The following is a 288,358-nucleotide window of genomic DNA, read 5'->3' on the forward strand; positions in this document are numbered from 1 at the left end:
ATGAATTCATTGCAGTGACCTGGACGCATCGCCCAGTATAAAACGTTCTTCCACGTCTCAGTATTTCTGCAGCTGTTCCCGCTCCAATCTCCCTATGAAAAAAAAACAAAACAAAACAATGAGCGAATCCGCTTCTTACCAAACTCTTCTAAAAGGGAACTGTTGGGTATTGATGGTGGAGTCCTCACATGAGATGTGTGCCATGCCTTTATGAATAAAGTAGCTCCTTTCCCTCATCTCTCTCTAGGGAATTCACATTTATGGAACATACAAGTCTAGTTTCCGGAAGAAAATGCCAAAGTTGCAATTCGGAGTTGAGAGTTAATGAAGTTGAATATTTTAAGAAATCATTTTAGGAAGAATTGTGAGTTAGATACTCTACAGGACTCTGAGACAGTGAGCAAAGCCATTTATTTCTAGTGCGACAATGAAGAGCAAAGGTTGCAGTTTATTAAAAAAAAAAAAAAAAGAAAGAAACACCCCGAATTGGAAAATTCACATCCGAAGAGAGGCCAGGGGGACCGACACTCATTTCATTTACAAAACCCAGACTGGCTGTGTCTGCGGGTCGAATTCCCTGGGCTCTAGTCCGGCTCTGTGCTTTGGGACGGGTAGACCTAGGCGCCGCGGGTGTGTGTCTGGAGGTGGGGGTGCAGGTCTTGGCGGGGGTGTATTCTGACACCTCTGAATTCACCCCAGGGCCCCACCGGACCAGAACTCGGCCCCCGGAGAGCAGTTTCTAAGAAAAATTTCCGAACTTCTGATCGGAAGGAGAGACTTGGTACCCACGATGACTGGACCGGACCAGACTGGGCAACGGGCCTTAGAACCAATTAGGAGGAAATTGAACATATCACACTGAGGTGCAGATGTGAAACAGGAACAGGAAAAAAACCGCGGGGGCTTATTGGGTAAGGTGAACAAAGGACAGGACAGGGTAAAAGATGGAATGCCGCCACCGCCACCCTAGTTTTGAGTACATAGACTATCGTGAGGCGTTTTAATAGTGTTCATTTGGGAGTTTTCTCGACCCGGGGGAGGGGTGGAACGAAGCTCGCCAGCCGGAGCCCTAGGAGCGCGGGCTGGGCACCCGCGCCGGGTCGCGCTTCCCCGGGCCGCAGCTGCGACAGTCGGGCCCCGCGCGGCTCTGGGCGGGTGTTGCGCGGCACGTTGGAAAGGGAGGTTTGTTTGCGGGTAGCTGGAGGCGACAGAGATGGGAGCGACCCTCCAGGCTCAGCAGCCGCTGCTCATTCCAGCCCCAACCAATGCCTGTTTTTTTTTTTTTTTTTTTTTTTTTGGCGCTGGTGGCCGACTCTGTGCCCACTCCTCCACAAAACCTATACAAACGTAATTAAACCCAACCTCGGTTGGCCGAAACGCCGCCCTGCTGGGCCCAAAGCCGTCCCCCTCTTTCTGGAGCTGGCCCAGGAACTTCACCTTAGCCAAAAAGGAACTTCGAGGCCCGCGCCAAGCCACCCATGGAGCCCCTAGCCGCGTGGCTGCAGGGAGGGCGCCCTTAGCGCAGCAGGCCAGAGCAGCGCGGCCCCCACATTGCAAAAGTTCGGGGCCACGGCTCTCCCAAATGGTCTCCCAGCGGGGCACCGCGGCCCCTGAACTTGTCTCTGGGGGTTGGGGGGGGAAGGGCGCCCTCGGAGCGCTGCGGTCTGTTTTGGGGCGGGCAGCAGGGAACTGGGAGAAAGGAGCAATTCATTCGCTTCCTGAGGGGCATAATTTGGGCGGCAGCTGTTGCCGGCAAGAAAAGCCGGCGCCCCCGACCTCGGCTTTGCCCTTTAACCCCAGCCAACCTGAGCCTAGGGGGCAGACTGTGCGGGCCAGGCCCAGGCCCACAGCTGACCGGCGGCCCCTCAGGGTGCGCTGCGCACCTTTGCTGGGCAGGGTCTAGGTGCTGCCGATCAAAGGCCCCTTGGAAAAAAAAATCAAGCTTATCCCTACGTCATGAAAGGGCTCACGCTCAGCCAAGGAACCGAGGCCTTGCCCTTGCTGGGCGCAAACCCTAGTTGAGTAAGGAGTAGGGGGTAGTTACTTGAGCTTCAGAGAGATTTATAAAGAGAAAGGGCCAGGGTAGAAGGCTCCGGGTGGTTAGTTTTTGCAGAGACCGAACTCATCCGTAAAACCTGCATGTAAAAGAGTTGCCAAGTTGAGTCAGGGTAGTAAATTTCATCCCTACAATTTTCTCTCCCTCTTCTTTCTTTGGACACTACTGTCTTATTTGGCTTTTACACAACCCACCCGTTCCACTTTCTGATCGCCCTGCACAGCGTACCCCGCCTCTTCTGGTCCAACAGGCAGGACCAAGCCAGAGCTCTGGGGTCCGGGTACCCCAGTTAACACAATCCAGAGGCGAGGTTCCCCAAATCCTTCCCCAGTCAACCACCCAGCCCCCTCGACCCCGGGTCCGTGCAGAGGAGGTCCGCGCACCCGATCCCCAGCCCCATCGGCTTTCAAGCGTATCTCCGCAGTGTAGACCAGCGCTTCCAGAGCGCGATCATGCAGTTTGGGGTCGCGGTTTGCTCCCGGGACCGGGGGTGGGTGGGTGGAGGCGTGGACGGGTCCCTTTCTCAAGAAAGCCGCGTTTTCTAGAAAGTACAAGCTTCCAGTCGGCCCAGGCAGACGCGTTGCAAGGCGCTGTGTCCTCTAGCGGCAAACTCTCGCAGTTCGTGTACGAGCGCTCACCTACACCTAAGGGGTCTGCTCCGGAGTCAAGTGACGCTCGAATCTGAGTCCTACGTGGGGGGGGGGGGGGGGGGGGAAGACTCTCCCGAATGTGATCCAGGCTTTCGCAAATGCCCTCTCCGTAATGAGGCCGGGGGACTGGGGCGCAGTCGTTCGCACTGCGAACAGCTGATTGTCTCCTCCACGGCAGATGGCCTTTGAGCACAGATTTGCATTCATTGTCTCCAAATCTGTTTTCGCGCTGGTGTTCTACATTTCAGCGGCAGATCTATGCACAGATCAGAATACAAAAGGAGAAGCAAGAAAATAACACCCAGCCAGGAGGATTTTTTAATAGGCACCGCGCGCTGCCCGGCGTAGTGAAAAAGCCGTCTAGGGTTTCAGCTGTTTGGCGGAGCTGCTGCCGCCGCCTCCCGGCCACCAGCCCGCGGCCACCGCGCGCCCTGGGCGAAGTTTCCGCGATTCCCGCTGTCCCCGCCTCTCCCCCGCCCGCCCCGAGGCCCGGGGGACCGAGAGCGGAGAGGAGGGGGCGCTCGCGGGCCTGCGCCCAGCCCGCCACGATCTGCCAGCGACCTCTCACGTGCACGGGTGCGGGCGTCTTCCCAGCCTCCGTGACCGTTTTCGCGGCGCTGTATGTATCTGAACAACACCTGAGCCTCGCCCGTCCACACCTCGCCCCCGCCTCCGTCCCTATAGCCTTCTCTCCCCACCACTTGCCAACCGCACGCCAAGTCTGGGTGTCACCGCGGGACTCCGGGAGACTTGGGAGAGCCGTTCGGGGAGCTGCGTGCTCTGGGGAACGTTTGCAAAGGACATAAGCGCACGTGGCCACACTCTCCGCGTCTTCCCCAACATACGCACAGACCAAACCCCGGGAACGCATGTGCCCCACGGCAGGCTGCAAAAAACCTACATCGAGAGGCAGGATCCACGGAGGCTCCCCGCTCCCGCAGCCAGGCCGAGCCGGCGCGTCCCTAGCCCGCGGGGTCCAGCTGCCCCCAAGTCAGTGCGTTGTTTGGGGGGGCCGCCCCCCATCCCGCGCACGCACTCGGGGTCCGGGCAAGGACGCGGCGCCCGCAGCTTTCTGTCCCCTTTCACCTCCCGGACTCCCGGCAACGCAGAGCGTGGCGCGCGCCGCCGGAGGACGTCGGCCCGGCTCGCCCGCCGCCGGCCAATCCCGAGCGTCCATGCAAATGAGGCTCCTTATCGGGCCTCGGCTCCGCCTCCGGCGGCCGGGGCCGTAGTAACCCATTCATGGGGCCCGCGCGCGGCTGCAGCCCGGCTCCGCGGCACTCGAAGCCACCGCCTCCTCTCGGCTCCGGGTCTTCCCCTTCCTTCTACAACTGATCCTGTTGGGGATTTTTTTTTTTTTCTAAATTGGAGCGGTGGGGAGGAGCAGGGAGGGGGGCACCAGGAGGAAGGGGAGAGATTAGGCAGCCATCAATCTCCTCCAGTTTCTCCCAGAACAGGTGATGCTGCTAAATTGTGATCACTCGCAGGAGGCAGCGCTGCGGCTGGGAGGATGCGAGCGACCTAGGGCGCGGGGCTGAGACGGCAGAGCTGAACTTGCGCAGGCTTCAACCTGAACTTCGACTACAGCAGCCCGCACCTAGATAGGGAAGCAAAGGACGGGTTATCATTATTTTTTTTTTTTCCGAGAGAGACTAAAACTTCGGCACTTGGTCGCTTTTCTTGGATTGCTTTGGAGACGATTTGCTGGCAGCGTTGGGAACAGGCAGGACTGTGCTGTAACTCTCATTTTTAAAGCGACAGTAGAGGATCACACACTTTTTAAATGTTTGGGATTCAAGATACTTTAGGAAGAGGACCAGCTCTGAAAGAGAAGTCGCTGGGCGCCGAGATGGATTCGGTCAGGTCCTGGGTCCGGAATGTCGGGGTGGTGGACGCCAACGTCGCCGCGCAGAGGTAACGGGATGGCCGCACGGTCATTATGCTCGCCAAGTCGCTGGCTTTACTGTGTCTGTCGCCCTGTGTCCTCCTCCCCGGTTCCCCATCCCTCTCTCCCTTTCTCTTGCTCTCTGCCCCCATCTGTCGCGCGGGCTCGGCGCGCTGGGGCTCGCCCTCGGGCAAGCGGGTCGCTGCGGGCAGGGAACCCTCACCCGGCAGCCGGCACTAGAGTTTCTCAACTGCCTGGGTCGTTTGAGTTCCTCCCCTACAGTCCACTCTCTGGGAGGAAAAATAACAAGTAGCATCCACCGTCTGGCAGCTCTGCCCGAGTCCTTGGAGCCGCCCTGGCCCGGAGCGGAGCGCGAGGAGCGGAGTGCGAGGAGCGGAGCTGGCCGCGGCAGGAGAGCGGCTTCCAGGCCACTCCCGGGCTTCGCCGGTCCGCCTGTGAGCGCCTCTCCGCCGGCATCGTACCGGGCGAGTCCTGGAGCCCCGGAGTCCCACGGCCAGATGGTGGCGGCGGCGAGAGGAGCGGGAGAGGCCGGGGCGGCTGCCGGGGAAGGCGCGGCGGCCCGCAGCTCCGGGAGGGTGGACAGGCTGGAGGGTCCCGGCTCAGAGATAAAACTGGGGGCCAGACGCTCGGAGCTGGGGAGATGGGAGCGAGAAGAGATGAAAGAGAAGAGCAAAGACGCAGGAGGAGCAGTAGAAGGAGTTGCGGAAGAAGAAAGGCGAGGGAAGGAGACCAGCCGCCAGGCAGGCACAGGAATCACCAGCCTCTAGTTTTGCGGTCCCTGAAGTTGACTTTGTTTCTAAGCGTCCGCGTGCTGAGACAGTAAATACCAGGTCCAGAATGCCAGCCTACGAGGACACTCCGGTCCCACTCCCTCATCACCACTGCTGGGCTGGGATTTGTGGCCTCCACGTCCTTGACTGTGAGAGGCAGCCCTCTTACCTCCAAAGAACCCACGAACTCTCGCCTCCGCGTCCGCCTTCCTGGCCATCGTCCTTTAAATCCCAGCACCACACGGAAATTACCCCCTTTTCAGAAAGGCCAGGTGTCCCGGGTAGAGCGAACCGGCTGCCACCCTTGGAGGCGAGGAAGCAGAAGTCGCATCGCTCCAGGACTTGGGCCGGCGGCCGTTCCCTCCCGCTTGCCTGGGTCAGGGATGCGCTGGTATCCGTCGGTCAGATCGCGCATCGCGGCGGTGGCTTCCCAAAGCGCTGGCTTCCCGAAGCGTCTGGGGACCCGCGGGGCTTGCAAGCCGAGGGAAATAAGGCTGCGCCGCCGAGCCGATTCCGCGGCGTATTTCCTTAACCAGGCTCCTTAAGGACACCTATCCCACCTTCCTCCCTTACCGGGATCAAAAAGTTTGTTAAAGCTGGAACAGGCAGTCGGAACGAAGGGATTCTAGCCATATGTTACATCCTTCAAAAGAGTGAAAGTGTTCGAGCACCAGGGTACAGGTTGGGAAACCCCAGCGCCTGGGGCAACTCCCGCCTTCTGTGCGCTCGCCTGCGCCCGCAGACTTCGGTTAAATGTGATCTGGTGGCCAGTTTGGCCCGGGCGAAGACAGGTCGGCAGAGAAGTGTGTGCACACACTCAAAACGCTCGAGGGCGCCTCCCGGGTCCCCCAACTTGGGTTTCATGGCCAGCGATTTTGGCTGGCGCTGCCGGCAAACACAGCTTGATTGGGGATTGCCTTGGCCCCAGGCAAGGGTGTTTTCTGCTTAACATTTTGGCTTCTCTACGCCCAGCAGCTCTAGGGGCGAGGGTCCCTGGTATCGGTCGTTCTTGGCAGTGGCCCGTGACTCTTTGGTGCTGGTTGTGGGGATTCCACCCTGCCTCTGTCCTGGGCGCAACTTTTCGGAAGAGCGAGGGAAGCAGTGGGGTGAGGCCTGTAGAACCGAGACTTGGGCACCGGGTTATCCGTCTGTCCTCCTCCCCCGCCCCTCGCAGGGTTCTTGCCCATTGCCTTTCCGAGTTGGCCTGGGGGGCATTGTGGGCAGCGGCACCGGGACAGGTAACTCAAATGAAGACGGAGGAAAAGGTCACGTCTTCAAAAGCAAATCAGGCACTTATTTCTCTAGCCCTGGGTCCTAGCTCTGCATTGACCCAGCCACGGTGCCACTTAAGGGAGAAGACAAGGGCACCCCACGGAATAGGACACAGGCCACCGCCTGGGGGACCCTCCAGGCCTTGGTTTGCAGCCGGGGTCCTTCAGTTTCCTCTAAAGGCCGCAAGGTGAGCTGCTCTTGGTGGGATGCCAGGAGCCTGGACCACTGGGTGCTGGTAGCGGCCCCAGGTGTGAGCTCTGCCACCAGACCCCCGTGGCCACTGCGACTCCTTTAAGTAGTCCCAGCTTCTTAATCCAAATTGAAAAAAGGCCGGAAGGGCTCAGGACTCTGGACCCGGGACCTGGACTTTTGCCCTTTTGCAGTGTTGCATGGGTCCATAGTAACATTGTCTTTCTCTCCTTCCCCGTGTCCGGTGTCCCCTGTGTCTCTTCCTGCGCAGCGGGGTTGCCCTGTCTCGGGCCCACTTTGAGAAGCAGCCTCCCTCCAACTTGAGGAAATCCAACTTCTTTCACTTTGTCCTGGCGCTCTACGACAGGCAGGGGCAGCCGGTGGAGATCGAGCGCACGGCCTTCGTGGACTTTGTGGAGAACGACAAAGTAAGCGGAACATCTCCCCGCCCTCTCCGCGGCCTAATAACTCCCTCCTTGCAAAGCACTAAAGATTCCATCTGTCACTCGTGACACTTTTCCACTTGCATCATCAGGGATGATAAATCGAGGCTTCTCAACCCCAGCCTCTAAATCAGTCGATTCCCGAGCCTCCTTCCACCCCTGCTCCTGCACTGGGTGCAGCAGGAACGCTCTGGCTCTGCGCATGAGCCTCAGGGTCTTTAGCAACACCTGGTTATGGACTGACCGCGGACCAAATGCCCTTCCGACTAGATTGCAGTTATAAAGTACACCCAAAGCCGCTGATGCCCTTCTCGGGTTATTTTAATTATTTTGCACCTGCTAGCGCCAGCAGAGTGAGTCAAATCGGTACTAGATGGAAACCCACAGTCCAGCCTCGGCCGGCCTTCAGGCCCTGCCTTCTCTCCTCCTCTCATTCTGCAAGGCAGTGCGCCTCCCCCAAACTGAAGCCCGGATCTGGTGCTGGATTTGATCTCAAATGAAGGACAGTCCACCTAAACAGATATGTGACCGAAGGAAAATCCCTTGCCCTCCCTGGGTCTCAGTCTGCGCAGCTGTACGATGTGCACTTTAGAGCAGGCGCTTCCCAAAGTCCCTCTTGAACCCGGAACTCAGTCCCTGAGTTCATAGCCCCTGCCGGCTCAGTCCTCTTGGGATAGGTCAGAATGCTGCCTTTCCAAGTGCCAGGGGCTTCCTAAGGACAGACAGAGCCGGATGGGTTGGGTGGTGCCTGTGTAAAGGCAGCTTTGGCACCTTGTCCAGTTGCCTTGGCTCAGGGGTCCCACTTCTGAGGACATTTTAAAGGAAGAGGGACAGAGGGCTGGAGAGGGTCGAGTAGCAGGGAGCCTTGGCAAGTTTCCGAGGACAGCCACCTGTGGGCAGACGCTCCTGCCCTTTGACCTGAGGCTGGTCGGGGTTGTACAAAGCTGCTGTTTGATGGGGAGGACTGCGGCGGGAGGTGGTGTGAGGGCGCCTCTTTCGTCTTTCCCTCATTTTGGAAGTCTGGGAAGCAAGGGAATTCAATGCAGCTGCCTGTCGTTTCAGGAACAAGGCAACGAGAAGACCAACAATGGAACGCACTACAAGTTGCAGCTCCTCTACAGCAACGGTGAGCGCGCGGCGGGCAGGCGCGGGCAGCGGGCTTCTGCGCCGCGGAGGCGCACGTGTTTCCGCAGCTGACCTGGATTCAGGGCGCAACCTGCGGGAGGCTTGGTTGCAGCTGGGGGTGGGAGGGCTCTGCCTCTAAGAGGGCTCAGCCTGGAGCCCGCGGCGGTGGAGACGGGTTCGGGGTGCCGCGAAGGGGCTTCGCGGGACTTGACTCATGCGGGTTCCTCTCCTCCCGCAGGCGTCCGCACGGAGCAGGACCTCTACGTCCGGCTCATCGACTCCGTCACCAAGCAGGTGAGCCAGGAGGCCACTTGGTTCCTCCCCACCTGTCTCTGATCCTCTACCCGCCCCTTGTCTCTAACCGTTCCTCTCCACCACTTTCTGGGTAGACTCCACACCCGCCTCCGTGTCACCCCGCACCTTGTCCACTCAGGGAAAATTTTTTTCACTCTCACGAATTGACCTGTTTCTACCTGGCTTGGGAAGACACTGGGGGCGGGGGGAGGTGAAAGACAGGATGAGGCGAGGAAACAGTTATTGGGACATGCAGTCTCCCCAAACTTTCCTTTTTGCTAAGAACATGCCCTCACCGGGGCGAACGTCTCTATTAATTTCAGCTGAGTCAACCGGGCAAGCGCTGCGGGGAAGTGCTCGGGCGGTAGCGGGTAGCGAGAGGGGAAACGATTTTGTGTTTTCTCTAAACTCCCCTCTCTCTTTGTCCGTCCACCACCCTCCATATCTTCCCTTCCTGCCTCCACCCCCTTCGCAGCCCATAGCTTACGAGGGACAGAATAAGAATCCGGAAATGTGCCGAGTGCTCCTGACGCACGAAGTCATGTGCAGGTAATAGCGCCTTCTCGGGGCTTGGCTGGAAGGCCGGGCAGGTGAGCCGGCCTGCGGCTCCGGCCTCGGACTGACTTTCAGGGGTGAGGGTGCAGCGAGGTGGCCGGCCCGGGGCAGGACCACCATTAGCCTCCTTCAAGACAAGTTTCTTAGGGCATATCCGTTAGGACTCGGAAAGGAAACCTAGAACGACTCAGTATTCCACCTTTAAGGTGTCGAAGGAATTTCCTAGGCCACCTGCAAAGTCTCCATTGTCCCTGACACTGCCCTTGGTCTGTGGCAGAGGCTGGGATGGGGTTGGGATCCAGGACCTTCCTTGAACCCATTGGCGACTGCTTGGTTCCTGCCAGGCCTGCTTGGGGGTAGACTTCCAGGCAGGCCACTTGTGGAGTTACAGAGTCAAAGCCCTCACAGTCTGGGCCAGGGACCACCAGAGGGTTTAGCTGCCCATTGTTTTGGGTGGGGGGAATCTTCCCCACTCTAGGCATCTGCCTGTGACGGGGGTGGTTTCTTCCTCCCGGAGGTTGCTTCTCCTGTGACTTGACATGTCAGGGGAGTTTCTTTGGTCAGGAGGAACTACCAGGTAGAAAGAGGGGTCCAGTTGCCCACCAGTGTGTGGGAGGGGTGGCAGAAGGGGGAGGGTCCCATCTGGCAGATACGTCGGAGCAACAGCTGGATTCTGACGGTCCGGTGAAAGGTGCAGTCGACTCCCATTTCTCCACCTTTCCCCACCTTTTTCCCGGTTTCCTTTCAAAGTCCTGTGCGTTACCCCTTTTCTTCTTCCTGACTGGAAGAAAGTGAAGTCAGAAGAAATTTATCCACACTTATTTTTTTTGTGTGTATTGTTCTATGAGTAGATTTTTTTTCACACTTTAAACAAATGTTTATTGAGTGCCTGGTATGTGCCGGGTATTGGACTGAGTGTTGAGGATCCCACGGCGAGAGGGAAAGGCCACAAAAAGGAAACTCTGGGAAGAGTGTGGTTATTTTACTGTAAAAATCTGAATGTCTGTTCAATACATGCTTTTCTTTCTCTCAAATCTCTGATCAGAGGGACAGCCTCAGTTCTTCCTTGCCCTGCTATTGCTTTCCTGAATGTCTTCCCACTCCAGACTTGCTAGTTTTGGGTAATTGCAGCCCATCTGATTTAGTGGGGACTGTTTTATGGGCAGCTCCCTGAAGCCCTGTCTCTTTCCCCAACCTGGTCAGGAAGAAACCATAACAATCAGACATGTTTGTTTTGGTTTTGACCAAGTATTAGGAAAACAAACTTTCCAAATGCAAAGTTCAACTCTGCCAGTGGCTTCAGCTTCCTTGCCTGAGTAGCTGGGCAAGCATTGGGTGAAGGAGTAAGGAGATGGATACTTCCTTATGCCAGGGACCCTGGATAGGTTTGTTCAGAAAGAAACTACAATTCCAAGATGTACTTGCATGTAACACCTGGACTAAATAGAATGCTTTGATTCTGTTGGTTAATGGAAGGCAGGTTTTTAAAAATTCCTCTCTATACTTTTAAATGGCTTTGTCTGGAGAGATTACCTTCTGAAAAGAAAAGAAAACAAAACCAAAAAATTGCCCATTGTCTAATGAATTACTCCTATCACTTTAAATAATACTTGCACGCCCCATCCAGCTGTAGTTAAGTCTGACATTTTTATTTTTAAGCCCAATCAAATCCTCCTCATTTTATGCTGTTTAAGTAGCAGCATCAATTTTTAAAGCCTCTAGTTTAGTCTGCATTAGTAACACAATATAAAAATTTAATGTACTGTAACTTCTCTGCGTTGGAGACGTGGGAAGATGTTCTGCTATTTTCTTCCCAAACTAGAATTTTAAAACAAATATTAATTATGGGTAAATAAATGATCCATTGGATGGGTACTGTCTGCAGTGTGTGTGCGCGTTTGTGTGTGTGTCTGTGTAGCTGAGATGGGTGAAGGCAAATATTGGATGCATCTGAAAGGGAAGTTCTCATTCAATCTGTCAGAGCTGGTTAATTCTCCAAGAAGGAGCGGGGGGAGTTCCTTCTCTCACATTTTAAGAGCGAGTTGTAGCAGGCAATGATTTTTGGAGTGAATCTGATGCCCTGTTTCTCAAGAGTTACTGCACGTACTTAGTTTCATTTGCATGGTGTTATTTGGCATACCTGGGCACCTCCCCGAATGGTTTTATGTTCTGTAATCTTTAGTAAAAGGCTCCTAAATTGGTGTTTAGCTTTGAGGGGGGAACAAAACAAAGGGACAAAATAAATCTCTTTAGGAATAACTTTCTCTCCCTTCCTCAATTGTCTCTGTTCCTCTCTTCCCCGCTTTGGTTCATTTTGCCAATTATTAGCAAGGAGAAATCTAGTTGTTATGTCGCTGCCAGCCACCCCTGAGCCCTCAATGCTCAGAGGGTTAAAAGATATTATAATTTGAACAGAAGTCGTCTCAAGGCCTACAGCTGGCTAATAACAGAGTTGTATTGAGCGCGAGCAAACCCCACAGCTGTGACTTTTCGCCACAAGGCGCAGCCTAGACAGGGCACTAATCAGATGGACCAGCCGGGCAGTGGGGCCAGTGTCTTTATCGGCCAGATGGTGTGAATTTAGACACTTTTGTTATGCAATCGCAGGGAGGAGTTGGGGAGAAGAAAACAAAACAAAAGCCACCATGCTGTGCGCTTATTTGAGTTTGAAATTAGAGACAGATTTTTGAAAGTTGAGGGTTGAATTTTAAAAAACGATTTTGGAGGGGAAAGGGACATCTAAGCTTGTCGCAAGCCAGAGTTTGGCTGACTGGTCATCCTCTGTCTAAGGCTGGGGCTTTTTCCTCCTTCCCAAGCCAGCTTTCATCCCCCTTCTTCTTTTTTTTTTTTTTCCTTTCTGAAAAATGCAGGTACAATTCGGGATTGTGATAAAATTTCTCATATTCCCTCTCTTCCCACCCTCAACTTGTTTTATTCTTTTTCTCTCTCTCTTCAAAGACACCAGGCAGAGGTAGAACGAAAGAGGCCTGTGAACACATTGAGAGTGTTTTAAATAAAAGGTTCTCCAAATAAGTACTAGAATAAAATAAACCAAACCAAGCCAGACACAAACAGAGAACCAGCTTTCATTTTCATTCATTTAGGTGGGGGGCAGGGGGGGACACCTCTGAGCCTCTCTGGGATTGTTAGGAATACAATCTTAGCCTATTGCCAAGTTCAGTTTTTTCTTTCTTTCTTTCTTTTCCTATTTTACAGTCATTTTTGATTTAAAAAAATCACTTATCAGGAACTTCAGAATTAGAGACTGGCTTGTTAGAAAAGAATCCTGAGAGCCTTTTAACTAAAGTAGCTGAACCTGAAGTTGGTCACTCCGGCTTTGTCTATACAGCAAAGGGAAGGGAGAATTGAGTTTGGCATCTGGGTAATTCAGGGACTCAATTCCTTGGCGTCAACTATCACAGTGTTTGGAGAGTGTAGGTTCCTGAACATCATAGGTTCCCCCTTTGCCTTGGCTCGTGCTAATACTGCTGGCATGAGGACTGAATGTCATTTAAGAAACAAAGAATAACTAGGACATATTAATGAGATCTTTTCTTTCTTTTTTTTTTTTTTTTTTAAAGAATTTGCTTTGGCTAACTTAGAACCCAGAAGTTTTAAAAAGGGCTCAAATGGGGCGAATACAACCAAGTTTTATTATGTTTATACCTTTACTGTTGTAGTTCCACAGCCAAGTGAGTGTCTTCTATATATTTTCTGTGCTGAATATTAACGTTAGAGATTATATTTAAATATGTTACTGTTGGAAAATGGGGAACCGGATCCTAAAGTTCCTTTGCATTTTTCTTTGAATATGATTACCTCCCGAGCTGATTCCCCACATTGTGTCACACTGGCACCAGGCTTACGTTTTTATCTGGTTTTCTTTTCCTCCGGAGGAAATCCCCACGGAAAGCAGCTGAATTCAGCTGAGCAATTTTGCAAACTTGCTCTGCCTCCTCAGAATCCTTCCCACCCAAACTAAACAGCTCGGCACATGCTGACAGTGTGCGCTCTTGTAATTAAATTGTACCTGGCACCGCACACATATTTGGGGTTAGGTTGACATGCTGCGATGTCAAAGGAGAACCTGGCTTGAAGGTCTTGGGGTAACAAGCATGTATGGGCCTTTTGAAATCATGTTGCTAGGAAGAGCGGTTTGCCCGAGCTGCAAAGGTATTAGGTTGACATAAGCGATATTTCAGAAAGAGGAGAGGTGGGAGACAGAAATGGGTGGGGGCAGGGATTTGGGAAGACAGACAAGAGCTTTGGAAGGTGGGAGAGCAGCTGGCCTGCATTTTTATTGGTGTTAATCTTGGGATGGATTGAAATTTTAAAAGTTAAGACCTAATATAATTTCAAAGGCCAAATATTATTTCAGAAAGTCCCAGCGGCAAACTCTGGTATTTAAGAAAGTTGAGACCATTTTTCTTTTCCTTCCTACTAATTTGATTAAATTTCTTAAACCTCGTTGTGCCCATTTGGTGAAATGCTTTAGTGTCTCTCAAGTATATTTCACTTTCCGAGGATGGCGGAACTGTTGACTGACTAATCCACACATCCCTGCATGAAAGAGATGGGTCTTAAATGTTTTAAAATGTCTGTTTGTTTATGTTTAATTCTGGGGAGGATCGGAGAAGGGGCAAATGGACTGCAGAGAGCCACAGAGCAAACCTGGGACTGGGCTGGTCTAGGCCTACGGGTTGCTGCTGCCCCACGGCTTCTACGTTTCCTTACGTTATTGTCACTTTCAAAGGGTGCTCATGGGACCCCATAGCCACATGCATTTAAACCTAGAAGGGACTCTAGAGATAATTAACCCAACAATTTTATTTCATATGTAAAGAAGAAAAAGTCCAGAGGGGTTAAAGAGATTGGACTAAATTCGTGCAGCTGGTTGGTGACTGCTTAGACACCGGAACCCCGATTCTCAGTTCAGGAAACTTTCTGTGGCTTCACATCAGACTTAAGCTACAGAGAAACTGTCATGGGGAGGGCAGTGCTCACATATAGTTTGGTGATTATTAACATTTATTAGGCATGTTCTCCAACCAGAGTGGATGAGAATGATTTTCTTGGAAGCCACCTCAAGGCTACATCTGTAACCAACTGCAGTTATTAGTGGTCCATGTGCCTGGAATGAGCTGAGGGGTATTCACAAGTCTGTGACACCCAACAGGCAGCACATGGGCAGCCTGGTGGGGTTGAGGTGGCGATTCCCCAGTGCTTTCCTGCCACCAAGCTTGTCGTGCCCTTCTCACATTTGTCTAGGTATTTTCAACCGATACCTTTGGGTTGGAGTGTTTTGCTCTCTGCTCACCTTTCGAGTACTTCCTATATGTTGTAATTACACCAAAGGGTCTGCTTGACCTCCTCCCCTCAGCTAATCCCACCAGCGTTTATTGAGGGGCTGTCCACCACCCAGTGCTTTGTGAGAGGGGAAGTCTTGGGAAGTAGAGTTTTCAGGACTGGGACTTACAGATGGTGAGGGTACCACTTCAGTTCCAGACTTGGTGAAAATTGTTGGAGATACCATCCTGCAGCTCCCTGCCTCATTTTCTTCCTGCTTTAAAACATACACCATAATTCTGGTCTTCCCCCTTTACCTTTGGAAAAATGATAGATATGAGTGAATGAATAAATATTTATAAAGTACACTAAGTTCTCTGCAGAAAGCTGTTATTTAAATAAAGTTTGTAAAAATCCAGGTAGCTACTTGTGGTCTATTTGACACATTCTCCTTTCTCCTCTTTTTTCAAATCTTTATTGAGATACAAAGACCTAAAATAGACATTCACAAAATCATTGAACACCAAGCTGCAAGTGACCCTATGGATCTTAAAATCCAGTCGTCCGTGATTCAGATCACAAATACGGCTTTTGGGAAAGTTATGATTTGCTGAGAACCAGCCAGCTTCTAAGTCACAGAGTGAGAAGTGGAATGAGTGCGTTTTGGCTTCTGGTTCAGTGTTTTTTATTTGATTTGATTTTTTTTTTTAAATAAAACATGATCACAAATTCTGCCCTCAAGCAGTTTATAGTTGGGAAGCTACTGTGAACAGATTCATTTCTGTGAACATTGTTACATTGTGTGCTTAACGTATTTTCTTGATTTAACAAATTTCTTTTACTTTTTTGGCTCCTTCCCGATCTACAGTCGATGTTGTGAAAAGAAAAGCTGTGGAAACCGAAATGAGACTCCTTCAGACCCTGTCATCATCGACAGGTAGGGGAACAAAGTGATTTTTTTTTTTTTTTTTTTTTTGGTTTCTTTATTTCATGAAGCTCAACGCTGAGTACTGATCTGATCACTTGGGGCTTTGCCGTAAGGTTGGTTTCATGTTATCTCCAGACAGTAGGCCGGTCCCACTGGGGCTACCTCGTGCTGGTTGGTGTTTCATGGAAGAAGTCAGAATCTTCCTTTGGAACATGCGTCTCTAAATCTACCGCAGATTCTGTTCCAGGTGCACTAACTTCAGCCTAATAAGGGGCGTCGTATGTGGTAAAGAATGGTCAGTGATACCATCTCTGTCCTCTGGCAGGGTGTGGTTTCAATCAGTTTCTAGAAGAGACGGTACCCCCCGAGTTAAGTGGCGTCCTCTCTGCCATTCTCAGTGACTGCTGCTGGGTTTGAAGACTGTCAGTTTAGATTATGGTTAAGGATTGTGACAACCTCTCTCTTGTATGGAGGGAGATTTCTTTATACCATAGAGGGTTGCGTTCTGGGTTCTCTGTTATATTCGGAATGGGAAAGATTCTTTGGGACAAGATGCTAATTCACTGAAATGTGATTTAGCCATCCTCAGCTGTCTGGCTTTGTGATTGGAAACAGAACTTACAAACCAACGAAGAAATACCAAATTAACTTCCAGCAATCATGTAATTTTTAAGAAACCCCGTATTCCCACCCCTAATTTTTTCTCTTTCGTTAAAAAACGGAATAATTCCCTGTTGCTTCTTTCTTTGGGTTTTCGTATTTCTAGCCAGGTCCTGAAATGGATTGGAGAGACCGCAGTCTCCAAAGTTGTTATTCCAATATTCCAACGAATTCTCAGTTGGGAGAATGGAACCTCTGGCATTCTTCCCAGAAAGCCAGCTTGGTTTCTTCGTGGAAAGTATAGCATAGCCTTAGGAATTGAGGAGGCTGGAATTCTGATCTTGTCCTAGCTTCTGACCTTGGACAAAGCACTCAGCATCTCTGATCTTCAGTAGTATAATAATGGGTTGGGAGGTGTGCTGCCTGCTGCCGTAGATTTCAGGAGGCTACTGAAATATCAATGGCAGCTTTGCAGTGTTCTCTGAGATGCTTGGACGAGGGTGATACGCAGATATAAAATGCTTGTTGGATGTGTATGGTGTCTTTGCCGTTTTAGGAGGTTCTGGTGAGCTGCATTTTAGGGAGCTATTTGGGGTTCCTCTGATTTTTTTTTTTTTTGGCAGTGCAGAGAACTTAAATATATCGAGTTGCAAGGACTCTAGGGTCTGTCATCTTTCTCATCTTATAGATGAAAACACTGAACCCAGAGTAGTGGCATGAGTTGCCTATGGTTGCAAGCTGGGTGGGGCAGAGCCGGCACTAGCTGTCTTCACTTCTCACCTGTGCTGCTCTCCACGGCTACAACCTCATTCTCAACACTCTCCCTGTCTTAACTGATGACTTGAATCTACTCATTTTCCTACTTCCCAGGTCCTCTGGGAAGCCTAGACTCAGGTTCTGTCCTTTCTGACGTGTAGACTGAGCTCACCAAATCTTCATCTAGTCTTTTTCCCTAACTTTAGCTCCTCTTTCTAGAAGATCCTCTAACCTCATGACTGTTGCATCTTTCCTTGTAATAAACACCCCATCAACCAGCTTTAGAAATGTTTGCAAAGCTGTGAACGCTCACCTGCACTTTGCGTCTCATGAGCACACATCTTCATGACTGACTGCACTTGGCAGCCGTCTTTACTTTAAAGAACTACATGTAACCTGCATCCTCAGGTAAAGCCGCATATGCTCATGTTTTCTTCCTACGTAACACATATGTTACATGTACAAAGAAAGCAGTCTCTTTGCATCTACAGAGAGAAAAGATTTTCATGTTAGGTGCCCTCATAGTTGGTGCTAGAATGCTTTAAATTCTTCTGAGATGGTGGAAATTGTGTCTTGGCTGCATAATACGGAGTTTTCTGTGACTGTGGCATTTATTTTTACTATCCTATGCACAGTAAAACAGCCCAGTGTTGTCTCTGCATCACTTGAAATATGCGTTACTTCCGAAATGTTGCACGTCTACTCATGGCAACATACATGCCAAAGGGTACCGTAAATTGACCAGTATCAAGTTTTAAGAGAACCCATTTTATGATAAACAGATGCATTTGTTTGGCTTTCTTATGGGTAGGGCTTTTATTTGAAGGGAATTGTTACCCCACTGAAACCTTGTCTTATTGCTCCCGAATGAATGTCTTTTGGGGCTTCCCTCAGCGTTCTTGCTTTCGGTTCTGGCAGTGAAAGGGCGCGAGTCAGCCTCCGTTTGTTGGAGGTGGGAAGGGTGTTTTGTGCCTTGCAAGGGGGTTTGGTTGAGCTGTGCCTCTGGTCTCTGGGTTCAATGTCTGCCAACCTGGAGGTGTCAACTTCGCTCCCACGCACCAAATGAGTGCAAAGTAGTCTATTTTGGATTTCCTCTGGGTAAATATAGAACTCTGTTCTTTGCCCTTGTTCCTACAATGCCAACTAATTATCTCTTTCCCCTTCTCACCTAACCTCACCAGATGCAGTTAATTTACACTGCCTTTCTTTGAGTTTTCTCACACGACAGGCACGCTCCACCCTGGCTCCAGAGAAGCCTGTTTATTCCCTTGGAATTGTGCGTGTTTGGGGGAGGGGGAGGCGGAGGCACAAGGTTGGGTCCTGAACTTTTTGCCACCATGGACCTCTTTTATATTTTTTTTCTTGGTGAACCCGCAGTTTTGTAAGATTCTGCCTTCCAAACTGCAATGAACAGGCAATAATAATGCCGCTGTGCTTCACTTTTATTAATCAGAGATGGGAAGGGAAAAAAAATCTCATCTGTGATGTGACCTTAATGTCATCAGTGGCCAAGTAGAGTTTTGGATTGGGATGAGACAACTGGCATTGCCACACTGACCTGAGAGGCTTCCAGCTTGACCCAAAACAACGTGACTTTTCAGTGCATCCATGTGACCACGTCCCAGCAGATAGTCAGTCTCCAATGGGCTACTTGAAATACGAAAAATAGCTTGTACTACCTTGTGTCTCTTTCATTGAAAACCATTGGAGTTTATAATAGGGGATCTCCCATTAGGGGGTTGGTTCTTCATTTCCTAAGCCAAAGCCCCAGACTTCGAGTTTTTTTTCTTTCCCTGCTAAATGACTCCCTGCCTTAATCTCTCTAGAAACAGAAATTTAGTTTTTATTTTCAGTTGTTTTTTTCCAGCATGCTTCTGTGAATTCTCGGGCAGCCCCGCCCCTCTCCAAAAAGCCAGGCCACCACATAGCCCCACAGCACTGGCTGCTGCCTCCAGGGCTGTAGAAGAGAGCCTGACTTCCGTGCACAAGTGTGAGCGGCGGGGAGTTGCGTGTATTAATTTTAGTGCAAAAATCCAAAGTCCCTATCCAGACAAAGCAAAAACAGAACAGTACAAAACAAAAGTAAGGATGAAACATAGTTCTTATTGTGGTCTTCGGCCCAGATCTTGTCTCGAGAGACCTGTGTGGTAAATAAAAATAAACAGGCTCACACTGACTTGCATTGGTGGTTTCATAGGGAAGCGCTAATTCAACCTTGTTTGTATGGGCTGTGCTCTCTTCAAACTCTCCTCTCTATCTGGAAGCTTCTTCCGAACATCCGTTGATCTCTGGGGCTCGGGATAACTTGGTGATTCACGAGAAGAGGATTTTAGGGACAGTCCTACTGACGTGGGAGAAGGAAGAAGTGTCCTTATTGTTCCTTGCAGTCCCCATAAAAAGTCAGGTGGGTAGGGAGGGCACAGTTTCCTTTTGAATCTTTGTAGGCTGCCCCTGTCCATGTGCATACCAGTATGGTATTCTCTATTAAAACAAAAAAAAAAAAGAAAACAACCTAAAACCAGGTCCAACCTATTTCTCAAACGTGAATATCCCAGTCTTTTGTCTTGGGACATTGGTCTCAAATATTTCTGAGCTCTGTCCCCAGGAGGACCATTTGAAACATGTTTTTGTTTATTTTCTTTTTTAAGAAGCCAAACAAAACAAGAGAATGACCATCATTTGAAAGGTTTACTCAAAAATATTTGGAATTTAGTTGTCCATGGGGGGATTTCCTGCCATTATTTTCTCTTTAAAAGATTTTTAATCATGGTAAAATACACATAACGTGAAATTTACCATCGTAACCATTTTTAAGTGACATTAAAAACATTCACATTGTCGTACAACCATCACCACCATTCATCCGTAGAACTCTGTTTCATCTTGCGAAACTGAACCTCTGCGCTCATTAAACAACTCCCTGGAACCCCGACGCCCAGCGCCTGGGAAGCACCACTCTATTTTCTGTCTCTATGCATTTGACTATTCTAGATGCCTCATAGAAGTGGAATCGTACAGTATTTGTCTTTTTGTGATTGACTTTTTTTACTGAGCATAATATCCTCAAGGAGTCTCCATATCGTAGCGTGTGTCAGAATTCCCTTCCTTTTAAAGGCTGAATAATATTTCATTGTATGTATAGACCACATTCTGTTTATGCATTTGGCAAAGGACGCTGGATTACTTTGACCTTTAGGCTATTGGAAATAATATTGCTATGAACACGGGAATATACAAATATCTATTCAAGTCCCTGCTTTGAGTTCTTTTGAGTATAAATCCGGAAGTGGAATTGCTGGATCATATGGTAATTCTGTTCTCAATTTTTTTTAGGAACTGCCATATTATGTTCCACAGCCGCTATATCATTTTATGTTCCTACCAATAGTGCACAAGCAAGGGTTCCAATTTCTCTGCATCCTTGCTAACACTTGCTATTTTCCATGTTTTGTTTTGTTTTGCTAGAGGTCATCCTAATGGGTGTGACTTTTTTTTTTTAATGACGTTTTCTCCTACTGCCATGTAGGTAGCATTGTCACCTGCTACTCTCACCTCAGGTCTGGGCTTCTTGTTGGCCCTTCCCCTGCCATCTGACACAGCCTCTTCCTACCCATCTCTGCCTCATAGACCACCTTGTTCTACTGAAGCACATGTGTGGACCTTCTTTCCTCTATGCCAAGCTCGTTACTTCTCTCTCTTGAGTGTTATCACTTATCTCTGATGAGGTGCTCCTTGTGGGATGGGAACTTTTAGAGACTCTCTGGGCAGAAGTGAAGCCCTTACCAGCCTGCCACATGTGCTGGAGAATATTGCATCAATCCTAAACACTTGGGATGCTTCCTTTTGGTTAATTTATCAAACCAGTTCATAGTCATCTATTCTTGATTTGTGGTGTAGATTCTGCTTATAATCCCACTCTCCCTTTCAGCACAGTATTAGTGTTTGAGCAGCAGCTGGAGTTGAGCTCTAGGTGGGATTTATGTCCACCAGGCCCAGCATGTCCTGCAGTCCCGGACCACCTACGCTGGCTTCAGGTGCAACCATTTCCTCCCTTTTCCCGGAAATAGTCAAGCCAGATACATCGGCAGTGACATCTCCTGAGTGAAGAATTCTGGCTCTGGGATAAGACCAATAATAAACGTTTACCTAGCATTTAATTGGCACTTACTGTGTGCTGGGCATTGTGCTAATAAATTTGTGCTAATTACATAATCTTAGTTAATCTTCAATAGTTGACAAAAATCTCAATTTTACAAAAGGAAACATCAGTTTTAAGGGGTTAGTTAACTCAGCCAAGGTCACATAGCCAGTGTCAGTGGTGAAATAGGAATTTAGTTAATGACTAGAAGTTACAGAGGGAGAGATTTTGGTATAGTAGAAGGAAAAACTTTCTAGAATTTAGAGCTGTTGAAGATGGAAAGGCTCCTGATAGGAACATTAGAGAGGGAATCTGTCCTCTGGGAAGTGGTGGGCGTTGCTGGCCCCTGAGTGTCACTTAACGCTGAGATTGTATGAGTCACATTCAACATGTGCTGGGTTTGACGGAGGGGGAGTGTGACATAGCAGAAAGGATTCTGGGTTAGGATCACCTAACCCAGGTGATCCTAGGAGACCTGCTCTGGCCCCAGGTTATCCACTATCTCTGTCTAATATTACAGAGACCATGAGCCTCCTCTCTGAGCCTCAGTTTCCCTGTCTGTAATATGAAGTGCATTGGGTTCATGGGTAACCTTTACATTACCTTCCAGCACTGAATTTCCCTGATTTTATCTGAGGACCCGGTTGCTAATTCATCATCCTTGCTCATCAATAATTTACAGGAGCTATTAATATATATGTCTCCTCTGCCCAGACCCTCCCTCTCCAGTGTGGGGGAAACTAGTGTTGTGAAGGGGGTACAAAAGCTTGGCTCCAGGCTGGATTTTTTTTTTTTTTTTTTTTTTAGTGAAAATTCTATTCTCTCAGGGAGGGTTTAGATTTTATCACTCAAAAACACAGATTATCTATCCAACATGAATGCATCATTCTTTCATGTTCTCCTTCCTTTGTTTCCTAGAGAAATCTTTGTTAGTTTCCTTGGCCATTTCAGGGAGACAGGTAGGAGAAGGGACTCTGCTACTTGCTAGTCTAGAAAACAATGTCCCTATGGATTGAAGCTCTTCACTAGACGACGGCCGGAGCCAAGTGGTAAAAAAGAAACAGAATTTTGTCCAAGAAAATGACTGTCCTCCTCATGAGTAAAGAGAGGGTGCTGCACAGTTGTGAAGTTCACTTCTGTGGTTGTGAAGTTCACTCTTGTAGTTCCTTTTTAAGAATTACACTTCTTCTGCTTGGCCCACCAGCCTCCCTAGACTGCAGAGTTTTGGGATTTGACACAATTTCATTCTATTATTTGTTCACTTACTAATTCCTTGTGTTGTTGGGTTATTAAGCAAATATTTGTGCATGGCAGTGAGAGATTAGTAGGGAATATGACAGGCATAGTTCCTCTTCCCATAGCATATAATCACACAAATGAATATATATTTATAAACTGTGCAAAGCGCTCTGAAGTCTAAGTAAGTGGGTGGTAGATGGGTTCCAACTTTCTAGTTCCATCCTTTCTTTGTGAACCGCCTACACCGTCACACAGAACCTTGAATATTTTCCCTTTTCTCCCGTTGTACACATTTCCACCTGGAATACCCACCCCGAGCTCTATGCCAATATAAATACCACCCCTTTTTCAAGACCTAATTCAGATTCTACCTCATCAACGGTATCAGTTTTTGTTACCAAAGTCTTTTCACTTGACATTTAGACATTTATCACATATGCTTACTGTTGTTCAGATGTATGGATATCATTATCTTTTTGGCCATTTGTGCTTGCCTTCCATTTCTGACTGTGTTATAATTCTTAGATATCGGACCACATGTCATTGGTGTCTTGACTCCAACATTTATTAGCTAAGTGATGGTGTTATAATCCTACGTCTCGAGTTGAGTTGTATTAAATACATCAATGCATGTCAGGCACCCACATAGTGTGTGACACAACAAATGCTTTAAAAAAAGTCAGAGCAGTTATTATCCTGTGTCTATGCAGTGGCTTGGATACTGTAGACACTCAGTATATATTAGTTGATACATTAATCTCTGGCTGCCAAGCATCGAAGAGTTTGGGTGACTAAGTCCTTTGTCAGTTCCTATGGGATCTTTGCTGTAATTGCTTGTATTTGACAGTTGCTTAGTGATCTTACCTCCAGTGGCAGATAGACAGAAAACGGTGCCAAGAACAGACATCTAGGGTTGTAAGGCAGAATGAATCCTTACTTACTCAGTAAATATTTATTGAGGGTCTATTATGTCATGGGCCTTGAAAGGTGATCTGAGGGATAATAAGATTGAGTTGGCACAAAGCTTTCCCATTGAGAGCTTGTAGTTTATGTGGAAAAACAGAGGATGTGTAGCTACAACTCTGATGCTATGTAGAATGCAAAAAGTACCATAACAGAGATAAAAGGATAAAACTCTGGAAGATCTTAAAGGTAGTGCTGACTTCCATCTTGGCAGGAGCAGGTGAAGGGACAGTTGTAACTTGAACATGTGCACTCCAGGCAGAACAGCATTCCAGGAGGAAAGTGTAGGGAAAGGTCCGTGGAAAGAAAATAATATCCTGAATCTTCTCATAGTTTCAGAGATACGTGGATATGTGTGCAGGAAAGTGGTAAGAGAAGTTGGAAAGATTATTTGGGTCCAGATTTTGGAGGGCTTTATATGCCCACGCAAGAGTATTTTGACATTACCTTGTTGGTGATGGAAGACATAGAAGGATTTTGAGAATGACAGTTTCATGCTGAGGTTGATATTTTGGAGAGAGAACTTTGAGGATGGATTGGAAAATGGAGAATGGAAATAGGAGAACCTATTAGAAAGTCAGTTTTGTCCTGTTGTATTCTCTCCTTTCAATCACTGGTGGTGAAGGGTCCATTTTCTCACCTCTTCGCACCCCACTGTCCTTCCCCCATTGCACCCTCCACTCCAGAGCTTTTGCCAACATTGCCACTTCTCCCCATGAGTACGTGTCCCCTTTGTTCACTGGGAAGCTCAGACTCTTTGCAAAGAACTGCTGTTATACCATCTGGCAATCTGTGAATTTTTCAGTAGCCTGGATGTTTGTGAGAGAGCAGAAACTCCAAAGTCAGAATCTAAACCCTTTATAAGTAATTCTTTAGAAAAGAGAGAGAAAGACCAAAACCAGTTCACCATGACAAGTGTTCTCTCATTCAAAGTGCTTGCCTAAGACCTCTGGATCAATTCCCAGTGAAAATCAGGGGACCGATGGGACGTATGTGGTTATTCAGAACAGATTATGGTATGTTCCAACTTCCAGCTTCTTCCTTGTAAAATTGTGTAACGTGATTACAGAGCAGATTTGCTAGGAAGTGGATGAGGCAGGAGGAGTGGAAGAGCAGTACTGTAGTATCGTACTATGCTGGAAAGAAGAAATAAGTGTCTGTTTTTGGAAAAGATATCTCTTTTCAAACTTGTGTAACTGACTTTTGGGAGGAACAAAGGTACTGGAGCTGGGACTACATATTTACCCGAAGAGGACCTTCTAGAACTTCCAGCTATTTTCTTTCTTTTTCTTTATTTGTGTGAGCAGGGCTGGATTAGTTCTTTGGCTCTATTTTTGACCCAGCCAAGAGACCAACAGGCCAGATGGTTGGGGAATGAGACATATATCCCAAGGAGATGAGAGGGAAGTTATCTGCAGATGATTTGCAGATTTAGGATTCCACCCACTAGGACTTGACTAGATTATTCTTTTGTTAATTAGGATCTTGTAAGAATTACTATTTGTTGCTTTCTTCTTCACATTGACCTGGAGTTGCAGCTGGAGGGGACATTTGATCAGAAAGGAAAGTGGTTGAGTGACAAGAGGCTCAGAGCATTTCAGCCAGCCTAGACCCAAGTCTTCAATGAGTCAGCATTTCATCAGTCTGGACTGGGTCACTGATGAAGTGATTGTCCTTCCGGAGGTTTTGTTCTGAACTCAAAATGTCCACTGAAGGCAAACTTTCATGGCCCCTTCAAGACCACCAAGGAGCCAAAGATGGGGATAAATGCTGTGATTGTTCCCATTCAACAAGAGCTTTTGAGAAGGAAATAAGGGGGAGAAATTCCTAATCCCATGGATAGGACAGCAGGAATGCTGGAATTTGCAGGGATGGGACCATTGGAGTCGGGCTATCACTTTGGCGCTAACATCTCCATTTTTCTAAGGCCCATAGGAGCTAGGACTTCTAAAAAAGAGATCTCTCAAGAGGGCAGCAAGATTAGGGTCAGGGCCGTTGCACCTCTGAATGTTGTAACTACCTGTATCCCCTCCAATAAAGGCCTGAGGTGGATCACTATGGAGACAAGAGGTGAGCTGTTTTTGTGTGCTTTATGCACAATTGCACAAGACATTTTCCTGGTTAATCCACATCCCATATTTCTGAGGAGAAAACCCAGTTGAAGAACAGCTATTTCTGGAGCTATATAGCAGGTCGAAGACTCAACTGGGGTTAGGGACAAGGTCTCCAGCTCCCCGGACACAAAACTGAGGTGCTCTTGGCAAGCAGAGGGACAGGGGAAACAGTGGGATTCACAGAGAACAGGTGGTTACTGAATTACAAAGCTGCTAACTGGACTGAAGGCTTGGAAGGTTTACTGAAGGTTTGGAGGGTTCATCACCTTCCAAGCACATGCCACGGCTCAGACTGATGGCATTTTACTTCACTATGATCAGTGATTTTGTGTGTAGCCAGTTGCTTCTGTGCAAAAAGGCATTTTCTTACTTCAGGAGTAAGGTACTCACAGGAAATAGATTTATGACCTTCAGGCTGGGGACTCGGAGTGGCTATTATTCTTGTAGTATGATAATGGCAATAGTAAAACTCTGGCATTACAACTGGTTTGACTGCTCCTCTGCCATTCATTCATTCACCCAATTCATTCATTTCTTTTCTCTCATTGAATCTAGAGTCACCACATCTAGCAAATAAAAATGGAGGATGCCCAGTTAAATTTAAATATCAGATAAACAGTAATGATTCCTTTTTTAGTAGTGTGTGTTACAGTTGAATTTGAATTTCAGATAAAACAACGAATCATTTTTTAGCAGAAGTCTGTCCCATGTAATATTTGGGATATATAATCCTTGTACTGAAAAATGATTCATTGTTAATTTGAAATTTAAAACTAACTGAGCATCCTGTACTTTATTTGCAACCCTCCCTGAATCCCAGTTTCGTATTTGAAGAATAGGAAAATAATGGCGTCTTCTCAGTGCCTGGAGGCGGAGGAGAGATGGTGTGTGGCCATGAGTGGCCCCAGAGCCAACCACAGCTCCTTTTTTTGTGGTTTTCCTCTCTTTGTGTGGGATTCATCATTTTTGCCTTCTGATCTATACAGAAGTTGATTCACACCTAGGAGATTCATTTACAAGGCAGAGAGGTGAGCAGAAAACCTTATTGGGATCCATCACCATTTTTACTGTTCTTTGTCAGTTTCTCCTCCCAGACCACCCCCACCTTGTGTTCTGTCTCCTCCCTCCTTTTTCGTCACCTCCTGGTGCCTTGGTTTCATGCTCTGTCTAGACCCTGCTTTATGGACTTGTCACCTTCCCTGGATTGCTTTTGCTTAGGGTCCACTGTCCGTCCCCTGCGCACTTTCATTCTGACTTCCCTAAAAGCCTTTGTTCAGCCCTCCCTAAGTCTCCTTCTTCAGCGCTTTAAACATGTGGGATTGTTTAGGCTTGAGTGATAAATTGCACAGAGTTAAAGGTAAAGGAGAAGCTCCGCTCTCCCTGCTTGGTCGTGGCTGACGTTTGAACGAGAGCCAGGCTTGACTTTCGATTTAACGCTAACCGTTCACTTGACACTTGCCCAAGTAAATGTAGAGTGGCTGATGCATTTTATCATCCAGATGGTGAGTCACGGGATGGAGAGTCACCACCCTTTAGACGTGTGTCTGGATAACTTAGTGAACTTAAGGGAAAAAAAAAAATCTAACTTTGAAAATTTGATGTCATGTAGAGTCAACCTATGGGGAAAAGGGATGGCAGATTTTAAAATTCCTCTGCTTCCCTTTAATCCACCACCCTTGTCTGAATCCCCCCTTTTCCTTTGTTTTCGGTTCCTGTTTCTTACTTCCTGCCCTTTGCCCTCTGTTTTGGGGTCTCTCACTTTCTCTCCATTGTGCTGCATGTCTAGTGGGGCGTCTGACCTTAATTCAGAAACATTTCCATTAGCAACTCCTACCCTAATGCCTTTCTCCTAAGTCCCCCCTTTCTTCTTTTCCCTCCCCGATGAGGAATGAAATGCTGGTTTCACTGTAGGCATCCCGTTTATAACTCGGGGTTGGCGGTTTTCACTTCAAGTCGTGTCCATTGAGCTTGTAAATTGTATTGGATCAGCGAGCCCATAATGAGACCTTCAAGCCCAAACAGTGGAAGTCTGCTGGGATTTTATTGTTCATAAAGCTTCTTCCCTGGGGAGGGATCGAGTCATTAGGTGTGCACTGTGTTTAATATTTGGTCATGACAAGAAGCAATAATTTTCTATTTTTATGGTGGCTTCTGAGTTTTTAAAGCAATTGTCTAACTCCCATCATTGAGGATGGAAGCAAGTTAACGAGACAGTGAGAAAAGCCTGAGTGAGTATAGTGTTGGTTGGGGTCCATCTTGCCATCTTTGTCCATCCTGTGCCTGACCTGTAGTCCCCCTGAGGGCTGGCACTGCCTGCATGTGGGTGTACCTTATCCTTTGAGCTCCCCCAAACTTTTCCTGTCAGGTAGAAACATTCCTTCTCCACAGCAGAGATAGAGCTGTGGACAAATAATGACCTCTCCCATAAGATCCCTCCCGTTCTTTCAAACATTCCCTTCCTTAGATGAGAGGGGTGCTTGATGTCTTTCGAAATTGGCACCACCTTGAACGTGGCTGCCACCTCATTTCTTAATCCCTGATAAAGCAGGTGTTTCTGAGTGTGGTTCCCAATCTGAAGATTTCCAACTTAATCCAGCTTAAAGGTAGCTGCTTCAAGTTACAGTTAAGTTCTCCCTGCCTCATGGGTGGGAGATGACTGTGGCCTAGAAACTTGTGAAGCACAGAGCAGGTGCTATAACAAATTTAAGTACCTGGATACCATGGGAGACAGAGCTAGAAGTGAGTTTGCATGATCTCCCTGTGATGCCAGAACAAGAGGTGGGAATTTTGGAGGGCAGGGCTAGGCTGCTTTGTCCCCACATGGCAGAGGGCCATAACTAGCAGGTTACCCCATAGCTCATGGAGTCAGTGGTCCATTGACTTCTGGATAGTAGTCTATCCTGACCACAGGTGGGTAGTGTCGTGGAACTGGGAACCCAGGATGGAATTCTAAGGACGAGAATGAGCAGAAGCAGCCCAGTTGCTTTGCTTGACATCTGTTCTGTCTGAAGTATATCTTGGTCTCTTCAGCTTATTTTCCCTAGCAGGAAACTAAAAGGGAGACTTTAGAGACATGCTTCTTTGGGACATCACAACCTACCATTTTTTTCCCTGAGTGTTACAGGCCTAGTGGGAACCAGCTGAGCAGAACTCCCATGCTGGACCTGACTCGCAGAGCTATGGCCCTAACTCTCAGCTGTCCATCAAATGCCATGACCCCGAGACATACTTCCTAAAAGCTTCCTAGCATTTGATGCCTAAACTTGTTGCACATTAGAGAGTTCCGGGGAAAGTTAGGAAACTGTGGCCTGCAGGCAGAAAGCCCGACCCAAGGAAGTAAATAACTAAAAGGATCTCTTGTGCCAAACTGAAAATCATGCATACCTATCCTCTGAAATATTATGTTGCTTGCGAAGTGAGAGGGTGCCTAATACATTCCCAGTGGTGTGGGGTTCTTAACATTTTTTTTTTTTTTTTTTGCCATGGACTCCACTGATGGTTTAGTGAATGCTACTAACCCATAATACGGTTGTGACTTGTCTAAATTTAAAATGGAAGGAAACGGTACATTTTGGTTAGGGTCAGTGAGAATAAGATGTAATATTTACTCCCCCAAGTTCATGGGCTTCAGTCTGCAAACACACAGGAAGTGCTACCAGGGACATGCCATGCTCTTTTTCTCCTCTTATTCCATCGCTGCCCCTTTGTTCTCTCACCCTTTGCTTTCTCCCTGCTCCCTTCTACTATCTTCCTTTTCTTTCTCTTTCCCTCTCTCTCCTCCCTCTGGCTGCGTGTCTTCTCCTCCCTAAGTTACCGAGGGCTTCTACGGGAGCCAACTGACAGTGTGTTTGTCCGTAACTTAGCCTTGGCTGTTCTGTGGCTCTCAATGGCCCATTTGTTTGCTTCTGTGAAGAAGAAGAAAAAAAAAAAACTTTTCCAACCTACGAGTTCATTCCGTCGTCTCCCTTGGGATCCTTGTTTGAATCTTTGCTGTAAGATTTTTTTTCCCCCTTCTGTGAAGTACCAAAGAAATAATTGCCTTATCGTTAACAAACAGAACCTGGCTCTTATCACCCCATACCCCAGAGCCTTGGTGCGAAAGTTGGGCCGTGCCAAGTGCATGCATTAACCTGATAGGCAAAACCCCTTTTCAGAGCCAGTCCTTGGAGGACGCTCATTGAGGGCGTTTTTGTCGAGAAGTGGCACAGGGAAACCACTTCTTACAGCACTGGGTGCCAAAAGAGATTGGCTGGCGTTTACACCCCTGTAACAACAAAAAAGAGTGTATTTTCCTGGGAGGAACATTTTCAGATTGTTCTAATTGTCACTGGCAAGGAGCAGTACTTGGAACTTGAGTCCTGCAGTGGCCTTGCTGGAGTTTTAAAGCATCCCTTGGCACAGCAGGTTTTTTGGTTCTGTGGGTGAGCTGTGGGCTATAAAAGCAATGGGATCATGAAAGGGACCAGGCCTGGCTGCCCACGTGGCCCTGTGAAAGGATGTGACCTGGAACCCAGACGGAGCTGTCGGTGTGAATCCTGAGTTTGTTTTTGGAGCTACCGATGCATCCCGGGAGAGCTCATTTGCATCTAGGAACAGCCTCCTGACTCTGACCTGTTCGTGCTCTAGTGCATCAAAAACAGGATCTTCCCCTGGCTGGATAGATCGATCATAGTGTCTTCTCCTCACTTACATCGATGGTATCATTTTCAGAGAAGCCGAGTGTGAGGCTGGCCTCTTTCTGTTCCAGTCTAGTCTCAGAGCCACACAACTTCTGGTGTCTTTTAGCTGTTGAGACAAGGTGGGCACACCAGGGACCCGGGGAATCTTCGTATTGGGGTCAACTTGAATTGCCATCCTTTTAAAAAATGTTTTCCCTGTTGGGTCTTTTTCATTAAAATAAAATAAATAAATGCAAGAATTGTGCAGCCACACACACAAATGATATACGACGTTGCATTGGCTTCAGATTCTGACAGCTAGTCTCGAAAGATCCTTGGGGAAGCTTGTGCTTGGGGGTGGGAGAAATCTTTTCCTTAAGCATTTCCCAGCATTCCTTCCAGACATCTGGTTCTCTCATTTTCTTTCTGACTTCTGTGCCTTTTTTTTTTTTTTTTTTTTTTTGGAAAAAAAAAAAAAGGCACACACACACACACAACTCCATGACTGTCATTATTTTTTATTATTTTTAACCATTTAACTAAATGTGCTGAATGGTGATCCCACATGACATCTTGTCTAAAACTCGTTTGACCTTCAGAAGTGATGACCTTAACCAATTTTTACTGGCATGTGTCTTGACTTTATTACTCAGGAGACAGTTTATTTTTGTTCCTTAAAGAGAAAGTGAGCAAGAGAGAGAGTGACTTTTCTTAAGATCAAAGAAAAGGAAAGAGTGAGGAAGTTCTACCCACCCATCTCTATACTAGTGCAAAATTTTTCTCTTTCCCATCCTGTTTTATTAGTATTCTCAGTGTCCTTATAAAAGCATAAATAAACAAGGTGGAATCTCACCCATGCCTCCTGTAGCCACATTTCCCTCTTAAAGCATTTGGGCCCTCCTCTGTTTATACTTTGAAACTGGATTGCTGAGTTGGAGCATTGTCTAATGTAACCATTGTATTATTTTCTTTGGCCTTGTATGAGTAGAGGCCAAAGGGGTTAAATACAAAAAAAAAAAAAAAGAATGAATGAATGCAAATGAGGTTGATCAGCTCTATGCTCTAACTTTAGTAGGCATGGTCCAAGTTAGAAGAACTAACTTTGCTGCTATCTGTTCCCTGCTACTCCCAGTCTATGTCACTAAAACCAAATATAAGCAGGCAGAATGGTATGCAATCGGTAGACACGAGATTAAGAGGCCCTGACATGGAATAAACATCGTAAAGGAGTTGCTGTTTTCCACTGGGATGGGGTGGAGTGAGAAAAACCAGCAGAAAGAGCAAGACTGTGCTACCTTCCTCTCCCCGCACCAAAGAGCCGGTTTGGGTTTCTGGCAGCATAAATCTCAAAGACCTGCAAACTAATGGGAGAAAAGAATGTTTAAGCTGCAGCATTCTACCTGGAAATGAAATAATTCCCTGCTGGGTTATTTGAGGTAAGGTATAGGGAAAACCTTCAGGGCCTCGACTAGAGCATTCCTTCTGGGGTGGGGGCTTCTTTGGATGGCAGAGGTGTGCAGGGCATCATGATGTCAAGAAGGGGCCACAGTAAGTCAGAGCTAAGGAGCTGCCTCTACTTAAAGCTGCTGCCCCCAGGGTCTCTTCTCTCTTGAGAACGTAGGCTCCGTTGGTCTAGACTTTGCCACATGTCAGGAAATTTGATGATGGTTGGCCGAAGGCTTGACCAAGTCACCAGAAGTTTGTGAAGAAGCATCCTTCATTAATAGACCAGGCTAAGGAGGAAATCTCATATATATGTTTGTGTGTGTGTGTGTGTGTGTGTGTGTGAATATACACATATACATATATATGTGTAGTTTAAAGTTTGGGTTGCTAGAGCGTCCATAGATACCATTTGCAATAAGAATGACTGACTTATAGCAATTGGAGCTTCAGATTTATTCTCCATGTCACCCCACCTCAACGGCCTTGCTCTCAGGCTACCACAAGTTGTTGAAGGCACACAATGCTATCAATTCAGTTAATTAATCAACTACTTGGCTGGCCCAGAGATGTGTAGTGAGCACCTAGCAGCATTCACACTGTGGGAGTACTTTGGTGGAGGGGGGCAGGGATATGGTTAAAGGTGAGAGGGTGCAACCTTGGGGCCAGGGAAAGGTGAGCATTTATGCATTCTTGATTCCACCCAGGGTCATGTGTGTACTGAAGAACTCTTGAGACACATCATAGGTTTCTGGGGCTCACACTTCGTTCTGGAAGTCATGTTGATATTGTGGCTGGGTTGTTTTTTCTTCCGTGGTCGCCATTATTTTCTTGGCCTACCCATCACAAAACAGAGGTCACAGCATCACGACCTTTCCCTGGTGGAATGGACTGCCAAAGAAGTCACATGGCCAAGTTTGTATCGGGGTCCACATTTGTTCCCTCTACTCCTTTAATCAGAATGCTCATTTAATTCTATTCCAGCACCTGTTCAGCAATTAACACCCTACGATTTGCATCTTACCCTGACATTTGCTATCTTTCCAATTAGTTTTTATATCAGTATAATTAGGTAGGGTTATTACAGTGCATCAAGCAGGGTCATGGTTATTCCCAAGCCTTTAAGCGCTTTCCCAGATTTGTTTAGGGAAGCCACTAAGGGCAAATGGTTGATTAGGATCACTGTTTTTCTTCTTCATTCAGATCAGGAGAAAACTGTTTCCCCATGTGGCTCATGAAAGATCAGGGAAATATGTCAACCTATAAGAATTAGTATTATGTAGTTCATGACTTTTGGGCAAATTTACAGAGGATTATAAATAAGGTACATAAGGTGGATGTACTGCAGGCATTTTCTACGCAGGGGCCAAGGCAAGGTCCTCTTGTCACTTGGGTTGGGTTATCAGTGGCAAGGACAAAGGGAAAATAGTAAAGGAAATTGAAACCTTCAAAGTCAACTTTTCTCTGTGTGTGTGTGTGTGTGTGTGAGAGAGAGAGAGACAGAGAGAGACGTTTTCTCCCTAATTGCACAAGGAGATTAAAAAAAACAAATTTAAAATTTACCCAAGTATTTATATTTAAGCTTCAGTTTGATTTTGTAATTTTAACTCACTTTGGGAGTATCTAAAGAAACAAAACCCCCAAATCTTTACACCCCCCCCAAAAAAGTAAAACCAGAGGGCAGAAATTTGCTGGATCCACTGGTATATCTGTTTACCATAGCTGGATACTTGGAACAATGCCTAGATCTATAATATGGGCTGGAGGAATTTTTACCTGTTATTAAATGGAATTTTTGGGATAGGAGCTAATCTTTGAGCAGTTAAGATTTAAAGTATATGCCATTCAATAACATTATCCTATTATATGCTATAACGTGTATATGGTACTTCTCTGTATATGCGTATATCAAACTCATAGAGTTTTCTCATAAATGTATAGGTATAGGTCACACATAAATGTATAGGTCAAATTCCATTTCCCATAATACCAAAGTCCTGGAATTGCGAGAGTTGATAATTGCTGGAAACAAGCAAGGGCTTTGCAATGTTTTGGAAGAGTTTAGATTTTGGTGGGTCCGGTATTGTCTGGTATCTGACTTCCCGGGCTTGAAGGAGAGAGACTGCCGGATTGGCGGGGTGACAGAATACTGCATCTGATACAGTTGTTGGAGAAACAGTGCCATGATTGATGGGGGATGTAATAATGCCAGGTTCCTCGGGGAGAGAATTTTACACTGTCTGATTTCATATCGACAAGGTTTTCTTTTACCTGTGATACAAGATTGCACGGAGTCATCTTGTTGTGGCGTGCCTTGATTTTTTTAATAGCGAGTGGGAATGTGATTTGAGGGTAGCGTGGATCGGAAAGCCAGGGAATCAGAATTGTTATAACCGGAGCACGTCGATTGGCCATTTGGGGGTGTCTGAAATGAAAAATCCCAAGGACTGACGTGGGATACTCTGACTGTCTCTGTCTTAAGAAGGAAGGGCAAGGGAGTGCAGGACGGAGGGGAAGACAGACAGACAGAGCCGCGGACATCATAGAAGCTGCCTCCACACCGTCGCGGTGTTCCTGCTGCAGCGTGCTTGACGTAGAGCAGACACTCAGCAGGTACTACTTCAAGGAGTGATGGGACCCTGGTAAGGGTGCAGGACAAGTCATTCTCATCAGTTAATCCACATCTATGAACTGGGACTGTATGTTTCAGTGTGACATTTTGGGTCCAATGTCCTTTGAGTCTTTGCTTAAATGTCACCTCAACGATGCACCCGTGCCCAATCCAGTCCTTCCTAACCCCCTTCTGGACTTAATTTTCCTCATAACACTTTTCGCCAGCTCAGATGCTATATATTTTACTCATCTATTTGTTGATTGGTCTGTCTATACCCACTAAGCTATAGAGATTGTTGTCTGTCTGTTCATTGGTTTATCCTCAACATCTAGAATAATGCCCAACACATAGTAGGTATCGAAGAATATTTGTTTCGTGAATGAATCGCAGAAGGTCTGTACCATGCAAGACTTTGTCTAATGCCTCACAAGAAAGGTCAGCGGCGTGGGGAAGTTGGGAGTGTACACAGCACATGCTGGGAGCCAGGAGACGGGGACAGCATTTTCTCCCATCTGTGTGCCTTGCTAGGACCACCTGTTTGAAATCTGGCAAACACCACAAATATGGAAAATGTCTCAGAGGCAGTGCATACATAAAATGGTGACTATGTCCATTAGTGGAAAAGTTAAGAACCTTTTCCCATCTCGGCTCACACTTCATCTTTTTCTTAATAGATTTCCTCTTGGAATGCAAACACACTTAGTATAAACGAAAGGGCCTGTTTTATACAGGAGATACCCACTCTGGGGAGAGAGTGAGAATAAGAATGACGGTGAGAGAAACAAGCTTTGAATGCATCGGGAATCACTTAGGTGATTTTTAACATGGGTCCAAGGCAAATTTCTCCAGCTATTTCAAGTTAGTTATTTTTCATTGCATTTTTTCTTGTGTAGTATTTCTACTAACTCCTATTTTCATGTAAATTAAAAATACACTTACTCTAATGTTCCCTATACCAGGGAGTATGATATGAACCTCAATGTGCTTATTTCTCTCTACCAAGCAAAGGCAACCTTCCACGTCTTACCTGTGGCTTCCTCCCCACCGACCCACCTTTAGATTTCAAGACAAAAATAAAATCTATTCAAAATCTGTGACACAAGAACTCTAGGGAAATGAGATGCTTGCAAAGAAGTGGGAGAAGTAGAAAAATAAACAGGGCATGCATTTTTCTCTCCTGCCTTGGAATAAGAGCCGACGGATTGGCTTCCTAAGGTGATGAAGTTTCTTTCCCCGCCTCGGTTTCCGAGCCTTGGGTTATTTAAAGGCTCCCTTTGTGAAGTTGCCACAGCGAGGTGGGACGAGGTTCGCCCAGTGGAGAGGGCGCTCCACGAGGGGACGCGTGCCTGGGCGTCTGTTTATGATCGATGTGACGTACGACGCTTCTGGCTGTGCACAGGTCCCAGAAATACGATAATGCGCTGCTTTAAAAAAAAAAAAGTCCAAATACATTTTTTTTCCCCTTAAGACTACTGACAGATTGGAGAATTGCACCAGGGAGGATGACACTGAGTGCTAGCAATGAATGTGGACTGGAGGCGGCAAAGATATGTCCAGTTCTTGCTCAAGGTCCTTTTTAGTCCATGGCACCATCCCATAATGTGTCAGCTTATCAAAGACCTACTGGGAATCCGATGGGCATTTTAGTTGCAGTATCTCTGCCTTCATCATGGCTGCGTGGCTGTGCTTCCAGCACGGGGCTGAGGGAGTGTCTTACTGGACATTAGCATTAATGTTTATCATTGGCAAACTGTGAGAATGGAGGCAGGGAGAGATGTTTATGGGGGACCCAATAGGGGAGGACAGCATCTGAAGCCATTTGAAATGCAATTTAAAACAAAGGGACCAGAGGGACGTCCCCAACACAGAAAACATGAAAATGGTTCTCGTCCTCGTCTTCCTCCTCCTCTTCCTTGGACTTCTTTTCCTCCTCCTTTGACTAGAACAAGTTGGTTGTTTCATAAACAGAACCTAAAAATAAGAAACCACAGCCTGTGTGAGTGAGAGTGAGATTAGCAGCATAATCAATATAAATAATATTACCGACTGTTTGCAATGTCCTGGGGAACATCCCCAAGTTACCGGGATGCAATTTCAATCACTTTGATAAATACAGTTTGCCTCTGCCCATCAAGAGCTAAGCCGATCAACTGTTGAGCACTTGCTCAGAGTCCGTAGTAGCAGAGTTAATAACTTTCACTGCAAATATGAAGGTTAGGTTACCTTGGAGATATATATGTACACGTGTGTGTGTGTACCCGGCACACATCTATATATTTACACACACACATATATAAAACACAGTTTATGTGCTTATTTTCTGTAGATACCAATATGTTTATGGGCTTTTTTAGCGTGGGCAGGTAGATACCTACACATCAATGCCTGCTTCTGCCCATGCCTGTTAGGTCTCCATTCATGGAACCTTCGGGAAGGAAGGAGAGAAAGAGCCCCTCTCTGGGTCTGATGGATCCGCAGGCATCAGGGAATGTTCTCTTCAGCGCTGTGCCCTCAGATGGAGGGAAGGCATTCCAAGATGTCATAAATAAATAAATAACATTTGCCGTTGTTTATAAATCAATTAATTTGTAAGTTGAAAGGTCATGCAAAATATTTAGAGCTCTCCGAGGCAGCTCTCAAGCTGCAGCGCGGCGGCCGGGCGGCAGCTGTCAGGATTGTCCTCCCACTCGGTGCTCAGTTGCGCGTCGCTGGGTATTTTCTGCCGGGGAACGGGTGACCGCTTGATTAGTCGCTACTGGGTTTTGTTCAAGGGAGAGCTCTGCATGGTTGCATTTTAACACCTTCTCCACTAAGCAGGAGGCCAGCACAGGGTGCTAAATTCCTGTCTGTGGCTGTCTGTGAAATAAATCTGTGTGTTGTGCCGTTCCAAGCTGTCAGCAGTGGTTCGCCCTGATGGGCCCCTGAAAGGAGTTTCCTTTCGGTCTGTGGAACAGTGAGCAGCCGCTAGGGAGCTGTCTTTAGCTCAGATTTCAGAGTTAGCTCATTAGACCAATAACAGCAGACACTCTCTTAAACATATTCACAAAGTTATATTATGAGAAGGGGGAAAAAAAAATGCCATGGCCAGACAATGCTAATATTGGGTTTCCCCTTCCCTTCTGTACCAGCCTAGATAGGAGACAGAGGGCCTCCATGACCGCGGGCTCTTTTTCCTTTTGGGTCCCCCTTCACTCTCCTTTCTGATGTGTGGCCTATCTCTGTGACAAGTTTATTTATAAAAGCAAAGTTTCTTCCCTTCCTGGCTAGGCAGTATCTCTCATCCATTTTCTCCGTTCTTTCTTAGTAGGAGTTTCAGCCAACGGTATCTGAAGTGGAGGGCGTCCAGCGAAATGATTATTTCATGTTCTGGCTTCTCTCCTTGTTCTTTAAATGCATGTTTTTCCTCTTGGCTTATGATGTCGGCAATCTCTTCAGATATTTATGCGAGATTCATGAAACGAAGCCAGTCACTAAATTTCTGACTGGGGTGTTTCCCTGCAAAACAATTTCATCTTCTACTCTCTATTTAACTTGTTCAACTCTTCTACTTTAAACATTCCAGAATTTTCTCTACCTCTCTGCCTGGCTGTTACTTGCACACAATGGCTAGTCGGCTATGCTAGATACCATGGGGATGCGGTTTGCCAAGACTCTCGGATACTTTTAATTTGAGGGCAGTATTTGTTAGAGATTCACAGCCGGAAGAAGAAAACTAGCCAATACCCAAGTTGCCAATGTTTTACAGCGTTTGCATTTCATTAAATGATATCTACCTTTTAGATGATTATTTCTATGTTAAACACTTTAAAATAATTTAAAAAATCTAATTCTTTTTGGCGGATGGATACTAAGGATGTGCCTGCTTTATAATTCTTGCGGTTATTTGTCATTATGATGTGTGATTTGATTTGTGTCTGGTAATGCTAGCTTTACGGTAACGCATAGATCTGCCTTCAGAATTCCCCGGTGCTCACTTGTATAGAACATTCTGAATACGTTCATACTTGGCTTTAGCACAAAAATGATTCTCTTCTTTCTGGAAAAGAAAAAAAAAAAGAATCTTGGGCAAAGTGTGTTCAGCCATTGTGAAGTAACTCAAGGAAAGGCAAAGAAAAGGCTGAATAACTTTTTTCCTTTTTTTTTTTTAATGACAAATTCAAACACCCACTCCATGTTTTTTTTTTTTTTTTCTTCCCGTTTTACTCATGGATAACTTAAAAATGGCTCAACTTGAAATTTTCCATGTGTCCAGGAAAGCTCCTGGGATTTCTGAGGATATGTAGGCAGGAAACACTTCAGAATATATAAGCAATCAAAAATTTGTTTTCGGTTTGTGAGCATGCTGTACAAAAAATACCACAAACTTCTTGGCTTAACTATTTTTTGCCTCTAATTATATACATGCATACCATGTGTTGTCATTGCATTTATTTTTGTTTTTTTGAGAGGTCAATAAACAGGGCTGGAGTAATTTTGTTATTGTAGGGATAGACAGTTAACTATATATTTCTATATAGAGTAACTTTTTTTCCCCGCTTTTCTGTTTAGTTTCTAAGGAAACAAATGCCTGGGATATGAAAAGCAAAGATGATAAAAATGCTGCTAATTTAATATGGGTATTAACATTTCAAGCAAAAAGAAAGAAAGAAAATGTGAAGCCTTAATTTCTTGTGACAGCACCTGCCCACTTTTCAATAGAGAATTTTTCTCTGTTAATGAGTTATCTCAGTGACTACTTTGGCCATGAACTTAGGTAGGTGGATGGACTGAATACTGTCTGAGTTCTCGGATACCACCTGGTCTGTCTCTCTGTGGCACCAACAGGCTGACTTTTTGCTCTTAAACAGTAGCTTAAGCATTAATTTAGTGGGCGTGGAACATGACCTTACCAGGTCTTCTTTCAGCTGAGGTTTCTCATAGTGATCAAGGCAGAACGTGTTTTGCAGGATTAATGGTCAAATGCAGAATAGGACCAGAGTGAAGGGAACCGCACTAAAAGGAGGAGAAAACGTGTGAATGCAGACATTATGCACATTGTGATTTTCTGTAGATTTCCTGAGGACTGGCCTTGTGCTTACACAGAGGAGAGGCTGTGTGCTGTAACTACTGCTTGGGAAAAACAGCCCCACACCCGTGTATCACTTCAGTCCATCTTGGACGCAATTGGTGAAAACTAATATTGACCTCGAAGATCTCCCAGGCCCTGCTGGTCATGATGATTGCATCGGAATTGGGGACAGAGTCTCCCAAGTGGATTCAAATATTAGCCTCTGCGAACAGCCCAAATGTAGGACAATTTGAAACTATTTCACTTGGAAACTATGCAGTGATGTCGTCTTTTTCCGGGAAAAGCGCTGAGATATCTGGTAAAATTATGTTTTAGGGAAACCTGCGGTGCTGTGCTTTTCGAGTGGTGTCAGGCTGGGTTTATGAGTGTCACTGGCAGCTGCTTTCTCCAAGGGGCGTGTGTGCAGAAGTCGCCAGCGTGTGGGAAAGGGGTGGTTCTGGAGCGGTCAGAATCGGAGTCTGACCCAGGAATGATCCGGGGTGATCCCGACACTGCAGCCAGGCTCCCCCTCCATGGTTTGGAGGCCGAGTGTGAGCTCGGGACCTCCGTGCAGGGAGGTCCACTGTTACTGTCTTTTAGACTTTTTCAGATTCTCAGTGTAACCCATCCGTAGCAGCCTGGACTCGTGCTTTTGTTTTCTAAATGGGGCTGTTTTGGTTTTCATCCATTTCTTTACATATCTGTATTTTTTTTGTTTTAGTTTTTACAAACGGAGCGTGGGTTAGATGATTTTTCAAAAACCAGCGGACATGAAATAGAAGGGAACAAACAGTCAATGACAGCACTGGCAGGAAAACACGATGACACAAATTGTGTCTCTGGTTTCCCAGCGGGCGCGGGTACCGGAGTGATTCACGTTTCATGAATGGAGGATGTCGGAGGACACGGGCCTCACACAAGGCTGGGGAGTGAGTCAGTGTAGACAGCAGGACACACCGCCTGGCGTCCCGTCTACTCACCAAAAGGCGAGTCTCTCCCCCTGTTGACCCATCGTTTAGAACAGCAGGATGGAAATGATCAGATTGCAAAAATGGGGCTCAAAAGAGCAAGGAGAAACAACAGTTCTCTTTAAGTTATACTCCCTTTCTCATTGAGACGACTTCCATGTTAACTCAGTATCTTTGCTGCCATGGCTGTCTGGGGCAGCCGGCTCCCTCAGTAGCAGAGAGAGCAACTTATTAATCCCATCTGGTGAGAAGACGACGTTCTCATCTCACATAAAGGTGAAGATGTAAATATGGTTTTCTGACAGTAAGCTACATCGGACCGCAAAGTACGTGCCTGGTGGTTCTGCTATATTCATATCGCCGGGTCCCACGACCTCTAAAGGGAAAAGAAATGACTGCGGTTCTGGGGAAACAGAACGCAGAAGTTAAAATTCTATTTCCAGTCTCCTAGAACCAGAGGAAAGAGGCCTTGGCATTATGCCCTGTCCCACTAAAGCCAACATCAGCCTTGTTAGTGGCTTCTGATTTTTGCTTTGAAAGTGTCCCTGCTGAGCGCTGGCGAGGAGATGGTGTCACGGAAACGTGATTAACTGGACGATGTAGTTTTCTCATCGGCGAGAATAAGGAAGGCTGTTTATTTAAACATAGCTCATAGGGAATATAATGCAACCAAAAAAAATAACCAACCAAAACTCTATATTTGTGAAGATGTTCATTGCATTGTTTATTATCTAGAATAGCAAAGACCTGAGCAACCTAATGGTTTCATAAGAGGCAAATGATTAAGCAAATGATGGAATAGCAATTTGATGCACTGTTATACAGCCACTGAGAAGAATTGTGGAGGCTGTCTAGCAAGGTGGAAAAATGTCTGGTAAAAAAAATAGAATGTGCATTGTAGATATATATATATCTATATGCATATATATATGAAATAGATTACTACTCTACAAAATATGTCTGAATATGGGCATACAGGAAGCAGAGAAGATAAAATAGTCAGTGGTTAGGGTGGTGTGATTAAAGGTCTGGATCTATTTTTTATTTTCAACTTTTTTCCCTCATGCCTAACATAATTACAAGCAATGTTTCAGAGAGCTATCACCTGAATCATCTTTTTGATGACCTGCCCTAGAGTATGTTTTAACTTCTTATTCCCACTCTGGATTTGTTTCCGTCCAAGGATTTTTTTGTCCTTTGTGAAAATGAGTCTTTATTCTGCAGAAAGGGAATTTTTTTCTTGTGTTGGGGAGGAATCAGACAGCATGCCAATGGAGACAGCTACAGGGAGGCCCCGACCATTTTAAAATGGCAAATGAAGTTGTGACTACGTTGAGAAAAGGCTCGTGCTTTGAAGTCACTGCTTTAGAGCATGAGTCTTTCCTAGTGTCATTTAAAACTCTTTCTATTAAATACGCACACAGTACTCTCCGTGTCATGATGAAGTTGTTGCTATGGACATCAGGATAGAAAATACCTCTTAGAAAAAAATTACCCAGATGTTCTCTAACATCCAAGTGACTTCTTAGCAGTGTTCCACAGGCTTTTTCCATGACCTGGTAGAAAGCACAATAGACAAAAAAAAAAAAAAAAAAAAAGAAAGAAAAGAAAACCTTGCACTTTAATTTGATTTTTGCCATAAACTTGTGTTCGTGGGCAGGTGGTTCTTCCTCTTTGTACCTCAATTATCTTCTTGTCTCTTGTCTACCTCAAAGGAATACCCACAGTCTCCTGGGACTGTTGTGTGTGGATCTCATTGTTTTAAATAAACGAAGAAATTAAAGATAATTCTGTTTTATTCTTTGCGAATGGGCTGCATATTATAGGGTGAGCTATGGCACCCATTTCTCAGGCCTGGTTATGAAATTATCATTTGGAATGTTGAGGACCTTGGAAAGTGGCTTTTAGGAGGCTGTTGTGCTTTGAAAAAATATATGATTAATTTTGGTGGAATAGTTTTTTAAAGGCAGCATTATAGAAGGGGCCACTTTGATGTGATTCAATTAGATTTTTACAAATTTTCAAAATGTTTTTAGAGAGAGTCTCACTCTGTTGCCCAGGCTGGAGAGCAGTGGTGAGATCATAGCTTACTGTAACCTCAAAGTCCTGAGTTCAGGTGACCCCCCCACCCTGACTGCTGCCGCAGTCTTCTGAGTAGTTAAGACTATCGGCATGCACCACCAAGCCTGGCTAATATTTTTAAAGTTTTTTTTTTTTTTAGAGATGGGGTCTTGCTGTGTTGCCCAGGCTGGTCTCAAAATTCTGGCCTCAGGCAGTCCTCCTTCCTCAGCCTCCCAAAGTGCTGGGATTACAGGTGTGAAACACCATACCCAGCCCCACTTTGATTTTAGCTATATGTCAGTAGTTGAAGTAAATTGTACTTGGAGTACAATTTGGAAGTTGGGCATCAACATAAATCATATAAAATTCTACGCTGTTCATTTTTTCTTGCAATAATTTTACCAAAGGCAGCCAGTTTAAAGGCCGATCTTTCATTGGGGTCACAATTGTGTTCCTGGAAGATACAGTGCATAAAGGATTTATAAGTATTGGAACCAATAGTAATAATAAACTCTACATGTAGATTTTTATTTTGAGTAGTTTTAATTTTTTTTTTTTTAAAAGAAAATACATGTCACTATGGTCTTTGAGGCCTTTGGACATGGGGCTCATACTAATTCAACGAATAAACGGCACCTAGAAGTGAAAGTCCTCCACGCAGTGGAAGGAAAACGCCTCTCCTAATGAGACAGAAAACAAAGATGAGGGAGTGTCAGAGACAAAGAGCTTCGGTACAACTGCCCCTGGTCCCCTGAGAGCCCAAACTGGCTGGCAAGAGAGAGCACTTTGGTTAATCCCTAATTGTTCTCTTGGTGCTTCGCCAGAGCGATGATTTTTTAGGAGAAGGCTGTATAATGGTCCTGATCGGAGGACGTGTGAATTTGGTGGCGGGAGGGTCACTAACATTTGCCCTCTTGGTCGCAGCACATGGGCCCAGCACCTCTGCCTGGGGTCACAGGCCCCGTGTTCTGAGACCTCTTCATGTCCACCTCGTGGGCTCCTCAGAGTTGCCCTGAACACCTTCCAGGGTTGCCTCTTACGGGGCTTCAGGTTCCAACCTGGCCTTGCCCTGTGGCCAGGGAGAGGGTCCCCTACCCCACAGGGGGTCCCATAGACACCGCCGTGCAGGCAGGCTCCATCCTCCTGAAGCCAGGTCTGATTTCAGAAGTTCCAGTGCAGGAGACTGATTTACCTGCCGCTTTGGCCACACAGAAATAATTGTAAATGACCTTCATCTCCCTCATGTGGGGAGATGGTTGGGAGTAGCAGGAAAAGAGGAAGCTATCAGAGAAATCCTGAAAATTCCTACTCACAGAAAACAATTTTGCAGCAGTGATTGGATAGGGATGGGGAAGAAGCAGCAGCAGCTGGTGGGGACATTCAGCTCTTTTCTAGAAGGGCCTAGAAGTTTCTGGCCACTTTTTAGCAGGTTTGCCCAGAGGCTCAGCGCCCAGTACATACTTAGGTATTCATTGCACAGGTCACGCAAACCCTGCAGCTCCAATTTTACCCAAAGTTCCAAAAGACTCTGAGAGTGGGAGCGTAGTTGCCTAGGGTGGCTGCTCAGAATAGTCTCTTGGAGGACAGACGGGGACCACATGCCTTCCCCGGACTCCTTGTCTGCAAAATGAAGCTGAAAACGGCGATGAGACCTTCCCCCAGGTGAGAGCTGTCTGGGAACGGTCCGGGGGCCACCTGCTCACCCTGACCAGGGCTACCTCGTTGGCTCCCAGACTGAATCTGTACCCACCAGCAGCCACACTCTGACTTTAGAAGATGCTCCACACCCAGGGGGAGCTACGCAGCCGGCCCATTATTACCCTCATTATTTATTTCTCGCCCAGCACTCCAAAGCCTGCAAGGAAAAGAAGTCTAATTCCCTCCGCATTTCCATCCTGCAATATTTACTCCAAGCCGGAGCCTCTGCCTGTTAATGTTCTCTCCGAGGAGCTCCACTCGCTTTGAGGCGGGCGCCGTGGGGAAATAGAACACAAAGGCAAAAAGGAGGCCGAGAAGTGCTCAGCCCCCAGCCCCGGTGACGGTGACGAGCCGGGCCTGGCGTAATTTACACACCTTACCTAACGCGCCCCACATGTCTGGGCTACAAAAGGCATTCGGTGGACCCGGTGCTGGCGGCCTCGCAGCCTGCCTGCTGGGAACGTGTCAGCGATACTCTTAACGATGACAAAGTAGTTCATCAATAATTTTTTTTCCCCCTCACACCCTTTTCCAAGAATCTAGCAGCAAAATAAAATCCATCTCCCATCAAGCCCACCCTCTGCCTGGACCTGCCCACGCCCAGCAGGCTTCTCCCGGAGCCCTGGGCAAGGAGGCCACAGGCACGGGCCACACATGGCCACCTTCCTGGGCTTCCTTTCAGGCAGAGTGGCCCTGGGTCCCCAGTTTCCTTTTTCTGAACTCATCATTCGCTTTGTGCTAAAGTCGAGTGATGCCGAGGTCTTTCTGGCTGTTGTGCTTCGGAAAGGGGAGCTCTCTTGTCTGTCACCGTAATCTTAGTTCAGTGCATTTCGGTTCCCTTTCACCCACCTTCCTTCCTGTCTCTGGGGCCCCTTGGTGAACACCCCATCGTTGGGATCTGGAGGCTGCTTGGGGAAGGGAAAATAGGTGGAAAGTTCTTTTTAAAAATGTAAGCAAACTTATTTTCCTTCCGCCTTCTCATGCTTCCTCCTTTGTCTCTCAATATATGTAAGTTTTTTTGAAAGGGAGGAGCCAATCTTGTTAGACACTGACCCACGCCTGCCTTCCCATCCCTTTGGTCCTGGATGGGCAGCTTGGCAGGACTTGGCAGGATTTGGCCCTCAGAGGATCCAGAGAGCCATGGCCAAGCCCGGTGTCCGGCACTTAGTATGCGCTTAGGACTCATTGCGGGATGTTTTAGCACATCCTTTTAGGTACCCCGAATGCCATGTGGTTGGTTCGAGTGCTAGGAACCATGTACTAAAGACAGCATTCTATCTGAAGTTGATGTTAGTGGTTAGGACCCCCTTAGTGAGATAGGTTCAACTTTTACCCCAACCTCCACTCCCTTATTTGAATTCGTTGCTCACTTCCCGCGGCACGACCATCGGATTTTTCTTTATTTATTGGATTAGCTCCTCGGCTGGCATTTTTACGGTTATGTTATGCCTGTTGATTGTTGTTGGCTAAAGAACAAACGCCTGGCTGATGTCCACAGGGAAGAACAATTTGCAAATGTATTTTATCCTTTTGTTGATATTTCAGTTCCAAAGGCTCAAGGTTAGTTTGCTTAACTAATGCGTTATCCCTTGATCCCAGGTGTTTCCCTATGACAGTGCTGTCTGGGCTTCACTCCCTGGTGTGACATTCGAGACTGCTAGGATGTACACATCCTTATGAAACACTAACAATTCCATTTATTAGGGGTTACAGAACCAAGGTACAGCCAGTTGATTAAAGGAACAAATGAATAGTGAGTTTATTTATGTGTCAACAGAGGCTAGTTATTGAGTTTGTATTATTATTCTTATACAATGTGGCCTCCACGCTGGTGAACGTTGCTGCTGGTGGTGGCTTCCACGCTGTAAGTGCTGAGACGCTAGTGACCATTCTTTCCCCAAGACTTACTACTAGACCTGAAATGTGTTTGTGCTTCATAAATGCCACTGGATGATGCCGATGATGATGGTGTAGCTAGCACTGGGGTTGCTTTGCCAAAAAATGTGATGCCCGGTGACAAACCAGACACACCACCCCTTGTCGCTTCCCTTTGTCAACACAAAGCCGAACAGAAGGCTGGGCTGTCTCAAGTCCCTTGTGGTAGTAGGATTTGGGAGTAAGGTCTCAAAATGCCAGACTCTGATCTGACGATAACTTAGGAGATTCGAGGACTCCAGAAATATCCTGGGACACTAAAATTGTGATACCTGCAATTTTCATGGCCTGCTTATGTGAGTTTCTGGCTGTTCCATTTTCTACCAGGGGTAGGCAGGCCCGTTGTTTGTGAGTTGCTGGTGCTACTGAAGTCAGTTCTGAGGTCACATTAACTGGGGTGCGTCCATTTCAGAGATTTTGTTTAGATGTCATGGTGGGAATGGGGAAGGGCCTTGAGCCACACAGCTGGGAGTAGAGAGCTTTAGTGAGAGGTGGGCAGCAAAGAAAAAGATAAGGAAACAGAGAATTGCTGAAACGTGATGGGAGAGAAACCAGGCAGAGAACTGGGTGGGCAGACTGAACAGGACAGGAGAGGAAAGGAGAAGAGAAACTCCCGCCGAAGAACATTTGTGGATGTGGGGGAAAGTTTGGGAAGATGAGATGGAAAGACAAAAAAAAAAAACCAAAACCAAAACAAAAAAACCCACCATGATCCAAAGTAAGAATGTAAAGGAAATCAAAATACAGGTAGAAAAATGAAGAAGGAAATTGAAAACCCACATACAGAGATACCAAGATTGCAAAGGGAAGAAAAGAAAAGGGATGGAAAATGAGTATAGGAAAAAAAAAAAAAGTTGGAATTTCTCTTTGGAGGAGATAAATAGGACATTTGTCAGATGAGAATTTTCACGAGACATGCTACATTTGTTAGCTGACTCCAGACGGAGAGGGCTGGGAAATCCGAATATATCTTTATCTGATGAGTTTCGGAAAAAATATTATTTATTTATATTTTTATTGGCACCCATATCCACGGATTGCAGACCAAATCATCGTAGAAAGGTGTCTTCAGGAAAAGAAAATAGACAGAAATGATTGTGGCCATAGATTGTTTTTCATTTTCCATTTCAGGGACAATTTAATAACAATTTGGCTTTGATGCTTTTATTTATTTTGCTTCCTCTTCTGAAGGGCCTATTGGAGGCCTGTTTTGTTTGCCTGTTAGCATTGTTTGTTTATAACTAAGAGGGAACCTAATCTTTTCCTTGAGTAACGTCAACCTAATTTTCTCTAGGATACTGAGTTTTTCTCTCTTTCTTTTCCAGCTCTTCTACAAGGAGTTGGCTGCATGTCAATCTTTTCCTTTTCTTGAAAAGTTTTTTCTTCCCCTACTAGTTCCTCACTGGTGCTGATCGAGAGGGACCCACTATTTGTTTGTTCAAAGAGCGATGATGGTGACGGGTGTGTTTCCTGTACTGCGAAATCTGAACTCATCTGCGCTCTTGTAACGAGATATCAATCTTTTGTGTAATGCCAGGTACTGCGCTTAATTGCCCTCTTGTAATGTGTTATCCCTGAGATGATAATTTGAGTTATTTCTTTGTTAACCTTTACACAGCCAATAACAAATTAAACATCATTATCTGAGTTTAAAATAGGCTGTAAATCTCTAAGCCCTGGTAATACTCAGACACTTACAACCAGGGAGTCATAAAATGACATTAAATGACACTGTGAAACACAACCCCGAAAGTACTACAAATAAATGGGGAGAAAGTAGAACATCACCAACAGAAGTTTAGGTGGAATAATCCATCTGGATTACGATGCAGAGATTATTCAAATTGCAGCCATTTCACACTAACGGAACCTCCTAAAATGCACTTTCTTAATCTTTCTTCCTCCTGCCTGCGTCTCCTTTAAGACTTGACATTCCTTCTTCATGTATGGCTGGAAGTTGTGCAAGGAAACCTGGGTTTGCTTCTGCTGTGAAGCTGGCTTCCCTCCTCTCTTTATACTGATGTCCTTGTCTGTTTTCTTTCACCTGTTTGGTCAGTTCTCTTTTTCCTCCCACTGCCTAACATTGTAAGTCCTATCTCCCTCCAGACATTGTGAGCCATGCACGAATGGAATTATATCTCTACTTAATTATCTTGCACAGTAGATGTGCCAGGACCCAGCCATGGTGATGGCGGTGCGGAGGGCTCCGGAAGAAGCAGAAATACATACGCACAGGGAATTGCTTTTGGAACCAGTGTTGCTGTTCTTTTTCTCAGGTTTGTTAGAAAACTGGCTCTATACGGGGGTCACAGCATATTCTAACTGAGCCTTCTGTATCCACTGATGGCCACAGAGAAAAACTGCCTTCTCCAAGGTAGTATTGAAACTATAGTTAGTGGTGGAACAGGACTAGAACTCAGGCTTCCAGCCCCCAGTTGGAATGTTCTTTCGGTCATACATCACGTCAGATGGAGATGGTTGGAATTGGTCTGTTTGATTAAAAGAATTTTTTTAAAGATGGTATAAACTGTGGTATTAATAATAATCTGAGAGAATGCAGCTCTGGGATCTACTGATCTCAGCGGAATGAAACCATAGCATGAAATAGAGTGGGTTTTAGCATGGGATGGGCAGGAGGAAGTGGGTTGCATTGGACAACCCGTAAGTTCCATTCCAGCGATGCAGTCTCCAGGATTGGAGCCTGCCCTTGCTCATAGACCATCTAATAAAACATTTTTGGTTTTATAACAATTACTGACACTTCCCGAAAAAGTTTTGTTCTAAAACTCAGTGTTTTCCTAAAAATAGTGGATTTAATCAACATTTTCATATGCATTAGCACACAGTTATACATAGTATTCTCCCACAATTTTTTACATCTCCATTTTAGCTGTGGTTAAATTCCTAATGTTCCTCATTCCCAATGACATAGGTGCACTTGTGTTCTCTTCCTCTCATGCTCTTACCCTCTCTTCCTCTTATTATCCTTGGCAGAAATTTTTCTGGTTTATATTTAAATTATTTATTTAATTCTATTTGTCAATTTTGCTTAATTATGGTCTGCTTTCATCTTTGTTAATGCCATCTTCCTGTTTTCTGTGTGTCTATTTCACTTTCAATTTTCTTGGATTGCATTTTTAGTTTATTTTTTAGTCTTTTTTTTTTTTTTTTCCTTTATCAAAGAAAGCATTTTGGGCTATGCATTTTCCTCTGTATACCATTTTGGCCTTGAATTTTATGAGTTTTAATGTTTTCCTTTTTAATTGTCATTTATGTATAAGGACTCAAATTATAGTTTTGATTTCTAAGTGATTGATTTGTTAATCTAATTTGATAAAATTACAGAGATGATCTTAAATTATTGAATTGTGGTTAGAACAATGTGATTTGGACAATTTCTGCCTTTTGGGATTCTGAAAAAATATAATTTTGTTAATGTTATTTGTATCTTCTCCAGCCATATTTATTTTGAGTCTGTTTTATCTGCCAAAGAGCAAGAAGAGTATGTTAAAATTTCTAGCTATAATTATTTTTCTGCCAATTTATCCTTGCAATGCTAATACTTTTAAAATTTATATATTTTACATATTTTGATTACTATGTATTATTATCAATATGTCAGCTTTTTCTTTTTGTGAAATTAACCTTTTTATCCAGTTCAGTGCTTTTTGCCTTTAACTTGCTCTACTATTAGTTTTGTGATCTCTGCTTAATTTTGGTTTACATTTTCCTCATAATTCTTTGCACGTCTTTTTACTTCTAATCTTTGATTTGAGTGGTTTCTTAAAAACACTTCATTGAGGTATAGTTTACATGATAACATAAAATCCATCTATTTTTAGTGTGCAATTCACTAATTTTTAATAAATCATGGAGTTATGGGACATTTGAGGTATTCTTCTTTTAAACAGCATACAGTTGGATATATTTTGGATCTCGTGAATATTTCAATCCCTTTCTAATAGGAGAGTTTACTTACATTTATTGTTGTAGCTGATACTTTTGGTCATGCATCTATCATCTTGTTCCATTTTTATTGTTTATTTCCTTTATCTGCTTTCTTTTTGTATACAGACCTTGTTTTCTTTACTCTAAATCCTCTCAATTTTTTTGGAATATATATATATCTTTTTAAAATTTTACTATTGGCTAAAATTTTTTCAGAAATATTTTTTAGCCTATATTTCTGTTATTGTCATTTATCAATGAAATGTCATCTTTCTATTTGACACAAATAATTTTGCACAATTTTGCCTTCATATCATCCCTTTTCTTTTTTCTTCTGATGCCATTTCTTATTCTTTTTAAATAATACGTTTGGCTTTTATATACAGATTAATGTAATTGTATCAATTTCTCCTCCTATATCTTCCCTTTGAATAAATATTTTTAATATTTATGTTTAAGTTTTATAGCCATATTTATATTGATTATTAGGCCTACCTCTATTTTAATTGGTTTTGTTGTCCCTCACTAGTCTCTTCATATTAAGATATCTGCATTTTGGGGTTTTTATTTTTGTTTCCTTTTTCTGGAGTTAGATTGCATCTTCAATAATCTTGTCAAGAAGGGTACATAGGTGCTGTATTTCCTGACAGTGAATATCTAAGTGTCTTTTTCTAAGGTCTTCACTTATAAAATATTAGCTATGAAATTCTTGGGTCATACCCTTTTATAGTTAAAAAATATTTAGACTTTGCCCAGTGTAGTCTAGCCTTTAATGTGGAGATGGGAAAGTCTGGTAATACCTTGATTTTTATTGATTATTCCTGGTACATAATAAACTTTTAAAATCTGCATATATTTCTTCAACTCAGAAAAATATTTCTCTATGGCATTTTTTGTGCTCCATTGCATTTGTTGGTCCCTCCTCTCTGTGCTCTACGAGAGCATCTTAACCTTGTGCTCCACACAGTCATGGTAGTTTTTTGCCTGGCTGCTGTGTGGCAAATGGATCGGAAGGTAGCTTGAGACAGGATGTAACAGAAATGCAACCAGGAGCGCACCTTAAGGTGGCTCTTCCAGAGGTGTAGAAAGTAAATTAGCATGGCTCAGACCAGGGGGGTGGCGATATAGATGGAAAGAAGTGGATGAACTTGAGATACATTTTAGAAGTAATTTTTAGTGTTGCTGTGAGCATCCTTCTTTTTTGTTGTCTCTCTGGGTCTCGTAGTAAGAAGGTAGGAGAGACTGCAGAGGGGCTGTTATCTGGAGGTCATTTTGAACCAGACTTCTGCTAACAGATGTGGCAAATTTGTAGGGAAGAGAAGTCCTAATAGCTAGGCATTTGCAAAGTGCTTAAAAAGTTATATAGTGATGCCTCCTTGGAGCCTCTTACCCTGGAGTGGTTGACAGTGCACGTAGAGATAAGAAAAGTAAGGTGTGCTGGGTGGTTCAGTGGCTTGCTTGAAGTCACCTGTTAGTTAATAGCAGAATCATGACCTCATCTTCTGCGTTTTAGTGCAGTGGGCTTTGTACTTAGCCAGTATGTTCAGAGCCTTCAGTATCTATAGAGACCCTGGAATTGTCACTGGGCTGGGTTGGGGGGCAGAGAGAGGTGCTAGGTCAATTCAGCACACAGGGCCCGTCCCTGTGTCCCCCCACATTGACCAGTACAGCTCCCCTTTTGCCTATTATTTTCTTGTCTTTTATAAATATAAAATTTTTATTTAAAAAAATTCTGCTGCCAAACAGTAATATCTGAAAACCATTACAGGATACATGTTGCCTCTAGCCTTTGGGCTTGATGGGGCTGTGGCTTTAATACAAAAGACACTCGACTCCACTCCACTCTCTTCATCTGGATTCCGACCAAGTGCAGCACCGAATGGAGGTGGCCTGACAGCCACCAGTGGGTTGTGCGAGTCATAGTTGAGCTCCGCTGAGCTGGGATTTGGAAAGGACTGTCCACTCCCGTGCTGCGTCTGTGGTCAGCCTGCAGCTGCCTCTCACTTCGCTCCCCTCCACTTGCTCCTTTCTTGTGATGCACGTTGCCCTTTTCCTTCTTATTCATTCTTTCTTTTCCTTATATTTTACCCCTGTGATTTCTGTTCATATTTTCCGGCATCCTTCAACTTGATTTCCTTCCATTTTTCTTTTTCTAGACGTCTGCCCATGATCTTCCCTCCCTGTCCTTCTCTTTTCTTTTCTTTTCTTTTTTCTTTATTTACCTTCATATGCTATCTTCTCTCCCTATTCTTATATTTCTCAGTATTTTATCGTGAAAATATTGAAATACACGTGTTGAACGAATTCTATGGTGATGCCTGTACACCTACCATCCAGATTCTGTTAATAGCATCTTACTAAACTTGCTTTATCACATGTCTGTTTGTCTATTTATTCGTCAGTGGTATGGTGTTGGTTTGATGCTCTCAGAGCAAGTTTTAGATACCAGTCATCAGTGCATTCCCCAGCTACTTCAATATGCATATCATTAACTAGAATTCAATATTTGTTTGTAATCCCTGTTTCTCTTTTAGTTAAAATTTACTGCGCAACAATCTTCAGTATATGATCAGATGAGTTTTGACAAATGAATACTCTTGGGTAACCTACAGCCCCGTCAAGATAGAGTGTTCAAGTCACCTCAGAAAGTTCCTTGTTGTTCCTTCCTGTCCCTTCTTAACCAATCCCTGCCCCCACTCACCGTTCCAGAGACAACCACTGTTCTGATATTTTACCACTACAGATTACTTTTGCCTATTCTTGAAATTCATAAACATGGAACCAAACAGTATGATACTTTCTTCTAGAAGACTTCTTGCACTCAGCAAAATGGTTTCAAGATTCACCAAGTTGAGGCCACACTTGTAATCCCAGCACTTGAGGAGGCTGAGGTGGGAGGATCCCTTGAGGCCAGGGGTTCGAGACCAGCCTGAGCAAGGGTGAGACTCAGTCTCTACAAAAAATTAGCCGAGTGTAGTGGCACAGGTCTGTAGTCCCAGCTATTTGGGAGGCTGAGGCAGGAGGATCCTTCAAGCCCTGGACTTTGAGCTTGCAGTGAGCTATGATGACACCACTGCACTCCAGCCTGGGTAACAGAGCAAGTCTCTGTTTCAAAAAAACAAAACAAAACAACCCCCCAAACCAAAACAAAGATTCACCAAGTTGATGCTCCTATCACTGGTTGTTCATTTTTCACTGCTGAGGAGTATTCCATCAAATGACTCTGCCATAGTGTTTCTTAGCTATGCTCCCTTTGCTGGTCGGTCTTCGTCATCATGAGCGAAGCTATGAACTCTCTCCAAAAACTTGCCCTATTTTTGCCTGTCCTCTATTTTCTGTGCCCGTTTACAGCCCCTGCCCCTTTTTGTTCCCAGAGCACACTCAGGATTCATGAGTAAAATGGACATGATAATTGCTCTGTCACAGGGTTGTGGTGGGAAGAAAGCCAGATTGTATATATAAGGTTCCCAGATCAGTCCCTGGCACACAGTAGGCACTCAATAAGTGGTAGTTCTGATTATGCAGAATAGGCTTGTCTTTGCAGGGCTTTTCAGGATTGGATTTCTGCATTCTTTCCTAGCTCTGTGGCCTTTGCCAAATTATTTCAAACCTATATGCCCTCATTCATTCCTCCACAAGCTCTCCCTTTCCTGGTGAGTTTTATAAAGATAAAAATATAAACCTTCCTAATATTATTGGAAGAGAATGATGAAGAAAAATGACGGCAGAGCGTTTGCAAAAGAAATTGCATCTACTTGTTTTTTTCACACTGCTCGAGTTTTGCAAGAAATTGCTTCGAGATCCTTGGATGAGAAAACTGTATTCAAAAGCCAAGAGCTACAGTTTCAGGGATATCCTTTTCCCCAGACCCATTAGCTGCCATTCAGCTAGGACTTAGCAGTTTCCACTGGAGCAGAAAGAAGTTTATTTTACCATTTTAATTTGGTGCTGCTTTATTTATCCTGTTTGTGCTAACCCAAATTTGGCACCTACTCTGTGCTCCAAGTGCTAATTTAAGTGACATATTTCCGTTCTGCCTGGGAAGAATACTCAGAAGAGCTGAAAGACGTGTGTTTATAATTATAAGGTACCGAGTTGGCTCAGACAACATCTCGTAGCATATGGGAACTATGTGGGCTAGTTAGCAAAAGTTTATGCTGAAGCCTGATGCTGTTTGGCTGAGTTTTGTAAACTCAGAGTTGATAAGCTGTGTCTAATAAGACATGGGCTGAGTCAATTTAATATTTCCAGGCTCGTCTGTTGTTGTGGTGAGGACGGCCCCTTCCCCTTTCCTTGGCCTGAAAACTCGGAGGATTTGCGTCCCGCTGGGGAGGTGGGAGATTTTGTCGGGATAAGAGGGGGACAGGCTATTTTCTTACAACACAGTCTTAGAATCTGGACACGAGTGCTTGGCCCCAAGCTGACGAAATCTGGCTTTTTATTTTTCATTCCAGATTGACATTTGGGAGGGTTCTTGGATTACATTCAACATTGTGCATTTTAAGCTTTCTGTTTGAAACCACATTATAGATGGTCTTATAAAGTTCCTACTTCTAGACCTCTTCTATTATTATTTAATAAATGCATAAATAAATAGGGTGTTTTAAACTCAGAGGAAAGATGTGCTGTCACAGAAATGGGTCTATGGATTGTGTACACACCCACGTATTATATACATGCACATGTATTTGGACACTTATGTCATGACTGGTTGTGCAAAACTGTGCTTTCAGTAAGATGTTATTGTACACCTACCATGCACAAGCAAATCAGATTTTGCTTCCTTTTCGATCTGCAACCTTTGGGCTGGGAAGAGGAGATGACAGGAGAGAGCCACCAGGGGCTGAATCCCAGGCTAATCCTCATGCAGCTTTAGGCTCTAGAAGTTGACCCCGGGGCCAAGTGAGCTGGCAGAGAGGAAAACCATTAACCCTCCGAGGAAGGCTTCCTGGCAAGTCTGCCCTGCTGCTGCTGCTGCTGCTACGGGGCCACCCACGGCCCTTTTATCCAGAAAGCCAAGTACACTTAGCTCGAGGAAAGGGAGCCACTGGTGCCCTTCTTCCTGTTATTTACCTGCAACAATGCCTTTCCATTGCAGGCATACTGGAAAGAGACTGGGTCAGAAACTTAAACTCCTTGTAGATGTGGGAGAGTGGTCTGCAAGCCATTTGGGTTGTCACATATCTGAATCCTTTTCACTCATTCCCCATGTGCCCCAGGCACGCGGGGGCCAGTATGATGTCTGTAGTCTCTGAAACCCCAGGTTTAGGTGGATGTTTGTTTAAAGAATCGGAGCTTCCTGTGCCAAATAACATGCTTTGTAAATCATGTCTTTTTTTCATCTTCAGAGTGGATTAGATGAGGTCTTGCTCTTTTACAAGTTGGCTACGACATAGATCTTTATAACCCAGATTTGGATGTGTTGCGAGCCAAAACCTTGCCCTGGATGTCACATGGGAGACGGTGAAAGCTGCTCTAATGTGGCATTGGCCCACACCACGAGTCTGTTATCTGTCAACACCCAGCAGAGGGGGGCCCTTCCTTCTGCCCCAGTCCCCATTCCTAATGAGTCACATTCCGCTAATCCTTGTCTGTTTGTACAGCATCTTCACATGTGGCATTTCCTTTATGCCTTAGAATAACCCTCTGGAGGGTCCATGTTACCCCCATTTTATGGAATACTGAGGCTCAAAGAGGCTAAGGCATTTGTGTGAGGTCTCACATTTTGTCTGCCAGTGACAGAGCCTGGGTTGTCTGACTCTAAATCCAATGCTTGTCCCTCTACATCATAGCTGTCTGTCATAATTGACTATCACACAGTTCATTTAATATAACTGGACGATACGATGCTGCTAGTTTAGTTTTCATGTGTTAGTCTTGTTTTGCAGAACCAACGTAGTTTCTTGGAAGGAGCTGTGGATTTGGAGTTCAAGTTCTTGCTCTTCCACTCTTTAGTTATGTGATTTTGGGAAAATCAGTTTTGAGCCTCAGTTTCCCCACCTGTAAAATGGGGATGGTAGTAGATGTCTTGTGAATGCTGGGGAATGATGTTCGAGAGAGCATTTGGTAAAAGAGAAAATAGCGTGCAACATGTAAAAGGTTACTGTTACAATTCTCTCTCCAGCCAGATTGGACATTCCTGGCTGGATTAGGTCACGCTACTTTATTTCTATTACTTAGCATATTGCCAGCTCTATAGAGTTTCTTCAGTAAATGTGAGCAGATGATTTACTGATTGATTGAAAGCTGAGATCATGCCTCCTGGTTACTTTGTTTCTTTTCCCCAGCGTGTACTGTCTCTATATGGTGACACCCCAGAGATAAATTTTGGCAGATTACAAAATGTTTCTTATCGTGTACACCAACATTCATATTTGTTCACATGGACTAATAAAACTCATCAGAATGTGTGCATGTGTGATCATGGAGAATATTTGTCTGGGGGGAATTTACCATTAGTGGGGTCTCACCAATGGCTGCGGCAAGGCTGGAGCCTTGGGAAGATCAAAGCTTGTCTGCTTGTCTCTGGTGGTTGTGTCTCTGTGAGCGGCTCTTTGATGAGCCCAGGGCTTTCAGAACTGTGTCAAGAGCCCTGGGGTGGGTGTACATGTCCCCTCTTCCCTATTTTCCCACCTATCCACGCTTCCTAGCCTGCTATGCAGTGAGAGGCCAAATGGGTCTAGGGACAAGAAGTCTGAGGCTGGGAGGGGCGGGCAATCCCGAGGGATTAGGTCCTTTGCAGAGCGCTTGGACATCACTAAGCTGTCCTTGGAATGTACCTGTGTTATGAAAGAATGCAGTGAATTATGAGATTCCTTATAGAATGAGAGGAAAAACCTAGCAAGTTGGTAGATGTCCTCAAGAGAGTATTATTGTTATTACTGAATATTACTGTAGCCTATACCTGTGTGGTTGTGTGTCTGTAGAAATGCAGTTACTACTTGGAGCCCAATGAGTGCTTGAAACCCAAGAGCAACAGCTTCTAGGGAGCATCAGGAAAGGTTTCCGGAGTGGCGCTGGAATGAGGGTGGGATTTTCGACAAGTTTGCATTAGGGAGGAGCAGTGTGATATGAAAGCGCTGAACTTGGAAGTCAGGAGACCTGGGTTTTGGCTTGATTGTGTTATTCTGGATAAAATTTAACCTTTGTGTGCCTCGGTTTCCTCAGCTGAAGAACCAAGGCAATAATCCTCATGCATAATAGTTGCAAGGCACAGATGCGACATCACGCATGAAAGTTCTTAGAACTTGAGCAAATGAAAGGTGAGATGATGGTGGTGTTTTGAAGGTGTGAATAGCTTGGAGACCCAGCTGTAGAGCGTGATTAAGAGGAGGGCTCTTGAGACTGCCTGGGATCAATCCCAGCTCTACTACTTGCCAACTGTGTGACCTCAGGCAAGCAATTGAACCTCTGTGTGCCTCAGTTTTCTTGTCTGTAAAATGGGGGGAAATAATAGTATCAAATAGTGTTTGAGCACACAGTTAAGGTCTCAATTCATGTTTTATTTCATTTAACATAAAACATTTGTATATATTTGATGTTCATATACATATCATATTATACGTATCATATATAAATTAGATTATTATCCAATAAATATGAATCTTCAGTAAAGCAGATTCATTGCTCTCTCTTTCCCTGCCCTCACCTTTGACTCTTTAGTCTTACCCTCTTCTTCAACTTAATGGGAAAGATACTAATTATCGTGGATTTTTGTTTTTTTTAAAATTCCAGGATAAAATCTAGAGAAGTCATTCTGAGTTGAGCCTAGCAGAGCCTGAAGGGTCCCAGAGAAGAGCCACAGAGGGATGGGGTGAGAGTGCGAGGGCCCGGGCTCCCCTCTTTGGCTTTGGCAGAGCCTTTCTCTGCATTAGGCTTCTTTGTGTGATTTTCTTCAGAAAAAAGAGTTCACCTCCTTGAAGGAGTTTGACGCCTGCTGGCTTAGAGTCAACACAGATTTCAGCTCCAGTCTCAGGAACCTTCTCCAGCCATGTCTGTTACAATTGGCAGAGTATCGTTGGTGATATTGATCAACCACAGTCATTAACGTGCCATCCCAAAACCAAAACAGTTTTTTTTTTTTTAAAAAAAAATTATTTTTGTTGGTGTGCCACACTGAGAAAGATTTTTTAAAAAATAAGGATTGTCATAAAAATGAACTCTCAGATGACCAGAAAACAGCCCATTGAGTTTGACTGAGATTTTCATACAGTCAAGCCTCAAGGAAGGGGTATATACTGGAACGCTGGTAAGTTGGATGCTGTGGTGGACGTGACAGAAACAGTGTCTCTGTCCTTGTCTTCTGGAGTTTATAATCTAGCAAGGGTGACAATTTGGGGGTCCTTAACAGCAACTCAAAAGTTTGTGGTTTCATATTCAACAATGCTTCTGTAAATACTACTGCCTAGAGGAGAGAGGAGGCAGAGTAGAGTGCATTTATGATAGAGGCAGCTTCTTGCAGGAGCTGGGAGTTGAAAGATGGGTAGAATTTAAGTGGGTGGAGTGCATTCCAGTGGGGGCTACAGCATGGACAAAGGTGAGGGAGGGGGGCCCAGCCTGACAAGTGAGAGCCTCTGTGAAGATGCTGGATCGATGCATAGACAACTGTCATGATGAACCAAAGCTTCATGAGGGCAAGAAGCATGGTTAGTGCCCGGCATACAATAGTTTCTCAACAAATACGTGTTATAGAAATGAATTTATAACTTAGCGCTTTGTAACACATAACCATTAAGCTCATGAAACTCTTCTAACACACCACCTACTTTTTTAAATAGCAAGATTCCCCATTACTTCCCGCCAACCTCAATTTCTCCTCCTGGCTGGACCACAAGTAGCCTTGCAGTGAATGTCAGGGATTTGAGGATGACCTTTGCTACATATCTGGTAAGGAAGAAACGGCAACTCAGAGAAGTTAAGTGACTTACCCAGGGTCACACAGCTAGTTAGTGGTCAGAAGTCTGGCATCTCAGGTGTGTGCCTGGTGATCTCATTAGGGCCAAGTTGACTCTGGAAACCCCTCCAGGTCTGCAGACCATTTCTCCTGCCTTGCTCTCTGGGGACCTCCCATCCGGGTTTACTGGTGGTGAAACTTTATGTGTGTATCATGTGTGAAGAAATCCACTGTGGCACTGTATATTTTATATGTAGCCACTGGGTATTTCAGAGAAGGCAGCAGCTAAATTCTCAGCCCATTCAAAAGGCACTTCTAGCTCCGTGGAGCCCTGGAGGACTTGGAGAACTCGTTGGAGGCTTGGGTTATGCTAGTTAATTCCCAGCTTGCTAGCATCCCTCCTGGGTGCAGCCCATGCTTCGCTCAGCTCTGTTTTTTCACTTTTCCAATATAAGACAATTCCCCCTGCCTTGCTTGAGAGCAGAGTTTACTGTCCCTAAGATCTTCTGGAGGCAGAAGAAAGATACATTTTCCTTTGCTTATTGTAGAGCCATGAATTTTTTTTTTTTCTTTTTGGCAGAAGATGAGTTTTTTTGAGAAGTTTCTCAGTTTCAGGTGGTGGGTGGATAAAAATCCCCGAGAACACCCAGGAAGGGTAGCTGCAGATCTGAGCTGTGCAAATCTCATTCTGTAAAAATCTAAAGGCCTCCATGGGAAAGAAGAACCTTGGGCTGTTCCCAAAATGTAGACATCAAGGGACACTGGACAGATTCCATCCCCTGGAAACTGAGGGTTTCTGGGGTGCAATCAGGCTAATGTGTCTCATGGATCTTTCCCGGGCTCTGTGCTTCGCTGCTTGCAAATGTTGGCAAACCTGGATTTTGGGGTCTGTTTACATATGCTTTTAATTATACGGTTAAGACAACTGTGTGTTCATCTGACACTCATATTGTCAGCCAATATTGTCGCAGTGACACAGCCATTCGCAGTGCTCTGAAATGCTTGAGTTTTTATAGTCTGTAAATTTGGGAGACCCGGTTCCTCCTCGATTTCACATTCCAGAAATAATTTATTTGGCTTCTAGTTTATAGCCACGTACGTCTGTAAACATGCACAAGTACACACCTTCTTTTCATTTATGCTTTATTCTCCTTGACCCTGGCACCCGCCACCACGCGCCACTAGAGGAGAGAGCCCCGCACACGGCACCGTGGCCAGTGTTCAGGGGGATGCATCTCTCCACCCACCATGAAGGAAAATGCTTAGATTTAATTTTTTTTGGAAGCAATCATTGCACGGTTATCTTTCGGTATCTTTTAAACAACACCCCAGTGACACAGAAGGATAAAACTTCACAAAGCGAAGTTTTTGATTTTTAAATGGACACTGATACCAAGGCGGGGGGGAGTCCTTTGTTTTGTGTCCAGCACTCGGGCTCAGCTGATCCATATGCACCAGTGGGCACACCCAGCGGGTTTTCATAATTCATAAGCCGAGAGGCCCCTGACGAGCACGGGCTGCAGCACGCGGCTAGAGCGTGCCGAGGAAGCTGGGCTGGCCGGGGTGAACTCGGGAGATCGGAACTCGGATGTCCAGGCTTTTTCTTGCATTCCAGCTTCCTGGGCAATATTGGGACCCCCAAGCCCAGTCCCCAGATTGGGTCCCAGTGGATGTTTAGGGAAGAAGACGAGAGATTGAAAGGCATCTTCTCAATGGAGGCCGCGATGAGGTTTACACTCGGGGAACTTTTATTTAAAAGTTTTTTTTTTTTTTTTTTTTTTTTTAAGTTATAAAATGAAATAGTAAAACAAAAATGTCTGGAACACAGAAGGGGAAAAAAAATCACTGTAACTCTTAGCACTTCAGCATAATTATTTTCACTTTCGTGTGGCCCCTTCTGTTTTTTTATGGGTGTATTTTTACACGTGTTAAAGTACACACAGTTTTGTATGCTGTTGTTTTAACTTTCGTGTTGAATGATGCATATTTTCCAGGCTTTTATACAGTTTTCATCCTCTTTTAATGGGTAAATACTATTCATTCCATTGAGTGCATAGATGTGACATAACTGATGTTAACATTTCTACGTTATTTTTGAGATGTGGAAGTTCTCTCACTTTTGACTTCTAAAAATGCGGTGATGAATTTACGCACGTGGAGAAGATGAACATGTGGTTCCTGGTTCTGCTGTGCACAGGCCAGGTGACTTGTTAAGAATCAAGACTATTATACATCTTTTAGTTCACCTACAACTATAAGCCTTATAAATAGAAACATAGAAATATAACATAATAAAGACAATATATTGATATATAATTGCACATTTATATACAATGTGTTAGATATATGTTATAACATGATATAAATCAACCTTAACTATAAAAAAAAGATTAAGGCTGGGTGTGGCGGCTCACATCTGTAATCCCAGCACTCTGGAAGGCCAAGGCAGGAGGATCGCTTGAGCCCAGAAGTTTGAGACCAGCCTGAGCAACGTAGTGAGACCCTGTCTCTATAAAGAATTAAAAAAAAAAAAAGTTAGCCAGATGTGGTGGTGCATGCTTGTAGTCCCAGCTACTTGGGAGGCTGAGGCAGGAGAATTGCTTGAGCCCAGGAGTGTACAGGGTTACAGTGAGCTGTGGTTGCACCACTGCACTCCAGCCTGGGCGACAGAGTAAGACCCTGTCTCAAAAAAAAAAGAAAAAGAAAAAAAAGAAAAGAAAAAAAGGAATAGAATACTTTCCACTCTGGAGGTGGAGCGGGGAGAGGAGGTGCTGGTAAAATCAGACTGCACTAGTGTGTTACCACTCCTAGAAGGTTAGGGGCCGTGGAATAGTCTTAATAGTCCTGGAGGATGGTATAAATGCAGATCAATGCAATCTGCACACAATCCCCCCATTTCCTTGTAGATAGTAGTTTCATTCAGGGTCCTCACCCATGGAGCTTTGCATTAAAACTCTTCCCCTGGGAATGATGGGAGTTTCATCTTTCACTTGCCAGGCCTGCTTTTTGGTGGAGGGTCAAAAGTGCTGGGGACTGGGCAAGGAGCAAGGAGGAGGAGGAGGGTGCAGGGTGAGGAAGTGGGGCCGCTGCTCCCCGGCTGGGGCTGTGCCTTGGGCCCCAGCTGACACGAGAGTGCTCCGACTCCGTCCCACCCAGCCGGCGTGCTGGGAGCTGGGAGAATGAGCAGTTCAGTGTGGGTGTTCTAGGCCGTTTCTCACCACTTACCACTTAGCAAATGTCTGAAGGAGTAGCTCACAGAATTGGCTCAGAAAGTTAGAGTATGGGAAAGTTGAGCTCAGTAAGTTAGAGTATGGGAAAGTTGAAGAACTTCAACTGTTTTTGAAGCGTAAATGGGAACTTAAGCCCAGGTGTCTGAGTGCAGAGAGCTAAAAAATGCCCATCCCAATCCAAACTCTAATTGGGTCAACTTTATATATAATATGAGGGGCTGGAACCACAGCAAACCTCCCCCTGGGACAAATGCAGCCAACTACCCTTTTTAAAGCTTAGTCCATGAGCTGTATTAGACTCTACCTGAAAGTGTTCTGGTTCATAGAAAATTTTATTCTATTTTATTAACCAATTGTGAGACTTAATTTGCATTTTGCTTGGAGATTATTTTGAACATTTAAATCCAGATCCTTCGATTTCAGGAAAAGAGAACTGGGCATGTATTCTATGTCCTGTTTGTTGGCTGAATATTTGCACACGTGTATAAACTGGGAAAATGCAGGTGCGTGTTGTCTGGCTGCATTGGTTCATGCTTTCCACCCTCACGTTCATTGCTCTGTACGTGTCATTTTGGAACCTGGACTCTCCATTTTGCTTTGCAGCAATCAACACGGATCACAGAGCATCAGCCCCGCACCCTTGACGCAGTGCTTGGGGAGGGCAGGTGGGATGGGGGCGGGAATCTGGCCGAGGTATAGGTCAGTCCTGCCCGTTGGAAGTTAGAAGTAGGGAGGTGAAAAATGGCACATAGGACGGGTGAGATGCAAGACTGCGAAGCAGCAAGACCACGTTGTGCTGCTGTGCACAAGGAAGTGGCAGCTGGAGGTGGGAGGGTCCTCGGGGGTGGCGAGGAAGGCAGCTTTTGGGGTGCATTTTAACAAGAGGGGAGGGCTCTGCGTGGGCCAGGCTTGGAGGTGGAGCAAACAAGACATGTTCTTCGAGTTTCAGGCAGAAGCTGAGCCGTTCCTGGAGCTGGGGACCAAAAATACATGGTCGTTGAAGTTCTCCACTCAGGGACTTTCTACACTGAGCTGGTCCCATCTCCCCAAGGACAGGCCACAGTTCCTCCAGGGGTCGGGGGTCGGCCCCCACCAAAGTGCTGTGGTCACAGTTTTCCTGTGGCCCCCAACTACACCCCTCCCCCACTACGTTCCTCCAAGGCATTTGGCATCTTTTTTTAGTGGTGGCCTCCCAGTGTCATTAAGCAAGTCAAAGGTCATCGGTCTAGAAATTGACACACTTGACCCATTTCCTTTCTGCGCTGGACCTTGAGTCTGGAGCCGGCTCCCCCAGGGACCACGTGGAGGGCTTGAAACAGTCTCCAGCCCTTTCTTCCCTTGAGGTGTATAATTCGATATTTATTGCCTCTCTGCCCAACAAGGTCTATGGTGCCACTGGGATCCATTCGGTAAAGAATGCTGATCCCTTTATGAATTTTTGATGGCGGAGGAGGAGCGTTTGAGGCCACTGGGGGACCTTGTGAAATGGAAATGTTTTTTCTTTTTGATCTTTCTCCCTTCTTTCCTTCTTTCTTTCTTTCCTTCTGACACGCGTACCATGGTTGCCATGTCTAGACTTGGCTGAATGTCAGCGTGGAGTATCTTTACGAGAAAACAGAGTCACAGCCCTTTAAAGAAACAGCCCCGACACCCCCTCCCGTATCTAACTGTGTTTATAAAAACAGTGGAAACTTTATTCAGGAAAAGAGACGTTCAGGCCAAAACACAAACATTAAAAATAAAACAAAGCAACAAACAAGATTCTCTCTGGGGCGGGAGAGGATAAGTGGCCCCCCCTGCCCCCACCGCCGCTGTTCCGTTTTTTGGTGGTCTGAGGGGGTAGGACTCCAGGGACCGAGAGAGTCGAGATCTGTATTTCATTGCTAAGAATTTGACAGCTACAGCGCAAAGCAATACAGTCCTGCTTTTTATTAGCCTGTGTGAGTCCAGCACAGAACGGAGTGTTTTTTTTTTTTCTTTTCATTTTTCAGAGGTAGAAGTTTGTGCCAAACTATGAGATGATTTAACCACAATTTCCTTCCTGAATTTTTTTTTTTTTTTTTTCCAAAGCGAGAGGGGAGGGGATGATCGGGTGGGTGTTATTGTTTAATAAGATTTAAACAGGGTCTCTATTTTGTGGCCGGAACAGCCTTTCATGCCCTTTATCTGTACTGGGACTTCAGCTGGGTTTTTATTTTGGTGACATATGGCCCATCGTATAATAAAAAGAGACGAACCATTCAGATTTAATTTGAGCGGCTAAGGACGTCAGAAGGGCTGCAAGGGGAGGCTGTACCTGAGCCTTCATTTGTTTAAAAAAAAAAAAAAAAAATTGCGCAGAGAAGTTGAGAAGGTGACTTTTGGAATTAGTTTGGTTTGGAGGCATTAAGTCCCAGATCGAGAGAGAAGGTCAATTTGTAAGTTTGGGAGAAGTGCCAGCCTCGCTCGCTCTTTTATTGGAGAATTGCCTGTGGGGCCTTTCAGAGTAGCTGCCCTTCAGGGGTCCTGCCTTCCACCTGCTTCCCCCTTGAACAGGGAAATGGGCTTTTAAAAATATTACGCAGCACGCCACAGCCGTCTCCTGATCCAAATGCCGTGTGGCATGACACAATGTGACTCGAGGGCCGGGGGCAGGGCGCGGGCCTGCAGCTGGCACACAGCGCCTGTCCGGGGCAGGGACTGTTTCTAAGCCCAGCATGCACTTCCCTCGGAGGACAGGGCCCACCTGGCCTCCACACACCCCTGGCAGCTTGCCCGAATCATTTTATTTCACCCCCAAACACTGCCATGGAGCAAATGCTTTTTGCATCTGCAGGACATACAGCAACTTGCCGGTAAGGGTTTCGTGGGCTCCGGGAGGGTGACAATGACAGAACCTGCAGAGGGATTCGCGCAGCCACACGGGAATCTCACCATCGTTTTCTACGTGCAACCTTCGTGTGCACGTGTGTCCGTGTACAGGAGGTGGGTACTGGTCTTTGGAGAACCTTCCATGTCACAAGTTAAAGATGCTGCAAGGTTTGAGCAGCCTGTGTTGTAGCCTGAAGCCACTGCAGGCTGTAGAGTGAAATCCCCCAACGTCAGGCCCGTTATTTGCCCCCAGTGTCTAACATGCATCCTCAGTGTCGTCTTTTACAAGCTTTTGTTACCACGTGAGTTGTGTCCACTGTGCACCGAATCACCCTTTTGTGTTGCTTCTAATTAACTGTAAGGACAGCGTTTGGTACCAATTGGTGTGCTGGAGGAGGGCACTTTGGTTATGTGTCCTTGGGCAAAGCTTGTGCCATGGGGGAGTGGGGAGAAGTCACATCTCCTAGGAGTGCTCTGGTTCTGAACCTGCAGCGAGAGGCCAAAGGGCACCTTCCCTCTTTCACTCACGTGCGGCTCACTTTTCTCTGGCTGGCACCCTGTTTTCCTTGGCTGTAAGAGGCAGCTCAGTTTGGACCATGGCTATGATGCCTCTCATCACCACCACCATGGAAGGATCAAGATGACCATCCAAGCCACTCTCCAAGCCAGCTGCCAATAGCATTTCTGATTTATTCGCAGCAACTTGGAGATCCGCTGCTAACAGCCACCTTGATGGCGAACAGCACTATAATTGCTTGGGGAAAAAGGCAGGCGTTTAGCAGTCATAAAAGAAAATCTGCCCACCACCAAACCAAATGCTGCTGCTCTCCTTCCATGCAGCAGGGGTGGGGGGCTACATCCCCCGTGCCCCCCACTTGAGTCCCCCAAGGTGGGCTTGGGGCTTCCCTGACTTTTTAATCCTCTCCATTTTGAATCTGGGGTCTGAGTGATTCTTTTTTTGTTCCTCTTGGGGGAGACTGGGCATGCAGGGAGGGGGCTGCAGTATTCGATGCATGTTTTCTGGGGCTTCCAGTGTGACGAGGGTTCAGTGACAGGAGCCTCTGACGGGCTGTGGGGCTGCCCAGCAGCCTGTGACCACAGTCGATCAGCTGGGGGTTCATGGTGCTGGCTCCCTCTTCAAAGTGACAACATGGTAGGGCAAAAAAAAAAAAAAAAAAATTATAATAAAAAGCCCAAATCAAACCAAAAAACCTGGCTAGAGGGGAAACTAATAAAGTAATAGTGATCCTTAATCTGTCCGCATTCTGTGGGCGTCACAGAGGTAGCATTCTCCCCGCAGGTACTCCGTCATCTGTAGTCTCTGTAGTCCCCAACTCACCTTATATTTCTGTAGCCAGAAAAATGTGTCTTTGACACACGTCATGGAAGAAACTGTCAGCCAATAGCATGTGTACTTCTGCACTCTGAGCAAGGAAGTCAAAGCTGACGGGGAATGATCCGTGCTCCTGCCAGAGGTCAGAGAGCGCCGGCGCTGCTTTGCCCGGGAACAAAGGACAACTGGCTTGGTTGAATGAGGTGCTTTCTCCACACCCCCCACCTCCTTTCCGTTTCTTTCTCTTCCTCCCTCGCCCCGCTACTTGCTTTCTTCTGTTGTGGTCTGAACGTGGGCTGGAGGAAAGAGAAAGCATTGAAGGGCTGTGGGCCTGGCAAAGCAGTCATCGTTCATCGTGCATTTATTGAGCACCCCTGTGCACATGGGGTGCTGTGTAGACGGTGTACCAAGTCACACGTCCTACCCCTTTAACTTGGGGGGTAGGGGGAGAAGGCTTGTGTTAGATGGAGGAGTTGGGTTCAGCCGGGCTGGGGTGTCTACAGCTCCGTGCAGGATTAGACGAGACAGGCTGTGGGGGAATCTTCAGCATTGTACCTGATCCACGTGTGTGTATTGGAGGGATGGCTCTGAGCCCCGGCCTCACCCTTTGCCTCACCCCTCTGGCTGCCTGTCCCTCGCAGGCCTGACAGTCAGAGCTCTGTGCCAGGGAAGGAGGGCAGACTCCGGGTTTGGAAATGCCTCTTTGCTGCGTTCCCTAATCAGATCTCAGTCAGATAACAGCTCGGACCTGGGAACATGAGATTTTAATGTGAAATGAATAAGTACCCTGAGACTGAAGCTTGTCACTGCGGAGCATCTGGAATCACTTACAGCTGGGTAAATTTGCTGGGAGCTGCAACTCAAGTGAACACGGAGTTTAAAAGGAGGTGCACAGCGCGTTCCTTTTAATGTCTAAACAATCTGATGTTGACAAGCCTTTCACATTAACCCCAAAGTGGCAAAGTTTAAACCCTTTATTATCCGATTCGGTTTGGCAAATCATTTAGGGGCTTAAGAGTCCATATTTACAGGGAAAAGGCCAATTTTTTTTCTTTCTTTCTTTCTAACCCCTCTACCCCCAAACACAAGCGCCACTAATGTATGCACATTTATGTTTACTTAAAGGTTTAAAAGACCTTCAGCGTTAAGTGAGACTCAGGCTAGAGAAAATAAGTTGGTTTTTTTTTTTTTTTTTTTTCAGGAAGCCCCTAATCTCTTTAGGATACAAAAGGCATGAACATTCCAAACCCTGGAAACTATATCAGATTAACAAATAATTAGAGAAGAAATACAGGATATCATTTTCAGATACTGTCAGTCTGCAGTCGAAATATATTGTATCTTGGCAGCTCACCCCAACCCTGCGTCGTTTTCCTAAGGTTTTGCCCAGAATGTTATGAGTGATTCTAAAGATGGTGAGTGGTAGCTGGAGTTCTATAGAGGGCCACAAAATACTATGGAAGTTAGAAAGCTTAACAGTCAAGCAGTGCTTAATAACCATCTATTCGACCTGTTGCCAAATTGGCAGAATTTTAAGGATCTCCATTATTGCCTGTGGAAGAACATGGAAAAAAGCTGCAAGTGGTTTTGAGACCTAGATTCAATAATAATTGAATAATTTTAACCACATCCTTTAAAAGCAATGAAGACATTTTAATTCATCTTCATAAAAAGCATGATGCAAGAGTTGAATTTTTAATTTTCATTGGAGGAGGGTTTTCATGCAATTGAATTTATTATTATTTTAAAGAAGACCAAAAACTAAGAACATGGTAACTCTGACTCGTTCTAGAGGAGGGATCTCTCTGGACATTTTCAGCATTGGTTTGAATCCCATCGAAGACCCTCATAAAGATTAACATTGAAGAATGGTTTTGACCACAGCTGTTCATCCTTTAGATGCCATTTTTAACTTTGCTTTGGCAGCTGTGCAGATTCAATTCTGAAATCACCAGTTACCAGCTTTGCTTCAATAGAATTTTTAGATTCTGTGATGATTTTCTGGCTATTAACCCTCCCCAGTAATTGTGTGCACTATGCCAATTTTTGCAACTCAGGATATCGTAGAGTTACTGTAGAAATGAAAATAAAACTTTTTTTTTTTTTAATGTTGCTTGGAAACAAATACTCATTTAACATCCTACAGTTTTGGGTTAGGCAAGAAAAAGATGAAAGCATCTTAGAATCTTGTTTATATAAAAATATTTCCTATGGCATGGTTTTCAAAACTGAAAATAAAGAGGAGATTCCATATATTTTAAATATTTCATTTAATAAAGCCGAAGCATATGATCAGCATATTAATAACCTGCAAAGCATATTATTCAATTTATAAATGCTTGGATGTCTGTTGAACCCTGTCACACTATCTCACCGGGAAAAATCTGCCTTTGAACTTTATCATAAAGAGGTGGTAAGAAAGGTATCTGATATTGCTTTCGATGTTTGCCTACGTTAGGTTAGGTGCCTGTGGAGAGTTTTCCTGAGACTGCTGACTCTGTCCGTCTAAACTTCACCAAGAATGCAACCTCCAAGGCCCTTTGAGTTTTGCATGATGTAAACTGCTGTAAAATTTGAAACATGTATCATTTCTTTCATTTTCCCCTGTAGTCCCTGCCCACAGGGCTGAGCAGAGGATGTGATATTCAGCGCAGTGGTTCCTGTGTTAACAGAAGCTTCTGAGACCTGGATGTAAAGCTTCATTTTATGTTTTCTAACTTGGGTGTATGGTGTTTTAGGAATGGGATTTAGGACCGAGGCTGGAATGGCTTTAACTCCATGGTCTCTCTGATTGATCCTTTTGCCTTGTATTTCTGGTAGAAAACAACAATGACAAAGGTAACGCTTATCTGAGAAATTGGTGTCAGCTTAGTAACAAGAGGGGCGGAGCAGCCGGTAGCCGGATTGTTCTGGATGAACTATCGGGGATCTGTTGGGAATACTGGTGCTTTGACCCTGATGGCCTGCAAAGTGCTGAGTGTGGAAAATGGGAAGTCTCCCCGGACCTCAAAATGCACAAGATGTCAGAAAAATGCAGTTCTTGGAAAACTGTCTCTTTTTGGCTAGGGTGAGAATGGAGAGTGTGCGTGTGTGAGGCTGGGGGTGGGGGAAGGTTGGCAGGAGGGGAGCAGAGGTGGTATTTTACAGTCCAAGTCCTAGTTTCTTTCCCATTCATACCTTTGTATATTGTCAAAAGTATTTTTTTAAAGTATTAATTGAGATATGTATTTTCCATCACTTAGTTGAATAGCAATATTCTACTTCAGTTGTTTGAAGTAGACAACATTAAAAGTACAAGCTAAGATTTTGCCAAGTTTCTGGCTCCAGGCAGTCACTAATATCCCAATCAGAGATGTTCTCAAACAGGTTATAAGTAAGGGTGGAGGTTTTCATTTTGCTAACTGGGGTATTTCTCTCGCCATAGCCTCGGCTTACAGTCAGCAGAAGGGGATGCATAGCGCTTTGATGGTCTATTGACTCCTACTTTCTGGTGACAGTCAGGCCTGCAGAATGAAGTCACTGGTTGCTCCAATCATCAGTGGGGTGATAGGAAGTCAGTGGGAGGTGCTGGCAAGAGCACTGGGTGAGGAGTCCTGGATCCTGGCCTTGGCATTGCCCGCTCCATCTGTGACCCGCATCACTGCACCGGGGAGCTCACCCGTAAAATCAGAACATGACAACATGCTCTCACCCGCCTCTCCCCACTTAAAAATCCTTATCCTTGGTGAGAATTGTAAAATCTCTTGAGTAATTTCAATTGGGAACTCCCGTAGACAGAGATGTGCTCAGACTTCACAGTCTCTGGAAACGAGCAGAGAGCCTGTAGGTTTTTCTAATCGAAGTGAGAAACTTAGACGAGCTTCAAGGGGGTAAAACTGTCTAACTAAGCAGAAAGATTTGAGGATGGAAATGTGATCTGAGAGTTGGTTGTTGTTTGTACATCAGCTTTCATTGGAATGTAGCTTGCGTTTTTAAAAAGTTAAATGTGTTTCATCAGTGATTTTGTGTACCTTCGGAAATACCATCTCCTCCTCAGTAAAATTTCAAAGGAAAGTCAAAATACTGCTTAGCTGCGCACGCGAACCCATCCAGCATGGTAGGAAACAAAAGTTTTACCTGTAAACATGATCCAGATTAGAACAGGGTCCGAGAAACGGAAATGGCATAAATAATAATCTGTTTAGGGCATTGAAGCCAGGCTGGGGGGAAGAAAGGGGCTTATGTATACAAGGATGGAATCAGCATTTAAAAAAAAAAATCCCTAAATACATATCTTAATGTTTACCTTTTATTTATTTACTTTTAAAGTCTGTCCAAGTTCACGTTTACCTGAGAGACCAGTTGGCACCGAAGGACGGGCTGGGTCTCCCAGGTAAATAGCAAACGCTTTGCAGTTCTGCACCCTGCAAGCTGCGGGCCTGGCTGGTAAATGCCGAGCTTTGAAAACTTGATGAAAAAGCAGCACAAAAACGTGCCGTCCAGGTGGAGCCCAGGGCAGGGCCCGGTGGAGGAGAGAAAAGCAAAGACTTCTACCCTTGGAGTGGGGGTGCAATTGGGGGAGGGGGAGGGGGAGGAACGTATTTTGAAAGGTAAGGCAAGTTCAAACGTGATTTATGAAAAAGGTGATTTCAAAAACGGCGCCCATATCGTATTCTGTTGCATTTTGTTACCTGTTTGTTTTTAATGTGAAATATCCTCTCCCATGTTTTACAACCCAGCTACTGTCGCCTGTGATGGTGCACATCGTGGTCCCCTCGGCCCCCCTCGGCCGGGCGGGGGTCCCCAACGCCACCATCTCGCGGTGTGACCCTGAGCAAATCGCTTTTCCTCTCTGGCCTCCTCCTTGTCAGTCTGTAAAGTGAGGGGAGGGAGTTTGACAGTCCCTTAAGTCCTTTTTGGCTCTGGCGGTCTGTGAATAATCCAGGGATCTTGAGTCAGGCTTAAAAGCCGTTTCGTGCCCATCAAAAGGGATCCTGCGCTGCCCGCCCGGATTCTAGACTTTAGTTCCACTTGTGACGGGGGTGGGTCCCCTGACCCTCCCAAACCAACCCCCCTCTCCCTCCAAAAAGTCCACCAAATCCCCCCCTAGAGGAATGTCCTGTTTGTTAGGGGAAGTCAGAGGTGGCTCTTCTCATGTCAGACCCAAGGAGAGGGACTGTGTCTCCCCTAATCTCGGGTCTTGGGTGGACCAAGGTTGTACCTTTTGGTTCCCTGAGGTCCCACAAACGGAGAGAACCGTGAGATCCATGAGCGTGTCATCAGGGGGAGCCTGTCTAAGTCCCTCTCAGGGTCAGCGTGCTCCTCTCTCTACTATTTTTGCAGCCCAGGTCTCCCCTTTGCATTCTGGGGAGAGCCTCGGGTCCCCGCTCTCTGCCCGGGGTCCTTGGCCCTTGTCAGCTGGAGCCAGCCCCGCCACCCCCTTGCAGAGCACTAACCTTTTGATTTAATTTTATTTGCCACAGCAGGACTATCACCGAAAGGGGAACAATACGCCGTGGCCATCTGGCCTGGGCTGCCCGAGGCGCGCGGCCTCTGCACAGCCCGGGGCTCCTGGAGGGGCCGCCGAGAGCCGCGGAGCCCCGTTCCCACCCGCCTCCCTAGACGGGTGCCCTGTTTTTGTTTTTTTGCAAATCAACCTTTTAAAATCCAGATGCAGACTACAGCCAGTGACTCAGAAAACCATAAATAATACAGCAGGCTTTGCTCGAGAAAACACACACACAAAGGTGTATCTATTATTATACTTAGCCGGTAACAAGCCAAAGATAAAGTTTTTTTTTTTTCCTTCCTCGTGACCCTTAAGCAAGTGTGACAGGCATTAACCTATCGATATTAGTGAGTGATTTAAAATACCAACCAACATTTGCCTGCAATAATTTCTGTTGTAAACGACTCCTTGTGGGCCCTCCTACCAATAATTCAGCACTCATAAATCAGGATCCAGGGCGCAGCGCTGTGCTCTTGCTCTTGGCAATTCTTGAGGTCTTTTCTTGCGGTGGGTGGGGGGGAGGGTGGGATCTGGAATCTATTCACACTGTTGTATTTCCCTCTTGCTCCCGCTGCCATCTTTGTAGAGGGCATTCACGGAGAACACACGCCTGCAAAACGGGGCTGAACTCCCATGACCGTGATGCCTCTAACGCTGTATCCTGGTGACAGGAGGCATTGGCTCTCTTTTTCATCACTCTTTCTGGACGCACCACCAGGGAGTTAAGCTGGCTTTTGGTGGAGGGAATTCCTTCTTGTTCCTTCCACGTTAGCCTTAGCCAGGTGCATTGGAAGTTCCGCACCAAGATGGGGAACTTTTGTCGAGGTGACACCGATAAAATCACAGGTTGCAAATCCACGAAGAGACGGGGAGAGCCACTGTGGCACTTAGCCACCCAGCACCAGGGCAGCAGGCACAGGGAAGTAATGGGGTCCCTAGAAAGTTCTGGATGATGCATAACGCAAGGACCCATCCAGCCAGAACCACCAAGCCTCATTTCCGCAGCCTTCGTCCTTCTGACCCACATTTGGGCCTGCAAGAGGCAGCCTGGGACAGTCATGCAACCAAATAAAATACTCGTTTCAAGAAAGGTAATTTCTTTAGAGTTCAAAGATTTATTAGGGGAGCCCGAAGCGTGGGGAGGGTTTGTCAGGGAGAGCTGAGACCCATCTGGTTTGTTGTGGGTCGTTTTTTTTATTAGAAGAGAAAAAAAAAAATCACTCTGTGGGTTCATATGTCTAAGGAGAGCTCAATTAAAGTTATTTGCTGGAGCTTAAAATACGCCCGCACCTGCTTCAGCGCCGGGCTCCGGGGCCGATGCTCGCTCCCAGAAGGCAGAGCAGATGAAGGCTCCTGTCGAGGCGAATAGAAGAGCAGGGGACAGACTTTCACTTATGTTTGGTACCACCCTAGGATGGGGGAGGTCACCAGCCAACCCAGAGGCAGCTTCCTGCTGAATCTGGGAACTGGAGCCAGTGGTCCGCCGTGCCTAGCTGCAGCCCTCCACAATGGCCTTGCTGGGTTGGGAGGGCTCTTTTCTTTCTAAGCAGACCAGAAAGGATGATTAATAATAATGCCTGATACTCGCTTACTCGCTATGCATCAAGCAGTGTACCAAGCCTACTATACGCATCATCCCATTGACTTTTTACTGCAACCCTGAGGAATAGGTAATGTTGTCATCCATGTTTTTTAGATGAGGAAACTGGTGCCAGGAGAGATTCAGTTCTTTGCCCCTGGTTACTTAGAGACCTAGATCAAACCGACTCCCCACCCTGAGCTTTTAACCATCTTGCCTCAAGGGAGACTCATGGGTGAGAAAGAAACTCCAAATAACACAACAGCAACAGCAACGTGCTGTGCCCCGAGATAGGCCCTGGGTAGGCAAACACGCTCATCCGGCATGTTCTTTGCCTGTTACAGTCTCAGGTTAGAAACCGTCCTCCCAGCATGGGTGCTCCATGTATGTTGATGCTGCATTTCCTGCCAGCCGGGAAAAAGGCCAGGCCTGGTGAACTTGGAGGGCCCAGCAGGCCTGCCCCCCATTCTCAGAAACACGGGAGACCACCAGAGACAACAGTCACCATCGTCATTTGTTTTCTAAAACAGGTGATTGATTTCAGAGCCTCCCTCTCTAGCTCTAGAAGCTCGATGAATTCTTTTATTTCTGATTCCTAGGCTACGCAGCAGAAACGGAGCCGGTTCTAGACACTGAGGAGGCAATTTACAGATGGGACAGAGAGACATTTGCCAACTTTCATTGATGGAGTCTGTTGTTACCCAGACTCAAATCTGCATCTTTTTAGACAATTCTTTATTCTCCAAGGTTGGGCTTTAGGATGTCTTAAGGAGTCTCCCATCCAGGGAGAATCCAGAAACCAATGATCATTGCTCTCCATTTGAAGGGGACTTTTTGATAGTGTGATTCACTGAGATTCTTTTTTTTTTTTTTTAATTTTTTTGCCTTTTTTTTTTTTTTTTTACCATTTTAAGTTTTTTAAAAAATTATTTGTGATAAAATACACATGCTTTAAAATTTACCGTCCTAATCACTTTTAATGGTAGGGTTCAGTCGTGTCCGATACATTTCCATTGTTGGGCACCCATGACCACCATCCACCTTCAGAACTTTTTCATCTTGTCCAACTGAATCTCGGTGCCCATTAGACAGCAGCTCCCATTCTCCTTCCTCCCAGTCCCTGGTAACCACCATTCTACTTTCTGTCTCTATGAATCTGACTCTTCTAGGGACCTCACATAAATGGAATCATACAGCATTTGTTTTTTTACGACCGGCTTATTTTGCTTAGCAAAAGGTCCTCAAGGTTCATCCATGTTGTAGTATGTGTCAGAAATTCCTTCCTTTTTAAAGCCGAATATAATTCTGCTGTATGGTTACACCATATTTTCTCTATCCTGTCATCCATCGGTGCATACTTGGGTTGCTTCTGTCTCTTGGCAATTGTGAATAGTGTCGCTTTGAACATGGGTACATAAATGTCACATCAAGATCCTGCTTTCAGCTCTTTTGGAGAGATCCCCAGAAATGAAATTGTTGGGTCGTTATGAAATTCTGAAGTAGCTGTTCAGTGTCCTGTCCTTCATTAAATGGCCCCAACAGTATACAGAAAAAATTCTGGATATAACCTATAGTTTGGGGACATTTTAAAAGTCTTCATGCTGATGTCTGCAGTCAGGCTGCATACTGTAGTCACGTAACACTGTGAGTTCCTACTGTGTGTATATATACCGTGTGTGCCAGGCACTGTGTTAAGTGTTTTACCTTAAATGGCCGCCTCGTTGAATCTTCTCAATGACACTCCTATGTGGCAACTTCTATGATTGCTCCTATTTTCCATATGCAGGAACTGAGGCTTAAAGAGGTTAAGAAACTTGCCCAGATTTTCAGTGGAGGAACATAGACTCAAACCCAGGCATCCTTCTGACTCCAGAGCTACAGTCTGAACAGTTACTCTTGGCTGCATCTCCGGGAGACTGGGTAGAGAACCTAGTTCTGAAATGCACCCTCCTCCCACCCCCAGCACACATAGACTTAGGATTATTTGACTTTACAACAGTGCAACATTGATACTCATTCAGTAGAAACTGTACTTCAGGTACCCACATGACCATTCTGTTTTTTCACTTTTGGTGACACTATTGAATAAATTACTTGAGATCTTCAACACTCTAGTCTAAAATAGGCTTTGTGTTCAATGATTTTGCCCAACTGTAGGCCTGAGTAAGCGTTCTGAGCATGTTTAAGGTAGGCTAGGCTAAGTGATGATGTTCATTTGGTAGGTTAGGTGTAGTAAATGCATTTTTGACTTACGATACTTACAGCTTTTGATGGATTTATCAGGATGGAGCCCCGTCGTATGTTGAGGAACATCCATACACGCATTGCAAATCTCTATCCAAGATAGAGCTTCATTTTTCTGTGTATCTTGATGTCTAAAGCTTAACTGCAGATTTCCAAGCTCTTGCCTCTAGCCCCTATTCTTAGCAATGATTCAGTGAACATATGTCATTTTTTCCTTTCCAGCCTCCACCGGTGTCGTGTGCACCACTCATTGGAGGTTTGATTTCCCAAATACGCAGGCCCATCTGGATTTTCTTGCATCATCACTGATGATGAATTTGCTGGCTTCCTTCTCATTTATTGTAGCTTTATCCACGGCAACTTGATCGCTTCCATGATTACTTCTATTTGCTGTTGACACTGGCTCTGGAATTATGTATGTTAAGGGATGGTGTCTGGGCAGGCCATCTAGTGACAGTCTGCAGAGAAAGACCTCTGGCCAGTCATGTGACAGGAAGGGCACTGGGGCTTGTGATTGTAGCTTCATTGTCTCAGCCTGGAGAATTCTTCCTTGCCCTCTTGTGCACTCTCGCATGCTGGCTTTCAGGGTTTGGAGAAGAAGGTCTATGGGTCACCTTGTTTTATTGACATTCTTATCACCCAGAAGTCAAGATTGAAGGAACAGGAGAAGATAGAACAGGCTGAGGCTTCTTTCAGGAGCTCAGGGAGGACACAGGCCAAGGCAGCTTCTCACTAGGATTTTGAGGAAGAACTAGGTTTGCTCATAAAGACAGTTCAGAAACCCCCACCTCATGCTGCATGGAACGGAATAAAGCCCCCTTAGAGTTAACAGCAAACCTCTTGGGTTGCAATTACCTTCTAGCAATTACGGTTCCCTTTCTTTCTGCCTAGGTAGATGTGGTGCTATTGTATGCAAAGGTGCGGTCAAGGGGCAGCGTCCAGGAAGTGATTTCCTCTGGGTCCCAAGGGCTCCTAGGGACAGCTTTTGGGATGGGGTGGGCAGGATGAGGAAGGAAAGCAGTGTCCCATTCCACAGAGCTGTACCCTTCCCTTCTCCACCTTCTTGGGATCAGGAGCAGGGTTGAGTGACTTATATCAAATATATCTGTTCTTAAGTTGCCAATTTTCCAATCAAAATCTACAGAAGCATAGGTAGCTCCCTCCCTGACTTGGAAAAGTGCTGCTATGTCTGTCCCTAAGACCTCAGGCCTTGAGCACAAGCCCTCTTCCCCTTGGAGAAGGAGCCAGCCTGGCCAGGAGTGGGGTAGAATGTGTACCAAAGGCTGGACGTTACCTGTCTTTATTCTTCCACCTTGCACTGTTGCAACCTCCTCCCCAAATGATCAGTTAGGGAGGTGACATGCCTCCTCCACATTTGCTCATTCCCAAGTGAGAGGCTTCGTGTCCACACAGTATGGTGGCCAACTCAGTGGGCATGACGGAGGGCAGGAAGCACTTTGCTAATGCCCTGTCCTTGGTCAGGTACACACCACTGGGGTTCTCTGTGCTTCACTGGATGTGATGTTTGCTGTTTAGGAAATGCCTTCTGCATCCTCCACCCTGGAGGGACTGAGACAACTGGCTGACGTCGTGACTCTAGGGTCCTACCATGAGTTTGTGTATGAGGTGGGTCCCCTGTTGACATGTCCTCTGGTGGCATTGTCCAACACCAGGAGTTGTCTGTCCTTGTGTCTCTAGTTGGAATGGTAGGAATCAAACTGCCAACAGTCAGTTTGGGTTGGGACTGTCTCCGCTGTACTGACATACATCCCTGCTAAAAGTTGACAGATAGGATTCCCCCTGAGTGCCTGCTTAGGTTTGTTGCATTCATTTTTCACTCCATATATTATTTTTGGCAACCGAGAAAATAAAAGAGAACTCTCGATCTCCAAAGTCGTTAGCATTTCCATCCACATTGGAGCTACTCTCAGCGTTGCGCTTGTTGGTGAGCTAGATGAGATCAAAAGCCTGCACAATCTGCATATAAGCAAAGCCATCGAAGTCGAGACCTGTCAGTGAGCGCCTTTAACATTGCTTAACAATACGTTACACAGAATCTTTATAGACTGAATAAGTGCTCCAAGTTCCAACAAAGTAAACCAAAGTAAACATTGCTCTTATGGGAAATAAAGTTCCATGTGGTTAGGAGGAGGGCTGTGATTAATTCAGTGTCAATGAAAAGACCATGAAAATACAGTAAGGTTATTGACTCTGTCTGAGAAACAATTTAATATCTGCTATGTATTAAATGTGTGTGTGCGTGTGTGTATGATTTAATACCAGATGATGGGTGGTGGGAGAGGAACTGGTGTTTCTCATCTTTAATTACAAATTAATGTGCTGATGCTCTAGATATCATAGCTCTATCAATTATTGATACTGACCTCACTGCAGAAATCAGTAAGGAAAACAGTGATAAAAGGGAGCATTGCGAGGATGAGGACCAAGTTTCTGTGACGGTACCTCTGCGTGTACATGCGCTTGCGTGTGTTTGCGTGTGTACGTCTGTATAAACAACTTAGTTTACCTTTTACAACAGTTGTCTACTGAGCTGGAGATTTCTCAGAGCTCCCTTGGACTGCAGCCTTGTCCAAAGTGCATGCCTTCATAATGTACATTTTACCGTTAAATGATTTTTAATATTCTACATATGGTTTCATGGTTTTAAGGCTCCTCTCTGGGAACGAGCAGGGCTGTGGTATTATGATGAATAGTGGATTGCTTCCAGGACACCCACTTACTTCCCTACATATCAAACATGTGGCGCTCCCATTAAACATGGGACTGTCTCTAGAGATTACAGTTGTCCTATCTAATCCAGTCCTGTTTTGTTCCCTCGACCGGGATTGAGAAGGATACATTGTTCTCATACATTCTTCTTTTAATTAAATGCAGTAGATATGTCACGTCTATGAAATATTCCAGGTCTGTTTTCACATCTGTGGCCATTTTCTCCTCCTCTGTTTCCATTTGGCTTTTTTGGAAAGAAAACCAACCTTAAATGTATACTTGGATTAATTGATTGGTTGTGTGCAATTTGCCGGGACAGTTTAGATAGGATCGTAATTTTTTGTTTCTAATTGTAACAAAACGTTTCTGTCAGTGCTCTTTGCAGACACCCACCAAAACCCTCGTTGTCCTGTCCAGTGATTGTTCGAGTATAATGTTCTCATTCAAGTTGGTTCATCCAAATTCACTTCTTCCTCCACTTATGCTGGGGCACGCAAGAGCACTTTTAGGTGTGGGGTGTATGCCTGTGTGTGTTTTAGGGTTTAATTGCTGGGATGATTTGCTAATTGATCCTATTGATACAAAGTACTGCCAGGAACCTTCTATGCAGACAGCGCTTCATCAGCAGCAAGGAAACCTGATATCTCGTAAAATTCTCCATTCAATTATAATTTTAAAATACTGAAGTAAACTCCTAGCAATTCACAAGAGGCCAAACCAGAGCCCCATTAGAAGGGTACTACAAGTAAACATTATTAATTATAAAAAATTGCCTAAATTAGATTTTTTTCCACACCTGCTTCTTGCTTAATTAGCTAGCAATCCACATATTCCATTCAGTTGAACTCTTACTATTTATTCAAGCATACTTGACATTAACATACTGTTTGATGTTTGATATCCTCAGTTTTAATTTAACCACATGACAACAAATGGTGTTTATGAAATACCAGTGAGCTGGAAAAATATCCTGTGTTGGAGTTGCACATGGGAGTGAATAGAGGATTTTTCTCTAGGAAGAGCTTGAAGGCAAAGAGAAAATGAGACCCGGATTTTATTTAATTTTCCGATGTTTTCATTTCTGGTCTCAATCATACCCCCTAAGAGGGCTTTGGAAGGTCCTGTAAGGACAGAACTGAGGCTTTGATGCCAAATATCCTTGATAGCATTGATGATGGAAAAGGTACTGTCCACACGTTGGCACCTGGGAAAGATTTTACAGAACTGCCCTCCTATTAAAGACACCATGGCTCTTTAGGGATTAAAGAAGAGGGCAGGTATATGAAAATCTTTATAGGTAAATCAGGCTCTCTAGTGTCAGGGAGGAGAAAAATGTGACACATTGGCCAAAGGCTAGAAGTTTCAGCAAGTCATTTTCCCTATGTCCTGGCTAAGCCAAGGTGACCCTGTGACTCCTGGGGTGGACCTGGAACTAGGCATGTCCTGTCTGTGCTGCTTTCACACCTGAGAATCCTGAAGTCGTGCCCTTAAAAGGGATATAAAAAACAGGAATGGGCTACACAAGTTCAAAATAAACCTGCCAACAAAGGCCTTGGACTTGTTATTCTGAGACTCCCACGTCTAATTGGATTTATTCCTTAAACTTTTCCCCTGCCCCTGCAAAAGAGCTGTGCGAGGGAGTCTCGGATGTGATTCTTGTCAGCCACTTTGTAATGCAAGTACCTTGCAATCTAGTGATGAAACTCAACTCGGAAAATTCCCTGGGCCAGGAGACAAAAGAGAAAATTGTCTCCATAATGTATTGATTCTGACTAATGACATAACTTGTTGTAGGGGATTTGGATTGATAGCCACTGGCTTGTCTCCAGTAAGACACCACGTTACATCTGACTCTGATCAAACTGTCTGTAAATCATTTTCAACTTGGGTCCTGTAGATTTCGTGTTCACACCACAGCTATGGCTTGGGTTTGACATCATTATTCTTTGCTGGGCTGTCTTTGTTTAAGAGCCACTTAAAATTTTTGGCTGCTGGTGAATAGAGGAGCTTGTTAGCTGAGGAAAACATGTTGATGTCACACGTTTGCAGGATTTTTTTTTTTTTTCCTTAAATTTTGGTTAGGCTGCATGGATCCAAGAAATTGCATGGTATTATCCGTAATAGATGGATGGCCTTAGGTTCAGAGGCTAGATTCAGGTATGTCTGGTAATAGTGGGAAGTTGGAAGCTGTCTCTTGGGACTCAGCGTATTTACATCAGGGCTAATGCTTCTTGCTTCTGGAGGGGCTTGTTATCCTGGGACTAACTTGTTATCCAAGACAGCCCTGTTGCAACTGGAGTCCACAGAAAGCCAGGTGTATCAGGGAGCTACCACCACCAACACCCTGTGCTCACACTGCCCACCATCCTCAAGGAAATGGGTCCTGGGTGGGATTTGGAGTCCACATCTGGACCTTCTCCTTGTTTCTTTGTTTTCCTCTTCATGTAGGAACACACTAACTCAAAATATGTGTTTGCATGGAGAAGAAAACAAATAGGGTTTGTATTTGGCATTCAGAATGCATGCTCCACCCCCTTTCCATTCTTATCTGTGTTAAATTTTGCCACTCTGATGAATTTATATTACGCATGCCCAGGTCAGTTGGGCAGTGGGTTGGAAGGATGTTCTACAATTATGGAAAACATGGTTTGGCTTATAAAGTTTCTAGGAACAGTTTGGGGAGGCTATCATCTCCAGAAAGATAATTTTAAAAATGAGCTTTCAACTTGATAAGAATAGAGGCAAATGTACGTTCCATCGGAGGGAGAAGACACGCTTCTATTTGGTTCATCTTCCACCCGTTTTCAGCAGTGCACTCCCCTGGTACGTGAGCCCCTTCTGAAAAGTCTCATTATTCTTTTCTGTTAAAAAAAAATTTTGGAGCAGTTTAGGAAAACCAGCACAATGAGGATTTGTATCCATGCTGCTGATTGTTTGAAATGTCCCATAAATAATAAATTATAAAATTCATTTTACTTACACCCGAGAAATTGAATTCCTATCTTTTAAGTTTACATTTCAAACTTTCTGTTATAGAAAATTTCAACACACATAAAAATAGAGAGAATAATACAAAGGATCCTCCTGTAGTGTATCACCCAAGCCTGTTTCACACACACCCCAACTTTCTTTTTGGGTTTTAATTCTAACTTTCTGCTAGTTTTCCTTTTCGTATGTACAATGCAATATAGTGTGTGTGTATATATATATATATATATATGTATATATATATCTTTCCACCATGTTCCATACAAACAATGAAATCAGAGCCTTGGGGTTCTGTTTTTATATTGGTCAATATAGGTATTTATAAATACATACTTAGCACTTTTATATATAGGTGGATAAATATATCTATATATTATGTATATGCATTTATATCAGTAGCATCCTCACCCATAGTTTTAAGAGTCTCATACAGGGGAACTGGAAGAGATATGGGAAGATAACTTTTAAGTGGACTTAATTACATTCTTACTTTCTAAAGAATCTACCAGTGGTTCCTCGCTACTAGTAAGAATTCAGATCAACCCAACAACCCCATCTCTCAGGAGACCTTTTGATGGTGCTGTGGAGAAGAAACAGTGTCAAAGAGTAAAGGCTCTTGAATATGCAAAATATTTTCAGTGGACCATTTCTTCTTTCATTAATTGATCTAGTTCGAGAAGCATTCGCAGGTGTCCCCCAGCAAAGCAGAAAGTATACGGTCAATTGAACCTTCTCAGTGGGGCTCGTATTGACTGTCGGTGTGACAAACATCACCCCCACGATTTTGATCCCTCATCCATGTATTTTACTGGGGAGACCCGATAAATATTAATTCTGGCTCTTAGTTCATTTGCACGTGAAGGTTGTTCTCAAAGGCAGATCCAGCAATGGGTGGTTTTAAAAGCTTGCTTTTAGGGGCTTTATGCTGAGCTCTGGGACGAAAGCCACCACCGGCCATGAGGGCAGAATTGGTTGTTCATTTGGGAATCTCACTTCTTTAGAATAAACTGCTCATCTGATGCTAGAGGTTCCTTCACTGAGAAGTTCAAATGAGGCCATGGTGTTGAGTCTTTGTACACCTTTGAGCAAGGGCTCAGTCTACCTGTCCTGACTCGGAGACCCCGGGGCTGGAGGAACAAAGTGAGGTACATGCTCATTTTCTGTGTGTAGCCAGTGAAGTTCTTCCTGTTCCTCTCCTCCTCTTGAAGATCATGGCTTTCGGGTGATAGGTGGGTTCAGTGATATTAAGTGCCATAAGCCACACACAGAAAGACAAATCTCACGTGTTCTCACTCATATGTGGGAGCTAAATGTTAAAAACAATTGATCTCACGGAGACAGAGAGTACAATGACCATTACCAGAAGCTGGGAAGGGTAGCAGGGAAGGGGGGATAAGGTGGGGATGGTTAACAGGTATAAAAATACAGGTAGGTAGATAGAATGAGTAATATTTGACAGCACAACAAAGTGACTATAATCAGCAATAAGTTAGGGTATACTTTAAAATAACACAGTAGAATTGGAATGTTCCTAATGCAAAGAAATGATACATGCCTGCGTGACGGATATCCCAATTACTCTGATTTGATTAATTCACATTGGATGCCTGTATCAAAACATCACATGTACCCTATAGAGATATACATCTACTCTGTACCCATAATATTAAAAAAAATAATACATAAATTTTTAAAAGTAGGTGGGTTCAAGGGTAGCCCTACCAGAAGCCAGGAAAGGTGTGTGGGCTGGGATTTGGATTATTTGTGTTTATTCTGCATTAGGCTTGGCCTTGGGTGTGTCCCTGAGCTGCTGGTTTCTGATCTGTAGAATGGGGCGATATTACCTCATTCTTGTTCCTGTTCTTGAGACGAACTGACCACACACACCTGTACTCACACATACATGCACACATACATGCACACATAAACTTTTTAAAAACCTGACCAATGCTTTCAGGTCTTTGGTGTTGTACAAGTGCGAATCATGCTACTAGAGAGACTGCTGGCTCACTTTGGGTCAAGAGGATAACCCAGCTCTGCTCTACTAGAAGAATGACTTTGCTCTTCCAATGTGAATAAAATAAATCAATGAAAAGTAATGTCTTTGAGGTGCACTGCACATCTGTACCACAAAACCGTGTAAGATGGCGCCTTTCCTCTGTTCGCCTGAGACGTAACATGCTTGCTCTGCAAGCTGGGGAGAGGGGGAATGTGTTTGGGAACATTTCAGACCTTCTGGGATCGAAAGTTCCTCCTGGACACAAAAGCTTTTGGATGCAGCTTCAGCGAAGGAGCCCAGCATAGGAGAACCCCTGGGTCAGGAGGCCAAAGGCCCGACGGGCAAAGAAATCTCGGTGTGATGGGATTTCAGGGAGGCCGCTCTACATTTTAGGGTCTGCAGCAGAGATAAATGGGATGACAGACAATCAGAAATGTCAGTGATATTAAAACATTTGGGATGGTGAACAGTTTTCTGGCCGCTTGATGACATTTGCTCCCAGGGCATCCCTGCCTGTGACTGTTGGCCCTGCTGTTTGGAGCATGGTTAGCTCTGTTTCAGATGGGACTACAAAGATTGAATTCGAAGTGATGAAACCCAGAGGGAAAGGACGGGGAAACAGAACTCAGGAACAGACATGTCAGGACCTGGGGCAGAGATGTTCGCAGTTCTGGCAAGATGACTCTAGTGTGAAGGACAGAGCTGGCCGCTGAGCTATGGATTTAGCAAAAAGACAATAAAACCCAACAACAGACTAGAACCAAACCCGCTGTGGGAAGACAAACGGTGGTTACCTTTTCATACTGCAGTTCATTTGCTTATAAAAGGATGTCTTCAACACGAGTTATTTCCCTGAAAGCCAGAAAACCAATCCTAGGTTGCTCCGGCTTTGCAGAGCAATCCAACACGTCGAAGACATCCTTGAGCCCAAGAAACACCGAGTGGCCATTCCTCCACCTCTGCAAAACGTTCAGCCTCAGCTTGTCCCCCCGCCACCCCTCGTGCTTTGTCATTGTCCTTTTCCTGGGTCCAACTTGATAAGGCTCAAAGACCCAGTCCTGACAGCAGTTTCGCATACGCCGAGGCCGATCGCGCTACTTAGAGTAGGGTAAACAAAGCTTCCAGACTCGATTTTATTTTCCCTGTCAAAAAGAAATGGAAAGAGAGGCTACTTCAGATTCTACTGAAGTAATAATAAAACTAGACCTACTGGGTCACCATATGTGGGGGAAAGTTCTCTTGGGCCTTAGTGTACACTCAGGGAGAGAAACAAAGAAAGGGAAAGCCACAGTTCTACTGGCAACTGTTGTTAGGTAGTATAAACAATGGCCAGTCACTGGCACAAAGCGAAGGCTCATATTCCAATAGCACTCGATGGGGAGCCTTCCTTAAAAAATTAGAAGAAGCTGGGCTGGAGTTGGTCCATGCTGGGAAGGGCAGAAGCAGCAAAAACAAGAGTAAATGAATGGAAATTAAGCAGCAGGAAATGGGGATTTGGCACAAAGTTGGAATTTGAAACTGCAGAGAGGTGTCAGTGATAAGGTTGTATAGAGTTTCTGGCCAAAAAAAGAGCGAGAGAAGGAATGCAGATGTGTTCATTGAATAAAGTGCAGATGGAGAAGGGAGGAGGAAGAAAAAGAAATGCCGGGGAAATCGTAACGGGTTGGAGGTGCATTGATGTTTAGCAAAGCTTTAAAAATTATTCTCTCTGCGTGTCTGGATGAAATTACAGGTTGGTTCAGATTGTTCCAATCTACTGGGGAGATTAAGGCAGCGTTTATTTACTTTTCCCTTTTCCTGCTCTGGGCAGACAGGGCTGTCAGTGGTGAGAGGCTCTAGGGTGCTGGGTGGGCTGGGTTTGGGGTCCGGTCAGGAACTGCATCCATCACTTCCTCTGTAGTTGGAAATAACTGGAACGTCTCTGCAGAGCCGGAATCGTCGTGTGGGTTTGTTACCTGTCCGGGGAGTCCGTGAGAAAGGCGTGTAGCGAGGAGATCTGTCCCTCTGTACAAACCCACTCTCTCCGTGGGCTGTGGAAGGCAGGTTCTGTCCACTTCTCTCACTCCCCTCCGGGTTATACTCCTCTCTGGCTGAAGGCTGTCTGTACATTACAGGATAAGCTTAGAGTTTAAACATCATCTTATTTGGCTTAACTAACAGGCAGGCTGAAGGTGGCCTCTGCAGTCATACCTTGGTCCCCTCTATTTCTTGTCCAGCCTTGGGTGTAGTTAAATAATTCAAGGGGACCAGGTGCAGTGGCTCATGCCTGTAATCCTAGCAGTTTTGGAGGCCAAGGTGGGAGGATCGCTTGAGGCCTGGAGTTCAAGATCAGCCTGGGCAACATAGTGAGACCCCATCTCTACAAAAAAATAAAAAATTTATCTATGGACCTGTAGTCCCAGCTACTCAGGAGGCTGAGGTGGGAGGATCGCTTGAGCCCAGGAGTTCAAACAGTGAAAGTGGTGCCTTTTGATATGTGCACATCTGACCCCTCTGTCCCATGTTTTGGAGCAATGTAAGGCACAGCAATAAATGTGGCCCTGGCGAATATTTCCAATCTATCAATATGGATATTGGTGAATGCACAGCGGTGGATAATATGTCAGTCTGGTTTCCTCCACTTGGTGAGCAGCGTTTCCTTGGGGATAAGCGCAAATGTCATGTTTTCTGTATCAGTGCTGCTGACATAATAGTCTGGATGCCATTCCGTTCCGATTGTATGTCACCTCGGGAGAGAATACTGTTTAAACGTTAGCATTGAAAATTGAAAATTAGGCGAGGATAGGAGGGCGGGTGAGCATTGCAATGTCCCTGTCACAGTGGCACCTCCTGCCTGGGAGGGCCCATCCCAGGATGGCCCCCACCCCACGTGTGTGCTGACTACTCACCCTGCCCATTTGGTACCATGCTTATCTGGGGGGAAAAGAGGTATATTGACACCTCAGTTCTTTACCTGTGCTCACCAAACACAGAAGGTGGCACTTACAGGGAGCCAGAATGAGAGCCGTAACAGGCGCCAACCTAGGCAACTGTGGTTGGGTAGAAGTGCCCTTGAACATGGCTTGTGATGGAGTTATTGAGAAAACAAGCAGGAGACTCTCCCAAGCTCGCCCCTATCTCCTTCCTTCATATCCTTTCTTTCTTCTCCTTTTAACACATCAACTGCCATGTGAGTTGCATTTAACTCCGGCTGGTTTTGATCCTGAGGCCTGGTGAAACAAAACCCTGCAGTTGCTTCCTGAAAATCTTACTTGTTGATGTTCCTATTGTTACAATTAATATTGACAATTTAATTCTAAAAACGTGGATCGTGTTGCATATAACGCACACATAGAAAACAATAAAAAAATAAATAAATTAGAAAGGATCATTTTGTTTTAATAAAACGCCATGGCCCCAAAGGAAAAAAAAATTTTTTTTTTTTCTAGTGTGCCAGTCAATGTGTAAAAAACATCAGTAGGCTACATAAAAATGTAGAAAAGGTCTTAAAATAACAACATTTATAACTATTTTTGTAAAAATCTGTTTTCATTTTTATATGTTCCTGGACATGAGAATATATATTTGTGACATATAAGTAAATATTTATTAAATTTCTCTCAGGTCATTTGTTTTTTAGGCCCTGAATTCACCTTCCCCCAAAGTGCTTAGAGGCTCACAAAATACCTAATGCCACCCACAAAATATCTCTGGGACTTCTCTCTCCCCTATTCCCAAGGCCCCACCCCCATTGAGGCACCTGTCTGTCACGGATGTGAATGTAACGGCCTCCCAGCTAACCAGGCCCTTCTGCGCCCCAGAATTAACTTCCTAAAGCACAGACTTGACCTTCTGCCTAACGCCTGCCCGGGCAAGCAGCCCCAGTGCCCGTGGAGTGAAGGCGGCCCTGGTGGGTCCCTGTCTCTGGGCCAGGCCAGGCTCAGGTGCTCGCTGTGACCTGCCCTGGCTTCTCCCATCCATGACAGCCACGCTTCTCTCGCTCTTCCCGGGGTGTGCTCTGTGCCTCTTCCCCGAGCCTTTTCTGATCCTCCCAGTGCTGGCAGCTCCTGGGGCGGGTGCTGTGTTTACAGCTGCTGCCTCCCACACTGCCTCTTCTGTGTCCTCACAGCTCGGACCCTGGGTCCCCAGCCAGCCGCAGTCACCATGGTGAACAAATTAGGCACAGCTCCTACCTTGGCGGAAGGAGAAGATGGCCGTCGTGTAATTAAAAGTGCAATGAATATTAGCATCCTCCAGGTCTGCGGGGTGCTATGGCAGCAGATACCCAGGGGACCTGAGCCGATGCAGGGACCAGCAGGGCTTTCTGTGCAAAGGGAGGGACATGGAGAGGGGCCCGAGGGCTCCCTGAGGAAGGGAGGGGCTGGCGTGATGCCAGAGGTGAGTGGGGGCACTTTGCCGGAGAGGAGCCTTGAACGGTGAGTACAATCTACAGGTGGGAAATAACATGACATTCTACCCTGGTTGATTCCCTCACTGAAGGCCATCAAACAAAATATGTGGATTTTTCTCTGGTGTCTCAGTGCATGAGGCATTTGTGAGAACCGAGACCCATTGTGCTTGCCCTGTGGGGATCGTCTCCCTGGACCGGTGCTATCTCTGCGTGTCTCTGCACCTGGCAGAGACGCATCTGGCCAAGCAGGAACAGGACTCACCTGTCTCCCTTTTCTGGCCTGTGTTCCAAGAAGGGGCCGCCGAGTGGCAAGGTGCCCAGTGGCGGTCCAGACCAGGTGGTGTGTTTAGCAGCAGGAAACCGCCTACGGCAGCCCTCTGGGGCTCTGTGGATGCCAGCATGGAGGCTCTGGGAAAGCAGTTTTGGTCCCCAAGTAGCCCGATATCACTCTTCCTCCGCCTGAACTATTTTGAGACTCTCCTGCCATTCTTCTCTCTCCCACACATACCCTTAATATGACTAGAATATAGCTAGTTCGAGCTAACATATGTTCTTATAATTATGTTGCTAGCATGATAGATTATTTATTCTACTCATTTTTTTTTTCAAGTCCAAGTTCTGTGTACCAAGACTAAGGAGCTTGTTTAAATAAAGAGATACTAACACACCTTGACAGCAGCCTATAAAAAAAAAAAAGGAAAAGCCCCAACCTTTAAGAGGTTTCAAATCTGCTCCCATCTGTTTAATATGCAACCTAATGTGCTGCTGGGAGGCTCATTTTCCTAGCAGCTGAGGGAGAATCAGAGGCTCTGTCTGCTGAGCTGTTGGTCCCTGACTGTGACGAGAGGGGCCTTTGAGCTTCCAGCCCTGCAGGATGTCCCCCTGCTCAGGGACTGCCATTCACCTGGAGGGCTGCTCCATGAGTGGGCTTCAGAGCCAGTGGCACTGGAACCAGAAGGGACATCCACTGCCCTTGGGACCTGCCTTCTCCTACCACTGATGGGGGATCTGAAGTCCCCAGCACGATGTCTTGCTGTTGGTGATATAGAGACTTGGCAAAGGATCAAGACCCCAGCTCAGTTGCCCCGACTTTGACTTCAGTGTCTTTTTCCCCTGTATGGTGTAGAACTGGAAAGCCAGTGGAAACGAGTTCCACCAGCCAGTCTGGAAGGCAGGCAGAGGCCAGGACTTGGCCACCCCAGTCTGCTTCCAATGACTTGTCCAGGGAAGGGCAGATTCCCTCTCTGCTCTCCTGACTAAATCTTAGAAATCCAATTAAATCCAACAAATACATTATTACCTTAAGGAAAACCATGTTTTCGTTTATTCCTCCAGTCATTCATTCAACCCCCATTTACTGACTGTCTAGGATGTGCCAGCCATTGAGGACACGGTGACCAGTCTCATCCAGTTGGAGTTTCTGTCCTCCAGGGTTTTCCAGGAGAGTGGATGGACAGCTAAGTAGACAAGTCATCATAGTCTAGACATTACGGTCAGCAAATACCACAGTGGTGTGTGCAGTCCAGTCCCATGGAGGCTCAGAGCAGGGGCCCCTACTCCAGGCGGTATCAGGGCCGTGGGTCTCAGAGAAGGTGCTTTTCTTTTAGAGATCAGGTTCTTGACCTCTACCTGCGCTAGGTGGTCTCTGTGAAGTTTGTATTCCTCTTCTAACACCCTGAATAAGGTGTGAGGTTGTTCTGTAGAGGATGCAAGGAGGTATAAGACAGATCCCAGCCTTTCTGGAGCTTAGAGCCTAATTGGGAAAAGAATCTCGTATTTACAGAGTAAGTAGGGAAAAAGTCCAAAGCATTCTGTAAGTTCAGAGCTATGTTATTTGATACAATAGATACTAAGGAAATCCAGAAAGGGGAAAAAGTAGAATGAGCTGGAGAAGGCAGACAGAGCTGTGTGGGAGAGAAGAACATTCATTTGGGTTTTAAATAAAATATAGGATTTGCGTAGAAATGAGCAGTCCCCAACCTTTTTGGCACCAGGGACCATTTTCATGGAAGACAATTTTTCCGCGGACCAGGGAGTCGGGGGATGGTTTTGGGATGATTCAGGTGCATTACACTTATGGTGCACTTTATTTCTATTATTATTACATTATAATATATAATGAAATAATTAGATAACTCACCATAGGTTGGGGACCCCTGGCACAGATGGAGGGCAGTTGGGGGAGGATATCTAGGTATGGGGGCTGGGGGGAGATTAGTAAAGCCTGCGAGGCAGGGTGGGGATGAGCCACAGGCTGAAATGATTTGTTGTCATCGTTCTTAAGCTGATGACTGCCCAGCACTTTGTAAAATCCCCACGTACATGGGGTGAGCCCGTGTCCCCACATTCCCTGGGCAGTCCTGGCCTAATTATTAAGAGTCCTCTTTGAACACTCTTCAACGTGTTCATATTTTAAAAAAATGATTAAAGAAAGGTATCATTTCCGATGAAGCCTAAATGTTACCCTTGACCTTGCCTGTTTCTCTTTGGGTGTGTGCTCGAGGCCATTGTTTCTCCTTTCTGTGCCTTTGCTTATGCATCTATAAAACGGGGGAAACCTGTGGTGCTTTCATTTCTTCCTGGGAACACATGGAGCCAAAAGACGTCTTCAACCTCATTCTTTTCCTCGGTAGAACATAGCAATACGCCCTTAGCTACAGAGAAGTAAAAACTCACTCGTCTCTGCTGTGTGTGTGTCCTCTCTTCTCCCAAGTGAATTTCCAGTTCTCAGAGATCCATCTTTGCCTGAAAGGGTTGGAGAACTGAGTTGGATGATTGGGAAAGAATTTAAAAATTCTTTGGACAGAGGCATCATAGAAATACCAGGTGGCCATTGGGAAGTGAGGGGGCGGATTCCACCCCATGGTGGCGCCATTTATCATGTTCAGCTGGGTGGGCTAACTAGGATTTTGGAGTGGAGAATAAAGGATTGTAGGTTGTGGGGCTTGATCCTGCTCTTCCAGCTGGTAATCTCAGTGCGAACAGGCTGGACTGCAGCTCACGTAACTCCTTCTCAGACTCTCTCCCAGCCAGCAGGGAAGATTCTAGTCGCTGGCCCTGTCGCTCTAACACCTATTTATGAGCACTAAATTTGCAAAAATAATAAATGAAAATGAGGTTGTGTGTCATTTCAGCAGTGTTCTATATATAATGAAAGAAGATGTTGATATCAAATTACTGGCTCATTTAATTGCTTGGAAAAATTAATTTCTAAAAATGCCAAATCATTTCCAAATCAGAAAAACGAGGGAAGTAGCATCTATTTTTGATTTTCATTTGGGGAGAAAGCTATACAGAGAACTTATTTATTTATTTTTTTCCTCTAAATTCTATAAACACTACTTTGTCCTGGGGCTGGAGTATCAGCTCAAGGAAAAGAAGGACATCTAGGAGGAGGAGGAAGCAGAGGAGGACCCTGTATTTTTCATTTTATTTTGAATTGTACTTATTTTTCTTTTAATGAATTTGTGTTAAACTTCTGGAGGGTTGGCCTCATTTGTTAACAGCTTTACAGGCCTGTGAATTATACATTTCTGGTATAAATTGGAGCACTAAGGTATTAAAAGATTGCCTAAAGCTTGCCCAAACCCCAAGATTGTAGTTCTGTGGCTGAGGCGGAATAATTAGGGTGCAGTCTTTGACTCTGAGTCTGTGGTTTAACAGACTTTAACCCACTCTACCCCCCACCATTCACCTGGCCCCAGTCATCTTACTCTTCTGCATCAATACCCAGATGCAGCAATGGTTACTTTTGTCCCTCTCTTTCATCCAACTAGATGTGATGTTCAAGGCAGTGGTCAGCAGTGGCTTGGCTACTTGCCTTAGGAGCCAGGAACTTTCTGGAGCACGGAAGCATTTATCGCAAGGACCCGTGTGTTGCATCCTTTATGCAAAGACTCCACTTGTGCTTTCCAGCCTTTTACTGGAAATGGAAAAGGAGGCCAAATTTATTGAACACTTCTAGTCTTTTTAACGTAAGTGTGACTGTCTCATATGGGGCGGGCATGGGTGAGGGCAGCCATCTTGTTTTGGCAAAACACGGAATTCGAGAGGCCATTGCTGAGCTTAAGGGAAGAGGGGGCTTTGCAAAAGTGGTGGAGCCTGGCGAGTGTTCCCGTACTTACCAGTTAGCGAGGAAAAGGGAAAACAGCCAGCTCAGCGGGGTGGCATCTGAAATGAGCCACCCCTTAGCAAAGGTGGTCTTCAGATGACGTTCATTAATGCATTTCTAGACCAGCAAGCTTGGCTGTGTTGTCTTCTTCAGGTAAAATCCCAGATCTGCTTGGCCTTGTGCTTACTGGTAGAGTTTTCATTTCTAGAAATAATGATTTAGCCCTTATCTGATTTAAAACATTTCACCCAAAATGTCGTCCTGTGTGGTATTGATGGGTGTCCCCGGGCCAGCTCCAGGCAAAACCGTGAAGGAGGCCAAGTTTATTTTCGACTTCCCTGACTGCCTCCCCAAGTGGTCACTTTCCATCCTTTCCCCCACTCCCATGATCCTCCACTTCCAATACTGTCCTTCTAATGCCCTTGATTTTTTTTTTCCCCGATAATGAAGGAATGATCTGGAAACCTCATTCATACTAAGGTACTAGCAGCTTCTTATATTCCCCTTTTTAGGGTTCTTGTGTTTTGTAAGGACCTCATGAAGAGGACCACCTTTAACCCCACAGAAGGGATCTCTGACAGGTGACTTTTGGACACTGGTGGGAAGGATATTTTGTCAGGGCATACCTCTTGCAACTTTTTTATTTAGCCCAATTAGTGGTTAATCTCTTAGTGGTTTGGTTTTATCCAAACCAGAAGAGGACCCCTGCTGAATATAAAAAATGTTAAAAATGATCAGACTTCCAACACGCTTTATGGGGGTACTTTTAATAACTGTTCATCGAGACATGGAGGAGGCTGCATATAGTAATAGTAACAAAACAAGCTGGAGTCAGAGCGCGTGGCTTGAATTACAGCACCACCTCTGTCTAGCTGTGTGATCTCAGGCAAGTTACTTGACCTCTCTGCACCTCAGTTTTCTCATCTGTAAAATAGGAATGATAATGGTCATGTACCTCATGGGGTGGTTGTGAGGATTAAAGAAGTTAATGTATAGATGGTGCTTGGCAGGTGCTTGGCACATGGTAAGCATATTCAGTAATGGCATCAGCGATGATGGTGATGAGATGATGATGGTGATGGAGGTGACGACTGGAAACATTTGAAAAGTCAGTTTATTTGTGCAAGTCCTAGTACTTTTTCAGCCCACGATTTTTGGTGTGTACTTGGATGACTCGCAGTAACCCCCAGCCGCCCAGGGGACTGCAGCCACAGCTGGAGTTTGGATTGAAGCCACGCCCTTGCTGGCCTCATCTTGCAGAGATAAGGAAAAACTGAGGCAGTCAACGCCAATTTAGGATTAGGCTTTGGTGCTCCCAGAGTTCCCAAACCCGGGAGTTCTGTGAGATATATTCATCTTTCAGTTAAGGCTCAGTTTATTTCCCTTGTGTTTGGAGGCTCTAGGAGGGAACCACTATTTCCTTTGCTTTATGAGTCGCGGCGCTGCTCTGTCATTTTGGGAAGGGCCCGAGGCCCTCCACGGTGTTATCGCTGTGCAATTACCTTGAGTGCAGGCACACAGCAAAGAGCATTTCCTTTTAATGTAGTTATAAATGTCGCGTCAGTTGGAGATTTAGGAATGCGATTAGGAATTCCATTTCCTAGTCAAACGGGGTATAATTAGAGTGGGACTCTGGGCCCGTCCCTCACAAGGCATTGTACCTGGGGAAGGTGAAGGAAAGAGCTGCTGTGCTTCCCCCGGATCAGAAGGCTATCTGGAAAGGGAGTGTCACCTTCCACACTGTGCTCTGCAAGTCACTGAACTGCTCCCCAAAGTAACAATGCCTGCTCTCCAGAGAAATAACAAGTCAGAGTTTTCATCATCCACAGAACTCTTGCTCTGGGGCAGGGGTATGTGGCAGGAGAGATGCTGCCAGTTGTTGTCATTTTTGGTTTCTTCAAGATAGTCCAAGGAGAAGGCATGGCATTTAGAACACTTGTTTCCTCAGGGTTAGCCTCTGATGAGATCCTGTGTCCGACGTAGAGGAGGCCTGTGGAATGACTCAATGGATGAATGAATGCTTGGCCAACTAAAGCCCTTTGGAAGAACTTTCTGGCATCACACGTGCCCTTCAGAAACATTTATAACCCAGCTTCCATGAAAGAGAGAGTTGTATGTCATAGTCTGTGCTCTCCAGCTGGGGAGAAAGATGCAGAAACCGAAAATGACAAAAGGGCATGTCGGTGTTTACCAGGGGTCTGCACCAGATTTAGAGGAAGGGTGTCAAGCTCTGCCTGGGAAAAAAGTAGAATCTTGGATAATTTCCCAGAGTGGGCGATGCCCAGACTGGCTGAAGAATGAAGAGGTGTTACCCGGGCAGGGAAGGAGGGAACAGCATCCCAGGGGAAGGAACACACTCCCCGTTTGCAGGTGTGAAAACGGAGAGCGTGTGGCATTGCAGAACTTCCAGTAGGGCTCACCGGGGGTGTGCAAAGCCCCGAGGCTGGGGAGGGACGGAGAAGCCAGATATCAAAGGGGGTCTTAGGCCAAGAAGGGTGTCTGCACTCGGTCTGAATGCAGCGGTGTCGGGGTGGGTAGCCAAGGACTGAGAGTCTTAAGTGGGGATATAACCTGATTGAACTTGGCTTTGACTAAGGCTAGAGCAGAGCATGGATTGGGTGTTGGGGAGTGAGCCTGGAGGCAGGGCAGACAGCTAGGGACATTCAGGCAAGGAGACATGTGTGAGGACTAAAGTGAATGAAATTGTATTGTATTAGAGATTTTTATTAAATAAACAGATTCTAGCAGCTTCTGTGTCACCAAAAAAGTAACTGTGAGATGGTAGACATATTCAGCTGTGTACCACCATCTCTGTGCATCCCATAACATCATGTTGTAAACCTCAAATAGACATAATAACAGTTATTTAAAAAAAACCAAAACGGATGATGGGGGCCCTAATGAAGGCAGTAGCGGTGGGTACAGAGCATAGGGGGCGAGTTGGAAAGAGGTTTTGCAGTGGAACCACCAGGATTTGATTCTCTGGGGAAGGGAGGCAGAGGGAGGAGCTGGGGCTGCCTTGTAGGTTTCTCCCTTGTTGATGGTGGTCGTAGAGGGTGGTGTCGCTCAGTGGCGGATAGCTCAGGAACAGGAGGTAGTTCGGTGAGTGGAGATGGGGTGGGTGGAGGGCAGAGAAGGGTGAAAATGATGCCATCTCTGTGGAGTCCAGGGGAATGAATCTTTTCCATTAGTGGCGGTTGCCCCTCCGTCACCATGTACCAGATGACTGTTGGGAAAACTGGAAAGTCTTTGGTACTTTTCCATTTTCTCTGCATTGCTTCTCTCCTTGCAAGCATATTTAGATAAGGGGTAAGATGCCACGCTGGGCATTGGAGGTACAGTCATGAATAAAGTGCTGGTCATATGACAGAGGCCCTGGGTGTTTGCACACGGGTCTCTTCCATCTGCATCCTCCTCGCCTGCTCCGTCTTGTGCTCACAGTCGCTGCGTCCTGCTCCCAAAGGGGTTTTCTTCTTGGTTATTGCCTCATTCCACATAGAGGGCTGGATGTGGAAGGTTTAGGAGATTTGGCTGTTGTAAGGGAGCTTAGAACTTTAGCAGGAGATTCTGGGAGTTGAAGAACTTTTTATCAGAAATGACTCATTCTGACGGTGGCATTTCTCCATCATGCCAGACAGTGGCAGAGATGGTTTTGGTCTATGAGGATGTCCTAGTGTTCCGACAGGCAGCTCTTGGAGCCACCCTGGATGGTCCTTCAGTTGCCAGCCCTTGCTCATTCTGAGACCACACTTCAGCATCCTTTATTAATATAAAAGGCTCTCCTACCTTTGGAATGAAAGATTCTTTCAGTAGGTTTAGGAGTTCTGAATACTTATATAGCACCAGGAATATGAATTCCATCTCCCCCAATCACCTTAGCCACCCTCCAGCAGCGTTAAAAATTTAACAGAGCTGGACTCAGAACCACCTTCTCTCTAACTCTGCATTTTTTTCTATATTCCAAGTTACAGACCCAATATTCAGGGGCCTTCAACGGATTGTATTATCAGGAACAAACTCCATGGGCTCCTCAAAACCAAACATAGCTCAAGCTGAAGGAGAAATAAGGAAGAGGAAGAAAGAAATAGTTGATTCTGTGTGAGTGATGCCACTCCTCCCATGCGTTGTTATTTGGGACAAGAGACCCTCAGTATTGGGTAAACCTGGGCAGACTCTTTTTGCTTCTGTAATCAGGTGATACAAGAAGCTTCATTCAAGCCACGAGCCAGAGAAGAAAATACAGGAAAAATACCAAAGAGGGTGGCATCTTTGCCTGGGTTCCCTTAGCCCAGCTGCCCGTAAAGTCAGCACCACACAGAGTTGTAGAGGGGAAGAAATGTTAGAAATTTCCTGCTCTGAACTACAGTACTATTAATACTAGAACGGGGGATATGTAGCCTAGTACAGAATGGGGGAGATATTCTAGTACTATAGAATGGGGGAGATATAGCCTACTAGAAACACACAAAATAAGACATAGGCATTGGGTTCAGCTTTGGGGCCACAGCAGAAGAATATGGACAAATTGGAAGAGCAGGTGGAGTCATGCAGACCATGAAACCAGGTGGCAGGAGAAACTTGGAGCGTAGGGTGGAGGGGGTGGGGCAGCGTCGCAGTCGTCCCATGCTTTAAGAATTATCACGGGAATAAGGGCACGTATCAAACGCTTTGGCCTTACAGTCTAGTCCATTGCTTTGTTTTACTTTTGAGAACTCTGAAGCCCAAAGGGTAAAACAACTTGTTCAAGAGCACGTCTGAATACTGGTGTCCTGTCCTACCAGAGGCCCAGTATCAGAACACTGCTGACTCCTTAGCTGGATGTACCACTGCATGTAATAATTGGTCACCATATATTTTTGTGGAGGCCAATCACGTACAGTCCTGTGCTAGATGCTAAGGGGGATTCCAACTGTATACTCTCACCTGTGACTGCAAAAAACTGGTCTTATCGGGAGTGTGTGGACTGAGGCACGTGAGGATTGAGCTAGCTACGCTGGGCGATGCAATGGAGGTCTAAGGAGAGAGATCATGGAAGTCTAAAGAGAAGCAGGTATAGATGCTCTTTGGAGCCTGGAGATGAGGAGGACTGCTTCAACGGGATGCTAGGTTCCAAAGCTGTTTACAAACTTCAGGTCATAACTTTATTTCCAGCTCTGTGTTGTCTGCACCTTTTCCTTCCATGAGCTCTTAGCTCCCTCGGGAGCTGGACCTCCGCCGCGTATTCCCTCCTGTCTCCATACAGCACCTGGTAGGAGCCGAGCAAATAACAAGTGCTTAGCATAAGTCAAAGAACATTATAGGGAGATGAATTTTTTTAATGGAGATTTCCTCTTCTTGAAGCTCACCTGTTTGGATAGTCTTTCCCAAAGGGGGAACAAGAGCCCACTTCAGGGCATGGCTGGTGGCGGTGAGGCTGGCGCCCACTGGGACCCTGTTCTCTCTTGGGTGGTTTTCCTCCTGGCTGGAAGCAGGTACAGACATTCATGAGGACTGAAGATAGCAGGGCGATTTTAGGGATTATCTGGTATCTTTTTCTGCTCTATTGACTACCAGCAAGGAAAGGGAAAGAGGAGAAGAATGTTCCAGATCAAAATTAAGCCCCCTTTTATAATGTTTTGGCGTTTCAGCTGGGAATTATACTAGGAAGGACTGTATTTTGGGGGGTGGTCCAGTTCCCCAGCTAAACCCCACAGCTACTGTTTTAAAGGATGGGGAGCTGTCACCTAAGCCATGGAGAAAGTCCCTGGAACTAAAGCAGTCACTGTGTAGCTTTTGGAAGGCCAACTGCATACAGGATTCTGAGCCAGCAGGATGGCAGGGAGGGCAGGACACAGATCCGGGGGTCAGGACCCCTCATTTTTAAATGAGATGTTTCAACCAGACAGCCTCTGAAGTTTCTACCTGAGCAATTTCATTCCACAGAAGAAACAAATATTTAACTGTTCGCTCAATGCTGATCCTACAGAGCCGAAGAGAAAAGATCCCCCATGAAGATCCTCGGGAAGATGAGCTCTAGCTTTTGTGTAGGTTTCGTTGAGAAAAATCCTGAGCTCAAGGAAGTTTCCACTTCACTGAAGTTGACCATGCGCAACATACCCATCAACGAAATGTCTTCCCGTTCTTTCCATGCAAAAATCTGCACAGCGACCTGTGAACAATAGGAGAGCATAGAAAATAGTCATTATGTTCTGGGTGCCGAAGAGGGGGCAGGGCTCCCCCGGCTGGGCTGGGGGGGAGCCGGCAGGGATGGGCAGGGATGGGGATGTTCCAAGTTTCGCAGCCGCTCTGCGCCAGGGCCGCCCTAAACGCCTCACTTAATTATCAGGGAAAGGAGATATGTGTCAAATCTCCAATTTAGGCTTAAGTATAGCTAGGAAAGCCTTTCCGTTTTCACTTCAAGAGCGACTTTGCCATATATGTATCTCTGAAGCTGCCTGAGGAGGGGGCTGGGGTTAGACGCTGCCCTGGGTGACCTTAGACAGAAGTTAATCCCCACGGGGCTGCTCGGAAAGGGGGGATGAGCCGCACAGGGACGTTGGGTCGGTTTACTAATGACTGTAAAAGGCTGCAAAAACCCCAAGTACTGGAGGAATGCTGCTCTCGGCAAGGGGAGAAGGAAAACAGTGTAGTTTCAGGGCGCTGCAGCCGGAGGACTCTCTCTTTGCTGGAGTTTCTCTCTACCCTGAACCAATCGCGGCTGGACCAGCCTTCAGACTATTTAAGGACCCAGGAACTTCCTAGAAAGGGGGGAAGAATTTGGGATAGGGGTTTGAAGGAGCTTTGAGGATACAAGAAAGCAAGCCAAGGGAAGAGATGGTAAAGTTAGAGCTGTTGCCCAAATCCAAGGGTGTTGGAGAAGAGCTGTCTCAATTACTTCATGTAGTGGTAAATGTATTAATCAACAAACATTTACGAAGTCTAATATATATTCTATATGTTCCATATTATACATCATATATGATATATACATTACACATATACTCTCAGGTCAGGCATTAGGACACAGTAAATGCCGCAGAAAAATCCTTGACCATTTCCCAAGACTGAAGTGTGTATGTGACCCGACAGGAAACACAAGCCACTTGTAGCATCACATTGCCTAGTGTCTAGCTGTACACCTGGGTGCGTGTCCAGAGTGCTGGCATCCACAAATGTGCACTGCGCCAGTACCTGGTGGTTGCCCCGGGCCTGAACATAATTTTCTTTTATTATGGTATTGTTTTTCCAATCTGAAATGCTTTTTGGTACCAGTTTTCAAAACTGCAAATTGTGAATGTCTTCAAAAAGCATGCTACAAACTAACAAAATGTAAATACACATCTTAATAAGGTTAAACAAATCAAATGTTCAACAACATAACAGGGTTTGGGTCCGGTCCTTTCTGTGGGTTCATCTGCCCCACTGATTGAGGGCCGGCAGTGGCCAGACGTTATACTGAAAGTAATTGAATTGTACGTTCATCAAGAATTAGCTTACACTCTAACCAGGCCCCCTTCCTCTGAGACACACACCAAATGCACCTGGGAAAAAGTTACATAAGAATCCAGCGATGGACACTCTAGGTACCCTGACTTGGTCACTGTGCATTATATGCATGTAACAGAATTTCACATGTACCCCCCTAAATTTGTACAAATTAAAAAAATTATTTTAAAGAATCCAGGTTGCTGGAGGTGGATTTTAAATGTCTGGTTTTCAAACTGGAAGGCATGCTCGGAGACCCATTCTGTGTTCCGGGGTGGGGCTTGTCCCCTGCACGTGCTTCCAGGGCACTCTGGGCTCACCTCTGTCTGGGGACTCAGTACGTCACCTCACAGTTTCCTCTCCAATGTCCCCCTCCTCCACCAGACAGTGAGCTCCTTGAGGACAGGAACATGCCTTTCTATTTCCAGCCTCTCGCACTGTGCTTGCAAGTAATAGATGTTCCAGTAAACATTTGTGGACTGAACGAGTGATCCATAATGTAGCCTCAGTGTGGACTAAAATGGACTGGAATCCCGGGCCCTCTTAGGAATGGAAACGGTTCACTTTGGACATCTACATTACACTCTAACAAATTTCTCGGGGTGTTATAAATAACAGTTTGGGAGAGTGGGAAGGTTTTGTAAGGCAAGGGAGGAAGAGGACAGCCCCAGCAGGGTGTGTGGACGTGGGTCAGGTCCTCTGACAGCAGCCGGTGGCCCAGGACTGTTGTTGGGTCCTTCTGATCAGTCTGTGGGTCTCTCATGCTCCTCCATGGCTTAGGGCACAGACTAGGGGTCACACAACTAGCGGGGGGGGGGGAGTCATGGTTTCCATTGCCCCTTCTTTTCTAGGCTTCTTTGCTGCTTCTGTCATGCTATTGTCTCTTTCCCCAAAAAAACAGATGGGAAGGGTGAGCAGAAAGGACGAGAGCAACAATGGCTTCGGGGACACGGTGGTCGTCCAGTTCAGGAGCATTGGAGGTGCGGGGGATGGGAGGCCCCAGGGACTGCTGCTGCCATCACTTGCCTCCCACCCTTCCTACCCGTGGGGTTTGGTGTCATACTCCATCAGCTACCCCCGGAACTAATGCACGAAAACATGTTTTAGACATAGAGTGCCACACCAATAAAAAGGGTCCTTATTATTGTTATTAGATCTTGCCAGAGTCAAATATTTCCTCTAGGATGAAGTTGTTTGGCACATGGGAAAAATAATCCCTGCTGTCGTCAGCCTTGCAAATAGCTAGAAAACCTTTACTGGTCTGCCGTGTCCTGGGGGGAGAGGGAGGCACTGGTGGTCGGGGGTCTCTCTCTCTCTCCATGTACATATTCCACATGCCTTCCCTCAAGAGGCACATGGAAAATGCAATGAATAAAATCATTCTTGCACTCACCTGGTTTAAATCATTACTTGCCTGGTCAAGTGGGCGGGTTGCTTATTTTAAGGTCTTTGAGGAATCGGGCAGGAATCAAAGTTTTCATTTCGGATGGCCCGCTGAAACGGCGGCTTCTGCAAGCATCGGTTGCCTTTTTTTTTTTTTTTTTTTTTGGTAAAATGAAAGGATAGAAGGAAATGATCACAGAGGTTCCTTTCCATCTCTGGTAATTAATGAGCCTCTGTGGCTATTCATATTAATACTACATATCTCTGGGATGCAAATAACAAAACTAAGGGAGAAACGTTCAGAGATTTCTGGAAAGAAAAGTGTCAAAGAAAGAAGGAGCAGTCGCTGCGTGGAACCTGCCCTGAATTCCAGCCCTGACTCTTCTACTTGCTAACTGGGGGAGATTTGGGCGAGTCACATAACCTGCCTGTCCTCGGCTTCCGCGTCAGTAAAAAGTGCAACTAGTAAATTCCCACCTCAGAAAGTTGCCATGAGGTTCAAAAGAGGTATATGAAAAACTCTTTTGTAAAATACTCTCCAGACATAAGTCATTGCTAACCTTGGCTCTACCGCAAGCTTCAGTAGACCGTATGGGCTGCCCAGATAGTTGTTTTCCTGAGGTCTCTTCTGGTTCTAATAGTCTATTCTTTCATGATGATACCAAGTATTTTTGTGAAACATCCTATTGGCTAGCTATGTATCTTGTAATTACCAAATACATATATTATTAGAAGGGGCTCAGATGTCGTCTAGTCCAACCTGCTAAGTCACATAGAAATTCTCTTTATGACAACCTTGACAACGGGTTAGTTATCATGATAGGGAAATCATGCCTAACAAAGCAGCCCATTTTGATTTTGAGGAGTGTTACACTTTTACAAGTTTTCTCTCAAACTGAGAAGGATCTTTTGCCTGGTAAATACTGCCTACTGGTCGCTGTTTCTGTCCTCCAGAACCCAAAATAACTGAAAGCTATTTGTATGAGTTCTGCCTCGTACTCACTCCTTTCTTGTCTGGGTTAATAATCCTCTCCCTGCTTCACAGATAGGGAGAAAGAACAAAAGTGAAGCAACTGGTTCCTGGTCACACAGGGGACACACCGGAGTGTGATGGGAACTTCTAGACCTCCAGGTTCTAGGGCTGCAGGTCAACCCTCCCGAGCCTCACAGCAATGGGCTTTCAGCTCATGTAGGGAAGCCCCTGTTTCATTTTACTAACAGACCACAATCCAGTGCTTTGTTTTGATTCCTTTGTTTAGCCAAATGTTTTCATGACATTATTTGTAAAAGGTATTTCTGGCTCATGCAGACTAACTCTTTAACACGCATGTGCACGTGCGCACACATGAAACACACATGGGGACCCAACACATAGACAAAGTGATGTATCAGGAAACTCTGGGGAAAAGCTGTCATATGTTAATGTTTTTATGTTAAAACATGAAATAATGTCAGGAAAACACATAATACACAGATGTAGAAAAAATTATCTCTGAGTTTTAAATATCTCTGAGCTCTCAACTCAAATGAACCCAGTGATGTAAAAGAAAGGAACTAGGGGAAAAAAAAAGATCACAGAATGGAAAAGTTGGCAGAATTTGAGCTTTGTTTTGTTCGAATATGGAATATTATCCTTGGTCACTGATTTTTTTATTTTTAGATTTTTGTCTTAACCATGAGGTCATCACAACAGAAAAAATGTGCAGTAGTTATGTGTGTGCAGAACAGCCGGGAAAGGGAGGGACTGAAGTGTGGGGGCCTTGTCCCACTTCCTGACATTGTGTGGAGGGGTTCCCAGGTCTCTGAGAAGCTCAGCTGTCGACAATCCTTGACTTATTGGTGTGGATTGTCAACTTTTCACGTAGATTTCGTAGCATCCCAAAGGGAGAGGTGTGCACATCACTTAGGGCTCTCCGTCCTCCTCCTGATACCAGCCATTTATATAAGTAAGGAAATCGAGGCTCAGAAAGTTATAGTGAACTGTATGCTAACATTTGGCTAACTGAGTAGAGCCCAGACTAGAGTCTGGTCTTGGAAGTCTTCCCACTGGTCTTCCCACTGCATCCCTGAACACAGAAAGATGACTTCATTCTTACTGTGCAGAAGATGGACACCCTGAAAGCAATGGTCCCCTCCATCCTTCTGAAAAAGCATGAAGAGTTTTACCTTCTGTTCAGCCACAGAGAACATCTTACCATCACCCCCTCTAAAGATCCCATCCCCACGTCAGGATTGTCGCTTGTATTTGCATTTAATATCTTACACGGTCAAGGTATCTGTCTTCGATATTTGCTGTACATGAAGGAAGAATTTTAACAGCTGCCCAACTAGAGCACACAAAAATAAAAAAATAAGAAAGAAAGAAAAAAAAAAACAGGCTTTTTTTTTTTCAAAGTAAGGGAGGAAAAATAACATTAACACAAAGGAACACTCTTACTAAGAGTAGGTGGAGAAAGGCATCTGAAAAATAATACCTCAAGATGCATTGAAACATTTTAGGGAATTAGGGAATTCTGATCTCTTGAAAAAAAAGAAAATTAATATTAAAGACAAGCTGTGAGTTTCCATCTGGCCTTGCCGCTTTCGACTAACGCTTCCATGACGGAATTCATCTGTCCATCAACTGTCAAAAATTCTCCTGTCAGTAAATCCCATGACACCCCAGTGAGCCCACCCCGCTCAAAATATTCCATGCCACAAACTATTCCGAATTCTGAATCCTTTTTTTTTTTTTTCAGATCTCTGTACTATAAGACATAAAAGTTGTTGCTTTTTTCCTTCCTTTTTTCTTTTCCTTCCCCCCACATCTCTCTCGCCCACATCCTCTAGTATTGGGGGGGGCGGTGTTAAGGGAACTTTGGTGGAAAATTTGGGGAACCCTCAGTTCTCTAGAAATTGTGTTGCCACCAAGATCCTTCTAAGCTTTTCACGAGAGTCTGACAACAGACAGCCCACATCTGTTTTAAAACACTGAGTGCTTGCGAAGTGTGAACTCCCCACTGTTTAATGTAACTACATGACTATTTAATGTACACAGTGGTGGAGCCGCTCAGAATGCCAAACTGTTGTGACATGCCTGAAGGACATATATAAACATAATATAGTGTGTTTTATTGTGACAAAGAACATCTATGCCACAAATAGGAAGATCTGTTTGCTTCCCGGTGTAGTCAAATGAGGAAGGAAAAACGTGTGCTATGGCCTTCACCCGTGTTAACGGTGAAATTGATATGGGATGGATGAATCAATAAATCCAGAATGGGAATTTAAAAATGCCCTATTGTAAGAATGTCAAATCCAGAGTTTTGAAACGAGTTATTCTTTAAATTAATCTGACTATAGAAAGCAGAGGGAATAGGGTAGAAGACAGAAATAGACCAGAGGGGGACTGCTGAGGGTTTGGGTCTCTTTAGAGACTTTGTTCACTTCTACGGGTGTTGGGGAAAATTTGGGGATGGTAGAAACTTGGATGAGATTCTGGTGCTGCTTTTAGTAGACGGGGGGGTCTTAATTGCTGTACATCGTCACCAGTGGAAAAACATCTATAGTTGCTGCTCATTTTAATAAACTAAGAGGGAAGACATGGCTTTGCAAATATATTTCATTTTTAATATTTCTCCCAAAGGTAAGTTCTTATACCACCTGCCATCTCATTAATCAATTGATCAGAATCTGTTATCTTACATCTCATTGCTACAATTCTCATTAACCTTTGCTAGTTTAATACTTACCAAAAAATCAGCTCCAATTGTAACTGCCTTTCCTCTAATCCAAGCATTTCAATAAAAGCCTTTCTTTTTATCAGTCTTTAATTAGGACTTAAGTGCAAAAGAACTATACTGTGTGGTATCTGCTGTCCTTTAGGGGATTTGGAAATTCTAGAATAAGATCTTTAGGCATGGAACACATGAAGATTATACTCTTAGTAAGCCTCCAGAGTGTAGATGAGGCTATTCTTGTATATACGTTTAGGAAACTATTAACTTTTTTTTTTTTTTTTAATTCCAAGTTGCTGTTTCAGAACATAACTATTTCCACAGAAAACAAAACAAAACATCCCATGACAACAACAACAACAAAAACCCTCTTGTAAGTGATACTAAGAACAGAGATCTAGTTTAAAAATAAATTCTAAACTGCTATTGTTGTTGGTATTTAAGTTGTACTGTTTTGGTCCAGGCCAAGATCAGTTTCATCCATTATTTTATAGATTGAAAATACGAAGTGAAGGCCCTGTCATTAAGAACACTTACTCCTGCCTCCGACTATTGCAGTTTGGGGTTCTCACGATTTGTGTAACACCGTCTCCTTTGGTTCACATAATTCTCCGGAATAACTTAGCAGTCGCTGAAGGAACAAATCAGAGAAGGGCTTTGAAAAAAAAAAAAAAAGTGGTGCCCACTTTCCTGTTTGCCTTAGAACTGCAGAAACCATCCAGGGTGCTGAGAACTTTTTTTTTTTTTTTTTAATACATATTTTTAAAGGACAGTTTAAGGAAAGCCCACAGAAGATCCAAGGACAGAGAAATTCAGCAACACAGCAGTGAGGAACAAAACGACTTTTTCAGGGCAGTTTGGAAATGGAGAGTTTTGGTATAAGATCTTTTCGAATCACGTTGTTGCTTTAAAAATGTGGTGAATGAGCCGTTTTTTTGCTTCCGCCTGATTTCCTAGCATGTTCTTCCCTACTCATCTGCTGCCTTTCATCACGCTGAACGTTGCCATTACCGAGTAACACTTCACATTAGCTCCTAATGCGCAGAAGTTTCTGGTTACACGGCTGCAGTTGCTGTCTAACGTTACCACCCTTCCCCAGCCGACCCGACTTGAACGGGGCTTTTATTTTAATTTCCTTTCTCCCCGGCTGGTTGCAACTTTGGAGGGGCCCTGAGCCTCGCCACACAAACAGGGTTAGTGCCTCTTTAAGGAATATTTAAATTGCATTTCCTACTGTCAGTTAAGTCTCATCAATCATGTTTTTAATTAAAAAGAAGGACATCTACATCCCACTTTCGACTCCAAGCACATAATGAAACCGTAGACTGGGGCAGGGCTGGAGAGTTTCAGCTCTGCTCCATGCATTCAGCGGAGATGCGGGGAGGTCAGGAACACTGGTGCATACGCAAGTGGCAAACAAATAACACTCCTGATAGGGCCTGGTGACATGTGTCAACCCTTGTCATCGAGAAACAAGAAAGGCAATGTGCCCAGACAAAGGGTAGGGTGGAATCTCTACACACTGGCAGAACCTGACCCACGCGCAAGGGCTTTGTGTAGCAGATGCCGTCTCTCATTGTTCTGGGCCTCCCTCCCCAGTACCCCTGACAACAGCCACTGCCGCTGGCATTCCACCCTGACATCTGTTCAGCTTTATTGATGCAGCCCTGGAGGAATTCCCAGTGTAAACAGGGAATTCTCTAAGGGAACCCCACGTTGTAAAGGGATGAGCTGCATAATGCAAAGATTTAACCACTATTTAAAGGTGTGACACTTGATTGAAAGTGACTTGCTTTTCTCCCCTTTTCCAATCCCACCTCCCTCTCCACCCTTAACTGTATTTGGCACCAACTGGCTGCAACCACACCCCACCTCCCCGCTTCCTCGTCGCTTTGTTTTCCTGATGCATAAGTGTTAGCAAGAATGAAGGATGGGGGCCTGGGTACCACCGTCCAAAAAAAAGCCACTTAAAAAAAAAAATGCTGGGTTACAGTCAATTGAGTCTAGTTGTCGCGTTGGGATCCTGCCTGCTGCCCACCCACACTCCTGGCGAGAAACAGCTTGAAAGTCGCTTGGTCCTGTGGCTGAAACTAATGGGGTGGGCTTTGTGCTCTTTGCTAGAAGCAACTGTGGCAGTTTACAGTCCCTGAGCAAAGCCTGGTCGTACTAGTTCTGGCAGCGCAGGAACTTAGGGGATTTGCCTTTGGAATTTTATGTTTTTGGCAATGGCGCCATAGGATATTAATAAGGATTTTTTAAAAGCAGACCTGATGGGACACGTAATGCATCCGTCACTGCCCCGGCAAGAGTACGTGCGCTCCAAGGCAGCTCTGAAATGTTGCAGCCTCACTCAACTTACTGGCTGACACTCAAGTACAGGGAGTGTCGTGCGAGCTCCGGCCACTCACATTCTGTTGCTTCGGTTAAACATGCAGAGATTCACAAACAGGGCCTTGTGCAGCATGACTGCACCTAGTTAGGAGTGAACTTGACATTGTAACACATGGGCAGAGTCTATCTTGTGAGGCCGTGGGCTGGATTTGGAGTTGTGTGGCTCCAGCCCTGTTCCCTTCCGATTGACTGGGGGAGAGATAAAATGTGAAAATAGCAATGACGCCCTCTTGCACCATTTCAAAATAAATAAGGTCCCGTGTTACCATAATAAAGGCAAAAGAAAATGGCAAAATTACTGGAGGATGAAGTCCAAAGTCATAAAAGGAAATCTGCCTTTCTAAGGGCCCGAAGTATTGCTGCCCTGAGTTTTCAGAGAGTAGATACTAAAAACAAGCTTGGGGTGCAAATGCATGCACACACACTTTGTGTGTGTGTGTGTGTGTCTGCAAGTTCTCCATGATCAGCAGGTCAGTTCTTCACCTGGAGTTTTACGATTTGCTTTCAGCCACCCATTCTCCTTCCCTGGAAGGTGCAGGTCCCTTGTGTGAGCCGGTGGAGGAGCTTTAAGTCCAGAAGACACCTTGCCATTCGGGACTGCTGTTGTCCCTTCCCATTGCCACAGATTGAATTCTTTACTTAAAACAACAGAAACCCTCTAGAGATTTTTTTTTTTCTAAAAATAATTTATATACTTTCTTATGACCAAAACAATGCAAACCCATTTTTAAAAAATTTAGAAAATGTGGACAAACAAAATAAAATAAAATGAAAATGACCCATTAACCCACTGCTCAGAAATAACCATGAACCCTGTAGGTTTGCTGTCTTCTAGGCTTGTCATTTTTCTCTCTCTTTCTCTGCCTGTATTTAAACAAAAGAGTGATTATCCTCTGTTTACTGTTTTGTGTTCTGTTTTAACTTACTAGACTATCTTTTGGTATCATTAGGATATGATTCTGCAACGTAATTTATGTAGTATTCCTTTGTATGTCAATTACCCACTTGAGGACAAATGTGGTTTCCACTGTTTTACTATAAACAATGCTGCAAGGAACATCTTTTGTAGATAGAGCTTTGGGCACATCCATGGCTCTTTCTTTGGGACAATCTTTAAAATAGAACCACTGGGCCAATGGCTTTTGATCCATCTTACCATACAACCAGAAAGACTGTACCAGTTTATAGTCCCACCAACAGTGGATCACAGTACCTTGAAATGGAAGTCTTTTGGTATATTCCTCTGTGTCCACATAGCGTGGAATATATGTGGTGATGTTACAGTCCCTTTTCCATAGGTTCACGGCAGCATTTATAATCAATATGTCCATTCCCAGGGCCTTCCCATTTGCATTTCTTTGCCTGCAATGATTGAAACACAGTAAGTACCAACAGCCAAGTGCTGATAGAAGGCTCAGAGTCCGGCAACATACCATTTTCCTTCCTGCCCACTTAAAAAATAAATTAACTTTGACATTTTTAGTAGTCACAGATTAAAAGCAAACTGGAAATAGAATTCAGGCCCAGTTCTAAAAAGAGCACACTAGCACTCCAGCGTGCCTACCAAGACCTGTTGGAGGGTGGAGAAAACAAAACAGCTCCTAGCTTTTCAAGTGCATGCACTTCCATCAGAACGTGCCTGTTGTTGCCCCTTTAAGCACAGTTTGCCTTCACTGAGTTTGAATATACCTTTTGGGATTCAAAATAATTTTGCAACAGTGGATACAGACCTTCTTTATGTGTTATTGGTCTGGGAACAGCAACAGATTAAAAAAAATATTACCAGGTCAAATAACAGCTGTTATTATTAAGTTCAGCTTTTATTATCAATTTGCCAGTAGATTCCGGCAGTAAAAAAAAAAAGTCTGCATCTGAGCTTTTTACTAATCAGTACTCTCATTTTGCTAATATTCTAACGACTGTCAATTTACTTCAGTGCTGCCATTTGCAGAATTTTCCAATTAGCAGCAAACCTGTTCCACCTTCTCCTGTAATTACGGGGGACTCAGTTCAGATCAGCTGTGGCCAGACAGCATATGATGTAGTTGCCAAAATCTGTGCAATGTTGTTTTTAACCTTTGCATGTGCTGGCACGGTTTTAACATCTCTGTTTGTAGGCAGGAGGCTTCCACAGTAGTGGCATGTGTCAAAATATCAAAATTATTTTTAATAAACACACCACGAGGATGAAAACACAGATATGAGCATATTTGGTTTTTGGATCCATTTAACGTCTGCTCCAGATTTAGTGGTGTCCCCCACTCTGCCTCCTCCTCTTTTTTTTTTTTTTTTTTTAAAGAAAAGTCTTTTAAAAAGGAAAAATTGAGAGTTGCTGAATTGCATCAAGTTCTACCTTTGCTAGTAAAAAAAAAATTATTAAAGAATCCTAAAATTTGGAATGGAGAGGTCCTCAGACCATGTAGGATAATGTCCTCGTTTTTGTAAAAGCCCAGCATGGAGGAGGGACTTACCTAAGGTGACACAGCTAGTTATGTGCAGAGCTGGGACTAGAACCCGTCTTCCGCCTCCAATCGAAGGTTTGTTCCACTACAGCACACATTTTCCCCCTTCTCTTGGTGGCTTCTAAACATGGCAGAAGACAGCACAGGGAAGTCTCGCCCGATCACTCATTTCAGAGAATGCCTTGCTAGCAAGATCAAAGCCAATCAAACTGTCCGAAAGCTGCCTAAACAGCTGATGTTGCAGTAATAACAATACCGCAGCAATAACTATTATTGCTACATGAAAAAAATATATTTAATAATAAGCTCATTGATTTTTAACAGCATCTCTGTGTTGCCTAATTGATGGGAAGTTGTATGTTTGTGTAGCCGGTGGGCGTTATGAATTAAATATGGCCGTCTTTCCTTGAGGGATGCATGTCAATGCAAGAAAGACGGAAGATCTACATTTCCCCCAAGCAAAATAGTCCCCTTGTACCAGAAGCAGGGAAGACTGAAATGCGAACAAAAATAAAAACCATCCATCACTGTTTATTAAGTGCTGCTACTTGAAGGTAAAAGGGGATATTGAACTGTTTTTAAATTGGAAGGAATGTAGCTGGACAAAATATTGATGGTAATATTAGCTGGGTGACAAATTTTATTCTTTTGTCCACATTCATCAAAGGAGCAATTTGGAGTGAATTATTCTCTCTATGCCCATAAACCAATTTTTCTTCCCTTTTTACTTTTTAAGCACACATATTTATTAAGGAACGTGGGGTAGGAGGGATGCTACCTTCTGGTTCAAGCTGTCCAAACCTTGCTGCTATGAGTCAAAGGTTCCACAATTTCTTTAGACCAGGCCATGCATTGATCTCCAAGGTGCTTATATAAAATTTAATATGGCCTTAAAAATTGAGGCAGATGGAGTCTGTTCCCACAATTTAAAAGAGAAGGGGTGGGTCAGATTTGATTTCATTTTTAGCTGTGGTTTTCAAGTGGAAGTTCTGAAGCATTTATTTATTTTTCCAAATTTATAGTGTGCCCCTTCAGTCCAGTGTTCACTGGCTGCTATTCAATGAAAACATCCAAGTTTCTATGGCAAAATGGGCTGAAGCAGGGAAATGAAAATTGAAAATGTCGGCTGACAATGGGGAGAATTTCAATAAAAATGTAGTTTGAAGTTTCATTTGCTTCAACTCTATTCGACTTCAAGTCATTTTTGTTTTAATGAGGCTATGTAAGCTCTGAGAGGTTTCATGAAAATCTTAGCCAGGCGGACCATTGTGCCCAGCAAGAGCGGAACTCCTGCTAGATTTAAGACTCAATGCAATCCCTGGTGTTTTTAGGAAGGCCTACTGTGTGCACAGAGCTGGTCTGGGGGTTGGTTTCCTTGACTTGTTCACTTAGATTTTTGGAATGAAGGTTCGTCCGTCCTCAAATGTGCACTTAGCCAAACTGCCAGTCTCATTTCTTCGGATGGGTCTCATCTTCTCAACCAAAGTCAAGTTCATTGAGCAATGGAGAGAGGTTGGTTTGTAATTAAATTTATAAACTTTAAAATTCCTCGGACTAGGTTGCTGTAAAAGCCAAGTGGATTTTCTTGGATGTCACTTGGCTTACATAGCTATCTCTTTCTCAACTGAATGAAGTAACTTTTAAGGAAGCTGGCTGGAGTTAATTAATCAGTCAATCAGTCAACAAGATTTTAATGAGTTCCTGCGAGGCACTGAGTGACGGTAACATTTATGTAGCCCTTTATAGTTGCCAACACACTTTCCCCTGTATTGTCTTACTTAGTTCTTATAGGTTATATTATTAGGCTCAGAGAGGTTCAGTGACTCACCTAAAGTCACGCAGTTACGCAGTAATGGGTGCTAGTTCAGATCTTCCAGAACTGTTTTTCCTACACGCTTGAGATAATGCAAGTCACTGAAAGATTAAGTACCAAATAAGTAGCACAGTCAAGAAGCGTGCCTGATCCTGGATGGCCCTTGGGGATGTCATCTGAATAAAACCAAATGCCCATGTGTCCGTCCCTCAGCATAATATCACACCCAGACCTTTCAGCAGCCAAAAGTAATTGAAAGTAATTCTAGTTTGTCCCTGTATTTTGCAAAGAACATTAAAGTAATTGAACAGAATCCACTTAATAAGATACCGCCTTGTGGTTTTGTTCCCCAACCATCTCCCACTTATGCCACCCTAAAGTCTAGATTCGTACTCCTCATTCTTCAGCATTCTCACCAAATTCTTCCCCTTTACTTTTTTTTCCTTTCTTTTCTTTCCTCCCCCCCACCCCCATGAGTAAACCTTAGACCTTTCTACCGTGATTCCAACATTTTCTTATTGATATCTGGATCTGAGTAAGGCTTGGGAGCTTAGTGGGGGACGAGTGTGTGTAGATTTCTAAGGAGGATGAGTGTGGGCTGAAGGGTCAAGGCTTATAAAGGAGATGACATTTGTGTGTGCTGTAAAAGAGGAATAGAACTTACAAGATTGCAAAAGCAGAAAAGAAAATATCTAATAGGAAGAAGTGAAGACACACAGTGAATAAGTATTAAAATACAGACGCTCCTTACCTTAAAAACAGAATCAGCCCACAATAGAAAGCCTTACTGACTGTTTGCTCTCAATAAGCATTGTATTAAGTGTTCAAAGTCACCATAGACTCTGATAAAATGCTTTGGGAAGAAGAAAATTACCCTGATTACTTTGTCTAAGAGAAGCTGGGTTAGTGCAGTGACGGAACAAACAAACTCTGGGGCCGGGATGCCCGGCTCATGTCCTGTCTCTGCCATCCCATGGCTGTGTGACCTTGTGCAAGTTCCTTAACCTCTTTTTGCCTCAGTTTCCCCATCTGTAAAATAGGGGTATTAATGCTACATATCTCAAGATTATTGTAAGCATTTTGAAGAGTTAACTAATATGAGAAGATCACTTGGTAAGCATTACTAGTGTTATTTTTCATCAAACTCTCTCTGCACAGTTTGTTTGGAACTGATAATAGTACTATAATTCCAGCAAGTCCTATTTATTGAGGGTTGATCTAGAGGCACCTCACTAAGTCGGCGCTTACTACACAAGATTCTATTAATGTTTAATTCTCCCAAGCACGCTACACAGTAGGGACCTCCCATGTAGCAGGTGCATCTTGGAAAGTAGGGAATGTTTCCTGGTCTGTTTGTAGTTTGGCCAAGCCTGGTCCGCTTCCTGGTGGAAAGGGATGTCCTCTAGTTCCCTTCCACCCTCCATCTCCCCGGCAGAATGTGCCATATGGGAGCAAATGAAAGACGTGCATGGGTTCTCCTGCTCTTTTTTGTAGCTAACTCAAAGACTGAAGATCGTGGAGACCTGGTTTCTAAGAGGTTCCTCTCTTCCTACAGCGTGGGAAATTCAGCGTGTACATCTTAGATGCCCAAGAGCCCAAAGAAAGCGGAGCCAATGTTTCAGGAATCCCCACTAACTATGCTTTTTATTATTATTTTTTTTCCTGACTGAATCCAACCTAAAGAAAAACATTTGCCCGTACCAGAGTCTAACCTATTTCTTTTCCCTGTTAATTAGGGGAAACCCGTTTCTGACAGCTTCTGAAAGTTTGGCTGCCATTGTGTGGAGGCCGGGAGGGGAGACGAGTCTTGCTCCTCGTGCGACAGGCCTGGCTCTTGGCATTTCTATTTTCATCGAGTGGAGTAAATACATTCTGGGTTTTTCCTGAGGCCATGTAGGCCAGGTTGTATTCGCGACAAGGTTTTCTTATTAGAGTTATGTAACCCCTCTAGAAAAGTAGGGGATTTCTCAGAGAAGGAAAAAAATGCAAAACTTGACACACTTTAATTATAGTTGGGCTATAATAAGAACAAAATCATGTTAACTCACTCTGCTTAGAACTTAAGTTCCAAGTGAGTACATTTCGGTCTCATATGTAAAAATAAGTGTCGTAAGGCGGTAGTGGCACAAATCACAGGGATATTGCCCATCCTCTCCCTGCACCCATGAGGTTAAATGTGTACCAGGAACTCAGGAGTTGTCCACTTGGCGGAAAGGGGCCCACTATTTGGTATGTTGGGTTCCTTTGTGTTCTCAAGTTTCTGAGATCTTCTGCTTAGAACTTCAGGGTAGTTTGGTGACTTTAGATTGCTTCAAAGGTGATGAATAGAACTTTCTCATGTACTTCTCAAGTCTTGCTGAGAAGTAATTAACTACTGTTTGGGTTGAATGGTGGCAAAAGCTTTGAGAAAAATAGCCTGGAGCAGTGGAGGGAACTTGAGCCTCTGTAAGTTGGACGTCAGTTTTTATGCCCAGACTTTGACAAAGTGGAACATGTGGAGGAATCAGCGAGTGTCATGGAGATGGGACCAGTGCAGACTTTCCCACTAAGTGAAAACTCTCAGTGTGGCGCGCTGGGGGCCAGAGAAGGTGATGCATAGAGGAAAAGATATGCCCGCTTTGCCACAGTCTGGCTCATACGAGTCTTCTCCACCTTTCTAGGCTGTTTCCTAGGAGACTTGGTCACCATCCATTCAAGCAATAGTTTATTACTTCTTAGTAGACTCTGGAAGAATATAGGAAAGACTGGTGTTACAACAAAGGTGGGAGTAAGAAGCAGCTCTTCTTAGGCCAGACATGATGTTCCCTAAATATCTTTTTTTTTTGCAATAGCACTTGTAGCAGGAGAGGTAGCCTGCCTTGGATTCAGGGCCAGAGAATACACAGAAACCCTTGGCTTCTCCATCAGACCACCAGACAGAGAGGACATGAGGACCCTCTCACGCATTGCACTGTGGCCCATTAGGACCTGGGGACATGGAGCCCTCACCTGGAGCTCCCACCTCACGGTAGAAGAGCTGAAGTTCTCTCAAGCCCTCTGAGCTGACGACATATTTGAGCCAAGACTCTTTAGAGCACCTGTTGGGTTGGGGGGTGGAAGGATAGTTTGCAGTGATGTAAACTGGGAAAGTGGGAGAGCCATTGTAATTACCATCACAAACACACAGCAAGGGTGGGTGGAGCCTGGAAAGAAACAGACAAGGGGGCACCTTCCTAAAAATTGGCTGATACCTGTGCATATCAGTTGCACTTTAGGAGCACTTGTAATCAGAGTCTGTGAATTTCTACACCCAAGTATAGGGATAGTCACATTTGACTTTTAAAATACATTGTCCACATGGGCTATAAGGGTTTTGCAAAAAACAAAAACAAAAAACCTTCCTTTCTATCATGGAAATGAAAAGCTCACTGCTTTCTCCTTGCCCCAGATGGGCTATGAAGGGATTTGGGGGCCCCGCAGCCCGTCGTGACTCACAGGCAGCTGCTCTGACCCGAGGCTTACACAGACCTCCAAAGAAGACGGTCCAGAGGCTCGGCTGCCCAGTGATGAGGCCCTGAAGAGCCATTCCGTGTTTCTGGCAGTTGACAGGCACACATGCACAGACACACATGCACGCACACACTTCACAGAGGCAGCTGATGAAGTGTATTCACGAGGACTGGCGGCGGTGAGGTAATGGTGGGCTGGGGGTGGGGGATTAGACTTGGGAATTAGAGAATCGAAGGCTGATAAATGATAACTTCCTCAGGGCCCCTCTGCAAGGTTCCATGCGCTCTGCCAGCACTTTGCTGCACGTCCACATGAGACGCTGTTCCTAGTGGAACCCAAGACTCCGACAGTTCTCCAGTCTTCACCCTCACAAGCCTCCCTGAGGATACCCCTCCTCAGCTCATTGTGGGCACCCCTGGTTTTCTGAAATTCACAGGACTAGGTAGGGATAAGATTTGTCATAGGTATAACTTTGCAAAATTGCAAGAGTTATGAGGGAGAAGATTGGTCAGAATTTCCAAAAAAAGGGAAACATTCTCAGGACCCAAGGTGAAAATACCACCAAGCTTCTGAGTTGCAAGGCCCCATTCGGTCCTGTAACTGTGACAGTAGGAACATGACCAGAGACACAGAGCTGTTGGAGAGTTGTGAGAGCAAGACTGGCTTTTGAAACCGCTGTTGAGATTGTCCCTCCAAGGCCAAAGCAGGTGTTTCCAAAGCATCCTAAAAACATGTCTGGGAAAAGCCTCCGCCCTGTATTGAAGAGCAAGTCCCTTATTTTCTGTGTGTCTGGTGTGCTTCCAGGCACCAGTGGGTACCATTGTAGCTAACAGGGACACTGTAAGTGTCACCTTGCTGCTCCTATATTCAGCACGTATGTTAAAGGCACAGAATAGCTGGATTTACGATGTCTTATACCAAATCATATATAGCAAGCGTCAAAATTCAGACTTAGATATCTGATCATCAAACCACAGAACTTTGAGATTAGTCATGCTAATGAAAGCCATTTGGCCCTGTTTTCTTTGCGAACAAAGCTATCTGTGTTGGTTCATTTAATCTAGCATATACCTGGCAATTATTGATATTAAATTGATTTAGTGTTTCAAAAGATGTTTCAGACACCAAACACAAAACTCTCCGTTCATTTTACAGCTGACCACGGAACATGAATTCCTTCCTGCTGTAACCAGGTTTGCATTTAACCCCTAAAGTGTAAGCATTGATCCCTCCTTCACTGGGTGACTTAATTTCTATCCATCGAGCCCTCCCCCGGTGTAATTTATTCTCTAGAAATAAACGGAACCCTTTGGGTGGAGGCTCACCTGCCTGAGCTCCAGAGAGGATCACTTTTACCAAGTAGAAAGACGATTTGCTAAGTATGTCCTGGTTATTTATGAGAGGCTGATACTGTGGTAGGAACATTAACGATATCTGCTATTTCACAAGAAAGTTCTAAAAGGTGTTTTCAGTAGTATCCCAAAGCACCTAAGTAATTCTCCCAGCATCTCTCAGAGGTATTGCCCAATTTTACAGGGAAGACATGTGCGTGAGGGGGGGACAGTAGGCACGTGAGAGGTGAAAATACTGTCAGTCATATAAGCAGTAATTGAACATGCTCTCCTTACTCTTAAATTTTATCCTCTAGGTCACACTGCCTCCTACATTACATTATCGGTATTAACATAAGCATGGGAGATTAATTTTATAGATCCACATGCAAAGTAGATGGCATTTATCTTCACTTTTCAATGAGTCATCTCATTAGGAGAAACATAAACATTCTGCCTAGGTTAAAAGAGAGTTAACCAAATGAATCCACTTACTGCTTTATCACTTTTTAAAGAAAAATTATCAAAGTTAAATTGTTGTTCTAGTCTAGGCAACTATTGATATTTAGCCTCAAGTTAGGATATATTCCTAATAAGATCCTAAACTTCAAGGTGACGACAAATTGTGAAAAAATGTGAACCAGACTTCACTGGGCCTTTTGGCTGAATGATATCAAACCTGAATTAAAAATGCTCTCCCCCTGCCCTTGGCTAACAAAGCAAGGGGCTAGGAACACCTTTTGATGAGTTTAGGACCCATATCATAAAAAAACAAACTTGAAGCAGGCATGTTACTGGGAATTATGTAATCTCCTTTGTGTGTGTATGTGTGTATCATAAAAATATGTATCATGAAAAAATATATATATATAAAGCTTTAGCCATAGAACAGCTGCCTAGCTGTTTGTTTAGCATGATTTTGTTGTGATCACTTGGCAAGCTGAGGAATGGTAAAAAAAAAAAAAAAGGGGGGGGGTGTTGCTGATGTTTCAGGTTATGTCATATTTCAAGGCAGAACTCTACCGGGGCAGTGGTGGAATTATAGCTTCAATTTGAGTCGAGTGGGCAGCCAATATGTTCAGGCTCGCTCATGACACAAGATGACTTCCCTGTCACAGTGTTGGGCCCCAGGCATTTCTGGGCCATTTCTGGGCATGGTGATCTTGCTGATGGGCTTGCCAGGGAGAGCCTGATGTCACGTCCCTGGTGTCCGAGTCAGCAGAGAGCGCCGGGCCTCGGAGAGTGGCCTTTCTCCCAGCACGGCCTGCGGCTCCTCAGCGCGCCTTCCCAAGGGAGCTGCGGCCGTTCTTTCCCAGGCTGCGGGCCTGTCCTGCTGCTCGCTGGAGTCCTGGCCACTCCCTGAGAAAGCAGAGCGGTCTCGTGGCCTCTGAGTGAAGGGCCGAGATGTTTTACTTCCAGGTCAGCTGCTGATTCCCCAAGGGAAGCGATTTTTTTCCCTCTAATGGTCGTATTCCATTATCCACCGCATGGGGAGAAACCACGAGTCCAGCTCTAAACTCCAGGATCAGAAAGAATCACGTCAGTAAAACCAACTCTCTCACTTTTGCAGATTATTGGATACTGAACATGTCAATTAGGCTTTTCCCCAGAACTGATGTTAAGACTTAAGTCATTTAATTCTCTGCCTGATTCGAAAAAGAACTTGAGATGGTTTACTGGGCTTATCAGCACTTTTTTCAAAGATAGTTTGGAGAGTGCGAAAGCCAATGGCACTAAAAGTCTCAACCGAATTTTGGGGACTAGATGCAACTTTTATTTTTTTTTATGAGATATATATATATATCATAATATATGTGTGTATGTGTCTGTGTGTATGGGTATGGGTATGGACATGTGACTCAATAATGATATCTGTTCTGGCAAAAGAAATGGGTAGCCGAACTATTTTAAAGTTTAGAATCTTTGTAGGTATTGAATAGACCACCACATTCTTATTCTCAGAAAAGATTTCCTTTATCTGAGTCATCCTAATTACATGGTCTCAAATGGAACATGCTATGTAGAAACATACTCCACTGCACCGGGCTTGAAGACTAGATCTCATTTAATGAAGGGTAGGAATAAGTACCTAAAATGAACTCGAATCTTTAGAAATGGTCTGGACTTATAAGACGTTGTGTAACACAAAATCAGGTTAAAAAAAAGAAAAAAGAAAAAAAAAAATACTCCACTCCATCTGTTTGGAAGTTACTGGGAGAGCTGACGTGTGGGTTGGGCTCAGTCAAGGGTTTCTAAAACTTTACCATGAACTCAGGTTCTTGTTTGAGGCAAGCCGGGCTGATTTATGGCAGTCAGATGCATCCGCCCCACTCACACTTAGCCTGTCTTTGAACCTGAAGTGCGAAATCTCTATAACTCACACGGGGTGAGAGATGTTTGTGCCTAACCTCCATTTTTGAAATAAGACAGCTCAGTTTCACCTCGTTCTAATAACGCAGCATGTTGCCAAGCAATGATGTGGTGTCGCATGGAAAGAAAGATTAGACAGTGCAGGGTGGCCCGGGAGTTGCTTCTGTTCTCGGTGGGAGAGGGCTCAGCTCTGGACTGGGCCCTGGTTCTCCCAGGAGACTTTTCAGCTGAACCATAGTTTTTTTTTTTGTTGTTGTTGTTGTTGTTTTTTTTTTTTTTAAAGACTGGATATTTACCCATAAGCAAAGTGAAAATCAACTAGGTAGTGGCCTTTGCCAGATGAGCAGAGTTAAATACAGTGGTGTTACAGATAGTAAATAAATGTAGAACAGATAAAACTCTCTTATGGCATTTCAAAGAAAGCCTCCATTTTTGGTACTAAGATTTGGAAATCTCCAAAAAGTTGGTAATTCCCACAGAGTGGATAGAGGTTTTAGAATCAATAACGTTTGAATGAGGAAAAAAAAAAAAACAGTTGAAAATAAAGGACTGATTCCTGGAAACTTGTAAGGATATATGGCAAGTTGAGATTAGCCTAATGTAATCATCATCTGCTAAACTGGCAATACTCTGGAATATTATCAACCTTATCTGAACGCTGTTTGTAGCAAATTCTTGACCTGATTTTTGTCCCAGTTTCTCTTTTATGTCATCTAGGTTTAGTTCTTCTTTAAGAAAAAAAAAGTTAAAAAGAATTCTAATGAAAGCCGGCTGACTCTGCTAAGAGTAATATAAGGAAATCTGTTTTGCTAAGGGAGTGACAGAATATGGAAATACCTGGTTTTATATTTTTATGTGGGTTTGGCAAATGCAGTCTGAAAGTGGCTAACATGATACCTGACCTGGTGTTAATAGCCGATGATAATTCCATATGTACCACCTGCTACCTGTTAGGTTACACATCTTTTCTTTTTCCCTTTTTTGGCACAAAGGTTACATTAACTGCGAGTAAGGATCTTCCTGGCTGGAGTGGAGGCAAGCTGTCGTGTTTTTCAGATGAAATAGAGCTTTGTTGCAGTTACCGTCTTGGTTTCTCTTCTTCGGTTGCCTCTTCCTCCCAGCTTACCGCCTCCCACCAACTTTTAGGGAGCACTTAAAAAAGCACAACAGCACATCATTCAGAATCTGGGGACCGGGGAGGGAAGAGAGAAGAAAGGAGAGAAAGAAGGAGGGGGGAAGAATGAATCACAAGGATAAACTCGAAGTGGTATTTGCGGAGGAACATCCTCCTGCGAAAAAATGAAATTAGAGAAATTTCCTGGAATCTATCAGGGGAAAAGCCCTTTAGCCAAAGATGTGGCTTTGGTAACTGACTGTTTTACACCTTAGTGTTTAAACACCAGGTTTCTCTTTTGCCTTAATAACTGGTCAGGAATTACTCAAAAGCCGATTCCACGGGGGTCACAATTGCTTTCTCTTGACGCTCTACATATAGTACTAGTACATATTTTGAAATTGGCTGGGCAAAGCTGAAAAAATATCCGAAAACCCCCACAAAACAAAAACAAAGCCCCAAGCCCAACCCAAAGCAAGACCTCTTGCTGACTAGTAGCTGGGACTTGCTTGAAAGCCTGGTGTGGCTCCTTCCGACTCTAAGCTGTGCTCCAGTGAATGAGGGGGGTGCCCAGGCCAGCACTGTACGGGGCCAGGGGGGTGAGGGGGGACCCTCCATGTCCCCCTCTGAGTTTAACCATTAAGCACTTTTTTACTTGGGAAAAACAGACTCGCACGCATTTCGAGCTACAGAGAAACTGGGTTTCCTATTATGACCGTTCAAAATGGGATATGAGGAGTCCGAAAGGAAAGCACAGTACACTCAAATGATTTTTCTTGAAAGTCGGAAACATTATTAAAGATATCCATGGCTATTCGTGTACTTTTTTGAGAGAAAATACTTTGAGCCACTTAGCAGTAGTATTATCCCAGCTGTTGTTATGTTCCTTCTGAGGAACCTCCTAAAAGCACAGAAAGCTGCTTTTCTTGTAGGCTTAAAAAAAAAAAAAAAAAAAAAAAACAACAAAACTTCCTGAACCATTTAATCTCTTCAGAGGGGGACTGAAACAAGGGGATGGTTCGGCTTAGAAAAAAACGGTCCAAATGTGTCATGTTTCCAAACTATCCAAGTAATAACATTGCTTAGCTCAGAAAAAAATTGTTCCAGCCTATTCAAACTATTTTTCGCACTTGAGTTAGTTGTCACGATAGCCCCATGGGGTGGTTGTCCCAGGTTCTCCTTCTAGATGAGGAGAAAGGGAGGGAGGCAGCTGAAGTCAATGTCGTTCAGGGAAAAAGCAGAGACTGCAGCTGCTCCCGGCGTTGGCCAGGGGCCTCCGAGGTACCGGTGTACTTTGCAACTTTCTCCTCGACTCCCAAGCTAGCTTATCCCTTAGCTTTGTTTTAAAGAAAATGTTGGCTGCCTAGTAGTAAGAAGGTGTATTTGGTACGGTAACGAACCTGGGAAAACCGTTTCCCACTCTTCAGAAGTTTCTGTTTATACACGCACCGCAAAACACAGAATTGCGGTGTAGAGCAAGTGAGGCACATTGCAAGTGGCTTCATCCTTTTGGCCTAACCATCTTCGGCCACTGATAGTATAGTGATGTAGCTCTCTATTTTCTCTAAAATTACATTTCTCCTCTCTTTGAAGGTTGACTAACTTCCCCTTGCCGGAACGTGCATGTCCCACTTTGTCTTTCTAGCATCTTCTTCAACTTGCGTGATTCTTTGTTAAGCTTCCCTTGGCCTTCCCGATTCCCACCCTGCTCTGAATCGAATTTTCCAACAAGTCCTCTAAGCCAGACCTTGAGCTCTCCTGATCCTGCTTTATTTTTGGGGGTCAGAATTAAGCGTCATGCTTGGTGAAATGTAGAACTGCAGTTTCACATTTTGCAGTGCACAGATGCATGCTTCTCTTTGAGACTCTACTCTCCAGCATTAAAGAGGGACCCTTCATTGTAATCATTACCGAATGGATACAGTCCTAATGGAACTTAATTGTTTCCACTAGATGGATCTCGGGTGTTTTTGGCAGCCAAAATGAAAATGATTCCAAATACCATCAAAGGGGCTTATAAGCACCCAGCATGCACAGAGTGTTTTGATATACAGTGGAGTGTTAATATCATTATCTCTCCTAATACAACATACGGTTACTTTAATCCTTTCCCGCCTCTGTGATCTTGGAAGATCCGACGGATAGAAGGGAAAGAATGAAACGCTATATACAAGGAGACAAAGGGAGAATTAGTCCCCATCCCCTGGATGCGATTTTTTTGATTGTTTTTGAATGTTGGCTTCAAATATATACCTTTATCAATACTGACTTCTGTATCTTCCACGCTAGTTTGAGTTTGTATGCGACATCAAACATACCTTTTCACACATGTTCTTCCAGATTTTTTTTTAACACTTACTTAGCAGTTTATAGAAGGAAGTGAATGATCTCCTCAAGCTGCTTACAAATTAAAAAAAAATCTGTGCTTATTAATTATGCAGGATTAGTCTAATTATAATTCAGCAAATTAATTAGCGACAGAAGGTGTTCTGAAACATTGGAGTACATTTGCATGTTAAATGGAGAGGCTAGTCTGTAATATATGTAAATTTATGCATGGCTTCATAGTTTAATTTAAAAATTTGCAGCTGCATATGGTATGGGAGCAGGTGAAAAGTCAGTTTTAGTTTAATGATGCTAACAAACATTGGATGGTGTCCTGTCTTAGCAAGAGAATGCACTCATATCTGCTAATCTATGAATCTGTCATAAGAATATAACGTTACATAGATGCTCAAGCTCAAGGTCATTAGCGAGTGAACCCATAGGTACAATAGGTATAAAGCTGCAAACTGCAGAGAGAAAGCAATGCCAGGAAGATTCCAAACTCTGAACTTTGTCTCCCACTTTCTCCAGTGTTGCATATTTGGTCATCAGGCCTTCGTTTAGGGAAAGTAACATTCCAGCCTGTGTCTATAGGGGTTATCTTTTTGTCTCACTGGTATCTGTTCTGGCAGGTGTAAAATAGTTGTCCAACCTTGATTCTCATTCCAAATATCCACATTTGCACTCCATTTCAATTTCCTGGAGTCGTGGGAAAGTTATTACCGAGTTATGAATTAATGGTAGGGTAGAGAGTTTTACACATTGGCCTCAACCATCTGGCAAAACAGTAAAACCAGCGGACCAGGCAGCAGCAAAGGGCTCTGGGTGTAATTGGTGTTCACTGCTCAGCCTAGCATAGATGAGCTTTGCCGGGAGGGCAGGGAACAGAGGGGGAGGGGAGGGGTGGGGAGGGATGGGGAAGGGGTGCCGAGGAAATTGCACGGTGAGGACCCAGGAAGCTAATGGCTGCCTAACAACTTCATTTCTCTCCTTCATCCGAGGAGTCGTGGTACCAGAAAGGAAAATAGATTTGTGTTCCGATTCTGAAGTCTAACTGAAAGATTTTTTCTGAAGGAAGTCTGTAAACGGGATTCAGTTTGGCTCAATTCTTTTTGCTTTTCTGGATGAGACGAAGGGATGGGACAGAGAAGGGGGTATGGGTTAAAAAAAAAAAAAAAAGGAAGGATGGAACCATGCACATTGCAGAGAGCCCTCTGAAGACATTTTATGAGAACAATTAGAATTACAAACATGCTTTTAGTGTAGGTTTCATTCCAATTCAAGCCCAAAGAGTTCAATTATTATTTTCATTAATGGTGTCAGATTTTTATCTGAGTGCAAAAACAAGGACTTTTCCTTAGAGATTTTTTTCTCCCTGTGAGACTCACGGTGCCAAGCAATGGAATTCAGGAAAATGAAAATGTGTCTGAATATAGAAAGGGGGAAAAAAAAATCCCAACATAGAACCCCAGGTCCTCAGAAACCGTCGTGTGTTACTGGTCAGAAATAAGTGGAGAATCAAAGGGGCCGCTGTTTTTGCACCTCAGCGTCTGTTTACGCTCAATTGCTTGCCAGTTGGGCTACGAGAGACATTCGCTTCGGAAGAAATCATGAAATGGCTCTGGAATGAGGTCTGTTGGTACGGAGTCAGGTTTACACAGTGTGGGAAGTAGCTCCCTCCTGGCGCCTAAATGAATACAGCCCATCCACTCGGGAGGCAGCGTGCTCGGTAACGGTAACGAAGAATCTATTGCCAAACCGAAATGCCACTTCCAGGAGCTTGTCATGGGAGTGAGCATCGAATGGAAAACGATTCCACGGAGCCTGTCGCCAGTTAGGAACCGGCATATCGTGCACGCAGGTCTGAATGCCTCTGCCCAGAGTTTGCTGAAAACAGGGATGAGGACTTTAACCCACCGCTTGTTGCTGCTGTCGGTGTGCTTTCGCTGCTGTCTGTCGGAATGAATAAATTACACGTGTTTTTTTTTTCTTTTAATATCACTTCCTAAAAATTAAGAGCAATTCTTCCAGTGGAGTACATTTTATTACTGGAGAGAGAAGCAGGCCAGAGAGGATGAGGTGTGAATTTGTGGCAACTCCCTCTAGAATAATTTTGTTTGGAAAAGGGGCTGTTTTAAGGGAGAGAAAGGCACAGTGTGAAGGAAGGGGTCCAAAGTATGCTCGGCAAAAAGTCAAGAGGCTAACTTACTTTGTCCCAGGCACTTACCCAAACACTCTGTGTGGATAGCTGGTCCTCACTACTGGCCTTGGAAGGTGCTTAACTTTTACTGAAGGTCCCTGATTTTTTACAATAAATTTTAAGCAACCACCATCATCAGCAGCATCATGGCAGAAGCCTTAAAATCATGTGGAAATGGCGTGGTAGGGACATCTTGATTAGCTGCCACATATAGAAGTGACATTATCTGCTGCCAAAGGAATTAGCTTGCTGGTTTATTTAAAAATCTCCATCATAGGAGACCCTGCTCTGTCCCCTGGGTAATGTTTTCAAAATTTAGCTTTGGTGACTTGATGCTCAAAAAATGTTTTCCAAGATTTAATTCAACTTCTTCTGTTACATGTTTGATTTCTAGCTTCCCCCCCCCCCCACCCCATAATCATGATGGACAAATGACCCCAAATCTTCCTCATCCACTCGAGCAATCTTTTACATTTTTCTGCAGAGGGCTGAAGCCATCTGGGCTACACCATTTTTGGACCATTTGGGTTCTTGAGGAGTTTTGTTTTTTCAATATCTGATAGACTTGCTTATTATCTTCCTCTGCACATTCCTAAATAGTCACAGAATTTCTAGAGAGTGCAGTCCCTGCTAGGAGTGGTAGACATTTTTGTTTGTTTGCTTGTTTTGTTTTGCAACACAAAGAACCACTCCACTCATATTCCAGGGTAAGAGGAAGGAAAGGACAGGATCTCCCACGTAGATCAAGGTACCTGTCCCCTGCAACAGGGGGGTGGAGTGGGGGGCGCTGCTTGGCAATGTGTTCCTCCTCCTCCTCCTGTAGAAGAAGCTTGGCCAAGCTCCCACCAGAGCAACATTTTGCTAAGTGCCAGACAAACTGGGTTCCACTCTTAGCTCTTCTACTCGATAGCTGTTTTACTTTGGGTGAGTAATCTAACCTTTCTGAGTCTTGTTTATTCCCTCTGCAAAATGGGGATGTTAATATTCCTACTCCCAAAGTTGGGAGGATTAAATGAAATCATGCCTGGCAAATACTATGAGCTCAATGAATAATAGGCTATAGTTAAATATTATTATTATTTCATCAGAATGACTCTTTTAACCAAGAGGAGTTTGGGAGGTTGAGTGTAGTCGAAAGAAAGAAAATGTATTGCTTAAATATTTTCTGTAAACTTACTTTTTTTTTTTTTTAGGTCTAAAATGGCCTTTCATTGAAATATTCCAGGTGAATAAGCTTTAATGGTAATAAGTCCCTTCCTTAGGAATGTCTGTGGAGCTTAAATATTCCCTACCTACTCTGTTCATGTGTTTATTTACAGTTTAAAGTGTTGTTTAAATAAATAAACTAGATAGAACATCAGCTTACAAAAATAAGTATTTGATTTAAGCCCAAAGAAGCCAGTTAGTGAAAACTTTTAAATCATCTACCTTTTCCATAGGATCTTCTTGAGGCTTTGTGTCAGCCAACCACCATCGTGCCAAGCAGATCTCAGACACCAAGCGCCATTGCCAAGTTAGGCAGTGCATGGTGAGAGCCCATTGGGAACTTGACCTCCCAGAATCTCCTCATTCTTATGGAGTCTTGTCAGAGTCTTCATAAGACCCTTAAAGCTTCAGAACCCTTTCTAGCCTGGGCTGACACCTCAACGATCAATTGATTTCCCCAGGACACTTCATCTCCCGGCCAAGGCTGGGGCCCACCACAAGCCTTCACCTCACTTGGCACTGCCTGGGTTTGCCTTCTGTTGGCAGCTCTCGAAGGAGGAAGGTGTGTTCTCAAAGAGGATATTTATGGTCAAGGCCTAGATTAAAGTTGGAACACTATTGTTGTGTTTTTCACTGGACTCAAGTGGAAACCAATCATTTAGGGGGGTTCCCACCTTATAAAGCAGGGTGAGCTCCTGAGAGGGCCATTCTCAGGGTGAGCGAATGGACTCTTGCCTCATGCTTGTGACCATCCAGCTGGTTGGGGAGATGGGTTGCCTGATCCGCCGAAGGGTGTCAAATTGTTGAGAAGATCCTGGGAGAAGAAAGGCAACTGCTTACTCCTTTCAAATGTGATGCTGTGACCCAGCCTGTCCCTACAGTGGGTAGTTCTCAGAGAATAGTGTAAGGGTGTTTTAAGGGAAAGGGGCTATCTCCTTTTTAGAAGCATGTACAAACAGTGAAAGTCAATTGTATTTTAATTATTGGGCTTAAAAACAAAATAGGAGGTTTAACAGCTGATCTAGATAAAAGGTGTCTCCATCAAAATCAATGAACACAGACCTTTAAGCACCCATGTGGTCTGTGAGGCTGTAGCAACTGTAGATTTAGCTCAGCCTTTGGTGACCCAGCCTGCTAGTGTGACCATCATGGCAGAGAAAGAAAACCGGATATAGGGTCCCTGATCTTGGTCCTTGGAGAGTGTGGGGTGTTCTCTTCTCTGTGGTGTGTGAAATGTGGCCATGTCATAGCAGAAGCTCTTTCCAGGGTAGGTAGAATTTGATTTTTTTTTTTTAAGGGAATAAGGAGGCAAGTTTCAAAGTGAAAGGTATTTTACGTATTATTTTGCACAGAGTAAGGCTGTGTATAATGGTATTTGGTACTAGTGCTAAGCTCACATTTCTTCGATATGTATCCATGTCTAAGTCCTGTTCTTAAAAGAAGCTTTGGTACCTTCCACAGTGCGTGCCTAAAGATTTTGTTGGTATTACAATTTTTAAGAAGGGACTAGATCTTGGATTTCAAATTAGAGGCAAATTGAATGGCTTCATCCATAAATCTGGAGAAATATTGTGCTGGGTTTCGTGATAGAACATTGGTTGTAGTTCCAGGATCTGGCAACAATAGTAACGAGTTGCTCTTTCCCGTGATTTAACTTAACTCTGAACCTGATCTGTGCCTCTTGTTTAAAACTCAGCTCCTACTTGGGACAGGCACGGGACGTGTCTAAGCCACCTAGGAACTTTTACTGTATTCTTGAACAATATAGAATATTCTGGTCTTCCAGAGATTGGGAGGGGCATTTCTTGGGTGGTAGGTGATCCTTGGGATCTTACTCGTATGAGATTCAGGGGTCTTCAGGCTCATCTCAGAATCTGGAGAAGCATATTTTAATGGTTTTGCTGGGTGTTGCATGAAGTCAAGGACTTTGCCACTGTGCCTGAACCTTCTTGGCACATAGAACACACTCAGTATGTGTTGATCCAATGAGTATGAATTCAGCAGGAGTTTTTAGTATTAAGCATTTAGTTCTACGTGACTGTCTTTGACCTGACGTTTTCCTCTTGGGAAACTACAGTCTCTTCAAGAAGCCAGAGTCCTTCACTTTTTGTGTGTTGTATGCCTTTTTTAGCCCATTGTGAAGTTTGATTGATTTTTTTTTTTAAAGCAGCTTTATTGAGCTATAACTTACATACCCTAAGGTTCGCCCATTCAAAGCATCCAATGTAGTGGTTTTCAGTGTATTCACAGAGCTGTGCAGCCATCGTCACAGTGTCATTGGTGCAGGAAATGTAGAACACCAGATGGAGCTTGTTTCCAGAAAGATCCAGTCTCCAGAACTTGTGTTCACCACTTACAAGCTATGTGATCTTTGGCAAATTTCTTAAATTCTTGGGGCCTTCATTTTTTCCCAGCCGTAGGCTGATTCGTCACTCATAGGGTGGTCGTGAGAATTAAATGTGACGCAGCATTGACACTCAGCAGCCATCTCTCCCTCCCCTCCGTGTCCCTGTACCCTTCAGGTGCTGGACAACACAGGATGGTGAGCAGGGATGGAGATGGCTCTGACCTGGGCTATTCCTGAAGGACCTTCCTTGTCCCAGCACCAGAGAGCAGGATCCTAATGGAACGGGCATCTTGCCCAACAGCCTGCCCGTCAGCCTTGGGGTACTGCCAGCTCTGGGCAAGGTGTCACCCCAGATGCCCTATGTCCCCCCTTACTTATTTTTCTTTCCCAGCCTCATCTTGACCTATGTCTCAGAACTCCACCCCCTTCCCCTGCCACACCTGCTTGTACTTCAACAAGTCATAGTCTCATGTTTTCAGTGGTTTCTTCCCCTTTGTAGCCCTTCCTGGAAGGTTCTCAACTCTGCACATTTTTCTTTGCAATCATAGAATATTAATGTTGGAAGGAACCCTAGAGATCCACTTAAACCCTTCTTTTAACAGTTGAAGACACTGAGGCCCAGCGATGTATGGCAACTTGGCTGTGTCGTTAGTTGCCAGCAGATTAGCCACTGGCAACATTGAGTATGTATCCGTGGAGTAAAGGAATGCCTTTTGGCACGTGGGACTGCCTCGGTGACCTGGGGACCAGATTGGAATCTGAGGGTGGGAGTTCACATGTGACCTCACCTCTCCATCCTTCTTCATCCATAAAACAAAGATAAACCTACCGTTGTTAACGTTCACTCTTAAGAAATGGGATTGGAAGCCTCGCGAAGTACAGCACGCTCAGGGGTTGTGATATTTATGTAGTCAGCGTGGTTTGGGGAAGGTGGGAATAACTTCTGTCCTGATGAGAAGCTGCACATTTGGTCTGAATCTTGCAATGCATTTTGGTTTCCCGTTTCTGAGTGGAGAGAGCTGACATTTTCCAGGCAGCTCCGGCTTTGAGGGATCCGGACCCAGGGGATTGTGAGAGTATTTGTTCCCTGTGGCTGATGGACGGTATGGTTAGCAAAGGGTTTGCACCAAGACCCTGAACACGGGGGTTGGAGAGGGTAGAGGGGAGGGCAACAGAATACATCAGTAAAAGGAAGAGAAAAAATTGGGGATGTCAGTAAGCCCCAGAATTTCTTTTAATTAATATATATAATTAAAAAAATATATATATACACACACACACACACACACATATATAAGAAAATCCAGGTCATAATTATCTCTGGTGCTAGCCACTTAGAAGTACCATTGCCTTCTTTTAGAAGATATTCTATAATGTAAGAGAACTTTCTTCCTCTTTCTCTCTCTCTTCCCCCACGACCCCTCCATCCCCACGTCCCCTTTGTGGATCGAATGCTAAGTCCTGGGTGTGCAGGGGGGCTGTGTAGGCTACAAACTCAGCCCCCAGACCAGCAAAGAGTCAACACTGGGTGTTTTCCATCCAAATCGCTGTTTAAGGGTCCTAATTTAAAATGAATAAAGCTTTTCAGCACGCTCCATGTTTCCCTAAATCAATTTGATTTTATGTAAGCATTTATCTCTCTTGCACTTTTCCACCTACCACACCATCCCTGTAATAATGCCTGCGCGGACATTGATGTTTTCGCCAGATACATTTTGCGGAGGGGGGGGGTGGGGGCAGGTGGGAGTCTAACACACACAGGACGCATTATAAGGAGTCCAGTTGTGGCAAAACTTTCTAAAAATCAAGAAGTGAATGAGAACGAGCGCTCAGTTTGGCTTTAGTAGGGGAGGGATGTGGGTTGCTGCTCTGGGCGGTGGAGGGCAAATTGCGCGTGTGGGGTGGGGGCGGCTATTGTTTGGAAAGAGACTCCAGCGAGGAAAGGCAAGTTTGCAGTGGTTCCCGAGAGCATCTGCATGCATTGTAAGCAACTGCAGCTGACTCTGATGTGAATGTACAAATGGAGGAATGTTTCCCCTTGAAGCAATAAAATGTTTGAATTCTGATCAATCTTTACTTAAATAAAAGCACCACTTCTTTCTAACTTGCTCCGATTACCGTGGGCAGACATGTCACCACACTTCAGAAAGCGGCGGCAGGTTGTGAATTTGAACACCATGGTGGCTGGGAAGCAATGCAGAACATGCTCTCTGCCTTGTCCTTCTGCAGGTACCTCCGAGGAAGACCCCGACACCTTTGGGCACACGGTGCAAAGCCTAACCCCCCACCCATCCTGTAAAAGATTGAAAGGGAGAAATGAAAAGCAGATGTTATCAAATCAGGAAAAAATATTTAGCTGTTACTTCCAAACTCACTCTCAACCTTATTCCTAGATTGGGTCAGGAGCATGTTGCCAAATATTTTTAGCAAACAGACAGTAAAAGAGCTTCAAATACAGAAAATATTCTGAAGAGTCAAGTCCCCTTCTGCCCTCCCTTGCCATTTACTATTTATCTTCTCATCAGGTTTTTTTTTTAAAGTGATAAATGCAATTAATTGGAGTGCTCTCTCAGTCTTTTGTGTGATTGTTAAAAATAAAAAATAAGCAGAAGGTTATCATGAGAGCGTTTCACCAACCCTTGCGTTAAAATAGAATTTTTGGAAGCATTGTTGATTTCTACTTATTTTTGTTGGTAAATCCTGGGGAAAATGTATATCTTTTCCTTTAAAGTTCTAATTCAAGGCATGGATGTGAGAGTTCTGAAGGGACTTTGGGACTGCGGTAAAATTTCGTTGTCATAGTAACAGAAAGGGAAATAGGCCTAGCTCACCTGGGACTTTAGCACTGCAAAAGCTGGAATTTTTTTTTTTTTTTTTTTTTTTTTTTTAAGGAAGAGGACTCTGCAAGTGAAATAAATGAAAAACTTACTGTATTTTGAAACAGAATTTCAAACATTAACTAGGTGAATTGCTGGAAAGGCCATTCCTGCCATTTTTCTTGGTTGATGTAGTCATCTGATTAAAGATGCCCAACTTAAAAATCACACAGACAGGTCATGTAGGAGAATACTCGTTTTAAAAAGTATGTGTTACAAATGATAACCTCAGATCATGATCCTGTGCCTCTGTATTTTTCTGGATAATCTATAGGTGATCTGAAAAGACATTCACACTTGTTATTAATCGTAAAACTCCCGGCATATATCTGCGTAGGGGGACTTTGTGTTTGGATGGTAACATACCATTTTCTGATTTTGTAAACATCGGTTGAAAATGTCAGGCCTCCTACGTGGGTGAGTATGAAGGTGCGTGTGGGCAGCCAGGAGCCCATGTGAAGAGCCCCAGGATTCCGAGCCAAATCCTGCCATTTTTAACCCTGGAGCAAGACGTTCTGTACAGCAGGGGTCACTGCTGCGTTTGAAGCCATTTTGCAGACGGAGTGCTCTAGAAACTCTGGGGGGCGGTGTACAAACCAGAGCCCAGCTTGCGAACCGCTTAACAATCCCCCACAGGGATGGGGCAGGGGGTGCTGGGCTTGGCAATTGAAAACATCCAAATTTGCAAATTGCTCAGGGTCAGCAATGTTCCTTCCCAGGCAGGGCAGGTTGAAATTCCCCAGATCTGAAATACAATCGCTTCCAAATCAAATCTAATAGAATGCAGCTATATTCTCCCTTAAAATATGTTTACTGAAAAAAATGTAACACATTGCTTTCTCTTCGCAGATTCTTTTTAAAATTTTTCCTCAAGTGCAATCAGAATTGTTTGAAAACAGCAGGAAACCCAAGAGACATGAGACGGTTTCAGGTAAGGGGCCCTTGCAGATCTCTCCTGTTAAATAAGTCATCCTGTTTTCGCTCTCTTTCTCGCTCTTTTCCCTTTATATATATTTTTTTTCTTAAAAGCCTTTATTCACCGATACTGCTAACAATATGAAAGATGACTATAAATGATAACCCTTATGCACTGGTATTGAGGGTTTCTTCATTTTGTAGTGTTAAGGCTTTCTGCCTCCAATGCCAGAGCCCACGGGGAGAGGCACCAAGCCACGCTGGAGATTTCATTTTAAGCCCTCAGGCTGCCCGTTGCACACACAGCTGCCCACAGCAGGAACCGTGTTCTTGATATTCAGCCACCTTGGGATTTTTCAAAGCAGCTTCTCTGTGTTTTCTGCAAGCAACAGCCTCTGTCTTCCCTTTTTCACCGATTAACTATTCAGTGGTCTCTCTCCGAGCCTTCGGGAAGGCAGCAGCCCAAGCATCCGTGGTCACTTTAAGATCGCAGCATGACAACAAGACCCACGGGACTGTGACCCAGCTGCCTGGCAGTTAAATCTGCCCCCGGTTTCATCACCCTTGCTGAGGATAGACTGAGGATACGAGCTAATAAAAGCAGACCGAGGCAAGAGTCTCGGGCCGGAGAGGAGAGCAAGAACAGCCCCTCTCAGCCCCCTTCCTTGAGCTTTGAAGGGCCCACATTTAATTCACCAAATGGCTTTTCTGCCATTCACGCCCGGCTAAATACGGGACACCCCCTTCTCCATAGAAAAATGAAGAACATGTTAAACAATAGTATTCAAGCTTGAGATTTGAAAAAAATCCCCGCAGCAACTTGTGAGATGGGGATCGGTGGCCTTGTGTTTCGGGTGAGGGAAGTGGGGTTCTGGAAGTTTAAGTAGCTTGCCCCTAATCGCAGTACGAGGGGGCTGCAGCTGGGAGCTGGGAGGACTCATGTGATCAAACTCTTCCCACCACAACATGGGCGTTCTGTGCAGCGCATTGCAGCAGCTTCTAGGTTTATGCTTTGCTGTTGCCTTCTTGAAATTCGTAATAATTTCAGAACAAGGAGCGGTATATTTCCTTTTGCACTGGACTTCACAAATTATGTAGCTCATCCTGTCTGTCCCTTAGAGAGTGTCTGTGGTTTGGCCGCAGACAGATGTTGAGGAGCACAGTCACTCAGGAATTCAGAGGGAGATGGGCACATGCAAGGCCAGTGAAGGTTACTTTGAAAAAAAAATTCTGTTTTTTTTTTTTTAAATCACATTATCAATTATGCTATGATCAGGACTTTTTTCTTTTCTTTTCTTTTTTTTCTTTTCTTTTTTTTTTTTTTTTACAATATTTAACACTATTACCAGCCTCCCTTTAAAAAGTTGAAGCCCTCCTCTCTTTCATGTAGATTCTTTCCCCACTGTATGGTAGAAAGGCAAATAAAATCAGCCTTATTGGGGGTCAAACAGGAAGGTCACGCACAGTGTAAGTTCACTCTATTCAGTAGTCCGAATAGAAATGTAAATAATTTCAGTCTAAAGAAAAGTGAAATTCAAAAGAATTCCAAAGTAACTCCAAGACCAAAGCTTAACTTCATTTCCAGAGGAAACAGAGGCAGGGCAGAGAAGTTGGAAGGTTGGGTTCTCATCCCACCCTGTTCTCTGCCACCACATCCAAAGAGTTTTAAGTTTGAGAATACTCGCCTAAATGTGAAGTGGCTTCTAATAGAATGCCTTGTCATTTTATTTCTCCCAACTTTTAGAAATACCTTCATAAAGTTAGTGCATGCTAATATTTTCTGCACTTCTTCAGTTATTTGCTACGATTTTTATTGTGCCTGAGTATTTAACTGGTTAGAATAAATATTGTTGATCTCAAAGAGATACGGAATTCTCATTCTATTTCATTCTAATTCAAGTGAAAGTATTTGACTTTTGCAAAGACAAGGGAAAATATATTTTTTAAAAAGTTTGTGGATTCTATGGTTGTCTTATTTCTTGGGTAGACCTAAAGTCAACTGGCAATTTTTTTTTTTGCATTTTTTATTGAGATAAAATTCATATAACATAGAATTTATCGTGTTAACCATTGTAAAGTGTACAATTCAGTGGCTTTTAGTATATTCACAGTGTTGTGCAATCACAACCCCTATCTAATTCCAGAACATTTCCATCACCCCAAGAAGAAATCCTATACCTCCCAATTCCTATTTCTCCCCAGCTGTTGGTAACCACTAATCTACTTGGGTTTATCTACTCTGGAAATTCCGTATAAATGGAATCATACAATATGTGGCCTTTTGTGTCTGGTTTCTTTCACTTAGCATAATGTTTTCAAGGTTCATCTATGTTGTAGCATATATGAAGACTTCATTCCTTTTCATGGCTGCATAGTATTCCATTGTATGGATATATGATATTTTGTTTATTCATTGTTCAGTTAATGAACACTGGAGTTATTTCTACATTTTGGCTATTATAAATAATACTAATGGTAATATTCATGTACAAGGTTTTTTTGTGAACTTATGTTTTTAATTCTCTTGGGTAATATACCTAAGAGTGGAATTTCTGGGTCATATGGTAACTCTTTCTTTAACTTTTTGAGGACCTGCCAAACTGTTTTCCACAGTGGCTGCACCATTTTACATTCCCACCAGCAATGTATGAAAGTTTCAATTTCTCTAATTCCTTGCCAGCACTTGTTTTTTTCCCCATAAAAAAAAAAAATTCTAGCCATCCTCTGCGTGTGAAGAGGTATTTCATTGTGGTTTTGATCTGTTAATCCCCAGGGACTAACAATGTTGAACATCTTTTCATGAACCTACTGCTCATTTGTATATCTTTGGAGAAATGGCTGTTCAAGGCCTTTGCTTATTTTTTAGTTGAATGATTTGTCTTTTTATTGTTGAGTTATAAGAGTACTTTATATATTCAGGTATAAACACCTTATCAGATACGTGATTGGAAAATATTTTCTCCCATTCCATGGGTTATATTTTTACTTTCTTTCTTTTATTTTAAATCTGTTTAGGTCTGGTTACAAGTCTTTTCACTTTTTTGATAGTGTCCTTTGGCGTGCAAAAGAATGGGCAATTTTTAAACTGTACGTAGACTTTGTTAAGAATATAACCTTCAATGAAAACCCTCTCACATGGAGAAGGCTACTGTGAAGATGGGGTTGGCTGTGTGCTCTAATGGTCAAATAAGAAACTTAGATCAGGTTCCAAATACGAAACAAAACCAGAGCTCTAGTACATCATTGCAGTGGGGAGAGCCATCTGAAGGGATGATGACTTTTAGGAACTCAGGAATATATATCTCATTCAGAATGACAAAGGTAATCATTTTAAACCATAGAGATAATTTCTTCACTTCTCTACTTTTATTATATGATGAAACATAAACTTACTATGAAGGATTCCTTTGTGAGAGTTTACTCTGAATGGAATAGAAATATGAAACGTTCCTAACCAAATTGTGAACTTGACCAAACTCTTTGATCTTTCCTCCTTCCCCATCCCTGAAACACTGGTAGAATCTGGACTATTTTTCCAAAAATGATCTAATGAGAACAAAATTGTGATATCAAACTTGTTTTCAAGCCTGAACCAACCCTCTCTTTAATTCAGTTCCAGTCCTGAACTGAACTAGGATATAAAAAATATTTCTCGAAGCACGGTGGGTTTTAACCCCTTTTTGGCCCAGACCCCTTTATGAATCTAGTAAAAGCTATAGTCTTTGTCCCGACAAAAGAACTACATTTAAACAAAGTTTTAATTAAAATTTCAGGGGTCCCCGAAGCTCTTGAAACATCTCTTAAGCTTCCGTGGATTCCCCATCAAAATAAATGAAATTCATCTAACACCAATAGGCATCTGTAATGTGAATTAACCCTTAGCGACGGGGATCTGTCCACTTAGAACATTTCTGATGCTCTGTTGGCTTTAAATACCATCTGTTCTCGGATGATTCCTGGATCCGTGGCCTCAGACTTCACCCTTCTCTGGGGCTGTAGACACATAGCTCTGCCTCCCTCCTGGGCATCTTCCCTCGGATGACTAATGAGCACATGTTCAAAACACAAGTCAGTACTTGTTCCCTGATTCATTCCCTCCTCTTTCATTGTCAGAGCATCGCTTCCTCCTCCTAAGTATCTGCCGAATCCCTCCCCCTCTCCTGAGAAACTGCATTGGGCTCCTACTTCTACTCCTTCCTTGTCTAACCCATCCCAGCACCGGTGCCAGAGTTGCCTTTTAAAACATGTCATGAATATCTACTGTCTGTGGATACAGAGCTCAGATTTTAAAAGCTCATATCCTCATCCTAGCAAATCGTCTGCCATGCCTGCCTCCTGAAGTCCCCACGTGCCCAATTCTCACCACGCACCCCTCACCAGTTTCCATTGTGTTGTGGAGCCTTCCCACATGTTCACCCCTCTGCCTGGGAACCCTTCACCCCTCTCCAAGTTGTGACACCGTCTCATACTTAAAGACTACACCCGAGTGTCACTTCCTCAGTGATGCATTTTCTGACTTTTCCAGGCAGAGCTATTGGCTTCTTTGTGCCAACGCACTCTGCCCCACCGGCCTCTACGCTGCCACTTGTCACAGCATCTTGCAGTTCTTGTCTCTCCAATAGACTATGTGCTGCTTGAGGGTAATTGGTATGTTTTATTTATTTTTTTTATTTCTCTCCAATGTCTAGCACAATATCAGTACTCCACAGGGCTCGATAAACTGTTATTAAATAAATTTTTAAGAGAGAGGAAGAAAAAAAAAAGGAAGAAAAAGTTATGATTTCCAGAACCCCCAAAGTATCTAAATGCATGAATTGTGCATAGGCACAAAATCACTTCTGCCCTCCTTAAAATGGAACAATTAGGTGAAACACCCAGATGAACAGCTCAATGAAGGAAAGGAAAAGAAATTTACGTTGAGTTTCGGCTGACAGGCCAGTTAAGACATAATGAACCCCATTCTTTATTTCTCTGCATTGTGCGTGGAGAGCAGGCAGTTGTAAAATCCGAAGAAAATCAAGCCAGAAAAAGGCAGCTAGGCACATTGTCATTTCCCACATTCAGATTCTAAAAAGCAGGAGACGTTGACAGCAATTTAGGGCTTATTATTGCTAATTCACTGGCTGGGTCTGTTCCCAGGCGCAGTGAGAACATAGATGCACTCGTCCGTTCATTCATTCACTCGCCCAGTGTTACCGAGGAAATTGCATGTGCCGGCTACTATCCCAGGTGCGGGAGATACAGCAGGAAGCAAATTAGATAAAATTCCTGCCTTCCAGGGGCTTACATGCTAGTGGGGAGATACAGAAACTACAATGAGCTGTTTGCATAGCTTAGATCTGCTGATCTGTGGTCTTCAAGTGACTGTCCTGGGAGCCGTGGGCCCCTGCCCAGTGCCAGTTGTGTTTCTGGTGCCTGTTGGAACTCAGTGGTGTGGTCAAGTGCGGGGGGTGTGCAGCAAGGTGATACCCACTGTTGTAATAATAGCAAGTGTCGACACCCTTCCAAATAGTTTGCAGAGCTTCCTACAGCAGCATCTGTAATAGGACACAAATGTCAGTGGATATTTTATTTGAGATTGGGGAGCTTCGAGGCCTGGGTGCCAAGTTTTCACCCTCTGCCTCAAAAGGACTTTATTTTGAAAAGACGTGGTCAGTGTAGCGGGCTGGGGTGTTTTCCGTCCTACTGGAAGCACCGGCTTGTGCACTGGGGTCATTCCGGACTTGGTAGCATTCTAGAGTTGGCAGCCCTGATGCCTCGATGCATCTCCAACCCCAAAACCATTTTTAATGAACTGCTTTGCAACTTAGAGTTTGCCTGTGGTTAGAATAAAGGTTTTCACCCCCATTTGCTGAACTTTTCTGAGAGACTCGTGGGTGTCTCAAATTCACCCCCTAAATTTTGCTTGCTTTTTAGATTGAGTTCAACAAAATAATCTTTTTTTTTTTTTTTTTTTCTGAGACAGAGTCTTGCTCTGTTACCCAGGCTAGAGTGCAGTGGCATCGTCATAGCTCACAGCAATCTCAAACTCCTGGGCTCAAGTGATCCTCCTGCCTCAGCCTCCTGAGTAGCTGAGACTACAAGAACATGCCACGACAGATAGCTAATTTTTCTATTTTTAGTAGAGACGGGGGTCTCACTCTTGCTCTGGCTGGTCTTGAACTCCTGGCTCTAAGCGAGGCTCTGGCCTTAGCCTCCCAGAGCTGTTAGGATTGCAAGCGTGAGCCACCATGCCCGGCCCATTTTTGCATCACACAGGGATGCTAGGGAGAGGACTGAGATACATGCACAGGTGATGCCATCCCCAGATACGATGTCCCCAGGTACGGAAGGACACGTGCATGTCTGGTGAACGGAAAGTCATTCCAGGGGCTGGGCTGGGCGAGGTGTTGGCGCTGAGCTGGCTCCAGGTTGCACACAAGCCCAAGACGGGCCTGCTGGAAGGACACCTGGACAGGGACTTGAAAGGGGATCAGGGAAAGGACTGGAGCTTTCTGGGGACACCACCTGGCGTGTCTGCCAAGGTGCTGAGGAGGGCACGGTGCAGGAGAGAAAGGAACTGAAGACACAAGGATCTGATCCGAATGCAGGCACGTTGAGGCCGTGTTGGGACTGACTGACATCCACGGGGTAGCTGGATCACGTGAGAGGCCTAATGCCTGTCCCTGCGACATGCTGGATGCAGCAACTGCACGGGAGCGATGGGGAAATTAATGTCCCTGACAAAGACACCCAGTCCACGCAGCTGGGCGCTCGCCATTAGTCAGTTGTGCTAAACGGCGCGGGAGCAAAGGGCAGGGCTACTCATGTCTTGGAACAGGGCCAACATCCAGCCAGCACCCCCTTATGATTTCTAAACCCCCAGCTCTTATATAAAACTTTTTAATGGCACCACCATCTATTTTCCTTAAATAAGAAATGTTGAATGTTTCTCTCACACCCGAGGAAGAGGGAAACGAGAGTTTAAATTAACTCCAAATGGTAAAAATTTAATACAGCTCCAGCTGCCTGCAGGTTCGGGTCCCCCCGTCCAAGAGCTACTCCAGCTGCTCCGGGGGCTCGTCCACCGTCTGAAATCGGCGGTGCTACCGAGCGGCGGTTGTAAAGCACATAATGAAAATCACTTGACTTATGGCCTCTCTGATCAACAGGTGAGTCCATTATCTGGCGGTAAAAAAAAAACAGATAGTGCAAGTTCAGAAATCGCACTTATCTATTTGGAGTCAGAAAGAAAAAAAAAATCTCCGAGGGTCAGAGGATCTTTCACTCGTTCTGACGCTTTAAGCTTGAGGACGGCTTTCTGGGGCTGCTTCCAGCTTTTCTCTGGCATAATAACCTTCTGCCACTCTGACCCCTGATCTTCAGTGTCTTGAATGGGGACAGGACTGGGGGTGATGCAGATTTTGACCAACTCACATGGGAAACGTGCTCTGAGTTGTTTGTGGGAGAAAAGGGAGGGGCGTGAAAACAGGTAGCTGCTTAAATAACTTTCAGGAAAGAAAATGTCAGACTTTCAGGTACGTGGAAACAAAGTCTAAATGCTCAATTATTTTAGGGGACTGGATTCTTCGCTAAAACCTACCCCTGAACCCATTCCAGCGCAGTCAGATGCAGAACTTCCTGGAAAAAGCAAAGCTTGCTTATTTCTGCAGTAAGAGTGCATGGTTCCTCAGCTGCTTCCCGGCCCTTTGTGCTCCTGAGTTTTGACGGAGCACAGGTGATTCAGGGGCTCCCTGGGGATAGAGTTTGGTGGAAGAGATTGGCCAAGCCAAAGAACTGCATCAAATACGTTACGGTTCCCCTGCGGCTCTCAAAGCTTTTGCTAGTAAAATACGGCCCCTTGACCACAACCATCTTGCTTGGCACACAGTTTAGAAACGAAAAGCGATGTATTCAATGGAATAAAATGAGGTGGGATGGAAGTAGTGGGTGTCTGTGGCCTTCGAGACAAAGGGACACGTAGTGCTATAGAGCAGACGAAAGACCTTCAGGCTCCTCGATGACATGAAAATCTGGTTTTCAAAAACTGCCACTTGATTTCTGTACATTTTTCAACTCGAGTTTTAAAAACAAACTCTTAAAGGTGTTCACTTTAAAGACAAATTTGCCAAAACAAGCCAGCCAGAAAGCTCTTGGGCATGCTACTCCACTCGTAATTTGAATTTTTTTTTTTAAAGTGCCAGAATCATCATCTCAGTAACGACAAGTTGTATAACTTAATGGTTTTCAGTTCTTCAAGGCCTATCTCAAATCCCACTTCCTTGATGAAAATGTCTGTGTCTGCTTTCAGTTCAGGCTGATTCTTATCCTTGAGCCCCTGGCATATACAATGGCCACACAGTTGAGTGCCCAATGACATATTACGATATAGTAATGTTTTCTGATTATGTCTGGGTTTGTTAGGCATCATCAGCTGCACGGCGACCTCCTTGAGGTGGTGACACTGTTTTCTGTGAGCCTCCGTGGCATTAGCACAGTGCCTGGGAGTCTCAAGAAATACCTGATGACTGATGGAAACAGCACTGTCTGGTTGCTTAAGAAAGTATCTTCTCGGGAGTTGTGTCATTAAGGCCACAGTCCGCGATCCCTTGGCGTGAACAATCCAGAATGCCCCGCATCTGTCTCCGTGGCAGCCCACTTTGTGTTCTCCTGTCTGGACTTGATACTTAGCTGAACAGAAAATTTAGCCTTAGGGAATATGAAACAACAGCCATCGCTAAGAATTCTGGGAACTCCTTTTTTTAAAAAAAAAAAAAAGAAAAAGAAAGACAAAACCCATGCTTGTGGGGTAGGTATTTAAAGGTAATTTTGAAGACTCTGGAGTCCAGTAAGAAAGAAGAATCTGGGCTTTAAATCTAGCTTGAAAATAGGAGACGTGCCAAGAGTAAAGTGGTAGGGCAAAACAAATTGCAGTGGCCGATTTGTTTGTTGTTAGCCTGGGTTGAATCAGTGGAGGCTTAGACAGAAGAGTTTCTCTAGATTCACCTTGCCAATAATGGGAATTAGCGGGTGCATAAAAACCCAACGTGTATGCGTATTTCTTCTCACGATACAGACTCCCAGCGTGGTTGCCGGCCATAGCCAAGAAGTCTGTCTTGATTATTCTCTGTCCCTTTAATGGTCTCTATGTCCCTTTCCTCCTTCCACAGGTGGAAAATAAAATCCCACATAACAGTTATGCTTTGGTAAAGCTGAAATAACATATAGAGCAACTGAACAGTTATAAGGGAAAAGCACATCATGAATTTAATTCCATTTCCAGATGTAAAATGTCATAAAGAATTTTTTTCCATACTTGGCAGAATAACAGGAATTTTCAAGACCATTTTATTTAGCTGGGTGTATGCATGTTCATAAGGACGGTATCAGAGTCTTCAACGTCAAGTGAGCTATAAATGCTACGTGTTACGGCTTTACCGAGATTAGACTACCAAAGGCCCCACACTCAGCCAGAGGGTGCATGACCCTCTTTGAAACGGTGGAGAACTGTGTCTGACTGATGGCAGAATTTGGTATGTTTTCAAAGCAAGAACTCTGGTCCACATGGGGAGGTTTCTAACCAGTGTAATTATTCTCTAGTGACTACAGACACTGGAATTGTCGTCTGTTTCAAAGAGCAGATCATTTGGTCATTCCACACATTTTTCATTTTGACTTCTCTTTTTCTTCTTAGCTTCCTTGTATGAGACTTAGGGTCTTTGCAGGAACACCTGGGTATGAGCTGGAAAAGGATAACTGGGCTAGAGCCCAAGCTGACCATTCCTCTGACTTGTGTTACTCACCTAAATCATACAGCTAGAGCTTTAAGAAGGATAAATATAAAAAAGAAAAACCACAAAACTACGATGTTCTAAAAAGCCAAGGGCATTTTACAATGAGGTGTAAAAATAACCCGAGGGTGGGAATAAATCTGTTTGGTAAAAGTCTCTATGCCACATGCTGTCATTTTCTGATACCAAAGAAACAGCTCCCCTATTGGAAAATTAGCTGTACAGGCAGATTAGCAGATGTGTCCACCTGAAGGGTAACTCCCATAGTGGCCTTTTACGAGCAGGAAAGAGCTCTTTACAACTCAGCTCCTGCTTTGGATAAATTATTGGCGTGGGGGACGTGGGAGAACTTTTGGGTAATGAGGAAGAAAAATAGAATTTGTGAAAGCCAGTCCATTTCGTGAGTCCTTTTAGAACACCGGTAACATATTTGTAGATTTCGTGCTTAAAACTTCCTTGTATTTTTCAAGGGGAGATAACGGACTTTTTATTCACATCTCTATTTCTGTATAACCAATGAACACTAATTCTGTATAATGAAATGATTCAAAATGAAACCTACCACTCTCACTCTCCAATTGGTCTGTGTTTACTGAGCTGGGCTCACCAAAGATTAGGGACCACATCAAAGCAAAATAAAAAATGACGAAAAGTGCAAACCATATTCACTAAAAAAAAAAAAAAAAAAAAAAATGCAAGCTGTTTCAGTTGATCCCGACTTCTGTTTCTTGGAAACTTGGCTTTAAGGTACCTTGTCATAAATAAATGGGTTGTTGCTTTTGCGTTGAATTGAAACGTATCAGTAGAGGAGAGATACCATCGACCAAGGCTTAGTTTTCAGAAGTGCAGGTTTTCCGATCAGAGCTTTGAGCTGAAATACAGATATATCAACTCCGAGAAATAAATGAAAACTGTCACCGGTGTCAGCAGCACAAACTGGGGGTCCATCCCACGCAAATTATGGACATCTGTATTCTTAATTGGCATTCTTTAGGGCCGTGCCAGCAGAGTGGCAGTGCCAAGAGAGTCTAACAGCCTTAGAGAAGAGGAGGTGACAAGTCTAGGTGATGAGAGTTGTTGCTGGGGCAGAGAAGTTCTTTTGTATGGAATACTCTCTGTGTGTTTGTTATAATGCTGGCAATTTTTAGTTCCAGGCACCGCCGCATGGCACCTTTTATCCACCCTAAATTTGCTGCTTTTAAAGCACATCAGTTTGTGATCTTAGGAGAACAAGTAGTATTGATGGTTATATGATGAGAAGACCGTTGGCAAAGATGCACACAAATAGTTAACAAGGTAATGGTAAGAAATGTTGACCTTGATTTGTTTAGCTAAGATGTAAAGATTTTTGAAGGTCAAAGGTGTCCTTGTGTAGTGTTTTGGAGTCTAACTGTGCCTGACCCTCTAACATCAAGCTGCTGTGGCCTGCAGTTTTGAAGAGTGAAGCAAACCAGGGGGAAAGCGGGAAGGGGGAGAGAACAGGAAATGGAGTGAGGTGTTTCAGGAAGTTGTCAGGGGTTGACTGATTGATTCCAGATGGAAAGGGTCAGCCTTCGTGACCCAGGAAATACTCACTAGGGGAAAGAAGTTGGCTTGTGGAAGGGGAAGGCCTGGGAGTGAGATGATGTTGGAATGCACATTCCACTTCCTTTAGTCTTAAAACATTCAGAAATTTTAACTTCTCTGAATAGAATAATATCAGTGTTGTCATCGTTCATCAGAAAACAGCGAAGGAAGTTAAATTTGAAGCTTTGACTGTACCAAATATATCTTCACCTGCATAATGTAGCTTATTTCTCCAGAAGTAGAGCGAAGGTATGTAAATTCCGTATTCAAGTGTGTGTCTCCATGTATGGGAACAACCACCAAATATGTCAGAGTTTATGTTGTGGAGTTTGTAAATTAAATCCATTATGTTTTGCAAATTCAGTTTAATTGGCAGGCTCTTCTAGCTACCTCACTGTCTAAGATACTTGGAATATTAAATCTTGGAACTTGCCTCATATCTGTATGTATACATGCACATATACATTTGGACATAATTTAAAATCTTGTAATAAATTTTGCAGACGCTGAAATAATTCAGGTTAATTCCCTTGCTGTCATGAGAGGCCAACTCGAGCCAGAGAGAGATTAAAATTTATTTCCATTGTTAATAGAAAATAATGAAGTGCATCTGAACCATCAGGGTATGTCATTCGGGAAATGTTCACTTTGGAACTAAGTCTCACTCCACCCAAATGGACAATGATGAAATCAGCTGGCTCGAGAAAGCCCCATAGTTTGCGGCAGGAATGCATGAGGAGTATTAGTGGACAGTATGACAAGAAGCTTGTGGAATGAATTAGAGCAGCCTCGGAGAGGAGGCTCTTTCCATCCACATTAATTCTCAGACAGTGCCCGGGTTCCCCTCACTGTGCCTACCACAGCTGATTAACAATTAAAGCCAAAAATATCCTCCTGATTTTGTTGTTTTTTTGTTTTCCTTTTTGCTTTTTCCCAGAGATGAGAGTCAGGTCTTGGAAAATGCATCCACACACACAATCTCTAAGAGTGGTTTGAGTCCTCTTTCTTCTCCCCTTTCTCTCATTATTTTTGGAGGGTGAACAACCTTCACGTTCATCTTAGCCCTGTCACCATGTGATGTGACATGTGATGTTTCAACTGTGATGTGATCTTGTGCTTTGCTGAGATGGCTCTGATAAGAATGTGTGCCTTGGTGGCCTTGCAGAGAGTGATGGATGCTTCCGCCTTATGGTTGCTGCCACATGATAGGAACTTTCTGGAAGAACTTTTCCCAGATTCTAACATCTTAACATGGACACAATTGAAAACACACCCGGAGCTAGACAGGCTACACCCCTGAATTGTGAACAATTATACTGATAATTTTCTGAAACGACAGCTGAAGTTTCTTTGAGTTTATTCTTTGACTCCTCAGGGCCTGTCCCTAATACCTGACGTGTAGTAGAAGCTCAGTGAGTTTCCGTTGGATTGGGTGATTGAAACTGACTTATGTCCATGTAAAATTTTGCAAATGCTACTGTGCCCATGGCATGAGACTATATGAAATGCTTTGTGGACTTACAGATTTTAGACATTCCCCAAAATGTATTACCTTAAAAATATATAAAAATTTCAATATTTTTGGATGCCATCTAGATTTTTAGATACCATCTAAAAACTCTCTTTGGGGCAAAAAAAATCTGAAGAGTGTTGCTTTGGTGGTGGTAGGGCTAGGATTAGCTGGGAAGGGACACAAGATAACTGTTTGGGTCATGGAAATAGTCTATATTGTGTAAACTATACAGCTAAGATTTGGGCATTTCTGTGCATGCAAATTTTACCTACAAAACCCCCCCAAACCTGTGACCTTCATCATCATTGAGTAGCAGTGGGGAGTGGGTGAGTGGGTGGTGTACAGTAATCCCCTCTTGCCTATAGTTTTGCACCCCCATCTTCAGTTACCCAAGGTACAGCACAGTAAGATATTTTGAAAGAGAGAGAAACCACATGCACACAACTTTTATTGCAATATATTATAATTGTTCTCTTATTAGTTATTGTTCTTACTGTGCCTAATTTATGAATTAAACTTTATCATAGGTATGTATAGGCAAAAGCATAGTGTTGATAGGGTCCAGTGTTATCCGAGCTTTCAGGCATCCACTGGGGGGCTTGGAATGTTCCCCCCCCCCAGATAAGGGGACTGCTTGAAATGAAAAGGGCAATATTTTAACGATTCTTGAAGCTGGATGGCGAGTACTGAGCATTCAGTGTGCGATCCTGTTCCTTTTGTTTGCTTGAAATTATTCATAATGAAAATACCACCTAATTCTTTCATATTAAGAGGTAAGGCAGGACCCCCCCCCCTTTATTTAATAAGGGAAGAAGGAGTGGCAGGACAATTACAAGTAGAATATCAACCAATTTAATTTGGGGGCAGGCAGGAAGAGTCATTTTTAAACACGGCTCCTCATTATGTACCTATTCAATGCCCTTCCTCAATAGGTCTATACATATGCATGAATATGTATATAACAAGTTCCTTTCTCAAAAAGATAATTGCCATGCGTAACTGACGAGAGCTGAGAAGTAGACTCACAGCTGAGGTGGCTCATCTTCCTGGGTCGAGGAAGTTGGTGGTAGCTACACCCAGGTCTGCTCTCTTCTGCCACGGATGGCCAGCCTTTACTGATCTTTAACTCTTCGGACTTCTCCCACACCCCCGATCTGCAGCACATGTGGTGGAATTCAATTTAATACCATTCTGTGTGCTCCTTGTTTCATGTGTTATCTGTGTTTCTCTAGCCTAAAAGTAAGCTCTTTGAGGGTAGGGGTCATGCCTCATTAACTGTTGGTACCTAGTCCTTATGTCTGCCTTTCTAGAACCTTCCCCAGAGCTTAGACCACAGGAGAACCTCAATGAGTAATGTCATCTGTCTATGGAATGGTCAAACAAGGCAGGGGCAAGGCAGTCAGGACACAAACTTGTCCCCATTTAGCATGCACCAAGCGCTGTGCTAAATGCTTTACATGTATTACAGGTTGAGAATTCCTTATCAGAAATACTTACGACCAGAAGTGCTTCAGATTTCAGATTTTGGAATATTTGCATTATGTACTTACTGGCTGAGCATCCCTCATCCGTGGGATGAAGTCTGAAATGCACCAATGAGCATTTCCTTTGAGTGTCATGTTGGCGCTCAAAGAGTTTTGGAGTTTGGAGCGTTTCAGATTTCGGATTTTTGGAATTAAGGATGCTCAACCTGTATCTCATCTTATCCTCCTTTTATCTCGTTCAGCCCTGTGATATAGGCATTGTTGTTTAGGTTTTACAGATAAGAAAAACTGAGATTAGAAAAGGTTAAGTTAATGTGTCCACGGTTACAAGTTAGAAAGAGCAGCAGGCCTGGGATTTGAATTCATTTCCCTCCGGCTTCAAATCCAAGCTCTTCCGCTGCTCCACCCCTCCCCTCCCCCGGTCCCATTAGACACTATGTGCCCTACGTTTTCAGCACTGAATTCCAGCAGTCTCGCCTTCTCACCAAATTCTACGCATCTCTGCCACTGCTCTCTAGTGGGTGGAGACACCAGACAGCTCACCAGCCGGCATCTCGATGCCCAGCGTGACGTTAGGACACGTCTGAAGTGCAGGACCCTGTTCCCAAGCTTGGAGAAGTGACCTTCCAGTTTATCTTCTGGCTGGCACACTCTCAGCTTCCTGTGGTGAAGCTCCCACCAGGAAGGGTGGTCCGAGTCCTTTGATAGGGAACTAGGTTTCTAGACTCAGCAGACAGATAGTTTCTCCGTTTTATTACACGGTCATGGTTTGAACCAGAGATACGTAACGATGCTCAGGGGATGGGCAGCCTCTTTTTCTGTAAAGTTCTGCCATCCTTCCAGGAGGAGGAAAACCTGTTGGGTTACTGAGACCATTGGCTGTCCCCAAGCTCCGTCCTGTCCCCCGTTTGCTATAGGGAGGTGTGGCGTAACAGAATTTTGGTGCATTTACTACTGTATGGGAAACTAACCCCACTGCCCCCACCCCTCCTTTTTACTTTAAATCCGCAGGTTGTGTTGTCAACGACGGTGAACGTGGATGGACACGTCCTGGCTGTTTCCGACAACATGTTTGTCCATAACAACTCCAAGCACGGACGGAGGGCGAGGAGACTCGACCCTTCAGAAGGTAGGACGGTCCGTGCCGAGCACGGTAGACGAATGAGATTCTCCACATGCTTCCTTGTTGGAATTTCAAATTTATGTCTTGGAGTCGGAGTGGAGAAAGGACACAAAACCACGTGGGCTTTGAAATGAAGTTGTAAACACGGACTCCAGCCCGTGCCGTCGTCAGCCCCACGTGTCTCCTGGCTGGTACTGCGTCCTCCCCGGCCTCTCAGCCTCTTCCCTTCGGCTCTGTGTTTTCCTTTTTGCTAGACGGGCACTTCAGGCAAATGTAGGCCCATGACATCTTAGTTAAACAGGAACATTACGGTGCCAGACATGTATGAATAAGTGTCAGATGTGCCCTTAAACAGATTGTAGGCAAAACAAAACAATGTGCAGAATGAAACTGACACTAATTGATTTTTGTTTGCTTGGACAAGAAGAAATCATGGTCTGCTCTGTGTAGTTTTCCAAGTGCATTAAAGTAATTAGAAATACCGGTAACTGTTAAACTTCAAGTTGTCCGAAAAATTAAAGTATATCGATGAAGATAACTGACAAACCTCAGTAAATTCCATGTTAGTTATTCCCCCTCCTTCCATGCTCCCCAACTCATTGGTGCAGGAAGACCTTATCATCTAGAATGAATGGTCACATTAGGCTACTATTTCAGTGTGATGTTTCGCGCTACGGTGCCCTCCAACCCCCACCCCAACCTGGCCCTTAAAATGTATCTTGTATCATTTTAAATAGGAATTAATGAACTGAAAGAAAATGATTGAATCAGTAAAGAATTTGGAGTGGTGTTAATTCTCCCACAGTGGGCACTGAAAGGGGAGAAGAAAATCCCAGAGTTCAGAACTAGGAACCCATCCAGTTTCTTTTGACTGATTGGATGTGATTGACGGACTGTTCAAAGGGGGCTCATGTTTTTGGAGTCCTGCCAAAGTTCTCCTCCACCTTCGACCCTGTCAGCTTTGGCAATGGAGTGATGGATTGACTTTAGTTATGGCCTGAAAACCATATTGGGTTCCTGTTGGGATGCAGAGTCCAGAGGCCTCGAACATATGGACGAAGCGGAGAAAAATCCTTCCTACAAAGTTAGGAGAGTGATTAGAAATTGTCTCTTGATAGAGCTGGGAAAAAACTTTCCACTATGATAGATTTTGTTTTCTCCTTGTCTCTCTCTAGCACATTAATGGGCCTTGTAAATCTTAACATCTTGGGGCAGAGGAGGTGGGGAGAGAAAAGGGATTTACACGTTTCCAGTGTGATCAACTTATAAAAATATGGGCAAAAACAACAGAGCTTTAAAAACACCCTTTGCACAATTAGCTAAGTGTTTTGCTTTTTCGTACATAACGGTCAGCTCATTAGGCTTTAATGACTTGGTGAAAACCAACAACCAATTAGGGAATGGTGGCAAGTGAGCAAAGCTCAGCTTGGACTTCTTGGAATGACCAACAGCTTTTGAGAGCAGCCCGTCCCCAAAACTCCAGACTTCAACCCCCCTAAGAACAGACCTGACTTTTTCTTTCCTATCTTCTCAGCTACCCCCTGCATCAAAGCCATCAGCCCAAGTGAAGGCTGGACCACAGGAGGAGCCATGGTCATTATCATTGGAGACAACTTCTTTGATGGTCTCCAAGTGGTGTTTGGGACCATGCTTGTCTGGAGCGAGGTAGGCAAAGGCAGCTTGTTTTCTTGATTCCTTTTGACCCAAAGATTGTTTTGATGCGGGGAAACTAGTGATTCCTAGATCAGCAGCAGCACGAACACGTTATTGAGTACTTACTACATTTATCCCCAAGGATAAGAAGACATAGACGTCGTAACAATTGCAGGGACATATTCCTTAAAAACATAAATACCCATTGCAGTATTATTTAAAATTGTGAAAAATTAGAAGTTAGCCTAGATGTAGGATAATAGGAGAATGGTAAAATAAATGGTAAAATATCATTCCACCATTAAAAATCATGTTTAAAAAAATTCTAATGATATAGGAAAAGGGATATGTTTACTCTATGGTGCTAAGTGGGAAAAAAAATCAGGACAACAGAGTCTGTGGATGTAAAATCTAATTATGTAACACACAGCCATAAAAAAGTATTGGAAACATAGCAAATGTTAATATTAGTCTTTTCTGGAATGATCATATTTTTCTGTAGTTTCCAAATTTTCTAAATTGGATTTATACTTTCATAATCACATAAAACACATGACAAAAAGATAAGTAATGGTGCTAAGTTGGGCTTGGCAAAATCAATATTTGAAGTCAAAAGCAATGTAGGAATTCCGTGGAGGGAATGATGCCAGAGATGGGAGTCGGGTGGGCAGCAGGAGGTGGGAGGGACTTGAGCTGGGCTTGTGGGAAGGAAAGGACCGGGGAAGGTTGGGTTGGGAGGAAGTCCCAGGGTGAGAGAGAGAGAGAGGAGAGACACAGGAACAGGGCCATTCAGAGGGCATTTGGACACCATGAGGCCAGAGCAGACAGAAGCCCCAGGGAGCAACGGTGGGAGCTGATGTCCGGTGTCCGCAGTGATGGCTTCTCTAATGGGTCATTTATTTCCCTGCCCGTCCATTCTGCAGCTGATAACTCCTCATGCCATCAGAGTGCAGACCCCTCCTCGGCACATCCCTGGAGTAGTGGAGGTGACATTATCTTACAAATCCAAACAGTTCTGCAAAGGAGCCCCAGGAAGATTCATTTACACAGGTGGGTGAGAGCGTGATTCCAAGAGATGCCGACTTCTGGTTCACCTGAGCTCTGGTTCCCAGTCTCTCCACTTTATCATCATCCTAGTTTTCTAGGTCTTTCTCCTAGTGTGGGAAGAGTGGACCGAGTGATAGACATTGAATTGGGAGGTATAGACTCGATTCTAAATTTGTATTTTAATTTAGCAACTTCTACATAATCTGGGAGACAGTCATGGTGGCTCATTGCAGGAACACAGCTTTACAAATGTAACTGTGCTGGCACAAGGCTAGGACAGTCTTTGATACAAGCAATCAGATTAAAAAAATTAGACAAGGTTGTTGACTCTTACTAAGTTTTCTTGAAAAGATTCAAGAAAGTTTCCCAGTGACGTTGCAGAATGATTCAAAGTATTTTAAAACTTCATGAAAGTAAAAAAAATATGTATTAGTTCAGTGTTTATTGAGTGTCTACTTTGCATCTATGGCTTTTTCTAGGTGGAGGGTACAGCTGATACATAAGACATGGTCCCTTATGTGGAAGTTTAGAAACTTTTGGAGGAGGCAATGGTATATTGCACAGAATAGCTGGAGAATTCATCAGTTTGAAACGTTCGGTTTTTCCAATGAATGGAATACGAGTTTCAAAAAGAGAGAGTTTAGTGTGGACTAGAGTAGGGGAATACGGTGTCAAGAAGGAGAGAGAAATTGACGACTGCCAGGTGTGCTGGCTCACGCCTGTAATCCCAATCTTGGGAGGCTGAGGCGAGAGGACCACTTGAGGCCAGGAGTTTGATACCAGCCTGGGCAATATAGTGAGACCCCTGTCTTTACAAAAATAAAAAGACACACACCCCCCCCCCAAAAAAAAGAAAGAAAGAAAGAAAAATTATCCAGGCATGGTGGCATGCACCTGTAATCCCAGCTACTTGGGAGGCTGAGGTGGGAGGATCACTTGAGCCGAGGAGTTGGAGGTTACAGTGAGGTAGGATTATGCCACTGCACTGAAGCCTGGGCAATAGAGCAAGATCCTGTCTCAAAAAAAAAAAAGAGAAAAGAAAAGAAAAACCAAAACCCAGAAACTGAAGACTGTATGTAGACTGTATGTAAGGATAGGGAGTAATTTGGATGGGCAAAGGGAAAAAGGAAGAATGTGCTGACTGTGGGAATCCCATGTGCAAAGGCCACAGAGGGTGAGATGAGCCCACACCTCTGGGATGGGGACAGAGGGCTGCTTCAACAGCAGTAGCAGCACATTTTGCAGAACTTAGCCTAGAAGCTAGAAGAGCTAGGCACAGGAGGGAAGGAAAGCATAAAACAGCTTAAAAGCCTTGTGTGGTACCTACAGTAGTCAAATTCATGAAGCAGAAAGTCAGTATCAGGGGTTGGTGGGAGGGAAAATTGGGAATTATGTAGTGGATATAGAGTTGCAGTTTTGCAAGATGAAAAGAGTTCTAGAGGTGGGTGGTGGCGATGGTTGCATAATAATGTGAAATACTTAAGGCTACTGAACTCCTAAAATGATTAAGATGATAAATTCTATATTATGTGTATTTTACCAAAATTTTTTTAAACGAAGGAAAAACAAGCCTGATAGGGGAGTTTGGACTTGATTTGGCAAGAAATAAGAAGGCATTGAGGGTTTCTGTGCAAGGGAGAGTAACTGAAAGGTATTATCTCAGGAAAAATGATGCTATTGATATAAAGACTGAGTTAATCAGGGGAACAACCAGAGGCAGGAAGATCAATGAGAGTGTTGTATTTTGAAAGAGAAAATAAGGGGCAAAAAGAAAGAAATATATAAACCAAGAAAGTATATCTGGAATATGACATATTTTTAATAATGTCATTTTACATATAGTCTATTCTCATTTGGACTCTGATTCCTACTCTTGTTAAAGTGCAAACTTCTGGTTAGCTATCAGTTAGGAGTAGACGGAAGCAGGTAATTTTTAGGTATTTAAAATTCTGCTTTTGAATTTTCTCTCTTGAGATAAGCACATCTCAGGTGTGTTTGTTTGTTTGTTTTTAATTTTGTGGGTCTATGGGAGATTCTATGGAAGTCACAATAGAAAAACTTACTGTCCTCACTTTCATTCTAACTAGAATTTATTACATGCCTGCCATGGGTGGGCACAGCTCTAGGCTCTGAGATATAGAAGTGATGGAGGGAAAGTCTCCCATCTTCATAAAGCTTACATTATAGAAGGGAGACAGACAATTACGAAAATAAAGGATGTAATTTCAGGTAGTGAGCAGTAAGGAAGAGAGTGAGGGAGGGCCTTAGGTAGGGCCGTCAGGAAAGCCTCTCTGTAGAAAGGACATCAGAGATTGGAATCCCAGGAAGGGACATCAAACAGAGATTGGAATCCCAGGAAGGGACCAGCCATGGGAATCTGTCCCCCTTCCATCCTTCCCTCTCTGTCCCGAGCCTGGTGTGGCTAGGAAGAGTGAGGATGCGGCATGGCTGGAGTGGAGTTGGGGAAGAGCATGATGGGAGATGAGGTAGGTAGGTTTGGGTGAGAAGAGAGGAGGGTGTCAGGCAGAGAAGCAGTCTAGCTTCTAGACAGGACTCAGAGCCATGGGGCTGGATGAAGTCGCCATGGAAGTAGGTGTAGGTACGGGGTGGAAGAAGCCTAAATATGGCGCCCTGAGAATACCAGCATGTAGGGTTCAGGATGGTGAGGAAGAGCTGTGAAGGAGACTGAGGAGTGGTCGGGGCAGCAGGAACCAGGAGCATGGACTGTCCCCAAATGACTTGGAGGCCAGGGTAGGTGCAAGGAGGTCAGCTGGAGGCCAGCGTGGTGGCCCAGGCCAGAATGATGGTAGCTGGGAGCAGAGTGCCCATGGTGGGGACAGGCTGCAGTGGGTAAAATTTAGGAGGTAGCACGGACGGGACTTGATGATTGATTGGATGGGGTGAAGGTTGGGGAGGGGAGGGAAGGGGACAACTCTCAGGTTTCAGAGTTGAAAAATGGGTGGGTATAGTTTAGAAAGTGATTTTTTTTTTTTTAAAGGTATAATGTGCTAAGGGAGTTCAGAGGAAGGACAAAATACTTCCAGCTGGCGGAGAGGTGGGAAGATTTAATATTGTAAAGATGTCAATTAGTGAATAAATTTAACACAGTGCCAATCAAAATACCAACAAAATGTTTGGGGAAACTTTACAAAAGTTCACCCAGGAAGGAAAGGTGCTAAAACAGGATTTTGAAAAATAGAGAGGGCCTTGCCCTACCAGACATTAAAACCTACTTTAAGTTTCAGTAATTAAAAGAATACGAGGCTTTGTAGGAACATATAGAAATGTCGTGCAACAGAAGAGAAAATTAAAAAAATTACACTGATTTTGCACACATTATGCATCTAAATACTTAAGTATTAGTGTAGGGGAGGAGTCAGATCGATGTAGACAAGATGGAATGATTAACAAATGTGTTAGGCCAACTAGTTAAGCATTAGAAGAAAAAGTCAGATTTATAATTTCACATCACAAACTAAAATACATTCAAATTAAATATTTTTAATCAAAAATGTAGAAAGCTTCAAAGATTATAGATCTAAAAAATAACTATAATCTCGAGCCTTACTAACATTGCCGCTAAAGACAGATATCAGCAAGCGAGAAGATGTGATTCCATAAAAAGAAAATGTTTGCATGTCAGGGTGCCGGGAATCAAAAGGAAAAAGACAAACCGGGAACATATTAGCTCTATATGTCATATTATCCCACCTAGGAAAAGATTCATTCAATTGTTCAGCAAAAATTTATGCCTATTCTTTGTCAACCACTATGTTTTACATTGTGGATAAAGAGGTGGACATTAGATATCTTATAAACTAAAGGGGAAAAGACAAATGCCCAAATAGAGTTAATTCAGGAAGGAATACAATTAAGCAATAAACATAGAAAAATTTCAACCACATTAGTAACCAGATAAATGCAGATTAAGGCAGCAAGAGGATCACGTTTTTCCCTATCAAGTTGGCAAAGATTTTTTTTTAAACAATTGAAAATACACAGGTTAGCAAAATTAGAAGATAGTAGGGACTTTCTAACGCACTATGGGGGGGATGTAAATGGTTATAGGGGAGCACTTGCATGGTGCTGGCTGTAAAAATGTAGGTACCCTTTGACCCAGCAATTCAACTTTTAGGAATGTATACTTAGGAAATAATTGAGTTTGCCTGAAGGAGCACTGTTTACAGTAGTGAAAAATTGAAAATGTCTTTACTGTCCATGAAGGGATTCATAAATAACTAATAGGACATCTCTATCCCCCCAACTTTTTTTTTTGAGACAGGGTCTTGCTCTGTTGCCCAGGCTGGAGTGCAGTGGTGCAATCATAGTTCACTGCACCCTCAAACTCCTGGGCTCAAGCCATCCTTCCATCTCAGCCTCCCGAGTAGCTAGCTAGCACTACAGGTGTGCGCCACTACACCCAGCTAATTATTTAAATTTTGGGGAGAGACAGGGTCTCACTTAGGTTGCCCAGGTTGGTCTTGAACTCCTGGCCTCAAGTGACCCGCCTGCCTCTGTCTCCCAAAGTGTTGGGATTACAGGCATGAGCCACTGTGCCTGGCGCATCTTTATACTTTTTAGACATTAAAAATAATCCTATGGATGGATGGTTAATTACATGATGGACATCTATGATTCAGGCTCAACAAAAGCTTAAAAACAGTATGCTTAGTATGATCCAATTTTACATATATACGAAAAATGAGTAGTTGTACAAAAAACCCAAGCAAGGGATGGAAGCCTGCTTACCAAAGTGGTAACAATGATGGTTTCTGGCTGTTGGTATTAATTAAATTTTTTTATGTTGCTTAGTTCTTTTCTAATAAAATTAATTTTAATAAAAAATTAAAATAATAAAATAAGATACAGAATAGCGCCTTGTGTATTTAAATACTGAAACAGCACACACTAGTAAACTTGACTGTTTTAGGTATAAAGACAGTATTTCGAGGCAGGTAGGCAGTGAAGCTGCTTCCAGGGCACTGCCTCTGAGAAGGATGGACCGTGGGAGGCGGTTAGGAGTGAGGAGGACAGGGACCCAGTAGTTTGTTCTTTCATAAATAGAGAAGAAACCAGAAATACGACATGTAGGCTGCCGCAGGAGGCTGGTCGCTCTCTAGAAACACTTCCACCCTGAGGTCACTGGGCCAAGTGCAGCTTGGGTTGGTGGAGACAGGAAGCTGATGTCATCCACGGAGGGTTCCAGAGCCCGCAGGAAATGGGCTGGTGGTCTCTTGTCTTTCCCACCGAATAGGCAGCCTCTGACGTGAAGAGCTGATTCAGTCTCAGTCCGGTGGCTGAAAAGGCAGTGGCTTCGCAGGTGACTGAAGGGGGGACTGCTCTGCTTGGAGCTGAGCCCTCCCTCCACCTGCTCTCCCGGGTGGCCGTGGCCTCTTCCCTGGGGGGCAGGTGGACAAAGGGCCCTTGTCTTTCCAGCCGGCCCAGCCTCCGGAGGGCTGGAATTGAAACAGGAGCTACACCTTGGGGCGCCTCTGCGGGACGGTGCCCCACGGCCCCTGCAGGCCTCAGCAAAGTACTCGGCTCCAAGGCCAAGGTGGAAAAAATCATCCTGATTCCAGAGCAAAAGGAAAACTTGACCCCTAAAGAGCTTTAGTGGGGCAGAGTGAGCTCTGTGGACAGGACGGGGTCTGAGAGGGGACTGCTTTCGGGTCTGGCCATGTCATCCATTGCTTGTCTGTCTTTTTGTCAAGCCGCCTGGCCTCTCTGAGCCTCATTTCTCCATGTGTAAAGCGCTGGTGCTAATTATACTGTTGCCCATAGACGTTTCCCTAATTTGGCTGATCATGAGAAACATGCTTGGCGCCGTGCCCCGCACACCGGATCCTGCTCTTCTGAGGGCGTCTGGGAGTCTGTATTTTAAACAGAGAAATGAGTTTGGGAGACCTGAGTTCTGCTCACGAGGCTGTTGCAGAGATTCTCTATGTGGCAGGGTTCTTAGCCAACACTGGGTCATTTCGCCATGAATACAAGTCTAGCATTCATTCTTAGGTAGAACCTTCTAGAAGGAGACTCAAAAAACAAGAGGCAGGAAGGGAGCCTCTGGAGAACCTCTTCTCCTTCAGCCCTGACCCACCATACACACCCTGTGGTCCAGAGTCCAACTGTTGGTAGTTTCTGTATTCAAGGAGGCATGCTCACCACGAGGAACCCAAGCCTATTGGTGGCACCTGGTGTAATTAACCAGCATGCAATAATCGGCTCCCCGTGGTTGCTGCTGCCAAGGACAGCACAGACAACACCAGGGCTCTGAAAACAACATGTTTTCTTTGCACATGTGACTTTTCAGGTCTATTTTCTCCCCACCACGGGTTGCTAATGTGCAGCTTGATGCTGCGGAGTTGGGAGAGCCACGTGAGAGCAGAGCTCAGCAGGAAAAGTCCAGCTGCCTCTGTCTGGCCGGAGACCTAGAGGCGGCATGCCGGGTGAGGCTGAGAGGAGAGGAGATCTTTCCTCTGCTCTCCTCGCAGACTTTTCCACAGAGAACTGGCAGTGCAGGAAAATGATCCCGGTAGGGGCACCCGATGGACGACAGTGATGGGTTCTGCAGGTACTTCTTGGCTTTCTTGACTTCAGGCAGCGGTGAGTGTGCAGGGAGAGGGTGTCAGAGCGTGGCATTTGGGAGTGGAATTGCTGTTGTCTAAATGTGCCCCAGCCACAGCCCTCAGGGCAAAGCATGATGCATGCGGGTACAAGCATTGAGGAACAGAGCTTCTCACTGTTGTTGCTGTGGTTCTTAATTGCAGTTTAAGAAGTCTCCTATAACTTCTATCATAAGGCAAAACTAGTCAGAAAAATGACAGCAATTCAGTAATCACCTCAGTCGTCATCTGAGCACATAGAGCCAGACCCTGTCTTGTGAGCTCTGAGCATTGCCACCTTTGTCCGTGACCACGGCTCCATGAGCATCTCAACTGTAGAGTTGAGATTCCTGCTGCTTAGAGAAATTAAGTCACCTCCCTAAGGTCACCAAGCTAGGTTCAGTCCTATTTCAGAGTTCAGCCCTTAACCACTAGCCTGTGTGACTTCCCAGCACTGTGCAGATTATTAGAAGGAATGATACCAAGCCCATCTGTTTTGCCTCTCCTGGTAGTTTTCCTTGGCAGATGCCTCGTCTCTGTGGCTGCTGCTCTGGGGAGGTGCACAGGAAACAGGCCACGGCTGGTGAGCATGAAGAGAGTCCCAGAAGATGCCTTACCTGGGCTCCGGTTTTCTAGATTGCAAAATGGGAACATTGCTCACGATCTCAGCATGATGTGCTAGACTTGGGGCTTGTGAAGTGCCTTGAATTCCGCAGAAGTGATAGAAATTATCCTTTTTGTGAATAAGTGAAGTTACAGAAAGCAAAGGAATATGAACTCCACATTGTTATTAAACCTGGGAGAGCTTGCCACTGGGGTTGGGACGGGGGTGGTGGGGGGGGAGCGACAGCCCTGGGAGGCTGTCACGGTGTAGAAGAGAGACAGTGACAGAGTGAAGAGGTTGGGATTTGCCTCCCAGCTTTTGGGACAATCAATTATTCTTTGGTACCATTTTTGTAACTTCAAAGATGTGGATATACTTACCTTACCGGGAAGATAAAATTATATACATATGCAAAAGCATTCATGTGTATAAGTATAAAAATGCAAGCAAAATTCACTGTTTGAGCATCTGGCAGGAGGATACATGTAGCTACGGTGAGTTCTAAGTGGCTTCCTCTGTCACTGCTGCAGGATCAGTGGTGGACTTGTGTGTCTTCTCTTCTGGGAAATGTAGATTCTTCTTGAAAGACCTGCCACGTTGTGTCCTTAATATCTCAGTCTAGGTTAGAAATTAGAGTCTTGCAGGAGGCAGAGAAGGACCAAGGCCGCCCAAGAACAAGGACTGTACAGGTGGGGAGTGGGGACAGGTGGGGAGTGGGGTCACGTGGAAGCAGGTGTCAAAAGGAGAAGAGACCCAGCTGGCCCAGGTGTGCGCAGTGTAGGTGCTTTACAAGGTGTGCAGATCTTAGAGGTTGACAAAGACAGTCTGGCTAACGGAGACATGATGCTGAGAAACCCAAGAATTCGTGTTAACTAACCTCCCCCCAAATATTTCTTATCTTTTACTTTAGCCAAGAACAAATGTGTGGTTTTTGTCTTAGTGTTCCTTATTTCAGAGAAAGTGTTCATTAACAGGAAAATGGCCAAGAACAGGCAGCAGGTGGGAGGAGAAAAAGTGGGGGGCTAGATTTTTCCACAAACCCCCAAATCACACCCCAAACAGCCTCCTCCCCCAGGCTCTGCACGAGTGGCGGGGTCCTGCCTTCATAAAGGGGCTCTGTGCAGATGGGCGAACTGGATTCCCAATGTTAATAGCTCATCCACTTCATATTCCCCTCCCCCCGCCCCCCCCATCGCCCCGTATAGCATTATCCTGGAAAAAAAAATCCCATTGAAGAAATGAATCTGATTTTTAGTTAAAAATACCCAATTCAGACATCAAAAACTGGCCCGAGTACAGTCGTTGCCTGCTCAAACTGGAAACAGGTTGCATGAACAGCCCTCCCGGTGGCCTGCACTTTGACGGAAGTTGCTCCACCCACACCTCTTGTGAAATTCGGATACATCTTTCAGCTGAGTGTGAGGAATGTTGTCTCCGTTGTTAGCCCCAGAGACGTCCCAGCCCCTTAATGGACTGCTGCTCTGGGCTATAATATTCTAAATACAAATTACAGAGAGCAGGAGCATATTCATAACTGCTCCATTGTGGCATTTAGATTTACCCTTGAAATTTATCTTTAATTTTTACAGTTGTCTCCTTAACCATGAATATTACTCCCTTCTTCAAACAATCTGTCTTGCTGCCGCAGTTTTTCTGGAAACCAAAGCGTAATTAAATATTAAATTAATATTTCATTTAAAATTAAATATCAAAGGCTTCGGTCTAATCTTCCGCTTGTGTACTGTTGGTTCTCTCCTCGTATTCTTGTTCCTGTGTCCACAAAGGCAGGTACTGCCTCTTAATAATGTGTTCCGATATTATCTTTGTTCCTTTTTGTTTTTAAATTGGTAACACTGAACTTTGGCTACATTGAAACAAATGGATGTGGGGAGAGATTTCGATGTAGCCAAGGTTGAAGACAACTTAATTCCACAGCCTGTGACTTCAACTCCACCCATCCCTACTCCTCAGAAAAGAACAGCACTACTCCAAATAAATTATAGCCTTAGAATTACAAAATGCAAGAGCTTACAAGGGGGCTTGGAGGCCGTTTAGCCCAGCCCTTTGTCTTTGCAGAGAAATGAACCAGAGCCCCATCTGGCCAAGTGGCTGGATGAAGGTGGCATCATTTGTCCGTGTTGGGATCTAAGGCAGATCTCAAGCCAGGGCCAGCTTTCTCTCTACCACACCATCGTATGCTTTAAAAAAATTTAACTTACCAGCATTAAAATGCTAATGTAGCGTTGGATACTGGAGGCCTGAGGGGTAGGACAGTAGGGAGACTATCAGTGAGATGAAGAAACTTGGAGGAGAAGGAGGGAGAGACAGGGAAACCTACATCACAGCACATGGAAGGCAGACCTGGTGGGAATTAACAAGTGGGATCAAAGTGTACTGTGTCAGCGAAGAGAAGTCCTAAAAGTGGCCTGAGGACAGAAGCTTGTCTGTGTTTATGTAAATTCCTCCCAAAGCCAGGCTGTTTCCCTCCTTCCTGCCCCGTGGACAGAGAGTCACTCACTGACCAAAGCCACGTGGCTGACATTTCTGATGTGTGTTTTCTCCTCCGTGGCGTATCAGAGTCCGTCTTCGGATCTGGTGTTTATCTGGCAGTCACATCATATAGATTTTAGGGTTTTGTTTTGTTCTGTTTACTTTGGTTTTTAGAACGCAAAGAGCAGGATTCTTTTCAGTGGTCCCCTTAATTTTTGAAGAAAGTTGGGATTTAGGGTTAGGAGAGTAGGGATCGTCTGGTTCTGTAGGCTGTCACCCTTCGTGGACCATGGGCTCTGCAAACATCTGATAAAAGAAAAGATCCCTGTCTGTGGATAAATGCACGCACGCAAACCAACAGCTGGGCTCAGAACTTCCACCTTTGTCGGCCTCTTGAAGGCCACTGGCAGAATCCATGGGAATCCTAGGAGCCACATGGATACTCAGTGGCAAGCAGAGCTGAAACCCAGGCCAGTGGTGGGATCTGCCAACATCCCCAGGGTGGTGGCCTCATGGAGCACTTGGACCTTCCTCACCCCATCATCCTATTCTTCTCCTCTCAAATTCCTACAAAGAAAATCGATCAGGTCTTGATGTCGCCATCTTTGTGGTTAGTGCCGCTGTTAAGTGACCTCCTGCCTGCAATGCCAAGGTTGAGGTCTGACCAAAACTCTAACAAAGAGCCTCCTGTCCGTGTTAGCCAGTGTCCTCTATATTTTGGGGGGATAGAAGTAAAAGCCTAAGATGGGGGTAAGTGTCATCTAGTCTCCATGCCTCCTCTTAAGGAAAGAAAATAAAAATCATATAGAATTTATATGTCTCACCAATCCTTTTGGGAAAATTAATATTGAGCACCAGCCAGCTTTTTTTTTTAAATGAGTGGTTCCCAGTAGATATTTTTAGTTAAATACTATTTACTTAAAAAAAAAAAGAAACCATTCACACATTGCTTATAGTTTATATCCATTTGTTGGGTCCAAGATACGTAAGTAACCTCATATATTATACCCGCAATCAAAGTGAGAAATGACACATCAGATCCGGGCTCTCAGGAGAAATATTATGAAATCTCAGGGTATTGATGAAAGTTTTTCAAGGCTGATCCAAATGGGATTTAGATTCTGTGGCAGTTGAAATGTGTATTATTAAACTCCTTAAGCAAACCCGAATGACTCCCAGTGGAGGATTAAGACATTCTATGTATAGCAAAGACGAAATTCTCATGTCTGAGTTTTCTCTATTGAATTCCCTCTTGATTAGCTTCTGTAATATTTAACTTCATGCCATGCCATAATTATTTAATAAAAGGTAAATATAAATTATATTTCAGTGGGGATATGACCTTTTACCTTAATGTTATATTACTAAAGAAAGACATAGATAAATAGAGCCTATAGATTGAAGCCTATTTTTAATTTACTTCTGTTTTTGCCCTGCCAGCATTTCTGCGTGTCCCTGTCAGCCAAAGGGTTGGCAGAACCTCACAGCGTCCCGCGCTCCATGTGGTAGGCGAGGTCGTAAATTTACACTGATGATGGCGGGTAATGACCTGCTCGGCCCTTAGAGACCGTCTTGGTGCTGGTGTTGGGCACCTCATTAGCTAATTGAGGTTTGCTTGGTTCACACCAGGCCTGAAAAGCTAGAAAACACCCAGGGAGGTGGGGAGGTGGAGCGGGAAGGTGGAAGCCGGGATTCCAGGTGGAGCTGGATCTGTAAGATGCAAAAACAGTTGGTCATTTGGGACGTCAGCCTGGAATCAGGGGAAAGATTGTCAAGCCTGACGTTTTTGTGTTGAAGGCCGAAGTCCCTCTTATGGTTTGGTGTCGGCTAAACAGAGCCCGGGTACTTTCAACTTCGTGATTTCTACTTCCCAAGTGGACTTGATTAAATGAAGTGTGTGTGTGTCTAAGAGAGAGAGAGTGATTATTCCCTGTCCATACAGATGACAGTTTCACTATCCTCGTTCTCATTTGGATACACACAGGACCCTTCTACGGTTTATGCCCACGAAGTCTGACAAGGACCTGCCAAAAAGCAACCAACGTAAAAATAGACGATCGTGCCTAATCTACTTATTCAGTTTAAAACATGAATCGCTCACCCAGTGTGGTCAGGATACTCGGCTATGCCTAAGTCACGAATTAAAGGCTGTGGAGAGGAGGGCAGATACAACACACAGGATCCTCGTGTCCTTGTGTCCTGGAGGCTTTCAATCTGATCAGGACAACAATGGGTACAGATGTGTGATAAATTGCACTAAAGAAAAACTGTCCTCTCCATCCCACCTCTGTGTGCTGAGGAGAGCCCAGCTTCAGAGAGTGGCCCTGTGAGCAGTAGGAAGGACTAAAGGATGAGGATAGCATCGATGGTAGGGGCCCTTGGGTGGACCCCGCAGTGCTCTGTGAGATGCAGCGCCTGCCTGGGGGAGTGGCCATGCCAATGCAAAGGAAGTGACAAGGACAATGGAGACAGGGAGGGGTTAGATCTTCCACCTTATGGGATATTTCTTTAATTTGTATTCAGCCTCTTGCGAGCAAATCCTTATCTATAATTGTTCAGCTTTCTCCATCTAAGAAAATCCGCACTTTGGGTAATGACACAGTGCATATTAAAAAACAAAAACGAGGCAGTGACGGATTTTGAGAGTTCCGTCACCAAGTCTATTTGCCCTGCAGCACCCAGCAGCTGTTTGTGTTTGCTGGTTGATACCACGTGGGGCCTTCAGCTCTCAGCGACTGAGAAATCAGGCGGCCCAGGCAGGGCTTCACCCTCGGTGTCTGCTGCTGTTTGCTTGGACGGTGTCTGCTGCTGTTTGCTTGGACGTAGGGAGGGAACACAGACAGGGTGGGAGGAACAGCAGCTCCGGTTCCGCAGCAGGTAAAAGTTAAGAGCGCAGGCTTTGGAGTTAGAGAAGCAGGCACAGATCCCACCTTTTGCCATCTGAAACTGCATTGAAAATCGGATAAAACCTACATCATAGGGTGGTAATCAGAATTAAATGAGCTAATGTATGTAAAAGGCTTAGCCAAGTGCCCTTAACATAGTAAGTCTTCAGCAAATTCTAACAGTGGTTATAGCAGTTTTCATTGTTACATGTTATAGCCACTAAAAATCCTGTTACTAAAGCAAAAGGCTTCCAGAATTGCTGGCATTATAACACTAAGTGGGGAAAAGAGTTTACAGAATGATTCCAATTCTATATACAGCTATTCTTACATGTGTTTCTGGGTGAGATGGTAATGTAAGTGCAAGTGTTTAATCTGTCCCCCTTCACCCCCAGAATATATCGGAGGATATTGTCATGAAAACATAAAAATAAGGAAAAAAGGGAAATCTGGTGTTACTGCTTGAAACTAGGCTGGTGTCATCCATATGGGGATATTTTGCGCCACGGTGCTGGTGCGAGCAGACAGGGCTGTCCTGGAGGACGTGTGGACTCCCGCTGGCCTCGTCATTCTCCCCCCCCGGGAAGGAGCAGCATGGTTAGGATGTGACAGAGGAGACTCAGAAAAGAACCCGGAGGTTCCCCTGTCCCCACCTCGATGGGTGAGAAGTGGCATAAGCGGAAACTTGATCTTGAACGGAAAAGAGCGTGTGTGCGCTTACCAATTCCGTATCCACAGCAGTTGTCATTTCTGTATGAGAAAGACGATACTCTCTTATTTCAAGAGCCCGGACAGAATTCGACTCTTACTCTTACTGATGTCACCTGACTGCTAGAGAATTTAACCAGTGTAGAATTACAACAAGAGGAAAGCTGGGGTGTCATGGGATTGGTGGTCAGCAGAGAAAGCCGTTCAATATAGCGTGTCTAAGAAATTATTGTTGATATGGTGATAATACTTAATGTAAATACAAAAATTAGTTGCTAAAAATACAGAGAAAAAAATCTAATAGTACTATCAGCTCAGGATGATAAACTGTCAACAAATAGGTGAGAGTGGAGAGAATGAGGTGGGAAAATTGAAGGCAAGCAAAATTCCTTTTATCTGGAGGAACACGACAGATTCAAATAATTAGAAAAAATATTTTTAGAGAAATCTGAAGGTACTTCTTAAAATTATAATAAGTTGTATGTCTTCCAAATTATTGGATAAAAAGATATATATATTTAAAAACTATTAGAAATACAAGGAGAACATGGAAAAACAAATTTATAGTAGCAAAAATGAATGTTAAATAATGTGATCAAAAAGTATCTTAAATAAAACATTAAAGCATTACCCACAGAATACAGACAAGACTAATATGTATTAATTCACAAAAAACTCTATAAATTCCAAAAGGCAGGTACCGCACAGACAACCTTTTTGAATCCAGTGCAGTTGACTAGAATGAGAAAGTAACAACTTAATACTCAACTGTCTCGAAACTTTAGGGTATTCTACTTAGAACTAAAGGAAGTCAAAATTAGAAGTACGACTATTCAGAAAATTACAACAAAAGGGGAGGAGGAGTACAACTGTAGATAGAAGATTAGAAATTTCAAACACATACTATACAGAGTATGTGCTAAAACATTTAAAATCTTGAACTGGATGATTTTCCTAGAAAAATGCAGATCATATTGGGAGATAATGAATCCAGGTTTCTGATTGGCAGTCAGATGGATGATGGTGCTATTCACTGAGAATCTCATGCGCTTGGGTAGCTTGGGTGGGAAGAATCTATGGGACATCCGCATGGAATTTTCCAGCCAACAGCTGGATATATAAGGTTGAATCTAGGGCAAGCTATCCGGACTAAAGATAAGTGATGATCCGCATGTAGTTTGACATGGAAATCGCGGGGCATTGATGAAGTTGCCCAGGAGAACGTGTAGCAGAGCAGAAGACTGCCTTGGCAACAACCTTGAGGAGCATTAACTTTTACAATGTGGGCAGAGAAAGAACAATCCTTTACATAGGCTGAGATGGCGTGGTCAGGAAGGTAGGAGGGAAGCTGGGCAGCGTGAGTTCGGGAAAGCCAGTGGGGTAGGTAGGAGTAATTCCAGAAGTTGAGAACCTGAGCAGTGTCGAATGCTAATTTGGGGCTAAGAAAAGGATGAAAAAGTTCCTTTTGGTTTGGTTAAATTGTTATTGGTGACCTCAACAAGAGCAATTTGAGCAGAGTTCTTTCAAACTTTTAGCCAAAAGATACTACCCAGACTATATAAATTTTATAGACCATATAGGATAAAATATAAAAAATTTCTAAATTTATTTTTCAAAGCTAGTATAATATAAAAACCAATCATAAGTTGGACAGAGCTATGCACATTCCTAGTTATTAATATGAGCACATAAATCCCTATCAACAATAACAACTGACACTTGAATGGTCACCATGTGCCAGACACTATTCTTAGTAACTTAATTTAATCCTCACACCAGTAGTCTTAAGAAAATATTAACAAATTGAATTCATGAATATAGCAAGAAAATTATATGCCACATCTGTGAATGTTTAATTGTGAAACATTAGAAAGTATATTATGAAATACAGTATAAACTGGTCAAAAAAGGAAATTTATGTGATTATAATTTTCTAAAATTCCAACAAGTCCTGATGAAACCCCTTCATGAAGCATGATAAATAATACTATTTCAAATCATCAACGCCACATTTGACAGTGAAATGTTAGTGTTGTTCCCAGGGGCATTGTTTGGCAAGTTTTAACCAACACAAGAATGGGCTTAAGAAAACTAGATGGGATGAACATATCTAGCAAAAGGAGATAAAATGATCATTACGTGTATGTTATATGAATACATAAGCCTAAGAGAATGGATAGAAAAACACAATGACATCTGTCAGGGGTTTGGTTACAAACTAAGAACTACCTTTGGTTAAGATATTTTCTATGGCAAGCTCTGTGCTGGAGGCATTATATAAACGGTTTTATTTAATTTTGACAGCCAACCCATGAGATGGATTTTAAACAGCTCACAGAAATTGTGGAGCTGGAATTTGACCCCAGCTCCATGTAGCTGACTCTAAAGCTGACTCTCTTAATGACTATACCATAGGAGACCACACGCCACCCTCGCGCGTCCTGCCTGCACGGATATGTAAAAAGCAGAACTGTTTCTAGACGCTAATAAGACTCTTTGAAAATATGACGGAGTAATTATGTTCATAATAAAAAACAAAAAATGAAATACATAGCAAAAATAAAAATGAAAAACAAATTTAGCACCTATATGATGAGAAACATGCACTTTACTAGAGGATTTAAAGAAGGTGGGGTATTGGGATTGCGAAGCTGTCCGCTTTCTCTCTAGTTATAAGTTTAATGCAACTGTAGTATTTTTTGAAGTTTCTCTAAGGTTAATCTGGAAGAATAAATGCATAAGAATAGTTGAGAAAATGTAGTTTAAAAAGGTTGTATATTTGTGGAAGGACACTTATACTATCAAATATTAAAACATGTATTACAACCATAATAGTATGATTCTCACCCAGAATAGAAACATAAATCAGTACAACAGAATAGAATGTCTACAAACCATTTAAAAAATTGTAATATAAAGTTGTGGCAAATTTAAATATATAATGTTATGGAACAAAATAAATCCAGATAAGTTAAATAATTTAAGAACTCATGTATGTGTATACATTTGTGTGTGTGTGTGTGTGCGTGTGTGTGTGTGTGTACTTACCAGATATAGGACTTAGCATGGCCTTTCTGTATATAACACCTGAGGATAAATTGGGATGTGATATCGTAACATGTTGACAGAGTGTTAAAGAAAATATATAAAGTAGTTTTGAAAGTCAAAACAAGCCTAATCCCCAAAAGAAAAGAATGCAGAGTGCAGTAATAAGCCATTGATAAAAGGAGAAATTAAAATGATGAGCAAATATAAGAACAAATTCCTTTTTTTTTTTTTTTGAGACAGAGTCTTGCTTTGTTGCCCAGGCTAAAGTGAGTGCCATGGCGTCAGCCTAGCTCACCGTAACCTCAAACTCCTGGGCTTAAGCGATCCTACCACCTCAGCCTCCCGAGTAGCTGGGACTACAGGCATGTGCCACCATGTCCGGCTAATTTTTTCTATATATATTTTAGTTGGCCAGATAATTTCTTTCTATTTTTAGTAGAGACAGGGGTCTCAGCTCTTGCTCAGGCTGGTCTCGAACTCCTGACCTTGAGTGATCCACCCGCCTTGGCCTCCCAGAGTGCTAGGATTACAGGCGTGAGCCACTGCGCCCGGCCAAGAACAAATTCTTGAACCTCACTAGTGAGTAAAGAAATGTAAGTTCAGATGACCACATGCATTGTTGGAGGGAGCGTAAATCTAAACATTCTCCTGAGGAGTGATTTGACAGAATGCAGAAAAGGCCTTAAATATAAATTATAAATTTTGGTCCAGTAATTCTAACTCTTGGAATTTTCTGGTTGAAATAATTAAAGTTATGTGCAAAGGATAATTATTGCTCTGATTTTTATAATAGTAAGAAATTAAGATCACATTAAATGCCTAACATTAGGAAGCTATTTAAATAAATTATAGAACATGTCATGGAAAAATATGCAGGAATTTTAAATAATGTTATAAAAGAATATTTAATAACCTTGGGAAGGTTTATGACATATTGTTAGGTGGATAAAAAGTAGGTTATGCAACAGTGCTAATGGTCTTTCTCTGAATAATTTTAAATACGTGTGTGTGTGTGTGTTTAAACCTGGAACATAAGCAACAATGTTAATCCAGGCCATCTCTTAAGTGGGGGATTTATGGGTGATTTTTTTTACTTCTATATTTAACTTTTTAAATAATTTCTTTAAAGAAAAGGTATTGTTTTGATAGAATAAAAGCAAAAGATATTTATAAGATATATATGCAAAAGGAAGATTACAAAGGAAATACATACTTCCGTGTTTATTGCTGCGTAACAGGAATGCAAGTGATTATTTTTCATTTCATTTCAAAGGATCATGCATTCATCTGAAACCATAAAATTTAAACAACAAATTTTTTTTAAAAAAAAGAAAAAGGGAGGAAGAAGGAGAAAGAATAAAAGAATCAACTCTGACAACTCTTTGAAATAGTAGAAACGTTAGAATATGTCATTCTCTCATCCACTCACTCATTTTACGATGACTGACGTTCATTGCCTACTGTGTGCAGGGCCCTGTCTTAGCCAAAAACAGAGCAGTGAAACACAATTTAGCCCTGTTCCCATGGACCTTGCAGAATAGTGGCAGGGCCTATTAGAAATGGAGGTGTAACTAAATATAATTACAACTGTGGAAGAGCATTATGCATAAGAACAGTGTTTTATGAGAATAAGCTCCTAGGGGGTTTGTATGTGTGTAAATGTATATATTTGAGCATTATTATGAAAAGTAATATTTAGAAGAATTAATAGATGATAAAGACATACTCGGGAAAGAGGAGAGGAAGGAGAGAAGAGAAAATAATATACAGGCAGTTTGTTATCTTCGTAAGAAATTGGGATATGGTTGATTATATAATATTTTTTATTATTTGAGAATGAGCAGAGAATTACGAGTGTGTGCACTTAGGCAGAAATGATAAGAGAATTGTAATAATCCTGAAATGTTGAAATGTTATTCTAATGGGAAAACATAAAATTACTGTAAATTCCAAATTTATGTGTGAATTAATCAATGTCAATAGCAAAAAACCCTAAGTGATTGCATTCATTATGTATTGATTCATAATAGATAATATTGGAATTTCTCTATTACTGGTGGAAGTCTTAATTAGCAGGTTTGCTTTATGGCCAGGATACATACTGAAGGAGAAGATTTTTATTTTTCAGCATTAAATGAACCCACCATAGACTATGGCTTCCAGAGACTGCAGAAAGTCATCCCCAGGCACCCTGGAGATCCTGAGAGATTAGCTAAGGTAAAATGCTTTGGAAACTGGCACGTGGAAACCTTTCTGTAGAATTTCAGCAAACTTAGACAAATTCAGCCATTTAAGTCCCATTAAAATTAATTAGGCCTTGCAATTTGGCTAAGTTTTAGATACAAAACGCACATAAAATACCTACTAACTGTGAAATATATTATGATTAATCTCTGAGGAAATAGGAAGTCTGAAAACCTGGGCCTATAAAACAGATATACTACAGGCGTATTCAGCTGATAAAACATTGCCAACTTTATAAAAATAAATATTTGCATAATTGCTTAGACATGGAAGTTCCCACTCCTTTGTATTTAAATATGATTTTATTTACCCATAATCACAGGGGCTCATTAATCCACAATCAATTAATTATTCACTGAGGGCCTACTACGTACATAGTATTTAGTGAGGGGGAAAATGCCTTTATGACATGAAATTTCTGTGAAATTTTTATAAAATGCATCAGTTTTAAATGAACCTGCTTGTGAAAATTACATTATTAATCTGGCCTATGATGTCAGCTTTCTTTAAAAGGTACATCAATTTATTAATTGTCATCCAACTAATGAGAAACTATTAATTTTTACATTTATATTTGCACGCTACAGACACAAATTATAAAAACGCCATGTTCTCTCTTCGGTACTGTGTGTAAAATTTAAGTACCATGGTTGCTTCTACATCACACCTTTATTTTTTTCCTGGAAAAATCCCCAGCCCCACCATTAAATTAGATGATATCTGGAAAGTAGGTTAATAGCAATTTAAGGGGCTGTAAAAAACAGGAGGTGGAAAAGACAAAATGAGAGGGAAGGGATTAGTGATTACTAATTCTCTCTGGTTAAAGTGAACAGGGGGAAATATTATTGAAAGAATTCATCTTTATTAGAAGAAAATTTTGCAGAAGGCATTGCCAAGATAATTTCAGTACTCTGGACAACTCCTTGGCAAGCTGCTAACAGCAGGTCCATCAATCATTTTAAGAATATTTGGTTAATTAGAGCACTGGATTTTTTAATAGAATGGTCTGAAAGTAGTTTTTAATAGGACTTCCATGACATTATTAATTTGAACCAACTTCACCCTCAATTTGGTTGTTTTTTTTGCTTTGGCAGCACAACCATTTACGGAGCTATTTTATAGAGGGGGATTTCATGTAGATACATATTTATAAAAACATGTGTATGCTTGAATTCTACCTGTCAAACCGAATATAGAGCCTCTTGGCTAATTATTTATATTTGGGGGAAGGAGGGTGTGTGGACTCCTGGTTTTTATTTGTAATTTTCTTTTGTTTGCCCTTTTGGATTTTGCCTTTAGTTATACCCCCACCCTCTCTTTTCTCTTCCAGGAAATGCTGTTGAAAAGAGCCGCAGATCTGGTGGAGGCCCTCTACGGCACACCACACAATAACCAGGTTAGACGCCCACATCTTACACCCTGTTGCCTTTGATCCTTCAGGCTGGATAAAACGCTCACCTCTACCTGCCATTTTGTAGGACATCATTTTGAAGCGAGCCGCAGACATTGCTGAAGCCCTGTACAGCGTCCCCAGGAATCCCAGCCAGATTCCAGCTCTCTCCAGCTCCCCAGCCCATGGGGGCATGATGGGCATCAACTCCTACGGCAGCCAGCTCGGGGTCAGCATCTCAGAGTCAACACAAGGAAATAACCAAGGTACCACCTTTCTCAGAGTCAAAGTCGAAATGCATCTTATATATTCAAAAGGTTGGTTCTGGCCAGGTTGCAGTGGCTCACGCCTGTAAATCCTAGCACTCTGGGAGTCCGAGGTGGGAGGATTGCTTGAGGTCAGGAGTTTAAGACCAGCATGAATAAGAGCAAGACCCTGTCTCTACAAAAAATAGAAAAATTAGCTGGGCGTGGTGGCTCACACCTATAGTCCAGCTACTTGGGAGGCTGAGACAGAAGGATTGCTTCAGCCCAGGAGTTTGAGGCTGCAGTGAGCTATGATGATGCTACTGCACTCCGGCCCGGGTGACAGAGTGAGACCCTGTCTCAAAAAAAAAAAAAAAAAAATATATATATATATACACACACACACATACACACACACGCAAGGTTGGTTCTGTAGGAGTGGAAGGAGTCAGAACCTGAATCATACGCCATCAAACAGAGTGTGTTCCCAGATAAGCGGGAACACAATCTATGATTGGATCATTTCAACATTATAGATGATATCATATTGGATTTTGAGCTTTTTAGGTACCAGGTAGAATCTCATTGACTGGAAATATTTAAGGATAAGACTGACTACTATGAATTGAGAAGGGTTTAAGCTTAGGGAAACTAGGCTTACAGGTAATAATTGGAAAAAATTTATACTTCTGCTGTTGTGATGATCAGACTGAATAATGGAAAGAGGCTGATTATTGCAATTATCATTTATTATACTCAGATCTCCCTTCCATGTAACCAAGAGTGAATGGCTTGGTTTTATTTGGTGTCTTCTATTTTATATTATCTCATAGACAAATATATAGCAACAGACTTATGCAGTCAAATGTGCTTTTGCATATATATAAAGAATATCATGTAAGGAATTTTTTCATTGAGGTTGATTTTATCATTAAGGTCTAAGTCTATCATAAATCATTTTTTAAAAGGAGCAAATGTTCCTAATTATGTCCCTAACCTTGGTATAGTCTTATTTCTAATTTCATTCATCCATTGGAAGAAAATTCCTCATTCTTTTGTCCAGGGTGAGTTGTTCATACAAAAGAGTAGGTGGAACATATTTTTACTATTTTTTTGTTTTGTTTTTTGGTAGACATGGGACCAACCCATGGACCATATATCAAATTCTTGTTTGGCAGTAAATTTGGGTTGTTTCCTAAATAGTGTTAGAAACAGTTGTCTAAAGTGATTTATTTCATGATAGATTAGGTGCTGTCTCTGTGCTGGGGTTTCAGAAGTGTGGGGAAGACATTATTCCTTCTCCCATCCCAGTCACAGACCGTGTCCCCCTCCCTACAATTGCTGATGCCTCAAAGTCCTAGGTCAAAGAACAGCACATTGAGACGAATTTGTCAATACTTTTTACATGAAAATGATCCTCACTTCCATAGAGCGCATGGCAGTGACTTTGAACTGACATTTCCAAAACTGTGTTCCATAAACTACAAGTGGCCCTGGCGATATTTCCCTTCACCGTCCCCCCTCCAAAGTTGCCATGATATGTTAAATTTGGGAAAGACTAGGTTAGCAAATTTAAACCAGTTGATTTAAAATCTAGGCCTTTCGCATGTGAATCTTCAAGAAATGGCTACAGTGCATGATATCTGTGCAGCTCAACGTGACGGCGAATGCTTTTCTCAGTGACACCAATTATATGTCACAGGACGGCAGTGTCCTGTGACATACGATTCGGGAGGTGGCACTGCACGCTGCCATTGGTCATTCTGGCGGTGCCGAGTGCAGGTTTGGAAGAGGAGGAGGAGGGGGGAGACGTCAAGGACACGGCCTTGTGTGGGTGGGAAGGAGAGGAAGGCATAAAAGGCTGAAGACGGATTGCACACTTGCCACCACTGCCCGGGGCCACGGGTGCTGTCCTGTAGCCTGGGCCAGTGTGGATGTGTGCGAGCCACCGGCGTGTTCCAGCCAATTGACCTGGCTTTTCCTCTGTCGTCAAGGGTACATCCGCAACACAAGCAGCATCTCTCCACGGGGATACTCTTCCAGCTCCACGCCCCAGCAGTCCAATTACAGCACCTCCAGCAACAGTATGAACGGCTACAGCAACGTCCCCATGGCCAACCTGGGCGTGCCAGGCTCACCGGGATTTCTAAACGGCTCACCCACGGGCTCCCCTTACGGAAGTAAGTACCCCCTCCGCCCTGCCATGCTTCTCTGTCTCTAGGGTTTACTATTCAGCTTTTGGGGGGAAAGTTGCATTCTTAGATCTTCCTAACGTGTCAGGGAGCAGCCTAATTTCCTGGTGAGAAGTCCTTGCTGCCTTTTGTTCTTTTCCCTTAGCTGGACTTTGGCTCCTGTGGTTGCTTAAGGACTGCAGGGAAAAAGGAAAAGGAATGAAATTGATTCTCTTCTTGCAGAGAAAGAGGGTTATGTAGCTTGTGTAGACAGGAGTGACTGATTTAGATTCCATTTCAGTTAACAATACGTGCAACCTTCATTAGGCACTTTTAGATATAATATCTAATCTTCCTAAGAACTTTACAAGGCCAGTAGTATCATCTCCATGTTATAGGCGAGAAAGTTGTAGTGCACGACAGTTAACTGACTTGCCCACGATCACACAGCTAGAATACAGCAGCGCAATAACTTGGGCACAGAATTGATGCCTTTGAGTTATTTTGTATATCACACCATGCTCCTTTTTTTACTTGGTGACCTGGCTTTCCCCTCCCTCCAGTACCTCCAGAGAGGTGGAAGTTGACTTCGTGCAATCGTGTGATATATTGAGACAGAACCTCTTCATCTTAATCTATGGTCTAGCAGCAAAGTCCCTGCTCTGGGAAGTTGGGAAAACTCATTTGGGTTGCTGTGGGGGCTATGCCAGGAACTTACACAATGGTCCCAGGAGCCTGAGAAAGTATGTCTTTTTCAAACCTACGTAGGGAATACTTCAGGCCAGGGGACAAGCTGACATGGAGAATCCGGGTGATTGAGTGGAGTGTTCTTAAAATGCTAGGTCTTGTTGTACCTTTCACCCAGTGTGGTCCCCACATGCCAGGAACAAGGACTTGTCAAGGGCAGCGTGTAGCCGTGTCTGCCACGGCGCAGGGAGCAACATAGCACAGAGGCTGCCTTTTGCCCTGTGGCTCCCTGGGGACACACGCCCAGGAGTTATTTCTGGGTTGTTGGTTCAATTCATGCACTCAACGCTATACACTGTGATAAAGATATAGTACCAAGTAGCAAAGGGTAGTAGAGGTTCTTCTAGTACAACTACAACCTTGTGACTATAAAGATATGAGTTCTGTATTGTGTCTTGTCAGCGGCCCAGATGAATTATACCAGAGTGGTCTAGGGAAACAAACGATTGCTTGATTTGTTTTTTTACTTGTTTTCACCTTACGATGTGTTTCAAAAGAAATGTTTTTGGGAATCATCATAGTCAAATGGGGAATGTGACTCTATAAAACAGAATTTAATAAGAAGCAGATAAAAGAAAAAAATAGGTTTAGGAAAATTAGATAAATCCAACAGTAAGCACGAATGCCATTTGATCTATCAAGGTGGCCATTAATGTGGTTCTGAGTTTATAAGATGCTACAGCAAAGAGAGAAACACTATGTGTTATAAGGTTTTATGTCCACATGTTATTTGTTTAAGTAGCTCAGAAACGTGGATCCTTCTGTTGCTGAGATCTTGGGGAGGTCTTTTCCATGCTTTACCCATGGAGAAGGTGCCCGGTGTGGTAAAGGGCGACATTTTTAACAACCCCATCAGTGATACAATGGCAAGAGATCCATTGCATAAATAATGTTACATAATGGTGTTGACAATAAGATTAATTAAAAATTGCATTCTATGTTACAATTTAAAAACCATGTTCACACCCAGAGTCCAGCTAGATCCTCACAACAAACTTGTGACATGGATATGATAATTACCATTGTCATGTTCCCTTGCAAGAGGTGAAGTTATTAAATGACTTACTCAGGGATTCACAGGCAGTAAATAGTAAAAACGGGACTCGAACACATGTCATCAGACTTGGAATACTATGTTTTTAAATTATTCGATAATAGAAATATTCAATATATTTACAATGTATTATTAGGCTGAACCATATGAAACTTCCTCTATTTGACTATTTTTGATCTACAAAACATGACAATTTCATATGGTTCAATCACACATTTATGTATGTATTAGGTTGAACCACATGAAATAATTGGAGGTCAAAAATGGTAGGTTAATAATGCGGTATGAAGTGTAGTGGTAGGAAGGGGTGGCGGGGAGAGAGAAAAGATGAATGAAAATGCTCAGTTGGGTGTTAATTGCTTAATGTTTCTTACTAGATAATTCACTGGGTAGGGAGGAACCTACCTGCTAGAACCATTCTAGCAGGTGACAATTTCCTTCCACTGTCCTTTCGTGGCCACCTAAACCCACTGCCACAAGAAAAATAATAACACCCCAAATCTTCAAATCACCACTTAAAACAAGACAGCATACATAGAATAGGAAAAAGAAGAAAAGGGGAAGAAGCCCTGCCCAACCACAAGAGGAAACGGTGGGAGAGGACCTTCCCCCAGCTCCTGCTGTATCTGGTGTGATCATTCGCACCTTCGCTTTCGGAGGTAGGGTCTGAAAGAGCTGCAGACTGGGAATGGGATTCCAAACTGCATTCATTACAGTCAAATTCTCCTCCTGAATACCCAGTGGAGTTCATTACAATAGCACCTGACCCGTATTTCTAACCAGCAAAGTCTTAACTTCTCCGGAAAATATTTTAAAAAGCCCAGGGGAAAACCTTGTGTCAGTTCTGCTGCTTGTGTCTGAAAACACATTCCTATGACTTTTCATTTCATTTTTTCAATGTGTCTGATATGCCTGGACCATGCCACGGAGCCATCACGTGCCAGGGACATTTCAAAAGAAAGAGAGCCAAGCCTCTCGGTCAAGTTCGACTTGCATGATGGCCAATGGAGAGTGTCAGAAACCTGCATCTTTACTGCTTTTGCTCTCGCACTACTTCCAAAATGGCCAAACAGATGTTTTTTCCATTTTACGTACAAACTTCACTTCCTGGCGGTAGCAGTGTGTGCCAAGTTCCAGCTCAGTGCAAAATTTTTTTATGGCTGAATTCTAAACCCCTGACAATAGGGGGTTATAATGAAATGCTGACAGACCCCTTAGCGCCAACAAATGCAATGGCTCAATGCAGAAGGAGGATATGTGCCCGGTGAGTTCCAGCTGGGACCGTGTAAGCCAATCAATCCTTGTAAGAAGAAAAGTGGTTTTTCCTTAACTCCCCATGTTCACATAGATTTCTGGGCCAGATGTGCTCGCCTTTCCTTTGGCCTCTGTCCATAGAGAGATGTCCAGAGAAATTCTCAATTGGAAATATGTGTGATCAACTTTCCTAAAATGGTGCGCTCTGCCGTCCCCAAAGACGGTCTACTGCACAAGCCTGCAGCACCCACGGGGACCACTTCTTCCAAAGCAGAACAGCCACCAAGCCAATGCACAGTTTGGACAGAGTCCACACAGGCAGGAATCCAACCGGTGACTCGACCTCAAGGACTCCTACTTCACTTACAGATTCTGAGACAGTGCCCTGGGCTTCGATATTTTTATATTTTCAAAAATAAATAGCAAGGTACTTTCTATTATAAAATATTAAATGTTTACTGTAGGAAATATAGCACATATGAAAATAATTTTTAAAAGAAAGCATGCTTTCATCGAAACAATCTCTTTTTAACATTTCGATGATTTTGGTTCTACTTTTTTGGAAAAGAAAAAAAATCCTATTATAGTTCATAGTCACATGATAGCCAATTTGCAAAGTGTGTATAGGTAAAAAGAAAATAAAAATGACGCACTCTATTTTTATGCAGAGATAGCCATTGTTAACTTTTAAAGTATAGCCTTCCAGGCATGGGTAGATGCATTTTGAAAACTGCAGTGTCTGCTGTGATGTACAACTAATGACATTCTGCCATGAGACCCATGAAGGACAGGGTGGAAGTGGTGAAATTCCCAAAGCCATAGCTAGGAAGCTAGGCTCTATAAAATCCTTCTGTGCTGCAGACTTGGGTCCTAAGAATGGAGAACAAATATTAGGAGTGACGTTTGCTTTCAAAGTTGACCACAATCATCAAGCTTTTCCCAGGAATTTGAGAATCTATTAGTCTCTTTTTTTGTATCAGACGGGTTGACAAACAGCTTTTTTTTATAGGCAGTAAAATCTTAGAGGGAAAAATTATCATTATTCAAAAAAGCTGGGCAAGTGTGGTGGCTCATGCCTGTAATCCTAGCACGCTGAGAGGCCAAGGCAGGAGGATCACGCTTGAGGTCAGGAGTTCAAGATCAGTCTGAGCAAGAGAGAGACCCCATCTCTACAAAAAAATAGAAAAATTAGCCAGTTGTAGTGGTACGTACCTATAGGCCTAGCTACGGGTACGTACAACCTGAGGCTGAGGCAGGAGGATCACTTGAGCCCAGGAGTGGAGGTTGCAGTGAGCTATGGTGATGCCACTGCACTCTAGCCAGGGTGACAGAGTGAGACCCTGTCTCAGAAAAATACCCCCCAAAACTATTATGTGTATTGCTAAGGAATATATTTATTATTTCTATTTTTTCCCTGTTGAAAAATGTAATGGCTTTTACCGGTTTCTCCTACACATTCATTGTAGAAAATTTTGAAAATAGGGATAAGTAAAAGGAATGAATTTAAGGATATTCATAATCACACCAGCCAGAGGTAGCATCATTGAAAGTTTGGATATATAATGCATCCTTCTAGATTTTTGCTCTGTGCATGTTTAAAAATAAAGATGGGTTTGATGTATGTTATTATGTAATCTGCTCTTTTCATATGAGGGGGCATATATTTCAATGTGATTAAATATTAGTTTACAATATTACAAAGTTTTAATGTTTGCATGGCATTCCATTGCACAGGCGTAATATAATTTACCCTATTGTGGGTCACTTAAGTTATTTTCCAATTTTTCATTATTATAAAAATGCCCTTGGATCTATTATTTTTGGCACATTCATGATTATCTCCTTGGAATTAATTTCTAGAGATTAAATTAGTGGGTCAAAGGATATGCATATTGTAAAATACTGTGATATATATTGCCAAAGTCCCTCCAGAGAGGTTAATTCTCCCCTCAGAAAAGAAAGAGTATGTTTCCCTGCCCTGTTAATTTTTTCTTAATCTTTATCCATTTAGTAAGTGGAAAATAACATCTTGTTACTGTTTTAATTAACATTTTATTACTAATCAGTTTGAGTGTTTCTGTATGGGTCTCTTGGACATTTCCATTTCTTTTTTTTTTTTTTTTTCCTGACTTTTTTTGTCTCCTTTGTCCATGGTTCTATCAGGATATTTTTCTAATTAACTTATGAAAACTTATTAGCTATTGAGGATATGAACATACCTAAAGGATTGCAAATATTTTTCTTAATTTGTCATTTGCCTTTTTTGTATGTGCTACAGAAGTTTTTCATTATGTGGCAAATTTATCTTGTGAGCTCCTAGTCAGGCTTTGAGGTTGAAAGGATTATGCAAACTATGTAACCTTCCTAATATTTCTACTAGCACTTTTATAATTTTGCTTTTATGAACAACTCTTTAATCTACTTAGATTTACTTTGGTGTTTAACATAAGGAAGTGCTCTAAATTTAGTCTCCAAATGGTCAGTGTATTTTTCCATGCATTTATTTGCCACCTTTATTAAGTATTAATTCTCATTTATAACCAGGTCTGTGTCTTGGCTCTGTTTTGCTCTAAATATTTGTCTCTTTCTATGCTAGTACAACACTGATTTCATTGGTGTAAATTTATCATCATTTTGGGATCTGCTAAGTGCCCCCCTTACTACTTAAAAAAATTAAAAAAAAAAAAATTTATGGCTCTTTCATAGTTACTGTTTTTCAAAACAGATAAACATAGGATTTGTTGAAATATACAAATTAAAGTTCCTTGTAGGATTATTATAATTGCATTAAATTTTAAATTAATTTGGATGTCATTTGGCAATTTTACCAAATTTTTGTAAAACACATTTAAAATGGGCATGGGCTTATTCAACTCTGCAACAATACTTTTATGTCACTTAGAAAAGCATGAGGTGATTCCTCTTCCACGGAGAGGCAACCATTTTTGAGCTAAGGAGCCACACTTTAGGTTGGGATTTGTCGTCAGAAAAACATTTTCTGTACGAGTGAGTCATATGCTGAATATAAGTGGAATTGAGTATGTGTGTGAATGTCTAATTCATGTTATAAAAACCTCCTCGATCCTGGTGGTTCTGCTACTTTAGACACAGACACCAAGGTGCCATCTTGGGGCCCACACAGGTGACATAGAACAGCAGAGACCAGACCAAGGTCAGGTTCCGGGCCTCCCGAGTCTCAGCTTTTTTTCTGGCCTCTAATTCTGTGCCTTAGAGAAAGGGGAGAGGAGTTGTTGTTTTTGTGTTTGTCTTTTGTTCTTCTGTTTAATTGGTGCTAAAACCAAAGCTAGAAGAGGGGATTTTGCTTGGAACTGTGTGACCCATTCCTAAACGCTTAGCCCTGTATCTCATCTTATTATAGTGAATTAGCCCCATTTTCTATTCATTTACATCTCTAACTATTACGTGAGATTCTTCCAGAACTTTGTATTCTTATAATTTGGGGAAAAACAGTGATAAGTTCAGATGTGTCCTTCTGCATTACTCTCTAAATCAGGGCCACCTCAGGATAAGTAGTTTGTAGAGAAAGCTCTTTTTTTGAAGTCTTTGGTTTGCAGTTCTGCTGTGACAGACATCATATTGGAAGTGTGCTGTATGAGTGCTTTATATATGCAATTGAATGAACATGGCCCACAGTATACTTTTATCGGGAGGGAGGAATGAGGGTGGAGTCTTCCACAGGATATCAGAACATTTCACCTTGGGCTTGGTCTTTCAATCGTAAGTCTTGCCCAGGATCTTTCATTTTGTGCGGTTCACTGAAGCTGCAAAGCTGGAGTTAGCACCGCTGCAAACCTTCGTTCTGGGCTTTGCCGTTAGGTTCCAACAATTCTTTTACCAAGCCATGGGACTTGGACAGTTCTGAATTCTGGGGATTATGGTCCAATGAGTCCCTAAAACTTGACCTTGCACTATAAGGTGCTGTATCTAAGACTTCTTTGCCCTTGTGAACTCCACCCCTTTCCTGAGCAAGTTGAACACAGAAGATAGAATTATCTTCTCGGATGATGTAAGTTGGTGAGGCACTTCATCGTGTCAATGGCCTTTATTTTTCTTGGAAATTGTGACATTTAGCTTTTGGCTTCCCTTAAGTCATTTTAATGTTAATATGGTGAATATTGGTGTTTTTTTCCCCTTAAACATTATGTCAGGGGAGGCTGACTTGCAGTTTTATTTCCCAGGAGCCCTGAAAGTACAGGGAGAGAGAAACAATCCTCTACATGGTAACAAACTTTTACGTTTAATGAGGAAATGGCCCACAGAGACGGCACTTTCAGAGAAGACATTAATCCTCCAGTGTCGTAGGAGTTACCAGTGAGACACGTAACTCCCAGATAGGACTTCTTTTGAGGGCAGAAAAGCAGTTTCAATTTGATGATTGTTTTTCAGGCACGTTGGGGCTCTGTCTTCTCTTGCCAAGCTTCTACTCGTGAATTGAGACCCGTCCCAGTATCACCTCCTGCTGCTGCCTTCCTGACCGTCCCAGGCAGACGAGCAGCCTGCCCTGTGGATGTCCTTAGTGTTGTGCACATCCCTCCAATGGGATCAGTGCTGTATTAGTGGTTGTATGTGTCTGTCCCTCCCACTGGACCGGGTGGGAATGTTGTCACATTCAATTTTTTTTTAATCTCTGCAATCTGGATCAATGCCTGGAAATTAACAATTTCTCAATAACTGTGTGCCAAATGTGTGTATCGGAGAAAGACCTTAATTTCCAGACGAGCCCCCTTGATTGTGCGTTTGCTTTCCAGTCATGTCATCGAGTCCCACCGTCGGATCTTCCAGCACGTCCTCCATCCTCCCGTTTTCCTCTTCAGTTTTTCCTGCTGTCAAACAGAAGAGTGCCTTTGCCCCTGTCATCAGGCCCCAGGGCTCCCCTTCCCCCGCCTGCTCCAGCGGCAATGGAAACGGATTCAGAGGTAAGCGGAGGTGCCACTTCGGGGGTAAGCATGACCCGTGTGTCACAGGGCCACCAAGCAGGCGCAAACAGCACAGCAGCAGTTTGTAGCTCCAGCCCTGCAGCTGCAAAGAGATGCTCTGGTGTTTTCACCCTGAGGTGTGGAGGACAACCAGGCCAGTGCTCTGTCTAAAGGCAAGATGGGGGAAAACAGAGATGTTGGCAAACTCCGCAGGTCGTAGAATTAACTGTGCTAGAGCCATACGCACAATCCAGGAGTGTCTGGGCTCCCAAAACAGGAAATGGCTTTGTGAGCATCATTGTTTCCCAGAAAGTGCCCCCTCAGATGCCACACCGTGATGACTGCTTCCCTAATCAGTTTTCCATCCTCGGTGCATACACGTTCCCTTGGCAAGTGTAGACAGAAGCCATCCGGAAGAACCAGCAAGTTCCGCGAATTCTGGTTGCATGCTACTCAAATTGACAGCAGGTGCCTGACCAGGGATAGGGTAGGAAAGAAAAAGACACACTGTTTTTAAGAACGAAAATTAACATCACCCATCAAACCCATTTCTGAGCAATGTCCTAAAATAGAAAATGACATGACGTAACACAAATGTGATGAGTACATGAGAATCTCATCATCTCGTGGCGGAGAGGAGGGAGCTGGTGGCAAAAGAGCAAATTGGAAACTGCTGAGCAGTGGGGCTCACTGGCGCCCCACGTTATTTTTAGGCAGTTCCTCGCTTCTTGATATGAAAACATTCATGACGAGCAGAGCTTTGGTTAACCCCTCAGGGATTACAGCCTCTGCGGTCAGCAGAGCATGATGGGGGCAGGGTTCAGATGGGCGCTGTTGTCCTTGGGATGGCATCTGCCTGGGGGCTTGGGACACCTGGGAGGCATCATTCTCTAATTGCAGCTGAGCAGAGGTCTGCTAGGGTCCCGTCCCGTCCTCCTGTTGGAGACGATGGCATCTCCTTGAAGTCAGCTGCCTTGACAGAGAAACTGTCAAAACCAGAACTGAAAACGCAGCACTCGGAAGAGTTGCTGAAAATTCTTTTATTTCTAACTGGACAGCGCAGCTGGCTCTCTGTGCCACCAATGTGTGGGTGGTTAGAAACCTCCGCATATTAGATGGATTTTTAAAATCCAGATGTCCAATCCATAGAGAAACAGGCTCAGCCTGTAGCTCAGTGTCTCCACCTGCCCCGGGTGTAGTCAGAGGCCAGGGGTTTCCCTCCCCTCATTAGGGGACGTGCCCAGAACTGTCTCATGGTGGCGTCATCTCCAGACTGAAAACAATGGCTGGATGTTCACTGTATCTTCCTTCCCGTGACCATTTCAGTGATGATGTTTCCTCTGTCTAAGTTATCTGGTTTTATTCGTGGTTTTTAAGCCCAGTAGAGGGCCTGACAGGTCTCACTGGGACAATGCAGTGTGGGAGGGACAAGCCAGAGTGGGGAGGGGGCACAGGCTTCCTCCACACTAGCACGGCAGGAGGAATGCAGCCCTTTCCTCACTCCTGGGGGCTCAGCAAACATGCTCAGTTTAGCGTTAAAAAGGGTCACTCAGCCTCCACTTGCCACCCCCTCCTTACCTCCCCTGTCATGAGGAAGCAGAGATGGTCATCTCACCTCTTCTCCATCCATCCTGCCTAGGGGGACTCTCTCCAGGGCGGCCACTAATCCCCACCCTGGATCCTGCTACAGGCCCAGGGCTCCCTGCATGTTACTGAAGTCAGGTTTGAATCAGCCCGAAGAGCTGGACGGCAGCCGTACCTGGTCAGGCTCCTGGGGATGTGGCTGAGCTGTCCTTCTTGACCGTGTCTGTAGGAGCCACGACCCGGTTCCACGTAGACCCAGGCTCCAGCTTCATTTCTGTGGAATCACTGCAAAGTCTCAAAGCTCCTTTGGATCCTACAAATTTCCTCCAAGTGTCTCCGATGATTTGAACCTTGGGAAGGTGGAGAAGGAAAAGAAAAGTAGGACCTGCCAATTTAGGGTCGTAGCCTTAACCAAATTGCAAAGAATTATGAAAACAGCAGGTGACGCGTAGAGAAACAGAGGATGCAGAGGAGAACCTCTTTGTCCTTGCAGAGCCTCACGTTCCTTGTCTGGGCAGTAGGAAAATTGATAGCTCTCCCCACAGGTGGCTGTGAAGAATTAAGCAAGGTTAAGGACATGCCTACAGCCTGGCAGGGAGGCAGCTAGGGTAGACAGAGGCTGTCCTCAGAGGTCTTACCCTCTAACTCTTCCCCACTTTGGACCAGGTGAACGTCAGTTCAAGGTCCAGCAATAGGAGGTGCCCCTCGGAGCAGAGAGGGAGGAAACCAAGCTGAGGGTTAATGCACTCTCCCCGGTCCCTGAATGAAGGCGTCCTGGGGTTGCAGGGGCCTGACAAGCAGGGAGCTGTACCTGTGCAGAGATAGTGTGGAGGAGAGCCTCCCACGGAGGTGACACGGTCTTAGTCGTCTGCAGAGGGCACGCACAACCCACACTCTCTTCTCTAAGACGTGCCATTACTGAGCACTACATGCAACGTGCTGAACGAAACCTTTCATGAATTATTTCCTTCATGTCATGCCACTGTCACCATCTTTAGTTAAGCAGTTTGTCCAAGGCCAAACAAGTGGCTGACGACTTGAACCCCGACGTTTGGACTCCAGAGCCTGTGCCGTGACAGTCCACTGTCCATTTACCCGTACCCACTTTCTAGAGATTACTGCTTTCCCATGAAATGCCAGAGGAATGGGACAATCAGAGTGCAGTTAAGCATCCCTGTCCCCCAATGAAAATACTTACTTTTCCTCCAGTTAACATCTGCCCTGTGCCTGTTGGCTGTGGTTTCTACAACCAAAAAGTCAGGGTCACCACCCAGCAGAGATGTAGTTCCCCCCAGTCTGGATGTGGGACTAGGAAGAGGAGAAATACCTAAAATTTGCTGTTCTCCAGCATGCAGGGGATCTGCCCTTCCATAAGCTCCCCTGATACTTCTCTTAGCACCCAGGAAAAGGAAGGGGCTGAGGAGTTTTAAATGCAATAGACAAGTTACAGTTGAGAAGGTGAGTCCAAATTCTGCCAGAGAGCTGCACGCCAGCATTCATGGTCCCGCCTCATCTATCAGGCACTTACAGTTGATGAGTATAGATTGTCGAGATAATATTATACACTGTGTGTCTGATTCATTTTCCAGCTCCCTCCAGGAGAAAAAATAAAATGAAAAAAACTCCTACACTCTGGGATAATTACTAGGGTTGCTATATCTCTAAATCATCAGGGAGTGTCCGGAATTGAACCACCTTTATTGAAAAGTTACATCGATTCAATATATAGTAATACAGGCAAAAATAATTAAGGCTTTGCTAGCTGTGTAAGACCTTAATCCAGATCTCACAAACATTCAATAAAGGCTGTATGGGCAGGGAAATAGATGGCTGACAATTTTGCCTGAGAGGACTGGCTGGCGTGGAGCAAGAGAGAGAATTTTAGCCATTTGGCTTGTAAATTTAGTAAGCACCACTCAGCAAAATGGTTCTATGATATTTGAGAATCCCTAGATGCAAGGAAACTATTCTGCCATTTTCCAAGGAGGTGAAAATTCTATGGGCCCGTCCTCTGAAAGCCACAGGCAGAGGAGTATGGTTGGCTGTGTGTTCATTTCTCACATCAAGGGAAAATCTCGCACATGATTCCACCCAGACAGGCATTGTCTGCATCCTCTAACTAGATAGAGCAGACATTAGATGACTGTACTTGGAGAGGGGAGGAAGGCTGGGGATGAGGGAGACTCCCAAATTAGGAATTAAATCAGTCTCTTATGCTAGTGGATCAGCCTTCGTTAGTGAATGAGCATCATACATCAGCAAAAGGAAGATGAACTAGTTAAAAAAAAAAAATTTAGACTAGAATGGATATAAAGAAATCTAGGATGGGAAGAAGGTCTGATTTGTTACATTGATGCCTAAGGAAGTCAGCACCTGGAGTTTCCTTTCCTGTTCTAACTAAATGATCTGCAACAGTATAATCTGGAAATTAGTCTACTAAAAATATACATCACACATGTATTACAATTTACCTTGCATCTATTATGTATACAACCCATTAATATAAAACAAAACAGCACTCTTGGCCTCCCAAGCAAAACTTCAACAATATTTGTATTTCGGTGATCCCAGAAGGCTTCAGGGGCCCTCCTGGGCTGTCCCTGGGAAAATCAGTTCCCCTACCAGCTGAGGGCACCCTCTCTCTGGATCACCTGACTCTGGCATTCGCATCCCCTGCTCTATCTAGGTCGGAGCCTTTCACGTACAAGGTCTCCCAGTCTCATTCCTGTGTCACTCGTTCCTTGCAGCCATGACTGGACTTGTAGTCCCCCCGATGTAAAGAAGAGGAAGAACTGCTTTGTTATAGCACAAAACTACTTACTCTGATGGACCAATAATGAGGAAAGCACTCTGAGCTCTTTGCAGCGGGGAGAGTGGCGCCCCCAGACGAACACGATGGAGACATTTGGGTATGCAAGGAGCCGGCATCTCGGTCTCACGTCCCCCAGTAGCTCTGATGGTGGCTACACAAACTGACCCTGCTGGGGACAAGGACAAAAGATGTCATTGACGTAGTCAGTGCTAAGAGCAGAAATGCAATTCTTTGTTATGAACATTATGAAAACCACCTTCCTATGTTTGTAAAATATTTAAGAAAAAAAAATTGGCAAACGATTAATGCTTAATATTTTGGATACTATTTGTTTTTCTTTGTAGGAAAAAAAAAAGTTGAAAGTTTCTATTTTCTATGAAGCCTTTCAGATACCAATTTAGTTTATGCAGAAAAAAAAAAATTGAACAAAACAGGGTACCAGCATGGAAGACTTTCTTAAAATGAAACCTGAATTGAATGATGAAATGTTGTATGTGTGTTTGCTTATAGTTTAATCTCTTTAAAAGAAAAAAACCGAACAAAAAAAGGGAAAAAATTTAAAATGTTTTACAATTATTTAAATAAATAAACGTGTAACTTATTGTAAGTAGAAGTTGAGGTAGAAATTAAGACCCTTTTTTTTTTTTGGAAGGGAGGAATTTCTCTTCCTGATGTAAAATGAAAATGCAAACCTGTAGTAACAAGTTTTAAAGGTGTGTGATTATTACTGCATTACTTACCTAGATTCTTATCCCCCATCCCCCTCTTTTTCCTTCATTTTATTGACCCATGGGCAAGAACGTGTACCTTATATAGATTCCTACAGAGCAACCTACAGCAGAAACAGACTCTAGTACATGCACGTACGCAAATACTCAAATCCATCAACTCATTCTCAGCTGCTGTCTGAATATACGACATGTCTCTTTCGGTCTTTGGGAATATTTTTTAAAAATTCACATTAGCTTTCAACATTCTCCCCTGAGCAATGCAGAGAATGCCCATGTTTTAGTGTCTCAGGCTTTGAGCATCCCAAGGAAAGAAGTATCTCACTTTCAAGAAGAGCCAAAGCCACGTGACTTTCTAAACCAAGGGGCCCCCTTGGAATTTGTCCTTGACAGAGCCATACACTCCCTCCTTTTTGGTTGCCTGGTTCAGTACAGAGGTATAAAGCCCCACAGAACTTGAAGACAGGATTTGGAGAAGATGCCCCTGTTTTCATGGACTCCCAAGAAGTCAGTCTTAGAATGCCCAAGTCCTTTCCTCTCTGTGTAAATTTCCCCTTTCCTGGCATTCAACTCTCTTGAAAAAAAAACATATGCATCCCACTTGACACTGTTTCCAGACAAGAATGAGATGGGGTGTGGAAGAGGAATGTTAAAAGCCCTAAATCCCTCTCCTGATGTTCAAAGAAATGGAGATCCAGCTTCCTGGGAGATGCAGAGATTAGGAACATCTGCAGTGCACTTACCCAGCCCTCTGATGGGCGCTTCATGTTTCTGCGACTAGCTCTTAGGGGACAAAAACCTTACTGTAGATGCTAACGGTGGTGGATTCTTGAGAGCCTGTGTGATGCTAGAGATACACCCAGACTTACTAGGATTGCCAACACGAATGCTATTTTTTTCAAGGTCAGGGTTCTCGTTGGCTCATTGGCACCACAGTATAGTCCATACACAGGCTGGGTTTGGGGTTGGAGTTCCAACATTAGAAGTTGATGCAGCACTCATGGAAAAACATCTTTAGCGCATCTGAGCCAATTTTGCAAAACTTCTTCATTAATTCAGCATCACTTCTCTTTGCCCCATTGATACATGCCCACACCTATCCAGCCTCCAACTGTCTTATTGCCTTTAATCCATTCTGGAATTACCCGATACGACCTATATTCTTTCTATGCACATGAGAATCCAAGGTTTTGGAAACCTGGCATGCTTGTAACTACTGCTGACAATCCCTCATTGTCAGGGCTTGAAGCGCCAAAATACACAGAAACACACAAGGAAAAGTTCCCCAGTGAAAAATCTGATGGAAGGGGAAGAATGTGTGGAATAGAAACATTACCATCCAAAAGTGAAGGCAGATCAAAATTAAGCATGTTTAGACCTGGATTTGAGCCAATCCAACATAAGGAAATGTTTTTTTAAGTAGCATTGCTTTTAGAACCTGTGAATTTTGCTCTTGCATGAAGATGAGTGCAGTACTGTCTTCAAAATGATTGTAGACTTTGTTGGTAGCTTTACACCGAAAAATGCGTGTAACTAAATACCAGACGTCCTTGACCATTCAGCTAGAACCCTGGCAGCAACAGATCTATTTAATTGTACAAATGTGTGTAAGGATTATTTTTAGTGTACTAATAAATTAAAAAGAAAGCTACCCTGTCCTCTTTAGTCATTGCTATTGAATCATTCCAGTCCCGGGTTATTTTTGTGCCACTTGGAATACGAGTATTTCTATAGGTAACTACAAATTCTATCCTATCTTTGTAAGAGGAGCTGTGTAAGATTTTTCATTTAAAGGGACAATTTACTTCATTATTTATCTCATTTTTTTTGTTATAGCATTGTAATTCTTTTCAGTTTTTCTTTGCACATTTCAATATGCATGGTTTAAAAACCATTATCTTCTCTACCTTTTGTACAGTAAGGTCTCATTTTCAAACTGTATAGTTTCATTTAATTGTTTTGCTTTGTCAGTTATATACAGTATAAAGTTGCTATGCACAGAGCTTTTTGTAAAGACAGCTTTTTTGTTTACTGTTTTTAACGGTCTTACTTAAAGAATATCTTGTTTGTAAAATGAATATGTCTACTTCAGTTTTAAACTTTAAATTATCCTAACAAAAAAATAAAATTTTTGTACTGTAAAAAGGATTGGATCTTCGCTGGTTTTATTTTCTTTTTCTTTCTTTCTTTTTTGAAGTGGTAAGAATTTAGTTTAGGATTTGTTCTTAAGTTTGCGGATTTTCTTATCACTGATGGGCCCTGAGCTCTGACTAAGGAACTCTTACCATAACTTTTGTTTACATGGAAAGTGTACTAAGACATTCACTTAGAGGGGGGAAGATGTGTGACTCTAGTTCATTTTCCTGTATGTATTCCAACTATATATATATCCATCTGTTCAAATTCCTTCATAAGAAACTCAAAAGATGCTATTTGCTATGTTGAATTTTGGCCCTATGGAATTCTTGAGCGAGGTGGGCAGTCTACTCTGATTAGAAACTACTTGTTGAACAAATGTTATCATGTGACTCGCCAGACACTGGGTACAGAATTGCAGGCTGGGGCACCAAGACTTGGTACCTGTTCTTAAATCGCAAGAAAGGAGCAAGACACCTGCCCAGGGAAGGAGATGATACACAGAAGGTAGCTCGTACCTGTAGAAGCTCAGAGAAGACAGCACAGAGGGTTGCAGTGGTCAGAGAAGTTTCCTCCTTCTTTACAGGGATAGCAGGGCTGGACCAGGCCTCCTATGAATGGTAGAAATTTTGGAATAGAGTTAGTAGTGAGCACTCCAAATGCAAAGGGCAAAACAGAGACATGTAAAGAAAAATTCACAAAGCACATTTAGGGGAATGTTAGCCCACCTGATTTCAACCAGAACATTCACAAGTAAAATTGGGTTATTTCACCTCTCTCTGTGAACGCATAGATATCTTCCTATGCCTGCCTTACATAAGTATATGCAATGCTGTTTCCAACCGCTTAACTGAGAAAGCCACTGTATCTTTGCTTTTCTTAATGAAGATGAGCTCTCTCCCTAGAACGTTCTTTCCCTTGATCTCTGCACGCCTGGTGCCTCCTCATCCTTAGGGCCTTGGTTTAAATATCATCTACTCAGGGGGTGACCCTGTCCATGCTGCTTCCTCAGCTTATTCCCTGTAACTGCACTCTGCAGGTGACCTTGTCATAACTTGTGTCCACTTGTTTCCTGTCTGTTGTCTGCCTTGACTTTGGACTGAAGGCTCATGAGGACAGGGACCGTCCCAATCTCCACGCTGTATGGGGAGCACCAAGCCCCGTCACTGAGACGCCCAACAAATGCTTGATGCACAAGTGGGTTCCCATTCTCCAAGGCAGCACCACCTTGTCATCTGGGAGAGGGAGCTGGTCTGTCACAAATGATAGGAAATGGCATCACTTTGAGAATCCACTCCTTAGGGACCGTCTTGTAGGTCAACTAATTAAAAAAAAGATGAAGTGTGTCTATAATATAACATAGTCGGCTTTGTAGCAAACACAGGAAAGTCCAGATGGAAGGGAAGTGAGGAAGAAGAGACCTCTGGCTGGTGGCCTGTTGGGCAAGGTGCTTGGCCCCTGGAACTTACCCCGTGTGGCTTCTCTTCTTCAGGCATAATCCAGAACCAGAATCTGGGCCTTTTAGGGGAACGTACATTCCATTCCTTTTCCAGATATGACACAACTCGTTAACCACGCACTGGAATCTCAGAGAGCCTTTGGTGCATTCAACAAACGGCAAGAAATGCAGAGTGGCTGCAGGGCACTGAATGTGACAGAGTGATGAGAGTTGGAACTTTATGAATTAGGTGGGGATGAGGTCTGGAAGGACCTTGTTCGCCACGCCAAAGAGTGTAGACTTCGTACCAAGAACTATATACTGCAGGTAGCGTAAAGCTATAAAATGAACTTTACTCAAGGACGGACATGATCAACTTTATACATTGGAAAAATCATAATAACTACAGTGTGGGTTATGGAATGGAGTTAGTAGATATCAGAGGCAAGGAGACTAATGAAGCAAGGGCCAAAAGACAGCTGATAAGCACCTGTGTGCTGGACCGTTATTTGCGACTGGTATCCTTCCTGGATGGTAAGCGCCTATTCCATAGCAGTTGTGAAATGTTTTAAAATTGCTCCTGCAATTAGGGGACTATTGCAATAGTCCAGACAAGAATAACTCCTACCTGAACTAAGGCTTGGCAATAGAGATGGAAAGTAGAGGAAGGACTTGAAAGCCTTACAGTTTGACAGGACTTAGGGACGAGTTAGATGTCAGAATGAGGAGGGTGGGTGATGGGAGTGACTCCCAATTTGCCAGTTAAACAATCGGATTTTGTGATATCATTAACTGAAGTAGGGAAAGCAGAGAGAAGCACCTAAGGGGAAGGTAAACAGACGAGTTTAAACTGGGGCACAACTGCTACAGTTCCTCCTTCCCTTTCTTGGTTAGCAGAAGATTGTTTTCCAGCAATTAATTCAAGAAGGACTCAGGAGAATTACACTCCTTGGTTTGCGCATATCAAAAAGAGATTATTTCCATATGAATGGCTGATTGAGTATAAAATTTGGGGGGTGGGGAGCTACACTTTCTGTGAGGACTTCACAAGAGTTGTTTTGTTTGCTTAGCTGTCTTCTAGTGTTGAATGAATGTTGCCGTGGAGATGTCTGAAGCCACGCCTCTCTTTCTCATTCCCATTTATTTTTCCCCTTACATTATATAAGCAAGTCACTCCTGTAATTTATTGTGTAAATCAAGACACTTTTGAGAGTGAAGGGGAACACCTTGAACAATTATGCCTGGAGAACAGATGGAAACTGGGACCGTCCCACAGTCACCCTACTTATCTTTTTGTCTGTCTGCCCCAAAGAGTCTGTTTTTATATTTGAAGCCCAGTGACTTTACCAGGGTATATCTTGGTGTTGATTGTTCTGTGTCATTTGTTTCCCTGGGAGACAGTTTTCCCTTTCAATGTGTAGATTCAAGCCTTCTTTTATGTCTGAAAACTTTAGTTATAACATTAAAATATAGTCTCTCTTCCTTCCTTCTGGTTCTTCCTACTGGAGATGCCAGTTGTGCGTATGTTGGATCTCTATTCTCCATCATTCTTATATATCATAGTTTCTCTAACTGCTCTGAACTCTTGGGACATTTGTATGCTTGCTACATTTCTCACTCTTGTCCTCTTTTATGTTCCTTAAAATGTGGCTTTCAATTTCTCACGTGGTTTTATTTTTTTCTTCCACTATTTTCATAAGCTGTGCCGGCTTATATCCCATCATTTTCTATTTTGTCACTCATTTTCATTGAACTGTTGCTTCTCTGCTTTCAGCTATTGTTTCATAGAAAACTTGTTATTTTTAAAATTTATCGTTATGGCATGAGCTTGATCAGAATTTCCACCGGTTCTATGAAAAGTTCTTTTATGTTTCCTGGCAAATGGATGTCTTTGGTCTGGATGTCTTCACACTCTGTATTGTACCGCGGTCATTCCAGAAAAAGGGGGGAGCTACGTTGTGCTGTGAGCTCCTTCATTCTCCCACCATATGTCAGCTTCCCTTTGACCTTGCAGATGACCCTTGAGAACCGGCCCAGTGGCCGCCTTCTTCACTTTCTCCACCAGATCCTGACAAATACGAAGAATAAGATATAGGCAGTTCCCCAAACAACAAATAAAAGTGCTTGTCCAGCAGGAATTTATTACAATGAATAATACGCAAAGGGATTCATCTCCTGGCTCCAGAAAACCCGCTGGAACAGCGCATGGACCGTCACACCATGGGCAGTACTGAAGGGGTGTTTTTTGGTATTGTCCTAAAGCTGATCCCACTTTGAACAGGAAAGCCGTATTTTCCATATATTTTAGGAACAGAAGATAATGTGATAACATGGAAATAAAATAGCTAAGATTCAGAGACCTGGGTTCAAATTCAAGTTCTACCATCCTTAACTATGTAATCTTGAATACACTACTGTACTGAGTCTTATTCTTCTCAAATGCAAAACAAGGACTATAATAACTATGCACATATATATGTATATTTGTATGTGTGTATACATATAAACATACACACGTATAGTTATTAGGAGTAAATTAAAAAATATATAGGTACCTTAGAAAGTGTAAGCTCAATGATGGTTGAATTTTTTTTTTTTTTTTTTTTTTTGGCTGTTAACTTCATTGCTATATTCCCAGCACCTAGAATAGTACTTGGCACAGGCAGGCACACCATAAAAACTTAACAATGGATTGACTATGTAAAGTACCTACATGCAATAGAGGCTCAGTAAATTCGACGACAACCACAGCTTTGTCGTGAGCTTTCAAAGACCCACAGGCTTGGGTCTGAATCCCAGCATTCCCACTTGCCAATGCAGGAACAGAACAAGCACTGAAACTCCGCCATCTCTAGTTCATCATATTTGGAAGCGCAGAACTTCAGCGCTTGGTCCAGCCTTGGGGCTAGTTAACGTCTTGCTCTCAACGGCCTATCTGACAGGGGCCAAGAAGGGAAGCAGTCAGGGCATGGGGTTCACTCCAGTCAGTCTGAGGACAAAAAAGCAAACAGCAATGGGACCATGATTTGTTTATGGGTACCCTGTGATCCAACAGTCAAAGCTGGAGTAGAACGATGGGCACCGTGCCCGGGAGGTAGTTCTCAAGCACTCGGTGTGCTTGGAACTGAGCGGCACACCCAGGAGAAGCCACAGTCCCAAGTTCTTTGCAAGTGAAAATTAAAAAGAGTAAAGGATGTGTCCTAACCACAGGCCTTTGTTTTCTTCCATTAAAAGTTAACAAGAATTTTTTTTTTTTATCATAGACCAGAACATCTGGTGTGTCATGGCTGTGACTTTTGAGGACAAAGCAAGCATTGTTTTCAATTCCAGATTTTCACAAGTCCAAGAGTTTGAACCCATGAAAAATTGCTTTTAAAACAGGAATGAGACCAAAATGACTTCTAATACCAAATCCAAATATTTACCATTTCTGAACTGAGCAAAAGCAGAATAGTTGCATAGAACTCTAAGTGCCTTGAAGATCAGGGCTACGTAAATTTAAAATACTATGGTCATGAAATAATGATACTTGTTATTATCAGCAACAACAATAATGACTGATACAGTGGAAATGCTAAACTTCCATTCTTTGCGCTAAGGAGTAGCAGAATGAGCATGAGCCTTGGAAACCAGCAGATCTGAGTTCAAATCCTGCCTCCGTTCCTTACTATAACTGTACAATTATCAGCAAATTATCTTTATGAGCTGCAATTTCCCCATCTGTAAAAATGGTGATAAGGAGACCTCTATGCCAGGAGTCTTTCCCTGCCAAGATCACTGTGAGGTTTAAATAAAATGAGGAATGTCACAGTGGCAGATACAGTAAGTATTCCACTCTGTACATTTTTGTTTCTTTCCCCTTAGCCTGGGATAAAAATTAACATGTGTTTATCTGGAAAGCCACCCATCACTCTTTCCTTACAACTCCTCCCTGGCAGCACTGAAAAGAGGATTATTAATTAGTCCGTGTTTGTGAAACACTTAGGAGATGAAAGTGCTGAGTGTGGAACAGCACCATTTACATCACAATGCACGAGCTGGCTGCGCTTTCAAGTGGATCCATTTACAATGTAAGGCAGGCTAATAGATGTGTTCCTGTCATTCAAAAATCAATGTGGGAGTTTCGGGAGCAGGCATGTGTCTGCCTGCCACGCTACAGCCCTGTGCAGTAGGCAGGCGATTCTGGAGAGACAGCATTGTGGATAATCCTCTAACAGCCACGGCAATGAGAAACCAGTGAAAGGAGGTCAAAAGTTTATCCAGTTGAAATCTACCAAGAACCCTAAAGTCCCTTTAGCAACAACTCTTACCAACAAGAAGGGTATCTGAGGCGTTTTGGTTTCCTATTGTCCCCTTTCTGTAGGAGATCTTAGACTACAGAATGGAAGAAGAAATTCAATCCCACATGAATGATAAAAAACAGTGTGCCTCAAGCTAGAGTTCACTGATCCCTGGGCAAAAAGTATCATGTCCTATAGGAGGAGTTGCAAGGTGTGGATGTCCAACACTGATTTCCAATATCTGGTTCTCCCTTGCCCCTGGTCACGTGGGAAGATTGTTCTTTCCCGTGTTGTTTCAGCAAAACATCATCATCCATCACTGTAAATTAATGTTGCTAATATTGACTTTATTGATTTTATGGTTTTAATTGTTTGTTTTTTACTTTGTGAACTATTTTTATTAAAACAAGCATTATAAAAGCATAAGAATTTAATCTTAAATTTGTTTTGAGTACATTTTAATACAATTATAAATAGTTTAAGAAACACCGTGGCCTTTTGAATTTATTTTTTTCAACTCTAAATTCCTAATTTCTGAATATATGACTCAAATTTGAGAAGTGTTGGACAATGAGATTGAGAGAGGGAGGGAAAGGCTTGGTAATCTACAAATGGGGTCGTCATGCCTTGAATAATCAAGACTTGGCTGAATGTTAATTCCTGTGTTCTGGGATTCTGCATCAATAGAAGAAATCTCCATGTATTATTCCAGTATTTCATTTTTGCCTCTGAATTATGTTCATATCCACAAATCCCAGCCAAGGGCCTGTTGAATAATTGTCCCCACATGTAACATTTTCCTGGTGATGTTTTCCTTTCCTCGTTCCTATGAAATATAGAAATGTGTTTCTAATTATTAGCAGAACCACCTGGTAACCGCACTGTATCATCTCCATAATATGACTCACTGAGTGCATGGTTTGGTAGAATTCAGTCATGTTTGACACCATCCAAGAAAAATTAGTTACTATAATGACCTCACATAGCACAGCCTCACCTATAACCAAGGTGATCCTATTTTGTAAGCCAACAAATCAGAACTTGGGACCTGTCACGGATTATATAAATAGATCTGAAATTGAGGTTGTCCTGGAAAATGAGGACATGCAGATTTCCATGGCATCAGCCACAAAAATCACCTACTAGGTGATGCTCTGGTGCCTTCACTTTCATGTTTTTAAAAACTTAAAGCAACTGGTTCTCATCTTTATTATCCTTATATCTGCACATGTGAGCGGAGGCCCAAGAATCTATCACTTCCCTGAATTCACTAAATGTGCAACAGGTGGGCACAGAAATTAACCAGCTCTTCTGGGAAACTTACCCCTGGCTTTGCAGGGAAACTAAAGAGACATCCCTTCCTGTATGATAAGCCTTTTACAAAACTGGCCCTTTCTTCAGGCTGGGCAGGGTTCGTGCATCCATGGTAGAGTCCAGTGTTCAAAAGCCTGAGGAAATGCTCGTGTGTCAGGCTTCTTCTATGTCCCAAGGCCCCAGGTTTGTGCTAATTTGCATGGAGAGTTCCCATACTCTTTCCTTCTTAATTGTTTGACTTGGTTTTTTTTCTTTTGGTAGTTGTTTTTTCTAAGCAGGAATGTCAGAGAGTGGAAGAAGAAATCAAATGAAGAGCGAGGGCAGCATGGATTTCATCTTCAAACAAAGGACAGAGGAAAGATCCCCAGCATGGCAGTCCACAATGGCATGGAGCTGAGTGCCACGAAGAAGAAAAGTTCAGCTCAGTAAATGCTCAGAGCCTCAGGCACAGGAAGGAGAAGTCAAAGAGAAATAGGAAGTTGCACCAAGATTCTAACCCACAGGACACATTTGGATGTCGAGAGAGAAGAGGGGCCCGTTCCTTTGAGAACACAGGAGAGGTGATTGATGACATCAACTCCCGGGAAATGACAGCGGAAGGTGGAGCCTCACCTTGACATTCATCAGAGTGGCAGAGGAGAGGGAGCCTGCGGCACAGGCAGCAGCTGGAGGCGGCGGGAAGGAGCGCAGGAGCCGCACAGCCTCAGGCAAAATGCCCCAGGTCCCTCCCTCGTAGAAGCCTTGGGTTGCTTTCTGCTTGTTGCAGGACGATGTTGGCAAGAGAAAGACAACAGGGGATAAATCTGGCAAGAATGCCTTCCCAACACATTCTAACCGAGTTTTCTAGAAACCAAGGACTCCAACAGTGGTAACAAAGAAATATGACATAAATACGAGTGTCTTTTTCTGATCCTGTCTCAAGCATGGGTGGAAATTCCAGGTGAACCAGCCTGTTGAGACGCTTAGTCATCCGCATATGACGCCGTAACAGGCTCTTTGAAGCACGCAGTGTAGCCGACGTCTGGAGCAGGCAGCTGGGCTGCGGTGGAAGGGCTTGGACCAGAAGGACTGTTTTCAAATCTCAGTTAAACCGCTGACTGCTTGTGTCAGCTCTTGGCCTCTCATAGGTTCCCTCCCTTGTTCTGCAAACTGGCCAACTCCCGTTTCCCTCGAGGGGGTGTGGTAAGACTGAAAGGAGATGACATCTATGAACACACGTAACACAGAGCAGGACTCAGTGCAGATGAGTAGAAATGAATGTTCTGGAATGTGAATCAAAGAGTCAAACCTTGTTGGAGAGGGAGGTCAATGCTAACACACAGATAAGCAATAGACAACCAGAAGGCGACCATGGAAAAGCCTTGCTCAAATTATTTCGATTCAAAGATCTGGGGAAGTAGACCAGATGTATCTACTCCCTTGTTCTCTGATGACCTCAACGACAGACAAAAGATATAGAAAACTAAATCCAAGGGAAAAAGTGTTTAGGGTCTCGGGTGATGGAACTGGGATGATCTGATCAACAATCAAACAATTTTGATTGTGATGATGGTGGCTCAACTTTAATAAATAGACGAAAACTATTCCATTGTACACTGTGATGTTAGTTTTGTGCACCGACTTGGCTAGGCCATTAGCACCCAGTTATTTAATCACACACTACTTACTCTAGGTGTAGCTGGGAGGGTACTTGGTAGATGTGGTTAACATCTAGTCAGTTGACTAAGAGATTACCCCCAACAATTGGGGTGGGCCTTACCCAAATAGTTGAAGGTCTTCAGAACAAAAACTGAGAAGGAGAAGACATTCTGCCTTCAAGACTGTAACACAGACTCCTGCCTGAGTTTCCATCCTGCCGGCCTGCCCTGCAAATTTCAGACCTGCCAGCTCCTATAATGGTGTGAGCCAATTCCTTAAAATAAACCAGTATCTTCTTCCCTCTCTCCCTCTCTCCATGAACACACACACGTGCACTATTGGTTCTGTTTCTCGGGAAAGCTCCGAAGAATACATTTAAAACAAGTGAATTTCATTGTATGTAAATTATATCTCAATAATTTTTTTTAAAAAACCTACATACTGTATGATTCCATTTATATATAATTCTCGAAACAGCAAACTAATCTATAGTGACAGAAAGCAGATCAGTTGAAAATTACTCACAGGCTCAGGGAAAGTTCTGACGGGTGATGGATATAGTCACAATCTTGATTGTGGTGCTGGTTGCGTGGGTGTTGACAGATGCCAAAACTTTCACTTTATGTGCAGTTTATTATATGTCAATTATACCTTAATAAGTGTATATGTGTGTATAAGAGACACATAAAGATAAATCCAACGGGAGAAGTATCTAAGGCTTAGTGCAGGCAGGGCACACAGTGCCTGTGTGTTTCCTCTTCACCCTGCCCCCACCCTGGTGTCCTCAAGCTGAACAAGGAACAAGGGAGGAAGAGGAATGCCACGACCCCATATAGGCGCAGGCCCACCCTCGGGGCCTGTGGGGGAACCCCATTTCTAATTCAGGCGAAGATGCCAGCAAGGATCTGCTCCCTAGACACGCAGAGAGCCCACATGTATGTCACTGGAGACAAAATAGGGTAGACAGTGAGGTCCAGGCCGCTGTCATCAGAAAGAATGTTCATAGAGACAGTGTCACAGTGTCCTTGCTCGTGTGCACTAGGGAATCAGCTTACCCTGGAACCTGTGTTGTGTCCTCAAGGGGTGGAATACAGAGCATCTGCCCACCCAAGCACAGCTGGCCAGAGAACACAAGCTTCCAGAATCAACCGAGATGTAAAACTCGACAGCCAATACTCGCCAGAAAGGGCCGTTTCCCTCTCACCGAGAGATGAGTCGGCAACAAGCGTTTCTCAACACGGAGGAGTCGGCGGAGCTTCTCTGACAACTGAGGCCAGAAAGCTTCTGCTCGGACAGAACCTTGAGCAAGCACGCTGGCAACGGCTGAGGAAAAGCACCCAGATACGTCCTGGGGTAGGCAAGGCGGACAACACGGACACACGGGGGAGAACGAGGCACGCAGAAGAGCACTTTGGTCATTGTGAAGTTGAAGTGAGATGATGTGACTGCACACGTGAGTGGGCTTTGTGAGCCCTGAGTTCAGCACCGTGTGTCCACATTTCCCTGGGGACCTCATTGCCCACGGAAGACACAGGTTTATCAACACGGGGTGATGACGTGGCCCATGGGGAGGACAGGCACAAGCCACTGGCCACGGGCCCTGGAAGGGCAGACTCCGTCCTGCCTAGGAAAGGTATCGCAGACATGGTGCTGTGTGTGTTGCTGCTGTTTCTGAGATCCACGGGCCTGTTTCATTGTAATTCATAAAAAGACAATAACATTCTTATATTTTTACATTTTTTATTCTAAAAGAAGAAATCAGTACAAGCAGATTCCCACACTTAGCCTCCAACACGCCTACCAAGCCCTTAATCGGCTGTGGATATCCGTGTTTTACAAGTAACGTAACCAAGGCTAAGACAGGTTAGGGACGTCGCCAGAAGTCTAAGAGCCAGGCGGTGACGGAGCCAGAACCTACCCCTGCCTCTAATTCCCCTGATTTCCCCTTTGAATTTTAAAATAATATAAGCAAGATGTTATAGTTTTTGACTTTAAAAAAATCTTTTAAAATAAGATTATTGTTTTCTTGTACTAGATTCAAGCTGGGTCTTGGAAAGGAAGAAAGAATTGAGAGGACTTGGAAAGGTTTGGGAAAGAACTGGCCAAAAGGAGCAACAGCTTGGGAGAGAAAAAAGAAAAACTTTTCCTGCCACAGGGAATAAAATGAAAGAATCTGCTCACTAGATGGTAAGTTCCAGCGAGGCCAGGAGCTGGATCTGACATCTTCACTCAGAGGCCTCCTCCTCTTCCTCTCAGCTCCCAGTTGGGTGTATTTTGGTGTACTTTGGTACGTGGTATATTCTGGTACATGGTTGATCTGTTGATCATTTTTGTCTGTGAAGAAAAGGCCAATGAATTACAACCCCCAAGGATTGTGCACGAAGGAGTGAGAGGAGGGTGGTGCTGAAAAGAGGGTTTCTGCTCCACGATATCAGAAAAGAAGGAAAGTTCTAGAATGCATTTGAAAATTGAGTCTTTTTTTAAAAATCTGAAATGGCACAAGACAACTTGAACACACCACCAAGGATGCAACGCCTCTTTCTTCAGAGACCCCAAAAAGAATGTTCCGGCGCCCAAGTTTTGGGTGAGTAGACTGCACACACCTCTAGTATGGGGGCCGCCTCGCAACGTATGTAACCCACAGTCTGAAATGACCGCGAAGCCTGTGGCTCTGCCAGTATCAGAAGGCTGATGCCAACATGACTTCGCAGGCTAAAATGACTTCTCCATCCACGGCAAGTCTTGCAAGCACCCCGAGGACTCCAGCGACGTGCGTGGCGAAGCCACCGAGAAGACCAGGAAGAGCTTTTTCAATATCATTCAAGGCGTTGTGGGAGAGCAAATGTCGAGCCCATAATAGATGCTTTCTGATCCTCCTCACACTGCACCTGGCTCTCCGAAGTATTGGTCCTATTACGTTTTTAAAAATAGCTCAGAAGTAATTTGAGTGCTGAACTGGCTACAGGATTTAAAAAAAAAAGAGAAAGAAAGAAAAAGAAACCCACCTGAATACATTCTACTAGTTCCTATCAGCCAGAGACCAAGAACTGCAGCCGCAGTTTCCTCGGAGCTAATTTTCAGCATTAGGGTTTATCAGAACCTAAATTCCATTCTAATAAACGATGAAACAGCAGCCACTCTTTCAGCCATTTATTTGGGCGACCAGGGAATTGGCAGATGAGTTAAAAATTTCCATTGGTGACAACACACAGCTGTTGAGGTGCAAAGATCCAAGACTCTAATCAGACCAGGTTGTATAAGTAGCACTGTCTCATTATCTCTGCTTGGGGGAAAGAGTCCACCGGGCAGCTGGGGCCGGCCGGGGGTGTCGACAGACTAGCTAATGGGAAGTTGACACACAAAGCCATCAACTTAGAAGAGACGAAGTGGGTAACCCCATGCCCTCTTGCAACCTTGAATGAGAATACAGAGTGGGAGCAGCCCCTGCCCACAACTCTTCTTGCATGAGGCAATAGGAGTAACAAATGTTACTCCCGTTCTGGATTCACGAAAAATGATTTTATAAGGATGACACCCAGGGTGCCCTGTTGGCATTCATTGCCGTGTACTCCCAGGAACTTCGTATCGTTCCCAACATTCTGGGGGCATTCTGTGATGTCGATAAAGCAAGAAATCATCTTGAGTGCCCAGCGCAGAACAGGAGATCAAGAAGTGGTAACTTTTCACACCGTCTGTCCACTGCAGCGAGCAGAGCCCTTTTAAATTCTGATTTGCAAAAGTAGGTGATATTATCTTAGAACCAGTAAAAGTAACTATGATAATTGATCAAACTATGTAGCGATTAGCAATGGACAAAATATTTTCACTTCCATTATTGACTTAACCTGTAAATACAACTTTGTATGGTGGGGTGGGGGCTAATTATTCAGCCTTTAAAAATGAAGTTTATTGGAGGCTCCATAGAGTAAACAATATCCCTGTTCTTGCCCAAGTTCAGAACCTTCTGGAGGCTAGAACAGGAGCCAGGCAAGTGAAGAGGAAAACGTTAGGCTTGTTACTGATAGAAGTTATCGGGGCGCGTGGCTGAGGTGCACAATGAGCCTGTTAACATTCCCTGCCCACCCACTCCCCGCGGTGCAGACCCTGGGGCAGCTCATCCAAGTATGAGTTCCCAGGACCAGCGGGAAGAGAGCAAACCCTTGTGCTCACAGACTAGGGCTGGATGAGACCCACCCAACCGAGATGCGTCTGCAAAGGCTCCTCGGGATGTGATGCGTGGGGACCAGAGAGCCGGGAGTGTTACTCGTGGAAATACATGGAGAGAAGCGACTTCTCTTAAAACATCCCAGTTCTTTGTTCTCCTAACCCACTGGGTTTAACCATGAAGCTTAGGGTCACCCACAGTTGCAGTTATTTTCCCTGAGAGAACTCTCCCTCCAACTGTGCTGGTCCCATCTTTCTGAGCCGGTCCCCTGCTACCAGCCGAAGTTCCTTGGGAGAATCTTTCTGGGACTGAAGGTGGACAGTTAAAAATTTGCCGTCAGAAGACTCTGCGTGGGTCCAAAGAGTATATTAATTTAACTAACTTAAGCACAAATTTACTTCCTATTCTGTTTTTCTCCCCTCAACCAAAATGTTCAGCCACATTGTCTAATATAATGCTTTTCAGAGGTTCTGCAATGTGCTTAAATAACAATATGAAAATACTCAATAAAAGAATTCCAGTGACATAAAGGAGATCAAATTTGAACAGAAACCTCCCTCCCATTCAGAAATTCCAAGTTAGATAATAGAAGTCCAAAAATTAAATCCTCTTGTAAGAAAAGTCCAAAGAAGTTTAAGCCCCAAAGAATGAACGTCCAAAGTTAAATCTCCTTAACATGCAAAATTAAAAGTTCAAAGGTCTTAAAGTCTAACTCAAATTTTTATTTTTCCTGTGACTTGACAGGCGGAAGAATTGATGTTTAAAATTTCATTTCCCAAATTACAGTTCTGCTCAGTCTCAACCAGAGGACTGTGCCCTGGTGTTTTCTGCAGCTCCCTGGGCTGCCTTCCGTGGGAATGAGTGTGGCCTCTTCACAGCCTCTCACAAGCCCCATTTTTTAAAGAGTTCAAAGAACACGTGAGGTTACTATAGTATCATCCTCATATTCCACAAAATTTAGAACCACTGGAAACCTGCAGCCACCAGAGTAGTTATTCGAGCAAATTTTTTTTTTTTTTTTTTTTTGGAATCTAGTATTTAGCATTGCTAGACTCCCATCAATATTTGGAGGAAGGAGAAAAATCTGTGGTTGAAGCCACAATTTGGGTCCTGAAATTTAAAATGTTAGCCTGTGCTGATGGACAAATTCAGAGCCAAATGGGGGTGGACTCTCGAATGTGTGAGCAAGCTGTATGAATCCAACCAAGTATGGAATCCCTTCCACATTCGTTTGAAACTGTATAAAAATAGTCATTTCCCTCCACAAATAAAGCTGTCATGGGGGCGGGGGGTGACCACAGCAATTTATTGTTTAAACTAGGAGACTTTTGAAACTTCTGAGTGAGAATGAAAATGGAAGAGATGAACAGATACTATGTGACAAAATGCATGTATGGTTCTGGCGAGTGGTGTCCCATGGTTGGCCAAACCGTACACTGCTTCAGTGCCACACAAGGGGAAAGCCCTGTTTCTCCAGGGAAGCCCCTCCAGGTGGGGACGTGAAGAATGATGAGTCTTCCCCAAAGGAAACTGAGGCTCGGAGAGTTACATGAGTTGCCTGAAATGAACACATTTACATGTGATGCAACCCGGATGGAATTCAAATCTTCTGGTCCCCAAACCGTGGTTCTTTTGATGCAGCCCAATGACGTATCCCCTTGGGGTCCTTCTCCCCAAATCGCCACCAGCCATTTCTGCCATAATTTGGACACCTTTCCTCTCCATATTTGCCTTCAGTTTTTGAAAAATAACATGAATTTTTCTATTACATGAGTAGAAAATGTTCACTGTAGCACATTTGGAACGATAGAAAAATATAAAGAAAACATAATCAATTGTAATCTTAGTGTTGATAAATAAGCCCTGTTAACATTTTAAGGTATCTCCTCCAGATTTGTATGTATGTGTGTATATATAATATATAAAGCATCATTTTTTAGCTACTCCCAATTTTTTTTTCCTTTCTTCCTAATACAAATCCCTTTTCTTTCTCTCCCCGATTTAAGCAACTAATGGGCCATGTGTTCATTACTTCAGGCATGAAACGAAACCAGGCAAAATGCAGAAAATAAGGAAAGTTTGGTTTCCAAAAATTCAAGCCCAAGGATATTATCCTTGTCACCTCTGAGGCAAATAATTTTTCTCTTCTCCCCAATAGTTATATTTCATATTTCTTTCTGTGGACTTACTGTTGATGAAGAGTGCCAGGAAAATATTAAAAAGTAGTAATGATGGCAAGCTTACATGGCTGGGTCTGACTTTAATATCTAGGTTTTCCCATTAAATATGTTATTGGCCAATTGGACATAAATATTCTTGATCTGGTTAAGGAACTCTTCTATTCTTTGTTGCTAAGAGGTTATCTTTTTAAAAATTTTTATTAAAAATCAGGAATAATATTGAAAATTATCAAATGTGTTTTGGCATCTAGTAGAAATCACGTGACTCCTTCTCCTTTGATTTCTATGGATGATGAATCATATCAATAGATTTTCTATCGTCAAACAATTTTTGCTTTCCTGATTATGCTATATTCTTTGTTTAAATAAGCTGCTAGATTTAATCTGCTAGTCAAGTCAAAAGTAAGATTGGTTTATATTTTTCATTCTTAGCAGTACTAAGCTTGTGTTCTTGAGGGACCTGTAGAATCATAAGATAAATTGGGATAATTTTGTTATTTTCTAGCTTACATAACAGGAGAGAATTATTTTACTTGAAAAAAATTTAAAACTTGCTCATAAAAACTTCTGGGCTTGGAGCCTTTCTGGAGATAATTTACTGATAGCTTTTCCTGTTTTCCCCATTATTATTGAATAATTAAGAACTTGTATTTCATATAGTGTCAATATTATCACTTTAATTTTTTCTGTATAAATGACCATGGCATTGAGAATTTACAATTGATTAGCACAGAATTATACATAGTCCCTATTTTTTTTCTTGTAATCTGAGTATAATTTTTGCTAGACTTTTAGTAATTTGGTATTTTTTCTACAAAGAACCAATTCTTGAATTTATTACTAATTCTTTTTTAATATTTCAAAATTTACCTTTTTTTCTTTATTGTTTTGGGGGATGGTGTGATGGTGATTTTTCTTTTGGTAATTTAAGTGATGTTTATTTACCTCATCACTTATCAGAAATGAAATAATTGGATGTTATTTAATTTCACTCTGATTCCAGATTTGAGCTCAACCCACTGGTTTTAAATGATCATTTTTTCATCTATGGAGCCATAGTAACTATTGTTTTTATCTACTGAAGCAGCACGCCTTAGTGAGGCACCATTAGCTCCACTGCCTAAAGTCCTGGCACAACCTTGGCTCGGCTTTCTTGAGATTTCTTTGTTCATCTCTCCTTTCAATTCTTTGGGCTACGTCAGGATCCTTTCAAGACATCTTTCTAGTTTGTTCCCTGTCATCAGTTTTTGTTGCTTGCCCGTGGACCTCACATTCTTAATTATGGTTTTGCATTTTTTGATCCAGATATGATTTAGTAGTGCTTTCTAATTCTATTACAATTTCTAAGCAAGGGAGATTTTTACTTCATAACTTTGTCTTTAGTTTCTATTTTTCTTATATCATTTCATAGTGTGTTCTATACAAATTCTGATTTGGGGTGTGTCTTAGTCCATTTGGGCTGTAAAACAAAATACCATAGACTGGGTGGCTTATGTAGAATTTTTTTTTTTTTTTCACAGTTTTAAAAGCTGCGAAGTCCAAAATCAGGGGAGTCTCTCTTGTAAGGGCACAAATTGTGTTCATGAGGGCCCCACCCTCCTGATACCATCACCTTGGAGGTTGGGATTCCAATATATGAATTTTAGGGGGACACAAATATTCAGACCCTTGGGGGGTGTTTTGGGACATTTTCTTTGTGGCCTAACGTATGATAGTTTTTTTAAAAATAGTTCAGGATATTGGAAAAGGTGACATTTTAAGATGGAAAGATATCTATTCATCGATATTATTAATCATTGAGACTCACCAGCCTGTGTACTTTTTGCTAAGCAATTATGTTGAGGACTTTGAGGGTTGTGCCCCTGGACTTTATCGTCTTCCTTTCTGGTGCCACCATTTGCCATGTCAAAGAAGAACTATGCTGTTTTATTAGAATAAAACCCACTTTACTGTCACTACTGACTTTGGACTGGATGTACCTGGCTATGTGAGGATTTTATGGGATAATTGCCACTGAATATCACTGATAAGTAGTGACTGAAAAGACTTTAAGGGAAGTATTACTATCCATTTGCCCTGTAATCTGCCCTTATATCCAGTCATTACTCCTAAGAATTAAGGAATATTCATGGGGCCCAATATGTCCTCTGCCCACTACTTGGGAAGCTTTCTTGGACAGTAAATGTTCAATTTATCTTTCTTGAATTTTGTCCCATAATTGTTTCTTTCCCTAACATCTAGGAATAGTACAGATTTCCTTATACTTTTCTTTGATCTATATTCTACTGGTCATTTCAATTAAAAATGGAAGAAAAATTAAACATCTGTGCTTAAATTGTCATTATTTTAGAAGTTCAAAATTTTTTTTATTATGAGGAAGATTAATACATTTATGTCTAATGTTATATATGATATGGTTAGTTTCACGTTGAATGCACCCTTTTCTTTTTATTTTGAGACAGAGTCTCACTCTGTTGCCCAGGCCAGAGTGCCGTGGCATCAGCCTAGCTCACAGCAAACTCAAACTCCTGGGTTCAAGCTATCCTTCTGCCTCGACCTCCCCAGTAGCTGGGACTACAGGCACTCACCACCATGCCCAGCTAATTTTTGTTTCCATTTTTAGTTGCCCAGATAATTTTTTCTATTGTTAGTTCACACAGGGTCTTGCTCTTGCTCCAGCTGGTCATGAACTACTGACCTCAAGCAATCCTCCCACCTCGGCCTCCCGGAGTGCTAGGATTATAGGCGTGAGCCACTGCACCCAGCTGAATACACCATTTTCTGTGTTTTGTGCCTTTTCACTGTTTTGTTTTTTATATTTGACTCTATGCACTATGTTTTCTTTTTCTTCCAGATTGAGAAGTTACTATATCCTGTTATTAATTCTATAACGTGTATATAACAGGTCTACCTATCTATCAATCTCTCCTTTTTCCTACGATTGTTTTAAATCATCGCTTCATTTCCTCTTGTTCTCTTCTATAGGACAGTAATTATCATATGTTGAATGTCCACAATTATCTGTCCTTCACACCTGTAATTACTCCTCTGATTGCTTTTATATCTTTGTGCTTTACTTTGCAGTCTGTGACGGCATCTCAAGCTTGTTCTCTCGTTTAGAGACTTTATATTTTACAGAATCTATTTAAAACCCTTTTTTCAAATTTTAAAATGAACTGTGATTAGTTATGACTTATACAATGAAATACATCCATTTAAGGTATACAATTAAGTTTTGGTGAATTTACACCACCCAACCAATCAAGATATCAAATGTTTCCACCATCCCCAAACACACTCTTGTACCTCTTGTAGTCGACACCCACAACTCCGACTGCAAGCAACTGTGGATCTGTTTTCTACCTCTACAATTAGTTTGTTTCTTCTAGAATCCCATATAAGTGGAATTACACGGTATATAATCTTTTGTGTCTTTTTTCATTGGGCATAATGCTTTGGAGGGAGAAGTGACAAGGGCCTAGGGCACTGCGGCCAGTCCCATTCTACTCCCCTGTTCCACTGAAACCCAGCGGCAGCCGCAGGTGGCTGTCCTCCTGATGCCTTTGTGCCGCACAGGCCACACTGGCTTCAGTCTGCTCGTTTGCAAAAAAGGGGAGAATTGACTGTCTTCATGTATTGCTCCCCTCCCAAGTGGGACTCCAAAGGAACAGGGCACTGTGACTTCCCAGAGGACTCCCCGTTCCACGTGCATGACGACAATAAATCCATAGGTGTGCACCTCTCAGAATATTAAAGCACGGGGTCCCACGATGGTTTTTATTCTCATGGACTTATTCTTGAGAAAAGTAGGCTTCCTAATTAAGTTACACTTAGGAATTTAATGAATCACTTTGATCGTAAAGAATAAAACCTGAGCCACCTTGGAAAACGAAGACCATACGGTCACCACAGATGCAGGTGACAGGCTGCCCAAGAAAGCACATTATAGATTTGCCAATATGCCACCTAATTTTAAGCAACTCCTTGGGTGATATTGAGGAGGAAAGCTTTTCGTGCACAATGGTGATCACAACCACAAACCATATCTTGGACAGCCCTCCAGAGGTTTCAAAGTGCTTTTGCACAAATCATCTCGTTTGATCCGACGCCCATGTGTAACAACCATGGTACACACCAAAGCAGAAACATCAGGACCACGGTAAAGTTCAAATTCTCCTACAGGCAACTCCCTGGACCGGCCAGGTCCCACTTTCCTCACATGAGCACTTATTGCTTAATGTCCGTCTCCTCCAAAAGATTATAAACTTCACCAAGTCACAGACTAGGTCTGCATCCCTGGCACCTGAGATGGTGGTATGCGATAAATATTTGTTGACTACATGAATTAATTTTTCTTGCCCAAGCTTCCTCCCTCTGCTTTTTTTTTAATGGAGAAGGAAGTGAGGTTTGTCCACAGTGTCTCTGCCTAGGGGATGGGCTCCCCACTGGGCGGCAGGGCCACAGATAGGAAGTCTTAGGCCTTTTCTTCAAGTTGGTGTCACGAGATCCGCTAGAACTTGTTTCAGCACATCATAGAGACATTAGGCATTTGATTGAAATCTAACAGCAGGTTACCTGTGACACTGCAATTGCTGCAGTCATTTCTTTGTCTTTAAAATGCCATATAATTGCTAATGTAATTAGTAATGTATACAGAGGGGGCTTGTGCAATTACTGAGTCCTAAGATCAAGTAATTAATGTTCTGTCAACAAAACAGCAACTGTTTCATTAACAACTGCTTGGGTCTGGAAACAAGCATAATCAGATGCCGACAGACCAAGTAAGCATTATCAGCTCAGCTCAGCTCTTAGTTGCTGAAATGTCAACCTCACAACAACAAACACAACAGGACTTTCAGACTCTCTCCTCTCTAGTGCAAACAAATAGGTAGTTGGATGGATAGATTAGATAGCCAGGTACATAGATAGAAAATAGACGATCAATTGATAGACAGAGATGATATAAGCAAAACCAAATTGCCTAGGTTGTTTTTAACCTCAAAGGCAATGAGAGTCTCATGCTTAAATATCACAGGAAACTCAGTTCTGAAAGTCAGGAAGGACACGTGTATCTTAACTCAGGCTGTGCCTCTACGTTAAGTATGACCTGATAAAAAGCATTTAGTCCAACCAGGGTGCAATCTTCTCATCTGAAAAACGAAATGACAATCTGACCTTACGTGCACAATGTAAAAAGTGAGGGCAAGACATAAATATCTAAGGATAGGTCTCTTTGAGAGTATTTGTTTTTTGCTGCAGTAATAAACAATCCCTCCAAATCTCCGTGGTTTGGCAAACCTCTATTCTTGCCCTTGGGTCTGTAGGTCAGCACTTCAGCAGAGCTGCTCCAGGCTGGGTTCAAGGCCATCTTATGCCTTTTTATGGTAGGCCCTAGGAAGCTGGAGCAGTTCTTCTCCTGGTGAAGGGACAGATCACTAGAACCCAAAGCATAACAGCACCCTCTGCTCAGATGTGGTGTTTTCATATCTACTCACACTTCCTTGGCCAAACGGGTCCCCTGGCTAATCCTCTTGTCCCAATGCAGGAAGGGAGAAGAGAGAGAATATTTGCTCAACAATAACACCCCAAGGAGAAATAATTTTCAACTTCTCAGTTTATATCATAAGTCATGAGCTCCCCGTTATCAAGGAAAAGTGACCAAACGAGCTAGAATCTTTTATTATTTGTATTCTGTCATGGTTGCCCGGAAAAGATGGCGAGAGATTTCCAACAGTGGGCAGAGCATGGAACTTGGGGTCAGGAGACCTCTGTCCCGTTATCATTTTTACTATTAGCTACTAATATGACCTGAAGCAAGTCACTTCACCACTCTGTGTCTTCCCTGTTAAAGTAAGGGGGTCTGACCAAGTGACGTCCTAAGTGCCTTTTATCCCTAAAATTCTACTCTATGGCAGATTACCTTTCAGAGTCAAAGCCTAACAGCGTCTGGGGTGTGGAGTGACAGTCAACTAGGATTTGTTAGAGAACAGCTCAACGCACGGGGAGCTGATGTCAAAGTGTTTCTGCTCTGTTGGAGAAATGTATATGGACACTGTCCCCACCCCATCCCAACCTCAGAGGGAGAGTCTCGTCATATACATAAAGCTCTCGCTTCGTAAGACAGAGCCGGGAGCCGGCGCAGGAAACAGCTCCACAGCCTATCAGTTCAGAGCACCTGCCTTGAGACCTCTAACCTGGGGGCTCGTATTTGAAACTTTTATTTTCTCTCTTTCCATGAGTGTCATATGCGTAGATCAGAAGTCACAGGGGTGTCTCGAACAAACTCAGTTTCAGATACCCCAGGAGACAGCTGTCCCTTCCTGTGAGGTACCTCCTGAAGTTCCCCAACGGAAATCTTACAGACATCTCATGGTCTCTATGTTAAATCAGACCACCTTCCACGCACCCCCGCACACGATAGCGGAAAACTTACTCAAATGTTTCTATGTGCTGTATTTAGGGAGTAACACACAGCAACTTGGTTTTCTATTTCAGATAGACGACACTTCCGGAGGGTGTTTTGCCTGGAATAAGTGGGTGGGGCAGCGGAGGGGCTGCGACTGGATGGGAGGCCGAGAACACACACTGCTCCCCAATGTCATTAATGACGCGATTTCCCCCCCACCTCCCTCCCAGAACTAGAGAAAGAAATTCCAGTCCAGGGTTAACACCTGGAAACACTGAGACGCTCTGCAGCTTCCTTAGATGGCTGTAGCTTCATTCCAGCCAACTGTTTGTCTCTGAGAGTCACGCATCCTTGTGTTTCAGTTTTCCACCCAAGAACTCCGACACCCCTGGGGGTGCTGGGAGCGTGGCCTGAAACCCTGCCACCATACACGCTTTCTTTGCAGGTGTGCCTTTAATCTTTAAGTGAAATTTGCATTCGTTTTATTTTTTAATACTAAAATGCCCCTCCCCCCAAAAAAATCTGACTTTGAATAAAGTTGGGGCAACATAATCGCTGTGCTTATCCTGGGCTTCCCTTATCTCCCCACCACACACAGTTTGGAGCTTCAGCCTTTGACACTTCTAATTTGACAGATCAGACTGAACCTTGCAGAACTGACTTTGTGATCTGCGTACTGAGGATTATAGTACTTTATCTACAGGGGGATTTGGGGAGGGGTACAGAATGAGACAACAGGTGGAAGCCACCAGCAAAGTGCCAGGCATACTGAGGACACAGCCGACGTCATCCCCAGCATGCCCGGGTTCCCACCCCACGGCCAGCGCTCGCTCATTCTGCGCCCACCCTCGGAGCGTTGGTTTTCAAAGCTGGAGGGCAGCTCTGTGTACTGGGCATGGTTCGCATCCCTTCCCTAGGGGAGGGTCCCTGATTGTTTCCCAGGAAGGTCTTTGAGAACTTTCAGAGCAAAGCGGAGGCTCTAGATTCCCGTCTCCTCCTTGACCCCGTTCCTGTCCACCGCCCTTCCCTCGCTGTGACCCCTCCCTCGTGCTGCTCTGCGAGCCCCACTCTGGATGTTCTGCCCAGCCACAAGCCGACTTCTGTACAGCGGGAGAGGGGGAGTCCCCAAAGGGAGAGGAGGCTTCATCCTCAAAGCAAGCAGCAGAGGCCATTTTCACGGTCATGATCTACCTGCTCCCGCAGGACAGAGACGGGAGGTACTGGCTCCAGCGCCTTTGCCACAGGCCTGCTAAGGGGTCCAGAGCAAGGAGGTGTGACACCAGCATCCCCCTCCCCTCCCGCTGGCCCCCCACATGTCCATATTAATTACTCCACCATCCTGGATTAATATTTATGCAGTCAACATGAAAAGCAGAGCACTTCTTCCAGGAGCCTCCCCCTTATTCAGATGAAACAAGTACCAATGCCCGTTTTGCTAGGAAGGCGTTGGAAATGAGACAATGAATAGGAAACCGTTTCTGCCCTCAGAGAGCTCCAAGTTCAGTGGAGGAGGTAACTGAGAAAGCTTTTCATCACGACAGCGTAAGTGTGGACAAGAGCACAGGGAGGGGCAGCTCAGCGGCCTTGGGTGCCCAGTGTGACCGTGTGACTTACAGGGAAAGGGGGAGAAGAGCAGGGACTGATGTCTGAGCTCACGTCAACTAGAATCAATGCCAGGTGCAATCAAGTGACATCGATGCTGGAAGGAGCCTGATGCATCTTTTCTAATCCGAGCCACCAAGTCTATAGATCAGGCAAACATCGGTTCAAGGTCACACGACTATTTCTGCCATGTGACAGCAAACTTGGCTTCCATTAGAAGGTTCAAATGCAAAGGTACATCACACTGCAATCCTAAGAAACAAGCCGTCTCCTGACCCACAGAGCCTGCCGCACTTCCACCCAACACATGCTGGGATGGGCCTTCAAGGTTCCTGTCTGTTTTGGTGATAGGGTCAATAGATATATAAAGAGCCAACTTATTCAACTAATACCCAGTGAGCAAACATCTTCAAAGTTCTATGCACTATCCACACCCACAGGCAACACACAGTCTAGGAAGGGCTCAGAGCATAAACATTATAATAACATGCTTATACCCAGCATGTATTGCAGTATGTAGAGGCATGCAGTACAGGAGGGCACAGGAGGGAGAGACATTCATACGCCCCTGGCTAGCTCTAGTTCTAGCTAGACAATAAGCTTCACATGAGCAGAAACCCGTATCTGCCTGGTTTACCATCTATCTATCCCCTGTGTCTGGCACATAGGACGAATTCCATAAAAATTTGTTAAATACATGAACGGATGCATATATTTTACTAACGAGGAACTAGAGGTCCAGGAAGGGAAGTGATTTGACTTGCCCATCATCCCCAGGGCTAGGAGGAGAAATCTGAACCCAGGTCTGCAGACATCTAATCCAATGCACATCGCAGCAGAATGGCCACCAAAGCTTTGGTAAAGTTTCCCAAGAATCCCAGGCTCACTTCTTCCTAGCTAGGCTGGATAAACTTATAACGACATGCATCCTGGCATTGGACATGGCTGACTGTATAATTAGCTTATTTCCTACCCATATGGAGCAGCTCAGCTCCTGGGCCTCAGTGGGGAATTCCTCGTATGTTGCTAAGGTCGCCTTCTGGGATTACATCTTCAGAAGTGTGCGGGAGGAGGAGTCAGCTGTGCTGATAAATGAATCAGAGAGACAGGAGGAAAGCTGGCAGAGTCCCCGCAGGCGAGATGGATGGGGGCCGGAGCGTGCTCGGGGGCTGCTCTCTTCCCTCGGCCCCTTCTCCCTCTGTCCTAAAGTGGACCCAGTGGGAAAATAGTGCCTGCTTCTCCAGGACTTATTGCTTAGTCATAAATCTCCATCCCGGACTGTGTATGGGGTAGGGGGAGTGCACAAGGGACGGAGACCCAACAGAAAGGAATATGGGAGGAGGAAAAAAAAGGGGGGGACAAAAATGTCTGGTAAAAGTTGAAGGGCCAGCAAAACCTCTTTAACTTGTGTTTCATAAGTCAAGAAATATTTTATCACCCTTGCAAGTCAAACCTCCGAAAATCAATAGGGCTCGAGAGTTGCCTATATTGATCTGAATGCCCGAGATGTATTGAAATATTCATGGCTGGATGTATGTGCTCCGAGAAGGTGCTGGGGGCTGGGCCCGGTGCAGAGAAGGGGAAATGGGTAGGTAGATTTCTAAGTAAAAGCCATTCTCATTTTCATTAAAAATAGATTAATTCTATTAGTTGGACTAAAACCTCATACTTAAAAGGAAACGAGCTTGTTTGTCAGACAAACAAGCTACTGGCAAACCCAGGGGGAAAAAAAAACATTTATTTATTGCTATTTAATAGCAGAAGAGCCAGGGAGAGTTGATAAAATTAGCACGGTATCCCCCGGGGAGGAGCAAGGGGCTGCTTTGTTTGCAAAGCCAATTTGGACACTGCCGCTTTGATCTCCACTTTGAGCATTTGAGCAGGCATGTTAGTATCACTCATTTCACAGGAGAATTGGGATTCAAGTTTCCCCAACAATCTAAAAAGCAGTACATTAGAAGGGGATTGTCTGCCTGTAGTCTCAGAGACTCAATACCCTTGATACTAATTTGATGTGATGCATTTCACCAGATGTGTCTACCTGAATGATATCTGATGCCCAGGAGACTGTGGTCCTGTTCGAGAGTATTAGGCTTGGGTTTTTTTTCCTCCTCCGAAAATGATTGGAGGAAGGCATCCATAATTTAAAATCTGCATATAGATATGACATATGTTACAAATATTTGAGAAAATTCATGCAAGGAATTGAACAACAACAACATATGGAAAATCGCTTCCAAATAACAAGGCAGAATTAAAAATAATCTGTTACCTGTAGCTACCCTCCTCTTACATTCCAGAGCAACTGGCAGAGATGGTGACGAACCCCGGCTCTTGAGAAAACTCAAGCCCGCAGAGGCATTGCTCTGTGGGGAAGCATCCGGGGCAATGTCAGGTAGGTTGACATTCCAACAGGGCTCATCATCTCCACATTATCCAGGTGTAAGAACGATCCCACAGAAACAGCAGCAGGCGTGGAATTGCATGGATGGGCGTATCGGTCCGTCACAATATGACTTCAGGGAGCCTAAGCCATCCTGAACAGCTTGTGCCCACTTTATGGGGACACAGCAAATGCCTGCCACAGGCTCTCTTACTTCAATGAAAACGAAATATGTTTATAAACATCTACAAGGGAGCCAGCCTGGCTTCCACAGGCAACCATTCCCAAGAGGTAGTGAGGCTGGCTCAAGCCTCTAATCCCTTCCCGCTGCTTCACCCCACCGTCCCCTCTCTGGTGTGCACAGCATTGCTGTCACAGGGCAACACAGTTGCAGAAGACAACGAGCAAGAGATACAGAGCTCCCTTCCTTCCCAGAGCATCCAGGAGGGCCTCTTCTGAAGGGAGAAATCAAACGTCTGCCAGAGAGTCAAGCATGGCTGTAATTCTGCTGTTTCTTTTACTGAATGCAACCATCCATCACGGCTTTGTCACCTTCATACTATATTTACAAAGTGCTTTGTAATCCCCTCCTCGGTCCTCCTCCCTGAGCAGGTTAGAATTTTATTGTTATTCCCATTCAGTAGATGAAGGAAGAACAGAGCAGAGACCTTTTCCCAGGGTCTCACAGGAGGAGCAGGGGTTAAGTTCAGATCCCTAAATCCCGATACCATTGCTAAACTAATGCACTCGTCCCTGTCCCCCACCCCGGCAAGCAGAGGAACCAGGAGGGCCCTGTTACCTGAACGCTTCCTCTTTTCCAAGTGAGATACCACCGTGGTTGGTTAAAAGTAGACAAAGTGTTCTGGGAACACATTCTCGAAGATGAATTTCCGAGGTGTCAGTGTACACGATCCGTCCCCGGAGGCTGGCGATTGCACCTGGAGATCAGAGCTTCTCTCCTTGCCCTCCCCTCTTAGCCTCCCCTCACAGCTGGGGTAAAGGCCCTGGGCACCACTGTCACCAGAAAGGACGGGGGTGGGGAAGAAAATGCTCTGAGTCCAGCAAGTGGGTTTTGCATCACCTAACAAAAGTTTTGGAGATGTAGGAGTGTGAGCAAAACCCCTACAACAGGCTTCTAGCGGTGGTCCTTCTTCCTTGCCCTCTAGACTATACTTCTTCCAGTCCATCATCCCTGTCACCATTTCAGTTGTCACCACAGATTCAGTTATTTGTGGGACATAGCCCTGCTCAACCTAAAATCTTCCACTGATCTCGCCTACTGCTAGCGGGTCTTTTAATTTGGGGACCGTTCATAATGGGTGCCAGAGGGTCTACAGTGCTCCCTGAAGTTGCATGTAAAATGTAAAAATGTGTGTGTGCATGTGTGTTGCTGTACTGTTTTTTTCCCCAGAGAAAAGGATCATAAATTCCACTCTACTCTGTGTCCCAGGAAATATTAAGAATTATTCATGTACGGCAAGAAGCTCAAGTTCTTTACTGCGGCATTTGGGGCCCTTCATGACCCAGCCTTTCCCCGTGTGGCCTCATAGCTCATCCTCATTCTCCTACTTCCTGGAGCAAATTCTGAGCCTTCAGGCCAGTGCACAAGCTGCTCCCTCATAAAAAGGCCTCCCAAGCCATCTGTGACTCTTCAGGGAGGTGGTTCGGATGTCCCCTCTGTGTGTCCCCTGCAGTCCCCAAGCATTCCTTGATTTCTACCATGACATGTTGTAATTGCTTATTTATTTGACTGTCTGCCTGCTCAGCCATGAGCTCCTAGAAGGCAGGGACCATATTTTTGTTTGTTTATGAATCCCTAGCTCTTAGCATATGTCCCCAAATAGTAGATATTCGGCAGATGTGATATTTACCACAATAACATGGTAAGTGGTGTCCAAAACATTCTGTTGTATAATATGTAGTCTCTCATTAGTCCCAGGTTAATGAAACGAAAGGTGGACTCTATACACCTGGAGGCATTCCAGGCAGGTCTGACTATGTAATCCAAATCCTTTCCGCTCCCGGTTGTGGTTTGACGCCACCCGAGAGTAAGTCATTGACTCTAGCTTAAATGTTGATTGAAATCATTCCAGATTTGCAGACTTTGAAATACCCAGGAGAGTGGAAATGATTCCAAGAATCTCCCAGATAGTTGGAGTCTAGGTCTGTTGCCCCGCATGGACAGTTTGTGCTGGGAGAACACTGGGTCCTGGGCACCCACCCTCTGCCCCCAGCACGGGGCTGTTTACCATCCTTGGTGCTGCCCCATCCTCCTTTCCAAACTGCCCGTCTGCGCCAAGAAGAACTGCCTCATCCAAGGAGATAAGGGCTTCAGCCTCCATATGAGCCTACGGGCTGGGCCAAGGGCACGAGCGAATCACCAGGCCCATTATGACTAAATTTGCGCAAGCTACAGAGGTATTTCACCCCGTTTGCAGAAAGCATAAACGATCACTGGGAGAAATTTAACTTTAAGTCTCATTTTCCTGGGCCATGTCCGCCTTGATGAGAACATACAAGGGCAGGGGAACAAGCTCATTAGTCCCTGATCCTGAGTACCTGACCCACCCCCTGATACCACTGGGACCTCAGCCCAGAGGGTGCACATTCTCAGAGGCGCTGGCCCAGAAACCAGGCTCATGTCTCATATATCATGTCTCATCCCCAAACCCTTAAGGCTCTGGCTTCTAAGGATTTGCAAGGCAAGGATGATACAAGTGTGGGGAAATTAGTTACCTACGTTGCGTACTGTCCCCAAAACCTCACATATATTCATTCGCTTAATCCACACAAAAACTCTGTGAGTTAAATATTATTATTCCTATTCTGTAGACACGTGGTCCCCAACCCCTAGGCTGCAGACCAGTACTGGGCTGTGGCCTGTTAGAAATTGGGCCACACAGCAGGAGGTGAGCAAATGAAGCCTCACCTGTATTTACAGCCGCTCCCCATCACTCACGTCACCACATAAGCTCCGCCTCCTGTCAGATCAGCAGCAGCATTAGATTCTCACAGGAGCATGAACCTACTGTAAACTGCACACGTGAGGGATCCAGGTTGTGTGCCCCTGAGAACCTAATGCCTGATGATCTGAGGGGGAGCTGAGGCGGTGATGCTAGCGCTGGGGAGCAGCTGCAAATACAGATTGTCATTAGCAGAGAGGTCTGACTGCACAGTAAATGTAATGCACTTGAGTCATTCCCAAACCATCCCTCCACCCCACACCTGGTCCATGAAAAAATTGTCTTACATGAAACTGGTCCCTGGTGCCAAAAATGTTGGTGACCACTGCATAAAATGGAAGCTGAGAAACATTAAATAACACATGCTACGTCATGGGCCAATGGTCAACCAGTCCGATTCCAAAACCCGTGTTCTTTGCACGATGGAGGCAGCAGAGCACAATACTGACAGCTGGGTTGTGTGGGATGGCACACAGACGCCACCACCACTAACTGAGTGAGGGGCACATGTCTGAACTGCTAGGTGACTCCATTTCCAGAGTAACATGAGGAGAACATCAGTATCTACCTCAGAGTATGACAGGAAGGATGAAAGGAGTTAATAGCTCTGAAGAACTTAGAACGCCTATCAGGGCTTAGTAAATGCCAGTCGTTATGGTTACCATGACACAGGCTGATCACTTGGTGATCACATTTTCTAAACAAAAATTTAGACAAGTAGCCTGACCAGCAAAAGTAAATTTAGGGTTTGGGTTGGGTGAGAGCCCTGAATACTGAACTCTGTCATGGCTCTAAAAAGTGATGATCGGACCTCTCTAGTTTAGACACCACTGATTGGCATTTTCCTCCCACTTGTGACACATTCCAGATATTCACTCTTTAAGCCCCAGAAAAGCATTAGGGTAATAACTTGAAGAGTTTTTTTCCCCTACAATAACCTCTAAATCCCTTTCCTCATCAGTATGCTGGGAGGCACATCTAGTTAATATGGATTTTTTTCTTATTTTTCCTCCCAGTGCTTCTCCCCCATGCGCGGACTGATTATTCTGTGTTTTCATTAAGAACATTTTCCATTTGCCAGTCCAGAAAACAACTCCTTGATGTGACGGCATCATTTCCTGCAGAGAGGAGCCTTTCCGTTTGCAGCCAATCGCAAGCCCAGATTCAAACAGGAATTAACTTCCAACCCTTCTTCCTCAAACACCAATGGAAAGGTCACAAGCTGACCCCAGAGACAGCCTCTTGCCCACTTCTGCATGTAAATCTCAAAGGTCTTTCTGGTGCCTAGCTGGAGAAATTTCCCAATTTCTGTTTTATTCCTTGCGTGCATGCTCTAATTTGGCAAAAAATAATTCTAGCAGCTTAATACATGTCTCTTGGACATCTTGCAAGGACAGCATTAGAGGCTGTGTCTGAGGAAGCATGGCATGATGACTGGTTTTATTGTGCTGCATTATTTTGGTCTAGAGAGGTCTCACTTATCTAATAAACTTTTATTAAGTATCGATGATGAGCCACAGACTAGAACAAAGAGTGAGGAGGGTTATAGACCCATGCCTTCGAGAAGCTCAAATTGAGACATTTGGAGAGTAAATAGATATTTTCAACATCCCATGGAGAGTGTTGCATGAGACATAGACACTACAAGTTGTAGGGTGCAGAGGAAGTGACTTGCTATGCCAGGAAAAGGTGGCAGGTTTCACAGAAGAGACAGCCTTCTTCCCTAAGTTGGTCTTGGAATAGTTGCAGAAGTTTGCTACAGTGGATGGACTGGGTAGGTACTGGGGTAGGGAGGAGGGAAGGGAGCAAATGCAGGGACAGAGAAAGTATAATTACACTAAGCAGAATATAGAATAAACTATATTTATGTGGACAAGATGGTTGAATTTTCTTTGGAAAGACTATGGAGGTTCCAACACAGACAGACCTGTAAAACACCAGAGAATCATTTATTTAAATGAGAGCAATGCACTAGCTTAGTGTTGCTCCAGGGCAAGTTATAGACAGACTTGCTTTAATGGGACGAAAATTTTGGCAGACCCGTAGTGTTGACTTAACACGTTTTTATTATGTTTTGCGCAAATATAAAACTGGGTATGACTTCTTGTAAGTATCGAACAGCCATAAAGTCATATCCACTAAGTGAACAGAAACAAAACTTAAAGGGCAATAAAATCCATTAATTTAAAACGCTAAATAATGTGTTTGGCAGAAACTAAATTGCTATCCCCCAAATTAATAAGATGCCGAAATCTATAATGCAGTCACTTGGGAGTTTGGCATGTCTATACTTCTATGTGTTATGGGATGACTAAATTCTATTGCTTCGCTTCTTTTCTTTTAAAATTACTGGCAACTTTCATTCATTACAGCATACCTGATGGTGTTTAATCTTAAGTTTACAAAACTCGTAATTTACCTATTAAACCTGACTCTGTTCTTCTTGCCATGTGTTAAAGGACATCATTTCTGTGATGTCTACCCAAAGTCTTCACCTGGTAAAAAAGTTTAGAAACAAACATCACAGCCCAGGAAAGTGTCTTTCAATAGTAAGTCATCGTTAGAAAATAAGTCTTGTGTTTATTACTGGTAGAGTTTAGCGTGAGTACAAGAGGACCTGGGTCAGTAGCTGTCACTGCGACTTGAGGACCTGTTGACCTACTCACTGTCACACAAGCCCAGGCACAAGTTCCCTCTGGGGGATCCCTCCAACGAACATAAACACAGTCCCAGGACCATGTGGCACCAGGGCCTCATTTAGATGCCCTAAAGATTCTGATAATAGAATTCTATCATTATTAAAATGAGAATATAAAATTTAAAATTTCATAAAGAACTTGTAGACTCCTAAGATTGTTCCAGAAGTTTGCTGAACCCAATTTGAGAAAAGTTGGACCAGATGATCTTGAAGGGCCTTTCCAACTCTGAAGTTTCCCCCATCATTTGAAAAGCCAGAAATGATGAAAACCAAACCACACAACGAGGATGAGCCCTTATGGAAACCATCCAATTAACCAAATTTGTCTTCGGTGCCCCCCACCTTCTCTTTCGCGCCCACCTCTTTCTCACTCCCCTGGAGCCCAGAGAACTCGGTTCTCACAAAAACCTGCTCTTGGAAAAGAACAAGATCTTGGCCCTCCATGTCCGAGCGTGGACTGAATCAACATCACGTCAATCAAAGGTCCTGCATGTTGAGCTTGAGTCCTGCATTTGCGAGTGTTTCTTTTTCATCCCTTTTATTTTTAAGGCCCCCACGCAGGTATTTCAGATATGAATAAATAAGTCCAGGGGGAAAAAATGCTTGGTGAGCGAAGAAAGAGAGGCTTGGGGGGCATACCAGGGAGGTGGTGAGCCCTGGGGACATCTCAACTCTGAACATCTGGAGCCTGAGTCACTTGAGTGATGACAGCAAAAGTCACACAATTATAAACCCGGCAGATTTGAAAATTGATCCTGAATCAAACAACCGCTAATTTTCCTGGTCCCCTCTGGCAATCATCCTTTCAAACTATTTAGGGCTTTTAAAATATGAAAATAATAAACCTCTGGCAATCCTCTTCCTCTCACCTCCCCATCCGCCACCCTCTCCCCTCGTTGTAAAAACCCTCTGGTTGGTTATATCTGTAATCAAATTACACTTTTCAAGCTGTTCTCTCCGTAAGTTCAAGAAGAGTTGATTTCCCCCCACGATTGCTGCGAAACTATAATTGCCTGCTACATCTTTTGTCCACTTTTTGAATAAGTGGTGTTAGATTTGCCACTTTGCCTAATCCTCAGGAATCTGACCTGTCATTATACAAACTTCTAAAAATATCAGCTTGCACTTCACAGTTTCTGTTTTGGTTTTATGTAATTCCTCTTCAGTGTGTTTTATTTGAACCTGCTAACCTGTTTTGAAGGAAAAAAAAAAAATTGCTAGCTGCCATGCCTGTCATCTGCTGTGTTTGCTTCCTTCTCAAAAGGCCTCAAATGAGAATGCTGGTCTCTGGGTGGTTCAGTAAAAATGAGAAGAATGAAACAGAGGAAAAACTTGTGGACGCACACATTTCCCTTTGGTCTCCCATGACTACAGAGAACATGCTTCGCTGTTATCTTCTCACAACTAAGACTCTCTGGAAAGGCCACAGTGAAAAGCAGAATCCAGTATTGAGCACCTGCTAAGTGCATGACCTGCGCTAATTGCACGGAATGAGCAGAGTTGGCTGATGCAGGTGGTTAAGACAGATTCTTGGGGCGATGGGGTGGAGGAGGTAGGTGAGAGTGGAAGTGCTGACGGTAGGGGTCTGGAAGCACACTGGGAAAGGAGAAGGACGTCTCTTACATGAAAGCAACACTCTCTGCCTAGTTTGGCTGTCCATAGTGGGGCATAAGACAGGGCTTCTCCAATTGTGGAGTTGCTTCTGGGAGAGCGGGGTCATAGCTGGTAGGAGAAGGCTACCATGGGACAAAAGTGGCCACCCCCTCCCATATAGATATACTGCTCATGGTTCTCCATAGCCTCTTGCAGGCTGTAACTGTGAAAGGGCAGGAAATGGGAGCACCTCCACTGCACCCCAAAGAAGCTCACTGAGTGACTCTTAGCCTGGGCTCTGCTTCTCCAAGAGCACAGTGAGGGCTGGACTTCATCCCTGCCAGACAACTCCCCACGTGGAGTGACCCACTGCACCTCTGCTAATCTCTACTTCTTCCCGTGCTGGGCTTGGCAGACACATCCTGGGTCCTTAGGCTTGGTTAAGCTCACTCCGTATGCTCTGGGCTGCCTTGATGAGGAAGACCACTGCGCTTCTTTGACCTATGCCATGCCCAAAGACCCCAAAACATCTCACAGCATGTCATCACCCAACATCCAGGACCAGTCCTTGGAACCCTGCACTGGTGGCCAGAGTTCTGACCTGCAGACCTGGCTATACCTGCCCTCTTCTCCAGGCCCAGCCTTCTCAGTGCACCTGCCCATGTTCAGTTGTTCAGCGGCTGAAGGGGTCCAGTGCTTTTCTCTTTTATGTTCAGTTCAGTAAGTAGTTTCTGAATATCTCAACATGGGCAAGACTGAATATAAAAATATGATGAGTGATTGACATGATAAACAATTTTACAGAAATAAAAAAGATTTTATCAAGTAGTACTGTAAATGATTGCATACTAACACACTACATAATCTAGCTGAAATGGATAAATTTCTAAAACCATCCAACTCAGTAAGACTGAATCACAAGGAAATAGAAAATCTGAACATACCTATGCACAAACCATCGCTCATTTATCTTATACCTACAACCAGGAAGGAAATTGACTCAGTAATCAAATCCTTCCAAAAAGGAAAGCCCAAGACCCAATGGCTTCATTGGTGAATTCTGCCAAGGACTTACAGAAGAATTAACATCAATACTCCTCAAACTTCCAAGTGTTTGAAGAGGAGGGAACACTTCCAAACTCATTCAGTGAGCCCAATATTATGCTGATATCGAAGCCAAACAAAGACAACACAAAAAAAGAAAACTATAGACCAACATTCCAATAAATATTGATACAAAAATCCTTAACAAAATAACCAGCAAACAGAATTCAACAGTATAATAAAAGGATTATACAACATGACCAAATGGGATTCATTTATGGAATGCAAGGATGGTTCAACATACAAACATCAATGTAATATACCACATTAATAGAATGAAGAGAAAAAAACACCATGATTATCTTCATTGGAGCAGAAAAAGCATTGGATAAAATTTATCATAAAAACACTCAACAAACTGAATAGAAGGAAATTACCTCACATAATAAAAGTCATATGTGAAAAGCCCACAACTGACATCATACTCAATGGTGAAAACTTGAAAGTTTTTCCTCTAAAATTGGGAACAAGACAACAATGCCCACTGTGGAAGTCCTCAACAATGGAGGGGCTGGGGTGAACATCCCCCCTAAAAAATGTTGCCATCCACCTATTCAGAGAATACAGTTTCAGTAGCCAATGGCACCAGAATGAGGCAAGGGACATATCTCCACGTAGCTGAGATAGGCACTTCTGCTTCCTCTGTCCTCCCCTCCCATCCCCCAACTCCTAAGGAAATGTACCAGATGCACTTCTGGGACATTATTCAATATAGAGTATTTGAGAGCATCAAGTGGGGAAAAAATAGAATCATTTATGTCTCTCCCCAGGGGGTTGAATTTAAGCCGTAACACCAGTTACCCTAAAATAAAGCAACGCACGGGGTACTGTAGGACTCCGAGGAGGTGACTGAGGGCTTTTGAGGGATGCATGGAAACATTGCAGAGGAGATGGTAAATGAGCCCCAGGAGGACTTAGCTCTGGGCCATCTGGGGGGGTGTCCATCAAATCCCCTCTTTTCAGACCTGGTGACTTGTGCAGGGAGGCCCCTGGACATGTAGGATGCACCCCTCATTCTCTCAGCATGTGACTTTCCCACACCCTGTGCAAAGGCAGAAGGCTGCCCACTCCCACCACACAACCATCGCTCATTTATCTCAAACACTCTGTGCTGAGCAGTACTGAGCAGTATCATCCCCTCTCTGTTCTCTCTATTGGTTTCCTGCTATGTCCCAGGAACCAGGGTCACACAGGTGTCATAACCCCTCCCTTCCAGCCCAAGTAGATTTCCTTGGTAATATTCCTGAATATGCACAACTCTCAACTCTTGGAGCAGTAGAAGGGGCCCTCTTAAAATATCAGTGTGTCCTTTTAAGCTCTCGGGTTAAACACACATCTAATAACATATAGCATGTGATACGTAAACAAATTATTTGATGGTGCTGGGGAGAGAGAGATAAAGACCCTGAAGGACAGTACTAGTCATCATAGTAGCAATAATATTAATATTAATAGCTCCTCTTTATTGAGAGCTTTAGTGAGGCAGGCATGGTGCTAAGTATTTTCAATATATCATCTCTTACTTCTCAGAACAGTTAAGACACCTATACAAATAACTGCTGGGTATCTGTTCATGACATTCACATATCTTCTTTCCCAGTCTTATGTTAAATATTTTTATTAACTTCTTTTCATTGGTGGGGAATTTAGATGTAGAGTGATTAAATAACTTGGACAAAGATTATCCAAACAAATTACTTCTCCTCAATCACAAGGCATTAGTGCATGATAGTATTTTGGCAGAAAAGGAAGTGATTTATGTCCAGAAACTTAAATTTTATCAACTAGGCCCCAAATTTACCAACATTAAGTGCAGAAGACATTTTCAACTTATCTGCCTAACATAAAACCTTACAAAATTTTCTAGAACACTGTCTGAAAAGGAATTTGCTACCATTTGCTTCAGTTTTGAATGAACATACATTAGAATGTACACGTAATATTAATTTTCTGAATTATCCTTAGAATTTTTAAAGCATTAATATGCATTAAATCTTTTACTTTTTTAGAAATAGTCTGATTAGAAGAAAACAAAAAACAATGGGGTTTAAAAATTCCAATTTAGTGATGATGATCTAAAACAGTGTATTGTTCACTAGAATAACAGAAAAGAAAACCAGATATTACTATAATCTAGCTTGTGTACAGGAAGTTTTAGAAAGTTTTAAACTCTGGCCCTTTATTCTTTAGGCATTTTCCTATCTCACAGCCAAGATTAATGTGTCAATCAAATAAAACTGAGATTCAAATTATCTGCCCTATTTTACAGGGTGGTTGAGTAAGCATAATGCTATCACAATTAACATTGGTTCAGTGCATACTGTATGTAATGTGTATATCTTAAATTCATTTGATATTTTTTAAAAAACCCAGGAGACGGGTACTATTATTATTTTATAAATAAGAAAATTGAGGTTCTAAGAGGTTAACTAACTTGAGCAACGTAAGTGATGGAGAAGAGATTCGAACCCAGGCAGGCTGGCTCCTGAGCATAGGTTCTTAACTCCTCCACCACAAAATAGGATAGTATATATAAAAAATAAAGTTCTCATCCAATCAGGGCACCAAGAAGGTATCTCAAATATTAGCTTAAGCCCCTTTCTTTAACTACGCCTGAAGGGGCTAAAAATCTCTGTGATCAAATATTGCCTCATTGGAACTTGGTAACCACTCAATATGGGTTCCAAAGACTCTCTGAAAAGTTAAAAGCATTGCACGAATGTTAGTACTACTAATTTTATTGGCCTGTGATACCATTTTTTAATAGTCTCTGAATAGATGATATTGATACTCCAAATCAGCACTGAATGTAGACTGTACAAATAGCATTCAGCATGAAGTTCTCTTGGAATGCCTTACATTATTCCTCTGAACACTTCCAAAACTAAAAATGATGTCAGTCAGAGACATGAAGCTAAAGGGGGAAAAAAGGTTTTATAAGTATGTTTACCAAAAATAATAATTCTCTGCCAAATCACCTACCATTCTAGATTGAGGACATGATGAATGTTGGCTCTTCCTCAAATCAAATACATCCGCCAAGTATAAAGACTCACCATTGATGACATGCAAACAAATGTTACAAGTCCCCCAAGATCATTTTCAAAGGTGACAGTAAGTGTGTTCAGCATTAGAATCAAGTTGGCACTAGTCTACCCACTTGCCACAGTAAGTATTACACGTTGAAATTGACAGTATTCATTCAAAAGTGTTATCTTTAGGTATATTTTCTGAAAAAAGAATTCATAGTACATATCTCATATATTTTCCCCCAACTAGCCCCATTCTGTGTTAATAATTCAGAGTTGTGCCACCTTCTTGTACAGAATTTCTTGGCCAACGACCCACAGTGTGCTACTCAGCGCTCAGAGCCAGAGCAGCAGCTGACCCGGTGAACCCCCACTCCACCCCTACTCCCCAACATTTCGCGTCCGAGCTACAGGAAAGCTAATGGTGCTTGTGTTAGAAACAGCCAGGACAAAGGTCAGCTGGTGAGGAATGTCCCCAGGACCCTACTCCGCTGGCTCCGTGGGGCTGATGCAGAAGGGCGTGTTGATGAGAAAGTAAGACCGAGACTGTTGGAGCCCTGTCACCCGAGCCAATGTAAACACTGGGCCACAAATACTTCCCCTTCCGCCTCCAGGATCCAAATGTCAATTGCTTCCAGCTTCAAAGTTCTGAATCTCTACCACACCTCCCTTTGATTCCAGCTTACTTGGAAAGAGAACAACATGCCTGACTCCATCTGTGTGGCAAAACCGAGTCTCTTTAGCTGAGTCCTCAGGAGAGGGTAGGCGTGTCCCGAGCCTGGATCCCTAAAATATAATTCACCCTAGAGAAAATCCTGGCCATCTACCAAGCGACCACACAAACAACAGGTCAACCTCTGAAAAGGCCATCCTCTAGGTGGGTGGGACTCAGGACAAATCAGACCTAGTTCAGGGGCCAACCTGGGAGGGCTCAAGGGGGCACGGAGGATGCCACAGTGCTGAACCAAGGGGTCACTCACCTGGGAACTGGGACAGAGGGAAAAACAGATGACCAGCTTTTCCCTGCTCCCCTTTCCCAACCCCCGCATTCTTTTGGCCAACAATATTTGACCATGTTATATTTGCCAATGCTTTTCACCAGTAAACTTATCCCCCGCCCTTTAGCTTAAAAGCAGGTGATCTAATGATCTGTTATAACCAGTTTGCCAAACATTCAACCCCTTTTGAGTGCTTTTGTGCATTGGCATGGGTGTTCTAAAAAACACTGGGGGGCATCTTTCTGGCATTTTAAGGATCCTTCATTATCAGCACACTGAGTTTGTGGTTTAAAGTGTGGCTTTTTCTACCCTCCTCCAGCAAATGCTGCTTTGTCTCTGGGCTCAGCAGGTGGAGGACAACCTGCATTTTAGGCAGGTGCTAGGATGGGACAGTTCCTCTTGGTTTTTTGGCAGCTTGCTATGTAGTGGGGACACAGGAGGAGGAAGGGGGTGGGAGGTGAGAGTGGAAGCAGAGCCCTTTAAACAGTGTGGGGCCAACTCTTGATTCTTCCTGGGGGAACCTTCCAAATGGGGACTGAATTCTTCACTTTGCCCATCTCCCCACAACCCCAGCACGGCCGGTCTCCAACTCTGCCTGCCTTTCCTTCCACTACTGTAATTCTCATTTCTATAACAGGCATTTTTTTTTTTTTATTGCAGCTCCCAGGCCCTATTTTCATGATACATAATTGCCCTTGAGTTCATAGGTTGGAATTTGACCTCTGGTTTCATAGGGCTCTGGTTCCCGGCAAGAAGGAGAAGGCTGCGTGAGAGAGCAACTTAGAACCACGGTTACCGCGGCCGCCCGTTCCCAGCACCCCAGCACGTTAGCTGCACACGCTCAGCCTTTGCTCATTTTCAGAAGTGAGAAACGGCCTGACCACAGCCTGCTTTCATAGGATTCTTAGGCAAGTAGAAAGTAGCATGCGAGGAAAGGACATAGGTTTTAGAGGCTGACAGGGTGGGCTCTCAGTTCTGTTTTAACCACTTCTCCTGGTATTGATTTCCTCAACTGTAAAGTGCGAATGATATCAATAATTAGCCTCTTCAAGAGCTCTTGAAGAAAGAGCTTCCTTGTGAACAAAGAACGGATGATGGATATGAGATATTGGACTTATTTATTTTTCTTCAATGCAACATGCATTTCTCTGCCTGTGAGTCTTCACATGTGCCACCCTTTGTCTAGAACATTCTTCAGCTTGTTCCCAACTCAAAACTCACCCTTGCATTGGCTAACTCTTACTCACCTCTCGGGCTTTAGTTTACATAGCACTTCCTCAAAAAAGCAACATCTCCTCTTGCCCCTTTCTAGACTAAGCCAAATATCCCTTTTGGTATTCCCAGAGTACTCTAGATATTTCCTTATTGCATTCAGATTTTCTTAATTTTTTTTACCTAATGTCCTTTTCCTATTCCAGGATCCCATCATATTAGCAAAACCAAGAAGTAAAAGGGAAGGGGGAATTTATATGCTAAATTCCTCTGTTACCAAATGCTTCTTGGGCTAGGAAAGGCCAGAGAAAGCAGATAGAGCCTTAACACCAGGAAAAGAACCAAGCCACCAGCCAGCCTAGTGGCCAACACTGTGACCTGCCCAGTTTCACCACAGAGCATGAGTCCGAGGCCACCAACTTAAGGCATAGTTCTGGGGGGCCAAGAGATAGTCATTTCAAAGCCATGAAATGAAGAGTGAGCCAAGGAAAGAGTGAAAAAGTATCCACCCATTTAACATGAGCCTAATAATATAAATTCCAAATAAAGTGAAAGGTAGGAAAAAAGTCAACAAAGTCAACAATTGGAACATGAACTCACTACAGATAGAAATTAAAAAAAAAAAAATTTGAAACCCACCTGAGCAAGAGCAAGACCCAGTCTCTACTAAAAGTAGAAAAAATTAGCCAACTATGGTATCATAAACCTGCAGTCCCAGCTACTCAGGAGGCTGAGGCAGGAGGATGGCTAGAGCCCAGAAGTTTGAGGTCGCTGTGAGCTATGACGCCACAGCACTCTAGCTGGGGCAACAGAGAGAGACTGTGTCTCAAAAAAAAAAATAAGTAAATAAAAGAACAGTCTGAAATAGACTTCAAAATAACTATGTTTGGGGCCTTCAAAGAGATAAATGAAGTAATAATGTCCACAAATAAGAATAAAGTTATGAAATAAAATAGAAATGTAAAAAGAAGTGGACATTTAAAAAAATTATAATTATTAAGCTGAAAAATATAGTTGTGGATCTAATAAATACATAATAGGATAATAACTTGACTGGACATAATTAAAGAGGGAATTAATGACTTGGAAGAAAGTACTAAAATGTTTTCTCTGAAAGAACTGTTAAAAGATGAGTAATGTATTGAGAATTTCCAATGTCCATTAAATAGGAATTCTGGAAAGAGAAAATAGAAGTAAAGATGGAAGGGCAATAGTAAAAAAAAAAAAAAAAAAAATAGCTGAGAATTTTACAGCCTTGAAGAAAGACATGAGTCCTAGGATTTTAAGTATGCACCAATATTGAACAAAATAAAATTAAAATAAAATCAGTGAAACTGGGGAGCACAAAAAAAATAAATAAAAATATTTTAAGATAAATGTCAAAAGTGGACCCTTGCAAGTCCCAGCCAGAAAATTAGACTAGAGAAAGAAATAAAGGGCATCCAAATTGGAAAGGAAGAAGTCAAATTGTCCCTGTTCGCAGATGACATGATCTTACACACAGAAAACCCTAACAGCTCCATCAAAAAACTCTCAGAACTGAGAAAGAAATTCAGTAAGTTTGCAAGATACAAGATCAACACACAAAAATCAGTAGTGTAGTGTTTCTACATACCATCAGCAAGCTAGCTGAATAAGAAATCAAGAAAACAATTCCATTTACAATAGCTATTAAAAAAATAAAATACCTAGGAATAAATTTAACCAAGGAAATAGAAGATCTCTACAATGAAAACCATAATACATGGATGAAAGAAATTTAAGAGGTCACAAAAAAATGAAAAGACATCTCGAGTTCATGACTTAGAAGAATACTATTGTGTGAATGACCATACACTACCAAAAGCCATCTACAGATTCAATGCAATCCCTATCAAAATACCAATGGCATTCCTCACAGAAATAGAAAAAACAATCCTAAAATTCATACAGAACCACAAAAGACTCCAAATAGCCAAAGCAATCCCAATCAAAAAGAACAAAACTGGAGGCATCACACTACCTGACTTAAAATATATTACAAAGATATAGTAACCAAAACAGCATGTTGCTGGCATAAAAACAGACAATAGACAAATGGAACAGAATGGAGAACACGGTAATAAATCCATGCATTTACAGCCAACTGATTTTCAAACATTCACTGGGGAAATGACAGTTTGCTTAATGAATGGTTCTGGGAAAACTGATTATCCATATGGAGAAGAATGAAACTAAACCCCTCTCCCCCACCATGTACAAAACTCCACTCAAAATGGATTAGAGACTTAAATGTAAAACCCAACATTATGAAACTACCATAAGAAAGCATACGGGAAATGCTTCAGGACATTGGTCTAGGCAAAGATTGTATGAATAAGACCTCAAAAGCACAGGTAACAAAAGCAAAAATAGACACACTGGATTGTATCAAACTAAAAATCTTCTGCACAGCAAAGGAAACAGTCAACAGAGTGAAGAGACAGCCTAAAGAATGGGAGAAAATATTTGCAAACTATTCATTCAACAAGGAATATCTAGAATATACAAGGAACTCAACCCAATAGCAAAAAAACCACGTAATCTGATTTAAAAACGGGTAAACTGAATAGACATTTCTAAAATGATGACATACAAACAGCCAACTGGTATGTGAAAAAAATGCTCAATATCCTAATCACCAGGGAAATGCAAATCAAAACTGCAATGACCCCAGTCAGAACAGCTTTTACCAAAAAGACAAAAAAAATAACATGATGGAGGAAGGGGAACTCTTATATACTGTTGATGGGAATGTAAGTTAGTACAGCCATTGTGGGAAGCAGTTTGGAGGAACTACTATTAATATATGATCCAGCAATCCCAAAGGAGAGAAAAATCAGTATTTATTCAAAGGAAAGGAAATTAGTATGTTGAAGAGATCTATGCACCCCCATGTTTACTGCAGCACTACAGCTAAGATATGAAATCCACCTAAGTGTCCATTAGCAGATGAATGGATAAAGAAAATGACACACACACACACATACACACACACACTGAAATACTATTCAGCCATAAAAAAGAATAAAATCTTGTCATTCACAGCAACATAGATAAGCTTGGAGCACATTATGTTAAGTGAAATAAGCCAGTCAGAGAAAGATAAAAACTACATGTTCTCACTCATATGTGGAAGCTAAAAAATGTTGATCTTATAGAAGGAGAGAGTAGAATAGTAGTTAGTAGAGGCTGGGAAGGGTACGGCAGAGGGAGACTGGGGAGAGGTTGGTTAGTTGAGACGAAATTACAGCTGGATAGGAGGAGTAAGTTCTAGTGTTCAATAGTACTGTAGGGTGATTACAATTAACAACTTATTATATGTTTTCAAATAGCTACAAGAGCAGATTTTGAATGTTCCCAACACAAAGAAGTGACAAATATTTGAGGTGATTGATATACTAATTATGGTTTGATCACTGCACAGTATATACATGTATCAAAACATCACACCGTACCCCATAAATATGTACAATTATGTGTCAATTAAAAATAATAAAAGCACAAAAAAATTAAAAATCAAAGAAAGAGGAAAATCTGATTATCAAAAATTATCCCTCACATTAAAAATCCCTAAACTGAAGTTTACCAACATAGACTGAAAAAAATCAAAATGAGTCTTGTCTTAGTCCATTCGGGCTGCTCTAACAAAATACCATAGGGTAGCTTAGAAACGACAGAAATGTGTATCTCACAGTTCTGGAGGCTGGGACATCTGGCGAGGGACTGCCTTCTGGTTCATAGCTGGAGCCTTTTTTGCTGGGTCCTACAAGGTGGAAAGAGCACACTAGCTCTCTGGGGTCTCTAATCCCAATCATGAGGGCTCCGCCATCAACGGTGGGTTAGGATCTCAACATATGAATTGGGACAGGGGGACACAAACAGTCAGGCCATGGCAAGGCTGATAGCCTGTGCTTCAGAATACTTTAATATGGACAGACACAGGAAAAGGTAGCTTTTTTTTTTAGTACAACATTTAAACAATATCTATTTTGTGAATTACAAGGAACTTGCAACTGCAGGAAATAAAATGGAAGTAGAGGAAATAGGCTCTATCCTTAAGGTGTTTACAGGGTAGTTAGTAGAGAAAGACATTCATCCAAGGAACAGCTGGAGACACAAACACATATTTGGTAATGTAGAACCGACTGACTGCATTTATAACGTGCATGTTTACTTCTCCAAAACACTTAAATATTTGTTTCTCAGGACAATTGTGTCAAGTAAGAGGAGTGGATAATGTCCTCAATTTTTTGAGTGGGGAAAGTGGATGCCTGGTCTCTGTTTTTCAGCAAGTTAATGAAGAGTCATGGTTACAACCAGTTATTCTGACTCTTGGAGACGCTGAGGCAAAACATCACCTAGGGAGCCCCCAGAGGATGCATCTTTCAGTAGCTCCTCTTTTATTTCATGGCAAGGGCTGCCCAGGACTCATTTTAAAAACAATATGGATTTTTGCTTCTGGTTATGTTGAAGTCGTTTGCAGCAGATCACTCTAGCCCAAAATAACTAGAACAGCTAGATAAAATAAAACAATTAGTTTCAAGGCATCAGAAAGCTACCAAAACAACCAGCATAGGGGAAGAGAAGGAAATATTCTAAAAGGGGGGAAACTTCAGAAATTTCAACCAATAGTTTGCATTCATTTATTGTTTTGTTTTTGTTTTCCCTGAGGGCATTGCTGATTCTGGGCATGTGGACAGAGGCTGAGAATGAATCTGGGATACGAGGGCTGTCCAGAAAGTACCCAGCCATTGTTAATATAATGAGAACATATTACATGGCTGGATACTTTCCGGACGGCCCTTGTATATAACATCTCCCACAGGGAGGGCTGCTGCTACAGCAAAACCACCAGAGACTTTTGCAGTGGGGAGAGGGAATGGTGGGGTGGCCAAGACAGAGGGGGCAGGACCCTGAGATGGACTCAGGGCCAATACACGGAGCTCAGTGCATTTGCTAAAAATCTAAAGCTGAATTTTCCTCACCCAGAATGCTAAGCAGCTAAGCAGAAAGCCTACAAAGAGCAGAGAAAAGTTCTCAGCAGTCTTGCCGTGCTGAAATGTAAGGATCAGAGTTCAGGACTTATCCAGGAGTGAAGTAAACCAGAGACAGACTTTGCCAAACCCAAATTGCAACCAGCCTCGAGTCGGTTCACTCCCTCATCAGATGAGCCTGGTCAGCTTCCGTTCTGTCTGTCTGTCTGTCTAACGGAGAAAAGATGAACTCTTTCTGGATGGAGTTAACATTATATGAAGCCTCTACAATGTGTGTGTACGTGCGCATGTGTATACATATATGTAGTCTAGTATTCTGTAAAAAAAAAAATTACTGGGTATGCCAAGAAGCAGGATCAAATGACCAAAAATAAGAGAAAAAATTAGGTAACAGAAACATATCCACAGGTGATATGGAAATTGGTGTTAGTACACAAGGACCTTAATTATGATTGTGATACTAGAAAATAGAGAAAATAGAAGATGAAATATTTCACCAAAGAGTTGAAATCTACTAGAAGAATTTTTTAAAAAGTAGACCTTTAGAACTTTTAGAAAAAGTGTAAATGAATGTCTTTTCTGGCCTTGTGGTAGGGAAGGAATTCTTAAATATACACTCACCTAAAGAAGAAAAGATTGATAGATTCAACTAATTAAGATTTTTTTAAATTTTTGTTCAAAGGACATATTAAAAAAATGAAAAATCAAACTACAAACTGGTAGAAGATACTCATATAACCAACACAATGTTCTGAGAATATATTTTAAAATTTTCTATAAGTCAGTAAGAAACAATCCAATTAGGAAAAAAAAGAAGATTTTTCTGAATTCTCCAGAAGAAATATATATGGTTAATAAAAAAGTGAAGAAAGATTTTCTTTGGAATATGAGTCAATTATTTTTAAAGTTTATCTGGAAAAATAAATAGATGAGAAGAGCCAATAAATCTTCTAAAAAGAAGGGTGGAATTACATTAGTAAGTATTTATACACATTACAATTCTACAGTAGAGTATCCTCTCACACAGATAATTGAAACAAAATAGAAAGTCTAGAGCAGACAATGGCGCACACAAGAATTCAATATATGATAAAGGCAGTGTTTTAAATTGTTCAAAGAAAGGAATTATTCAATAATGGCACCAGGAGGGTTACCTAATTATTTGGGGGGGGGGGAAGTCATAATCCTATAACAACTTCAGTATAAACTATAGATTGATTGAAAGGTTAAAATATTTAAAATAAAAGAAGATGGAAAAGCACATCATTTTTGTATATACATAAAGGCAGAATTTATAAAGAAAAAGAATGATATATCTGACATCATTCAATGAAAATGTTCTGTATGTGAAAATTCAACACAAATGAAGTTCATAGGCACATGCAAACTGGGAAAATATAACATGTGGCAAAAGATTAATATCTTTCATATATAAATAACTCTTACAAATATCAATACAAAGAAGGACAAAAGATAACAAACTGCCAAGTGGCAAAAGAAGAAATATAAAGGGCTTAAAAGATCAAAGAAAATGCAACAAAGTGCTCAGGTAAATGTAAACTAGACAACTATGAGCTGTAATTTTTTACCTTCAAAACTTGTGAAGGAGATACAGGGAAATAGAAAATTTCACATAATATTGATGGGAGTGTAAATTGCTTAAAAACAATACAAAACAAACAAAATAAAAATCTTTCTGCCAAGCTAGAAAAACTGTTAGATTGTGCACACTCTTTGACTCAGTAAGCCCACAACTAGAATTTACCAAAATCCACTGAGATAGATGCTATACCTTTGGGTCCAGGGACATCCATCAGAGAGTCATATATGATTATGAAATGTTCAAAATAAGCTAAATGGCCAAAAATAACAAACTGAATACACGACATGTCGAGATGATGGAACATACAACAACCATCAAAAGCTACGTTCTATTAAGAATGCTTAATTACATAGAAAATATTCTAAATATATTAAGAGAAAGAAAGTTAGAAGATGCTATTATCTCATACTCAGGGGGAAATAAAACCCTAAACATATATATATTTTACCAACATACTAACAGATTTATATTACAGAGGGTATCTTATAGATGATTTCAATTTCATCTTTACGCTTTTGTGCACTTCGCAAATTTTCTACAATGAACTTATTTTGTAATCAGAAATATATAATAAATGTTTGCTTTTATAAATTACATTGAAGCAATGGAAATATAAATTTATTTTCTGCTTCCACCAATGTATTCACATTTAAATATATTCAAGGAAATGTAGTATCAGAAAGCATTAATAATTTATACATAGTAAGCCCAGAGAAATACAAGCATTTCACTTGGCTTCTGTTTTCACTGTGTCTAGTCTACTAATTGGCACAGGAGTCCTACCTGGGACCAATAGCCACTCCAAGCCATAAATCAATTAGCCCAAACTTTGGGAGTCATTCAGACAAGCTCAATTCCTTGGCCTCTTATTTTCACATGAACGCATGCTTAATTCAGTGTTGGCACATTCAGTACAGTTATTAAGAACTTGCTGAAGGGTATGTATGTAAAAGCAACTAAGGAACAATTATTCTCAACTACTTCATCCATTCATTCCTTCATGCCATTAGTTACTCATTCATCTCTGTTGGAGACTTTGATTTTATAATTATTGTGCACTTATGATATGTCACATGATGGGCTAGTTACTGGGAGGGATTGAAAGGAAAAATGAAACACATTCTCTACCCTCTAAAAGCTTTAGGTCTTTTAGGTGTAATAAAAACATATACATGAATAGCTACACACAGGTGAGGAGGAATGTTATATCATCAGTACATGACAAGACTGATGTGTCCTCAGAGGTGGGAGTAAGTTTCTGTCTGGAATAATCGGAAAAAACTGTTCCATACATACATATAAAAAAAGAGTATTAATATATTTAATAGTTACTTAAGAGCCTTGTCTGATAATTTCAACATCTGGGTGTTGAGTTTATTACTATTCACTAATTTTCTCTTAATCTGTGTCACATTCCCCTACTTTGTTGCCTGCCTCATAATATTTTATTGTGTGTTGGACATTGGGTCTAAAAGAACAGTAGAGACTAAAGAAAATGGGTATGTGCAACTTGGATGAGGGGCTGATCAATTTGATCCAACCAAGAGTTGAATTGTTTTGGGACAGGGTTCTACATTTAATTCCTCTAGCAGGACATTAGAATGTGAACATGAGGGCTCTAAAAAGAGACTGACCTCTGCTTTTCAGCCCAGTCCCTACTCATGTATAATATCATGCTGGAGCTGAAATCTTTGAATGCACCAGACATTGAGTTCAATGGGTGTTTAATTTGATCAGTCTCAGTTTTTTCACCTCTGCCTTCAAACACTCTGAAGGTAAATTCAGGCCTCCTTCTCTAGAAAGGCCCAGGGACCAAACCCTGTAAAAATGACTAGACCTCAGAACTGAGAGATGGTGAGAGTGGAGGACTAGGAGACTTTGACTTCACCAACCTTTATGACCTAGAGTTTTTGAGAAATCAAGATGGCGGATCTGTGAGATCATGAGGTTTGAAGGCAGTGAGTGTGTAGAGCCATGAGGCATCACAACATTTCAAAACTGTGAGACTGCTAGGGTTTGAGAACTCTTTCTGCCTCTCACTTTCTCTTCCAGTCTCTGTTTACTCAGCAACATAAGTGAATTACTTGGAAGAGAGGATTATTATGCACTGAGGGCTCCCTCCAGAATCAAATCTGATGTTATCAGCCTCCAAGTTTGTCAAAAGTCTGTCAGGTTTCTCCTTGCCCAAAGACTATCTTTCCCTAAACCCCACTCCCTTGCTCACTTTACCCTCAAGCTCAGCAATTTAGTCCAGGGATGGAAGCTCCTCCATTTCTTGCCCACCTCGGAAGAGCTCATCCCTCTAAAATTTAGCTCTTTTAGATTTTGTTGTGTCCCCAGCTCTTCAATGACATTAAATTAATTGTGATTTCTGTTTTCTCCAGTGATTTCTTCACGTTTTGGCAGCAGTGAAGGCCTCTGACATGCTTTTATGTGATAACCAGAAGCAGAACTCTGCATATTCTTTTTAATAGTTTTATTTGTGGCTGCATAGTTTATGCCCTTGTAAACGGATTTTTTTTTTTTCTTTTCCAAATTGGAAAAGTCTTGCCAAGCCAAATTTTGTAGAAAAGATAAAATGTCGGGCTGGGCAATGTCATGCTTGAGATACACGTATATAAAATTCTTTCCTGGAACACCCTTAACAATGTTTGTTTTTCCTCCTTTCAAGGAATTTCAATTGCTTAGAAGTAGCAATAAACAACTAGCTTTTGAAGTAGTTCCAAAAAGAAGCAATTCCTAAAAGGTACTGAGCAAAGTGGCACCATGGGAGGGAAGCACTTGGCTTCTCAAGGAAAGTACACCAAAGAACAAAGCCAACAGCAAGATGTAAGCGCTGCTATATTTGCTTTTTTAAAGAAAATTTAGGTCTTTATAGTAACTCCTTATAATGGTACAATCAAATTTTACAAAAAGATGATGACGCTGGAAGAAGCAGGAGGAATTGATAGGCATGAGATGCCCTGGAGGCAATGAATTGAGAGGTGAAACCCATTTCCATATTCTTAGAGGTTGGCAGCGTCCTGTCTCAGGACAGTGTGCCCATGGGTTGTCCCACCACGATGGCCATCAAAGGGGAGAAACAAGTCAGTTAATGGGATGAATGTAGGTAGGAAGGAGGACCGGAGCAGGCAAGGGGAGTGCAGGCTAAGGTCAGACAGAGTGAACCAGTATCAGATGCCAAGTTCCAACTAGAGCAACTAGCAGAACCAGATTCTAAGATCCAATCAAGATCTGAACCACTAAAAAAAGACAAGGAAGAAAGACTGAAATACTCAGGCTTCTGGTCCCACTGTCCTTTTGCTTCCACTGGCCCTATAGATAGAACATCCCAGACCCCTCATCTTACCCCGTGAGCTGAACTATTAGCAATTCACTTATTATCAGTTTTAATGTACAGTAGATGGAAATGGAGCTTGAGAAGGGGTTGAAAGAGGGAGAATAATATTTGTTGAGCAACAGCCAAATGCTATGCACTGAAAGGGCAATGACCAAAAATTACCTCAAGGCTTCCCTGGTTTGTTTTCCCTTTGCCTTCCTGTAGCTGAGCAAAAAGAAAAGAGATGAAAGCAATTATAGTATATAGTATATTGCTTTATTAATAGTGAAACAAAGCAAAAGTAGCTGGGGGAGGGGAGGAAGGACTTTAACTTTTTTAAAGATATTAGTTATCTATAAAGTTTTTGAAAGCCAAAATTTAGCATCATACTGGTTCGTGAATGAGTCCATCAGGAGCAAAGACGTTTTGAGCTTCTGAATTCTCATTGTAGGTCCTTCCCTGAGTCCTGGGTGGGCATTCTTTGTACTCTGAGCTTCCCCACCATGTCCCTCATTTCTTGTCTAGTGGAATTTGCAGTGGTAACATGAAACCCAGGGAAAGGAACCAGATTTTAATATCCAAACCACCAAGACTAAATCTGGGTTTGTGAGCCTCCGAGGCTTTATAAAAGGGAGGATAATGTCAGCTTAGGTCTCACCTCAAACCATGAGACATTTAAATTCTGGTTTATGATCTAGGCTGGACCAATATAAGCTATCAAGAAGTCTCATGTTCCATCACTATTTTTTTTTAATGCGAAATAAAAGTGAGAGGACTGAAGTTTCTCAGTTCCTGTTTGGTTAATAGAATTGCTCATGACATGCAGGGAGGCAGTTAGAGGCTGAAGGAAGAGTCGGGAACTTGTGTTTCCTGCTTAGATTGGCCATCAGTTGACCAAAGGATCACAGTCAAGTTCCTCTTACTCACTGGGAGCCTCACCCTCCAGCCTCGGTAAGGAGGGTACTCTGCCCTGGACCTGCACTTAGAGGACCTCTTTCTGGCCTTTCCCCTGCAGGGCCAAGGTGACATGCCCACCTAGAAAGCAGGGGACGTCCTTGCCCTCTAGACTATTCCACATGGGAATTCCTTTCCCAAATGGCCTCTTGTTCACTTCCAGGGAGTGCACAGGCCTGTGAGCCAATACTGTCCTCCCAAGTGTTGACTGAGCCACCAACACACTTACCCTTTCCCCAAGGGGCAACCAAAGGGCAGCTGTCTGTAGAGCATGTAAACTGTGCTTGGCCGTGTGGCCGTCATGTCTGCGTGCCTGTATGTGTGCAGGTGGGGTGCTACAAAGACCATAAATGTGACTGAAGGTAAGAAGACAAGCTGAAGGATGGCTCTTCCTGAGCTGCTAAGGAATCCCAGAATTCTAAATGCAACCTGGCTTTCCAGGCCCTGATGAAAGTATATGTATTTGTCAAGCTATGAGGCTAGAGCATATTCTGTCTAACATTGTTAGGCCAGGCGTGGTGGCTCACATCTGCAGTCCCAGCACTTTGGGAGGTCAAGGAGGGAGGATTGCTTGAGGCCAGGAGCTTGAGACCATCCTGGATAACATAGAGAGACCCCATCTGTACAAAAGTTTTGTAAAAATAGCCAGGCATGGTGGTGCACACCTGTAGTCCCAGCTACTTGGGAGACTAAGGTGGGAGGAGCACTTGAGCTCAGGAGTTTGAAGTTAAATTGAGCTATGATGCCACTGCACTCCAGCCTGGGTGACAGAGCAAGACTCTGTCTAAATAAATAAATAACATTTTTAAAGTTTGAGTTATAAATTTTAAATATTTAGACATATGTATGTGGGCTGCCGTTTATATTCTTATCTTGGGACCCACAAATGTCAAAGGAGGACATGTCTCCAGAACATTTCCTTTTCCTCGGTCATAAACATCCCACCTATAACCACCAATGGGTTTTTAAAGGCCTTTAGAAACCTCAAAAAAATCAAAACTATTTTTATTTCTGTCCTTTCAAGTTTCAAGTGGTTATAGATAGCAGCTCAAGATTTCTCCAGGTTGATAACTAAGTCATTCATTATAAAATGTTACAAAATTTATAGCAAACTATGAAATCTCTAAAGTAGGGGTATATTTTCTAATATATTCCAATACTTCCACTAGAACTCTATTAATTTTTCATATCCGTATCACAGACTTTGTTTCTATGTCCATGCTGCCAAAAGATCACAAGTAATTTTTATTTTCATTTATAGAACAAAAATCAGCTGAGTTTCCGTAATGGGGCCAGTTATGCTATATGCTATGGATGTATACAATTAACTATAGAATGTGTCATAAGTGCTATTATAGAAGTATGTCTGTAGTGTTGTGGCAGAAGAACATTAAACTACTCAGTTAAAAATAGCTACCAAGAAGAGGCTCGCTAAATCTCAGGATTAGAGGACAATATAAAGACCATCCAGTCTAATCCTAGCACTAGCACAATAAAGAAAAATAGACCCAAGCGCATCACCATGCAATTTCAGAGCACTAGGGAAAAAAGATCTTAAAAGCCTATCAGAAGAAAAACCAAGAGTATAAAAAGCATCAGAATGGCCCTGGACATTTTAACAGTAATTCAGGAGCAATGCCATCAAAATTAATAGGAAAATTTATTTCCATTTTAAATTCCATAACTGGTCAAACTATAGACTAAATATGTTTTCAGATAGGTAAGTTCCCAAAACATACACATTCACAGGAAGCTCCTGGATAAGGTGCTCCATTTTAAAAACAAGAAAATGAGCCAGTACAGATGTAAACTTTGGGCCCAAGTAATAGGAAATATACTCGTACATATAAGAAATGAGGGGCTCAAGAAAGATTATTTCAGGGCACTAAAATATTATTAAGTGTAAAAGAGAAGAATTTGATCCAGGGAAATCATTTTCTAAACTTCCTTGAGTTGCTAAGTATAGAAGTCTTTGTACCATTCTGACAGGGTAGGACTCATTTTTATTTTATAGATGATCAAACCAAGGCACGTAAAGACAAAACGCATAGCCTGGATTCCACAAGCAAATGGGGCTTTTCTCTGAGCAATCGCTTCCACCCCACTCCCGGGGGGCAGGATCCTCATGGACTGTGTCACTTCGAGAGAGGTGAAGTTTTACTGGATACGCCTGGTCCCTGGGTGCCACTCGACCCCGCGGAACACGGATGAGGTGGGGTCCCTTCCGTGGTCATCAATCCAGTATTAGTTCCTGGAATGAGCAAGTCAAGTCAAAGGAAATCTTTACGGCAGTTTATGCTTTCTCTCATTATCAAAATGGCCTTGTAGACAGTTGCTTCCCACGCATTTACGGCGCGGTGACACAGCGCAGCAGCACCGCCACGCACGGCCAGAACCGAGGGGGGCGCATTGTGCTGCCAGCGCGCACAACTTTGCAAACAAGTGAGTTGCTTTTTCAGGTCAATTAAACCTGTGTTCAATAAAATCACACGGGAGACGAAGAGAGCTGGGAACGTCAGTTATTGATTACACCTCAGTCACACCTGGAGAGAGGCTGCCCCTGGCTGAGCTTGATTAAAAATCATTTCCAAATCTAAATTTCCACAACATCACATCATCTTCCATTATTCCTATCCGCCCTCTCCCCTGGCTATCCCCCCCACACCCCTCCGAGCTTGCAGACTGGGGGTTCTGCGGAAGATGTTCCAGATGTGCGTGCTCCCGGGATTGCACGGTACTTAATTGACCCGAGATGGGCCGAGCACCGCTGGGGAAAGTGATGAATGCTTTCCTTGTCAAGGTAAGTGAAAAAAATTAGGGCAGAGCGCTGTAACACACTTCATTTGCTAGCATCATCACGGAATGAGCTCTGTGATCCATTTCCCGGGCCTGAAAACCTAGCTGTATTTCTTACCTTCCAGAAGTTACTTAACCTCTCGAAGCCTCCATTTCTCAACCATAAAATGGAGATGATCACGTTTGTCTCACCCATTGTTGCTGGCAGTAAATGAGAGAATGTATTTTATGCCCCTACTTACAGTTCTTTGTCACATTGCAGGTACGTTTTTGGTGTTAGTTCGCCTCTCTTTGCAAGTGTTAAAACTCTAAAAGAAAAAAGTGTATCTACTACTTCCCCGGCTGGTCAGTAGATATGCAGTATTGACACCACCGTCATGGGCTGGCCTCGTTTGTCAGTAAGACAATATCCTACACCCAGTGGTAGGACCCTCCCATCACTGACCTAGAGAGATTTCATAAGACAGAGCTACATACTGAAACTGGACAAAAATAAAACTACCTTAACCCTCGGACTGTTGATGTTTTTCAGAGAACATATGAAAATAAGAATTTTTTTTAATGTCATCCTGGATTCAGTCTATCATGAGCCAAATGTGCCTGTCTGTAGCAGTGGCCTCCCTCTATTGCCAGACGGTACAAAACCTCAAACACTGAAAGACGAGGACCCACATTCGAATCCCGATTCTCCCCCCCCCCCACCAGCTGTGCAACCTTGAACCTGAGTTTCCTTATCTGTAAGGTGTACCTAATACCTTCCTTAAAGGACAAACACCTGGTTCCTACGAAGTCAACAAATGGTGGCTGTTATTTTTATCAATAACAGTCACAACGCAGGTGAGATTCTTATTTTGCTCATCAAAATTAAAATCCAGTTATACATACATTAAAACAATTCAGTCATTTCTGCTCCTCTCCAGAGCAGACGCTTCTTGGAATTGATTTATACTCGTGAAAATGAGATTTATTCCACGGATACATTCTTCCATCAGGCCCCAGTATTTAGCTGTATTGATCATCTATGATTACCAAGTTCACACTATTGGATAGATCTACGGGAAAAAGAGAAAGGGCACTAACATTTAGTATCTATTCTATGCAAGCACTGTGCTAATTGCCTTAGCATAAATCGGTGGTGTTATTTGTTCCTACTAAAAACTATACGGGGAAAGAACTAAGTAGCTCTCCCCTCTTTTTTTTTTTTTTTTTAACACCTACAGCAACTGAGGCATGCAGGGGCCAAATGCATTGCTGATTGTAAATGGCAGAGTTTGGATTCCAATCAGGGCATGTCTGATTTAAAAGCCCACACCCTCCACTTCATCAGATATGGAAGTACTCCTACCGGATTACAAAGGATGAGAGGGAAGCCACAGAAAGCTTAAATTTCAGAAGTACATTGTTTTACCAATTGCACATTAAGGTAATAAAATACAGTGCATTTTGAATTGCTTTTTTAAAGAGTATGTGTGAACTTAATTTGTTTTAATACAACAAAATTGTTTTAATGTGTTACAAAAAAAAAAAAAAAATAGTAACAAATGAGAGAAAGGGCCCTTCTGAGAACCCAGGCCAGCCTTCGACTGATACCATATAGTTCTCAAGGTAACAAAAAGGTGTTTTTGTAGGTAACTTTGGGAAAATATTTTTAAAATGAAGAAAAAATATTAAGAATTAATAATAATACTGTCACAGAGGCAGCAGGCTACTGCAGCACGCGCCCCAGTTGCGGCTGTACTTGTTTGCTGTCATTCTGGAAAGAAAGGAATTCTGAGGATTTTTTTTTTTTTTTTTTTTAATTTCAGAGTTTTAGGCATTCTGAGTTTTAATACCAACTTTAGCGATGGTTCCCGAGAGCCCCACGCAGCACTGTGGGAGAGTATGTAGGATTCCTAGAATTGCCAGCCTGGAAGTTCCGAGTTGACGTTAAAATATTTTCTGGAAGGAAATTGGCGACTAGAATAAAAGAGGTACAGGCATAGGGAGGGGAAGCAAAAGGAAAAAGCAGAGGAAACGTGTAAACTGCATCTGTATACACATATGGTTGAAACTGGAGTTAGATCAGAAATTACTCAGAGGCTAATTAGCACTCAGAGAGAATCCGTTTGTCATGGGCTTGATCTAAGGACTTTATCTCCGGGAACAATGGGGGCCGGGCCATGCTGCCTTAGGGTAGTGAGTAATGGTCTCTGCCATCTGTGGCTGCTCTCCTGCACCTGAACCCCAGGAGGAGCCACCCTGTGCAGGAACCTCGGCACCCTGGGTGTGGAATGTGTGCTGTCTCCACTGGCTGTCCCCGGGCCCCTGCAAGAGTAAGGAGCCCTGACCTTGGAACAAGGAGGAAGATTGTCACTGGCGATAGCCTGAAATCACTGCTGCGAAAAGATTTCTTTCCTCGCCTCTTCTTTTCTTCTTTCGTTTTTTAAACTGTGTGAAAGTAATAGATGTCCCACTACGGGTCTTTGAAGAAGGAAAAGGAGAAAGCAATGCAGAGTGGAAGTGCTTAGGATCAAGATGAGAGAGGATGAGCAAAGTGGCCCCAGATGAGGAATGTGGAAGAGGAGGAGTGAGAGGAAGATGAAGATGCATAACAAGGAAGAGGAGGAGGAGGAAGAGGAGGACGCAAAGACGATGCAGAAGCAGCAGACATAATAGGATTTTTTAAAAGGTAAATACAGAAAGACAATTTTTAAAAGTATGAGAGATAATGTGTTATCGTTAGGTGTTGGTGTCACACCTGAGAATCACATTTTCTCAGCTGTAAAACAGAGATAATTGTGCATGCCTCAGAGGATCTTGCTAGGATAATGCCAACTATTTCATAGTGTTGTCAGAATTAAATAACATAATGCATGTGAAGGGCTTCAAACATACCTAGCACTTAGGAAATGTTCAATATTGTTAGCAATTATTGCCGTTGTTGGTAGTAGTAGTATAATAGCAATATTAGTATTATTGAAAAGCATATGAAGTGCCTAACACATGTCCAGGTGCATGCAAGGTTTCTAATAAATGGTTATTATGATCATGGTAATTAAAACTATCATTACTATTATTACTATTTGAATAAAAGTGGGACATATATCTACTGAAACACTGGAAGAATACAAACGAATATTCCATAAACCCAAAGACAGAAAATAAAACAAACAATAGGAAAGCACAAAACAAGATCAAAGTAACAATAAATAAAAGTTCAACTTTCATATAAATATATATCATAAAATAAAAAGAAAAAAGAAAAAGAAAGAAATTAATCTTATATATTGGAAAAAAGAAAATATCATAGCTTGCAGATATGATTGTATGAAAGGAAAACAGAGTGTCAACTGAAACATTAAAACTGATATGACAGTTTTGAAAGGTGATGCTTTAAAAAAACATGGCAAAAATCAAGATATGGGAACAATATACAAACAGATGTAAAGAAAATGTAAAGAAATAAGATCTTATATGCAATAGCATATAAAAATAGAACTAGACATTACAGTAAGAGTAAGAGTGAGAGAGAAAGAGATACAGATACACAAATACACTGATACCTAGGGATAAATCTAACAAGAAGTGTGCAGACTTCGATAAAGCCAGAATCATTGCTCTTGGACATAAAAGAAAACTTGAATAAAAGCAGAGATAAAATACATTTCTGGTGGGGAAGATAAAATGATTCTTAAATTTATTTAGAAGAAAAAAAGTCATTAAATTTATCCTCCAAAAAAAGGAAGTGGAAAAGTAACAAGAGAAAATGTTTGCATTAAATATATGTATTAAATGCAGTATAAAGCTGTCCTAATTAGACCACTATAGGTACTACCGCTGGAATAGAATAATAATAATCAGCATTTATTAGTTGCTTTTCTCCCCCATGCACTCTTATGTGCTTTACAGGCATTTGCTAACTTTATCTCATAGCCATGCTGTGAGGTGGGCATTATTTTTATCTCCACTTTAGAAGAAGAATCAGAAGCAGTCAGATTAGGCAACCACCACCCACAGTCACGCAGCTGGTAGGTATGGGACTGGATTCAAATCTAGGCTTCCCATCCTCACATCTTGTAAAAGATACTTTAGAATAACATAGGAAAAAGTTTAATCTTTAATTTTTAGTCATTTACATAATTTAAAATTTCAAATAATATTCTCAAGACTTCAAATGAAACCCAGTGTTTCACCCCTGCACACGCCAATTTCCATGTCCTAGAAACAACCACTGTCAATTATTTTAGGTGTTGCTGTTACTATCTAATCTTGTATTTCTAAATTAAAAGCTCATATTGCTATTTGTTAATTTTTCAATTTTAGACATTATCTATTGACTTCCACTTCTGAAATCTGAGGATTTACCTCTTTATGCACAATAGTTTTCTATCTTCACCATATAGTAGCTAAATGATATTTGGTTAAATCAATAATTCACTTTTTACATTATGATAATATAAGTGTTATTCACAAAGTCATGTAGTAGACCACAGTTACATTTTCCTTACAACAATACCACCACCCTGCACACACGTAATTGGTTATTATGTTAACATATATTCACTATTAGTAATAGTATTACATGAGTACATTATAGTATAATACACATAATATAGTTCTGCATACTAATATAGTAATATTTTACACCATATTATGATACCAGTAATAGTATCATCGACTAGGGTGGGCCCACATAAGATATCCTTGTAAGAAAGAGTAGTGTCCTTATAAAAAGAGGGAAACACATGTGAAGATGGAGGCAAAGACTGGAGTGAGGCATCAAGAAGTCAAGGAACACCAAAAATTGCTAGCCATTACCAGAAGTTAGGAGAGAGGCGTGGAACAGATTCTCCCTCAGCGTCCTTAGAAGGAACCAATCCTTCTGACAGCTTGATTTCACATATCTAACCTCTGGAAGTATAAGAAAATTCATTTCTATCATTTTAAGCCACGTAGCTGTTGGTACTTTGTTACGGCAGCCCTAGAGAACTAATACACACCTAGCAAGAAGAAAGAGTGAGAAAAGAGATTTATTCCAAGGCACAAGTACATAGAGAAGCTTAAAGCCAAGAGTGCAGCAGGAACATTAAGAAAGAACCCTCTGACAAGGCAGCCTCCACCTTAAATATAAGATAACACTAGAAGAATTTGAAGCCTTGATGCACTGAAGGTTAACAACAACAATAAAATGCAAAATTAGCTCCTGAATAGATTAACACTACCCCCTACACTAATGACCTAGCAGAAGAAGAGCATGCCTATTTCCAGACATGAATACTATTTATGTCACACTTTATTGTGCTACACACAATAAAACAAGAAAAACAAAACACTGTCAAGAGCCAAAGCAATCCATAGTACCAACTAGCTTCAAATATGACCAGATGTCAGATAAGGAATTAGAAGTAACTATGATGAATATGTCAAAGTTTCCCATGAAAAAGATGAACAGCATGCATGAACAGGTGAGGAGTTTCAGCAAAGAGATGGAAACTATAATGAAAAAGTCAAATAAAAATACTAGAAATTAAAAAAAAATCACAGAGTAGAGATAAGCAATACTTTTGATGGACTCATCAGTAGACTTAATACAGGTGAGGGAAAGAAGTGAACTTGAATATAGATCAATGGAAATTACCCAAACTGAAATACAAAAGAAAAAAGTGGAAAAAAAAAAAGAATAGGATATCAAATAAGTATGCAACAATAGCAAAAGTTCAAAATTTTTAATGCCAGATGGAGAAAAGAGAAAACTGGACAGAAAAAAATTTTTTGAAAAGATAATGGGTAACAATTATTCAAGAATAATAAATAACATCAATCACAGATCCAAGAAACTCAGAGAACCTCAAGGAAGATAAAATCTCCCTCCTTTCCCTACCCCTAAAGACAGATTATAGACTGTCCTTTATGATGGTTCAACTTACGATTTTTCAACTTTATGATGGTTCTTTCAGTTGTGTATGTTAATGGCTAGTACCCATACAACCATTCTTTTTTTTACTGTCAGTATTCAACAAATTATGTGAGATGTTCAACACTTTATTATAAAACAGACTCAGTGTTATTTTGCCCAACTGTAAGCAATGTAAGTTCACGCTTAAGGTAAGCTACACTAAGCTATGATTAGGTGTAGGTTAGGTATATTAAATGCATTTTTGATTTACAATATTTTTTCAACTTACAATGAGTTTATCAGGATGTAACCCCATCATAAGTTGAGGAGCATATATATATCCAAACTGCTAAAAAAAAAATTTAAAGAGAAAATCATGAGAGCAGTAGTGGAAAAAGATAGAGTACATATTTACACAAAGGAAAGAATTATAGCAAATTTTTTGTCAGAAAATATGCAAGCCAGGAGACAATAGAGTGGCATCTTTAAAGTGTTACAAGAAGGAAAAAAAAACCTATTAACCCAGAATTCTTTACCTGGTACAAATATCTTTTATAAATGAAAAATAAAGATTTTTTTCAGACAAACAAAATTTGAGAGAATTATAAGCAGATCTGTCCTACAAAAAAATGTTAAAGGAAGTTATTCAGGGAGAACTTGTATCTGAACAAAGAAAGGAAGATCTCCAGAAATAGTTAAAAATAAAAGTAAATCAAAAAGGATATTTTCTTATTTTTAATTGCTCTGAAGAAAATTGACCACAGTAAAAAAGTAGCAAGATGCTAGATTTTAATACAAACATATAAATAATTACATTAAATGTAAATGGCCTAAACACACCAATTAAAAGACAGAGATTGTCAAAATGGATTTTTTAAAAAAGCAAGATGCTTTCTAAAGGGAACACACTTTAAATATATAGACATTAAAAAGAAGGAAAAGATATAACATGAAAATTTTAATTTAAAAAAGCCAGGTTAGCTGTATTAATGTCAAAATAAACTACATAACAAGAAATTTTTTTAATTACATAAAGAGAAAAATTCACTAAGAATACATGACAATTATAATTGTGTATGCACCTAAAACAGAGTTTTATAATTTATAAAACAAAGACTGATAGAACTTAAAGGAAAAATAGACAAATCTATAATTATAGTGGGAGACGTCAACACTGCTCTATCAGTAACAGAGCTAATAGACTAGATACAAAAATCACTAAGGGTATAGCATTTATAATAGGTTTACTCTTAAACTGATAAAAGAAATTAAGAGACCTAACTTAATAGAGAGGTATACCATCATTCATCAACTGGAAGACTCAATATTGTTAAAATGTCAGTTCTCCCCAAATTTATCTGTAGACTCAATGCAATCTCAATAAAGATCCCAGTGGGATTTTGGGAGTAGAAATTGGCAAGCTAATTCCACGATTTATCTGGAAGGCAAAGAAACTGAGATAACCAAAATAATTTGGGGGGAAAAAAGAATAAAGTTAGAGGAGAACTCAAGCTCTTGATTTTAAGACTTATCATAAGGCTACAAAAGTTGGGACAGTATGTTACTAGTGAAACAACATATAGATAAAAAGAACAGGATGGAATAGAGTCCTGAAATAATCTCTCTCACATACACACACACACAAAGTGAATTAATTTTTAACAAAAGTGCAAAGACAAGTCAATGGAGAAAGTATAGTAATCTTTTCAACAAAAAATGCTGGAACAATTGGAAACCCAAGTGAAAAAAACAAAAACAAAATTACCTCATCCCGTACTTCACGCCATACACAAATATTAACTAAAAACAATCATAGACTTAAATGTAAAACTATAAAGCCATAAAACTTGTAAAGCTATTAAAACTTCTAACAAAATGTAAGTGACAATCTTTGTAGTTTTTGATTAGGCAAAGATTTTTGAGATATGACACCAATAGCATAATCTCAAAATTAAACATTGATAAATTGGGCTGCATAAAAATTAAAAGCATTTTCTGCTCATTGAAAGGCACCATTAAGGAAATGAAAAGACAGACTGAGAGAAAATATTTGCAAAGCATTTATCTGATATATGTCTTGTATATAGAAAACATAATAAAAACCTCTCAAAACTCAATGAAAAACAATGCAATTTTTTAAGTAGGCAAAAGTTTTGATCAGACACTTACCAAAGAAACTATATGTATTACAAATAAATTAAAAGATGCTCAATGTTATCAGTCATAGAACTGTAGTATCACAACCATATAAAGAACTCCTAGATGTCAATTACAAAACAACAAACCAATATAGAACTGAGTAAAAGACCTGAACAGGCATTTCAGAATATGACATAACCGATAGACATTTGAAGATATGTTCAACACCACTAGGGATCTAGGAAATGCCACTCAAAGCCTCAAGGAGATAGATACCATTTTACACTCATTTAATTAGCTAAAAGTGACAAACCAGTGCTGGAAAGGATGTGGGTCCATAGGATCTCCTTTGCAGTGCTTGTGGGAGCAAACTGGCAAAATCACTTTGGAAAACAGTTTGTCATTATCTCCTAGAGTTAAACATTTACATATCTTATTTCCAATAATTCTACTCTTTGGTATGTACCCAAGAGAAGCTCTTGCACATTTGCAACAGGAAGTATGTGTAAGAATGTTCATGGGAACACTGTCCACAATAACAAAAACATGAAGTAATCCAAAATCCCATCAACAGGAGGGTAGATGAATAAACTGTGGCATGTTCACACAGTGAATAGCATATCACATGTCTGAAAAAACAAACGACTGCAACATGCAACAGTATTATGCTAAGTTTCAAAAGCCCTCCCAAATTACATTGAACACGATATTGTTTTCATAGTTAAAAACAAAAATCATATGTATGTGAATATATTCATACATACATATGTATATCTACACATGAATTGTCATGAATATACATGAAAAGCAAGGGCATGAACATAAGAACCAGGATGATGGTCATTTCAGGTGGGGCAATAATAGCAGAATGGGATGCGGAGAACACCTGACTATATGTACGTCATTTTCAACTTTAATTCCAAGTTGTGGTTTCATGGATGTTTATTACAGAATTGAAACTAATCAATAAATAAATATTGGGCCAAGCATGGATCAGTGATAAGAATGTGTCATGAACTAAAGATTGTGATTAATCCATTTAGTCATAATTAGGGAAGAACAAGGGTTACTTTATAGTTCTCTGAACAGCTCCGTCTACAAAACTCTCAGACGATAGAATGTTCTCTCTCTGCACTATCCAATGAAGTAGCCACGCCTCCACGCTGAGCACTCAAGATGTGGCTAGTGCGACTCAGGAACTAAATTTTCAGTTGCATTTAATTTGACTAATTTATATTTACCTTTAAATAGCCACAGGGTATGAGCAACTTTCAGTGGTGGAAGAAAGTAATTGAGAGTCAGGGATCAGTGAGCAAGCCATCTATCCAGCTTAAGCAAATGGTTCTTAACGGACAGCAGCCTACGGTAAGGTCGACTGAAGACACAAGTTACTTACCTCGTGGAAAATCCAGTCCCCCATTTCCAAGGGGAGGAATATGTATTTTCCTTTCCTCCTCTAATCATTCTACTCAGAGCAGTGTGAGTAGCCTTTTCACACCACAGAACCAAACTGCTTGCTTACAATATTCATTCATCCATTCATCATTTTTTTTTCTTTCTGCCTCTCCCAAGCCCCCTGTTTCTGTAAACAAACAAGAGTCCTAAAAACACAAGGCAGTTATTACTAAAGTCTGAGGCGGCTGTTGAGATGTATTTACCTCCTCCTTGCTAATGGCATCATTCAATCACCGTTTAGTAGCTTCCAAGTGAGAAGATGAGAAGTGTCAGGGGAACTGCTCACTCAAACCAGGAAACGTGGGGTTTAGTTCAAACAGTATTTAAAGGAAGCTGGTAAGCAACAGCTGAGAGGATGAAAGATCAGCTCAACGCCTCCCTTTGAAGTAAAGACGACTCAGACTGAGCCTATAACAATGTTCATTACTGCCAGAGCTCCAAGTGGCTGTTCCCGACGCATGCTTTAGAATGTATCATAAAATCTATAAAAATATCAACAAGACGCTTTCAAGTGACACCAAACAGCTAGAGTGCCCTATTTGCAGGGACACTGCTGTTTAAAGGCAATTTGCTAGATTGTTTTCCCTCTGGGACCAAGGCCAGTGCCTTCCAATCTCCCCCTTTCTCTCCCCCTCCTCCTTCCCCAGCCCCAACTAGAAACTAAGATTTTTTTTTTTTTTTTTTTAATGTTTCATTTCTGCTTCCTTTTAGGGCCAGGAGGAGAAAATGAAGCTTTTCTTGGCTTGCTTCTCAACTCTCCTAAGAGATTCAGAGACAAAAAGATTGCTTTGGGAAAATAATAATGCCAAATGAGCATTAAAATAATAAATGGGTTTTCTGGAAATTAGGTTCTCAGAGGTCATGCAATTAAAAGTTAGGAGGAAAACACACCTCAGGCTTGATTGGAGGAGACACCGAGAGCCAGGGCAAATACTTCCACCATACTTCAAGTTCCATTCAAGGTTTTAAGCGTGGGAGCAGGTTGATTAATCTATTTGCATACTTCCAGGACTTGATAACATGCCAGAGAGTAGTATAATTTCATAGGCACTGATTATTAATAATAACGTGGAGCGTGATTAGGGTCTTGAATATCTGGGGGTCACAGCAGGGCACAAGACAAACATGAGTCAGCAGCGCAATGTCATTTGCAAAATAACAAAGTCCCTGAACTGCCTTGCAGGGATGCTCTGACACCTTTCATTATACTGCATGTTGATCTATTAGACTTTGGAGCTGCACAGTTAAAATCAAGGAACCTATTTCCTATATATGCCGTGCTCAGAAAGGGTTTTTGTGGAAATTCAGGAACCCTTGGTCACTTGTGTTTCGGTCAATGTGCTCTCTTCCTTGTGACTAGGATTGTGAGGGGGTCCCTCAGTCAGCAGGGTGTGTTGTGCATCTTCACCTTTGCCCAGCAATCTTTGATCCTAAGAACTGGGAAGAACCTTTCAGGGCTTTTATAGAAGACCGTTTGCCTTGCTGATGCCAGTGCTGAGCTTCAGAGGTAAAGCGAATGCCCCAAGGACAAAGGGACAGTCAGGGCTGAGCCTCAGATCAAAATCTTGATCTCTCCCCTGCCTATTCAGTGCTCTCTGAATAATAGTCCAGCAAAAACGTCACAGTTCATTTTCGCCCTGGGCTAGAAAGTCATACCTGTGCAGTTGGACAGAGTTACCTAGCATCCTGACACAAAATCCTGGGGACCTGAAAAACCAGCTTAAAAAAACTATTGCCCTACCTCACACCAAAAAGCAATGCTTGAAATATTGTGTTTCATCTGATAGAGTGTTTAGTGAGATCAGAAGCAGAGTGATACTTCAGGTCGATATGTTTGCATGAATTAAAGCATAGTATATGTCTTCATTTGAGTAAATAAATATCTTTCACTTGTCCCCTGTCTCTGCAGAGAGAGGATAACCTGAGAACTGTTAACGTTAACGAACGTGACTCTGCATCTAAGTGGACTCTCCAACGCCAGACTGAAGATACTTTCCATCCCCCAATTATGGGGTCTCTAGCAAACCTTTCTCCCAGGAGTGGGTTCTGCACCCAACGAGTACACAGAGGCCTGCCTCCGAGGGGTCTCTGAGGTCCTTTCAGATCTAACTGTCTCTGTCTGTCATCTAACCAAACCTCTAAGCTCTTTTGTTAAACTTAAAAGACAGTATTCGTCCCTTCAACATTTAATCAAATCTGAGCCTCAGAATGTCCTGCAGAGTTCCTTTTAAATGTATGTTATAAAAGCCTTGCTTTTTAATGCCTCAATCACACACTTTCTCAAAGGACTGTATCTTCAACTCTATCTCTACTTCCTGATGATAGGGTTTCTCTAAGTTGATTTTTTTATTGCATTATGTGGTAGACGGAAGATGGCCAAATCCTCCCTACTGAGAGATGGGGTCTGTGTCCTCTCCTCTTGGATCTGGATGGCCTCGTGACTCATACTGAAAGAACAGCTCTTACCTAGGACATTGTCAGGACCACACCTGGGCTCACTTTCATTGGCCAAAGTATGTCCCACGACAGCCTGACAACAATGGGGACAAGGACCCAGTGGGGTCCCGAGAGAGGGTCGGGCAAGGATTACGAATACTCACAGCTCTATGACAATTTCTCCAGCCTGAGTTGAGGTCATGTACCTAAATTCCTGAACTCGCTATCAGCAATGGGTGGATAACACCCTTACACAAATCAGGCACACCCCTTACGCTAAGGTCCAGTTCCCAAGAAGGTTTTCTGTCACCAAGTTGGAAAAAGGAAGTTAAGGACTTAACCACAGTGTCTAGTATACTTGGCATTCAAAGTCTTTGGCGTTCTTTTGCAAACCCAAAGATCGAGCCTTCTCTCTTATCTCTCCGACTCGCCCAGGAACACTGTCTTCTGGAGACAGACGTCCCCGACGTTTGCCCACGTCGGCTCTCCCAGCCTGGCCACCCTCCCCCTCTGTCACTCCCATCCGCTGACATTACATCTCCTCAAACACCACTTGCTCACACAGACTCAGAAAATTTGATATATGCAAGGACCCTAAAAATATTATAACTTACTTCAGCATTTCCTGAAAGGAAAACACACCAATCCTTCAAGATGCTGTGGGTCTCCCCCCACAAAAGTGTGGTAGAAAAAGTAGGTCAGAAACTCTCTGTGTGTGTTACAGTCTCTTAGTTATGAACAATGTTTATTAGCATACTAAAATTTCTGAGGTTTTTAAGAAATTACAGTGATTAAGAAATTATATTAATAAATGGAAACATTATACAATATACCAAATAAATATGTAATTAAAATTATAAGAAATGAATTTTGTATTAAGAGATTATTAAACTTTTCTTTAAATTGGCATTTTCTAAACATATTTGTCATCATTTAATGTCCTGCACAACAAGTAAGTATTCCCCGTTCCTTGCTTTAGAAAATGCTGATGTGGATCGAATGCTTCATTTCATAAATTACATTACTGAGATCCAGAGAGGTCTAGTGGCTTTTGTCAAGCCACACAGCAACTATAGTGGAATAGAAAGAGACCCGGGCTTGGAAATAAGACTTGGTTTGAGTTTCCGTTTTTTAACTAGGTGTTTTAATGTAGGAAACCACAGAACATTTGGAACATGAGTTATGTGTTAAATGAAGATCATTAAATGAGGATCATATCCTCTTGTGTTAAATGAGGATCATAATAATATCTACTTCCCAGTGTTGTTATGAAGACTAAATGAGATAATGTGGGAAAGCATTTTAACTTATAATTTCATACAAATGTACTTACAGTTATTATATTCAGAAAGTTATACCTAAAACCCAATTCTCCATTCCCAGTCCAGTGTTCACTGTCCTACCACACCATCCCAGCTCCCAGTCTCCACTATTCTGTGGGTCATTTAATTCCTTTGCTACCTTATTAGTCATTTGGCCATTTCAGGTCTGTGTGCCCACGCAGTCATCAAGACTAAGTTCTTTCAAGTTCAATAATGCAACTTCTACTTCCACTGTTTCTTCACAGCACCAAGCACAATATTGTATACATAGCAAGTACTTGAAAAACACTCAATAAATTGAATTTTCCCCCAATACTAACTAGAAAATGGTATTCAGTATAAACAAAGTAAAATTTTCAGAAATGCACGAATTTTTTAGTCTCTACCTGAATACTAAGAAAGAACTAAAGACAATTCAGTGCCCTGTAAGACGTATACCCATGCAGAGGGAGTTTCAAAGAAAATGAGATAGATAATTTAAAAGTGTGACCTAGGGAAGGAAGGTTTAGGAATTGAAAGATTCTTTAGTTCTCATTATGAAAAATTCTAATTGCGTTTCATAATGACAAGTCCTCGAAATGTTAAGGTTATATTCCTCCTCCTAATGCCCTTTTCCCAATAATCTTGCCCAACACTAGTACTGGGGTAATCCAACCTTATCGGCACTCTCCCTTTGTGGGGTGGGGTAGTGGTGGAGGTGCCTGACCTCTCCAAGTCAAGAGGCCAGCAAAGTCCCTGATTCACTCATAGACAGTAGCCAGCTCAGCCTACTCTGTCCCTGAGACAGTAAGTACCAACGCTGCCAGTATCCCAGCATCCCTAATAGCAGGTGGAATGATTCCAACTGGTTTCTGTTTGATCAGCTAAAAACAACAGTACCTTCAGGAAACAAACTGATAACTGCAGATAGGTCTGACTTAGAATATTAGAGTTAGGGGGAAAGATTTTACAGGTGAAGAAACAGAGGCTCAGAGGACTAAAGTGTAGTGACAGCTAAGGGTCACACAACATTTAGTGACTAGGCCTGGCCTAGACCCGGGACTCCTGTCCTCCAGCGTACAGAGTGCAGTGTGAAGCCAAAAGGAGGCTCTCCTATGGGGTCAGAGGACACATGTGTTGTCCCTGGGCTTCCAGGCCATCTCAGCCTATATGGCTCCCCTGTCAGCCTCTAAACACAGGACATGAAAATGGATTTGTTCGAGTGGTAGCCCACAGATTCCAAGCCTTAGCACCTTTTCAAATGAGCAAGTGACATAGTGCCAGGCAAGATTCAACCTCCGCAAACGAATTAATTAGACTTTCAAAAAGAGCAAGCAGGCTTGTGGTGGTGTTTTATTACACAGTGTTCTAAGTGGTAATTGAAAAAAGAGAAAAGAAGCACTTGATTTTAAATTCCCTCCCCGAGGTGTTAATTGTGGCAAAGAGGGCTGGGCAGAAAGAGAACCCGCTGTAAGTTGAGCCGTTCCCTCGCTCAGGGCGTGGTGGGTACAGAGCCTCTCCGTACTTGCTTTGGGAAACTGAAAGGGACGGATCAGGGCGCAAGCAGCAGGCTGGCTTTGAGAGCTCTCGCCGCTGCAGTCATAGAGAAATCTGACATACGCCGTTAGGGCGATCTGCTTCCAAACTACCATAGGTCCAAAGGTTAATACAAATCAAATTTAAGGATAGCACTGCACTTGACCCTGGAATGGCCTTCTGGGTAGCCTGCCACCTCTCTCCCAGTTCTCCTCCTCCCCCCTTTCCTTCCATCAAGGAAACTTAGTCTTTGTCCTACTGATCCACTCAACGCCATTCACGTTCCTTAAGATTTGCTGAACAGCCATAACACATCAGCCATTAGAGATCTACAAAAGTGAATAAGATATTCCATCCCCTTAGAAGATGTACTAAGGCCCAGCTGGGCACAGTGGCACACACCTGTAGTCCCAGGGACTCGGGAGGCTGAGGCAGGAGGATCACTTGAGTCCAGGAGTTGGAGGCTGCGGCGAGATCTGATCATGCCGCTGCACTCCAGCATGGGTGACAGAGCAAGACCCAGTCTCATAAATAAATAAATAAAAATTTTTAAAAAGAAGCTGTAATAAGGGTAAGACGGGCACGTGTCATGAGTCTGATTGGACCCACTGCCTCAGTGGTGCAAGAAATGAGGAGATACAGTGTCAGCGGAAAATGACGGATGTCAAAAGACCTATCCATGGTGCAGTTGGCCCCCACGACATTAGGAGACAAAGTCAGAGTGGAAAGGTATTAAGAATCTGAGATGGTTAAAAACGGGATTTGTTCCGTGAAGTTTGGATTCAGTCAAGGGGCCGCACTTGGGGATCTGGAGGGCCACATATGGCCTTGAGGATGCAGATTCCCTAACCCCTGAATCCAATCCTGTCACTAGTGCTGTATTCCCCCGGGACACCTGGGATGTCAAACGGAGTCAGAACAGTAAGTGTGTGGGTCCCAGAGCCAGATGACACACTGAATCATGGCTCCACCACGTGACCTTGAGCAAGCTATTTGCCCTTTTTTTGTGTTTAGTGTCCTCATCTGCAAAATAGGAATGATGATAATATCCACCTCTTAGGTTTTTCATGAGGAAGGAATAAGTTCATACGTGTAAAGGACTCATGGCAGAACCCTGCACACATGGGAAATGCCACCTCTGTTTGAACTGGCTGGAGGAGCCATAGGACCTCCCTGATGTGAGAAGGACGATGCAGAGACACTCACAGGGATCTCTAAGGGGGACTTCAGGGGACACAGCATAGGACCAAGCCATGCAGGTGCACAGCACATAAACACACACACACACACACACACACACACGCATGCTGCCTGGACAATAAATCTGCTGACCACTCAACCTCACTTTTGCACAAGGGAAGGAGAAAGGGACGGGAAGGGGGCTGGATCAAGTGAGTATTTACACCAGAGACACTGAGGAAAATGTCTGGAAGCGGCTGCACTTATCTGAAAGTAGGTAAGTTGTTTGCTATGGACACGAGAGAGCTCAAGAGCTCAGTCCAGCTCTATTGCAGAGAAAAAGGTTCCACTTTGCACAGCTAAGTTTGTGACTGCAGAATCCATCCCCAAGAACTGGATCAATGAAACTACCCGTGATGTGCCCACTGCATTCCTGCTGTCTACGTCCACGGCTTATTCCTCTGGTTCTGGTCCTTTTGGCCCCTGCTGCACCTCACCCAGCCGGCTCTGTAGAAGCCTCACCTTAGGACTCACGAAACAAATCCAGCCTGTCCTCACCAGCCTGGGCTGGCGACGGCCCCACGTGGCACATGGCAATGATGGCTGTTAAGTCTCAGGTGCGTCATGAATAAAGTGGACATGATGGTGCCAAACCAGATTTTGAACACTGGGAATTAGAAACAGCTGCCCTTTCCTAGGGGTCAGAGCCTGGCCTGCCTTGCAGGGGCTGTGTGATATGGAAATGAGGGAGTGTGTGCAAAGTGCCAGGAATAAAGATGATTTTATTTTAAATAATAAAATAGGTACTCAGAAAAAAATTATGTTGTTGTAGTTCTTATTTTACTCCTTCGGTTCTAAGGTCTCTGACGCAGTGAAATGCATGACACGTGGCTATGCGTGAGCACACCTCTACCCAAACGATGCACAGTGGTGCACAACTTAGGAAGACGCTCAGGGAGCCCAGAAAGAAGGTGTCCCTAATGAGACAGATGTTCCTGCGAAGGTTTTAAACATCCCAGTGTCCAGGACACTCCACAATTATATCAGAATTTCTGGGGATGGGTCCCAAACATCAGTAATTTTTTAAACCCCGAGGTAAGTCCAATGTGCCGACAAGGTTAGGACCCAGCACTGTAGTTTAGATCCTTGCTTCTCAAAGTGTGGTCTTGGACAGGGGGCGTCCCCTGGACGGTGTGTGTAAGAAATGCAAACTCTCAGGTGTCATCCCAGATCTAAGTCAGAACCTGCACTGGAGCAAGATCCCCACCTCTTAAGTTTTTCCTGAGGATTAAATGAGTGTGTATATGTCACGGACTGCAGAAGTGACCCTCCTGGGAAGCGGGAGCTCCACTCTCTCTGGCTGTAGAAACTCTGGCCGTCTCTGGGCCTCAGTTTCCCCACTGGTAAAATAGAACGCCGGGCTGGACAGTCCCGGCCCTGCCATCTGAGCAGTCTGTGCCTAGACTCAAGTGGCCTCCCTCCCAGCGCAGCTCCTGATAATGGCGAGCTCCCTCCCCCGTCCCCAGCTGGGATCCCCAGGGTCCCTGCAGAGGAGTCTAACCCAGGAGCCACTGAATCTGGCAAGAGCTAAAAATTAATTCCCTTCAAATCAATAATTTGCAATTAAGCACAGAAGACACTAAAGCCAAGGGGGGCAGGCTTCTGGAAAGAGGACAGCTGAGCACTTCAAGCCTTCGGAAGGGAGAGGGGGGTAAGCCCAACGGATTCCAAGCAAACAAATGAACATTCGGCCCCATTGTTTGTGAGGAAGCAAGCACAGGGACTTAAGTGGCACTTGAAGAGTGGGGGAGGAAAAAAATCAAGAGATTATATCAGCAAGACCCAATGCCAGGAGCTAATTTACTTTCCGCAGGGCTCTTTGCTTATACACTTCCTGTGGCTCAGTGCCTCACCCTGCCACGCTGGGGTCCTCTGAATCCTTCAGAACGGGGCTTCATGGTTTGCTGGCTGCAGGCAGCATCCAGCTCCTGAAAGAACTGGAAGCCTGCCCGGGTCTCCTCCCCACCCTCAGCAGCAAGTGTCAGACCAGCCTGGGTGAGTGCCAGGCGGGCAGTGCCAGTGGGGAGTGCAGACAACACAGAAGCAGGCAGCTCGGTGGAGCCAGGGTTGGAAAATGGTTGCTGTTACACAGTGAGAGCTGCAATCTGGGGCTTGGAGCCATCCCATAGGTCTCCAGAGATGTGCGCGGGATGTGCAGAAATTCTTGAAACAAAACTGAAATGTGTTTAATTTTAGAAGAAAATGCATGCCATGCAGCGTTGGGGGCTGGGGGAGGCAGAAATAGAGTCTGAAGAACTGCAGCTTGGAAAAGACAGGAAATTCAATGTAAAGAGATCATGAAACCAAATGCAATTCTTTTGAGTCTCCTCAAAACCACAGTAAACAAGGAAGGCAATGACATTTCCTTCTCCCCTGGGAGTTAACAAAGGACTTAAGCTGGACTCCTTGCTAGGAAGGACAGGAAAGGAGGTAACACCTATTAATATTTAGGACCTACTGTGTGCCAAGGGGTAGGGGCTTTATAACATCTCATCTGGTCCTCATAGTACCCCCGGGAGGGAGGTTTTAGTATTACCCCCATTTTACTTGGGAGGAAATTTCCCAGGATTCATTGTTCAAGTCTGAAATATAAATTGAGCTCCACTCTATGGAAAGTACTCATCTAAAACAGGAAGAAAGGTACAAAGAACGATAGTTCTACATATACTGTCCCTATTTAGGATCTAGTTAGGAAAGCAAAATTCACAGAGCAAAAAGGTGACATAATCTGGCAGATGTTAAGTGCCAAAGAGGGCAGGGCAGAAAGCAAGAACTGTATGGATGTGATCAACCAGGACTTCAATGGCCAGGAAGACACAGTACATAATAGTATTGAGGGAACCCTTGAAAGAAAACATGGCTTGAAGAGTGAAGAGGAGGGAGAACAGTCCAAGTGTGGCCAGAGCAAAGGTGTGCAAAGGAGAAAGCGTATACTGGATCTGTTAGGGGGCGTGGAGACCATTCATTATTTATTCCTCTTTGAGGCTATTGTGATAATCCAGAATCAAAAGCATTGGCACTATAAAGTCATCATTCAATTTTTAATTCCAAAAGGAATTCTAACCCTAGGGTATAATAAAGAAATATAACTATTCAGTCATTCAACAATTATTTTCTTGCCTGCCTTGGGCCAAGACCCCAAGGCATGTCCACTGACGTGGCACGTCGTTAAGAGCGCAGACTCCTGGAGAAGACTTGATACGAGGTTCCAGTCTTCAATAGGTGACATGGAACTGTAGACTGAGACTCCCACCCAACTAAACCGACTTTAGATCATGGGTGTGTGCTGTGCTCTTCTAAATGTAGACCAAGAGCCATGGGGAACGTTCCAGGCATCTCGTTGTAGACAACTGGAGTTATTCCTGTTAGCACTCCGGAGACCCAGATGTGCCACAGCTAACCTTTACCTACTGGCCAAACCCAAAGTCATTGCCCAAAGAGGAAAGAAGAAACAGACACTAGGAAGAGGTCAAAACACTCTACAGTAGAAGTTTTGCATTTCTATTCCCTGAGGGAGTAGAGAGAAGGCTGGTTAAGATTTTTCTCTCCTTTCTCCACTTCCTCCTCCTTCTGGAGGAGACAAGGCATTCCATCTCCAAGGAGGACAGATTCTGGTCTGCATTGTTTAAATTCCATATTCTATGGGGCCACCATTCTACTGGGGAGAGCATCTAATGGAACAAAAGGTCACAGGGCACATAAGTGTTGTATCTTAATGCCCATGTGGCAGGGTCATGAGATACCCCAGGTTCAAGGTCTGTTCATCTTTTCTTCTCTCACTTCCCTCCTCTAAGCCGGAGTGGAAGGAATCCCTGGCCTGCTCTGAGCAGCTCTGGCCATGTCCTCCCCCCATCGGACACACACTCTCTTTCTCTTGGGTCGGTGAAGCCCTGGCAGGCAATGTAGGTCAACCCCACTTAGCTCTCTGTCTCTTTGGCGCCTTTGTGCCAAGAGTCTGACTGGTGTTCCACGGCAGGCGTAAAATTTAAGACTTCCACTGGAAGTTGAAAGGAAAATAGAGGAGTTCACACAACTTATTTATTGTTGAGGCTATGTTGCCTGCCTGATACAGGAAACACTGAAGGGGACACGGTGACTGGAGTCCGTGTCGGGGTTTGGGGGACACGCTAAGCAGGAATGCTCTTCCACAGCCAAGCTTCACCTACCTCGTGCACCTCCCTCCTTTGAGGGAGACCTCACGGGAAGGAGAACTTTCTAGACCGAGGCAGAATTCAAATCTTTCAGAGCAACCCAGCCAAACAGAATGGCAACTGCTTCCTAACACAATGCCTTGATCAGACACAGTCTCCACGATGCTCAACACACCTGAAACAATCAACTCCCTGGGAATCAAGAATTGGAGGTTCGAAGCCAACTCCCTCTTCCCACTTCTCACCCCGCCCCCCGTTCTGTGATTCACACACACACACACACACACACACACACACCCCAGCTCTACACAAATTAGATTGAGACATTTTCTGGAGAAACAATCCACGGTTCTGTTTCCATGGAAGCACTCGCAGGTCCCCAGTGGCAGCAAATGGCAGCAGACGGCGGTGAGGGCGCGCGCGGGCCGCTCTGGGGCCTCCCCCACCGCCGGGGGAAGCGGGGGGCAGTGCGGGGCTTCACCGGAACAACCAGGCCTCCGGGGACACAGCGAACCCCAGCTGGGCCCCCTCTTTGGGGGCGAGTGTACATCTGGGCGCTCTGGGCACGGCTCCAGCCACTCAGCCGGGCTCACCCGCCCGCAGCTTCTCACAAAAGGCTGCTCGTTCGGAGCAGATGACGGCGCCGAGACGAAGCCGAAACCAAGGTGGAGGCCACCCCCGGGAGAACATGGCCGCTCTCCGCAAACGGCCCTGTACCCCACCCGCCTGCTAGACGGGCCTGCTTCCCTCAGCCTCAACCCCCCCAAAAGGGGGTCCATGTTCCACTAAGGGGCCGCGAGACCATGTGAGGTAGGGCACGCGGGAACATCCCCTACAGATTGGAGGACTCACATCTTGGTTGGAACGTGTGTCAGAAAAAATACAAAGACTATGGTTTTGTCGCCGTGACGCCTGGCATCAAACTAAAGGAGGTGTTTAAGTCAAATGAGTCAATTTTAAGGGATTAGGAAGTCAATATTAATAATAGGGTATTTCAGAAATATAACAGATAAACGTGAAAATTGTGTGTGAATAAAGAAAGTTTGGCAACTCTGTGTTAAAGATTCCAATGCCTTAAGACTGGACGACCTTCCAACCAGGAGAGAAAAATGCTTGAGGTGACGGGGTTCAAGGTGGGGGCTCTGGGAAGGGGACCCCGCCACACAAACTTGCCCTCGGGGCCAGTTGGGGGTTCTCTTTGCCTCTCCGGTGCCCAGCGCTCTGCTGAGGTTCTCAAGAGCTATGTCAGACAGGAGGCCCAGCCCACTGAATTCTACTTAGGACTGACCGGGATCCTGCCCTAGATCCACTTTCCTGGCACACAAGGCTGCACAACGCAGAAGGCCCGTCGTTGAAAGGCCTCTTAGCCTCCCCACTGAGAACCACTACCTGGGGGGCCAGCTCCAAGCAGCCAGCGCCTGGCTCCTCTGTCCCCAGCCTCATCCTGGCTGTTCTCAGCATTTAACACTCAAATGTAACTTCTAAAAAGAAGGCACCCCTGGATTAGCTGGGGCCGCCATAACAAGACACCATGGACTGGGTGTTTAAGCAACAGGCACTCATTGCTTGCAGCTCTGGAGGCTGAGATGCCACCACAGTTGGGTTCGGGTGAGGGCTCTCTTTCTGGCTTTCAGTTGGCCACCTGCTCTCTGTCCTCACATGGCAGAGAGACCACAAGCTTTTTGGTGTCTCTTCTTATAAGGACACTAATCTCCTCATGAGGGCCCCACCCTTACGACCTCATCTAAACCTAATTATCGCCCCAAGGCCCCACACCTCCAAATACCATCACACTGGGCAGGTAGGGCTTGGACACAGGAATTTTGAGGACATGAAATTCAGTTCATAGCAACTTCCTTCCCTGAACCAGTGAAGCTTTGGGAGAGAAAGAACGAGACCCTCACGGTAAGGTACAATCAGCCCTCTGTAGCCACGGGTTCCCCATCCCAAGGATGTTTTCAGATAGAAAATATTTAGGAGAAAAAAATTAAAAATAATAATATCACAATAAAAAAATACAAATAAAGACCAATAACAGCATAACAATTTGCACAGCATTTATGTTGTATTAGGTATTATAAGTAATCTAAAGATGCCTTAAAGGGCATGAGAGGATGTGTGTAGGTTCTATGCAAATACTATGTCATTTTGCATATGGGACTTGAATGTCCTCAGACTGTGGTCTCAGGGAGGTCCTGGAACCAATTCCCTGAAGATACTGAGAGACAACTGTATTAACAATAACAACAAAAGTAATGATAAAAATTGTGCCTTATTAATCTACCTACATTCACTACAACTCTATAAGGCCATCACTAGTTCCACTCTATAGAACACCACTTTACGACTCAGAGAGGTTAAGTGGTTTGGCTAATGAACAGCACAGCCAGGACTCAAACCCAAGTCCACGCGACTCCAGATCTTGTTCCGTTTCATCGCTTCAGCTGCCCCCTTTCATGGTCTTCCTCTGACTCCACGGTGTCCTTTTGTGCCTCTTCAGACCCCTCCCTACTTCCTCTGTGCATGTAATCGGGGTTCCCTGGGGATCCCATCAATCTGAACCCCTGTAAAAGGCCATTTCCTCATAACACACCCTGAACATCTGTAAAAACAATTTCTTCTCAAGCCCACAACTGAACCTCATCATAAAAACTCACCATCCAGTAGAGCCTTCAACAAAACGTCCTGATGGCATTTTAACTGCTTAGTGATGTTTATTTCCAAGTTATTCTGGGAACATGCTTTTGCCTCTGTTGTATAGAGCTCTCTAGGAGACACTGCGATTTTTTCCTCTCCCCCCCACTGGGAAGATTTTGTTGGACTTCAACTGTATAGACGAGATCGTGCTGCTGTAACAATCTCCAAGTATTGGGCACTTATTTCTCTTCCACTCAAAGCCTGCTCTGGGTTTAGGCGACTTTTCAGGGCAGCTAGCCTGGTGTTGACTTAACATTCTGGCAGCTCCCATCTTATGGCCCTCTCCCTTCCTAGACAGCCCAGGCAACGGAAGAGAGAATATGCACACTAGCTGAGGTTGCATCTTGCATCGTCTGAAGCCAGCCACATGGCCGTGCCTCATCCAAAACTATGGCACATACGCTCCTCCGTGCTCCAGGAAGGAGTGGACACTCAGAAACACGGGGCAGCAGCACTGTTTATCTGCCCCGGCACGCAGAGGCTTCGTCCCCACCCCAAGTGCAGGAGGAAGCACACTGGACTAGGAGTTGGGAGATGAGAGTTCGAGGCTCTTCTCAACCACCTCTTGCCTATGTGGCATTGAGGAAGTCACTGGGCCTCATCAGCCTGCTCACCCACAGAACCAGAAAAATGCCGATTCTGCCCCCTCCCGGGGTTATTGTGGAAGATAATATAAAGCAGGCAATGAACGGGAGTGTTTCTCCACACAAAAATGAGTTACTCTTTAGCACTCTTTCAAATCTAACACATGGAAGGCAAAGAATGAAAATGGAAACCAAAAAAACAAAATGTAACCAGCTTCAGGTGCCCTGAGTTCATACCCTAGTTCTCCCTCTGTAGTAAAGTCCCTCGATTTCTGAGCCTCAGTTTACCCATGTATCAAATAGATGATGTACCATAGAAACTATAAAATTCTCCACAGATGGAAAGAATAATTCCCCTCCCTGCCCTCCTGTACCTAAGGCTCTTCCCCTCTGCCCACCGTCCACTCCTTCAACTTCTCAACAAACGCAAGACTCCCGTCCCTCAGAGGACCTTCCTTCAGACTTTACCCACCTCACACACGTACACACGTACACACATATGCACACACACACACACACACGTGTGTACACTGAACTTTCCACACAACTTCTCCTTTGTGGACCATCGAACTTCCTGAAAACAAGACCACGCACATACCTGGTCTCATTATCTTCCATCCACTCTGCATACACTTTTACTTGGCTTCCGTCCCCACTTAGTGAAAAGTGTCCTTTAAAGGTCACACAACCTCATCATTAAGTTTCTGTCCCGCTTTCCCTTAATCACCTGTAACATTTGACAGGTGGGGGCCATCACCCCATAATCTGACCGATCCCACGTCCTACAGTTCTGTTCAAGTCCTCCTGGTTGTGTCCACACCTCTCTGTCCTGCTGCTTCCATCGCTAAAACTTTTCTCGTGCCCATCTCCGACTGTCCCCACTACTGTGACTGTGTGCCCTGCTGATCTCGCCTGTCACTGGCTCTGTTCCCGACACATCTCCCTCATCCACCTCATCCTCTTCCCCATTCTCACTGCTCCTGCCCTGCCCAAGCTCCCTGTGTCTCTGGTGTGGATGATTCTCTTAGCCACCTGACTGGTCCTTCTCTATTCAGCTATAAAACAGGAGTATAATATCTACCATGGAGGCTTGTTGTAAGAAGATGATTAATTTATGAATTTAAAGAAAGTAGTACTGCCAGGCACCCGGTACTTCCCTCCTCCCCAGATTAACACTGTCTAGTTTTCTACCTAAGCCTACTTCTAAAAAGATCAAGGTCTTATTACATGACTTAAACTACCCAAAATAAAGCAATTCTAGATAAAAACAAGCAAGGTAGAATCATCTAGGAACAGCCTAGGGAGAAGAGCAATCATGCTGTAAGATAGTATAGGAAAGTGCCGAGTATGAACCATGCCCAGTGGAAGGTTAAGCATCAAAGAGGGGTACGTATAGCTGTAGTTTCCAGGCATAAAAAAAAAAAAAAAAAAAAAAGAGATCATAAAAGATGAAAAAAGTCAAATAAATACAAAGAAGTCATGTGACGAAGCCTGATGTGGATATTAAAGCTCCTTAAAGGATCGTGGTCCAAATGAGGTCAGGCGGCTGGAAGTCTCCTCCTAAAAGACCTCCAGGTCTGCAGGAAGACACTGAACACCTGATTTGTTTGAGCATCTTCCTGCTGGACTTTCCACAGCGATTTAACAAGGTTTAAGCAGCTATTATATGCTAGGCTTGGGGATGGGCACTTCCATCTGTCTCATCCCGTCTGATTTCTGAGCCAGGAGACAGATCAGTAACGTTAATGTTGGCTGTGCTGCCACCCTGCCTGAAGAGCATGGTAGGAATAATATATGGGGTGAGCACACAGGACAGGCTGCCTCAAATAAACACAGCACAGCACTGTCTCGTGATTACGGACAACTTCAGTTCATAAAGTGCTCTCACTCACATGGTCACATTTGTTACTCAAATGTTTACCTTTTGAGGAGCTTTCTGGGGATGGACAGAAGAGAAAGGGAAAAGTCCATTTCTACCATCCAGGTGCTCATCGAGATGCGAAAAATACACACAGAAAACTGCAACCCAGTGGAACGTGCTACGGACGTGCAGAATGGGAGAGGCTGGCTCTCCCCAGTTTTATTGGCGAGGGAGACCTGGAGCTCACAGAGGCAGCTGAGCTGCAGACAGAAGAGCAGAGAGAAGTGAGGAGAGGCCACACAGACCCAGAGAGAGGGAGGGAGGCTGCAGTTATACAGGTGGGCGTCACTGAGATGTCCCTGTATCCTTTTATAAAGGCGTTTTTAAATAAACTTTAAGCTTGAAGGAATTTTTCTTCCTTGCAACCACATGATTCCTGATTACAACAACTCTGTAGGCCTCCCCTGCTTCTTGGCAACCAGACTTAAAGATCTGATTTTGTAGCAGGATTTCTTGGTGAACCCTAGATTCTCCTGCTTAGGTCCTCCCTCCTGCCCCTTAACCCCTCTAACCTCTCGTCCCAATTACATCGCCCACTGGTCTCCACCCAGCAGCACACCGGCCCTTCCTACAGCCCAGCCACCCTCCTGCTGTTGCGACATCATTGCTCTGAGCCCCCGCTTTCAAGGGCCAAGGAGGTACCGGAGATATCCAGCTACTCAGATTGTCTGACTCTAAACTATACAAACCACTGCTGAAGGTTATCTTTGCCCAATAACACACACATAATCATATAAGCAAAAAGCAGAAAATAAATTGCATTCATAATCCCATTATCTAAACATAACCATTGTTATCATTTTCAAGGTATATCCTCCCAAGCTCTATTTTATACACATTTACACATACTTTTCCTTAACACAAATAGGGTCATGCTAAACTACTTTGTAACTTGCTATTAGTATTTTCACAGTTATATTAGTTATGCTCACTTATAATAACTGCAAGTACGTAATAGAAGTCTGCCCCAAAATGGCTAAAGCAAAAAGGGAAAATAAAGCATCAGGTGGATTCAAGGAAGAACTGGACAGCCAGGTGGGCAGCGGGAAAAACAAGGGCCTGGCATCCTCTGCCCTCCCACTCCCTTCCTTTCCCTTCCTGGTCTCTTCCTCTGCTAATAATTAAAGAGTTTCTTTGTGTTTCTATGTCCTAGGCTCGGGCCTAATGTTGAATTTTTTTTTAATTCAATTTTTTCTAAGGTTTGCCTTTCTCCCCCTTTCAAAGAACCATCTCTTGGATGGTTTTAAATCAATTCTACCATCTCTCTGTTTTAGAGTTTATTCCCTTATTCCAACACATTCATTCCTTCCTTCCAATTTCCTTGGGTTTTGTTATTTTCTACTCGTAGTTATTTTCAATCTTCCTTTTAAAAAATAATAAAAGGCACATGGGAACTTTTATGAAGAACCTTCTCTACATAATGCTCCATCCTCTACTTTCTTCCCCAAACAATGACCCTGACATCGGGACTGCAGGGACCCATGAAGATTTCTTATTGGCCGGGGGTCCCCAGAGCAGCACTTCTCGAAACACAGACACACAGTGCTTCAGATTCTGCCCACACTTTATGGTTTTAGAACGTCCTGAATTTTTTTTAAAAAAATAAACGATTGCAGGTCTGCTATTTGCCCAACATGGTACTAGTCACACTGATAAATCTCCAGGAAGGACGATAGCATTGTCTCCTTCTTACCAATAAAATGACACACGGGCCTCTAGAGAGCTTCAGTGATCTACCCATTTACATAGCTAGTAAGTGACAGAGCTAAAAGGTGACCTATCTTCATCTAACTCCAAATTCCTTGCTCTTTCCACTGCTGCATATGTTTCCCAAACAATTATGAAAAAGAACCAATAAAACCATGTAAGAAAAGCCTCCCTTAGAGGAGCACCATCTGAGGCCAATAAAACTTTTTAGGATGCTTCTATTTAAAACATCTGGTACCATGAAGGTGGGTATTTTATTTCTATCCATATCCATCTACAGATACAAAGGTAGTATCTTTATAACAACCATGTATTTTTTCCATCTCTATGGCTGTATTTTTCTCGATTTTCTGAGAGATGAGCTACGAGGATGCAGGCGAAGCAGCTGTTTGGAAACATTGCCTTTTCTTTGTTCTGAATGCTATTTAAACATTGGCAGGGGGCCTCATTAAAGATGAATCGTTGAATTAGCAAGTAGTGTTATAGCTGGAAGAGACAGCATGTGCTCCTGTGGTGAAAACAGATTTGCACAAAGGAGGGAAGGTTAGGTTCGGGGGTCTGTGAGGCAGGAGGTGGACAGAGGAATAAAAGAACCAAGGCATAGCAGAGTCAAGCGCTTGACAGTGTTCTCTAACCTGCCCGCCCCTGCAGGGGAGCCCAAGAAGGCCAGAAGGGGACCATGGGAAGCTCTGTCTTTCTGCAGTACGAATGTGAAAAGGGAACCCTTCACTCTGGGGCAATTCTGGTTATTAACAACCCTCCCTTCCTTCACTTTATGGTGAATGAGTGTCCTGCAGCCTCAGATGACCTAAAGACTTGGGCACCGACACCCCTTCGGCTTTGGAATGGCAGCAGCACCATTTAACAACAGCACCACCACCAAGACGGAGTGATTCTAAGATAATCCCTCTTCCTGCCCTCCCCTCCCTATGCCTTCTGTCTTGGAGGTGGCAAAGAGGTATTGGCAGTTACATTTCTTTGAACGCATGTCACAATTCCTACAGCGGCTTCAACTGGACGATGGGGATGGAAATCAAATAGGCTGGCCACGGGGACGCCTGTGGGCTGCTCGATCCTATCCATAAGGTGACCTCCACTTTAGGAGTTCAAATCACCCTAAATGCTCTCTAAAGTGGAGACTCATCCTTCAAGCAATGATCCACGGATGTGTCATTTCACCTGGTCCTATTCTTACCCCTGAATGTTTGATGCCTTGGAATTTGGAGAAGGAAGAAAGGAGAGTGGGAAACAGGTGGAGAAAGAAGAGGTGAAAGGAACAAACTGTTATCGAGTCTCTACTATGTACACCAGTTACGGTGCTAGGTGCTGTGACACATATTTTATCTATTCCTAATAGCAACCCCGAAGGAGACAGTTTTATTCCCATTTTACAGGTAAAGAAACTGAATCTCAGAGTGACTAACTTGCCTAACGTTGCACAGCTGAGAAACAGCGCAGCTGGAAGCCACAACCATGCCTCTCTGACTCTGAAGCCTGTGCTCTTCCCATCTACCAATTCTCATGCTATCACAGATAGGGTAAGAGAAAGGATTTGTGTGTGAGTCAGTAGCCTAAACTGGGGCTCCTGAAAGGCCATGTGTCCAATTAGCTCTCCCCCACAGGGACCTGAAGAAATTCCCAGCATGAGTCTCCAACAGGAACTCATCTTGCTCCCTTCTTTAACTCCTGCCATCTCAGTTGCCGAGGTCACTGACTATTTGGGCAGGAAGCACGCAAGAGACAAGATCCAAACAGCCAGGGCCTCGAGAGCAGCTGCATCAGAACTGTTCCACTCGCAAGGGTCAAGCTTCCTGCCTCGTGCACTTCTGTGCTCCAGACCTCTGGCCCAGACCAGGCCCCGACACAGGCTCCCTCCCTTCCCAAGCAGGCTTCCCTCTTGTATTTCCCCTCCAAAGCTTGCACGCTTAGCCCAGCGGGTAAGCTACAGCAACCATTTGAGTTGAGAGGATGCTGGACAAAGTCCCCTGTCCCCAAATGGCTGTCACACTGTCTCATCATGCTCCCTTCTCTCGCCATAGGTTTGAGACCACTTCGAAGCCTTTGGTAGTATCAGGGCCCCGTGAAGCCAGTAAGAATACAGCTATGAGACAGGTCGCATCATAGGTTTTCACCCAGGCTTTTGGGTCGTCAGATTGAGCCAGGGTTGCTGACATGGGCAAAAGCAGAGATACAAACCAAAAGACTGGTTTCCTCACCAACATGCTCAGAGATGGTCCTGTTGATTAATCTCTTTTCAGACTCAGGCACGAGCCCTGATCCACACGCCCTTCTCAGTAACAGCAGGAACTGCGGCACCTCCAGAGCAGGTACCAAGAGAAGTGCAGAGCAAAGGGTCTGTGGCCGCCGCTGGTTCGGCCTTTAACACCTGTAGGTCCTTTCCCTGATTCTGCTCACACAGCTCCTTTAGATTAGCAGTGTCAGGGGCCTCAGGGCCCTCGCCCCACCCAGATCACGCCAAAGAGCAATAGACACAGGTGAGACGTCCCGCGTGGCCCTGCGTACCTGAAACTTGAAGACCTCCAGTGGACACATCTCTGCTCGTGGCCGGAGATTCCTGGACTTCAGCTTTCTGCTTCTCACGCCAATGTCTTTCTTTTTTTGCCCACCCATTGCAAACATCTGCCTGTCCCCTCATTCCCTCTCTTTAGGTCACCCAATACTTAACGGCTGCTTTCTTTGAGCTCCAGGTGCAGACTAGCCTGGCGGCTGCCTCCCCCAGAATCTGTTTCCCTGGGGAGTTACCCAGGGATCCTCTGGCCACTTTGTTTCTTTGTTTATTTGTTGTGATGTCTTCACCAAAAGACATTTTATAAAGGCATCTCCAAGGACCTCCCTGCTCTGAGCTGCATGCCCCTTCAAACTCGCTGGCCTGCTGTTATCCTTCAAATTGTAAAGTGAAACAACATGATACATCCCTCTGACCAAACAACGTCGATAGATTTGAGCGGAGTCTTAACTCGCCTGTCTTTATTAGCTACGTGACCTTAGCCAAGTTCACCTGTTTGAATCTCAGGTTGTTTCAATCTTTAAAATAGGAAGACGCTACAAAGCCCGCAGATTATGAGTCTCACATGACTCCTGTGCATGGATGTATATCTATCCATGTATGCCTTGCACACAGTAAATAGTCAGCCAGAGCGTCCTTCCCCGAAGCCTCAAGCAAAAACCGGCTGCCGTTTCTACTGAACAATGGACCCAGTTAAATTGGTTTATTAGCCCAACTGAATTAATGCACATTGTCAAATCAGAGTATCAGCACAACCTGCAAACAACCAAACAGCATTTTTAAGAGCAAACTACATGAGAATTTGGCTGCGGTTATGGAATAGAACTAGGTAATCATTTGCCACGACTTCTGTGCTTAGTCTAATCAAAAACCAAAACGATCTCCTTTTGAAACAAGTATAGTATTAAACTATACTTTCATTTTTAGCCCAAAAAACCCTTTACCTCACTGTGGTGGAACTGTGGAGTTCACTGGCTATTGCTTTAAATTTTCTCAGTGTTTCAACTAATGCTTGGTCTTTTCTGGGTTGTTTTTTTTTCTTTTGCAACCAACTCATTTTCTGAAAATAGGGAGAAAAGAGCAGAAAAGTGCCAAGTGCCTGGAAAGGAGTGCCGTACGTTAATACTGCATAACTTTACAGCCAATAATAAGCAGAGGTGCTGCCTTAATCAGGGAACGCAGGGAGAAAGACCAGTTTGTGATTTAAATGAAAAGGCTTTACCTATGGCCAAAAGCAATTCCAGGCCCAGGGCCGAACTCCAGCTGCATGGTTTAGTGGCTCAGATGAAGAAGGCATCTCTCGTAAACCGTGACACGTCTAAGCAGACAGGCCTTCGGTTTTGTTTCCTACTGTTCCGTACTTCTGCCTTCCCTGTACTTTCTCAGGTCGGGTCATTAAAAAAAAAAAAAAAAAAAAATTGTACCAAAATATGTACTAGAAACTATTGATTTCTGTTGTGCTAAAGCCCCTGACATTCCGGTGCGATGAAGATATTGCTGTGGACCCTGTGAGCCTCTCGCGCTTCTCTTCTGCTTATGAGGGTCTCCGAGGATGGTATTAAAGATATTGTAGTTCCCACTTTCTGACTGTGGCATATCAGCAGGGTCTCTCCTGTGTAAAGAATAATTATCAGCACTGCTGTTACCTCTAGTAAGTGTGTAATTACATGCTCGGTTTTGTGGGCTCTAGGCTGTGCAATTTTAAATTATACAATAATGTCAAATTCTCTCTCCCTCCCTCTCTTCTCTCTCTCTCTCTTCCCCCCTCTCTCCTTCTCTCTCTCTCTCTCTTTTTATTTGAAAGGAGAGGTGGGTAATTCTTTTTCTTTTTTTTTTTTTTAAAGAGACAGGAGGAGGCGAGAGTGTGAGAGCCTTTCCAGCCACGCCAGCAGCATCCACAGCGTGGTAACCAGGAAGGTCAAAAACGCTGCCTCCCCATGCCAGGATTTCAACCCAGAGGATGCCTGGGTTAAAAATCAGAATGTATTTGGCAGTGAATGGGGTGGAGCTAAGGGGGAAAGGATGCTCCCCCAAAAATGGTGGGGGTGGGAGGACCTGCGTGTTGGCACAGGGTGGGGTGGCAGACCCCCCAGCAACACCTTGCCCGTTAAAGGGGCCTGTGCAAAGGGCCGTCTCATTGCTGATTCCCAGCCAGCAGTGAAAGCGGCTGGAGCCCGCCTCAGCGTGAAGTGTAGGGGCCGATCAATACCTGCTCTGGGCTAAGGAAATCCACCGGAGAGCGCGGAACTATCTGCCCTGCCTGGGCCCCAGGCGCAGCCCGCACCTGCCTGCGCGGCCGGCCAATCAGCGAGCGCCGCGGACGCCCCGCCCACCCGGGAACCCGCAGGGCAGGTGCAGCCTCCAGCACCCCAGATTCAGGCTGGCCTGGGGTCCCCCGCTCACCGCCGAGCTGCTGCCCAGTTCTCTCTCTCTCCCTCTCTCTCTGCAATAGGCGATACCGTGCACGTATTTAATAGGAACAATAATAGCTAACATTTATTGAACGCTCATGTTTCATTTGATCCTCACAATAATCATTGGAAGTGGGGACTTTATTATCGCCATACAGATGAGGAAACTGAGGCACAGAGAGGAGAAGTAACTTACCCTGGCTCCTGGATAGAGCCAAGGTTTGGACTCAAATCTGCCTGACTTCAAAGCCTATGTGTTTAACTCCTAAGCTTAGAGCATCTCATAAGATATATCAATAAATGCGTTGAGTTGATGCTTAAGAAGGAGTCCACGGTGTTCAGTGAACATGTCTGTCCTCGTCTGTCTTGTTCCCTTCCATCTTGCAGGGTATAGTTCACCACTTCTGTCCTGCACAGTCCCAGGTTGATTTTGGTTGGGGGCAGTTCAAGGGCATGGCCACTAAATCCTCTGAAACTGACAAGGAAGGAATCTGCCAACAAACCCAACCAAGGCCAGGCCTCCCTCTCTGAAGGCACAGCTGCCAGCAGCTCCCCCAGGCTTCTGGCTCACAGTCCATCTATAAAGCGTCCTCAGTCTGAAACTCCACCACTGCACAGAGAGATCGCAAACCAAAACAGATCCGGTCAGATCGAGCTTTTGAATTTAATCATCACATTCTGTAGTTCTTTTAGTCCCCACAGTTTCTGTGGAATGTGCCAAAGGTAGACAACTAGAGCTGGGCAAATATCATCTTAAGACTTGTAAATCACAACCTCTTGCATTTAAATAGATGTTTTCATTTCGTGGTGTTTTCGCATTTATTATCTCAGTTGATGTTTCATCAACTCCGTGGAGAGGAGGCGGCGGCTATTTTTGTGCCCCTCTCTCCCGGCCCAGCCACCATCTTTTGCAGAGGAAAGGGAGATGAAATGAGATTTAGTTACTTTGTGGTCCAAATCCAGAAAGGAAGGGAAGCCTACGGCCCGACCCCTGGCAAGTGTTGAGTATCACTGGAGTCCGGCGTATGGTGTTCTACCGTTCACCAGCCACTCTCGCTTCCATTCTATCACATTGCAGGGAAAGTTCTCAAGCTCCCTGGAATACAGAGGGGTTGAGTGGCCCTCCATGGAATGCAGACCACGTGGAACTGGGCCTCAAACCCCAAGACCAAACCTTTTCCTACCAGCCCCTTCACCCTGATGCTGCCTCCAATGGGTGTCCTGTTTTGAGGACCTCCAGTAGCCTGATGCCAGGGTGAATTTGTCTCCTTTTTATTTCTCCTGCCACGTTTATCTACAACTCTGACCTTCAATGATAATGTCTCTCCTACACAGGAAGTTCAGGAAGAAGTCCCTTCGCAGTTCATACACGATAAACTCAGACTAATGATCAAATCATGTCTCCTAGGGCTGAAACATCAAAGCAATATGTATTTATTCAGTACGGTGCTGGAGATTTTGAAGTTGCAACAGAAAGATGGGACAGTTCCTGCCTTCAAGGAGGATGCAGATCAGCTGAAGAGAAAAGATCTTCAGAGAAATACTTAGGATTTGTGTAAACATTCAAGAGAGTAAATGAACTCACAGTGAGTACATGGCTGGTATGTTGCCGAACCTTGGGAAATATAGTGGTGAGTAGAAGAGACCAGATTCCACCCTTATGGGAGAGAGTGTTGGGAATCAAATTTTTCCAACACATAATTACCAACCTGCTAAGTGGGATGAAAGAAAAGTATAGGGGTTGACGAGTGTCTATCGCAGAGGAATCTGATCATTTAGGTCATCAGGGAGGGCTTCCTGGAGGAAGTGATCTTTCAGCTAAGATCTGAAGAAGGAGTTAACTGGGCTCTCTGTAGAGTGGGGAGGCTACAGACACTACGTGGAATGCCATTTCAGAGGAGGAGAAACCACTTAGTTTTGTGATCCTGGCAGTCTGAGGAGATGAGATTTGACATGGGTGTTGGAAGATGGGTGGATGTAGGAAGGGAGAGGCAGGTGTGGAAGGCATTTCTGGTGACACTACAGTAGAGAGGCAGAAAAACACAAATCCTGTTAAAGCCCGAAAAAGCTAGTGTCCTGAGGGCTGGACAAGCCCTATTTCCTAACAACTGCAAGACAAAGGAGTCCTGCCAATGCCCATTTCCTCCTCCCTGTCTAGCTGCTCCTGGCCACCCTAACTTACATGTGCCACCCAGGCTCAACTTTGGTCAAAACAGTGGCTCAAACTATTAATAAGTAACTGAGGGAAGCTGGGCATATGGGAAGGGTAAGAAGAACAATTAGACTTCCCTCCAGGAGCAGTCATGGAGCGAAGTCTAATCAGACAAGCCCAGTACATACAACTACTGGGCCTTTAGCCAGGAAGGAGCAAAGCCGTGGGAAATCTGGTGCAACAGGATCTGGAGTTCTAGCCATGCCATGCAGGAGGGCATAGACCCCCACCGCCCAGCTGTGGCCAGTTTGCATGAAGCTACCAACTCTAATGCAAACTCTCACTTTCCCCCAACTGGCTCCTCTTTGGCCTCTGAAGGAGGATCTCAAACACAGGCCTGGGCGACTCATGCTCACCTTCCAGCGTTCCACGGTGGCTGCCAATGGGCGGGACAACTGGTGATGGAGTCCCATCCTCTGTCTGCAACCGCTTCCCTTGGCCTAACGACACTTCTACTCACAGGTGACACAGCCACAGCCACGGAGCTGCCATGGACTGCCCAGAGCCCAGCCCTTCCTGTCCTCTTACAGATCCACTTTTATCTCAAGGCTCACAAAGCACTAAAGGCTTTCTGGGGCTCATGTGGAGTGGCAGTGGGCAGATCTTCTCCCCCAGCCCCTTTTCTGATGTCCCACAGCCTGGGCAAGATGCTTTTGCATCTTTTTGCACATATACATCAAGACACACAGGTGGTTCGGGGTAGAATTGCCATTCAAGCCCACACCCGTGACTCCAAAAGCCGTGCTCACTCCGTGACACCAAGCTGCAGGCAGCAACACAACTGCCGGTGATCAGGCCTTGTCGATCAGGGTCCCCACGTGCTGATGGCACCACAGATGCAGACTGCCAACCCCACGTTCCCTATTTCTACGCTAATTCTGAACGGAGGGAGCCACTGTCTGTCGATCATGAGAGACTTCCCAGCTGGCGGGATGACTTCCCAAGAGAAACCCGGGGGAGTCCCACTGACTTCCGCATGTAGAGCGGGGTTAGATAAAGCTCCCAGAAACATTCCGAAGGAACAAATCTGTAATTGGGAAAGAAAAAAACAACCAAAATGGTCTTTCCAAACTCACATGCCTGTCATTAAGCGTCTCCTGGGGAAAAGGAGCAGAGAAACCAGGACAGATTTAGGGAAAGGTTGGTCTACTTCTTTTCATTTCCTCATTATCGGAGTTATCTGGTTCTGAGTCAGTGGAGAGCTGCCACTGCTAACTGCCGGTAGAGGAACTGGCTCACCACTGTGCTGTCCCTTCCACATGCCAAATTCAAGGTGAGGCTGACTTTGCAAGCCCAGAGAGTGGAAAGGGGGTTAGCGCCCCACCCACATCTGTGTTCTCAAACGTGGTCTCAGGACATTGGTCCACTGCGGTATATGGGGACAGGAATTTGTTCATGTTAATGCATACTAAGGTTTGCAAATATTTTTTTCCTGCAAATTAGAGAAAATTCAAAAAAATTTGCCATCCTTCTCACTCTAATATGCTTTCAAGAGTAGGACAGGAGTAGTGGAAGGTCAAGGATTGGAGACACCTGTGGCTTTGCCCATGGCAATGTGTTGGGAATGTGACTATATCACTTCTGTCTAGATAGGAGAACGTTTGAGATTGCAGGTTCTCAAAACTACCTCTCTCCCCCCATACCATTAGTAGTCTTTCTTTCTTTAGTACCCAAGATTGAATAGAATTTATTTTTTAGTGTAGCGTCTTTATTTCTAAATAAATAAAAATCAAGAGTAGGAGTTTCCATCTATGGCCAAGAAACATAAAGGCAATAGTTTAGACTCATTTCCTACACAGACGCATCGGATGACTTTGGGCAAGTTGTTTAATACCTCTTACTGTAGTTATTTCACATGCACAGCGGAAAGTGTACTATATTACCGTGCTCTGTGTTGACTGTGGGAAGGAGCGCCCTGATACTCAGATGCAAAATGATCAAAGCTAGTGCTACTAAGCATCTACTGTGTTCTATATGCAAAACATACACCATCCTGTTTCACAGAGACGTTGACGGTCCTTGTTCGAAAAGCCATCAAACGCAAGTCACTCACGTTGGAATCCCCTTTCAGAGACCCGTGCAAGAAATAAACATTGCTTTAAGGATACATAGAAACTGCTAAGTTTTTCCTGCAGCTCTCCGATGTCTACAAAACCCAACGGCAGAGCGTGCCCTCTGGGGCTGACAAAGCGACCCTGCTGAGATTCGGTTGCTAAGCAGAGTAACCCGCTTTCAAACCCAAAGCATTTTCGTCCTCACATGCAAGCGCAGCCCCTCTGCAGCTTGGGTGTCCTGCTGGCCGCGGGGCCACTGTCCAGCCGCTCCCCTTCGCCGCCTCTGCCCCCACTCCGTTATTAGGTATGCATTTCAGATTTTGAATGGATCTCCTTGTCTGGCGTTAATTGACAGTGAAAGCCCGGTTTTCAAAGCCAAGGTACAAGCACTGAAGGTAAGTGATCAGAGGACTGCCCTTGTAATAAATCACTGCGGCGCGGGTCACCGTTTGGAGTGTGAATGCAGTGTTCAATAAAGAAACACACTCCACCTTTCAGCTTCAAGCCGACCCTAGCTAATTGACCTCATTGTAGTCCCTCCATTAATCATTCTGGCACATGGGGCAAGAGGCAGTTTCACTGCTTAGGTTTGCAGGGAGGAGGGGTCCGAGTCCGTGTGGGGGTGGGTAAGGGTTGAGGGGGCAGTTATAATGTAAAAGGAAATCATAGACAATTCTCCCTTAATTAACTCATTGGATTTCCAGGTTGACCAGATACGGTGTACTTTGCTAAAGGAATGTGGGCACTAATGCAGGGGCCTTCATTAACTTCACTCCAAGACGCGGGAGTTTGGGTCTCTAACAAAAGCAGATGTGAGCATCTGCAGCCCATCCAGAGAGCAGCGTTGCCAAAGGACTGGGGGGTTAGCCTAATGCTACATAATCATTCAGTGTCATCGATCTCCCCAGACCCTGATTAATAAATTGCAGCAGAAGTCTTTTACAGCGGTGACTACAATTTTATTTCGCCTATTAGAAGCCCGTCACAGCGCACACCAGCGGTGCGGGACCGACTTACCTTCCCCTTAGCCTCTCCCTCCCACCCCTCCTGGCCTGCCCACGGTTCTGCATTGCCCCGTGTACCTCCATATGTCTGTTTTGGGGGGGTCTTCTTGTCAGATCCCTCCATCCTGCCAAGCTAACCCAAAGCTGACCACAGGGATCAGAAATGGAACTTCAACGGATGGGTCCATTGAAACAGCAGCTCAAGCTTTGTTTTTTCAATACAACTCAACACACATTATTTGGGCACTTGTGCAGAGCATTGCACTGCACCACACACACACACACACACACACACACCCCCAACATGATTTGGTTCTGGTCCTCAGGGAACTTAGCATCTGCATCTAACACTTTATATTTTCAAAATGCAAGATCTGCCTTTTTGTACCAACCTGCTTTAAATTAGGCCTTTTTAAAAGGTCTTTTTCCCCATGATTAGTCACTATTATTCAGGAACGCAATAGTTTCACAGTTCACGGGAGGGGGGGGGTGTAAACAAAGCCTAGAGGGCCAGCAACCTTCATTGGAAGAGAAAGAGAGTGAAAAAAGAGAGGAGGGTGGAGGGAGAGCTGGTGTTCATTTCACACGGCTCCTCCCCGCTGCTGTCCTCCCTGCGTTTCATTACTGTTAATGAACTTAATTGTTTGGTTTCCAAACGCTCAGCCTGAAGGCATCACTCTCCTCCCCCTCAGCGCTGAGATTCAGGCTCGCTGATCTCCAAATTAATTTGTAAGCAAATACTTCAAGTCTGTGCTGTTCCTGACAAGCACCTGGAGGGGGAAATTCAGGCCAGGATTCCAGGACAAAATCAGATGGAGCCTTGGGAGAGACAGAGTGGGCGCGTCCAGGTCCCCGTTTGGTACCGTGGGTAATTCAATTCCACTTAACTATATTTATGGCGTGTCTAGTATATGGTCCAGTAATTGTGCCAGTCATTGGGTTTAGAAAGTTGATAAAACACAGTCACTGACCTCAAGGAGCTCCTGGTCTCGTACCATTCCACCAAACAGATCGAGTTTCCTTGGTGCTATTATCAACCACACAACCACACCTGCGAGTTAAGGTAGCTGGGCTCAGTGGGGACATCACAGGCTTTGGAATCACACAAATGAAGACAGAATTCAAAGCCTGTCCACTCGCAATCTGTGCAGGCTTGTCCACATTACTTAGCCGCACCAAGGCCCCCTTATAGAAATATATATACATATAAATATAAATAAATATACATACCTGCATGTATTTTCTATGATACATGCAAAGTGCTAGTTCTGCCCCACTGTGAAGACTATGCTTTATGTAAGAAAAGTCTGAGGGATTACTGCAAAGACTGCTCACACAGATAATAAGATACCAGACTAAAATGAAGAGAAATCCATTTAATATGTCCTCTCCTCCTTATTCTGGAAACAAACCATTTTGTGAACATTCGCACCTGAACCAGAACAGCACTCACCAACATTCAGCAGGAACCCTTTGGGGGCTGTACTACCCTCTCCACCCAAACCTCACCTTCTTCCAGGCCCATGACACATCCCACCTGCTTCTAGCTGGCCTTTGAACGCGCTCGGCGTTTACACCATTCATTTTTACATGGGGAATAATCAAAACCTAAAATGTCAGACAGTGTGCAGAATTAGAGATCTTTCTCTACCTTTTCATGTGGGTATATTAGCCAGGGTTCTCCAAAGAAACAAAACCAAACCAACAGGACATGCATAGACATGTAAGAGGATAGTTATTAGGAGATTTGGCTCACGTGATTATTGAAGCAATGTCCCATGATCTGCCATCTGCAAGCTGAGTGACCAGGAAAGCTGGCGTCATAATTCAGTCCGAGTTGGAAGGCCCAAGAACCAGGGCTGCCAAAGTCAGAGGGCAGGAGGACGTGGCTAGCCCAATTCAAGAACAGAGAGAGAGGGAATTCCCCTTCCGTCTGCTTATTTGTTCTACCTGGGCCCTCGGTGGATTAGATGCTAACCACCTGCAGGGATGAGGGTAGACCTTTACCCAATCTACTGATTCAAATGCTAATCTTTTCTGGAAACGCCCTCACAGACACACCCAGAAATAATGTTTACCAGCTATCTGAGCATTCCTTAGACCAGTCAAGTTGACACATAAAATTAATCATCATAAGTAAACCAAGACTTAAAGAAATTAAAGGAGTTGTTCAAGTTTGCACAGCTGGTTAGGGTTAGTTAGAACTAGGGTTAAAGCTCAGATCTCCTGATACCGAATCCAGTGATCTTTCCATGACAGGAGGTTGGTTATGCCAATTACATTCAGTTTCATGCCTTATTTTAAGCTGCATTAAAATGTCCTCCAACAGTTTAATGTGCCATCATGGTCTCCCTTCCTAGTCTCCAGGCTTCCTCTCTCACCTCCCCTTTAATCCAAATCTGCACATCCCTCTCCCGATTAAGATGCACACAGATAAAACGGTATTAGACTTCTAGTTTAAAGCGGTATCTGAATCTGAACCTTAATTCAATCTCTTCCAGCTTCCCACTAAAATACCTGTAAAGAACCTCAAAAATAAATAAAAACTCACAACTAGAAGAAAAGGAAACCTGCCAGACAAAATAATGCTAAAATCCAGAAGGAATCCCCAGAACCTACAGAGTTTTGTTAAATAAAATCTGACCCATTATTGCCCCCATGAATCTAAGTCTTTGCTTCATAAAAAGGAGATCATTTTAAAAGAAAGGAAGAAAGGAGGTGGTGGCGGGTGGGGAGAGGAAGGAAGAGAGAGAGAGCGAGGAGGAAGGAGGATAAGTCATCCACTATTGTCTCCTAACTCAGAGACCCAAAAGCTGTAAGAAACCTGGGAGGGGAGGGGGGCTGGCCCCCTATCAGGTGGGTGCCACCGTTTAGTCTTGGCAGAGTACCATGCCCCTCTGTCATCCACTCCCACCCGACATTTGTTTTACAGCCATTCAGATATAGCAACCCTCAGAAAACATCTAGAAAGGAAATGTGGAGAAAAGTAGTAACATATTGCATCCTAGGTCAAGTCCCAACAAAAAGGCTCCTTTGGTAGGAGTGGTGGTAGAAATACACATAGTGCCTGTGTCTTCTAAGAGCAGAGTATCTCTGCACTCCATCAGTTCAGGGAGTCACAGATCCAAGTGAAGAAGACAGAACCTTTATAAAGCAGCTCTAACCCACGGTTTCAGTACTAGCAAGTCTGCCAGGTGCAGTTGCTCATGCCTATAATCCTGGCACTTTGGGAGGCTGAGGAAGGAGACTCACTTGAGGCCAGGAGTTTGAGACCAGCCTGGACAACATAGCAAGATCCCTGTCTCTATTAAAAAAAATTTGCTGGGTGTGGTGGTGTGAGCCTGTAGTCCCAGCTACTCAGGAGACTGAGGCAGGAGGATCGCTTGAACCCAGGAGTTCGAGGCTGCAGTGAGCTATGATCATGCCACTGCACTCCAGCCTGGGAAACAGAATCTCTCTCTAAAAGAAAAAATTTTTAATTTTAAAAGTTAAAAAAATATACCAGCAAATCCATGAATATGCCTCAAAATATCAACTGGGCAAAGAAGATAAGCCATGTGATAAACATCACAAAAAGGAAGGAAGGATAAGTCAACACACATCTTTACTAAATTTATTAGTGAAATGAATAGAAAATACATTTGTACTTTGATTACTTTTTAAAAATCATCTGTGCTTGCTTCAGGAAAATATATACTAAAGTTTCAAAAGACACAGTTGTGGATAAAAAGTAAACTCTTCAAATCATCCCTGCTTTTATATCTTGCTCAAGAAATGCACATTTAAAAACAGAAAATCTCTTTGACAACAGCATCTGAGATCATATTTAAAGCAAAGGCATTCTTTCAAAATCAGGAACAAAACAAAGATGCATTTAGCATTGTTGAGGAAATGTTGTTCAATTCAGTAAGGCAAAAACACATTAATGAGAGGTAAACGTATAGAAAAGAATAGGAAATTATCATTCTTTGCAGGTGATATTATTGTCTAAAACATCTGTGTGAATCAACCAAACAATGATTGAATCTAATAAGTTTATCCAAATCACCTGTGAAGATTTTAAAACCTATCAATACCTGGGGCTCACTCCAGAAATTCTGATATAATTGCTCTTAAGTGAGGCCAGGCTCTGTGTATGTTTTAAAAGCTCCCAGATGCCTCTAATGTGCATCCAAGCTTGAGAGCCACTGATGGAAACATAAGAAATATACAAAATCCAATAGATTTCTTCTTTATGCCATCACAAACGAATTACAAAATATGATGCAAAGAAAATCCTACAGCAACAATATAAAACATTCATGATAATAGAATTACCATGTGACCCAGCAATTCTACTTCTGGATATATACCCCAAAATATTTAGAGCTCAAAAATATTTAAAGCAGTGTGTCAAAGAGATATTTTCACACTTGTGTTCATAGCAGTATTATTCACAATAGCAAGAGGTGGAAGCAAACTAAATGTCCATGGACAAATGGATGATAAACAAAAGGTGGTATATATGTACAACGGAATATTATTCAGCCTTTAAAAGGAAAGATATTCCCACTCATGCTACACAGTGTGGATGAACCTTGAGGACATTATGCTAAGTGAAATAAGCCAGGCACAAAAAGACAGATACTTCACGATTCCACTTACATGAAGTACCTGGAATAGTCAAATTCATAGAAATAGAAAAGTAGATAGTGGTTGCCAGGGGATGGGGGGAGGAGAAAATGGGGAATTGTTGTTTAATAGGTATAGAGTTTTAGGTTTCCAAGATGAAGAGTTTTGAACATGGGTTGTATGACAATGTGAATGAGCTGAAAATGAACTGTTCTACTGAACTGTACACTTAAAAATGATTAAGATGGTAAATTTCATGTTATGTAAATTTACCATAAATAAAAATGTTTTAAAGTCATTCAAAATAACAACAAAAAATATTCATAAATTTTATAAGAAATGCTATATGAAGAACTTCAAATCTTCACTGAATTATTATACCTAAGAGAAAAAAACTCTTGAATGGAAAGACAAACTATGTTCCTTCATGAGATGGCCCAATATCATAAAGATACCCATTATCTTTATAAGTGTGACTCATTTCAATCAAACCTCAAACATGGCTTTTGTGGCTGGATAAAATAATTGTCCGGTTTGTTAAAAAGAATAAAAACATGTCACTAGACAAGAAAAAATAGGACTACAAAATGGCTTGAATTTTTACCAATATTAAACTGTATTAGAAAGATACACTACTTAAAAGAATAGGACAATAGCACAGGGACTGACAGATCATTAAATCGAAACAGAAAGCCCCAGAACTTAGCCCAAGTGCATAAAAATTCATGTTAACGGTAAAAATAGAGTAAGAACAAATTATTTAATGAGTTATGTTTAGACAAGTGGTTAACCATTTGGGAGAAAAGTAAAGTTAGAGATCTACCTTCTACCGTGCACCAAAATAAATTTCAGATGAGCTAAAATTTTTAATGTAAAAAAAGGCACTAATTACAAAAACTAGGGGAAAAAAAGCCCAGATGGATATTTTAAGAGATCTCAGGGCAAGAAAGATCTTTCTAAGCAGTCTCTGGAAATCAGAAAACTTAAAGCAGGAAGCTTGAAAACTGATTCCTGGGGGCTGGGAACAGTTGGGGGTTGGGTGGGAGGAAACTCAAAGAAGGATGTAGACCCTAGAGCTGAGGGTGGGGGGCGTCACGCTGACTACGACTCCTGCACATACCGGGACCCCGAAAAGGCTGTACTTTCAGTAAAGAGAACTTAAAACTCCATTCAACAGCTCAGGGAAGAAAAAGCATCATTATCTCTGACTAGGTTTCTGGGAACAAGAACAACAAAAATCTCCTGAAAGAAAGTGAAAACCCAACTCTGCATCATATGCAGGCATGGAGTACAAATTAGCACTATCTTTTCCATAAAAGAAGTCCCAAGCCACTGATTTTTTTTTTTAAAGAGCCTATGTAGCTCTCACAAGAATGTTTTTTATAAAAATGCACACTATAGCTGAGCTTCCAAAAATATTACAAACCACAGGAGAAAATAATCTTCTCTGAGCAACAGTCATAAGCTTTAAAAAGGTAGACAGATACCATCCCCCAACACTTCAGACAATAGAAGTTCTTTCAACTGAAAAATATAAACTAAATATCTTTTAAATTGTCAAAATGATTAAAGATGGCGTAAAAACTGCATTGAAAGAAAAACTGCATTGCAGAAAACTGCATTGAAACTGCATTATGAAAAGAGAATAGAGAGATTTGAAAAAGAGAATAAAATAGAACTTAAAGAAATAAAAAATATAGTTATTGGAATAAAACCTCAAAGACTAAATTAAGCAGCAGATGAGTCCCAGATAAAAAGAGTATTAAAAGTTGGAAGAGGGCTGGGTGTGGTGGCTCACACCTGTAATCCTAGCACTTTTAGAGGCTGAGGAAGGAGAATCACTTTAGGCCAGGAGTTCAAGACCAGCCTGGGGCAACATAGTGAGATCTCCTCTTTCCAAAAAAAATTTTTTTAAAATAAGCTGGGCATGGTAGCATGCACCTGTAATCTCAGCTACTTGGAGGGTGAGGCAAGAGGCTCACTTGAGCCCAGGAGTCTGAGGCTGCAGTGAGCTATGATGACACCACTGCACTCTAACCTGAGCAAGAGAGTGAGACTCTGTCTCAAAAAGAAAAAAAAAAAAAAGTTGGAAGAGAGTTCTGAGGTAATTACCCACAATTGAGGATTTAAGGATTTAAAGAAATAGAAAATATAAAAGAGTAGTTAAAAGGTATAGAGGACAAAATGAAAAAGCGCAACATACATTTAATAGGAGATGCAGGAAAAGACAATAGGGAGAAAGGGGAGAGGCAATATATAAAGGAAAAATGGCTCAGAATTTTCCAGCATCTATTAATTCATGCCACATATTTTGACCCTCCAGCATGTGCCTTATACTATTTTAGGTACTGGGGAGAAAGCCGTGAACAAAACAGACAAAAATCCTTGCTTTCATGGTGTATACTTTCTAAAAGAAAAGAGAGATAATTTTTTAAAACTGCAATATGCTATGTATTACTAAGTGTATGGTTGCTGTGGTAACCAACAATCCCCAAATCTCAGTGGTTTACAGTGATATTTGTTTTTCGTGTCGATGTCGCCCACGGCTCTACTCCAGGCTGTGGGTTTCTGCAGGTCTAATCCACGTGTTCCGGGACACAGCTGAGGGAGGAGCCCCTATCTGGGACATGCTCTTGCAGTGGCGGCGGAGGCCAAAGTGCAAGACACCACGCCGATCATGCTGCTGTATTCAAAGCTTCTGCTTAGCAGTGGCATAGGTCATGTTTGCTCACATTCTTTTGGTTAAAACAAGTCACATATCCAAACATGACAACATTATGTGCCAGAGACAAGCGCAACAAGGGAAGGTGTACATAATCCCCTTACAGAGAAGGAAATAAATAAGAATCGTGAACAAAAGCCGGCCGTAATATGTTCAGTGATAGTAATTGTTACAGGGCAAACCGAAACAGAATGGGGACAGGAATTATCAGGGAGCTTGCAATTTGAAATAGGCAGGTTAGGGAGGGCACCAAAAAAAGCAATACGGGATTAAGACCTGAAGGATGTCAGGGAGTGGCCCATGCAGATAACCTGGAGAAGAATGTTGCAGGCAAGACAACAAAGACCAAGGCTCCAAGTCAGGAGCAACGCTGATGTTTCTGAGCTGCTGCAAGGAGCCCCCTGTGACGGTCATGAGGTGAGGGGAGGGCGTGGCAGGGGACCAGGTCAGACACCTCAAAGGCCAGACTGTAGGACCACTAGGCCACCATGGGGTGTGGTTTTCGCTCGGGGTGAGATGAAAAGCCATTGAGGGTTTTGAGCAAAGGAATGCCATGATCCGATTTATACTTTAACTCAGCCAGTGTGTAGGGAATGGACCACAACAGGGCTAGAAGACAAAGAGGTCTTCATAACAACCAGGATAGTGGAAGAGACGATGGAAGCTGGTAATTGGACTTCACCAAAATTTAAAACTTAAGTGTTACAAGTGGTCCCAGCAAGAAAGCAAAAGATAACCCACAGAAGGAAAAAAAATTTTGCAAAGCACATATATGACATGCAACTTGTATGCAGAAGCTATAAAGAACTCTAACAATTCATTAATAAAAAGATAAATAACCCAACTTAAAAGATCTGAATAGACAATTTCTCCAAGGAAGACCTAGAAATAACCAAAAAGCATGTGAAAACATGCTCAACATTTTTAGCCATTAGGAAAATGCAAAGTAAAACCAACATAAATACCACTTCACACTTACAAGGATAGTTGTTAAAAAAAAAAAAAAAAGATAATCACAAGTGTTAGTGAGGATGTGGAGAAATTGGAACTTCAATCAGTGCTGCTGGGAATGGAAACTAGTGCAGCCACTTTGGAAAACAGTTTGGCAGCTCCTTTAAAAGTTAAATATTGACTTACCACACCAGCCAGCCATTTCATTTCTCTGAATACACCCAAAGAACTTGAAAACTTATGTATACATAAAAACTCATACATGAATGTTTTTTGCATCATTATTCATGTAAAAGAGTGGAAACAACCCAAATGTTCATCAGCTGATGAATGGATGAATAAACCTAGCCTACGCAATATAATGGATTATTATTCAGCCATAAAAAATAATGAGGTATGAATACATGGTACAACGTGGATGAATCTTGAAAACATTACATTAAGGGAACAGTCACAAAAGAACACTTATTGTATGATTCCATTTATATGAAATGTCCAGAGTAGACAAATCCACAGAGACAGAAAACAGATTAGTGGTTTCCAGGGGCAGAGGGGGAGGGAGAATGGGGATCGACTGATGATGGATGTGAGGTTTCCTTTCGGGATGATAAAAATGGAAACATAGGTCGTGGTGATGTTTGCACCACTCTGTGAATATATTAAAACCCATTGAGGCCGGGCGCGGTGGCTCACGCCTGTAATCCTAGCACTCTGGGAGGCCGAGGTGGGCGGATCGTTTGAGCTCAGGAGTTCGAGACCAGCCTGAGCAAGAGCGAGACCCCACCTCTACTAAAAATAGAAAGAAATTATATGGACAGCTAAAAATACATATAGAAAAAAATTAGCCGGGCATGGTGGCACATGCCTGTAGTCCCAGCTACTCGGGAGGCTGAGACAGGAGGATCGCTTGAGCTCAGGAGTTTGAGGTTGCTGTGAGCTAGGCTGACGCCACGGCACTCACTCTAGCCTGGGCAACAGAGTGAGACTCTGTCTCAAAAAAAAAAAAAAAAAAAAAAAAAAAAAAAAAAAAAATAAAACCCATTGAATTGTACACATCAAATGAGTGAGTTGTATAGCATGAGAACTATCTCAATAAAGCAGTTTCAAATATTTTAAGGCTAACTCCTAAAACAGTAGAAATAGATTATCTGTACAGCTTCTAAACTAGTGGAGGTTAACGGAGGCTAACAAAAACTGCTCAGTTCCAGGGATGTTAGTAAAGTTGGGGGTGGAGGGGGGAGCAAAGAAAAATCAAAGAAAACATAAAAGGGTAAAAAATAAATGTTTAAAGAAAATTACAATAGCTATGCTCAGTAGGATACCATTACTATGTACTTTTAATGTGTAAATGTTATCATATATTGTTGGAGATATCTGTGAACAGTAAAAGTACAAAAACACCCACTTAAAAAAATATTAGGGGAGGGAAGGAAATGAATGGGATGAGAATTGGGGAGTGGGCTCCTGTTGTATCTATCCCACACTTTATTTCTGTATTAAAATATCAGGAACACTATGGCAAATTATTATTACATATTAAATCTGGGTAAATTCATAGATATCTATTTTTTTCCTGTACCACTCTATATTTAAAATATCTCTTTATTAAAAGACCAAAAAACTGCATTAACAAGAGTTCAGGAAAATGACACTCCCCCTCTGCTGATAAACCTTTACAAATTTGGAGACAGTTTTGAAAATACGCAGCTAAAGTTTTTAAAATGTTCACATTCTTTGATGAAGCAACAACGCTTCTAAGACCTTTTGCTCTTAAAAGAAAAAAACTCGCATGTGTGCATAAAGATTTAACTACACAGATATTTGCGGTAGTTCCATATATACATACATGCAAGTACATACACACACACATATATGAAAATAGAGTGACGATTAGTTGGACATCAGTACAGTATTCAAAAGTACTATGCAGTTCATCTAAATAATTAATTAGGTAAAGAGAAGGTCTTAGGCCACTAGGAATCTGATAAAGTTATATATCCTCTCCAGTGAAAGGCAGATGGACATAACACACAAAAAAATTTGCAGACAATTTCAGTGGGTCCCAGAGTACTTAAATGTCATATCTTTTATCGAGGAAGAAAAACTGACCAACTGACTTCTAACTCTCCTTCAGGAGCCCCGTCCTCCAGGCAGCTTTTCCTATGCCCTCTCCGTGCCCCCAAGCCTGGGACCAGCACCCCTTCCCTAAGACGCTATACAAATCTGTACCCTGCATGACACTTCATGTTGTATTGTGATTGTCATCAGCATCTTTGACAACTGGATGCACAACTTAACTGGCTTCATGTCCCCAGGACAGCACAGGCATAAAGAAACATTTGTTGACCAGATGACCAAATGATTGTTGGAGGAGGGTGACTTTGCTGGGTATTGCTTCTAGATAATGCCTCACAAACAGAAACATACATTTATCACCTATTTATTAATCCACAATCACTGTCAACCACCTCTCTAAGCAGGTTATATACACACCCCAGCCTTTGCAGATTGTCTCTTGAAATACACTGGATTTTAAATACAGCCTTGGCTGGGAGTGGTGGCTCATGCCTATAATCCCAGCACTCTGGGAGGCCGAGGCGGGAGGATTGCTTGAGGTCAGGAGTTTGAGACCAGCCTGAGCAAAAAAGTGAGACCTCTGTCTCTATTTGAAAAAATAATAATAATAAAATAAATAATATATATATATACACACACATAAAAATGCAGCCTTATCTCAAAGGATGAGCTATAACATAGACTACATGTAAATTGCAAACGAGGAGCTAAGAAGCAAACCTCCAACCTTCTACACGGCTCAGCCTGGAGCTCAGCTCTGAAGCAGCCGCAGCAGTAACTTAGTCAAATTAGCAGCAGCTTGTTTTCATTCCCGAGGACAAGCTTTCCAATCTTTTCTGAAGTTATTTCCCTTCCTTTCCCTTCCCGTTTTCCCCTATTTTCGTCAAGCAGAGCCCCTGAATGCTTTTCCCCCGCCAGCTATTCAAGAGGCCGTTCCCCCTGGAACGGGCGACACAGAACCTATTAATAAGCAAACAGAATGAACTGGCTCACTCCCCTCGTAGTTAAATTCCTCTGCCACCGACTGCTCAGACACTTCCCTTTAGGGTTTTCCTGCGGAGTCCCATTCGTTTAGAGGAAATGTGGAAAATTGTTTAATGTTTCTTGTTGTAAGCAAATGGTGGCGAATGCCGATTCCATGCGGAGAGTGAAATGCCTCCCTCCTCGTTGGCTTCCAGACCCATCTGGTGGCCCTGGCAAAGCCCGCACTGTCATCGTCACCGTGTGGCTGGTAGAGAGGGCTCTGAAATGGGAATCTTTAATTCTGCTGGCATTCCTGGCCTTTATTTTGCACATCACTTAAGTCGCTATCCCATTGGTTGCCTCAGTTTCCCCTCCTGTAAAGTGGTGACAGCCTGTTTTACCTATTTGTGT

General features: G+C 43.6%; 1 protein-coding gene across 8 annotated transcripts; it reads left to right on the plus strand.

Moving 5' to 3' along the window:
- Positions 1-3,929: 3,929 nt before the first annotated feature.
- On the plus strand, positions 3,930-186,694 carry EBF2 (EBF transcription factor 2). 8 transcript variants are annotated; one of them, XM_069485116.1, is made up of 17 exons: positions 4,490-4,620; positions 7,115-7,271; positions 8,349-8,412; positions 8,650-8,705; positions 9,181-9,254; positions 15,415-15,483; positions 130,828-130,909; positions 146,238-146,379; positions 147,884-148,014; positions 148,926-149,052; positions 167,512-167,600; positions 168,958-169,023; positions 169,106-169,283; positions 170,349-170,351; positions 171,257-171,442; positions 179,258-179,425; positions 183,757-183,788. In XM_069485116.1, exons 1-17 carry the CDS (start codon positions 4,490-4,492, stop codon positions 183,786-183,788), a joined length of 1,755 nt encoding a protein of 584 aa, XP_069341217.1. The 8 variants fall into 8 exon arrangements, with proteins under 8 accessions (XP_069341219.1, XP_069341217.1, XP_069341220.1 ...); XM_069485119.1 differs by having other exon boundaries at positions 179,324-179,425; XM_069485120.1 differs by having other exon boundaries at positions 146,238-146,355; positions 179,324-179,425.
- The last annotated feature ends 101,664 nt before the right edge of the window (positions 186,695-288,358 follow it).

This window comes from Eulemur rufifrons, chromosome 12 (assembly GCF_041146395.1).
Source record: "Eulemur rufifrons isolate Redbay chromosome 12, OSU_ERuf_1, whole genome shotgun sequence".
NCBI classification, from domain to species: Eukaryota; Metazoa; Chordata; class Mammalia; order Primates; family Lemuridae; genus Eulemur; species Eulemur rufifrons.

Coding starts and splice junctions, on each gene's coding strand:
- EBF2 (XM_069485116.1), top strand. CDS start 4,490: ATGTTTGGGATTCAAGATACTTTAGGAAGAGGACCAGCTCTGAAAGAG. Junction 7,272..8,348: donor ACTTTGTGGAGAACGACAAA/GTAAGCGGAACA, acceptor CTGTCGTTTCAG/GAACAAGGCAACGAGAAGAC. Junction 167,601..168,957: donor ATCCTGAGAGATTAGCTAAG/GTAAAATGCTTT, acceptor TTTCTCTTCCAG/GAAATGCTGTTGAAAAGAGC.